This window comes from Rattus norvegicus, chromosome 4 (assembly GCF_036323735.1).
Source record: "Rattus norvegicus strain BN/NHsdMcwi chromosome 4, GRCr8, whole genome shotgun sequence".
Lineage (NCBI taxonomy): Eukaryota > Metazoa > Chordata > Mammalia > Rodentia > Muridae > Rattus > Rattus norvegicus.
In genome coordinates this window covers 36,948,451-37,192,243 of record NC_086022.1, presented here as the reverse complement: position 1 = coordinate 37,192,243, position 243,793 = coordinate 36,948,451, and the positions used below count along the sequence as shown (strand labels likewise).

General features: G+C 40.1%; 1 protein-coding gene and 1 long non-coding RNA gene across 4 annotated transcripts; both read left to right on the top strand.

The window, feature by feature from the left end:
- Positions 1–2,808: 2,808 nt before the first annotated feature.
- Col28a1 (collagen type XXVIII alpha 1 chain) lies at positions 2,809–155,941 on the top strand. 2 transcript variants are annotated; one of them, XM_039108604.2, is made up of 35 exons: positions 2,809–2,960; positions 6,513–6,673; positions 7,158–7,714; positions 13,537–13,557; positions 14,676–14,732; positions 16,110–16,163; positions 17,973–18,014; positions 20,469–20,495; positions 26,582–26,626; positions 28,828–28,872; positions 30,009–30,062; positions 44,852–44,920; positions 45,917–45,985; positions 54,952–55,020; positions 57,699–57,767; positions 63,228–63,296; positions 67,172–67,240; positions 68,342–68,410; positions 72,981–73,052; positions 73,762–73,830; positions 75,967–76,038; positions 79,470–79,538; positions 80,085–80,153; positions 83,723–83,791; positions 84,186–84,254; positions 95,170–95,238; positions 97,888–97,956; positions 133,019–133,087; positions 133,536–133,616; positions 133,713–133,748; positions 136,432–136,468; positions 138,559–139,107; positions 140,375–140,532; positions 153,862–154,048; positions 155,310–155,941. In XM_039108604.2, the coding sequence occupies exons 2-35, from the start codon at positions 6,550–6,552 to the stop codon at positions 155,480–155,482; spliced, it is 3,426 nt and encodes a 1,141-aa protein (XP_038964532.1). In that variant the 5' UTR covers positions 2,809–2,960; positions 6,513–6,549; the 3' UTR covers positions 155,483–155,941. The 2 variants fall into 2 exon arrangements, with proteins under 2 accessions (XP_038964532.1, XP_038964533.1); XM_039108605.1 differs by lacking the exons at positions 2,809–2,960; positions 6,513–6,673 and having other exon boundaries at positions 7,577–7,714; positions 16,110–16,137.
- Positions 155,942–185,237: 29,296 nt separating this feature from the next.
- LOC102550307 (uncharacterized) lies at positions 185,238–206,673 on the top strand. Of its 2 annotated transcripts, XR_005503451.2 has the most exons (5): positions 185,238–185,480; positions 193,393–193,495; positions 201,442–201,736; positions 204,866–204,993; positions 206,518–206,673. It is a non-coding gene; the product is annotated as an uncharacterized LOC102550307 (long non-coding RNA). The 2 variants fall into 2 exon arrangements; XR_005503452.2 differs by lacking the exons at positions 201,442–201,736; positions 204,866–204,993; positions 206,518–206,673 and adding an exon at positions 194,030–194,834.
- Positions 206,674–243,793: the final 37,120 nt, after the last annotated feature.

Below are 243,793 nucleotides of genomic sequence, written 5' to 3'. Positions count from 1 at the left end.
TGAGAATCTCTGCTAAACCCCACTTTACTGTTGCAGGATATTTGATCATATTGTGAACCCTGAGATTGTGTTATTTACTGAAAAACCTGTTCCTACTTGTGTAGCGCAGCCTTGGCACACACCTTTAATTCCTGTGGCTGGAATGCAGAAACACCCTTAGCATACATCTCTAATCCCAAACAATGAAGGTAAAGTTAGTTAGTTAGAAGGAAGCACCTATGTTGGAAAGTGATGCCTGATTAAGTGGCAGACAGAGTAACAGATCAGAGAAAGATTTGACAGGATAGGCTATGTCCAGCTCTCACAAGCAGAGAGAGAAAAGGGAAGCTACTTAAGAGAGAGCATTGTAGAAGCCAGAGGGGGCAGTTTTGCAAGGATGGTTGTTCAGAGAGAGAACAAGTTAGACACAGGTGAAGACAGAACAAGCCAGAGAATGAGGAGACAGAAGATTAGAACAGATTGCCAGAGTCAGGATGAGGCCAAGAAGGGCAATTCAGAAGAAGCTGGAAGATGCCAGATTGAATCAGTCAGCTTAGAGAGGAATTTTGACTCAGATGAGCTGAGTTGAACCAGTCAGTCAGAGTTTAGAAAGAACAAGAAAGGGTGAGCGTATTCAGCAGTAAGTCCCAGAGAGTGAAAACATTCTAGGCCTAGATAAGATTTATATTGCCTTCTCCAATAATCACGGTGTTATGGATCTCAGAGGAAGAAGCCTATACAGAGGAGCCTGTCATTTATAGAGCAATAGGATTGGTTCACCATGAAAAAGTTAGAAAATAAGGAAAAAAAAAAAAAAAAAGACAACAAGCCTGCTGTGAAGACCCCCATCCCCTTCTTGGATAGACATCTCAGAATATCAAGCACTATAAATAAAACTGTAATGACAAACCCCAGTTCTTTGCCCGCCATTTGAAAAGGCCACTTACTTGAAGGCAAGTATTTAAGGCAATGAAAAGTTCTATTAGGAAAGCCAGCATTCCAAAGATGGGGACTATCACTAGCAAAAATCCATTTTGCTTAGGGCCCGAAGGCGGAAGGCTCAGATAGGAGTTTTAGGGAGGTATGTCAGACAGATGGTACCAAGATAGTTACAAATTTAAGTGGTCTGCTTTCCCTAATGCAGAAACTGCTGTGTCCTGGCAGGGTCACTAGATAAAAATGTAAGGAAAAGGTTAGAAAGCCTTGTGCCAGGTGGGCATGGTGGTGCACACCTTTAATCCCAGCACCCAGGAGGCAGATGTAGGTGGATTTCTGTGAGTTCAAGGCTGGTCTCAGACTCAGAGATCCATCTGCCTCTGTCTCTCAAGTGCTGGGATCAAAGTTGTGCACCAACAGATTCTAAAAGGTATCTTTAACCTGAGAATAGGGGAAGAATGGCCCCCTAGTGAGGGGGAAAGGTAACTGTCACTAGAAAAGATAGGGAAATGCAACTTTTTTTTTTCATTAAGTTAATAATTAACTTAAGTATTTCTTATTTACATTTCAATTGTTATTCCCCTTCCCGGTTTCCGGGCCAACATCCCGACCTAACCCCTCCCCCTCCCCTTCCCTATGGGTGTTCCCCTCCCCATCCTCCCCCCATTACAGCCCTCCCGCCAACAATCATGTTCACTGGCAGGATCAAGGGCTTCCCCTTCCACTGGTGCTCTTACTAGGCTATTCATTGCTACCTATGAGGTCAGAGTCCAGGGTCAGTCCCTGTATAGTCTTTGGGTAATGGCTTAGTCCCTGGAAGCTCTGGTTGGTTGGCATTGTTGTTCATATGGGGTCTCCAGCCCCTTCAAGCTCTTCCAGTTCATTCTCTGATTCCTTCAACGGGGGTCCCGTTCTCAGATCAGTGGATTGCTGCTGGCATTTGCCTATGAATTTGCTGTATTCTGGCTGTGTCTCTCAGGAGAGATCTACATCCGGTTCCTGCAGCCTGCACTTCTTTGCTTCATCCATCTTATCTAGTTTGGTGGCTGTATATGTATGGGCCACATGTGGGGCAGGCTCTGAATGGGTGTTCCTTCTACCTCTGTTCTAAACTTTGCTTCCCTATCCCCTCCCAAGGGTATTCTTGTTCCTCTTTTCAAGAAGGAGTGAAGCGAAATACAACTTTTCATAGCACAACTGTAACCTGCTAGGTGACTCCAGTCAGCGGTGACACCCCCGCCACCAGTCAGTGGGAGACTCCATCATCTCCAAAGTTGATGACTTTTAAAATCAGCTTAAGGCAAGCAGAGCTGGAGTTCTTCCTTAGGTTTTCTCCCCGGTTCCAGCTCCAGTTCGGAAGCATCCTAACAGACCAAGCTCTGCCTCATTCCTACACTGGTGAGCGAGGCCCTCGCAGAAGTTAGGGGAAGAGCCAGAACTCAACTGAGACTCAATATTCCCTAAACTTTCTTTTATAAAAATGTTTCAGGAATCAGAAGTAGAAAGATTACAGTGACTGACAGCCACGTGCTCATCATTCAACGTCAAGAATTATTATTAATCTGCTCATTTTCTTTAAAAGATTTCGAAGTCACTTATATGCCTTCACAGTACTAGTCTAACTCGTCTAACTAGTGTCTTCACGAGTTAAAGCAAACCCGTGGCAAAGAGAAAGACGGAGATCAAAGCGAGGATCTCTGGAGAGAAAGGCAGGCAGATTGTTTGTCAATGCTCACAACTTAGAAAATCTGCTCCGTTTCTTTTTTAATTTTTTTTTCTTTTTTTCAGAACTGTAGTCTGGAAAACACAGACTTATTCTAAAGGGACGCTGCTCCTTTAAGTTGCTTACTGATCCCACCCAGATCTTGCACCTTGGCCAGATGCCTGACCACTCTAGTAAACAAGAATAAGAGAATGCCAAAACTTCAAAAGCAAAGACAATTATTTCCCAGAGCACAGAACAATATCTAATAGCTAACTAATAATTGTCCTTGCTGTGGGCATCTGCTGCACTGTTCTCTTTCCTGTCTGACAGACTTCCTAAGGTAAGACAGAGCTGCTCAGATTTAATTCCTAAACTCAGGACCATCTAGGAACTGTGCAGGGATAAATGGCTGATGTTCTTGTCGGGATGTGAAGGAGGCTTATTGAAAACTCTGCCTTCTGCTGGACTCAAAACCAATTGTTAGGTAAACATGAATAATTGCTAGATATGGAAGTTTAAAACTGAATGTTAAAGGTATTTAACTTTTCATTTTGCAAATTTTATTCTAAATTCACAAGCTACTAAACTGTATCATGATAATGTTAATAACTTTTGAGGAACTTTTTAAAAATTTGAAGTGGATTTCTACAATTCAGGATTAATTTTAGGACATTTTAGCATTTGGCTAATTTGGAAATTTGAATAAAGAATATCCAACCATTTTGTCTTCATGGAGAAACCAGGAAAATGCAAATGCTGAGGTAAAATTACTAAAATCTACAAAAACTGGTTTATTTTTGAAAAATTATAAAACATAATGTCTCTTGAATATATTGACCCCCGATAAGGACTTGAAATAAGTTTTAGGCAAAATTTTAAAATATAGCATTTGGAAAGGGAGCTGCATTTTAAATAAAATTTAGCCAGTATTAACATAGAGGTTTATATTTCTTTTAATTTAACTAACTGCGTTTTCTAGCTCTTCAAATCATCTGTACATCTTTCTGAAAGATAAGAGCTATTAAGAACTCGGGCTTTAGGACCTTCTGAAAGCGATTAGAAGTGGGTGGGCCCTCACCTTGTCAAACTAACAGAGTGAGGGAGTTCAGGCAGATAAGAGGATGTAAAGGCTAGAGAAAGAAAGACAAAGCAGGAAGGCTATCCTGCAGACCCCACGGGGAACCAAAAGGCTTTGCCCCAGGCACCTAGTCAGGAGCCTCAGAAGAAAACACAATACAAAGATATTGTGATGATTGCCCTGCTTGAATGGCCTCAGTGACTATTATCCACAGGAGGATTAAATTCCGTTCTCCAAGGCAAGAAAACTATCTGTTCAGTTCTCTGTTTTAAGGGAGGATAAAGCATTATTTGAAGCCCATGGTTCCAAATTCCTCTTGTCTCTTCCTCCGAGTCTCAGAGGTCCAGAAGGCCTGAGACATTTCTCCTGATATGGGTGCAAGAAAGGAAACACCTGTATACCATTAATTACTTGTTTTCCTCTCTGAAAATGACGTAGCAGTTGTGTGTGTCTACAGGACTCTATCTTTACGCTAAGCTTCAGAATTGAAGAAGTAGTTCTTTCATGATCTCCTTGGTTAAAACAGAGGAGCCATTTCTGTGTTCTATTTCCTTAGCACAGTTCTAGCGGGGTTTGGGTTTTTGGTTTTGCTTCGACAACCCACTGTCTTCACATCCTAGTCAGTATACCTGGTCTGAAGCTTGGTTGACATTTAGCTGATTGCTCGCGGTACATGGGCCAGCACAGGTGCTTGTTCGCACCGGAGCGAAATTCTGTTAATAAACTTCCTGCTGTCTGCTATTTGAGGAAGAAACAGTGGCCTGAAGCCAGCAGTCGGCGTTATCGCCATCCAAACAGTCTTGCTTCTTTGCAGGGGTTTAATCCATCTGCCTGTCTGAAAGAAGTCAGTCTCCCAGCTCACCCATCACTGTCTTTGCATGTATTCCCGCCCTCTATTGAGAGTCTGGAAAGACCGTGGTCATGAATTTCCAGTTCACATTTTCTGAAGGCAAGGTGCCAAAGGAGGAGGAAAATGTGACTTCTTTTCCAGACCTCCTGGAGTTAATGCAGCTGAAAGAGGCAAGCGCTCAAAACCATGCGGATTGTCAATTCTAAATAAACCTTTTGTTCCTGTTCCCTTGGGTCTCCTGAGCTAGCAACATATCAGCCATCTTTTGTCCGGGAATTCTGTGGGTTTAAACATCACTGTGTGTGCAGCTGGGCATATTGAACTGAGAATTTTAATATTGAATTAGAGTTTTCATTGTTTACCAAGGAAAAATTAGTTTCACTGGGTTAAAGGGGGAGGCCTCTGACCTCAAGTCTTGCCCCATTTTGTTTGGAAGTCACCTTTAAGCAAATCTAGTGTTTTTTTGTTGTCTAATATTACTTGTTCAGTAGATATCAGTTCTACCTTTAAACCCGATGAAGACAAACTTTCCAAAGCAAGAGTAGAGACGAGAGAGGAGTTAGGGAAGCTGAGGAATAGTCTTATTCTAACTTGACTTTTGAACTCATTGGGGCTGCATGCATCATAGAAAGACTGAAAGGTAGTGTGGTTCTGTATGACCCAAGAAGAGTAGGATTTGCTAATAAAGAAAATGAACGTAACAAACATACAGTCCTCTGGATTCACTCTGAAGGATCTGGAAATGACAAAGCAGGTACCGGGATGGAGCCATAGTCCCGAAACAGTGTGGGACTGAGAAATTGACCAATGACATTCCTTACTCCCGGCTCTCCATAATATAGGAAGAGATTCATGCTGCTTAAATATAACCATTTGAATATAAGTGGATATTTACTAAGAAATGGTTAGTCATGGTATTATGACTTGCTTAGGTTAGCAACTTTAAAAATCTCAGTATGAGTAGCTTATTTGAAATGTGTGTGTGTGTATGTGTGTGTGTGTGTGTGTGTGTGTGTGTGTGTGTGTATGTGTGTGTGTAGCTTTCTAAAAATAGCTCTTGGGTTGGAGATTTAGCTCAGTGGTAGAGCGCTTGCCTAGCAAGCTCAAGGCCCTGGGTTCGGTCCTCAGCTCCAGAAAAAAAAAAAAAAAAGATAGCTCTCTCCTTACACTGTGTGGGTCGTGGAGAACCAAACTCAAACTCACCATGCTTGGTAGCAAGTTGCTTAACTCCCTGAACTATGTTGTTGGCTCATATGACAACTTTTGACTCTACAAGTTTGGACCTATTTATTTATTTTAAATTAATTAATTATTTAGCTTATTCTCTCTGTCTCTCTCTGTCTCTGTCTCTCTGTCTCTGTCTTTCTCTCCCTCTCTCTCTCACACCGGACAGGTAACTTGTGTGTGTGTGTGTGTGTGTGTGTGTATATATATATATATATATATATTATAGCTTCCAGTTTAGTGTTTTTATGGGAGTCTTGAGTGTGCAAATGAGTCTCTTCCTGGTCTGTTTTGTCCAATTCTAATGTGTCAGTTCTTGTTTTATCACATCATGTTACAATCCCTTAGAAACCTGTTTGTTTTCTTTTTCTTTTCTTTTTTAAGATTTATTTATTCATTTACACTGCCACTCTCTTCAGACACACCAGAAGAGGGCATTGGATCCCATTACAGATGGTTGTGAGTTACCATGTGGTTGCTGGGAGTTGAACTCAGAATCATTGGAAAAGTAGTCAGTGCCTTTAACCACTGAACCATCTCTTCAGCCCATCTCTTTGTTTTCTAATGAGAGATAGAAAGGGGATGGATCTGGATGGGAGGGGAGATGGGGAAGGGCTGGGAGGAATGGAGGGGGTAGAAATTGTCATCAAGAAATGAGGAAAAAAATCACTTTCAATAAAAGTAAAAAGGTAAATATTACCTTTTGTGGAAGTATTTATAACTGAATTTTCCATTTCAAGGTGTTACCAGGCAGATGAATTTTTACCAACTACCATAATGAGGAAAAGAGACGTTGCCTTCTGTCTCCTGCTTTTGCCAGCTTTTATGACTCAAGCAGTATATGGACAAAGAAAGAAAGGACCAAAGCCAAACATACTTGCAAGGAAAAATGACTTTCAGGGTAAAGAAAAGAAAGTTTTCATTTTAGCCTGTGAAATCACTAACATAACATTTTAAAATAGTGTTTGGTTTAAATAGCAAATCATGTGTAGCTGTTCTGCTTGATAAACTTATTATCACTGTACCAATAAGCCCTGTACATTTAGATCATCTCAGAGAATTTAGAGCACTTATGCATTTATTATTTCATTTGAACTCCACTTGTAAATTAGAGACCTTAAGGCCAGAGACAAATCAGCTATTAAGAAACCAATCTAGAATTCATGTTCAACTCTATTTTTGAATTAAGTTTCATGTTATTATTCCTATGATGAGTCTACACTCATCTCATTTGGTTTCAAGTTACTAATAGGACATAACCCAAGTGTTAGAATGATTTTGATTTACCTTTTGACACCTTTGCCTAGTATTTGTTTAATTTAAAAAACAGGTTATACTTTATTTATTTATGCTTTAAGTGGCATAATCTTTGTGTTCTCTTTCAGATGCCATTTGCTTCATAGATGTTGTCTTTATCTTGGACAGCTCTGAAAGCTCTAAAATTGTGCTCTTTGATAATCAGAAAGATTTTGTGGACAGCTTGAGCGAGAAGCTTTTCCAGTTGACTCCTGGTCACTCATTAAGATATGACATCAAGCTGGCAGCCCTTCAGTTTAGCAGTTCGGTACAGATTGATCCACCATTTTCCTCTTGGAAGGATCTCCGGACATTTAAGCAGCGGGTCAAGTCTTTGAATTTAATTGGGCAAGGTACCTTTTCTTACTATGCCATCTCCAATGCCACAAGGCTACTTAAAAAAGAAGGACGTAAAGATGGCGTGAAAGTGGCTCTGCTGATGACTGATGGCATTGATCATCCCAAGAGTCCAGATGTCCAAAGTATTTCTGAAGATGCTAGAATTTCGGGAATATCATTTATCACTGTTGGACTTTCCACTGTGGTCAATGAAGCCAAACTTCGTTTGATATCTGGGGACTCTTCCAATGAACCTGTTCTACTATTAAGTGATCCAACACTTGTAGACAAAATTCGGGGACGCCTGGTAGGTATCTAGAGGGTTGAAAAAATATATATATATCTTGCTGTATAGTCATACCGTGGTTAGTTAAGTGTAGATACAAAACATTAACAAAGTAGGATTCCCGTTGGATTGCAGAACGTGATTCTTTCTGGATTTTCTTTCCACTACCTTGACAATCTATTGGGGATGTGTGGAGTTTGTTCTCTTGAGACTGCATCCCTAACTTTATCACACCCTGAGGATTTGGGAAAGATTAATTTTAAAGCAAACCCTATACCCACTGTTCACTTATCCTAAAATCATGTAAATTATTGACTTACATTCATTTGGTTATCAGTTTGTGTCTGCATTATTTGTTTTAACTTTGTCCTTTCTTACCTCCCATGTGCATGATTACCTTTGACTGTCTTACCCATTTCCATATCATATCACTTAAAAATTCAGACTCGCAATTTACTTCTTTTTGTTTTTTATTTCTTATATGTTACAAGCCTTATATTACTTTTCCTATTGCCTGACAAAGCAACCCAAGAAAGGAAGAAACTATTTTGGTTAACTAATTGTGAGTGATCCTTAATAGGATTGAGCCTATGTAGACTGGAGTCAGAGATTACTGTCCAGCCTACAGTTCACAGATGAGTCTCATTGGGAGCAAGCATTTCACGTGAACCTTAAGGCGCTAGGACAATACCTAACCCTGCCTGTGCCCTTTGTTCAAGGCATCCATACCTCTCAGCTGTCCATCGAGTACAAAAGGGAATCCCGGGAAGGTGAACCTTTAGTGGCTTGTCATTTCTTGCCCCTCATCATCTCTAGTATGAGGAGAGCTGACTCTAGAACTGACTCCAGAAGGCACAGAGTGGGCAGCTCCTTGCTTGCCCAGATGTTCAGGCAAAGGATGTTGCTGCTCCCTCTAGATACACCCTTGCTGAGATTCCTACCCAACTGAGGACAGAGGCTCTTGGCAGTAGACTGGGGTGAGGACTGTTTCTGGGGAAACAGAAGACGATCAATGAGACTCTACTTCGTCAGCACCCTGTGACTTCTTGCATGTTTGTTCAGATGTCACTTCTGGGATAACCCTCTCCTTACAGAGACATAGTGCTTTCCAGATGCATTTCAGGTCCAGAGCATTTGAAAGAAAGCCATACCACCATTTATTGCCCCTCTCTATAAAGCAGGACCCGATTCTTTACCAGATCCTTGGGAAAATTCCCCATTTAATCTGTGCTCATTGCATTGTTAGTTGACATTTTAACTTTCTATATTGAAATTCTTATGTGGTTAGGCCCTTAAAATATGCATGATTTAAGAACAGAAATGTGTTACTTAAAGTACACAATTCCATGAGTTGTGACAGGTACACACAGTCATGTAACCATCAACACAATTAGAATGTAGAAATTTCCATCACTTATACAAACTACTCAAACTTCCTTGTGATTGCTCCCTGCACCCCCGACCCAAGAGCTACTGATCTGGTTTTCATCACTCTGGGTTACTGCACACTTCAGTTACAGAAGTAAATCCATATCCTATGTACCCATATGTGTTTCATTCCTTTTACTGAAAGTACTAATTTCGAAATGAATTTGGGTTATGTTGGGGAGATCAGCAGACTACTCATTTTTATTGCAATGATCAATTTAGTTGGATTTAATGGGCACAAGTGTCCAGAATAAGTAGATCTTCTTTTCAGGAACCAAACTGAAAAAGACAAATCCCTTAGTACCTTTCTTAGGAAGTATCATGTAAGAGCTCTTTAGAAGAAACCTTTCAGCTCTAAATTATCAGAGAGGATGTAGTGATTCCTATTGAAGGAAATGTGCAGAGTGTCTTATGGTTAAGTTTATTATAATTTACATGTGAAACAAATTCAATCTAATGTTCTTGATACATCAGTTAGTCCTTTAGAAGAATAAGACAGTATAAAAATAATATTTAAAAATCCAGAAGTAAAGGCTGAGGCAAATTAAATTTTCTCTTTCTGGACGTTCTTAGAAAACACAAATTTAAGTTCCTCTCTTTACCATGCAAGGGATTCACCTGGCATTTCTATGCCATCTTTAGAATCATGGAATCATATGCTTTTTCTTCACTACTTGTGGTTGCTTCCTATTTTGTTCCAGGCTTCATTGTTTTTTTTTTTTTAAATGTTTATTTCTATTCCTTTTCAGATTTTGTAGTGGCAATTTTGCTCCTAAGTTAAATTGCAAAGGCTTTTGTTGTTATTCCGGAGCTTGCTGGCCTTCCCTCCCACCCCATATATTAATAACCCCATATATTAATAACTCTGTCAGTTCTTTGTGTTTCCTCTATCACCTTTTATAGCACTGGCCTCGCACCCATTCACAACATTAGCTGATCCCCTCCAGCCTTCTATTTTGACCTCTATCCCATTACACAAATCAGAACCCACTGACACAGTGTACTTCTTTTATTTCAGTGGGGACATTTCTCTATTTATTCTTGTCACTGAAATTCAAATTTCAACTGAACTTATAAGCCATAACTCTGACTGAACTTTGTAGATGACCTTTGAAGACTCCCATCCCCTGTGACTGCATGCTTTCCTATTTGTTCTCATAGCCCACCTCCTCATCATGGATGAAATTCCTACTTCTCAGGCAGCCAGCTATATCCACTGGACCCTTCTGTCCTCTCCCTTGGAATATCCCTTCTCACTGCTGTCTTTGTCTTATTGCCCACACTAGTCTTTATGACTTTTTCCCCCAACAAACTTTGACATATGGAGCAGCATACCATCTGGGCGTTAGTTGGTCCCTTTCATTCCTTTCTTCAGAATCACCCAGAAAGCTCCACCTATTCCAAGAAACTATTACTGACTCCCACTGTCCTGGCGTAAGACTTCCTACACTGCTTTCAGTGTGTTGTCCCAAGTCCCAAAGCTTCTGACTGTAAGTGTCCTTAGGGATGAAGTTTTGTTCTTTGTTTGAAACAATCTTATCTATTATGAGTGTTGGGTCCCTTTCTGTTTCTATAGAAATATAATAAGTTCTAGAAAATGTAAAAACAAATGAATAACAAAAATTGTCATTTACGTTTTTAAGGTACTAAAGAGAAATACTCTGAAAATAAAACTAAATTTTCAAAGGGAGAGCTGAAAAAAAGGCACAAATATGGTGAAAGAATAAATTTAAAATTTAGTAATATCAGGAGTGTCAGGAGCCACATGTGGTGTGGCTCACGGCTGTAGTCCTAGCACGTGGGATATTAAGGAAAGATTGTCATGGCTTTGAGGTCACTCTGGGCTACACAATGAATTCTAGCCTGCTTGGGCTACACATAAGACCATTTCAAATAAAAAACCCACATAAAATGATAAATATATTACTTATTGTAAAAATTTTGCAACAATGTCAAAACTAGACTCTTTTGGGTTTAGTGCTTTTCAAAGTTTATAGTTTGATCTAGACTACTAGAGCTTATCATGTTGCACTCCCTGAACTCTCTCAATGTTTTTCTTCTTCTTCTTCTTCCAAGGGAAAGATTCTGTTGATGTATATTTTAAATATTTTTCATGTGTGTGTATATGTCAGATGTATACACATTCATGTGGAGGGTGCCCAAGTTTTTTTTTTTTTTTTTTGAAGTACCCATGATGGATTATTGTTAGGTCAATGAACTCACTTTAACTGTCGAATATGACTTTATTTATTGATCCAGCTTTTTACTATTAGGAATTACAGTGAATACTGAAATGAATAGACACCACTGAGGCAGCATAGACAGGAGGTGAACATTTCTTTAGTTCTGTAGGCACAACCAGAAGGACAGCAACTCTCGGCACATTTGCTTTTTTCACTCTCTCTGTGGGCTACTGCTTTTGAAAAAACAAGAATCCTACTTGCAGGCTGGATTTATGTGTCCAGGAATATAAAAATAATTTGAGGTGCTAGATAAGACACTTAACATCTATAGATAACATATAGTACCAGAGTTTGAAAGCTGCTGAGACTACATGGTTAAGAGCCTCCCTCCTTTCCATATGGGAAAAATTGCCTGCAGTGTCTGCTCAAACACCACATGCTAGTTGTGAACATAGCAGGAAGAAAACTCAGGGTGACACTTAATTCTCAGTCCAAAGTCTCAATCCAAATTCGGACCCTATTATTAGAGCCTCTTAGGCATTTTGTTATCTCTTCCCTCTTTGGTATTAAGATGGTTTAAAATAGACAGTGAAGCAAATTAAAGGCCAACCGCCTCCATAAAGGCACATGTTCTAGTTTATCTTTGACTTTCTCATTAGCTCTCTGTATTATTTTATATAAACTACCTTTTCAGACTGAACCACACGACACTATTTAACTTCTTTCTTTCTTCCTTCCTTTCTTTCTTTTTTCATTTATGACTTTTTTATTGGATTTTTAAAATTTTACATTTCAAATGTTATTCCCTTTCCCGGTTCCTGGTCATAAGCCCCCTATCTCATTCCCCCACCCCCTTCTTCTATAAGGGTGTTCCCCTCCCCATCCACCCTCCTTTCCCAACTCCCTGCCCTGACATTCCCCTGCACTGGGAGGTCCAACCTTGGTAGGACCAAGGCCTTCTCTTCCCATTGGTGCCCAACAAGGTCATCCTCTGCTACATATGCAGCTGGAGCCATGGGTCTGTCCATGTAAAGAAGGACTAGTTGTCTCTTCTAGTATACATCCCGTCCCACATGTTTACCTTCTCACAAGATCTATAGTACTCTTGTCAGGAGCATCCTACTGAGCTACAGACAACAGTGAGGCCTGTGTGGGATGAAAAATAGGCTGCGTGCGGCATGGAAATTATAAATGTAGCAAAGTGTTGAAAACATTTTGTCTAATTCTCCTTTGAGGTGAGTGACAGGTGCCACTAAAGATGGTCAGGAGACTCAACCCAGGGTTGTGACCTCAGCTAAGTCATATTTCCTTAACATAAAGCCAGAAGTTCGTGTGTGTTCGTTCTCTCTCTCTCTCTCTCTCTCTCTCTCTCTGAACAAAATGAATAATTATTTTTATAATAATACTTTTTGTTGTGGCACATATATTTTTTGCCATTTATTTCCTCCTAAGTAGCAAGTTATAATGTAGTTTTCTTTTATGTAAATAACACATATCATTATACACTATTAAAATTATTTCACAAATATTACATTTAACACTGTTGTGAAGGCTGCATCTCTTTTTCTCATGTTGAGCTTTTATAAATAAAATATATATTTAGGGCTCTTGAAAGTTTAAGTGGAAAATCCTTTCTCCTACTGATCACAATAATGGAATCCCGGCCTCCCATGTTTCCGATAATCTGGAAAAAATGCCATCAGGCTTTCTAATGTTCTATTTTTTGAGTTTTAACATGATTTTCTAAGATGCACTAATAATTTCATAAGATAATGATTCCCAAGTCAGTGTCTTAATGCCAAAATCCAAATGCAAACATGTATAGGGCTGGAGACAAGGGAATACGTAATTATTTGTTTTTCTAAGTCCTTGTGAGCAAAAGCGAGACGTTTCTCATTACAATCAATTAAGTTTGGGGATAAATTATAGAGAGAATAGAGCTGATCAAAGGAACAAAAGCTAGAGCGCAGGCCACAGTAAGATAAAGTTCCTAGGAAACACAGAGCCATTTTGAATGTTAGTGCCCCTCATGTCTCCTATTATTATATGGCTGAGAGCACTCCCTGGGTGGCTGGCTAGCCGACTTTATTGCTTTTACAAGGTTAAAAAGGCTGAATTGCTATTCTTCTTGGAAATTGCATATCCCATGGGGAATAATTAAGACTAATAAGAAGCTGGAAGCTCAGCTATTAATTGAGTTAATGTTTCATTCTCTTTTTCCTCTCCTTCTAGGATGTCTTATTTGAAAGGAAGGTAAGCACCACATGCCTTATTACTATGAATTACTCTAAAAGCCTGGATTAGCAAACCCATGTTTTGACTCACAGAAGGTGTGACTAAATAAAAGTGTGAAATTCTTTTGAAAATGAGCTACTTTACTTTGAGGAAGCCACATGGTTTTATTTTTATGCCTCTTTATTACTTTGAGGAAACCACATGGCTTTGCTTTTTATGCATCAGTATTTCAACTGTAGGTTAGAAATTTCTAGAACATGTTGGATGTGATTTGACACATTTTAGAGATTCATGAGACCCAACTGACAAAAGTTCTAATTTGAAATGGGTTCTTTTATTCTAAGCATGGATCAAACACTCACTGGTTTGAAAGGTGCTCTTGGTATTGGCCAGCATCAATCTAGCGTCTGGTGGTTGGACTTGAAGCTCATTTACTTTCCTACTTTGAAGAAAACTGAGCCAGTGGAGAGCGACCAATCAGAGTGCATCGCAAAGGAAGCTGGCTAGTAGCAATGTGTTGGAAAGGTCATTGTACAAAGAGTAGTTATGAGCTTGCCAAGGACTTCTGAACTAGACACTTGGTTCCATGCAGAGCACAGGTTACAGGACAGCATCTGTTAAGTGTGTTCTGTTAATTTTGAAGACACACAGAGAAAACAATGACTTTGTCATGTTTGAGTGTGTTAGGCAGCTATCATACAACTCACTCTGTTTTCAGAGATGTTAAGATAAAGAGAAACGTGCATCTTGAAATTCACATAAATATGGTTCAAATCATATTTTCTTTGGCTGAATAGGGAGAAATTAATATTTACATATGATTGGGATGTGATATGTTATAAAGGGAATGTATAGAAAATCCAAAATTCCACAGAAGATGTTTTTCTATTTTAACCAGTCTCTTTCTATAAATACATTGGTAAATACATGGTAGAACATTTATTTCATTTAACCACAGCAAAACTTAATACTACTTCAATAGCTGGCTCTGAGTTCTGAGTTTGCCTTGGGTAATTTAATAGAGAGAGAAACTTCCTTCAAGGGAGTTTCAGTCAGTTTCATGCTGGCTAAGGTTTGGCGTGCTAGCATATCCTGAGTTTCACTGTGTATTGATATTCTGTTTCTTGTTGATTCAGTGTGAACACAAGATCTGTGAATGTGAGAAGGGAGATCCAGGCGACCCAGGGCCTCCTGTGAGTAGACATCTATGTTGAACTTGGGATCGATAAAGGCAGTGATGAAATTATTTTCAGAGGGGGCTTTTCAGTGTCGTTTCTTTACTTGATAATTAGAGCCAGGATTTCTCCGCGATGAGACAAGAACATAGAAAGAGCTAACATGCAATGTTATGATTTAGGTGAGGTTTTATCTCACTAGAAACAAATGGTACCATCCACTCTGGAAGCCGCATCCTTCTCAGCAACCCAGTGATGCAGCACCGTGTAGCTTGGTGGGGAAGAACCTGGTTAGGATGCTTTGGGGATTGAGGTAAATTCTGTAAAAAGGAAGCAACCACTTAGCAACTGAAAAACAATGGGGGCACTGACCGTCATGACTTGACTCTGATAGTGTCGGAAACCATCTCCACTGCTTGTTCACTTGTCTATGTGATTCAAAAATCTTGTCTAAGAATTCGGAAGCCTGGATAACAGGTTTCACAAAACGCATGGATGATATTTTTTTGCGGTAGTGTTTGTGTTTGAAAGCGCTGGCAAGAATACACACTCAGAATGTGGGGGGGCGCGACATGTTTTCCCCCGTGACTTAGGTTCAGACTTTACAGGTTTTGTTTTGTTTTCTAAATAACTCTACCAATCAAAGCATTAGAGAGTGGAAATATGTCTCACAAAATACAAAGTCGTATCTATTACATGCTATGATACTCAATCGAAGCTGACTTAACTAAAGTGAAGCCTTAGCCTTCTTTTCCTATAAAGCTGTTGTTTAACTTACTGCGTTAAGAGACTGCCTTGAACAGTGGGCAGGAGAACTCACCACTGGAAGCTAACTGATGGGTCCCATCACTCCGTACAGTACTGTCTCATCTTCATAGGAGTAAGTCATTTACCTCACTTTATTTGGTGCCCTTAAGACCAGTTCTCAGGAAAGGACGTTTTTTGGTGGGGTTTAGAACAGAACTGAAGAGTTCCCTTTTCTTGGATCTGGAGCTGGTCCCCTCAATTTGAACCTCTTTGATCTTGGGCAAACAAGCTGTGTCAGTAGTGGTCCACAGTAACCCAGAACGGAAACCACCCAGCCCCACCTCTATCCATTCAGTCTTTAAATGTCTTTGAATGAGTTTAATTTTGTTTGGAAAATGGTTGACAAGTAATTGAGAAAGAAATCATAATTGGGAAGACAAATATTATCCTCTATTGCTTAAACCCAGGACTGCATTTGGAGAAAGGTTTGCAGTGTTCTCGGCACAACTGCCAGCAACAGAATAGAATATCAGCTTGCCTGGTTAAAGATCCAGGGTCTCCTACTTTTCGTGCAGCTGATCAGAAATTATTCAAAAGTATAGAAAACTGATACTTAGTAAATATAATCTTTTCTCCATTCGTTTTTAGGGTACCCATGGAAACCCTGGTATCAAAGGTGAGCGAGGACCAAAAGGAAATCCGGTAAATTAATAGACAGGGTCTTTTTGAAGCTAAAGTAGCTTGTATATTTATCTAGAGACTGTCCTGTTTGGCTTGGTTTGTTTTTGTCAACTTGACACAAGTTAAATTTATCTGGGAAGAGAAACGTCAGTTGAAAAAAAAATGTCTCCGTCCGATTGCCTATAGACAAGTCTGTAGTGCACTTTCTTGGTTAATGATTCAAGTGGGTGGGCTAGTCCCACAGCAGGCGCCACCCCTGGACAGGTGGTTCTGAGTTAGGTAAGAGAGCAGTCGGAGCAAGCTGTGAGGAGGAAGTCAGTAAGCAGTCTTCCTCCACAGCTTCTGCTTCACTTCCTGCCTCCTGCCCTGAATTCTAGCCCAGAATTCCCTCAGTGATGGCATATGAACAGAGAGTTGTAAATTGGAATAAGCCCTTCCCTCCCCACGTTCCTTTAGATCATAGTTTTGTCACATCAATAGAAGCTCTAAGTAAAACTAAGCCACTCTTGATTGACCAGGAACTCACTCGAAAGCCCAGGCTGACCTTGAATTCTTCCCAGTGTTCTTGCCTCAGACTCCTGAGTGCTGGGATTAGAGGTTTGAACCACCACATTCAGCTAACTGAGTCAATGTCTGAAGGATAGGAAAACATTACACAGCCTGATAAGTATCAGGCTTCTAATAATTAAAGAGGCAAATAAAGCCACCCGTTTTAAAGAGAGGAGGCTATCAAGTTAATAAAGGAGGAAATAGAGATTTTCATTAAGTTACTAAAAGAAAATTGAGTGAACAAAGGGTCCTCTTTAATAATAACTATTTGTACTTTTAGAAAGTCTGACCCAGAGAATTTTTTTTTTCAAGAAAAGAAAATTCTAGTTCATGCAGTCTTGGTGTGTGTGTGTGTGTGTGTGTGTGTGTGTGTGTGTGTGTGTGTCTGTGTGTTGAATTTCAAGAAGTATTTCCTTCCTTTCTCTTCCTTTTCTTTTTTTTTCTTGCCATGAAAGCTGCAAGTTCAAATAATAACTAGTTATAATGGTGTGGTGAGGCCTTTGCTCTTTGCTAAGAAGACAACTTTCCTCCCACATTTTGGGAAGAAACTAGGCAGTATATAAGAGACATTCAAACTTTAATTTAATCAAATTTCTAATGAATTTAATATTCATTTTTAAGAATATTATAGAGAATATAATATATATATGTATATATATATATATATATATCATTATATGAGTGAGAATATTCTTGGCATTAGCCTGCTTGCTGAGGAGAGGGGCTGTGTAGTTTTCTTGGGTCACGCTGTAAATAAACCCTCTTATTTTTACTTATCCTATGTAGGTCCCAATTGATGCTAACACAACCTTCTTTTGTTGCTAAAACCTTGTCTATAAACCAATGTTCATATTTCATTAATTTGGTTTGCAATTTTGTGCGCCATGTTTTATTTTCCTTAATCTTGTTGAAATCAGGCAATCTCTCTTCAGGGACATTTTAGAAAATATTCAAAGCTTCTTGGAGAAAAGCCAGAGTGTCCTATTCCAGAAAAACACAGTACTACATTTGAGAAAAACACCATGTTGTAAACTGGAATGTGGCTGAAGTTGTGAGAAATCTATGAATGTTATGCACCCTGAAAGTCTGGGATCACTCTTAAAGGCCAAACTTTATCTGAGCTGCTATTTTCCTTAAATTGCATGGTGAAAATGTCAATGGTCAAAGCTTAAGCTTCTTCTCTAATTGGATTAACCCATTATCTGGGAATAGCACATTTTATTGAGTAATCAATCACTTGCGGGGCTGAAGAATTTTGACTGAGTTTGTTGTTTGTTGCAGGGTGATGCTCAGAAAGGAGAAACTGGAGAAAGAGGGCCTGTGGTATGTACAGAATTGATATGCTTTCCTGACAAATGGCCCTGGGAATCTCCAACTGACTGGCTTGACTGCAGTGCAATTGCAAAATGGATTCTCATTTGCCTCTGCTCTTGAGGGTGCAGGCAGGCAATCAGGCAGATATGATCTCAGAGGTAGAACTCCAGGAGAAAATATTCTAATCAGCAGAGTGACAAAGGGACATAAAATATTCCCTAATACCCAACTGAACATTTCTACAAGGCTCAAAGGAGAAAGGAACTTTGCTTTATTTCTTGTGGGTCTTTTTTTTTTTTTTTAATGGAAGGAAAAAAGCTAGAATTTTAAAAGTATAAGAATTACATGGTCTAAACTATGCCTTTGCCAATTTGGTTCTATTGACAAAAACAGCTTTATCCATCTGTTTGATTTCTTGAGATGGCTTGGGAAAGAATTATGGAACAGTAGTTCATTGTCAATTTTATATTTTCTTGCGCATTGCTGTGAGGACAGCAAATAGCAACACCTATGGTGGAAAACAATGTTTGTGTTGTGCCACAACTTTCTGCTTAACCCCTTGGTTTGAGCAAATAATAACAGATGTGGAGTTTCCAGGAGCTGGTCTCTTGGGGTTTTTAATTAACCCCATGGAAACATCCGATGGAAAGCTCGATCCTTTCAACAGGAGTCTGCGCAGTTGTGCGATTTGTTGATGAACTACTTCTCAGCTGTCTTCTAGACCACTGATGCTGGTTTTTTCCCTAGGTGATGGGAAAGGAGCTCTTAAAACCTGAGCTGAGGTGAATAACTCAAAAGCTGTGAGGAAGATTAGGTTGGAAAGGAGCTGGGAGTGGGGACAAACAGGAGAGAGAAAATTAAGATGATTATTTTGACCCTGTAACTTGATATGCTAGAAATCATAGTGCTAGAAATCAGAAAAGTTTTATTAGCAGAAATAAGAAAATCAGAAACAAACTTGACAGAGACTGACATTGCAATTTTGGGTATTTTAAATTGGAATATTTTAAAGCCAGTGGTGGTTAAGAGGCTCCGAAAGGGAAAAAGAAAAAGAAAGAAACAAAGTCCAGAAGAGTTGTCCAACAGATAAAATGACCAAGATTTTCAGGAGAAAATAAGAACATTCCATGAAGAAGGTAGCAGTCCCTCGTTTCTGCGGATTTCTATAGGCTCCTTCCAAAACCTAATTTTCCATCTTTCAAAATGAAATAACAACAAACTTTTCAAATGCTTGTGTGTTGCAATGGATAGAGAAGTTCTGGGATCGGAAGTCTACACATTCTTGCTATGATAAATGTAGACAATTTTTGCAGAAAATACCAAAGTAACTGTCTTTAATTTTAAACACAATCTTAGCAATCCATCAATTCATGTCAACAAGCATTTCTACCCTGTTACTTTATCTTTGGCCAACTCTACTCTCATTTTCTATTCTTCGGCGTCTATTAAATTAGAAAGAAAGAAGTATTCTTTCCTCTCTGAAGTCTCTATTTGGAAAAGTTATACACAAGATAGAATAAAATTTTTGTAGGATTCATGGTCACATGGCAGTATTAGCTCATTTATGCCACTGGTTTCTCCAGCTTGTAAAATAAGTCTTACAATCCTATTTTCTCCTTGAAAAATATAGTCGTAGAATAATGATGGAAAAGACTTACTGTTTCTTGGAGTTGGCAATTTCCCAATCCATTTAATACCCAGAATTGTGCCTCTTAGAGGGCTTATGGGAACGGCACAGTGGCAAGTGTTCCTTAGGATTCCCACGAGTGACTCAGAAGACAGCCAGCCAAGGTGCTGGCTTCTCACTTAGCATGAGATAAAAGTCAATAACTCAAAGGTCACTGACTCATTAGGGTTGATAGAGGAACCATTCATTTCCTTGATGTTATATATTCCAGCCTGAATTTGAAGGGAGGGCCGTGATGGATACAGACATTTATGAATATTCTAAAGGGCATTAGCTCATTTCAAAGCCAGTCTCTCAAACCCACCCTGGGGAAACATTCAGCAGCAGTAGCTTATAGTTTAAGAGTCAATGTAACAGTTTGAGAGCACCATTATGGTCATCATGTTCCCGGCAACTTTCCGTGTACGCTTTCTCCTTTAGTTGTGATCCAAAGGCTAAGAAATTGGATTTGAGGCACAAAACTCTGAAACTGAGAGTAAACTGTAATAGGGAAACAGGGCACCATCCTTCTTCTTAGCTGTCACTCATTACCCAAGCTCAGGAGATGTGAGATATCTTGCACTTATGTGGTCCTATTTTCAAGACATGAAGATGTGATTTGCTGTACTTTGTATGAAAAAAAAAAACCAAAAAAAAAAAAAAAACAAACCAAAAAAAAAAAAACCAAAAACTAAAAAACCCTAGTACTTCCTCTAATGCTGTTCTGTATTATCTTACTTTATTTAATGCTGTTCTATATATCTTACTTTACTTTTTGATTTCTCCTTTTAAACTAGGGAATCCCTGGGTACAAGGGTGACAAGGTAAGTGATTAATAACAAATAAACCGGTGTTTTAGAAAGAAAAACTTCAGTACTATTATTGCCCTTCCTCATTTCCAAGTATGCTCTTTCTTTTTAAAGATTTATTTATTATATATGAGTACACTGTAGCTGTCTTCAGACACACCAGAAGAGCGCATTGGTTCCCATTACAGATGGTTGTGAGCCACCATGTAGTTGCTGGGATTTGAACTCAGGACCTCTGGAAGAGCAGTCAGTGCTCTTAACCGCTGAGCCATCTCTCCAACCCAAGTATGCTCTTAAAGTCAGTTAGAGTAGACTAATAATGAAATGCACTGTTATGCCTAAAAAGAGAAAGGAAACATCTCATGTTTCCTAACTCAGCATGAGGAACAGGAGCAACTCCAGAGACTACAGTGACTTTCTTCTCCTACATGGACCCTGAATTACTACAGGCATGGGTAATTTACATACTTATTGGATAATTAGAATAATGGGGGTGACAATGTGTTGACAGCTGTTTGTGGCTACAAAAATATAAGGTATTATTTTATTATGAGAGGCAAGAGATAGATATTAATAAAACTGATATTTTTGAAAATTTAAAAAATTTATGAATAAGCTTCCTTACCTTGATTTAAATGTGTGTGTGTGTGTGTGTGTGTGTGTGTGTGTGTATGAATTTATACTTCTATGGAATTATAGACTTTAGACTCACTGGAACAGTTCACAATTGAAAAATGTAAGCTGTCAAAGCAAAGTAGTGCAGATCTGTGGACATTCAGACCAAGATTTAGTCATGAGGAACAGTGTTAGAAACTTAGGGCTGCAGTTGAACCAGCACCATTTGCTGAAAATGCTATCTTTTTTCTATTGGATGGTTTTGGCTCCTTTGTCAAAAATCAAGTGACCATAGGTGTGTGGGTTCATTTCTGGGTCTTCAATTCTATTCCATTGGTCTATCTGTCTGTCTCTGTACCAATACCATGCAGTTTTTTATCACTATTGCTCTGTAATACTGCTTGAGTTCAGGGATAGTGATTCCCCCTGAAGTCCTTTTATTGTTGAGGATAGCTTTAGCTATCCTGGGTTTTTTGTTATTCCAGATGAATTTGCAAATTGTTCTGTCTAACTCTTTGAAGAATTGGATTGGTATTTTGATGGGGATTGCATTGAATCTGTAGATTGCTTTTGGTAAAATGGCCATTTTTACTATATTAATCCTGCCAATCCATGAGCATGGGAGATCTTTCCATCTTCTGAGGTCTTCTTCAATTTCTTTCCTCAGTGTCTTGAAGTTCTTATTGTACAGATCTTTTACTTGCTTGGTTAAAGTCACACCAAGGTACTTTATATTATTTGGGTCTATTATGAAGGGTGTCGTTTCCCTAATTTCTTTCTCGGCTTGTTTCTCTTTTGTATAGAGGAAGGCAACTGATTTATTTGAGTTAATTTTATACCCAGCCACTTTGCTGAAGTTGTCTATCAGCTTTAGTAGTTCTCTGGTGGAACGTTTGGGATCACTTAAATATACTATCATATCATCTGCAAATAGTGATATTTTGACTTCTTCTTTTCTGATCTGTATCCCCTTGACCCCTTTTGTTGTCTGATTGCTCTGGCTAGAACTTCAAGAACTATATTGAATAAGTAGGGAGAGAGTGGGCAGCCTTGTCTAGTCCCTGATTTTAGTGGGATTGCTTCAAGTTTCTCTCCATTTAGTTTAATGTTAGCAACTGGTTTGCTGTATATGGCTTTTACTATGTTCAGGTATGGGGAGGTCAACATGTAGAAGAATGCAGATCGATCCATGCTTATCACCCTGTACAAAGCTTAAGTCCAAGTGGATCAAGGACCTCCACATCAAACCAGACACACTCAAACTAATAGAAGAAAAACTAGGGAAGCATCTGGAACACATGGGCACTGGAAAAAATTTCCTAAACAAAACACCAATGGCTTACGCTCTAAGATCAAGAATCGACAAATGGGATCTCATAAAACTGCAAAGCTTCTGTAAGGCAAAGGACACTGTTGTTAGGACAAAACGGCAACCAACAAATTGGGAAAAGATCTTTACCAATCCTACAACAGATAGAGGCCTTATATCCAAAATATACAAAGAACTCAAGAAGTTAGACCGCAGGGAAACAAATAACCCTATTAAAAAATGGGGTTCAGAGCTAAACAAAGAATTCACAGCTGAGGAATGCCAAATGGCTGAGAAACACCTAAAGAAATGTTCAACATCTTTAGTCATAAGGGAAATGCAAATCAAAACAACCCTGAGATTTCACCTCACACCAGTGAGAATGGCTATGATCAAAAACTCAGGGGACAACAGATGCTGGCGAGGATGTGGAGAAAGAGGAACACTCCTCCATTGTTGGTGGGATTGCAAACTGGTACAACCATTCTGGAAATCAGTCTGGAGGATCCTCAGAAAATTGGACATTGAACTGCCTGAGGATCCAGCTATACCTCTCTTGGGCATATACCCAAAAGATGCCCCAACATATAAAAAAGACACGTGCTCCACTATGTTCATCGCAGCCTTATTTATAATAGCCAGAAGCTGGAAAGAACCCAGATGCCCTTCAACAGAGGAATGGATACAGAAAATGTGGTACATCTACACAATGGAATATTACTCAGCTATCAAAAACAACGAGTTTATGAAATTCGTAGGCAAATGGTTGGAACTGGAAAATATCATCCTGAGTGAGCTAACCCAATCACAGAAAGACATACATGGTATGCACTCATTGATAAGTGGCTATTAGCCCAAATGCTTGAATTACCCTAGATGCCTAGAACAAATGAAACTCAAGATGGATGATCAAAATGTGAATGCTTCACTCCTTCTTTAAAAGGGGAACAAGAATACCCTTGGTAGGGAAGAGAGAGGCAAAGATTAAAACAGAGACTGAAGGAACACCCATTCAGAGCCTGCCCCACATGTGGCCCATACATATACAGCCACCCAATTAGACAAGATGGATGAAGCAAAGAAGTGCAGACCGACAGGAGCCGGATGTAGATCGCTCCTGAGAGACACAGCCAGAATACAGCAAATACAGAGGCGAATGCCAGCAGCAAACCACTGAACTGAGAGTAGGACCCCCGTTGAAGGAATCAGAGAAAGAACTGGAAGATCTTGAAGGGGCTCGAGACCCCATATGTACAACAATGCCAAGCAACCAGAGCTTCCAGGGACTAAGCCACTAGCTAAGGATTATACATGGACTGACCGTGGACTCTGACCTCATAGGTAGCAATGAATATCCTAGTAAGAGCACCAGTGCAAGGGGAAGCCCTGGGTCCTGCTAAGACTGAACCCCCAGTGAACTAGACTATGGGGGGGAGGGCGGCAATGGGGGGAGGGTTGGGAGGGGAACACCCATAAGGAAGTGGAGGGGGGAGGGGGATGTTTGCCCGGATACCGGGAAAGGGAATAACACTCGAAATGTATATAAGAAATACTCAAGTTAATAAAAAAAAAAAAATGTATTCTCAAAAAAAAAAAAAAAAAAAAAGAAAGAAACTTAGGGCTGGCATAGGGCTGATTTGTTCAAAGCTCCCCAAAGCAGTTGCTTATGCGATGGTGGCCATTCTATGGGTGTTTATGAGCCCAACAAAAGGGCGGCGGAGCCTTTGCTCAGGGAACTAAAATGGAGACAGTATTTCCATTGATAGGAATCTTCCCACAAAACAAATGCTGTTTCTCAGAGTCCCGTTGCTAACAAATCTGTCTGGGGACAAATGGAATGTGAATTCTGGCCAAAAGACTTTTCAGTGTATTTATGGTAGTTTTGAGTTTGATATTTTGATAGTTGACTCAGTTCATTCCCATCCAACATTAGGAAATTAATTGTGCTCTAATTGGGACTTAAAGAGTGATTTTTCCACTTACATTCTGAAATAAATTTTCGACTTTGTTCTCAGTGAAAATTCAGTTTTTCCTGGGTCAGTTTGACGTCCAGTCTCTGGCAAGAATAAACCACATTTGAGCAGAACATAATTCGTTGTCAGAGATTCGCCTTCCTCTCTTTGACTCCCAGTGATAGCAGGAGCTCAGGCAACATCCTATGGAGAGGGTCAGGTGGATGGAAAGTAACTTATGGCCCATGATAGTATGTCTTGTTGAGCTATGGAGTGTTAATGACATGGACTTGGAAGCCTAACAGACTCAGGTTTGTAGTTGCGGCAATGTAATATTCTGAGCCTTTTATTCCTTTTAGATGATTGGAATATGTTTGCATATATACTGTTTTGCATACACACTGTTTTGCATACACAGTTTTGCATATACACTGTTTTGCATACACACTGTTTTGCATACACACTGTTTTGCATACACACTGTTTTGCATACATACTGTTTTGCATACATACTGTTTTGCATACACACTGTTTTGCATATGTGTTGTGAAGATATGTAATCGCAGAAAGGCTCAGGCACAAACTTTGTCCTCATAAGTCGTGATTACAAGACCATTTCCTTAGAGCAAGTGTGGCACATTAAAGTGTGGCACACAGCCTGGCTAGTTTGGTTGCTATTATACAGTGAGATATAGCTTACACAAGAACAAGGATTCATTGTATTAGTAAGTTCAGGACTTCTGCTGGCTGTATTTTAGTACAGTGCAGCAAACTATATCTCTAAATCACCGTGAATTCAGCTATTTCCACAGTTCAACTTCCGCTAAAGAGGAGCAATACACTGCATTTCACTCTAGTGCAAGTTTTCTTGCGCTGCTGTCCAGTGGCATGCAGAATGACATGTGCTGGAGCAGCACACAGATGCTAAAGCATAGCAGAAGCAGAGGTTAAGGAAGGGCTCTGAGCTAGTATGACTGCAGGTAGCAGGCGAGTAAACCATTAACCCCTTCAATCCGGTCTTCCTACCTTAGCAACGAGAATTGTTTTGAGGCTCAGAATAAAGACACGCACAGAATCATTTTCAGGAGCTGAAGAGTTTTAATAGCAACAGATGTTAACGCTTTGGGGAAACTCGAGTCCTTTTTTGTCTAATTGGCTGATCCTCTTCAGTTCTAACTACCAGAAGTTTGAAACATCTGAGAGAGTGGGTTGATATTCTGAGGTTCTCATTCCACTTGCACAGCTGTAAAACTCACAAACAAATATGGATCATAACATTTTAATTGTGAAAATTATAGTTTTTGTATAATATGACACTTTAGACTTGTATGCATTTTGAAATGGCCACGTTAACCTCAAGAACTTATCTACCATGACAGTCTACCAAATTACACTAACACTTCTCTAAGGCAGTAAATGTCAGGTAGTATCAGAAAAATATCATTATAAACACTAAAGCATATTTTAATGTTAGTTTTTTGATAACATACTAGGCAGGATAATACAATGTGTGTAATAATGAAATCTATGCTGCATGCTCAACAGTGGACTCCATTTTCCTCTAGAGGATCTTGCTAACTCATCATGGCTCCAGATGAGTTAGCTCCAGATTATAACTTCTCCAGATATAATACAGTCTGGTCTCAGGCTCTTTGTATCAGCTTTCTATTCTAATGCTACTAACTGGCCACGATCAGTATTCAGACTGGAGCATGGCATTATGAAAAATACAGGGGCCGAGTTAAAGGAGAGCTGAGTTCAGATCCTTATTCTAGTCTGAACTTGCTATATGATTATATATAAAATTATATACTAGATATACAATCGAGGGACAATATCTCAGAGAGTTTACATTTCCTGTTGTATAAAGCTGCTTTTATTGGTGTATCATGTGGAATCAGATCACTATACATGGTTCACTACATATGGTAGATGACCAGTTATTTTACTTTATATTTTAGTTCTCTCTCAAACCTGAAATAAACCCTCATCAGGTGGTACTGTTGATTTAAATAACTTTAGAGTAAAATCTAAACATTTCAAAGTTCAATTTCCCTTCAATATTGAAGATGAAATGGTGTGGGATTGCACAGAGTTTTTGTCTTTTGTAATTATTATAAAAGTCTTTTTCTAAACCTTGGAATATTGAAGACTCAATATCGTATTGATGTATTGATGTACTGAAGTATTAATGTTTTATTTATTTATTTATTTATTTATTTATAGGGTGAACGAGGAGAATGTGGGAAACCAGGAATGAAAGGTGACAAAGTAAGGGTTATGTTTTTAAAATGGTAACATCTGTGATCCCCTTTTGGCCTGAGTTTCCTCAAGAGAAAGTTTCTGGGATGAATTATGTGGTTCTCTCCTAGATCTGGGGTTCAGTTTTCACATCTGTAAAACATAAAGCAGAAAACCAAAAAATACATTACTTACATAATGACCTCCCCTCCCCCAGTGTGCCCTTTTCATCGACCATGAAGGCCATGTTGTGACATCCTGATCTTTGAGGTCAGTTCTACTGAACTTTGTGGTTGAAAGAATAACCAGCAGCCAATGAGAGGTACGAATGGATGCACTGAAACGACCCTCTGGTGCAACTTCAACCAGAGCAGTGAAAAACTCTGAAGCTTGTGAAATTATAGGAAGCATGAAGCATTTGAAATTTGGAGGACGCAGCAAGATGTAATCAGTAACTGTTTACCTTAGTTCAAAATGAATATGGGTAAGAAGTTAAACTAGAGAGATATTCAACTTAGCATGTTAAAGACTCATAGACAGGATATCTAAAAGCATAACGATAAATAATCCCAAAAGACATAGAATAAAAATAGTCGCCATTCAAGTTAGGACTATTGACTATGAAGGTAACCAAGATAACGAATATAAAACGTGTTATATGCATGGATGGATGTGACAAAAGAAAATGGCAGAAGGTTGAGGAAGAGGATAAAGTAATGATACTGGTCTGTTGAACCAAATACTTGAAATAGCTTGATCTTTCCTGCAACCTGATAAACTACTATAAAGCTGTAAACAGTTGGGTCTGCAGACTGCAGGTTTCGTGACTGTTTTCTGAGTAAATCAAAGTGAGTGAGACATTGACAACATTCTCATTAAAGAAGGATATGGCAACACAGAAGAAGGAATCCATGAAACTGGTGTGAGATTCAATGCCACATCACTTTCTGTGCCAAGAAGAAAATATTGCCAATTATAAGATATGACTTATTTCAAGTATATCTCAATGTTAATATATAAAATACGAATGTATATATATGTTTCACAGGGTACATAAAATACGGTACCCTTGATATGAAGAGTTCACACAAATTTATAAGAAAAATGGCAAAGAACATTGAGATGAAAATGAACACAAATGGATAAAAAAAGATGAAAATATCCAAATATGCTTGCAGTCAAAGAAGTGAAATTAAAATAATGCCATTATTTTATAATTTTATACATTAAATTAGCAAATAGCAAGGTAATAATTGATATTTAATCTTGATTAACATCCCATAAGATAAAAATAAGATCTAGATCTAGATACAGATAGATATGTATATATTCAGGTAATAATCATGGCCTACAGGCTTTATCAAGCTTCTTAACTTTCCAGATCCTTAGTGATGAACCAGAATAGGACAAATTTACACATCAGTACCAATTCTAAGGTTATTTAAAGCAGCACACATCAGAAGCATTTTAAGGTCAAACTAAGAAATGAGTAAAGAGTCGTGGTTTTTGACAAATAATTTGAAAAAGTTGGAAAGCTTGGAAAAGTTAATCTAGACTATATTATATTCACAGGAAATACATTGTAAATGTATTTTGAGATATGGAACATATTGAAATTTGGAAGATTATTGACAAGAAACAATGTTTTGCCAAAATCCAAAGTGTGGAGAAGAACAATCTAGCTGTCAGACAGACTTATGGCTAATTTAATGACATTGATTTACAGAAAGGAAAAAATATTCAATTAATTACTGGAATGTATATACTTACTAGAACATTCTAAGGAGCTTTACAAAGCAATTCCTTTTCTTTGAACCAAACATCTCCAGGTAGTGATAGTGTGTATACGTTTAATCCCATCACTTAGGAGGCAGAGGCAGGTGGATTTCTGAGTTTGAGGGCAGCCTGGTCTACAGAGAGAACTACAGGATGGCCAGGACACCATAGAGAAAATGTCTTAAAAAATGAAAAGGAAAAACGAACCACATAACAACATATGGGATAAATGCTGACATGTAAAATTAGTTTTCTTCTAGTTTATTTATTAAAGCAAAGTTTGACTCTGAGGTGTTTTGTTAATTAGGATCATTAGAATCATTTCAATTTGTTCTCTATGATGTTTTAATAACAAAGGAACAGCGACTCACACCCAGATCATATTTTTGGATCTAAAAATCTATGCATTACAAAGATGGCTATTTAGAGAGATTTACTTTAATTTTATTCTACAGGGACCTGCAGGGCCATATGGACCAAAAGGACCAAGAGGAATTCAGGTAAGGAGGTAAAAAACAAGTCTACATTTGAACTAGAATTACCTTGGGAGGGTTCAACAAGAAACACCACCCCTTGATCTTCAATTAAATCAGAGTTTGTAGGAAAAAGAGCCACGAATCAATACTTTTTAAAGGCTCCCAGATTATTCAAGTACATAACTAAGCTTTGAGACTACTAATGTTTTGGTTATCCTGGGTCCTCTAAAGACAGGTACCAGTAGGTACCTTATCAATACACCTGATAACTCTATCTAGTCAATAGTTAAGGGGATGGGAAATATTTTATATGGGGAGGGTTAGGTAGGTTTGGTAAGGAAGTAGATATTGTTTCTGTAATGTGATTGTAAGAGTTGTACATTTTTGCCTCTCTTTATTTATCCAAATATTTGTATTTGCATCCTTTCAATGCAATTAGTTAATTGTTGAAAACATGGAATGAGTTCATAACTTAGTAATGTAATGTACTGTGGACTCCAGAAAATAATTTGGATCATTTTTCGAGTGAAGGGATTTGTCTCTTTTAAAGTAACAATAGATGTAGATGAATATGAAGAAGTAATTTTAAGACTGAAAAAAATCTGGAGGTACAGCTCAGTGGTTATCAAGCAATCACAAAGCCCTTGTTGGATCCTTGGCACCACAAAGAAAAAAACAAAACAAGACAAAATATAAGAACAAAACCAAGTCAACAAAACACCCCTCCCGAAATAAGCTGAAGGTTATGATTTTAACCCAAGAATTCTTAGGCTATATCTGGTTAACCAAGCCCTTCGTTTGGTGTGGAATTGCCAGAGCAAGGTGTTGAGTTCTGCCTGTGTTATATTAATAGTTGATGGACAGGCAAAATGTTTTCTAAAAGTAGAATCCACCACAGCAAGAGGCTTAAAAACACCATCTTAGAAAACACTGCCTTAAACGCATGCTTGTTTTTAGTATGTGTTGTTTTAGAAGCTGTGAATTTGACTCCGGGGAACTATGCAGGTTCTCATTTGATTGTGATCCCAAAGTTGATCTGAGCAGCACAGTCTAGCTAACTGATATCAGCGTCACCAGGACCCAAAGGAATTACTTGTCCTATCTTGGTTGACCTTCTAGTTTGGCACACGAACTAATTCTTGGTTTTCATCTTGGAGCAGGGCATTGGTGGACCTCCAGGGGATCCAGGCCCAAAGGGATTTCAAGGAAATAAGGTAAATGTGTTAAAATTTGGAAATGGACAGGGTGCCTTTCCCTAGCACACTATGCTACTGTGTGTTATTAGGCAAGGATTGGTTAATATTTTTGAAAAGTGTCTTTGGAAATATTAGTAATTTGCAGGTGTGTGCACAGATTCACATTCAAGCACACACAGAAGGGCAGTGGCATCCTTTTATCACTGACTACGTTATTATTCAGGGGCGTTATTAACTATGAGGCATCATCCGGCATCTTTACTGTGATTCTGTCTTTTTCTTTTTTTTTTTTTTTCGGAGCTGGGGACCGAACCCAGGGCCTTGCGCTTGCTAGGCAAGTGCTCTACCACTGAGCTAAATCCCCAACCCCTGTCTTTTTCTTAATGTCTAGTATTTATGGCTCACTGGGAACTGAAGAGTGATACCGGACAGCCTGATTCCAGACATTCCAATTTTCTCCTATTAACCGTCTCCACATACAGTTTATTAGAGGACAGGATTTATGGCTGGCATAAAAACAGAAGCCAGCAGCCTTAAACGTCAGTTCCATGCTTGTAACATTCCATACATAATCCTGCATGGCAGAGAAGAGGGATGTAATAACACTCAAATATCGTCCAAAGACTCTCTAAAGTGGAGGGCGTCAAAGCACTTGGTTATAGGACTTTCTTTTCAAAAGTATCTGGCCACTTATTTGCAGAAAGCAATACTTCTATTTCCTTTTTAATTCACCTCAACTTTCAATAAATTTCATAGGTGTGATAAATATCCAGTAAATTGTCCAGAGGCTTAAGGATGGGAGTTGTGTAGGATTTTTGATGATTATTAACTGCAGAAGATGCCACCACCCATTGACTCCAGATAAGGTCATCTTTTGAGGATGGTGCTAACTTTAAGTTGTAGAGAGCAGTTGGACTGCTTTAGTGTTAATTCTCCAGGGGGAGGAAAAGGAGTGACGAGGATGTATTTTTAATGAGATAATGACAGTCTGAGATTTCCCAGGCCACTTTTAATTGGCAAATTAAAATAGAATGGGCTTCTCAGCAGGAGCAGGCTTGAGCTTCAACTAGGGAAATGTCTTTTCCAGTCCTTGCCTATGATTAATTCTCTCTGGGGAAAGGAATGGCTCTGTTGAATACTGAGTAGTTGTCATAAAATTGCTTCGACTGTAGGAAAAATCCCGACCAAAAAAAAAAAAAAAAACAAAAAAACAAACTCATTTTGACATTGAATACATATTTCTAGGAATCACTGGTCAACCAAGATGCTAATTTTTACCTTTGTAAAACAGAAGCATAAACTACAGTGTCAGGGCAGACAGAGGCTTGTAACGGTGATAAAAATTCAGAGTGTATGAGCCACAAAGAATGTGAGGGATTGTGCTGGCCTCACATTGTCATTTTGGAAAGGGAAAACAAGGCCTAGAATTGACTGGAGCACCTGAGGAGTGGAGCTGAGGAAGGGGTGGAGACAGGGGCAGGCACAGGGAAGGTACCAGGGGTAGACAGAGCTGTCAACTTCTCCAGGGACTGACAAAAAACAAGGCTACTGCTATATGGTGGATGAAGGCTATCTAATGATGGGATATGGAGACCGGTACATTAAAAAAATAACATTATGCTATCATTTTTCTTTACACTTAAACTCTCCACTTACTTTTTTTTTTTTAAAGAAATAAGCCATTTTCCTTTAGATTTTAATTCTAGTAAATCTTTGGGAGGAGAGATGATTATAATAGGATAGCCCTGTACTTGGTTTTCACGGCCTGTTCAAGAAGGAAGTCATCTTCCCCAAAATACTGGGTGATTATATCAAAGTTCCTCTCAAGAAAATGTCTTTAAACATTTTTATGTTTTATTTGTTTTGGATTTCTTTGTATGGGGAGGCTGTTTTTGAGACAGGGTCTCATGTAACCTTGGCTGACCTGAAGCTTACTAGATAGACTGGGCTGAATTTGAACTCTTAGAGAATCTCCTGTCTCTGCTGCCAAGTTGTGGGACTGAAGGTGTGTGCCACCACACTTTTCAAACAGTTTTTAAATTAAAACTGTAAAATTTAGTTGGGGTAAATTATACTGTCCCCGCCAGTGGGGACCCAGTTATTCAGGGTCCCGAAGAGGCTTTCTACCTGTGGGCCAAATGGGGGTGAAGAGAAGGAGACCAAACAAAAGTTCTGTTGTCAAGGTCTCATTTATTGGGATGAACGTTACAGCTTTTAAGGCTTTCAGGTAGGGGGAGTGACCTTTGTGAAACATGAAGGAAGGGGAGATGAGGGTATAGGTAGTGATAGTTGGAGGCAAAGAGGTCAGGCGGTAGACAATGAGGTCAGGTGGTAGACACAGGGTGTTGACTCAGGAGATAACTGGTATCTGCTTGAGCTGAGGCATCCCTTGAATGTTATCTTCCTGTGCCGTAAATTCATGGGAGAGGCCTCTGTCTAACAATCTTAAGACTTATGGCAGTCATCTTAGGGGTGAATATCTGTGGCCTAACAGCCCAGAGTCACCTAGCCACTTTGAGCCATGCAGTCAAAAAGCAGCTAGGCCTAAATTCAATATGGCTCCGTACATTATACATGACGTAAAGTCACTTAGTTTCTTTTCTTCTACCTTCTCTCCCTCCTTCTCTTTCTACCCTTCTGCATTTTTCCTAACTGTTTCTGGTCTTCTCCCCTCCCCCACTATTTTCTCTATTATCCTGAACCCTGGTTGCCCTTGAACTTGGATCTTCCTGCCTCTAACACAGAGTGTGCTGCTTATGAAAAGCTACCAATTTCAGCTAGGCTCATAATTCTAGCTACTTCAGAGGACATGGTAGGAAGACCACAAGGCCAGTTTTCTAAGACTGTGTTTCAAAATAAAAAATAAAAATAAATGAAAGGAAAGTGAGAGAATTTAGCTGCAGTTCAGTGACAAAGCACTTACTTAATCAAGGCTTTGGTTCAAATCCCCAGCATCAGCACCCCCCTCCCCCCCCAACACACACACGTACACACACACACTCATAGATACACTCTCATACACACAAACATACACACTCAAACACACATACACAAACACAAACATACACACATATATACACTCATACACAAACATTCACACACACACACACACACACACACACACACACACACACACACACACCACACTTCTTGAGAATGTGTTGGGTATTACTTGGAGGTAGAAATGAGTTTCCCTGTCTGTCTTTAGTTGTATTTCTCATTTCCAGTAATACATTTAGTGGGCTCTTAATTTCTTCTCCTCCTTCTCCTTTTCCTTCCCCTCCTATCCTCCTCTTCTTATTCCCTTCTATTTATTTTCATGTGTATGATGATTTGCCTATATGTATGTATGTGCACCATGTATATGACTTTTGCCTTGCATAGACCAGAAGAAGACACACATTCCTCTGGAACTGGAGTTACAAGCAGTTGTGAGATGCCGCATGGGTGCTGGGAACCGAATCAGGATCCTCTGCAAGGGTGCTCTTAACTACTGGGCTGTTTCTCTAGTGCTTGGTCTCTTAATTTTTGTCTTGGAAATATTAATACTTTGTCTTATTTCTTAATATCTGGGGGATCTGTTAGCCAAAGATTATGCCACATTGATTGATAGCTAATGTTTTTTTTTTCCAATCTTAAACATTTGTGTGTCTATTATCTTGAGAGTACAGTTTTGGGGAACGATCCTATCTTGCCTCTTGGGATGTGCTTCTAAATTATGAACATGTAATAAGCTGTTTTGTTCTTTCTAGTGAGAATTCTGGAATTTTGGTTTGTTTAAAACACACAAAGAGATTATGTTTTTATCTTAATTCCAGGTGTGGAAGCATGGCCTGCTGTGCAGTAGCTGACTGAGATTTGCCTTATGCTCTGGCAGAGGCATGGTTTTGCCAGTTAGCTTCTACCATTGTATGATGTTTGGGATTCTGTGAATTTTTCAGAGGGATATAAATGCTAGAGCCGATGATAGGTGTGACTGTTGGTTGGTGGCTGTTCAAGGGGGTTAGTTGAGACTTGTTAGCAGTCATGTTCAAAGAAGAAGAAAGAGGTCTCTCTCTCTCTCTCTCTCTCTCTCTCTCTGTCTCTGTCTGTCTCTCTCTCTCTCTCTCTCCCTCCCTCCCTCCTATCCTTCATTCTCTTCTATTTAGTGATGGGGTGGAACCGGGGGGGGGGAGGGGACTCACAAAGTAGTAAAAATCAGCTTCAAACAAAGAAGAAATTAGATGCAGATCTTTGTCTCTGCCTTTCTCTCTCTCTCTCTCTCTCTCTCTCTCTCTCTCTCTCTCTCTCTCCCATCTATCTATCCTTGTATCTATCTTTCTCTTCCCTCTCTCCTTCTTTTGCTCCTATCTAGTGATTGGGATGAAACGAGGTTGGGGAAGAAGAACCCACAAAGTAGCAAAGGCAATTTAGTTCTTCTGTCTCGAAATAATGGCATATCAAATGGTGATTTCTTCTCATACATTATTTTGTTCAAAAAATTTTAAAGAAATTGATGTTGGAATCTATGCATAAAATCTGTATTTTCTAATGGACATGGGCAAAATTATTGATTCTCACACTTTGACAATCATGGATAACATTGTATATTTCTTTTGTGACATATATATAGTTCTTAATATGCAACTGCCAATATTGCCTTCTGAGACATGAACTATTCTTATCATCATTATACAAATTAAGCTTCTGAGGTTCCAAGATTGTAAACAATAATGGTTTCAGGCCTTTTGATCCAGAAAACATCAGCACCTGGAAGGTAAAGTGTGCGATTACCCATGATATGCTATTTATCCTCCTTCAGAAAAATAAATGCTGAATTTCATGAAGAGTTGGCCTGAGACCAATGTGTTTCTCATAGAAAATATGGAAATTACACCTAAGTCCTCATACAGTCCATTTTGGCTTTGAGAAACTGTTTGTTGAAAGGATATTTCTGCTTGTCTTTAATGTTCATGCGAAGTCATAGGAAAGAAAGAATGAAATCGCTTAGAAAAAAGAAACTGTGCTAACTATTTTCAAGCACTGCATCTCTAATAGACCAAAAACAGAAATTCTATACTTAAAACATTCACAAAGATTCCGTGAGAGTTTCTAGAAGGGGCCTGTCTATGGCTTTGCATTTATGAATGGTCTCTCTCATGAACTACAATCACTGTTTGTTGTTCTGGGGTTGGATTTTCTTCATCAAAGGTCTCCTCACCCCAGAAAAGGTGGCCAAAGAACAAAAAGGAAAAAAAATAGCATGTGCTAAATCAGGAAAAATGTGCCTCTGGCCCAGTTTCACCAATCATTGCTGCCATTAATACTTTCCACATGGAAACTAACTCCTGTTCTGCCCTGAATGCCCTTGTTGCCTTAGCAACAAACTACAGATAGTTTTCAAAAGGAAGCCTTGGTTCGGAGGCCTCTCAGGCTCTCCCACTCACAAGGATCATAGTTCTCAGAAGAACATCCCAACGGATCTTTTAAATTGTTAAAAGTGTAATTACGGAAGTGCCCAAGAAGCCTTCTTCTGGGACCAAGCTGAACTTGTAACTAAAAGGAGACTGGAGCCCTTTGGATACAGAACCGCTGACTTTCCCAAGGCTGTTGTGGTTGGCCCAGGCTGTAATAACAGCCTGCTACCAATGGGCCCTCTGCTACCTAGCTAGAAAGGGTCAAGATCGGAAGACCTTACAAATTTGTTCAATCATAACTCTGAACAAACTAGCACAGTGGGTGATACAAAACTAAACGGCCCATTCTTACTAGATCTTGAGACTTTTCTGAGGTTGTTTCCAAGGGACATTTCTTTCTCAAATCTCATGCAAACCTGCTTTTTCTAAAACTATGCCTGAGGTGAAGGACTGCATTGTGGAATGTGTAGGAAATGGCCTGTGACACCCACAGCAGAGCTCTGGAGGTCAGAGCTGGAAGAGCAGGTGACTGCCCTGGTGCCTCTTACAAGGAAAAGTTCCACGTGGCAAACTATTTACATTGTGCTATTAGTACTCTATGGCATTCATTTATCTTCAGAAAGAGCTGTCTTCGATATCCCACCTTGCACAGAATATCCACAATATTTGGAGACCCACAAATATCTAGGATACCCACAATATTTCCCAAAGGATTTTTTCCCTTAGGTTTTCTTCTTGCTCTTTACTTTCAAGTATAAGAAAAACAAAATATTCTTACATAAGAAACTTAGTCTTTATGTTCAGGTTAGCTCCTGAGATGCTAAGAAAACTCTAGAAATCAGGAGTGGGCAGTGGGCAGTGCAGGGAATTGACTGACAGTTTGAAACGGCCAAGGATATTACTCCTCTAACCCTACAAATGGGGCAGAACAGGGTAGTGTAGTGTATATTAAAGTATCCATAAAGTGCTTGTACAGACTCCTCAAAGTGTTAAGAGGACATGACATGTATGACTTAGAGTCCTATGTTTTCTATAATATTTTAGTATTTTACTGAAGACCCAGTTTTGAAAATGGGTTAACTTTAGTTATTATTAAACACTTGATTTGGCCCCAAATTAGTTTAGTATCTCTAGGAGGTTAACCTCTTAAACATGACTAATATTTACAGTTGTGGTTTGAAAATAGATAAATACCATAATAAGAAAAAGTTAAAGAATTTTAGATTTCTTCTCAATCAAGAGTGGTGTTTAGATTTATTTTAAAGTCTCAAACAACTAACTCATTGATTTCAACTCTTTACCAACTATAGTTTGTAACATGATGTATAATATCATAACTTGATGTATGGTAAAACTTACGTAGAGTCTGCAATTCCTAGTAAAAATAATCAGAAGGATTTTAGGATTCACAATTCTCTAACCACATTGGTGGTATTTTTGGCTTCATGGAAAATAGTTTTAAAATACCACGTGAACACACCAGTTTCAGCATTGTGCTCCCTGGCTCTCAGAGGGCTGATCAATCTGAACAAGGTTGTGATGTGCATAGAAAGCAGCCCTTTATCATTTTTGTTATAAATATTTGTTGAATGAAGAGTATTGGCCAAACTTTGTGACTCTTTTGCCTTCAGAGATGTAGAAGTCTAAATGTTGCTTCTGTTCCAAGCCTAATTAAATGGGAAGAATAGCAATTCAGCAGTTCCCGATGTGGAAAGAGCTTTGACTTGCATGAACATCTGCTCACAAGGAATTTAAGCAAGCTTATTAATTCATCTGATGTGAGCCAACTGACACTGACCACTTGAAAGGGTTGTCAGATCATGTAGGACTTTAGCCAATGACTTCAAGTCGGATGATTTTCATGCTTACATCTCTTGATCCTATGGCTTCAGCTGCTGGGGTAGACTGTGTGTATATATGTGCATGTGTATCTATGCAGTTAGTGCCTGCCAACCCAGAGCCGTAAGACAGAGAAACTGCCAACATTTCCCAGGATATTTCTCATACACCTAGTTAGATTGAGCACTAGATGGAACAGACCCAGCCATGTGCTCATAGGAATGCCACAGTTTTTATAATTACGACAGTATCATTAATTCAAGTACATCGCAGTAGCAACTTTGCAGGGAGATGTTAAGTTCACCTAAGGATAAGGCATCTTATTAAAATTGTAATGTATACATAGCCTATTATAATTTGAACCATCAAGGAAAATCCTTCATAATTCAACATGCTACTAATGCTATCAAAGAGGTACTATTATTTATAGTTTAATTTTTAAAAATCATTTTAGTGAGTCCTATGCTGTGGACCAAACAATATCTCCTCCTTCTAGCCTTGAAGAAATGTGTCTTAAAGAAACATATCACACTGTCAGATTAATTACCCCTTTCCAATCAATGATTATGTTGCCACAGGAACAGAAAATATCCAACTTGAATATCACAGCAATTTACTTTGTGCAGGAGAAACCAAAACTGTACATTAGAGGCACAGTTCTAAAACTCTCTCCTGAATGCTTTCCACCTGTCTTAGTGAGAGAGACACACAATCCTCTAACTTTTGTAGTGTGAGGGGTCATGGCTTTGCAACCAAATGGCCTTTGTATGACCTCTCATTTCTACTTGAGCACCGTGATCCAGCACTGACGGCTACAGTTACCGAATATAGCAATACTGTGGATTACTTGCAGTTTTTACCAGCTCTTGGTTATTATAAAATATTTACTTTGGAAAACACAAATTGGTAGATGTGTGAGCTGTGGTTGAGTACATGGTATTTTAAATACGAATTTGAAATAATGATGGTTCCACAATCAATACAGTTTGAGTTTATATGTAAAGTTATAGTATATAATCACAGTATTGCCAACTGTAATTTACACAAAGTTTTTCGCTGATGCAGTGATTATGCTGTAGATTCTATGTACCCAAAATAGAAGGTGAGCTGATTTGTATAAGTTCTGTTTCCTCTTGGCTTGCATTTCACCGTATCTGTCTTGTCTTCCTCTTATAGATCTTCAATTGTGAATATATTATAACTCTGACATTTGTACTTTACACCCTGTTGCTAAAGATCAATTGAGTTTTAAAATTCTTTAAAAGTTAAAAGTCTGTGACTTTATGAAGCAGTTAGATACAGTAGTTAAGGGCACCATTTCTGAAGCTGGACTCTGAAGTTGAATGCGGTGGTAGGTTTTATTAGCTGAGCCATTTGGTTTGCTAATTTGCTTCCCTGTGACTCAGCTTTGCCATCCATGTTCTGGGTTAATAAAAGATGCAAGACATATGTGAATTAATATAAGCAAAACATTCCATATAGGATCTGTCCTGGAGTGAATCCTACGTGTGCTGGCAAGTTTTATCAAGCAACTGACCCTTTTGACAGTCTTCCTCACAGCATCACAGATCAAGTCTATACCACTATTTTTCCTCAAAGTATTTATCACACAAAACTTCCTCTGGAACAAGAGAAATGACGGCCTCCAATGGAGAACAACTCAAATATACATGATAAATATTGAATTCCCTGTGTCCTCCTCCCTACTTGGCCAGAAGGCCAAAAATAATGCCTTTATTGTCTTGTCCCCTAAGTCTCTGAACAAACCTTTTACTGGGTTTCAATTAAAGATGTAGCTTGGCCACATTTTAACCATTTTAGTCACAGTTATCCTTCTCCATTTTGAAAGCAAGAGAACATTTGTCACAGACTCATTTGAGTTAGTGTCACTTCTAACTCAGAAATGACTCAAAGACATTGTCAAACCATCTTTCCAGTGGTGAAAAGGGCCCGAGGGATGGTTAAATTGTTCATAACTGTATTGCATTTTGATGGATTGGGCAGAACTTTCATTGTTTGCTATCTTAGAGAAAGGAAGGGTTTGCTTTACTTAGATTCACTTAGGTACATAAGTGTTGGGTTTTCTTTGGCTAAACTTTCCTAAAAATGTAAGCTTAGGCTCATTGTACTTTTAGTTGCAAAAAAATCTGTTAATTTTGTCTAGGTGAATTTGAAGGAGAAACTATGGAGTAGTCACTTAGCATTATTATGAAATATTAATTTATGTATATAGACCAGTTAAGTAGCTCTGAAGGAGAATTCCCAGATCCATAACTTCTCCATGATCTGACCAGGAATTCATGTAATACCGGGTCCCTTAAGATACCCAGTAAATGTCTGTTGCTTGGGAGATTGTATGAATAATGCTAATCAGCTAAGCACTGAGAAACCAAAGGGGAACAAAATCCAAACATCCTCTTCTCAGACTTGGAACGGGGATTTGGATCACAATAACACACTAGAGTTGCAGAAAAAAAAATAGTGCTCTCAATATTGCAGTAAATTTCATCTGATCAGAGAACTCTCCCATAAGCATGGGGCTTAAAATATGATCTGAGAGCCATAAGAACACCCAAGATAGAGAGGGCAATGTGGTCTAAGACCTTATGACTGAAAGGAACAGGTCATGCACAAGGAACTGAATGAAGGTCATTGCCACTAGTAAAGTGGTGATTGTGACCTGGAGCAAAGAGGCTACATGGACACTCTATGGAGCATCTTGCATGGGAGCCCTGCTTTATCATGACAGCAAAAAGAAAAGGCCTCAAAACCTCTTTTCAGAATAAAATTAAAATGAAAACTTTTCTAGTAGCAATGGAGGAATCAAATTGGAGGGTCCTAGAATTATTGTAAGTTGACTGTTAAGGATGCTGCTGTGGTTTGAATAAACAATATTAACCTTGTGGGTATTATAGAGATAGATGAATTCAGGTCAGATTTTAGAGTCATGCTGACAATTGTCTATTATTTTATTTGGTGGAAGAATGACTTCTGAGTTCTGGTTTGACACTAGAGGGATGGACCGTGGAGACATTACATAGATGGGGACACTAGAGCATAGCCAGGCCTAGAAGAGAAATGGACTTAGTAGGTCTTTAGAAATGGCTAGGTCTTCTTGCAGTTCTTGATTTCCCTAATTTCTGTGAAGATGTTTTTGGTAGATTTCTACCTGTGGGTTACTATTGGTACTGTCCATGGTTCTGAACCAAGTCTCTGGCCTTTTTAATCTCTCCAAAACTCATAGCCATAGGAGGTTCTTGAGCACTTTGAGTGTGTTTTATGCAGTTGAAGTTTCTTCAAGTTTAAGGTAAACATGAACTTCAAAAGCCGCAGTGAAATAATAAAAAGCATAATCACTAATATTTTAAAGTATTGATAACATTGAAATACTATTTCAGTTAATAAATAAAACAGTTATTAATGACTATTAATTTATTTCTACTTGCTTTCTTAGTGGAGTTACTAGAGAATTTAAAATTATATCTGGGGCTTGCTGTATAATTTTCACTGGGCACTTGTTTTTTGATGAGACCCTAGTGCCCCCTTATTCCTGGCTCCTGGAGCCTGGGTTTCATGCTGATGAAAGAACATCTCCCATCATTCCCTGCTCTTCTACTTTTATTTATCTGCACTGCAGTTGACAATTGCTACCTCTTTGCTCATCTCACACATCTCTGCTACTGCAATAAACTTTTCAAAATCCCTTGAGGCAGAATTAAACATTTCTTCACCGGATATTTGTTGAACACAGGGGCTTGTAGCATTTGGTCAATAAAGTGCAGTTGAACAATAATCGAATGGTTGCATAGTAAACAACTACCATATATGCTTGTATATATGACTTGGAAATTTTACAGACAACATTTTGAAGCCTTTCTACAGCCCTGTAAGGTACATATAACCATCCTCATTTTGCAGTTTGGAATCTCATAAAGTCTCTAATATTGCAAATGAAAGAACTAAGTCCACTGAACTAAATGACTCCAAAGCCATTTATTTTCTATGTGATTCTGTGCATAATGAAAAGTGGGCTCAAAGTGAAGATTATATTCTTCCACTCTGAAAGGAGGGGAAATACCATTTCCCAGGATTGTTTAAAGAATAAATAAAATAATGCGTATGAAGTGTCGGGCAATGTTTATAAAGAGTAGATTTTATTTCACACTGGATTCTTCTCTTGAGACTCAGAGCATTTGTAATTTCTGAGCAGGATCAGAATAAGTGAATGTGGAGGACCTGACTTTCTCATTGCCCCACACAGGCTCATTCTCCCATTTACATGGAGGGCATAAAATAAACCTCTATGGGGTGATATATCTTAACTAGTTCTCTTTTAATACTTGTTTGTGGGAAGTCATTCTGGTGGTCAAGAAAATAAAACAGAGAACTTCCAAGTATAGTTAGTATTTCAGGTACATTGTTTTTTTTTTTTTTTTTTTTTGGTTCTTTTTTTTCGGAGCTGGGGACTGAACCCAGGGCCTTGCGCTTCCTAGGCAAGCGCTCTACCACTGAGCTAAATCCCCAACCCCTCAGGTACATTGTTTATGCACGTGTGTACCAGCACATGTGCTGGTTATGGCTGGCAGGAATAATACATAGAGAGTATTAAGTCTGGAGTCTTACCTGGTCTGTGTTGTTTTGGTGAATTCCAAGAGAACAATTCTGAGTGCAGATTCCTCGGAATGTGTTGTCTTACCAAAGCAACATGTCTCATAATGAGTGTCACTTTCTTTACCACATGAATTTTTTTAGGAAAAGAGAAAGGAAAATGCAGAGAAAATAAACATTAAGTCTTTGTTACTACTTATTTACGGGTCCTATGTTGTGATATCAATCTCCTGGGAATGGCGTTTAAGATAGTAGCCTGTGGAGATGTGTTACTCATGGGCCATGGGCCGTGTTCCAGTAAGGGAAAGCAATCCTTCCATAGTCTTCACATCCCTGCAGTTCCTTTGAGAAGTAGAATGAAGCAATCTCCATTGCTATTGGTGCTTGGCTAGTGAGAGCTCTGGGTTTAAGGGCAAGGTGCTTCTTTTCTTTCTGAGGCTCTTGGCTCACTCTTTTCAAGGTAACCACTAAGCCAATTCACTGACAATAGTTAGAAGAAAATCTCTTGACAACCCAGGCAGTGGTTTATTTCCAATCAAACTTTCAGATAAACACTAAACAGGATAAAGCTTCCACCACTCACAGTAACTCACATTTCCCTGAAGTGGTTAGCGTAAATGTCGTCTTCTGACCTGGTGTGCAACAAAGCTGTGTTTAAAAAGAACAAAATAGAATATATGAGCCTAAGGTTTTCTATTAGTGTTTCATTTTAATGTTCTTTCTAAAATTTGTCTTCTAAATTTAAAGAAGCAAATATCAAAGGAAAACATGTTTTAAAAATGATTATCCAAGCAACAAGGTAATACCTAAAAATTATAAAAATTGACTTAAGGACAACATTAACAAGGTAACTCCTGAATTATCTCCCAAAATAAGGCATTTAGCTAAAGCAAGTAAACAAAATACCCAAAAGTCAAAACTAAGCAAAATAAACCTATTCCAATAAATATCTGTTTGAAATATTAAAGCTGTTTTAACATTTTTAACACATTCTTCTTTTCATAGAATGATTAACATTTTTTCTTGATAGTATTTCTAAAAGAATAGGTCATCTTGCACCAATATGAGTAGAAGTATTTTATCCTGTAAAAACTAGCTATATTTATTTTAAATATATTTGCTATTTAATAAGACTCTTTGGACTTAAACCATGCACCATTTGAGGATTTGTTGATTATTGCGATAAGTCAGAAAATAAAAAGTGCTTGAAATTCTACTTGTATTTAGTATTTTCCCTAGGTGCTGCTTTTGGTGCATATGTGTGTTGGGGTGAGGGAGGCAATAAACCTTTATCTTCTTCAGAGAAAACGCCCATGCTAGATTTAAAAACTAAATGAAGACCATGTCTTAACATCTTTGTATTTACTACATGGTCTCCATAGAGCAAGTATAGAGTGTCCCTTTATGTGGACTCTGTGGCTATCCACACGGGGCTCATAGAGCATACACGTTGGCTGGAAAGTATCAGAAGTATAAGTATCAAAAGGAAACACTCTTTAGAGAAAGAAAATTTGGTATCTCCAGGACTCCGAGTCTTTTCTCACCCTCGCTTATATTTTGAGATTAAAAAAATATGATTCAAATTTAGTATGAATTTTTATGTCTGGTATGAAAAGAAAGAGAGAATTTTCATGGATAAGAACATGTATAGTAAGAATGACCTTTAGCTTCCTGATGGAAAACATTTAGAGAGAACAGAAACCACTGTAGAATTTCAAAAGGAAGAAATTCCATTTGAGCTGCCAGATTGACTTTTCTCAATAGCATAAACAGCAGATGCTGTGAATGCCAAAGGACTATGACCTCTGACCCTGATGTTCACACAGATGTCCTTTGTTTTAATTCATTTTGTGTCTGGATGTATGTTTTGGGGAGTTTCCTTTTTCCTTAACTTGGTGAAGTCTGGTCTTGGTTCATGTCTCACGTTGCCTCTTGCAAGCATGAAGAGAAATCTTTAATATAGATGAAGCCTGGCCTTGAGCATGAGAGTGGGTAGAAATACTCATTAGTATAAATAAGTGGGTCATTTATGCAGACAAAAACTTGGAGAAGATACTAAAATTAATCAAAGTAATAGAAAGTTAATTTTAAACTTTTATATGTATGTTTTAAGATGCATGACAGATTTTTTTATAACGAAGACGTATTACTTTGAGAGCAGGAACAATTTGGCATTATACAAAAGGCAATGTGGGTCTTTTAACCCATCATTATTTCCCAGGACTAGAGGCCTGAGTCACCAGAGGAAGTACATACGAGTGTCAGTGAGCTGTGAGCTGGACACCCAGGCCAGGTAGCCTGCCTGGACTCGGGTTTCTCTCCTGACACGAGGAGCCGTGAGTGGTTTGGTATCGTCCAGGTCTAGCATGCCTAAGTTCACTTATGGTCCCACCACAGAGTGGGCTGTATTACTTGAAAATGCTCTCACTTTGAGCAACAGAAACCTTGACTAAACATGACAAAGCTAAACCAATCAATAATAATAGGATTAATTGGGCATCATACTACATCTTTTGAGAGCAAAATATAGCTTCCTATTGGCTTGAATAGTAAAGGTGAGAGAGATAGTCATTGAGTAGGGACCAGAACGTATCTGTCAGAGCACTCAAAATAGATTTGTGGAATGCACGAAAAGGCTGTATTATGACCCTCATAGGTAAAGATAGTTCCTTTCTCTCTTTCTTCCTTTCATTGTACCTTCCTACATAAAGACTTTTAAAATCAATATGACTGAACGAATATAAAAAATGAATCTAGGTGGGATCAATTACCATATATTCATTAATAGTTTATTTTTATTATGTTTTAAAATATATTTAAATTCTATTTAAAAACTAGAGATAACTGAGGGCAGGGACTGTGTTCTAGACCACTGTTGTTCTCAGAACTCCCATTGCAACACTATATACCTAAGAACTGCTCAACTGTGGAGCTGACCTAACAATCCCCTTTTTTCTATTCTAGGGTGAGCCAGGTCCTCCTGGTCCTTATGGTCCTCCAGGAGCCCCTGGTATTGGACAGCAAGGTGTTAAGGTAAAGATATTTGCTTCTTTATCCGTAGATAACTATTGAATTTATATGGGACTTGGAAAGAAGGGCATAAGTTCTCTTCAGCACTTTCCTGCAGCAGTTGCAAACATTTTGGGTCTTTGGACAATGCAGCATCCTGGTCTGGGACAATTAGCATAAGAATACTCAAGATATTGGACTGGATTGGAATGAAAACTTTGTGTGTCTCCAAATACACAGTCTCTGATAATGTACAGGCGGTTCTGTTGGGTTCCTTGGGCTGTAAACGCTAATGTGCAAATACACTATTGAGAAGTGTGTGGTATCTTAACATGTAAACCTACCACCTGCTCACATTATGTAAACAGAAACTAGAGGTCCAAAATGCTGAGCAAGTAAATGCTGCCATGAAGATTTATAGGGAATTGGTAGGGAGCGTCCCGGGATGCTCTGGGTCACACAGAACATATGAGAGAGCAGAGGTTCATACTGATTTTTAAATGGACTTTCAGGATCATAAGACTTTAATACAGAGCTGAAAGGGAGCAGCCCTAATTCAGGATGCCTAGAAGGTAATCAAGTGCACAGCATTTCAGCAATCAGGATACACAGACTCCAGGGAAGGTGGGACTTCAATGGGCAGAGTCCCATTGTTAGAGGAGAAGAGGTTTCTGATCAAGCATGAAGCAGAGCTTAAGGAGAGGTGAAAGTGGATAGGGAAGGGGTGACATCTTAGGATAGTGGCAGGGAATAGCACATATTTTATCTTGGCCATCCCTGTTTCTACACTATCATTTGTAAGTGCAGAGATAATCGAGTTGCATTTAAACAAGAGCTGGTGAACATTTTAGGACAATTTGTTTGCTTCAATTCACACCAGCCTCCTCCGAATGGTTCTTAATGTTCCCGAATATGAACAGTGTGGCTATTTTGTTGTTTATCCCGGTTGAAATCTCCAGCTCACTTCATATCATCTTATTTATTTAATAACTCGCCCCGTAACTACTTTTCCTGTCTCAGGGTGAAAGGGGCCAGGAAGGAAGGACAGGAGCTCCAGGACCGATTGGAATTGGTGAACCCGGACAGCCAGTAAGTGGCAAACGCTGCAAGAGGAGTAAAGTGGGAGAGTATGGTTCTTGCATGTTCATTCTGGTAAAGAGAAACACCCAAGTGACTCTACTGGGCATATTTTTATGTTAAAAGTCCATTAATAGTAGAAGTATGTAAGAATGAGGTCCACATTACTTTTCATGCTTGAAATATGGCTACATGTATATATACATGCATATGCACATACATGTGCGTAGGATGTTTTCAACTCGTGTTTCCTCACTGTAATATCTTCTCAGATTACTTAGCTTGGTAAAATGAAAGGGTTCTGAGGTGACAACGTTCCCAGGAGGTGACAGATCTGGATTGAAGTCTCCGGTCTACACATGGTCGTTGGTACCACTGTAGCCCTGAGAACAGTGGAGGCTAGCACCAGAGGCTGAGCAGCTCATTATGTAATCCTTGAGAGCGCTCTAAAGTTAGGCTTGGTGATGGGACAAAGATAAAGCCTGTTTTATTCCCGGCTTCCACCTTATGGAGCTTTGAAGTTTGCTATTGTTGGAAAAGGAAAAAAGGATTCTGTCAAGAGAGATCTGAAGAGGAAATGAATAAAACATGACTCTTCTGTTATGAGGAACTTCATAACTTCTCAAGTGATTTTTATTCTGAGTAAAGAACTGGAGCTGGCTTATGGAGGCAGAAGCCAAAGCAGCCAGCCACAGCAGTAACCTCCTTACTTGGTTTTGCATTGCATATTGCCTCATGGAATCACTAACGGAAACATGTTTCTTTCCAGTACCCGTGAAGTAAACAAATGTATTGTCTGAGGTTTTGTGTTATATGAATGTGTGTGTGTGTGTGTGTGTGTGTGTGTGTGTGTGTGCATGCGCTGTGCGCCCGTGTGCCTGTGCGTGTGCACTGCACATGATTTCTGGCCTCTAATTTCTGGCATGAGACGCCCTGGAGCTAAATTGGAGCAGGTAGTTGTGACCTGTTCCAGTGTGGGTCTTGGGAACTGAACTGGAGTTTTCTGCTAGAGCAGAATGATCTCTAATTGCTGAGCTATCTCTCTAGCCCCTAATTTGATTTCTTTATAGAGTCTAGACATGAATTCCTCATTAACATTTCATCATTTCATTCTAAATAAATTATTTATTAGTGTTATTATATTTTCAGTTAACTTATATATATGTATATATATATACACATATACATATTCTTAGTTGTTTCTTACTCTTTCTACTTTATTTTCTTACTCTTATTTTATAGATAGGATCTCCTGTAGCCCAGGCTTGCCTCAAGCTTCTTATGTAGGCAAGGATGACCTTGAATTTCTGATCACCCTGCCTCTACCTCCAGAGAACTGGGATCACAGGTGTGTGCCAGCTTACCCAGTTTGTGTCGCACTGAGTCTTGGGATGCATGGATCCAAGGCAAGCACTCCACTAACTGAACTATATCCCCAGACTTTTTTTTCCACTTGGCTGATTTTTTTTTCTTTTTTAGAAACTGCATTTTTTAGTAGCCGTTTTGAGTGAAAGCATATTAGCAGTAAGCTCAGTCATTGGCTTACATATTATTTTGTGTTTTTAAAACATGAAATAGTATTGTATGTTTATATATTACACAATCAGATGAATTAATATTATAAATATTAAATATAAGTGTTAAATTTTAAATAATAATTTTAAAATAGTAACGCTTGTAAAGCGTTCATTTTGTTTATTATTCGTGTGTGTGCAGGCATGCGCACTGATAGGGTAGTTCTCTACTTTCCTCACGGGTTCTAGAGATTAAACTCAATTCATCAGAGTGGTCAGCCATCCCCTTTACCTACTAAGACTTCTCGCTGGCCCTTACCTTCTTAGCAATGATGGAATCCTGCACTGCATGTTAATTCCTCTGTATACCACCACCACTTGGGGCCCTTGAGGTGTTGGCAGTATGTTTCTAACTCTTTAGTCATTTACCCTTTATCCGGTCCACCATACTTTGCATGCAAATGAAGGCTTGTGCTTTGCTCCAAACATAGTTGCCTCTTCAGCACAGGTCCATCTGCTCTCCCCCTGTGGTCTAGGTAGAAATAGCTGGAGGGTCATCTGAGTCTATCTAGGCTGGCGCAAACTATTTCACATAACCCTGGGCAAGGCTGTGCCTTCTTCAGCTGGGCGTGGGGGGTTAGGAGGGTAGGGGGGTGGGGACGTCCCTGTATAATTCTCTCAAGGTGTCTTTAAGTGGTGGCTGTGGGGCACAAGGCTAGTGAGGCTGGATGTTTGATTGGCAATCCTCTTGTTCTAGGCAGCCAAGGTAGCAAGAGTCCAATGTTGGCTAATTACGGAGTCAGAATGCCCCAACCTTCAAGTGATTTGCTCATTTAAAGGAAATGACCATCAGGGGTGCTTAAGAACATAAAGAAGTTCTCACTAACTCTATCAGTGATTTAACAGCTTAACAGTACATAACACCTGCCCAGTGCCTCAGGGAGCAGGACACTCTCTTCTTCAGTTTTCATGGCCACAGCAACAGCTTAGAGGACAATGTATACTGTACCTCTGTGGCTTACTTGTCCTTCTGTTGGTAGCTGGAACACTTTCACAGTGTGGTCAGGACACCCAGTGCTTGTGTATTTCTCTGTTTGCCAAGCCACAGCTATGCAAATTACACTGACCTGACCTTCTGATGGCCTATGATTCAAGTGGAAAGAGAGATCATAACAAAGGTGGGACAAAGCCCAGTACAATGAATGATGCTATATCAAATGTCACAATTAAATAAATGAGTCTTGCATTTACTTAGTTTTGTAGTTATTATTTAGTGAAGTAACTCAATCACAAAAGAACCCACATGGTATGCACTCAGTGATAAGTGGATATTAGCCCCAAAGCTTGAAATACCCAATTAACCACATGAAGTTCAAGAAAAAGGAAGATCAAAGTGTGGATGTTTCAGTCCTTCTTAGAAGGGGGAACAAAATACTGAAGGGAGGAAATACGGAGACAGTGTGTGGAGTAGAGACTGAAGGAAAGGCTATCCAGAGACTGCCACACATGGGGATCCATCCCATATAAGTCACCAAACCCAGACACTATTGGGGATGCCAAGAAGTACATGCTGACAGGAGCCTGATATAGCTGTCTCCCGAAAGACTCTGCCAGAGCCTGACTAATACAGAGGCAGATGCTTGTAGCCAACCATTGGACTGATAACAGGTTCCCTAATGGAGAAGTTAGAGAAAGGACTGAAGGAGCTGAAGGGGTTTGCAACCCCATATGAAGAACAACAATATCAAGCAACCAGACTCACCAGTGCTCCCAGGGACTAAACCACCAACCAAAGAGTACACAAGAAGCAACCCATGACTCCCGTTGCATATGTAGCAGAGGATGGCCCTTTTGGGCACCAATGGAGGAGAAGCCCTTGGTCTTGTGAAGGCTTAATGCCTCAGAGTAGGGGAATGCTAGGGCGAGGAGGCCAAAGGGAGTGGGGAGGTGGGTAGGGGAGCACCCTCATGGAAGCAGGGGGAGGGGAGATGGGACAGGAAGTTTCTGGAGGGGAAACTGGAAAAGGGGATAACATTTGAAATGTAAATAAAAAATATCCAATAAAAGAAAAGAAAAAATTATTTAGAAGTAGCAGGAGGATTGGAAAAGATTCTGCTGGAATCTCTTTGCTTTTGCCTCTTCGCTTGATTATTTGTAATGATCTCAGGCTTGGTACTATTCTTGGTAACACAGCAATGTAAGCATGTGAGTAGCTGAAGTAACACTTGAGCTCTGATACCTAACTCTGAACTGTTGGTCCTCCGTGTAATTACCACTAGTGTGGCACTTATCCGGTAAGTACAAGTGACTCATAAAGATTAAATTGGCCAGGAGTCTCAGGGTAATCTCTTTGTGTATGCAAGGTTATTCAGAGTACTTTCAATAAAAAGTATGCTCTGAAGTAGAACTCTAATTACTTCCAGGTTAAAAATAAAGTAGATGACACTGTTTGAAGATAATGGCCAATTTTTACTATGTGTTAGCACACTTATCTTTAATGCTTGGTTTTATGAAGGGAAGTAATATTATAAATATAATGAGCAATCGTATTTTATTTCATTGTTAATGTCTCCATAAAGCCTTTCACTGATGAGATTGTGCTAATTAGGTTTTTGCAATATATGTATATTTGGTAAAAGCCAAATAAGTTTGCCATGGTTATAATTGCTTCTCATGGTTTTTTCCAAGGGCAGTGAGATTGTTCATGGAAGCCTTTCTGTCTTTAAAAGGTGATACACAGGTCTAGGGATGCAGTAGCTCAGTTGGTAGAATTCTTGCCTAGCATGCAGAAGGCTCTGGGTTCAATTCCCAGGACTATATTAACCCTCTGTGGTGGCTCATAGTGTATCTCAGGACTAAAGAAGTAAAGACAGAAATATCAGGAGTTCAGGGTCATCTTGGCTACAGGAATTCAGGTTCAGGGCAGTCTGGGGTACACGGCATCCTATCTAAATGAACAAACACGAATTTAGATTAAAAAATAAAATGACAGCCATTTGCAAATAAAAGTGTTCTTATAAGATGATAGTTTGCATGGATGGCTTAATAAACTGAGAGCATCATTTATCTGGTTCAAGTACCTACTGTTTCTCTTCTCTGGTTAATAACCATCTTCTTTCATGTGTACTTAGCTGAAGGACTGCAGAGCATATTAATAGTATGGAATATTACTCCAGCTTGTGGTGATTAAACCTTGGATCACTGGTTTTTAAATCACCCACGTGCCTGTGGGCATTAGCTCTGTCCCTAGGACTTGGAGTGCATAGTTTCTTAGAGTGCCGATGTTCTCGCTTTCACCTTAACTGATGACATGTTCTAAAAATTCAGAGAAGAGGCAGGAGGACTTGTTCTTGTATTTGTTCTGTTCAGTGTGCCTCTCTCCACACAGTTCAATGTCAGCCAATCTCCCACAGACCAGACTGGATTATGTCAAGACTTTCACAAAAGGACAGGTGTAGCAGTTGTGGGACTCAGATTGATTTTTTTTAATCAGTGCTAGTAAGTATGTATTGGATGATTAATACTTAGGACAGTGTTTAGCATTAGAAAGACTAAACTATTTAAACTCACCACTGTTAATGTGTGGTACCACTTACTGTTGTATCTAAATCCAAAAGTCACTGAAATTAGTTTTTAATTGTCACAAGAGACTGTTTACGCTCTGGGACCAGGAGTGGGTCAATCTGCTGTTTTAGAACCAGCACAGTTCCTTTCACCTATTGGATATTTGATGTATTAGTCAGTGTTCTCTTGCTGTGATAAAACACCATTACTAAAGAAACATGGTGGTGGTTGTGGGGTGTTTCAGTGTGCATGTTATAGTCCCTCATGAAGAGAAGGAAGGATGTAGGCTCAACCTGAAACCCGGAGGCAGGAACTGAAGCAGAGGTCATGGAGTCAACGTTGTTTACTTGGCTTGTCCTCCATGTCTGCTCAGAAATGCTTTCTTATACAATTTGGGACAGCCTGTCCAGTGGTAGCAACAACCCTAGTGGGCAGGGTCCATGACATCAATAATTAATTAAAAAAACCACCCCTGCAGACATGCCTTAAGTGTAATATTATGAAGCAATCCCCCAGTTGAACTTTTTTAAAGTGACTCCGGTTTGTATCAAGTAGACAAAAATTAACTCACTCAAATGTCCCCTTGTCAACGTGATACACAAACACCACTATAAATCTCTGTAGCAGAGACCTAAGAATTGTTGAAGTTATGGGAAAAACCTGATGCCTGGTTACCATGTGGTCAGGTTGGAGTTCCTGAAGAGGTTAGGAGGCAATGGTAAAGTACAGTCTCAGTAGCCATGGAAGCCTCAGGATTGACAGGTCATGGAAAGAAGTGGAGGGTTGATACTTGGTGGCAAGGTTGGGGTCCCCGAAGAGGCCTGGAGAGGCCATTGGTAAAAGTGAAGCCTCTGTTGCTGTGGAGCCCCTACTGTATTAGAGATGGTGTGACAGTGGCATGAACACTGAGGATAGCAGCAGGTGTGGAGTGGAGCTGGCCTGAGCCTCAGAGACATCTGTGTGTGCTATGATGGCAGAGCTGGAGGGGTTGGACTGCCTATGTCCTTTGGGATCCAGAAGATCACAAGTGACAAATGTCAGACACAGGTCTACAGGATGTGGATTATGCTGCTGACCTTGGGTGTTGCTGTGATCTGAGTGTGACTGTGCTCTCGCTCTTTCTTCTTAGAATAAAAATAGTACGTAACTTATTTCGGATTTTAGAGGAGCCTACGGTTAAAAGACCTTAGAAATCCAGGGAGAACTTGGATTTTTAAAGTGTTGAAAATGATAATGACCGGGGATTTTAAACGTTGAGACTGTCTTTTATGTATTATGAGCTCTTGAGGACAAAGGATAAAGGAAAGGTTATGGTTTAATAGTGACGTGTTTGTGTGACAAGTAGACATGGAGTCAGTAATACTGCTGAATTTTTGTCTACTTGACACAAACCGGAGTCATCTAGGTAAAGGGAATCTCAGTTGAGGGACTTTTTCCACTGGATTGGCCTGCGGGCATGTCTTTGAGGACATTTTCTTAGTTGCTAATTGAAGTAGGAGTGTTCAGACCACTATGGGCGGTGCTGTTCCTACACAGGTGAGTCTAAGTTATAAAACAAAGCCAGAGGAAACAAGCTAGCTTGGTTATGCTTCACGATGGTTCCTGCTTTTGGGTTCCTGCCTTGAGCTGATGCTGACGCCATTGTGTTATTTGTTAATAGACTGTAAATTCTTCTCCAAGTTGTTTTGGCAGTGGTGTTTTATCACAACCATAGGAAACAAACTATTAGATTTGGTGTTTATTGAATGAATAAGTGGACTCACATATAGATATTCCTTTTATTTAATGTAATTGTGTTTTCCCTTTGTCCTATCACTAGGGAAGAGCCATTGTTAATGCTGTTGTTGTTGTTAAATTTACTGATATGAACTTGGCACTTCTTAGTTTGCAATCTAGTTCTTATGCTCATTTGAAATTTTTCTCTCTAACTACTGTTTGGCCATTAGAGCAAATTGTCATAGATATTAGACTTTTGATTAAAGTTTGGAAGTTAAAAGCTAGGTGTCCCATAAGCATTGCAATTTAAATTGAATTCTATGTTAGCTTTTTATTTTAATTAAGTCTTTACTAAGTAGGCTATGTATAAATAACAAAGACCAACTTTTAAAATATGCAATATTATCGGGAAAAGTATTCAAGTCTGGGATAAAGTTAGGCGTGTTTGTTAGTTTTATGAGACAGGGACTCTCTATATAGCTCTGATTACATAGACCAGGCTGACCTTTGAACTCTCAGAGATTCACCTGGCTCAGCCTCCCAAGTGCTAAGGTTCAGGGTAACCTCCATCACACACAGTTGATTATTTTCTTATGTGTGAATGCATGAATGCAGCATGCTGAGTCCCGTCCTCCTCCTACTCTTGTGCAGAAACCATTACTAAAGCTTTTGGCATGTGTGCTGGAAATCTGAGTTAAAGCCCTCATGACTGTCCAGCAGTTACCTTACCTTACCCACTGGCCATGTCCTCAGTGCCTAAAACTAGGAATATTTTAACTTTTATTATTTTTTTGATATATATGATCTTTTTTGCCTGCATGCAAATCTGTACACCACATGCATGCCTGATTTTCAAAGAGGCCAGAAGAGGGCATTGGATCTGCTGAAACCGGAAGCACAGACAGTTGTGAGCCACCATGTGGGTGCTGGGGATCGAACTAAATCCTCTGGAAAAAGTCAGTTCTCTATCCTCTGACCATCTCTCCGGCCCCCAAATAGGAGTTGTCGAAGGTCAAAATTTTTCCTCCTCTCAAAAAAAAAAAAAAAAAAGAAAAGAATAAAAAAATGAGAAAGTTTTGAATTTCTCAATTTAAGCTATTTCTTCTAATACGTGGACTGGTAATCAGGAGCACTGGCCAAGCGAGTTGGCTTGTGAGAGTAGTCTACAGAATTGCCCACAAGCACCAAAGCCAGCACGCAGCAAACACAGTAACTGACAACACTTTTGGGGAAGAGACAGGTAGATCCTGAGGCTCACTGAATAGCCAGCCTAGACTAAAAAGCTCCAGGTTCCGTGAGAGATCATGCCTCAAAAAGTACTATGGAGAGCTGAAGAGATGGCTCAGCAGTTCAAAGAATGTATCGCTCTTGTGGAGACTCTAAATCAGTTCCCACCACCCATGTCAGATGCCTCACAACTACCTTTAACTCTAGTTCCAGGGGATCCCCTCCCCCACATACTAAAATAAAATGCCCAGTTTTAATACAAGCTACCCCCCCTTTATTTTCGTTCAGTTTTTGGTTGGTGGGTTTTCTGCCTGCCAACTTTGCCCTGCACTTGTACTGTTTTCTTTCTTGCTGTGCAAGAAGCCCTCACCTCTCCCAGTGCCCTGAGAGGAGCCTAAAGGACTTCTTCAAACCACTGAGACTAAATGTCATGCCCACTATTAGTGATCTTATGAAGATATGTGATATTTGTCTCTGAATGCACCCAGGTCCAAAAATAACTCAAGTGTGTCAGGTCAGAAAGTGAGACAGAGGGAAATTGTTAATGGTTCCCACCGGCTCACGAAAGCCTTTTCCCAGGCTCTCCCAATATGTACTCAAATGCATAAGTCTCTCTGTGTCCTTCTTCAGGACCACACAGTCCTGGTTTTCTTGTCTCCTGGGATGTATTTTTTTACCCTTATTCGGAAGCATTACCTATTTCCATTTTTCTCTACTTTGAAGACAGCTAGAAGTTCTTATGCCATTCAGACTGGAGGAATATTGAATCCAGTGAGAATCCTGTTTCTCTCACCTGATCCGAATGGATTGTACTCCAAGGATTCTTAGTAAAAAGGACCGAGACCACCATGTCTGTGGGAACTGAAATTAACCATTCTCTTCTGCCTTCTTCCTCCCACCTTACCACCTCCCATTCTCCTTCCTCTTCTATTTCCCATTCTCTCCTTCCCTAATCAGGGTCCCCGTGGTCCTGAAGGAGCACCAGGAGAGAGGGGCCTACCAGGAGAAGGAGTTCCAGGACCGAAGGTAACAAAAGTTTTGAACCATTGGAAAAAGTACTTTGTCTAAATCGTTAGAAGCTAAGTGTTCTCCTGGCCACTCTCACCCTATCAGATAAAAGACTATGCAAATTTCCCCAGAACCTGAAAGCACATATGCATGAAATTTACAATTATAAAATAAGTAATCAGCAGACTTGCATTTCATGTAATTACTATGTATTAATTAGAAAATTATCTTAGTTTATAGGCGCTAAAGTCACATGCATTGGTTTTTGGTCCAAAAGTTAAATTACTGAGTGTAGCTATGGCAACCCTTGGTTCACAGCTTTAATTTACTGAACACAGATAAGAGAGTCTAACACCCCAGTTTAATAGGATTGCCATAAATGCTGTAAGAAAAATAGCTTTAACACAAAGAACAAGACATTCTGAAAGCCCTGCCTTTGACCTGGAGCTGGGAAAGCAGGGGGAAGCAGGCTTCCCCCTGCTTTCTCTACTCAGTGTGTTGGCAATTCTTTCTGTAAAGTCCTCAAATAGCAGGTACTTAAGGATTTATGAGCCATTGATAACGGTTTCAATGACTCAGCTCTGTTGTAGTCTGGAAATAGCTACAAACAATGTATAAATGATGTCTGTGGCTGACCAGTAAAACCATATTAACAGAAATAGGCAGTGGAGTCTGGTTAGTGGTCTATGATTGGCCAACCAGTGGTCTGAAGTCTGTGGCCTATCTGCCAGAGGCTACATAGGAAATAATTTTCTAAGGTACTTGGGGCCCTATCCACAGACTTTCAGAATAAAACATGTATTTGAGATCTTTCTTCATTTTTAAAAGCTTTCTCTGAAACATACATGTTGAGGTACACACACACACAATCTTGACAGCCACACGCTGCTCTCCAAGTGTCTAAGAACACTTGGAGACATGTGTCAAAAAGTTACAATATATAGAGTCTTAAATATTTTAGTATCCAGTAGATTTATATTTGTGTCTAACATAAACAATCTAGAAAATTCAATTAGTCAGAATTATTTCTTTTTATATCTGTGCATGTTAAAGCAGTGTGTGTGTGTGTGTATGTGTGTGTGTGTGTGTGAGAGAGAGAGAGAATATTATATTCAATACTAAAATACTAGGAAGTATAATATTTCATGACATGCCCAACATATTTTTATACAATATAAAAATGATACAATGTGGGGCCTGGAGAGATGGCTTAGCAATTAAGAATACTAGCTGGTCTTCCAGAGAACCCAAATCTGATTCCCAAAACTTGCATGGGGTCTCATGACCACATGTAACTTCAGTTCTAGGGAATTTGATGTCCTTTTCTGGCCTCTAATGACATTGGTCATGAGTGTGGTGCACAGTCGTACATGTAGGCAAATCACCACACACACAAAAAAAGATATGATAAACTCTGGAAAATAACCCAGGGACTCCCGACTTACCAAGGAAATGACATATATCTTCAGTGATCCTTTAGGATCAAGTGTAAATGGTTGAATTCTGGGTAACAATTAGTCAGAGCACTTTATTCTCCTACTAGGCTATTAATGAGAGTTTTCTATAGGTAGCTAATTTGCAATGATGTGGGGGGAAATGTGTAGTTAAATTATGGTGTTTTGGTTTTGCTTCTGTCTCAGTAATAAAATATCCTGACAAAAATCAACTTGCAGGACAAAGCTTATTTTAGCTCAACATTTGAGGTTATCATACATCAGCAGAGAAGTAACAGTAGCAGGAGCCTGAGGGAGCTGGTCATTTCACACCCACAATCAGGAACAAAGAGAATGATTGCACGCATGCTCACTGGTTTACCTGTGTATGTCCTGCTCTATTTCTTCACTCATGTACAGTTTAGGGCCCCTTCCTTAAGGAATTGTGGCACCCAGAGTGGGCTGTGTTTTCCCACATTGACTGACTTAAGACAAACCTCCACAGACATGCCCACAGACCAATTGAACGTAGACAGTCTTTTGAGACCCTTTCCTAGGTGATTCTATATCTTGTCAAGTTGAGAATTAAACTATCCACCACCTATCGTTATAGAAAGGAATGTAGTTATACTTCCCTGCTTCTTAGAAAGCATTCCTTCACCTGCGGTTCTAATAAATTCATTAACCTAATGTCACTTCTGATTGAGTCTTGTGGCTTCTTTTCCCTATAAAGGTATTGAGACTTGATAGATATAAGATCAGGGTAAGCCAAATAGATTATGTTAGCATAGCTTACTCAATATTTTCCATGAATTTATAAACCTATAAACTTAGTAGATCTTTATAAATTTAGACACAAAATGTTCAATCAGTAATCCAAACCCAGAAAGTATTAGAGACAAAATTTTTTCTAACACAATGGATTCATTTTCATCACTAGTGAGAACAGAGACTTGCTATCCCTAGTCACACCACACTATTGATTGAGTCTCTGGTGAGATTGGAATTTAGCTCCTTTCTAGCTTGAGTGGTGGTGTATGTGTATGCATGCCTTTGGTGGATAGACTCTTTCCTGTTTAAATGTTGAAACTAATCTTTTCTTCTGAGTTACAAGTGTCAACATTAGAATTACTCATAAGCAATGAACCTGGATGCCTGACTTGAAAAAATTATTTATAGCATAATTATCAGTAACTATAATGTAAGCTCTTTTAAAACTCTTATTTCTCTCTGTGTACTGATACCTTTCTCATTTGCTTTTAGGGGGAAAAGGGTTCTGAAGGACCAACTGGCCCACAAGGATTACAAGGCCTGTCAATCAAAGGGGATAAGGTAGTGAATATCAAGAATATAATGGAAGCCATTATACAGTAAAATTATCCTTGACATTGCTCTTTATTCACGTACAGTTTGAATTGCATATAATATAATATAATATAATATGACAAGCATCCCACGCAGGTATCTGGGTAATTATCAACCAGCAAGGTGAGTCATTTTACTATGCAGGGTGAATTATAATGTGAAAATTCATATTATTTATATTTCAAATAACTTCTTACTTATTTGAGTTCTAACTTCCAATGCATCCCGTCATCAGCGATATGTCTTTGAAGCAAGATATTAGCAAAAGATAATTTTTGGGAAAGAACACAACTGTTCAAAATATATTGGTGGAGGGATGAAAAAGAAGGAGAAAGGATGCAATTATATTATGATCTCAGAAACTTAAAAGAGCACATTGACTATAATCTAATAAGTGATTATTTTTCTACATATATATATATCCATCTATCACTGGGTTCTCAGTTAAAATTATTACTTTTAAATTGGGCTAGAGTAAGGGAATCATTTAAGAAAAGTAGGTTTGCTGTCCTTTGTCAGGAACTCTCAGAGCCTGCCTAAGGTTAGGTAAAGGTTATTGGCTCGCTGTATTGAGGGAGACCTATGGTGATGGAACCAGTAACAACTTAGGACAAAGATGCAGGGCTAGGCTTTCCATAGACTTTGGGCTTGTGTTGTGTGGTTTGGGGAACATTCACAAAAGCACAAGCTGGGATTGGATGCTTTCAGGAGTCGAGATAATTTTATGATTGAGCATTTTAATGGGTCTTCTCTAGCACTTATGGGAAAATGGAGCTTGGATGAGTTATGACTGGTTGAGAAAAAGTAGAAGCACTCAGTTTCAGACAATATACCAAGTTTAGTCAGTATCTGACCTATTCTTGAAATTTGAACAGTATTTATTTGACTCTGCTGGTCCATGGCATTGTCAGGTGTTTGTGGTCTGCGACTCCCATTTAGCTCCATAGCCTCACTACCCAATCCTAGCTGGGAGTAGAACTGAAGCTGGTGATGGAAACTACCTAAAGAGCAATGGGAAGGGAAAGTTTCCAGAGGGAGGAGATATGTGCTATATGCTACATATGTGTATGTATATGTATAATGTTCTCAGGCATGTGTGCATGTGCATGCGCACACATGCACACACACACACATCTATACAAACTCACAGCATGTGCACACACCCCCATGCACATACATACACATATATAATTTAAAGAAGAGGTCATGAATTTTAGAGGGAGTAGAGGACTCAGGAGCAATTGGATGGGAGAGAAGATGGGATAACAATAGGTATAATATTCTTGTGTGAAATCTTCAGAGAATATTAACATAAATATAAAAAGAGATACATGCAAAAACTAGTGACCTCATACCAATTGAGTTCTTTATCTGTTAACCTCTAAGCATGTCATTATATTGTTTATATTAGAAGGACAACTGGTAAGATTATCTCAAGTGTTAGGTTTCAAGCATACGTAGTATATTCTCTTTGAACTAACTAGCAAAAATAATCATAAACAATGATTCATACAAATTTAATATCTAATATAATTCTTGGTTCAAATAGCTTAGCTCCAGGTGTAACCACAGCTGCAAATACTTTAGAAATGCACAAAGTTTTCTTTTTTCCTTTGAGGCTATGAGAACATGAAGGTTGTGAGACCAGTGAATTAACCTTCTAGCTGTTACTGGGGCATGGTATTTATGCGTTAACATCTGGAGTTCATAAAAAGAAACCTGAAATACCTGCACACCATCACATAGCAAAGCTTTTATTTGTTGTTCTTTTACACGTCCAACTCTGTCCCCTTTCCCTTTACTAGATTTTTTTCTTCTCCTATTGTTTTAAGTAAAACATGAGGTTCAGAAACTTTGGTGTGTGACTCAGGTGACAAAGCAATACTCCTATCTTAAGGGCTCACAAATAAATGATTGGTTAAAAAATTAGAATTAGAATTAAGAAATTATTTATTTATTTATTTTCTTTAATAAAGTTTTGAATTGTTTATATCATACTATGTAATATAAAGACATTTTCATATTTACACACACACACACACACACACACACACACACAGTATGCTGAGCATATTTTCCTTCCCATAATCCTCCTCTCTCCCTTCCAGTAGTTTCCTTTATTTCCACAACAGTTGTGCTTGCTCTTTCAGGTCATATATACCAGATTTTAGGAAACATACATACAATATTTCTCTATCCAAGACTATCTTGATTCTTTTTGCATTATTTTCTCCAGTGTATTCACTTAAAAATCATTCTTCACTTATTAATTACCCCATGTGGTGGTTAGAGGACACCTTTGTGGAATTGGTTCTGGTTCTTCCTTCCACCTTTACATTGGTTCCATGGATCAAACTCAGGTAGTTAGGCTTGGGGGGCAAGTACCTTTAGCCACTGAGCCATCTCGATGACCTAGCTGCTTCCATTTTTTAAGAAACTGGGGGGCTTTAGCGAGCTGTTAAAGGATAGGCTCACAACCAAAATTTCTTTGTACAAATGATGTAACTTCATCCTGAACAGCTGAAAGGGTTGCATTATATATATGTACCACATTCTTTTTTACCTATTCTATGCTTTTAAACATCTAAATTGGTTTCATAACTTAGCTATTATGCATAGTGCTAGAACAAACACTGACGACAGCTTAGGAATTTAATTGGAAACTCGGTATAAAGGGAGTCGCTGATTTCTTTGCTATTTGCAGATTGTTGGTTTTGAGTTGGGTTCTGGAGTCAACAGACTTGAAACTACTGTCATCTGACACATCTCAAGTTATGGGACATGGTGGGGATTCTTGAAGGTCAACTGGGAAGTAGAGACACAGCAAGGCATTATACAGATGATTAAATTAGACAAGGCATGAAACCCACTTAGTTCACAGCCCCCTGGAGAAGAAATCAAGTTCTTAATCAGAGCAGTCTATCTATGAATCTAAACTGGACACATTTTTATTCTAGGGCATGCCTTGACACAAGTTTAACATACTTTAATTTATAGAAAGCCTGGTCCAATTATGTGATTTTGTTTATAAGTAACTATTTAGCCCAAGTTGCCTGCCTATCTTTTGAACCAAATGTTACTGGCACAGACCCACCTGGTCATTTAACTTTTACCTATGGCTGTTTGTACGCCACTAAAGCAGCAACTTTTAGTTATAAAACTGACCTCGTTTTGGCTTTCAAGATTCATTATGTAATCTTATAAGAAAAGGTTTGCTAATGGGCATGGAGGTACAGGCCTGTACTTACAGCTATTCTGGAGGCTTAGGCAGGGGGATCTCAAATTCAAAATGTGACCAGACCATGGAGTAAGCTCAAGGTTAACAAGAACAACCTTGAGAGCTTGTATATCAAAATAAAAAATATCTCAGTGAGAGAGAGCTTGCCTCACATGAATGAGGCCTTAAGTTCAATTACAATGAGGCCTTAAGTTCTATTACAAATACCCTGACCAAAAACATTTGCTCACCCTGATGCAGTCTAAATATCATTGCCATTGAAACAGACTTATTTGTCCACGCTGCTCAACAGAATAGTTCTCAGTAGGCATACTTGACCTAATAGTAGTGCACACCGACCCCACCCCTTTTGAAGCTCTCTCTTTTCTTGGTCTCTGGATGGTCTTCTTAGTCCTCTTCTTGGTTCCATTTCACTTATCTCTGAAGGCTGGAGTTCTAGAAGGACTTGATTCTGACTCTCTCCATCTCTTGGTAAAGTCACCCAGGCATGGTATTAATTATTATTGTCAATATTCTGAGGGCCCTCCAATTGAAATCCCTAGTCTAATTCTCTCCCACTTAGTATCCTCACTTAGATGTCAGTTTTAGGCTTTTCAAATTTAGAAAGTCTGAAATTGAGCTCCAGGTATCACCCCACCCCCTCCAACCTTGCTTCTTTCTTGATCTTTCCCAGTTGGAGCAAATCCTGTTATCTCTACTTCATAAGAAACCTAGGACCATGAGCTGGCACATGCCATATAGTGTCCCTTGGAGTCCTTCTAAGTCATCCACTCTCCTGCCTGAAACTGATCCCTAGTTCCTCTCTTTCTCCAGGAGATCCAGTGTCCTTACCACCATGTCAGTCCCTGTTGATGCTTCTACCAGGCTCACTGCCATTCTTCTCTGACATCATTGGCTGAAGTTGTCTTCATTGACAGACATCTCACCCGTGCTGTCTCTTTGCTGTTTCTGATTCAGCGAGTCATTATCCTTCCACTAACGATTTGTTCTGTCCAAAATCCTTAACTCGTATTTCTACCTTCCTTTTCATCAAGGAAGCCATCCTGCCAGCATTTCTAGAGCTGTCATGTGCCCCTTGCTTAGGGACTTTTCCTAAGTATTGATCACAGTTCAAAATAGTATGCTTTTAACCCATCCTTAATCATTGTGTAAGCTCTACTGAGGAGGGAAACTTGGGGCTGTTTGGACCTATGTTTCCCATGTTTGACCTGTGTTCCTGCCATACAATGAGCACTCAAAAAACCTTATAGGAAAACTTGTGAAATGAATGGTCAATACTGTTTCTTCACACACATAACCATTTTTGGAGACAGGGTCTTACTATGCAGCTCTGGGTGGCCTGGAACTTGCTATATAGACTAGGCTGGTATCTGACTCACAGATATCCACCTGCCTCAGCTTCCTGGGTGCTAGGATTAGAGGCATGTGCCACCATACCTGTTCTCCCTGGCAACTTCGATTTAGTTTTCTCAGAGAAGTTTCTTCAATTCTTTCATTTTGCTGTCTTTCATACTTAATTTTTGACATATTATTGGAAGAATTTAAAAATACTTTTATTCAGTTTGACTCTCAAATCTCATCACAATTTACTAATTTTATACTTTTAAGTATCATTCTTAAGGAAATATTTTAATCTTTATAATAACTTTAGATGGTTTGGGTTGTAAGAGACTGGCGATGGCTATTAAATGTAAACTGTTACAAATTTTAGGTTGTTCTTATATGCTCAGGAATATTTATGCATATACATATGCATATACACATATGTATATAGACATGTGCATATATATTTATGCATACACATATGCATATGTGTGTATGCATATAGACATATACATATATGTCTATAACAACGATTAATAAAAAGTGGTCATAAATTTGAAAGAGAGCAAGGAGGGGTATATGAGGAGATAGGCAGGGCAGGGAGAGGGTAAATGATGTAATTATATTATAATGTCAAAACTAAAATAGATAATACACATTTCATTAAAGATAAACAATTTAGACAAAAATTGAATATATCACTAATTATTTTGGTAGATTTGGACTATAGATTATAGAAAGGATTAGAAGATTGAATTTTTTCCATGTTGACTTTGTTAAAAGTATCAAGATAAATTTTAATCTAGGTCAGTTCTAGATTATCAAGCCATGGGTAAATGAAGCTTTTTCTACTTATATTTTGGCAGGGGGATTTGGGACCTGTGGGACCCCAGGGACCAGCGGGTATTCCTGGCATTGGAAGTCAAGGCGAGCAGGTAAGCCATATTTGCTTCTTTTGCGCTGGCCCCAAACATTTCATTCCAGTCCCATGTTTAGGCAAGGCCAACAAGAATCAGTGTTCCCTTGGCAACTGAGTTCCAGTGGAGTTTACATTCAGAATATGCAGGAAAGGGTAAAATAGTATCACAAGGCTATTATAATTTTAGAACTTTGAGGGAGTAAAAAAAAAAGTAAGTTATGTGCCATGTTTTTGTTTCACCCCACCTCCCACCCCCAACCATTCACCTACCTAGCTATAGCATTACAATTTAAATAAGTAACAGAATCAAATGTGATAACTTAATTTAAAGACATCCATCCCAAATAGAAGCAGCCCATGATGGGATTTGTTTATAAAGGACATGGTGCCCCTTATAGTCAGAAAAAGGGAAAGATGTCCACATGCTTAGAGCTAGACCTGCTTCAAAAATCTTCTAATACTTGGGGAAGCTGGAAAACTGTCAACTGTAAATGGTGTGGAGCCCGGACATCAGCGCTATCTGCTATTGTTCACTCTCTGCCTTTAGCCATACACTCTCATTTAATCAAAGCCCCCAGCAAATACAGATTTATTGCCCTAGTTACAAAGTGGCAAGCACATTGGATTGAAATTTATGGCTACGGCTTGACTTGTGATGTTGCCTGGAGACTTCATAGTACTTCCTTGACCTCGAGTGACGAGGGAAGTAAAAGGTTTGAAAGTGAGGTAATTCCAAATCTCATTGTTGACCTGTAAGGTCAAGTTTATTCCTAAGACTTCTTTATCATTATTACTGTATATTTGTCATCCCAAGAAACAGTGAGGTTGGCGACTACTTCTTTTCTCAGCTACTCACATTTGGCAGAGTTCCCAGTCTAAGACACTAGGAGAATTAAGGTGCATCAAGGTCATTCTGAGACTAAGTACTGAGGTAATAATTAAGAGCTGGGCCTTCTGGCTACTGATGAGGCCAGGTTGACTCACAAGACTGCAGTTTGTCTGCTGGGCCCTGCGGGGATCCCTTCTGGTCCTGAGATGCTGGCAGGGCTGTTACATCCTGGATTGTGTGGTTTGTTGGGGATACAAATCTGGGACTCAGATGAGTTCAAAGACAGACCAGTCTGGCCAGATGGTCTGTGGATTCTGAACCTCCCACTCGTGGATTCCTGGACTCCTGTTTCCTTTGATGCCAGCTCTTGATGGAGATTGTCATTTATTTATTTTGTTAGTTTTTTTTAAAGGTTCTATTTCTTTCTTCATTACAAAAGAAAATAATAAAAACTTAAAGGCAAAATGCCTTTATGGGGCTGACCCTCAGTGGGTGGGAGAAGTAATCGAGTGTAGTGTTTGTAACCTTCTCTGCACAAAGAAAGAACTACTTAGTGTTTTAAGAGAAATGGCATCAATACTACTTATTTAATCTCTGTTCATTCAGCCTTTCAATTCCATTCTTAGGCTTAATCTAGCACACTCTTGTGTTCATCACTCCTCCTTGCATTACTTGCTATAGGAATATATTTCTCCACTCATCTATTTATGAGGAAAATCTGTTTCTAGCGATCCATGGTCAACATTCTTTGGATGGTCTGCAAATTTCATTATATATTTAGAGATTTGATCATGGTTCACAGAGTGAAATAGACTATAAGTAATCATATACATATATGTATATGGTTCTACAGATACATATAGGCACACATGCTCCATGTACATGCTATGGTATTTTGTTCCTTGTTCATTGAATGTTACTTTCGGGCAGCTGTAAAAGTTAGAGAAGTTGCTTCTTAGAACTACTGTAGTTCCCCTAAATTATGTGGACTACTCAGACTCATCAATCATATGGAAAGGAATGGCATTTGCTTTTTATTTTATGTGTATGAGTGTTGGCCTACATGTATGTTTGTACACTATAGGCAGGCTCATTACTTGTGGAGGACAGAAGAAGGCATCAGATTCCTTAGAGCTGGAGTTACAGATGATTGTCAGTGCCATTTGGGGACTGTGAACTTAAATATTCTGTAAGATTAGCAAGTACTCTTGGTCACTGAGCCAAGTCTCCAACCCCAGTGTTTATATTTTAAAAATGAACAAGCAGCTATATTATCTAACTGGAGCAAAAGGGATGACGTTTTTGTATTATATAAGCATCAGCTAATGTGTAAACACTGTTTCTACTGTTACAGTTTGTGGGATGCAAGCAAGCATAATTTTATTGTTTTCCTCTTGATAGCCTTTAATAATTTTCCCCCAGTGGGAGCCATGTCTTCTCTTTCCTGCCACTTAATGAAGTTTCCAGCTGAGCACAGAGTCTTTGGATCACTTTTAGACAGTGGTAGTTGTAAGATCACTGCCTGCTGCAAAAATCAAATTTAATGTTGTATCTGATTGAAGAGAAACAGAAACATACCTGGTGACTATTAACTGTCTCCTAATCTTCATTATCTGGTACCGGCTGGAGGGGATGACAGGTTCTCTTTTCTTCTAGGCTGAGATGGAGGGAGTCTTGGCAGTTGAACGTGAAAGGTTTTCTAGGTCATTTGTGTGGTACACGGTCTGTGCTGTCAGGGTTTGGGGGACATGCTCTGACCTCTCACCTTTGTATCTCTTTCATTACCCCTTTGTCCATTTCTCCTAGGCTATGGGTGGAAACCTTTCTCCTGCTGCACTTCCTATCAGCCTGGTTTTGCTGAAGCTTCGTTCTTTCTGCTGTAGTTGTTTTGCCCTCTTGGTCACCTGGACAAGATTCAAAATAGTTGCAGGCCACCCTTGCCTCCTACTTGTAATGCATTTCATCAACAGTAAACTCTGACAAACCTCAGCTCTGACAAATTCTGGGTACACAGGATGATTCCAGTCTAGCCTCTTTGAGCTACCACAGGTCATTTTAGGTTTCTCAGGACTGAGATGGTCCCCCGTGTTCCTCAAACCAAAAGTCAAAGTACAAGTGTCTTCATTGAAGTCTTCCTTCTGGGTCAGAGTAAAATATGTCCCAACCAAACCCCTTCCCACCCTCTACAAAGAATGCTCCTTGTAATCTAGAGAAATTTCTCCAGAAAAGAAGTCTGTAAGCTCTATGTTCTTCTACCTCAATTTACCTGTACAGTGCAATGAGGAGTTGTGTATTTAAACATGTCTCACTTCATGTCTGTCAGCTGCTGTTTAGAGTCCAGATCATGTCTTTAACGTCATTGCATCCAAAGATGAAATAAGCTTTTCTGTATGCAGTGAATTTGTTTAGCACTGTGGAATTTCCCTTCTTATATTGAAAATTGCAAGCTGGGGCAGATGCTGTGTTCATCGGGGTTGTCAATGGTACAGGCAACTTTATTCTTGTTTATCTGTCTCCCTGGGAAGCTTTCTTCATCTACATGGTACAAGACTACTACATGGCTTGACTCTAGCCACAGGAAGAAGAGAAGGACAGAGTACTTCTTTTTTTGAATTAATGAGAACTTGCATACATCACTCCACATCCACACCCTAACAGCCACAATCTAGCCCATTCAACCACACCTGACTCTCTACGAGGATGAGGAAGCATGTATTTTGATTCTGTTTTTTGAGACAGGGTCTTATTATGTAGGTGTTGACTGGTCTGGAATTCGCTGTATAGACCAGGATGGCCCCAAACTCATAGAGATTGGCCTCTTACTACCTCCCAAATCCTATTGCTTACTGGAAGCATGAAATTTATTCCAATTATTTATGTGGGCTAAAAATTATTAAATTTCTCTTACTATCATAGAAGGAAAGGATATGCATTGGGGTTTAAGCAATGGGATTTGATTAGAAGCTTCCAGTTGTCTTGCTAATTTCTAATGTCACTTTAAAAGTCACAAGACTGTTCTCCATGTCATAATTTCACTAACATTTAAAACTTTTATTCTGAAGGGGATCCAAGGTCCAACTGGTCCACCTGGTCCACAAGGACCCCCAGGACAAGGCTCACCTGGTCCTAAGGTAATTTTCTAAATGACAGAGATATTTAGTACATTTATAGCATAATTGTCATTTAAGATTAATTTTCTATGACTCTGCAAAAGAACAGATGGAATTGACTTGAAAATCAGAACATTTTATGCCAAATGATACTGGTATTATTAATGACTTAGAAAGTCTAATATTCTTCTTGCTTTAAGATGCTTTTACCTGCCTAACCTTTATTTATATCTTGTTTATATTTTTAATTATTGAAACTGTATTCTAGCAGTGCAAATAGGCAACCTTCTCTGGGCTGGTGGGCTTGTATTCTCACCAGTGTTCCCACAGTGGGTTCAAGTTCCAGAGTCTTCAAAAGATGGAGACAGAATAATCTAAAAAGTAAAGTTTACCTTGAACTTTGGAATCAGATTATCCCTTAGTTTGGAATCCCTTTTCATCCCTTGAGGAGAGGCAGTTATTATGTAATTAGTTACCATCCATAGATTTTCAAGAATCACTATTCATTGTTAAATAAATAAATAAATAAATAAATAAATAAATAAATAAATAAATAAGAAAGTTCTCAGAGATGCTTGTTCACCTTGGAGCACACATATAAGAAAGATGCCATTTATACCCTTTAGATTTATTCGTTTGTTTGTTTTTGGAGGTGTAGGGGAAGAAGAGATCTTTCTATGTACATCAGGTTAGTCTCTGACACTTAGGATCACCCTGTGTCTGTGCCTCCCTAGTGTTGAGATTATAGCTGTGTCTCACTTGAGGTTTTACTTGGGGCTCATCATGAGGACTCAGGATGGTCTCTGATTGTTGCTCTTGGCCAGAGATCACCCGGGCTCCCCCTGTGTATGTTTAACTGTTAGATAATCTAACAATTTTTTCAAGGTGTTCCTACACGTATCTACTACATGCCTATATTTTAAGTCAAATGCAATAAAATCCATGTAACTGAAGGGACTTCACATGTAACTAGCACCATGTCTATACATGTGATTTTGTGTGTGAATTAAGTAGATATGATCATTTCATGTTTTTGATATACAAAAGTTCTGAGGAAATCTAAGGCAGGGATGATTTACTTTTATTTTGCTTCAACATTTAAATACATTTTTTTCCTCCCAGGGAGAAGTAGGCCGGATGGGACCCACAGGGCCTAGAGGACCAATGGGAATTGGAATACAGGGTCCAAAGGTGAGTTGATTGCTTCTAAGATGCTACTAAGCCGTTTACATTACACAGTGTAAGGCTTCCTGAATGTAAGGAAGAACATGCATCCACCATCTAAATGTATACACCTTGTTTCTCTTAACTTAAAATGTGACTAGGAAGAAAAGTACAATTATTATTTTTTCAGGTTTTTTTTTGGTGTTTCTGTTGGAAGCAGTTGTTATGAAACTCATACTTCCCTGGGGGTAGGGACCTTGTTCATCTCGTTTGTTATTGGATGTCAGTTTTGACCACGTGGTGTACCTCAAATACTGCTGTAGTGATGAATTGCGACTTCCTGTAACCTTCGCAGGTTCTGTACTTAACGTGACAGTATATAGACTCTAGTGAGCTACTCTGAGCTTTGAACTTCTCTATTGTTTGGCTATCATTGACAAGAGTCTAATAAATATTTGGATAGTAGAATATATCAGATGTCAGCTTAGCAAGAATATACATATAAAGAGATGATCCCAAAAGATCCTAACATTGTATTATAATTATCATCATTATTATTAGTGTATTAATAAAGCAATAAAAGATGTCATTTTTGCATGGCTTTGATATAATATATACTATGCTAAGTGCTAAGTATGATATATGTATACACAGAGATATAGATATACATATGTGTACATGTATACACATGCAGTATACAATTTACATGTCAATTTAGAGAGACAGTCCCCAGTATGTTAAGAAGGATCATCAGTTAGACTACCTAGGTTTAAATTCCAGTTTTTTCAGTAGTCTTAAATGTTTAAATACATTTAAATATTTACTCACTTAAGAACTTCACTTTAAGAGAGTATCTCATTTCATGTTTACTCACTCCCCTGCTTATTGCAGTTAACAACTGTTAGCAATTGTAGTTCCAGTTGCTCATTCTCATTGTAGCTTCTCCCGCCTCACTTACATTCTACCTCATACATACCACATTTTCTTTTGTGTAATCCAGACTTGTACAAAACCACACAGAGGTGCAACTGTTAAGTTCCAGAACCCCCAGTCCCTGGTTTGGATGCTGTAGGAATCCTGTCTCATGTAGACACCACGTCACCTCTTATCCACAGTATAGCCTCATCTTAACAGGAAAATATGAAATATACAGAGATACATTTCATCATTTTAATCTTTATTCCCTGGAAACTAAATGAACAGCTTTTTCATGTGCTCAGTGGACCTTCAGCTTTCCTCTGTAGGCTCCTATGGAGCCTCAGTACATTATGCTGGTTTTCACTGTTAGAGAGCTTTACGTCTGCATACTGAGCTTTGTTGGCAGGATTACAAATAGCTTGCCCTAGGTTGTAACTGACATATATCCTTTTAGTGTGTAGTTTGACAGTTTGATGTGTTTCTCTCATTTTATGTCTTGTGCTTTTAAAATATTATTTTAAAACACCTGAAAGTCATGAAAGTATTCTCACTTTGTTTTCTGAAAATTTTATGCTTTACGTTTTAAAGTGGTCCCTTACCCACATGGATTTTAGCTTTGTGTGTATGGATGGGGGTCAGTATGGGGAATCTGGGTTTCCCTATATTGACAATGTGTCTCTGTTTTATTGTTTCAAACACCATTTTTGCCACACTGGTTTGTAATGGCCCCCATATCTTGTATCAGTTTAACTGTATATGTCAATAATAATCAGTGTGTAGGCCTCTCTATTCTGTTTCCTGTGTCTATTTGTATTTCTATGCACTGTTGCCTTCCTGTCTTCATTCTGCCTAATTTAAAATATGTTTTATCACTGGAGATACAGCTCAATTGATACAGTACTTGCTTAATACATGGAAAACTGAGGGTTCAGTCCCCACCACCATATAAACCTGTGTGGTAGCACATGTCTGCAATTCTAGCACACAGGAGGCAGAGGTAAAAGAATCAGACAGTCAGGGTCATCCTTGGGGCCACATAGCAAGTAAGAGGCCAATCTGGAATACATAAAAACCTTTTTCAAGGGGGGAAAACATAACATCGCATAACAAAAAGAATATTCTTATCTTTCTTGGTTATTGGTCATTCTAACACATTTTAGGATCAGGTTAGCTTGTCAAATTTGATAAAGTGTCTTATCAAATCTACAGACCAGCTATTGAGTTCTTCCAACCATAGGGTAAGGGTTTCTAGCTTTCCAGGAAAATATTTTCACTTCTACCCCATAAGGTCATTCCCAAGGTCCCCAAAGAAATCTTGGCAGTATGAATCATTCTCTGAATTATTCTCTTTCCAACAACTTCTGACTAGCTACTACAGGCTATTGGAGAGGCACTTGCTTTGTTTTAATTTTTGGCAGGTTGAGCCTTATATGAAGTCACTCTGTGAAATCACTATTTCTGAGTGAATTATTTCTTACTTTTTCTTTTACCTATGATCTTATTATTTGAATAAAAACAAAAGTACATGATACCTTCTGTAAACCTTTGAAGTACTCCCTTCGGTCAAGGAAATTCTCTTCTATTTCAACTTTTACTAAAAAATTGCTTATTCATTATAAATAAGTAGTAAATTTCAGTCAAGTTCAATGGCTACTGAAATAGTTGTAGCAATTTTTCCTTTTTACACTGTTAACCTGATATATTAATAGGGTTTTTAGATGTTGAACCAGTCTTTTCTAGGTAAAGACAGCTTTTTAAGGTAAACTCGTTTAAGTAATGTACACGTGGTGCTTTCTTTTTAAAAATACTCCAGTCAATTAATCTTTCATTGAGGGTGTTTCATCCTTTTGAAATAGCCATTCATAGCGTTGCTAGCATATAATAAATAAACATGCTTACTATATACACTTTGACAGATTTGGGCGTATGAATGATGGTCTTGAAGCTTTCTCATTGAAACCAAGATAATAAAGGCATTCATGATTCATTAGAGTCAGCACACACTCTTTCTAAAACTGCTCTTCTGCTCTTCCCTAACTTCTGTATATTGACTTGCTTCCCACAACCTGCTCCACCATTGACTACTTCTGAGCTACATGTTGCTTCTTTCCACACAGCAGAATTACTCTAATATGCACTTTACAGGGTGTCTGAATAGTTGTTTCTTTGTACAAGGACACCACAATTTACTTATTCAGTTTCCTGGTGGTAGAAATGTTGGCTGTTTCTAAACTTTCACTGTTACAAAGTACAAACATTTATTGAAGTGTCTCTGGTCAACTGTTTTCCCTTTTCTTGATTACACATCTAGGAATGAACTGAATAGCTTAAATCAAAATGGGTAGATTTTTGTCTCTTTCTCTGTTTTGAAATTTTTGTATAAAATAGAGACCCTGTTCCTCAAAGTTATGAAAGTTTAATGGGATTTGGCTCAAGAGCCAGTGAGAGCCTTGCTACCTTGGGAAGAATCACCACCTAAAGCAGAGGTTCTTAACCTCCCTGATGTGGAGACCCTTTAAGACATTTCTTAACCCTAAAATTATTTTGTTGCTACTCTATGACTGTCATTTTGCTACTGTTATATATTGTGATTAAACATCTGATATGCAGGATGTCTGATATGCAGGATGCCCCACAGGTTGAGAACCACTGATCTAGAGGCTTTCAATCATTAGATGTGTTCGCTAATGGCATTGCTACATTAGACTCAACATTTTAATTGTAGAAGTTAGGTCCTGCTTCTTCCTCCCAGCAACATGCTCCCAGAAATAAGAATCAAACTCAAAATATATTTACAAATACTTTGGCCATATAACTAGGCTCTTCTCTGAGTAGATCATAACTAAAGAAAACCCATTTGGAACACATTCTGCCACTTGGCTGGTTACCTGTGCTTGGGTACCATGTGTCTGTCTCATTACATCTTCTGCCAAATCTCCCACCTGAGTCTATCCCAGAATTCTTTCTCCTCTCAGATGTACCTCCTTCCATTTCCTGCCTAAGCCACAGGCCATAGACTTTTTAATTGGCAGGTGAGGCATCTACCCAATACACATGATATTCTCTCCACAATTCCCCCTTTTAGTTCAATAAAAGGCTCTTTCCCCAGAACTGGTATGACTATGGCATAGATAGAGTGTCCTGGAAAACCAGAAATCTATTGTCTCATAATTCTGGAGGCTACAAGTCTGAAATCAAGGTATCTTACAGCCATGCCTTAAATAAACCGTACAAGGAAGAATCCTCCCTGGACTATTCTTGGCTTTTCCCTATGGTTGTCAGTTCTCTGCCCTCCCAGGCTGTGGCTGCTGCACCTCTTCCTTGTTTGTCTCTGATATTTCAGAGTTTCTGCTTCTTTTAACAGGGCCACATTGTCTTTCTATCATGATTCCAGTCAGACTGAGCTAGGACTTACCTTAACAACCTTGTCTAAGCTTGATAATATTTATAAAGATCCTATTTCCAACTACATTCAACTCTTCAAGGATGTCACAATTCAACCCATGGAAAAAGACTGAAAAACAGAGGGATTAGGTAACTTGCCCAAAGTTAAGAAGTTTTGTTGCTAATCACCTTTCTTTGTTCAGATGAATTTCTCAGCATTATAAGATATAGCCAATACCTCAAATTGAGGTACACTTTAAGGACATGTCATTGAAATAAATTTTTTATCCATCAGGGGGAGCCAGGCACAGTAGGGCTCCCAGGACAGCCGGGAGTCCCAGGGGAAGATGGGGCCTCTGGAAAGAAGGTAATCTTATGTTTTTATATATCATCAGTGTCAAAACTGTGGGACCCCACCAGCACCTCGGTCCTCCAGAACCTGAGGTTAAACTACCAGGACAGTGTCTATAAGAACGACCTTTCTTTTTCTTTACACCAGAAAGATTGCTCCACTGTCTGGCTGCCCCATGTGCTCTGAGTTCTGGCTGGTGTTTTGACCTGGGCATTTTCGCTTTCTTCCATGGTTCTTGAAGTCACATCAGTTTAATCTCAAACAAAACTACCTCCAAAAAAGAGAGAGAGTCTGTAAATGCATCTGGGAAGTTGAGGCTTATTGTAAAGATGTCCTGAACTATTTTGTGTTGACATTTGAAATACTCAGTTTTTAATAAAACTACTGAAAAATAGCAGATGGTGAGGTGGAAAGACTTTCTTGTTAAAAAAAAATCTACTAAATGTGAGCCAAGAGTCAAAGGAAAGTGAGCTTTAGCGCTTTGGAAATTGGCTGAGATGGGAGTTCTCTGTGGTATTTCAGCTGCTCTGGTTAAAGGGGAGTTTAATGTTAATTTATTCATTGATAAGTCTCCAACTAAATTTTGAGATGACACCAAAGGAAGGTATGGTGTGTTTTAGGGGGTAGTCCAAGTCAAATTCTCTGGCAATGAGAGGAGATACGAGGTGGGTTCTGCATTTTGTCGCCTATGAAGCAACTGAGGCAGTGGTGTCCTTCCCTCCAGGGAGAAGCTGGGCTTCCAGGAACAAGAGGCCCAGAAGGAATGCCTGGAAAAGGACAGCCTGGCCCCAAGGTATGCAAATGACAGCTCTGCAGGAAACAGCTGGCTGTGTGTCCCCAGTCAAGAGAGCCAATTTAAGAGCGATCTGACTTAAGTTCTTGCTATGTTAAACATGTTTACATCTTGCTTAAAACCACGAATACTGTCTTGTGAGGCTGAGAAAGGAGGCACGTATATATTATTCATCTTTATTTTCCTACAGCTATCTTAAGCTCCAGCATAAAGAACTCAGCACATGTTTTCTCAATGAATGGTCAACTGATATTTAGAGAAAACATAGGAAGGAAAAGAATCCACAAGGCACATTGTTAGAATTTGAAAGTACATAAAGTTTATTAAAATGTTTATAGGCTTTCTTTCACATAGTAGTAAGGCATATCACCTTATTAAATGTCAACTGGGTGACAGGGTTTGTAGCTTAGTGGGAGAATGTACTTACCACAGGCAAGACCATGAAATGGATTCCTAGTATAAAGCAAATAGGTAAATAAAGTGACAATTTTTCACATCATCCCCTCTAGAAATGCTACTTTAATAACATCTTTGTATGTCAAGATGAGAAGATATAAATTCTCCCATAGGATGAGACCTTTAGTAACATAACATACCACCTCAAAGGTGCAAGAATTCCTGTAGTTCTTAGGCAGAGTTATCATTCACACCGCACACTGCTAGTATTCTATTTATAATTCCGTTAAAATATAGCTAATTGGCCTTATAAAAGTATAAAGTCAAACCCTTAATCCTGAGATACTGAAATTTAAATATATCTGTACAATTTCAGCCACTTGAACCTATCAACTTTTTCTTCAAACAAGAAGACGGAGAATATTTTTCAAAACATGATGCATTTAGAAGTACCTGCCTATTAATAATCGGAAGTGAGAAAATTGAGAAGGGTAGTGAGAAAGATCTGAGGCTTAGGATATGAGGTGGCTGGAGAAAGTCCTCAGAAAAACAAGAGCACGTGAACCCCGAGTGAGGAAAACCTAAGAGAATGGGCAACAAAGCAGGGACAAAATGTCCCAGTCACCAAGGAGAGCATAGCACAAATAGTAACAGCACCAGATGATGCAGCCCAGGCTGTCTTTGGGCAATGCTGGTGGTTAGTGACATGTGGCCGTGCACCTATTGTGTTCTGAGATGTTTGGATCGGTACATTCAATTAACACTCTGGAGTTAATTGCATCATTGTGGATGCAGTGGGAGGCCCCTTGATTTATAGAGCATCCTTTTGTTGATGTGCTAGGATGTGATTCATTGGCTTTCAAGGTGCAGTCTCCAGATCAGCGGGGCCAGCATCACCCATGAGTATTTGACATGCAAATTATCAGGCCCTTGTTAGAAACAATCTAAATCGGAAACTCTGGACTGGGGAATTAGAAATCTGTGCTCTAGCGAGCCCTCCATGTGATTGTGATATTTGTTTGAAAACTGTGGCTAAACCTGGTGTACCAGTAATGTGCCTACAATCTCAGCCGCAAGCCCAAGGAGAGATTCCTTCACTGCCTTGGGCCCACATCTGGATATAGTGCCTCCCAGTGCAGCCTTATTGAGAGAGAGAGTACTTTAATGCTGTTGAGGTCTTGGTAGAAGGGAGTAGAATTCTTCACAGCCATGAGAGCACTGCTGAGGACAGCCATGCTGGGAAGCAGCAGGAGACAGTTTCCAGCTCTGCTGCAGGTTACTGCTTGAGTATCTTCTTACCAACCAAATTATTAGCCGTCTTTTTGTAGAGTGAAGTAGACTCCCCACGGAGGAAGAAATGGGGCCTTGATTTGAAAAATGTCTCTTTTAATGTTTTTAAACAGAAATAGCATGAAAATTGAGAGGCAGGATAAAAACCATCTCTTTGCCGAAATACCGAATGTATCAGAACCATCTGTGCACAGGACAGCGGGGCAGAAGACTCAAATTCAGACAAAAGTTCTCTAAGACTTGGAACTTAGGCGTAAAGAACATCAAATCGTTTTGAATTAATGATAAAGACTGAGCAGGTTTTTGAGGAGCTTTCTCAAACCTTGGGTGGCAAGGCTGTGCTCACGCCGATCACTTGAAAGCTGGTGTTTGAAAGCCTGGCTCTGATGTGGGAGCCGTGGAGGATGATGTGTTAATACGACCTCTGTATTTTTGTAATTATTCTGTCAGGGTGATGAAGGAAAGAAAGGGAGCAAAGGAAATCAAGGACAGAGGGGGTTTCCAGGACCCGAAGGGCCAAAGGTATGTTTCTCATATTCTCATCTGTGCTTCGAGGACATGCTAATTGTGTCTGGTTTTAATAGATATTAAATTTCCACTTCAAATTTGATTACTTGTTTCCTTCCCAACAAATACACAAAAAAAAAAACCCAGAGGAAAATGTCTTTAGACAACTTTCCAATCCAGACCATGATAGAATGGAATAAAGAAGTCTCACAAGGTATCTATCTGTGCTTCTGGGAGACAATCAGACGGCCAATCGTCTCTAGGAATTACCAAATGTTGAGAGACTGGGGTAAAGGTAGGGCCCTAGCTTATCCCTCTCCACCACGTTATTTTGCTAAACAGTGAGTCTAGCATTGATTGACCGGCATACTGAAGAGAAGCTTTGGAAGGCCTGTCCCATCCTGCTCTGCTCTGAGCCATAAGAGCTAGTCACTTATATGACCAGAGCAATGGTGACAAAACAGAGTCAAAGACAGCTCTCTACAGTCTGTGATATTCAGTAAGTGCTTGATGCAGGAGTTACTCTGAGAGAAAAACCAATGCTGTGAAATGGAAGATAAGGGTCTGTGGTCCAAATTGTGCAGAGCAGGGTGCTAAGGGGGAAGTGGAGACTAAGGGGGTATAGGAAGAAGTGGCTTAGTGAGAGCATGGTGTTGTTGATGTGAGCAAATTCGAATGGTAATCCTGAGACTCTATGTCTCCAGAAAGACACAGGTTATCAAAAAAAGAGGTGAGAATATTTAAAAACCAAGTGAATAGTAAGCAACTTTCTTTTAGAGATTTTATTAGGTTTATTAATTTTACGTGTGTACATTTTGCCTGCATGTATGCACATATACCGTATACCATATACCATATGACTCGTACCCATGGAGGTCAGACAAATGCATCTGATCCCTGGAACTGTCATTAGGCATGGCTATGTTGATGCTAGAAACAGAACCCAGGCCTTCTGTAAGAACTACGAGTGCTCTTAACTACAGATCTACCTCTCCAGCCCTCAGAAAGTAAGTTTTGAAAACTGGTGTCGTCAAAATAAGAGAGCAACAAAACACGATTGCCTGTAGAACTATGATTGGTTATGTTGCTCAATACCCATCACTGTTGTGGGGACATTGTTAGAAAGTCAGGTGTCTTCGTCATCCCCTTCCCCCCAGCCCCAAACCCCACCCCAGCCCTGTGTCACAAAGGTTTGGATTTAGTAGATTCTTGGGGACAGACTCAGGGGTCCACGTTTCCTCAAGGGCCACAAAGTAGTTCAAGAAACACATTGTAAGGAATTGTCACTGTGTAAGAAATATATTTTATTAGCATTAGCAATAAGGCATTACTTTTCACTGTCGTAGCTAATATTATTCAAAGTACATCTGATGTTTTAATAGAGGATTTTTATAGATGAAGAAAAAACTGCCATATTTTAAAACACAATAAAGCCTTTTCATATTTTAAAAGTAATAAATCTAGAAACATAATTTTTGCCTTAACCCTGGTTTTAGTGAAGTTTATTAATTTATGTATTTGTGTGTGTACATGTGCCATGGTATGTGTGTGTGTGTGTGTGTGTGTGTGTGTGTGTGTGTGCGTGTGTGTGCATGTGTGCACATGGTATGCATGTATATGTGTGCACCATGGCGTGTATGTGTGTAAATCAGAGGACAGCTTGTGGAAGCCAGTTTTCTCCTTTGCCATGTGGATTGCGGGGATCTAACTGAAATTGTCAGGCATGACAGCAAGTGCCTTTACCTGAGCTGTTCTCCTGTCTTTAGTGGAAATTTTTAACTGACTAACATTTTGCTCATTTGTAGAGGATTGGATGTGGGCTAATCTGTTGTCAGAGCGTGAATCATGTGTCATGTGACACACCCACAGGTTTGGATTTAAGGATGCACACACACATGCTGTGGCATGAAGGAAGTCCCAACAGGCTGTGTGCTCAGTTAATAGGCTGTGCTGTGGAGAATTCCTACAGCAGAGGTGTCAGCTGGGGGCATGAACATGTTCCTCCTAGAAAAACTGGGATGACCCACCTCATCTACTTAGACTTAAGGACTCATAGGTCAGGCAAAGGAGGAGTTAGCTAGTGAGCTGAGATCCTTGAAGGACGAACTGAGGCAGAGCATAGAAATAGTTGTTTCTGAGTTAGGCCTCTACCAGTTTTGTTTTGTTGTGTTTTGTTTTGTTTTTTTTAAAGGGCCAGATAGAACACAGTTCAGCTTTGCCTGCCAAGAAGCAAAATTGAGTTTGCTGTGTAGGCACTTAGATTATAACTGCTTGAAAATGTGAAAACTAGTCTTAGTTCAAGGCTGCCAAAACCTAGGGCACGCTGACTTCGACCCGCACTTTGTAATTTCCTCATCTTCATTCTGGAACAGTAGTTTCCAAATTTCCATGATTACAAACACCTGCCTGTAAAGTTTTGATCACATTCCAATACAAATCTGATCATTTTTTTAGTTACAATTTTTAATGTATAAACCATTTTGCTAATGTTCTGTAAATATTGTAAACTATTATAATTTTTGGGTAGGAAAATGAAAATACATTAAGTTGTGATATTTTCTTTCTCTACCCCCATGGGTCATTTTGAACACCTTGGGATGTGTAGTAACAAGTGCTTTAGAACAGAATCTCTCCAAGAGTGTTAGCCACACTTCTATCAGAATCCCCAGAGCTGCTAATAAAAATTCATATTCCTGGACCCCCATCCTTTAGAGCTGTGAGGTCTGGATTTCTGGGGCTTGTCACTGGGCACTGGATATTTAGAAATGTTATCTGTATGCAGGAGTATTTGAGGAACACTGATCTAGACTCAGGTGACACACAGACATTACCGTTCTGCTACTTGAGCCTTGGGAACTCGATATTAGAGAAAATGGAGGCAGAAGAACTTGATAGAGGGAGGGCAGGAAGGCAGGGGAGAGAAAGATGTTTCAATTTCCCTATTCAACTATAAAATAAAATACGTAATCTCTGCTTCTAAAAAAGACTGCATACAATGGAATCCTGATATAACAGGAGCCATGACAATACAAGCAAGGAAACAAATTGGTTTATAAATTAGCCACGGACTGTGAAACTTCTGCTGGAGACTATTTGTATGATTAAATACAAGATTTTTCCCCTACAAGTTTCTTGGTGTACAATATAAAACATGGGCATCATGGATTGCTTCATATTTATTAGCCAGTAAAAAGCTACATGAGAAATAAAAAATTCCTACTATTCAGGAATTAATTGAACACATTTATCTAAAGGCACTGAGAACTTGCAGGGTAATAACTTCAGTGGTGGTTTACAAAGGATGTTCCAATCATTTTCACATTCATACTTATAGAGACAGCGGTTTTAATATTCTGAAATGGGCAGATACTTGTTTTCTTTTCCTCCTATAATTACTGTATAGTTTCTCTACTTGAAATGTAACAGTTTTTTTCTGGTTTTCTCAGGGAGAACCGGGCATTATGGGCCCCTTTGGAATGCCTGGAGCATCAATTCCTGGACCATCTGGACCAAAGGTATATATTCTTGGCACTTTTTAAAGTTGTGGAGTAGAAATATATATGTATTTTTATGACACTGATGATGGTTTTATATCACTTATGATGGTACTTGTAAGCTAGAAGTGTAGTTTGGGGAGATCCTTAAGAAATATGCACAGATAAGCAGACTCAAAGCCAGACTTCATTCCTGACACTAAGCTTGCCTTGTCACCCTGTGTTCCTTCTCTCAGTCCCCAGGCCTCAGCACATGTAAGACTGTTGCTACATTTACAGGAGAATCTACAAGGATCTATAATCAAAAGTCTGGAGGAAAAGATGCACTCAGTCTTACATCTAAATATTTGAGTCTAATTGTCACATATTATTTTGTGGATTTCCCCAGACACCTATAGAAACATTTATTGACCGGTTTATTAAGTCTTCAGTTGAGTTTCTCCAATTTGTTCGAAGGATGAGACAGACACATTAAGCTTTTTACACATTGGCGGTCTATTATGACTATGCATTTCTGTAGTTCTTCATGTAACCTTGAGCCTTGCCAATGTTATTTAAAATGGACAGGGAGACCGAGGAGGACCTGGAATGCCTGGTCTCAAGGGAGAACCTGGACTTTCTGTTCGAGGACCAAAGGTATGATTTATTGCTGCTTTCTTTCTTGATGTGATTAGGTAAACTTGAGGAATGTAATGAAGAGATAGAATACTTGCCTAACACACACAGGACCCTTTGTTTCATCCCTGAACTTCAAAACAAAATAAGAAGAGGAGGAAGAGGAGGACAGGTTTGAAGAAAAGGAGGAGGAAGAAGGGTAGAGCAAGAAGAAGAGGACTTGATCCCTAATATATCAGCCGTCTTTCTGTCACCATGTTGAAATATATGCATCATCAATTCATTAGTTTATTTTGGCCCATGGTTTCAGAGATTTTAGACTGTGAATGTCTATCCCTTTTTCTTGAGGTCCGTAGCATCTTAGTACATCAAGGTAGGAATACATGATAGAAGGTTTCTGTTCACTTGTTGACAGTCAGTGAGCCAAAGGAGATAGGAAAGGGTTGCAGTTCCGATATCCATTCTGAGGAAATGCCCCCAGGTACTTAATTTCCTCCAACTAAACCTGACACTCTAAAGGCTCCACCAATTCCAGTGCAGCCACAGGCTGGGGGCCACTCTTTGAACACATAGATCTTTAAGGCTTGTTCAAGATCCAAGCTATCCTATTTAATAGGTTAATCATTTACTTATAATATCTATCTATCAATGAAATACATATAAAGAGGCTATGCCCTTTGTGGGAAGAAGAAAATTTTTAAAAATCCCACAGAAGCTCAGCCAGGTTGTTCATCCTGCTTCTGGGACCCTAGCTGTACAGTTAGTTGACTCAAGAAAATTGTTGAAATTTCTCATGTGAAACTATAGATGTTATCTTGTTCAGCTAATTGCGGGGACCATTTCCATGTTGTTTGGTAACTGGCTGTTGACACTCCGTGATCTCTGCTGTGTATCTATCCTTACTCTTCCCCATGCATGACAATGTACTCTTACATTCAGCCACATCTTTCTCTGTTCATGATTGTTGGGCATTGCAGATGATGGTGGTGTTTAAAGATGCTTGCTGTGCTCGCTTCGGCAGCACATATACTAAAGATGCTTGCTCTTTAGCCACACATTTTTCCTCTTTGGGGCTTTAGTAGTATTCTTGATGCCATTCATTTCCAAGGGACTCATTTCTACATTTTTCAGGATCATATACGCCTTTGAGTGTACGATGGGAGGTTGGCACACTAAGTCACTTTTACATGCTACATCAGTGATCTCTCAGGCCCGCCCTATTCCCCATTTCAAAATACCCCATCCATTTTTGTGCAGTTATGTGTTGAATGAGAGACAGGTCACAGCAAATTGCTTCTGTAGGACATTTTCTACAGAATATAGTGAAGAAAGGAAATGTGGTAAAATTTGATTTATAAAATTGGTGTGAGATATCCTAAATCAAAATCAACCCCTAGGCTTGAACCAAGACACTTCCTAGCTTCATTGCCTTGCTCATGGCTGTGCCCAAATACCTGAGAAGAAGCAATTTAAGGTAGGAAAGGTTTAGTTTGGTTCATGGTTCAGGAGACAAAGTCCATACGGTAGAGACAGCATGGGGACAGGGATTTTCTCACATCTTGTCTGTTCAGGAATCAGAGCAAGGAGAATGCTGGGGGTCATATTGCTTTTCCCTTTTCCCCTTTTATTAATTCCAGAACCCAGTCTATGGCATGGTCCCAACCCATGTTCAGAGCAAGTTGTTTCTCCTTAGGCAAAGTCACTCGAAACTCTCTCAAACACAAACATATAAGCCTGTCTCCCGGGTAATTCCTAATCTAGACAAATTGACAATGAGGAGAGCCCATCACACTTGCTGTTGCAATTAGAAGTAACCAAGTTACTGCAAACTCTGCAGGAGAGAAGACGAAGACCTGTAGGGAAAAGGTGTTTGTAATGTGTGTTCAGGATCCCCTCCTTTGTGTGAGTACCAGCAGTTAATCAGTTACAGCTGCTGGTAATATATCATTGGCCTAGAGCACAGAAATAAAAACCAGAAGTAAACTGGATTCTTTTTCTTTTGAGCATAACCAGGGAGCAGTTACTTCGTATATATAATATATATTATACTTATACACAAGTATAATACATATTATTAATAATATATATTATATACTTATTTTGTTGACCTTTTTCTTGTATCCTAAGCATGGGGGCAGAGATGGAGTCTTATTTGGGAAACTGTCTCAGACATGAATAACCAGGATTATGTTAAATGTATCTGGGGTGGCTTAGAAAGCTGAGTTTGAGCAGTTTCCCGTAGTTGGGGATATACTAAATTCCCTTCACCTTGATCTTGCTCCCTACCACACAGACAACTTTAAAAAAAATCATCTTGAGTTTCTGATGGTGGTAAATAGTGTACTCTGTTTCCATTAAGTGGCCAAATGGTCATTACGGTGATCCTTTGTGAGGCTTAACCACATAAAACCAGCTGCTGCATTCATGCCTCTCAAATTAAATTTAACGTTCTTGGTGCTTAAAGGGTCTGCAGCTTTTATCCTTCCTCATTCATTCATTCATTCATTCATTCATTCATTCATTCATTGGTATAGAATTAGGATAAATGGAGAGCCAGACTGTGGGCAATATTTTGGATAGGAATAACCACAATTTGATCTCAGAATTGTCTAGTGTGTAAAGAAAATATTTGAAGGTATCATTTGCTTTTCCATTCATGGAAAATAAAAGTTAGACTGTTACTAGAGTTTCCATCTAATGTAAAATAATAATAAATAAGTAAATTAAAGAACAAAGAACTTTTTTATCAAAATAAATAACGAGCACAGACAGAGGCTGCAAGCCATCACAGTAACAAAATGGTGTGTTGAGAAAAATAGTTTTAAAAGCATACTTAGTAAGTCTTTGAAATTAATACATATTCTAAGAGATTCTTCAAGTCCTTTTTATCCCCTCTGTACCAATTTTACTCTACCCAGTGATTTTTGGGTTTCTATTTGTAAGAGAATTACACAGTAACATGCTGTCTAAGGGAAAAGAATCATCTCTCTCTGGTCTCTGTATAGGAAGTGAATGCCTGACAGGAAAAGTCATGGTGCCCAAGGTTAACAGCAAATAGTCAGGAACCCATCACTCTGCACCTTAGTCTGTTTGAACTCCATTTGGGTGATTCAGTGCTCTGTAATTTAGGCTCAGGGAGGAGCACAATAGATGTAACTCACTGTGCTAGGCTTGTTATATTTGACAGTCTACACTCAAAATCTGTTATGTAATCTTTTTTCCTCCTCCCCACTCAGTGCTTCCTAAATTTTCTCATGTTTATAATTCTCCCTAATTTATGGTACAATAAATGATTGTATATTTTTAATTAAAATAATAACAGTGGCTGTTTCTCAATTCTTGTGACCCATGTTTCCTATAGAAGTCTTTGTATGGTTCATACATTCCTTACTTTTCTGCCACACATCCTGGTAACCTCAAATGTTGGGACTTCTGAGGAAATAAGCAATTGCTAAATGTAGCAGGATATTTTTCTAAAATTTCCTTTGCTTTGTCAAATCGATTGTTGTTTTATTGAATTAGTGTTTAGCTTAAGCTCTGCTAGATATCCTATTATTTGGTACCATGACTTGGTATTTGAATTTCTACAGGGTGCCCAGGGTCCCCGGGGACCAGTGGGTGCTCCAGGACTCAAAGGTGATGGCTATCCTGGTGTGGCTGTAAGTATAGATGTGTCTTCTTTTTCATATAAATCCTCTTAAGTGTATGCATATTAAAAACACATATTTGAACTATGGTATGATGATTTGAAACATGTATATAATGTCATGATCAAATTGGGCTTAATTAGCATTCCTGTTTCCTTAAACCTTTACCATTTCTTTGTGTTGGGTACCTTTAAATTCTTGTAGTTCCTTATAAAATAAATGGTCAGCTGTTTTAATGACAAAACCTTTCCTCCCTCCCTCCCTTCCTCCCACCCTTCTTTCCTCCTAGTCTCCTCCTTCCTTCCTTTTTCTCTCTTTACCTCCCTTCTCGTCCTCCCTCCCTCCACCTTTCTGAGGATTGCATACTCCAAGGATGCTTATTTTATCCTATATTACATCACCTTAGGGACCTCGAGGATTGCCAGGACCCCCTGGACCAATGGGCTTACGTGGTGTGGGAGACACTGGAGCGAAGGTAAGATTTTTAAAGTGAGCAACAGTACTGCTTTCTAAGAAATGCTTATAGGTGACTTTGGTGAATGTGTTTTATTTTGTTCTGACACGGTAGAAGAATAGAGATGTAGGAAATAACTGCTGAATTATTCACCTTTACTCATCCGCTTCCTGGGAAATGAACCTATGAATATGGTGATTGACTTCTTGGCCCTTGAACTGACTCTTTGATAGCAAGCCTCATACTTTATTGTTTCCTCCTCTTCCTGGACCAAGGTCGGTTCAGAGCTTTCTTCTCTCCGCTTTTTCCTTAGCCTGTTTCAACCAATCCCACAGCTTTATCACTAGCTTCATGATGATGTCACCCAAGTCTCCAGCCTTTCTTCCTTAAGTTCCTTTTCTTGTTGATCTAATTTATTACATATTTTTATAGGTATCTTTAATCTAACATTCAAACCCTTGGTTCTTATCCTGGGGTACTTTCCATCATCCTTGAACTAAATCAACCTTGGTCCCCTGTTTTCCACAGTTTTCCTACAAATCCTTCCCCTTGCTTCATTCTGGCAGTCTCATGTTCAAAATGATCCTACAGCCTGGATCACTTTCTTCTGTGACTTCCTTCAGGCAAACCACCACCATGCTCGGGTACTCAGATGACCTCTTCACTGAGTTTCCTGCTTCCAAATCTGCCCTCCTGTAACTTAGCAGGTTAGGTGGTTTTTTAAAACCGCACATCAGAGAAAATTCCATTTCTCTTCAGAAATACACTGGTGGCTTCTCTGGACTTAGAATGAAACCCAGAGACAATCTCAGGCCTTTGAGGCCCTTATGACTTGACATAGCTTCCCTAGACTCAACATCTAGTCACCCTGGGCTACCATCCCTGCAGCAGATTCATGCTTTCAGAGTCATAGATCTGCAAGGATAATCAGATCTTAAGGCCTTGGCTAAAGTTTTCTTTCGGATTTCCCTTATAAAACAGCATCCCTGCTAACTTTTTTCATAGGTTCTATGTGTAGACCAAATGGATCACTCTAAGGAGTCATTATACTTATTTATACCAATGGTACTCTGTGGGTTCCATGAGATGTGAGGCTTCTTGGAGGTAGGTTCTTCGTAGTCTCTGCTAATCTCTTGACTCCAGAACTGTTAGTACCCCACTCTAAAATCTATTGAGTTAAGTGGAAAGCAGATGGATGTTTAATGTTTTCACAGGAAAAGATATTTTGAATGATTCAACTATTCACTTAGACCTGTCATGTCTCTAGGCCATTATACAAAGACCTATGCATGCTTCATGCTGATTGTTACTCTTTTGTTGTTGTTGTCGTCTCTGCTGCACGAGTTAGAAGTGAGAGTGCTTATGTTCTGCCTGTCTAGGGGATAGTAAGTGCTCTTTTCGTCTGCCAGCTCAAGGGGAATGAAAGACTAAAGACCCATGGCAAAAACCATCATCTGTAGGAGAGATGTCTCTATCTGCCCCAGTAGCAATTCCTGGGGGTAATTGCATGAATCTCAGTGAGAAGTGTAGCTGAAAGTGCATGTAGACCTTGAGATGCACTAATCAAAGGGGGGTTTGACTCAGGACTAACTCCAGTCCGCAAATAAGCCTCAATGTCAACAAGCCATACAATATTCAGATATTAGGACACTTTTTTCTTTAACACATAACATCTATCAAAACATTAAAATTTAATAAAGTAGAAAGATTCGATATATAAATATCATCACTTCCTGCTCCAAATGAAACATTGGTAAACCCTTTTGTTATTATACTAAATATTTCCCTACAGGAAACAGAAGCTTATTTCTATTTAAAATAAGATATGAAATAAAATATGTTAACTATATACTTGGCTGTGTTTGTATTGCAAAGTAAGCATATGGCCATTTATATTTTCAAAGAGTAGCTGGTTATGAATATTTATACAAGTATTATATTAAGTTATCATGTTACAGCTTCATCTGTAGCATTAATAGCAACAAAGATAATGAACATTTAAAATTTAATCCTTATGAACATTCTTCTTTGTCAGATTATTTAATATGCAGACTAAGGTGTTTTCTGAGTGATTTTATATATCATATTCCTGAAAAAAAAAGAACCTCTTGTACTTACTTTCATATTTTTCATTACTTTTTTGACATAAATGCCAAGCAAAGTGTTTTTATTTGCAATTTTTTTATCCTACCTTTTTGATTTTTAAAAGCAGCAAATGTATTTCCAGAAGTCCCACTGCGCCTTTTCCAAAACTCATCTTGGGCTCCGACTTGTTTCCAGAAGTAGGGGGTAGAAGAGGAACAGAACCAGACTCTACCTGTTTCTGTTCATCTATTCCCCATGCACTGTACTTCCTCTCTTCCTTGCCTCCTTTCTCTTCCTGTGCAGAATGCGTTAGTCCCAGAACTCTAGCTCAGAAAAAGATACTAGGAACACGAGCTAGTCTTAAAAGCAAAGAAACTTTTCAATGATAGATTTGAAAATAAAGGAAATTTTGGAAGCAAACAGTAGCTTATAAATAACTTTCAAAATCATCTCTCCTTTTGCATAGAGGCCTTAAGTCTCCATCTGGCCTTCCCTTCTGAAGACGACTAGGGAAGCACACAGACATACATGAAGAAAGTAAAGGAGATCCTTTGAAAGAGTCGGATTTGAGTTAATGTTGTACTTCCGATAAAATAAAGATCAAATCAGCACAAATCTGTCAGTGACAGACAACAAAAACCTGGCACCCAAATATGTAACAAATTTTCCTGTTTCTTTGAGTTAAAATGACAGACACTGCAGGTATTGAGAGGTGTGTGTGCCCACTTTTCTATCTTGATATGTTTTTCATTTAAACTCTGTGCAGTCACCTTAAAACCTTGGCCTTAAGGCATCAACTTGTGTTTTGAAATGAGGAAACTATTAAGGTTGATGATTAATTTATGATGGCTTATGTGATATTTAGTTAAGGTCACATATGTTTAGCATATGACACAAACAGTGGAATCAAAGCTTCCATGTTTTCAAACATAGAAAAAGAAATGCCTGGCATCTAGCACCTTGTTGGACTCTGTTTTTTTTTTTTCCTAGTAGAAACTGTTTATAGACCATCACGTTTTGGCAAGAATTTCTGAGCTCTATCAAAATTCTCCTAAAAAATTTCAAGGACAACAGTAGATGTAAGTTTGCAAGTCCACCTGGGAAACATGCTGGGAATGGACCAAAGCATTTAGTCTCTTGTTGAGTGGAAAAGGCTCACGCTGTGTCCTGAGGTCTAGACCCATATACTATTGGACCCCTGATGGAAACCATCCTCAGAGACCTCACTCATCTCTGCTTGTGTTCCTCCACTAGAGCCCGGAGGATAAAGGGATCCTTGTGATTTCTGGATATTTAGGAGCGGCAGTTAAGTCATTGCTCTTATGTCTTTACATGAAAAAACCCCAAAGGAGCCTGAAGCTGAGAGGAGAACCTCAGATAAGTTGCAGTCTTGGAGTTTGCTTTAGGCCTAATTGAAATAGAATATGGGGATGGCTTTCTGAGTTCCTCAAGGGCAAATTCACCTTGCTTGGTCCTCTTCCTTCTGTTAGTGCTGGAAAAAGCCAAGGTTGTATCAGAACCTGTGGAATGGTTTCATGTACACTTATCCTTCAAGCCAATCTGGATTTGGGGGCATTCAAGTGGCTGCTTAGTTATCAAATGTTTGAAATAATATATCAGAAGGTTTATTGAGTTTTTATTGTGCTTTGAATTATGATAGTGTTAAAATTAATATTTTCTCCTAAATATTTCTAAAACACTGCATTTTGAACAATTTCCCCTTTTTTTAACAGAAGAGAGGAAATTGATGACCAGAGGTTGAACAACTTGTCTCTTTAGAATGTAAACATTTTCATAGCATGTGTGCCTGAGAGTGAATCTATGAATGTGATGAGTAACTGACTGAATGAAGGCAGGATGACTTCCCAGTTTCCGGTGCTCAGTCAGAAGATCTGTCCATCTCCAAATTGTCTCATGCTGTTTTGCATGCAGTTGGATTGCTTTTCTTTTTATTCTAGCTTTTCCATCATCAAAACTTAGATTATATAAACTGCAAAGAAACGCACAAACGCAAACCAAAAAGAGTTAAACATTTCCCCCCAAATTAAATATCGAGTATTGTAAATACATCCTTTATTTGACAAAAGTGGCTCATAGTAATAAATTAAAATGCAAGTCTATGTGAAATTCCACTGAGTATCATTATTCTAAAAATGTTCCCAGCATCTGAATTGCTTCTCTGTTCTCGGCAATGGCTCACATATGTGCATGCTACCACCGAGTCTTGGCAGAATAGAGGACCAATTCACACAGAGATGCATTAGGAATCTGGGCCTTCCATCAGCAGATGCAGCTGGACAAGGAACTCCATTTTGAGCAGGCCAGACAAGAAGGGCCAGTCAAGGATGCAGGCTTACGGATAACGATATTAAGGATTCACGATTTCCAAAGTGGACTAGAAGCCCACCTCTTCATACTAGACTCCAAATTTGGAGGATGCAGAAAATGGGAGTGAATCTGTGAGGGGTTCAGGGATACTTATAATCAAAATACATTGTCATGAAATTCTCAAAGAATTCCCAAAAATTATATTAAAATTGCTAAGCAATGGGAGATGAGCTCAAAGTATAAATCAAGCCAGAAACATGTGAGGTTTGACAGTTAGGGAGCTTGACCTGTAGGCTTCTGAAAAATTCAAGTTCAGGACCTAGGAAATCTGATGAGGTAACTTTTCAAGGCAGTTTTGAAATAAACCTGTGTGAAAGCTGAGCTCACTCCAGGCTACCCACTACTTTGAGTACTGCTTTCTTCTCTGCTTGCTGTTTTCTGGGGCTGCAGTCCACTTCCCTGGAGTACACACATACATCTCTGCAGCCCTGAAGAGAAACACTAAACCTTGAACGTTCATGACTGGCATCAGTGTCAACACATTTTGTGTTTTTAGTAATGCAGCCTGGAGGAACTTCCTCCCTATGAAAAGCTCCAATGAGCTGATTTTGAGATTAGAAAGAAATTACCAAAAAGCCTCAATGTTCTACAGCAAGCTTTAGTGTTATCAGGATCTAAGAGAGACATTTGCTTGAGGGCCATTGTAAATGGTAGAGGAGTTAAAATTTAAAGCTAGGAAGAAAGGAAATGTGATAGCAACTTGAGAATTGGTCTTTCTAGAGCCTTTTCAATGGTTTTTGTAATCTCATAATTCTTATGCTTGTAGTCATCACTGTTTTTCTGGTTCTTTAATGGCCATCAGTGAGATGTGACAGAGGGATACGACAAGCATTTAGTTGGTCAATCTTTTACAAGACTGCTATCTGGGAGTCTTTATAAAACCTCTAAAATTTCCACTAACATCATTGTGAGTATGGTATCCAAGAGTTACTAGACCATGGCATTCATTGACCTAAGTAATGGTGCATATGTGTTTAAGGACATTGTAGTTACAGCTTAATTTCATTTTGAAACCAGAAAGGGAGAGACATTAACCAAATGCTATTCATTGCCTTGATTTCTCCTTCCTTATTGAAATTCAACCTCCCCTTGGCTTCATCATTTAGTGAACTCTTCAGAGTGTCGCTTCCTGAATAATTCTCAAGACTGATGTTCCACAGTGAATTCATTTTAGTTTTTGATATCCCCAAACCAGAAAAGAGTGAGACCACTGCATGAATAACTGTAAATTACTTCCCTACTCCTCTCAAATAATGGCAAGGGTTTCACTGGCCTAAACAAAGGAAGAGAAGTTCAGGAAAGCCTTGTTAATATATATGTTTGCGTAAGGCAGTCTAATGGGTCAATTATTTTCTAAAATATTTTATCTGAATCTTACAAAATAAAGAAGGCACAACAACAGGCCATTTCTTCATCACTGCTGCCTTAGTGCCATTTGTCAGCTCCATGACTTTATGAGGTCATTTAGTTCCCCCTTGGCTTAGCCTCCTCATCTGTGATTGTACTTCACAGGGTAGTTCTGAGAGATGCATGAGGTGATGCTCCTAAGGCATTTTCCTGCATTTTAACAGGAAAACATTCTAATTAGTAGCCATCATAGCGTGCATCATTACCAAATTGAGTACATTGCAGGCTGGACGGAAAGAGAATCAAAGGACTTGTCTAGATAGGTGATCTAGGATTAGATCACTGCTAAGTTTGGGGTAAGCCACAGAATCAGGAACAGCAGTGAAGGGAAGTGAGGGGATAGCAAGAGAAGATTCAGGCAGCCATGCACTTACACAAGTGACATGGGCTTTTATAACCCAGGGAGAATTTTATAACTCAGAATATTGTGTTGCTGTTGTTTTCTCCTTGAAACTATGGCTGACCTGATGTAGGAAGGAAAAAAAAACCCATTTACAGTCACACAGCTATGGTCTCTGCATTAACTAGCACCTGGAAAAAAGTCTCTGGAGACAGTGACCCTTTTAGATCTGGTTTTAGCAGTCATAAAATGAGAAATGGACTCAGAGAATTGAATTTCACCAAGCTACATAGGTTTGGGCATGTCCTATGTCCTCTGAAGCCTCAGTTGCCTTATCTATCAAATGTAAGCTGATGTTCATGGGGTTATTAAGATAACAAGTGAAATTACTTGCTGCATAATAAACTATGTAAATGTTTATTATTATTCATAGTAGTAATTTTATTATAAATTCCAGCAAAGGTTTGCTGATGTGAGGAAAAGGTGCATGTAGGAGTAACTGGCAATTCTTTTTTTCCTTTCTTATGTGAAAAACTGAAAGTTTAGTGCATGCTTAATATCACCATCACAAGAACTTGCATGATTTTTTTGAGGAGTCAAAAGGAAACCACTCTGCAAGGTGATGGTGGCTAAAACCTTCACTGGATCATTCATCCACAGGAACAAGGTCTGCAGTCAGACTTAAACTTGGCCATTCGGGGAGATAGAGATCCCCTTTGTGGACAATGAGAAGGGAAGGCCATTGAACAATATTTTCTTGAGGGAGAGGAGGCAGATAATTGTAGAGTTTAGGCTGGGGGATTACCAACTTGGTGAAGTGGTTACAAAAAGAAACTCCAGACTTTACTATTTTGTTCATTGTCTCCTAGTACAAGGGCTCCCTCTGCAGGTTCTAACACCCTCCAGTGTAACATGACTAGCTAAATCCATTACTAGAGAATGCTACTCTACCTACCGACAATAGACCTACACACTGAAAAACTGCCAGAGGCAAGCACTCTTGCTCCTAAGTGCCAGCTCTGTTATGGTAGAAGCCATGCTGTTGAGTGATGACATGAGAGTCATACACTCTCCTTTCTTCCATGCCCCAGCTGTCATGGTTTAACAGGGACTCATAGCCCAAGGGATAAGAGACACAGCACACTTATAATATATATTCTTCATCCACACGGGGAGATGCCTTCTCTCTATATTTGTAGTTTATCAAATTCTTGATACTGATAGGAAGTGTTGTTGATAGAAAATATGTGTACATGCTTTTAACATGATCAGTAGTAGTTGAGAAGACACTCTTAACCAAGTACAGGGAAAATACCATGTGTCAGAGTGGCATGTCGATTTTTCTTTCTTCAAAGAATGAGATTAAAAAAAGTTGTGCCTTTGTATATAACCCTTTTTAAAAATTATGTGATATTTGATACATACCAAGAATGTATGAAACATGCAAATTCTACCCACAACACTGGTTATCTACCCATGTACCTCTCTCCTTCAAGCATTTAAAATTATCACTTAAATTATTCTTTTTTCCTACCACACTACAACAATATTGACTCATGGTTGCTGGTGAGATATTTATTGGATGTCGTTCATGAATTTAAGAAAATATTATTGAGACCATTTTGCTGTGAACATTATTAAGCATATAAGAAATCCTTCTTCCCCCAGCTTTCATATTTTCATTACACTTCATCAGTTATTGGTATGCACTCTGTCTGGTTTCATCTGTATTCCCTACTTCTCTCTCCACTGACTTTTTCTGAAATAATCCCCAGACATCATCCACAGAAAGATTTGATATTTATCTTTCAAATAAAAGAATTTCCTTTCAGAATGTAACTGCAGAACCACTATAAAACCCAAACACATCAACAATTTCTTACAATAGCAATATCTAGTGTTGAAATCTTCCAGTTTGCCTCATGCATTTTTAATAGTTGCTTTGTTCAAATAAGTTGGGTCTGAGTGATACCCACACATTGTGTTAGATTGAGGTATCTCTTGTGTTTCTTGGAATCAGTTTAGTTCCCCTTCATTGCATTCTTACACTTCATGAGTATATTGTTTGTACTTGAGGTTTTCACTGATGCTATCCTCTATAGTCATGGAGGGGCTTCACTGTGTTTCTCTTCCTGTCTTATAAACTAGCAGATTCTAGCTACCCGTTCAGAGCCAGGTCTAGTTTTTCTAAGCCACATTAGTCATGGGTCAGGTGGTGTGCTCCACAGAGGAGGTATATGGTGTCCAGCTACATCACGTCTAATCTGTCTACTGTATCCTGAGAAGAGAGATGTGATCAGCAACCCAGGAAAGGAAGCCGTCATATCTGTTTGACAATATATTTAGTGATGCTAAGTAAAACCTACTTAGCTATGTTTACTGGTACTATCTTTGACCGAAGGACATTAAAACTCTGACAGATATTACCCTTGTCTCTTTTAAGAAGTGGCAGAGAGGTAGATCAGTCAGGTGTAGCAGGAGGCCCTCACACAATACAGACATTTTCTTTATGGACACAGAGGTTCCCAGAAAGGAGAGATCATAGAAACAGGTCTGACACAGGGTACTCATGTTCTCAGCTTGAAGTTCTTCATGTGAAATTGATCCTTAACACTGGAGGAACTTGAAGTTACTCTGAGCTGACAGTCAGTAGGAGGGAGATGTTCCAGCGGCAATTAGTGCCTGGAGCTTCAAAGGCATACAAGTGCTGGATGGAGCTATGCTGTGTGGACTTTTTCTGAGGACACTTGAACAAATGTCTACTCATCCCAGGTGGAGCACGATGACAGAAATAAAGAAATGACTCCCCTTAGGTGCAGTGTGGAAGACCAATGAGTTTAATAGGAGCAAACTTACAGGAGCCTGAATGAAGAGGTATTCACAGGAGCTTGGGCAAGGGGAGAAGAATTGAGCCAGTAAAAACTGTGAGCTCTAAAGTTACCCAGACTATTTTAATTATATTAGCATTAGAAAGACAAAGATCACGGGACGTACAGATCCAAAGCCTGATTCTGAATCTTCTTTTAAAAAGAATTTTTTAAGCAATTAGATAGATAGATAGATAGATAGATAGATAGATAGATAGATGGAAGATGGGGGTGGGGAGGTTATGTCAGATGCCCTGGAACAGAAGTTCCAGACAGGTGTGACCTGCTACATGGATGCTGGCAACTAAACCTGGGTCCTCTGAAAGACCAACTAGTGTCTTAACTGCTGAACCACCTCTCTGGCCCCTCCATTCAGGTATCCAGTGATATTTTACCAGCTTACCAAGTAGGACTACTGTCTTCACAGATCATTTTTAGAACATTCCCTTACCTCCATAGGAGTCCTCCATACTTATTTATAATCAATTCATGTCCTTAATCCTGTCCTCAGGTGACTACTAGTCCATGTTTCTATAGATTTATTTTCCTCTGGACATTTCCTCAATGGAATCCTACAGCACGCCAGTATCTGTCAACAAGAGCAACGTTTTTCAAGGGCATCCATATTGTGGCATGAATCCATAGTTTGTTTCTTGTAGAATTTTGTCTATTCCTCCCGCGGACGATGAACCTTGGGTTCTTTCTGGGTTTGAGCTGTGGTGAATAACCCTGCTGAGGAGACTCGTGAGCAGGAGGTTGGGTGTTATGTGCTCTTACCTTCATCAGATAGATGCTTGGCAGTGAAATCACTGGGTCAGGTGGTAAATATATGTTGGGTTTTAAAAGGAATTGCTGAACTGTTTGCCCAAGAAGCTGTAAGAGCTCTTTGGGGTGACTGATTTTCCAGTGTGCTAAGCCCAACCTCTTCTTAGTGGCTGTGTAGACTTGGAAAGCTTCGGTTGTTTCCTCTTTAATTAAAGCAGGTGTGTAGTGAACTGACATTTACCGAGGGTGCACCCCGTGGGAGGACTTATGAATCACACTCTCACTTCGTTCCCTATCTCTAAGAAGTGTGGATATTAATTTTCACCTATCTGGTGAGTTTACTCAAGTCCAGGAAAATTAGGTAAACAAGTCAGCATGGTAATTAGAGGATTGCTGTGGGTATTAAATGACGTTAACCCTCAATCGTCCTAACATTAACTCGGCATAATTCTAACATATCCTAACATTACATTGAAGGATGAAGAGGATTTTTAACCCTGCCATCTCAGAAAGGTCTAACTACAGGGCTTGACCTGCCTTAAAGTGTCACACCTTGGAGAAACAGAAAGATCCCTGTGCTCATAATCACCCGGTGGCCCAAGTATCAGAGTCAACCCCAAGTCAAATAGTACAGTTTTAGTTGCTGTAATAACAGAAGCAGCCGTTCAGAACGTGGCCATAGCTCTTCGTTCAGGATGTGGACATAGCTCTTTATGGGCACTTTTTATCTTTATGTTTCCTTTCCTCCTCTGTTCAAAAAACACAGTAATTACTTTCGCAAACTTTAGAGAAGCAAGCTCTGACGGAAGCACACATGAATGCTGCCAGGAAGTTAATTAACTGGATTGATTTGGAATGGAACCTTTATCAGGAAAGAGTGTGTTAGAAGAAAGTAAAGAAAACACATTATGTTGAAACAGCAAAATGATTCGGATGAAAGGGACTCAGTGAACGTCTTAGTAAAATTCAAGGGATTTAAAATTTTGTATCTGTTCTTTGAAAATGTATATTCAACACGAAAAGTTATATGCTATAAGGTTTTTAAAAAAAAATTGGTGATTTGCCATTCATTATGTCTTTACAGGGAGAGCCAGGGGTCAGAGGCCCTCCAGGTCCCTCTGGTCCTCGGGGCATAGGAATCCAAGGACCGAAGGTGAGTCATCAGGTTGATGTTGTGAGTGACCACTAGGTACCAGTTGGGACATCCCTAGTTGGAAAACCCTGAACACGAAATGCTCCAAATTTAGAAATATTTAGTCATAGCATGACTATAAGTGGCATGCCCATAGCTGATTCCTGGTCATGAGTGACAGTCAAATCCTGGTGCATTTGGGCTTCTGTAGAAGGTGCGCATGAAATATAAATACATTCTGTGTTTGATTATGTATCCTGCCTCCAGAGGAAGTCATTAGATACAAACAAGTATTCCAAAAGATATAGAATTTCAATTCTGAAACACTTGTCATCCCCAGCATTTCTGAGATGGGAGAGCCAAGTTTTAGCATCATACCAGCAAAAAGCTACTTCATATAAAACCTGCATTTCTTGTTGACTTAGTTTTTCCTGGAATATTGATGGAATCTTTTTTCATGTCATGCGAGCTGCAGTATCTTTAAAACATTTGCTTCCCTTGCAAAATCAGAAAGTCAACTTCTCTCCACTTCACTGCAAAGTGTTCTAAATAGCTCCAGGTTTCTTGGGAGCTGTGCCGTTTTGTTATGAAGCAGATCACAGTTGGACTCGGTACCATATAACTCCAGTCCCAGAACTTGGAAGGTGGAGGCAGAAACTCATAACAAGGCCCACCTGTGCTTCATAATGGGTTTGAGTCCAGTCTGAATCTGCCTTGAAAGAAATAAAAACTCAGCTCTGATTGGCCAGAGTTGTTTTCAGTGACCTTTTACAGGTCACTGGCTAATGTTTGTTCTGTACATCTTCAGCCACTTTGTTGACCGTGGTGTAAAGGTCAAGTTTCATTGTGTCCATACAAGGTGACAGGAGTTTCTTTTGGTGCCCTTTATCTCTATTTCTACATAGATATTACTTACTTATCGCCCCTAGCTTGCTTGGTATTTACAAATTCTTGAATTCCTCTGACCCAGTGATTCTCACTGAGATTTTGTCCTCTCTCCAAAGCCCCTAGTGAGGATACCTCAACAATCTCACAACTAGAGACAGTTTGAGCTGTGTCAACAGAAGGTGACAGTGACATTTACTGAGTTCAGGTGTGCTGTTAAACAACTTCCAGCTGAACAGGACTGCTTTAGCTTGATCAACATGTCAGTAATGTTGAGTTTGAGAGACTGTTCTAATTATTCATTCGCTTATTCAAGAAACAAAGCAAATGAAGGAAGTTTAAATCATATCTGTGGGGGAAAATATGCCAATGAGTCACACCCTACAAATTCAGATTTTTTTAAATAAGTCTAGACACACCCAAAATTCATGTAGATTTATTAGAGAAGAAGGAGGAAAGACTTCTTGAGCCAAGAGATTTGCGGAGGACGACAGTCTTTCCTGGATTCTAGTTTAATCCTTTTCCTTACTTGAGTTCGTCTGGCAGCAGACTAGTTTTGTAAATTATGGGTCACTGTATGTAGATGAAGATTGTCCTAAGAGGGCAGTAGTGACTATCAGTGGGAAGTTGTATTCATTTTTCTTCTCCACTCTCATCTATATTTTTAGTTTTAAAATACTTTTGTGATGAGAAAACATCCTTACATCTTGAGAAAAATAAAGCGTTCTCACAATGGCAAGAAAAAGCAACCCTGACTTACTTAGTAACTTAATTCCCCATCTCCAAAGCATGTCCTGTTCAGGGTTGACTTAGTATCTCTTGCGATCTGCAAAGGTTCACTACTTTATCATGGAACTTCTGTGAGCTTTAATATGGTCATGACAAAACTTCAGTCAGCTGCACATTTGAAGGTTACAACACTTGGTGATGTCACAAAACTTTAGCTTTGTGTGAACACTGATGCTTGTTCAGTGAAACAGGTGCCTAATCTCATGTTCTTCACCACACACTCCTATCACTAAATGCCACATAGTGACATGAATGTGCATGGAGGTCTCCCCTGGGAAGAGCATACTGTTTTCCAATCTGATCCCACCTCAGAAGTCTTTCCTCAGTAAGTGAAGACACACTGGGAGATGCTGAACTTGTTTCGTGTTTTCTATCAGTAGGCATGGAGGATCTGGGAGGAGTGGAGGGCGGGAGTCTAATCAGAATATATTGGATGAATTTGTGAATTCATACAGAGTGGAACAAATTCTAGTACTGACTTGTTCATATTCTTATGCATTCACACCATGTACAATTGTCTTATAGCAACCTTTATATATATAAAAAAATAAATATACTGATTTTGTCACAGGCAAGCACTTTATGAACTGACCATTCACAAGTTCCTCCACTGACTCCAACAGTATTCCCAAGGAACTGGCAATCTCATTAAAGGGGAATAGCATGTTCTGAGTTGAACAGATCCTGGCATTAGTGATCTTTGGACTTAGCACGAGCAGGCTGGTATGGGAATGTCTAGATTTGCCAAGCAAAAGTCACTGGCCTCTCTTTCTACTTCCTTCAATCTGCTTTTCTTTGCCTCTTTACCTACACTTGAGTTATATATAAAGAGTTTATGTCAGAGAATGTTTAGAACACAGCCTTACAGGATATGGAGCTGGGTAGTGGCAAGAGGATCCTAACAAGTTTAAGAATGAAGCTGGGAGCAGTGATCGCTCCGTTTTGTCCCCTACACTGTCCATGCTTTGTTGTCAATTTCTCTTCCTCTTTTCATAGGGTGATACTGGGCAAAAGGGCCTGCCTGGCCCTCCTGGGCCCCCTGGCTATGGATCACAAGGAATTAAAGTAAGTGAATATGATCATACTGGAATCATCTCTCAAGTCAGTAAGGTAATGAAGAGGAGAACACATGGCTTCATTACAAAATAGGGATTTAGTGAGAGTGTCACCATTAAAATTTCATCTGGGATTTAGGGGCAACTTCCCGAAGTGTAGAAATGGTACAAGGAGTATTTTCATGAACATTGGGCATAACATACATTGCTTAGTGAAGCATTGAATGGTTCAGATGATTTCTGGGGTGGTGACTGAACGAAGACTTCATGCCTATCAATCAGTATGTTCTCTATCTCTCTTACAGCTTTTTCACTCATTCACATGAAGGCTCTCATTACAGTCCATGAGATAAGACATAGGGGAGACCCAGCATTAAGGTGTGGCCCTGGTAGGACGTGAAGACACAGAGAATGGGTCATAGGGGTGGGATGGGCAGGAGTTGATAGTCCCAGGTTCCAGTGCACACACTAGGAGTCTCTGGGATAATACTGGTACCCTGGCATGCAGAACTAAAATTTAAACTCTAAAGTAGGGCTGGAGAACTTGCTAAGCCCTCCAGGTGGTTCTCCCAAGCAGCATGAATGAACATTGCTCCTCTTGGCCCCCAGCCCAGGCCTTTGTTACTGGAATTCATAGCCAGCTGCTTTCTTCTTTGTTTTTGCTCCAAAGTAATAAGTGTATGTAACAAGGAAGAATTCATGATTTCCTTTTATCTAAGTAGGAAAGTTTCAGTAATTACATACTAATTACTATGTAATTTCAAATAATTTTCTCTTCTATTCCTAATATGTTGAGTTATTTTGTAAGCTGTGTCACTTCACCTATTTATTGTTCTCCTTGCAATAATTCAGAATATATTTATTTACCCTGTGAAAGTGAGTAAATGATAATCTATAACTCTGGACAACTGAACTTCATCCTACATTTAAATTTAAAACAAACTCTCTTTCAAAAAAGTACAACTTAGTAAATAGGAGATGGAAGGCACCTAAGATAATTATTTTAGACTGAAACCACATAGTTCTGTGTAGAGGGAGCTAAATCTAGAGCAAAAGTCATTGAACTGCTGTGAAATCTTCCAATCCAAACACAGTATCTAGAGTTTATATGACAGTGGTTTATCTGCTAGTCTGGGTTTCTAAGCAAAGAGAAGCTAGCATGCTGCAGGAAAATAGAGTGGAACTCTGCTTATTTAGAAATGACGTCACTCAACTACCCCATCCTTAAATTCTACGTTTGAAAGGTGATAATGTTCTATGGAAGTTTTTGTAAGAATTTTGTTTTAAAGTAACATGGGTCTGGAGAGGTGGCTCGGGCCATTAAGAGCAGTGGCAGTTTTTCCAGAGGACCTGCTTTGATTCTCAGCACCCACATAGTGGCTTATAACTGTCTGTAACTCCAATTCCAAGGGGTCCTACTATCCTCTGTGGGCACTACATGCTCATGGTCCACAGACATGCAGGCAGAGGGCATCCATATACATAAAGTAAAAATGATTTAAATACAAGAAAAAGATAAGACATAAATATATATGAGCTCCCTGGTCTTGTCAACCACATGAACTCAGTTTACATGTGCTATAAGCCCATCTCCTTCATTTCTAAGTCCAGTGTCAGTTTTCTTCCTTCTATTATCTGGGATTTACTTTTTATATTCCTCCTGGAACACCTTGTGTTGCATTTAATTAGTCTTCTCACAAACCATGACTCATCTGGCTTTGGACTTTGTCTTATGTCCTACAGGTCATGCCGTGTTCACATCTAACCTGAGTGAAAGTAGGTCACAGTACCTGGCATGACTTGGATCAAACCCCAACCCCAAAATGTCACATGCCATACAAAATCCTATGGGCAAGAAGATGAGGTGATTTTCCTCCATTTGGTACTGTGACCTGATACTGCTTGCAAGGCTGACTCACAAAGCTGCCTTAGACATGTTGCTTTGCCTAACTTCCAGTAAGCAGAATGGCTCTCCTTCCTTATTTTCCTGGCCCACAGCTAGATAGTCTCTGTAAAAAAGGAGAGACCTCAAAGAAAGAGTTGGCATTTTAAGATTACATAAAAGTGAAATCTCAGTTTTATGACCTGTACGTTTATCTTTCATAAAACCTACTTTTAATAAGGGTATTTAAATGTCTTAACCTCCCCCTTTAGTCCACCACACACCAGAGGTAGTAGAAATGAAAGGTTAATAGAGGAAAAGAGGATGTGGACCTGTTTAGAAACAGTCTTTTAGAGCAAATCCAATCTGTGTTATTAGGATATCAGCAGTTTAGTTTACATGAATCAGCAGCGTAGCAGCTCAATCTGTTCACAAACACCATTTACAAATCAGAAATGGCAGTTCCATCCAGAGGAAACCCCAAGGCTCTGCCTAACGGCCCAAGTCTGCAGAAGTGGCAAGAAGCCACTGGTACACAACCAGACGTTCTCTGATGGCATTTTTTCCTATGAAGCAATGACAAATAATAACCAGCAAAGAGTGGCAAGGTGAACCAATACCACAAAGCATCATCGGCTAAAACCAGTGTTAAAAAAGACCAATGATGACCAGCAAAGAATAGCAAGGCAAACCAGTACTATTCAGAACTTTTCACTCTCTGTTGGGGTATATTGTACCCTTGAAAACATCACATGTTTTCTCAAGCATTGACTCCAGCAAAACTTCACATGCCCCTTTTCCAGGCTACTTTCAGAGAAGCACCACGTGTCTGTTCTCAACAAAACATCCTCCCATGTGTCCACTTCAGTGAAAATATCCTCTCATAAGATATTTTTCAGAAAACATCACATGACAGTAACCAGAAATTTCCACTTCATGACCATTTCTCACTTTTCTAAAGAATGTCTGTGTCAGTGACACTTGCACCTTTTGTTATACTTGTCTAAAGGCCTTGCTGGAGACCTTGGCCAACACTGGCACTTGAGCTGTCTGCTGCCTTTCTGTAACTTCTCATCCATGGGGAAGATAGGACCAAGACCGTGATCACTGAAGGTCTACTTCAGCCTCACTGTGGTGCTCAAATGTTGGCTCATTGGTCAGGTGTCCCATGTCATGTGGTGACAAGATGTTCCAATTTGGAGGTCCAAGCAAGGAGGAGACAGAGGTGGCTCTCTCAAGCTCTTCATTCTTCTCAAGCAACTTCATTCAGGAGTTGGCCCTCTTTTGTTGAATCTGTCTCAGGGTCCTGGGAAGTCTTTACATAAATGTGATATCTGAAAGTGCTTCCTGATTTTTAAGCATTTCTGAGGTAGGTTCTGCCATGACTTTTTCTACACACTTATTTGTTCGTGGAGAGAATGCACCTCTTTGCCACCAGCATCAGCTCTTCATTTAGACCTGGGGAGGACTGATCCAGCTCAGTTGATGGACTGTCCATACACTGGGAGTGGACTGGGTTTCAGGCCTGGCAAGTTTATTATTTGTGAGCCCAGCATGGCTGTAGTAATGGACAGATCAGCCTAGCTTGTGGGGTCCAGTGCAGCAGTACCCAGAAAAATGAACAGCTATTGCTGATTCATATCTGATTCAGGAACTCAGATCTAAACATCTGGATTCTGTGTTTGAAGTTCATGTTGTATCCTAAGTGCATTTCTGTTGGTTTGTATCAATTACATTGAAATAACTATTCATATAACCCTCAAATTGTCTTTGTAGGGTATACTTATTCCTAATAATTTAATACACTTTAATTAAAATAAATTATATCAGCTTCTCCCTCCCTTCCCTCCTCCATCCCCTCAGTACAACTCCTTTCATGCCCCCACCCTCAAATTCATTATTTTTACATATAAATGTATACATGTGTGCATGTATAAGTATGAACAAATACATAAATATGGTCTGATGAGTCTATTTTTGCGGCTTGTATTATGTATACTGATACAATTTCAGGGATGACCACTTTGCAATAGGTAATAAATTAGGGGCTCACACCTAGGAGAGACTAACTCTCCCTCCTCAACTAGCCCTAGTTGCCTGTAGTTTCTTGTCGAGGTGTGGGACACCGTAAGATTTCCCCCTTCTGTGTGAGTATGTCTGTTAATATTGTCATTGTTCCAGTGTCATTTAGGTAGTTATTTCTATGAAAAACTGTTTCATAGCCGACTATCTGGTGTTTACCTTTTAAAACTGTTCTGACCCATCTTTGGAAGTGTTCTCTGAGCCACGGAAGAAAGCTGTGCTGTAGATGTATACACTGGTGCTGAGACTCCATGATTCATTGATCTCCGCATCTGTATCTAGTGGTTTTTCTGTGATGGACTCCATTTGCCATAAAGGCTTCTTCCATGAGGTGCTGTAGCTTCATTCCCCATTAGGTATAAGATTTAGAATGCAGTTAGGATTTATGCTGAACTAGTAAAGTGTGAGTAATAGGTTCTCTTAAAAAAATCCATGGCCGGATTAGCCCTAGGAAGCTGGCTAGGTTTCTAGTAGTAGGCATGATTTCCCTCCTGTTGAGGAGACCTTAAGTCTGTTTAGACAGCTGCTAGTCATTAACGTGTGAGTGTCACTTACTGTACGGATATCTTGCCATTCCAGTCGTTATTGTGGGTCATGAGCACCACACCTAGGTAGGACTATTAAATGCTTACCTCTCTTGGCAGCTTGTATAATATTTTCTGTCTGGATCATACCTGTAATCATAGCACTGAGGAGACCGGGTATAGGTTCATTGTGTGAAGACAGTTTCAGTGCACTAGTTCCGTCATGCCAGATGAAAACCAGATGGAGTTTCACTGTTGCCATAGCTCAGTATTTGGGGATTATACCTACCAAAACACAACTGGCTAGTGAGGAGGGGCCTCAGAGTTGATCCTGGTTATCTGTGTTCACATACCCCATTTTCCTACTAGTAATTCTTGTCTAAACTGGATAGATGATAGTCACATGGACTCAAAGCTAAACCCCCGAATACTGACTGTGTAATGTTTTCTCACATTGCTAACATCATCAGGGTGGTGTTCCGTGGGTTTGGCTATGGACCATTTGTGAGTTTCACTTGCTAGCTCACACTTGCATGTCCTGTTGGGTCAAATATTTTTTATCCTGTCCAACCAATAAGGAAAAAGAATGACTCTGCTCTGCCTCATCCCTCCTTTCCCCCTCCCCTCCCTTTTTCCTTTCTAAATCTGAGATATTATTAGGTGATTTTTTTCTCTCAACTAACTTGCTTTTTCTTTCCTTTTCTTTTTTTAAATTGTATATAGTCTTATATAATTCAGTCTGACCTTTGCTCCCAATGTAGCCAAGGATGGACTTCAACTTTGAATCCTTCTATCTCTTCCTCCCAAGTGCTAGAAGTATAGACCTGAAGCACTGGGCCCCACACAGTTTCCTTTTGCAGTGACCAGTTCTTCAGATCAGAGTTGGGATGAAAACTTTGAGCTCTCACCTTTGTGGGTCCCGAATCATTACTGCCAGCTCATCGTTGTCTGTATACTGTTAACAAGTAATGGGCAATGGCCAGTGGCCATTACCAATTTGCCTATCTACCATTGTTAACCCCACCAGTCAAGAATAAGATCATTACCATAATTTAAGGTCAATTTTGAAGAAACTTTAATTAAATACTGGCCAGGAGGATGGCTCTCTGGCAGGTCCATCTCTGGATTTCCAAAAAAAAAAAAAAAAAAAAAAAAAAAAAAAAAAAAAAATGGCCACGAGTCACATTTTGCAGGGGCTTAAAAAGGCAAAACCTAAAATTTACTGAATTACCCATCAGGTCTAATCAGGGGCATACATCCTGACATTTTCTGCTTACATACCTCCCACCTACATCCAATCAGGGGTAAATGTACATCCTAGCATATTTCTTGCCCAAGTATCTCTTATTCACATATGATCAAACACATCTGGTGCACATGGGTCAAACAAAGTTGTTTAGGTGAGTGATAACTGAACCAGTAGTCTCCAGCATTTAATTTTGTTTCTCAAGCTAGTCTTTAAATTACAATGAGCTTAAAGAAAAAAAATAAAATCTCAAAGTACTTTTTTGTCAAGGTTAATATTCACCCTACTCCAGTGTTTCACAAAATTTCACAATTTAAAAAAATGCAAAATAATTGTTGGTTTTATCATGGAGACAAGCAACTATATGATGTGTGTGTTAGTGTCAAAGGTTAAAAAAAAGGATGAAATGATGTCACATGCTACAGAATTATATAAAATATTTAATTTGAGCAGGTATGTATTGAAAAACCCCATCATGCTATAATAGTGTATAGTTCATAATGGCAGTAAACTGTTGGAACTACTTTTTTCTCTCCCCTCCTCTCATCTTGAACTTTCTGTTCACCCACTCATGTCTGTCTAATGTGTTAAGGAATCATGCTATATGTTTACTTCTTTCATTTTTGTAACGGATAACATCCATACAGGCCCAAGTTTAGTAGTGTCATGCATACATTTCTTTTAGCTGCTATAACTGTCTTTATAGCCCATGAATTTTACTATTAAAAATTTATAACAAGCATTTACCTTTCTCCTATCCTGAATGCCTGGTAGTTAGTTATTAGTGTATATCACCGCCTTTCCTTTTAGCAAGGTAAGAGGTACTTTACCACTCAGAGATTGGAGCTTTTAGTGAGAACTGGGCATAGAATATTATGCTCTCCAAGTGCCATGTACCTTTTTGTTTAAGTGTTACTGCCCTAAGAGTCAGGAAACTAATGCATTCCTGGGGTCTCTCGGGGCTGCTCTTCTGACCACTTCCCTGGACCACTCAAAATTTAATTTGCATCTTGATGTTAACACTTGACACTTGAGATGCGAGATACTTTCTTTCCCTGGTAATCCAACACTTGAAGAGACAAGACTATAAAAAGCAGTTGTTCTCAAGTGCAGTGAGTGACCTTTGAGAGAAGCTAGATTTATGAGAAATTACAGCCCGATCTAGCTGGTGCCTGGAACTGCCTTGGGTGAAACTGATCTTGAACAAGGCTGTACTCCCACATTAAGAGGCTTATAAACGTCCTCTGCATTGGCTTGCTAAAGACTGTACTCTGCCATACTGCAAACGTCTCTGACCAATTGGTGAGTAGCCCACAGTCTAGGCTAACTTTCAGTGTTCTTGCAGACATCTTAAGGTTACAGTAGTTGGCTTTTGAGTATTAGCACCTTTCTATATAGGCTTTTTCATTTGAAATATAAATATAGAAGAAAGGAAATAAGTCCCTGGTCAAGGTCATTAGAAGCTCTAGCAAAGGAATGCTTATAATTGTTATGGAGAACTCTTGACTTAAGTCGGCAGACCAGAAATATAATCCCAGAATAATCTTTCCTCCATCTTGTGAAGAATTCTCTTGCATTAATAATGTTAGGGTGGGAACCATGAATCACTGTGCAGGAACCAATGTCTCTATACTCTAGGCAAGCCGAGAGGACCCAGGCATTGCAATAGGAAGAAGCAGAGGCACTAAAACCTGCCTTTGAGACTCAGAGCAGGGACAAGGGGGAAAAAGAAAAAAAAATAAGGGAGACTAGTTTTTAACAATCACAATTTTCACTTCACTAGTCTGAAAATTGCACAATATCTCCCCCTCCTCTTTCAATATTTCCTTTTGATTAAAATATTGATATCTGTCTTATGAAACTCTAAAGGCACTTTTACCAGCTTTGTATGTTTAACAGTGGAATCCCTACCCTACTCTGATACTGTTGATTTATATTCTAATCTAATTTCAACTCCTCAAGACAAGACTTTATTTTTTAAAAAATATTGTGTTTATTTAGATTGATCAATGCATTTATCATTTTCCTTAGTCCATTTTATATCTCAGAACTGGATCCACTCTCCTTCCACTTCAAGTACAACCCAGAGTTTCCTTTGGAAAACAGGTCCATTAGAACAATTCTCTGCTTGTCTGACTTGAAAATGCCTTTCTTCTGTAATCTTCTTAAAATACATCTTCCATGCACAGATGCTAGGTAGCTATATAGCTGTTTCTCCCTATGCAAAGAACTTTCTTTGACATTCTGTATTTTTTATTGTCCTGAAGAAGTTACCCATTAGTCTGTTTCTTTCATGGTACTTTGTCATTTTTCTCTGCTTTTTGGGGGGAATTTTTTCTCCTTTTTAATTTAGTGTTTAGCTGTAGACTTGGTAGAATTTGATTTTTAGACTAATATCCTTTATTATTTCTGGAGACCTTCTGGCATATGACTGACACACTTTTAGTCCCATCTTTCTTCCCCTGGGCTTCCTTTACTCATCTGGAACTTGAGTTGGTTGAACCTTCACATACCTATTTGCCTTTTCATGTTTTTGTCTCATTTTTCTGAGTCATAGTATACTATGACTAATATTTCTCTAGTCTGTTTTCAGCACCACGGAAAATCTTTTTTAGCTGTGTAAAAATCTGTTTAGGGAAAGAATTTACTCTATACTACTTCCTCCTTTAAAATACTTCTTTTGTCAGCCTAGAGCATTTCTCAAAAGAGAAAGTAAGCAAGGCTAACAACTGGAAGTGGTTCTGAGTGGATCCTGTTTCCTATGTGACTGTGCATCTCTCTGTTTCTGCACCCAGCAGGATTGGGGCATCGTTCCTCATCCTGGTTCTGAAAACAAACTGACTTCTTCTCTTGAGTTTTGCTCTGTTGTTCCTTCTGCCTTGGCATTTGACATGACAAGCTCCTCTTCATACAAGTCTTAGCTGAAGAATCATCTCCATAGCAACACCATCCCTGACCACACACTCTTCTCTTTACAGAGCTCAGGGTCATTCTATTGTCCCGCTTTACTATTTTTATGATGATATCACCCTCTGAAAAAAATTATTTGTTTCATTTGATTTATAACCTGTCTTTGTCTAGTAAAGGGAAAGCCATGAAAGCAAGGATTGTGTCCCTTTGATCTGTACTTCCAGTCCCCAATACCTAAAATAGTTTCCAGTACGTAATTGGTCACTAATAAATGTTTGCTCGATGAATAAATGAAGCAATGAATGCTTGAATAAATATATAGAGGTTGCATGCAAAGTGTTACTATTTCCCTTGTAACTGCTATTTGACCTTCAAATATGAGTCACTCATATATACTGTAACACAACAATTACTGAATTCTGTCATTAGGGAGCTCTGAACTTGTGAAATGATGTTTTTCTGTATCCTGGTGTTTAGTTATGTAATTACTTTGCTTTTCTAGGTAGATACACTTGGCCTACTGACTGATTTTTTTTTGAAGGAGTTAGCTTTCTTGAATGTTTAGTCGAGGTCACAGTGAATATAATAAAAGGGAAATGTCCTGCTGGGAATAAACCTGAGGGTATTGGTTATTTTGGTGTAGTTCTGTTCAATGATCATAGGGTATACAGTCAGTAAACTCTTGATTGACCCTACTAACAAAGATTCCTGTGACCAAAATTTTACCTATCATTGATAGATTACAGAACAGTTAGTTGCCTGTCAGGAGATCTTTCAATACTGCTAATCTTACGACTTCTTAGAGCTATCTGAGGTTAGTTAATTAGAAGGAAATGAGACACTGAGGGATGGCTTCTTAGATGTTTCATGACTTTGTGGTTGTTTAGGAAAGTTTAGGCCTTGGGAAGGGGCAAATTCCTATTCGTAGAGCTGCCATTATAGAGCAGTGCTTAGACACTCATTACCGTCTTCTGCATTGGCACAGAGAGAGCTTTTACAATGCTAGTTTGGCTTATGAAACTAGGCCTTCAGTGCAGAAAATAGGTTTTTCCTCTACTGGAATACTAGTCTTTTTCAAAGCTCCCCAACTGGTTCCTGTTGATTTTGAAAAATGGATTTAGTCGAGATAATAGTTCCCGTTCTGATTTCACGCTAGTTTTACAAAGAAATTAATCTTCCTCAGTCTCTCCATCTGTCTCTCTTTCCAAAATTGCCTTTGTGGGGGTGGTTTTATAAAGTCAGCATCATATTTGCTGTGCTTTTCTGGTATGTATATACTTACATGATAACATACATATACTCTTCACCAGAGTGATAAGACCAGCTGTGCTAAAATGCTTTTCAAAGTAGTATTGGCTTCCATTTTCATATCGAAATATCAGTTTATATATACATGATAAAGTCAACTCCTCTTCCTGCTTAAAAAAAAGGATGCTGACCCCACTGGTTCATCCTGGCTAGTTGCACAAAGCTTTGTTTTAGTTCATTCAATTAATGTCTTGAATATGCATTCCATCCAGGTTCCATTTTAGGAACCATGGCCAGAGTGGTAAAGATTCAGGACATTATGGAAACTGCATCTGGTTAGCAATAAATACAATGAGTAAGGAAGTTGGAGAAGATGTTTGAAGACGAAAACTCCTATGACAAGAAAAGAGAGAGGTGGAGAAGGAGTAGAAGAGTGCGAAGACATAGAAGATCTGTGAATGGCCATCCCAGGATGATGGACGAATTCTGCTGTGTCCATAGGTAATAGGGTGCTTGGAGTGTGCGAAGACAAGCAGAAGGACTGGAAATGTCATTCAGGAAGTAACTGCCATAGGATGGGGAAGGGCATGTAGCCACTCAGGCTTGTAGGATCCTTGGCTTTCCTGAACAGTGAAGCTTGCAACCACTGGCTGTGATTTGAACAAATTTGTGATGCTGTCTGACTTTCTCTTGGAAAGAACTGTGATCCTCTGCTGAAGACAGACTGTCACAGGACCAGGACTGCAGCACGGACACTAGTAAAGAAATCCAGGCAATGGCAAATAGTATTTGAAGATCTATCAGATATAACTTCTTGGCAAAGATCTCTATGTAATGCCCTATACTTAAAAGCTGAAACATGCAACAGAGAACATTGTATTATGAGAAAATTAATGCTATAATCACAAATCAGATTGCATATCTATCCGGTCAGCTCTCATTCAGTTATCAGGGCTCCTGGTAGATAGCACCTCCTTTGAAAGCCTATGTCTCCTTAAGCCTGCACTCTGCTTGGATTTCCATGGTACTTCAGATAATCCTAGCACAGGACTTCCCATATTCTAATGTCTCTTTTCTCCCTAACCACAAGAGATACTGGGATAGCAGATGCCTTTGTTTTATGGTCAGATCTAGAACACACAATATATACCTGGCATTCGTCACTTTTTCATTACCAAAGGACCAAGTCTTCCTTACACCATTCTGCAGTATCTTTAATTTTGCTCATCTTTCCAAGCAAATATCAGTCAACCTATTATGTGCTAGGTATTGGTTGGCCTAAGTGCTGGAGATAGAAATGTCTATGACACCTAAAACCTCTTTTTCATTAAATGAAAAGATCAAAACCTAGAGTGGGGGTAGTTAGATGTCTCAAGGGGTAAAAGTGCTTGCCACTAAGTTTGGCAACCTCTGTTTGATCTCTAGGACTTGAGGAGTAGAAGGAGAAAAGAGACTTCCATACGTTTTCCTCTGATCTCCACCCCACCTCTCTTTCTCTCTAACACACACACACTTTAAATAAATAAATACATAAATAAATAAATATTGTATATATTCACTTTATGTTGAAAATTACAAGTACAAATAGCCTAATTCTCTAAGTTTCAGTTAAAAGCATTTTTCTTCAAATATGATATGTCTGCTATACACACGCTCTCGTATGCTAACAGAGTGATGGACTACATTTATTTCAAAGGTTAGTATATAAAGTAGGGCTGCAAATTAGTAATACTGAACTCATGTTCTAAAGGGAGTCTATTCCTTCAGATTCAGAGCACATGTTTATAATTTATCATTTTTCATTGCAAATGGGACCAGCATCGCAGCCAGCTTCATTAAGAGGAAACAATATTAAAGTTTAACCTTGATATTTCATGGATGAGATTGTGAACTGGAGCTAATCTTAATCATGTCAGCCACTGTGCAAAATAAATGGTTTCCCAGAGTAATTAGCTAGAATTATGGTTACTCAATCAATTCTTCTTTTTAAGACAAGGTTTCGATATATAGGTTTGTAGCCTGGGCTGGCCTGAAACATGCTGAAGTTAGCCTCGGACTCACAGAGATCCACATAGCTTTGCTTCCTGAGTGCTGGAATTAAAGGGTATATTACCATGACAATGGTAGATTTGTAAAACAAGAACCATAGGAAAGAGACTCTCATTGGAAGAATTTTATATTTTGTCAAAATGCTCCTATATAGCAATGGTCATTATAATTTTCCTGGGTTCCTGGATCTTCAAACCTCAATGCTAATATATTTATAAGTAGAAACCCAGGCAGCAGGCAGAAGGAATTGGAAGGGTCCTTAGTTACAAATTTGGGAACAGACTCATGGCTGGCACATTTAAGGAGCATCAGTGACAGTTTGACTAACATGCAGCAATGCCAGGAGAAGTGAGAGGTGAGAGCTGAGAACCCCTTAGCCCAGGGACGACAGAGTGGGTGCTACCAGGTGACTGGGGTATGGACCTGATGTGGATACAGAGAGAGGACTCAAGGAACATTAAGATCTAGAGCCTGGATGAGCGACAGGATGGAGTAGCCATCTTCTGACGTTGAGGAAGGGAGAGTGGGTGCGGGCAAGATAGCAGAACTTAGAGGCTTAACTCTTGATCTATAAAGACAAGCCTCCCCTGGAGCTCCCCATGAAGAACTGGGGATAGGAATATTGGTTTCAGGGGAGAGGTATATTTTGGATATAAGGCCTCTATCTGTTGTAGGATTGGTAAAGATCTTTTCCCAATCTGTTGGTTGCCGTTTTGTCCTAACCACAGTGTCCTTTGCCTTACAGAAGCTTTGCAGTTTTATGAGATCCCATTTGTCGATTCTTGATCTTAGAGCATAAGCCATTGGTGTTTTGTTCAGGAAATTTTTTCCAGTGCCCATGTGTTCCAGATGCTTCCCTAGTTTTTCTTCTATTAGTTTGAGTGTGTCTGGTTTGATGTGGAGGTCCTTGATCCACTTGGACTTAAGCTTTGTACAGGGTGATAAGGATGGATCGATCTGCATTCTTCTACATGTTGCCCTCCAGTTGAACCAGCACCTTTTGCTGAAAATGCTATCTTTTTTCCATTGGATGGTTTTGGCTCCTTTGTCAAAAATCAAGTGACCATAGGTGTGTGGGTTCATTTCTGGGTCTTCAATTCTATTCCATTGGTCTATCTGTCTGTCTCTGTACCAATACCATGCAGTTTTTATCACTATTGCTCTGTAATACTGCTTGAGTTCAGGGATAGTGATTCCCCCTGAAGTCCTTTTATTGTTGAGGATAGCTTTAGCTATCCTGGGTTTTTTGTTATTCCAGATGAATTTGCAAATTGTTCTGTCTAACTCTTTGAAGAATTGGATTGGTATTTTGATGGGGATTGCATTGAATCTGTAGATTGCTTTTGGTAAAATGGCCATTTTTACTAAATTAATCCTGCCAATCCATGAGCATGGGAGATCTTTCCATCTTCTGAGGTCTTCTTCAATTTCTTTCCTCAGTGTCTTGAAGTTCTTATTGTACAGATCTTTTACTTGCTTGGTTAAAGTCACACCGAGGTACTTTATACTATTTGGGTCTATTATGAAGGGTGTCGTTTCCCTAATTTCTTTCTCGGCTTGTTTCTCTTTTGTATAGAGGAAGGCAACTGATTTATTTGAGTTAATTTTATACCCAGCCACTTTGCTGAAGTTGTTTATCAGCTTTAGTAGTTCTCTGGTGGAACTTTTGGGATCACTTAAATATACTATCATGTCATCTGCAAATAGTGATATTTTGACCTCTTCTTTTCCGATCTGTATCCCCTTGATCTCCTTTTGTTGTCTGATTGCTCTGGCTAGAACTTCAAGAACTATATTGAATAAGTAGGGAGAGAGTGGGCAGCCTTGTCTAGTCCCTGATTTTAGTGGGATTGCTTCAAGTTTCTCTCCATTTAGTTTAATGTTAGCAACTGGTTTGCTGTATATGGCTTTTACTATGTTTAGGTATGGGCCTTGAATTCCTATTCTTTCCAGGACTTTTATCATGAAGGGGTGTTGAATTTTGTCAAATGCTTTCTCAGCATCTAATGAAATGATCATGTGGTTCTGTTCTTTCAGTTTGTTTATATAATGGATCACGTTGATGGTTTTCCGGATATTAAACCATCCCTGCATGCCTGGGATGAAGCCTACTTGATCATGGTGGATGATTGTTTTGATGTGCTCTTGAATTCGGTTTGCCAGAATTTTATTGAGTATTTTTGCGTCGATATTCATAAGGGAAATTGGTCTGAAGTTCTCTTTCTTTGTTGTGTCTTTGTGTGGTTTAGGTATAAGAGTAATTGTGGCTTCATAGAAGGAATTCGGTAGTGCTCCATCTGTTTCAATTTTGTGGAATAGTTTGGATAATATTGGTATGAGGTCTTCTATGAAGGTTTGATAGAATTCTGCACTAAACCCGTCTGGACCTGGGCTCTTTTTGGTTGGGAGACCTTTAATGACTGCTTCTATTTCCTTAGGAGTTATGGGGATGTTTAACTGGTTTATCTGTTCCTGATTTAACTTCGATACCTGGTATCTGTCTAGGAAATTGTCCATTTCCTGAAGATTTTCAAGTTTTGTTGAATATAGGTTTTTATAGTAAGATCTGATGATTTTTTGAATTTCCTCTGAATCTGTAGTTATGTCTCCCTTTTCATTTCTGATTTTGTTAATTTGGACGCACTCTCTGTGTCCTCTCGTTAGTCTGGCTAAGGGTTTATCTATCTTGTTGATTTTCTCAAAGAACCAACTTTTGGTTCTGTTGATTCTTTCTATGGTCCTTTTTGTTTCTACTTGGTTGATTTCAGCTCTGAGTTTGATTATTTCCTGCCTTCTACTCCTCCTGGGTGTATTTGCTTCTTTTTGTTCTAGAGCTTTTAGGTGTGCTGTCAAGCTGCTGACATATGCTCTTTCCTGTTTCTTTCTGCAGGCACTCAGCGCTATGAGTTTTCCTCTTAGCACAGCTTTCATTGTGTCCCATAAGTTTGGGTATGTTGTACCTTCATTTTCATTAAATTCTAAAAAGTTTTTAATTTCTTTCTTTATTTCTTCCTTGACCAGGTTATCATTGAGTAGAGCATTGTTCAATTTCCACGTATATGTGGGCATTCTTCCCTTATTGTTATTGAAGACCAGTTTTAGGCCGTGGTGGTCCGATAGCATGCATGGGATTATTTCTATCTTTCTGTACCTGTTGAGGCCCGTTTTTTGACCAATTATATGGTCAATTTTGGAGAAAGTACCATGAGGAGCTGAGAAGAAGTTATATCCTTTTGCTTTAGGATAGAATGTTCTATAAATATCCGTTAAGTCCATTTGTCTCATGACTTCTCTTAGTCTGTCGACATCACTGTTTAATTTCTGTTTCCATGATCTGTCCATTGATGAGAGTGGGGTGTTGAAATCTCCCACTATTATTGTGTGAGGTGCAATGTGTGTTTTGAGCTTTAGTAAGGTTTCTTTTACGTATGTAGTTGCCCTTGTATTTGGGGCATAGATATTTAGGATTGAGAGTTTATCTTGGTGGATTTTTCCTTTGATGAATATGAAGTGTCCTTCCTTATCTTTTTTGATGACTTTTAGTTGGAAATTGATTTTATTTGATATTAGAATGGCTACTCCAGCTTGCTTCTTCTGACCATTTGCTTGGAAAGTTGTTTTCCAGCCTTTCACTCTGAGGTAGTGTCTGTCTTTGTCTCTGAGGTGTGTTTCCTGTAGGCAGCAGAATGCAGGGTCCTTGTTGCGTATCCAGTTTGTTAATCTATGTCTTTTTATTGGGGAGTTGAGGCCATTGATATTGAGAGATATTAAGGAATAGTGATTATTGCTTCCCGTTATATTCATATTTGGATGTGAGGTTATGTTTGTGTGCTTTCATTCTCTTTGTTTTGTTGCCAAGACGATTAGTTTCTTGCTTCTTCTAGGGTATAGCTTGCCTCCTTATGTTGGGCTTTACCATTTATTATCCTTTGTAGTGCTGGATTTGTAGAAAGATATTGTGTAAATTTGGTTTTGTCATGGAATATCTTGGTTTCTCCATCAATGTTAATTGAGAGTTTTGCTGGATACAGTAACCTGAGCTGGCATTTGTGTTCTCTTAGGGTCTGTATGACATCAGTCCAGTATCTTCTGGCCTTCATAGTTTCTGGCGAGAAGTCTGGTGTGATTCTGATAGGTCTGCCTTTATATGTTACTTGACCTTTTTCCCTTACTGCTTTTAATATTCTGTCTTTATTTTGTGCATTTGGTGTTTTGGTCTTCACTCTCTTCTATACCTATTATCCTTAGGTTTGATCTTCTCATTGAGTCCTGGATTTCCTGTATGTTTTCGACCAGTAGCTTTTTCCGCTTTACATTATCTTTGACAGTTGAGTCAATGATTTCTATGGAATCTTCTGCTCCTGAGATTCTCTCTTCCATCTCTTGTATTCTGTTGGTGAAGCTTGTATCTACAGCTCCTTGTCTCTTCTTTTGGTTTTCTATATCCAGGGTTGTTTCCATGTGTTCTTTCTTGATTGCTTCTATTTCCATTTTTAATTCCTTCAACTGTTTGATTGTGTTTTCCTGGAATTCTTTCAGGGATTTTTGTGACTCCTCTCTATGGGCTTCTACTTGTTTATTTATGTTCTCCTGGAATTCTTTCAGGCATTTTTGCGATTCCTCTCTGTAGGCTTCTACTTGTTCTCTAAGGGAGTTCTTCACGTCTTTCTTGAAGTCCTCCAGCATCATGATCAAAAATGATTTTGAAACTAGATCTTGCTTTTCTGGTGTGTTTGGATATTCCATGTTTGTTTTGATGGGAGAATTGGGCTCCGATGGTGCCATGTAGTCTTGGTTTCTGTTGCTTGTGTTCCTGCGCTTGCCTCTCGCCATCAGATTATCTCTAGTGTTACTTTGTCCTGCTATTTCTGACAGTGGCTAGACTGTCCTATAAGCCTGTGTGTCAGGAGTGCTGTAGACCTGTTTTCCTCTCTTTCAGTCAGTTATGGGGACAGAGTGTTCTGCTTTCGGGCGTGTAGTTTTTCCTCTCTACAGGTCTTCAGCTGTTCCTGTGGGCCTGTGTCTTGAGTTCACCAGGCAGCTTTCTTGCAGCAGAAAATTTGGTCTTACCTGTGGTCCCGAGGCTGAAGTTCGCTCGTGGGGTGCTGCCCACGGGCTCTCTGCAGCTGCAGCAACCAGGAAGACCTGTGCCGCCCCTTCCGGGAGCTTCAGTGCACCAGGGTTCCAGATGGTCTTTGGCTTTTTCCTCTGGCGTCCGAGATGTGTGTGCAGAGAGCAGTCTCTTCTGGTTTCCCAGGCTTGTCTGCCTCTCTGAAGGTTTAGCTCTCCCTCCCACGGGATTTGGGTGCAGAGAACTGTTTATCCGGTCTGTTTCTTTCAGGTTCTGGTGGTGTCTCAGGTAGGGGTCCTGTCGCTCCTGGGCCCTCCCCCACGGGAGCCCAGAGGCCTTATACAGTTTCCTCTTGGGCCAGGGATGTGGGCAGGGGTGAGCAGTGTTGGTGGTCTCTTCTGCTCTGCAGCCTCAGGAGTGCCCACCTGACCAGGCGGTTGGGTCTCTCTCTCAAGGGGTCTGGGAGCAGAGAGCTGCTGCGGGCCGGGATCCGCGTGTGTGGGACTTCCGGTAAACACAGAACATGCCCGGTCCTAGAGGAATTCTGCTTCCGTGTGTCCCAAGCTCACCAGGCAGCTTTCTTGCAGCAGAAAAGTTGGTCTTACCTGTGGTCCCGAGGCTCAAGTTCGCTCGTGGGGTGCTGCCCACGGGCTCTCTGCAGCGGCAGCAACCAGGAAGGGGGGAATGCAATTTCATCATCTATATATCTGTTGCTTTTACTGTTAAACTTTTACCCAAGTTCATGGTTTACCCTTGAAGCAAGCACAATGCAGCAAAACATTCCAAGTTAACAAATGAATTTTCTTTAAGGCTTTGTTCAATAATCTGTGATTCTATGGATCTTTTCATGGTTCTATGTTTCGTTTGGCTCAGAGGCTGTCCATTCATCTAAGCTTTCAGGTTAGTAAACCAATTGTCACTGAGTAGTTTATGAAGAAAATCTAGAAGAGTTTTGCAGAGAAAATCAAGAGAGCAGTTTCCTCCTGTGTGAGTAAATTCGGCTGTGCTGAACTCAATGAGAGGGAACGCTGCATACAGATGAGCAAGCTAGAGGACCATACACAGGAGGAGTTTGTCAGAAGGCCCTTTCATACCTTATTCAAAGACTCCATGGAGCTTTAATACCCAGAGGATATTTTTAAAAAAAATGAATGCTGAAAGACATTTTCTGAGAAGTGACTTAGATGGTGGGGTCCAGTAGTTCCTGCTATCACAAGATGAACAGATTTGTCTTATGTAATCAAAGTATGAGAATCATAGCTGGAAAGAAGCCCCTAGGATGGTTTGTTTTATTTTTTAAAAATTATTGAAATTCAGCCACGTACTAAGCAATCTATTCCTTTAATGTAGCCTTAACTTTTTTTTTTAGCCATGCTCACGTAATTTCATAACTGTCATCACCACCTAACTTTGAATATTTTCATAATACCCAAAATAAATCACATGCTTCTTGGCAGCCATTGCCCATCACCTTCCTATTTAGTCATCAACTCTGGCATCCACTAGCTTTTCTATCTTCATAGCTCTCCCTATTTTGTACGTCTTGCCTAAATAGAGTCATGATATGTGATCTTTTGTGTTCATGCTTTCTAACAGCATAAAGTTGTCAAAGATCATCTGTCTTTTTACCGCCAAATACTGTTACATTGTGTGGATATATTACCTTTTGTTTTTCCACTGGTGTACATTATTAGTGTGATTCTACTTTTGGTTACTATACATAGTACTGCTATGCCCATAGTGCTTTAGACAGAATCTCTCTGTGCAGCTCTGGCAAGCTTCCAAAGTGCTAGAATTAAAGGCATGTGACATTGTGTCTAACTATATATTTTTATGTATATGTATTATATTTTTGTATATATTTTTAATTTTGTTTGGGTTTTTACTCTGAAAGTAATTGAAAGAACAGAATGGCTGGTTTGGCGTATAAGTTCTCTCTCTCTCTCTCTCTCTCTCTCTCTCTCTCTCTCTCCCTCTCTCTCTCTCTGCTCCTGTATCATTCCTGTCCTCAGTGTAAACCATCAACAGTCACTCTCTCTTGTTAACTTGACACAGCTTAAAGTCATTTCATTGAGAGAATACTTCCATTAGGTTGGCTGTGGGCAAGTCTGTGAGCTTTTTTCTTAATGAATGATTATGTGATAGGGTCCATCTCACCATGGGCAGCACCACTCCTGAACTGGCTATTTGAGGCCCTGTAAAAAAGAAAACTGAGCAAGCCATGAGGAGCAAGCCAGTAAGCAGCATTCCTCCATGACCTTTGCATCAGCTCCTGCCCCAAGTTTTGAGTTCCTCTGCTTACTTCCCTAGATGTTGAACGACATGCTGTAGAATGGAATGAACCCTTGTGCTATCGACGTTCGTTTCAGACTTAAGGGGGTCCAGAACCACGAGAGATTAGCTCTGAGTCATATTCAGCTATTGATTTGTGACAATTTATTACATCCACCACAGGAAACTTTTTGGTCATAGTGTTTTATTATAGCAACAACAGTTAGCTTAGACATTCTTGTTTCTTGGTAGTATGTGGGTGTTCCCAGATTGCACAGTAGGAATATCTCCCTGCTCAAATTGCAGAGGGGCCTCTGAAGCAAATCTTCCTTGTATCTCACTGTACATGGCTCTGGAAAATGGAATTGAACTCCATTTTTAAATATAGGAGTAAGAATTATTGTAACAATATGGATTACAGGACATGTCATGAAGGCATACACATGATAACCAAACCATCATGAATACTGACACTTTCCTTTCAGTCTTTTTTCCTTTTCAGCTTTCTATAGTCTCCAGTCATATTGCAAAGGCTAATATATGGAATAGTCATCCCTTCCCCTTGGAGTGAGGGTGTTTCTCCCAGCATTGCTTTTCCTCCTAAAGAGTGAAATGCTGTAGAAAAACAGTACTAATCAACTCTGTCCATGCTTGGAGCTCTGGCCTGCAAAATGCAAAAGCAAACTGAGTTCTGTTCATGACTTCCTTAGCTTTATGACAGCCTGAGCTTCATGGCACTTAAAATAAGACTTTTTGGCTAACTTGTTTCTTGATGATCTGACACAGAATGTTCTTGTTATGGTCTGCTTTGCCAGAAGAGACAGGAATGGTCTTAGCCTTTGTGTTGCTGTCCTGGGGTGGCTGAAACAGTGTCACAAATTCAGCTCGATTATAACTCATGTTCGGTCTTATAGTTGTGGAATAAGAATAATGTATCCTAATGCGGATAACATGAAGAGAGTTTAGAGGAATCTGTTTCCTAGTCTTCTCTAGGAAAAGATTGACATTTCTACTGTAGACAGCACCTTTCTCCATCTGTAAAGCCAATGGATTCTACTTTTCCTCGATGACTTTGCTTCTACCATTGGCTACATGCTCTTCAAACACTTCTGCTTAAGGAGACTCATGGTAACAGTTAGGACCCATCCAGACAACCCAGAATAATCTCCTTGTCTGAAAAACTTTAACTTAGTCATAGCTGTGAATACCCCCTTTTCCATGCAAGACAACATTCACTTGTTCTAGGTATTGGGCATATGATGACTTGGGTATAAAATGTTCCCCAAAGGCTCGTGTACTGTAGGTGTGGTCCCCAGGTCTCAGTGCTCCTGAGAGAGGAATGAATGGATCACTAAAATGCTAACCACATCAATGGGCTAAATTCACTGATTCAGCTTCCAGAGGAGCTGGAGGAGGTAGGCCATAGGTGATCGTGCTGAGAGAAGTGTGTCTTGTTCCTGCCTCTTTTTCTTTCTGCCACCTCTCTGCCACGAGATGAGATGTTTTCTCCACCATCTGCTAGCCATGAAAATATTCACTGTTACCTTAAGCCCCAAAAGATGCAAATCATGTTCTGGAACTTTGGCAACCATGAGCCAAAACAAATCTTTCTTCCTGTGAATTTGTATCCCAGGCACTCCATTACAGTAAGAGAAAGTTGTACTAACACAGGACCCAGAGGTCTCTTTAGGTCATGATTCAGACTTCTCCAAGATCACGATAAGGAAAGTTTGCCCTTTTCACTGCCTTTGTGTCCATTCTTGTCTGTAAATGAACTAATCTGTGGAACAAAGAAGAGCGTCTTGAAAAACACAAAGCACATCCTAGAATCTGTTTGTTCAGCAAACTTATGCAACTGGGGTTGAGTAAGTGCCACGAGGCCCCACTTTCTGCTGCTCAGGTAGTGGCTGTGGCTCAGAACTTCCTGCCGTCCTCACAGTACTGCTTAAGTAGCCTGTGCAGTCAGCAGAATGTGCCTCAGGTGAGCCACAGTGGATTTTGTAGCTCATGAACACCAATTTACTGGTTTTACTCTGCTGTCTCAGAAGCCAATGCTATAGGAGCTATTCAGATTGACCCTAGAGCCTGGTCCCAGAGAACATGGTTGTAAATATCTTCTTCAGCTGATTCATCAATGAATATCTGCTGAGCTTTCCCATACATTGTTTTTTTTTTTGAGTGTCCAATCTTTAAAATTAAAGTATAATTACATTATACTTTATAATTATAGTCCTCCATTCCCTTCCTTCTTTTAACTCCACCCATGCTCTCCACCTTGCTTTCTCTCAAATTCCTGGTCTCCCTTGCTTAACTGTTATTGTTGCATATATAAGAAACAACCTGCTCAGTCTGTTTAGCATAGTTTGCATGCGCATGACTTCAGGGATGACTGCTTGGTTTTGGGTAACCAATTAGGGAGCTCCTCCCTAGAAGAAGACGATTTCCCTTAGCTCAACATCCCTGGACTTGCCTGCTGTTCCTCTTCTAGGGGTGGAGCCATATGATCTTTCCCCTCACACATTAGCATGTCTAATGGAGTGGTCCTTGTTCTGGTCTGGTTTAGGCAGCCCTGTTATTGAGGTATTCTGGGTTTCTCTGCCATTGCGAGGAGACGTAGCAGAGTGTCTGGTACTCTGACTCTTAAAGTCTTATAGTTGATGTTCCTTGAGTAGGAGTTGTATTATAGATGTATCCACTGGGTCTGGGTACTCTATGGTCAGTTTGAATTGCACAGCTTTATCCAGAAAATTTTCTTAAATAACCTAAAAGGCACACCAATACCCATGCAGTTTATGAGGTTAAGTAAGATGGAATTTAAAAAGTATGGTCTTTAGATAACTTTTATAAAAGGTGGCCAGACACCATATACACTCTTTGTTCTATATGTTGTATAGGGATCTGAAATATGTACCTCAGAAGGTAAAAAGGGCAGGATGAATAGTTTCTCCTTTGGCAATTTATAAGTAGGATGGACAAGATATGAATATCAAAGGTGTTATGACATATATGATATGAGAGAGGTTGATATAAGGGCTGCTAGTTCTGCCTGGAATGACAACCAATGAGATAAGACTGTTTGGATGACTTAGGAAGGCCAGTCCTTACATACATATTAAAAAGGAATGACCAGGAATAACAAAAAACCCAGGATAGCTAAAGCTATCCTCAACAATAAAAGGACTTCAGGGGGAATCACTATCCCTGAACTCAAGCAGTATTACAGAGCAATAGTGATAAAAACTGCATGGTATTGGTACAGAGACAGACAGATAGACCAATGGAATAGAATTGAAGACCCAGAAATGAACCCACACACCTATGGTCACTTGATTTTTGACAAAGGAGCCAAAACCATCCAATGGAAAAAAGATAGCATTTTCAGCAAAAGGTGCTGGTTCAACTGGAGGGCAACATGTAGAAGAATGCAGATCGATCCATCCTTATCACCCTGTACAAAGCTTAAGTCCAAGTGGATCAAGGACCTCCACATCAAACCAGACACACTCAAACTAATAGAAGAAAAACTAGGGAAGCATCTGGAACACATGGGCACTGGAAAAAATTTCCTGAACAAAACACCAATGGCTTATGCTCTAAGATCAAGAATCGACAAATGGGATCTCATAAAACTGCAAAGCTTCTGTAAGGCAAAGGACACTGTGGTTAGGACAAAACGGCAACCAACAGATTGGGAAAAGATCTTTACCAATCCTACAACAGATAGAGGCCTTATATCCAAAATATACAAAGAACTCAAGAAGTTAGACCGCAGGGAAACAAATAACCCTATTAAAAAATGGGGTTCAGAGCTAAACAAAGAATTCACAGCTGAGGAATGCCGAATGGCTGAGAAACACCTAAAGAAATGTTCAACATCTTTAGTCATAAGGGAAATGCAAATCAAAACAACCCTGAGATTTCACCTCACACCAGTGCGATTGGCTAAGATCAAAAACTCAGGTGACAGCAGATGCTGGCGAGGATGTGGAGAAAGAGGAACACTCCTCCATTGTTGGTGGGATTGCAGACTGGTAAAACCATTCTGGAAATCAGTCTGGAGGTTCCTCAGAAAATTGGACATTGAACTGCCTGAGGATCCAGCTATACCTCTCTTGGGCATATACCCAAAAGATGCCTCAACATATAAAAGAGACACGTGCTCCACTATGTTCATCGCAGCCTTATTTATAATAGCCAGAAGCTGGAAAGAACCCAGATGCCCTTCAACAGAGGAATGGATACAGAAAATGTAGTACATCTACACAATGGAATATTACTCAGCTATCAAAAACAACGACTTTATGAAATTCGTAGGCAAATGGTTGGAACTGGAAAATATCATCCTGAGTGAGCTAACCCAATCACAGAAAGACATACATGGTATGCACTCATTGATAAGTGGCTATTAGCCCAAATGCTTGAGTTACCCTAGATCCCTAGAACAAATGAAACTCAAGACGGATGATCAAAATGTGAATGCTTCACTCCTTCTTTAAATGAGGAAAAAGAATACCCTTGGCAGGGAAGGGAGAGGCAAAGATTAAAACAGAGACTGAAGGAACACCCATTCAGAGCCTGCCCCACATGTGGCCCATACATATACAGCCACCCAATTAGACAAGATGGATGAAGCAAAGAAGTGCAGACAGACAGGAGCCGGATGTAGATCGCTCCTGAGAGACACAGCCAGAATACAGCAAATATAGAGGCGAATGCCAGCAGCAAACCACTGAACTGAGAATAGGTCCCCTATTGAAGGAATCAGAGAAAGAACTGGAAGAGCTTGAAGGGGCTCGAGACCCCAAAAGTACAACAATGCCAAGCAACCAGAGCTTCCAGGGACTAAGCCACTACCTAAAGACTATACATGGACTGACCCTGGACTCTGACCCCATAGGTAGCAATGAATATCCTAGTAAGAGCACCAGTGGAAGGGGAAGCCCTGGGTCCTGCTAAGACTGAACCCCCAGTGAACTAGTCTATGGGGGGAGGGCGGCAATGGGGGGAGGGTTGGGAGGGGAACACCCATAAGGAAGGGGAGGGGGGAGGGGGATGTTTGCCCGGAAACCGGGAAAGGGAATAACACTCGAAATGTATATAAGAAATACTCAAGTTAATAAAAAAAAAATCAAATAAAAAAAAAAAAAAAGGAATGACCAGAGAGAACAGAGGTCATGACACGGAGAATCTGCAAGCTTGGGAGACTAAGGGATGGGCACATGAGGGACAGAAGATATGACACAGTAAGATTTCTGGCTTTGGTAGGTTTCATTCTGCAGTAGCTAGCATATGGAAAATTCTAGAAAGTAGATAGGAAAATAAGGCAGGATTTTAAAGATAAGAATAACTATGGGACTAGAGAATTGTCATTTATGGGATCACTACTAAAGTCACAGATGTAGAGAAGATTGCTCAGGTTAATAAGAGCCTGGCATATATCTACCTACCCTGAGAGCACAGAGAACACCCGAGGAAGCATTAGAGTCATCTAAACCAAAAGTCTCTGGCGAAGAGGTAGCTCAGTAGCTAAGTGTGTGCAGTCTTACAGAGGACTTGAGTTCACATCCCAGCACCACGTCAACAGGTTCATAACTACTTGCAACTCCACATCCAGGAGATCCAGTGCCCCCTCATGGGTTCCATGGCTACCTGAACCCGCATTTATACAGTTAATTAATGTAAAACAAATCTTTAAAAGGAGCCAAACTGAAATATGTGATCTACTAGAAACTTGGGCCAGGGAACTAGGAAATAACAGATGGCCAACAAAGGGGTTTTGGCAGATATCTTTGCCCCTTACATAGCCAACTGCCATTAAGCCTACTCTGTCTCTTTGTATTTATAGTTGTGGTCCAAGTCCATTTGAATGCCCACTAAGATATTTGTGAATTCTGGCAGGTTTATCTAGAGAGATTTAGACAGAAGGGCAAGACAAATCAATTCATGCAGCTGAGACCAGCTGGCAAAATCCTTCAAAGCCATGACAGTTTTTGTCCTGTGACCTGCTGATGTATTTAAAGCTAAGGTTTAAACTGAGAACAACTTTATTATTAGAAAGTGAGACTAAATTCTGTCAATCAAGTAGAGAAATCGTGACAGTGAGCGATCAGGCAGTCAAGCTCAGTGGTTAACTGTTCTGGGCTTATTTGCAAATGCCCTCTGCTGTTCCCTCTACCCCCTTTGCATCTGCTAGTGCTTATGCATAGAACCAGAAGACCAAATCTTAAGCAAAACAACCAGGGGAGCATGATGTCACCACAGTGAGAATATTCATCTGTAAGTATTCTAAGTTATCTGAGGCCAATTTAGATATTTACACGTTTTTCTTTTTTGTTGACTATCAATGTTTTCTAAAGTTTAGAAGTTCATTAAGTTATTCTTCCTTGATAAGTCTGCTGTCTCAAGCTATGTTTCCATTAAAACAGGTTAATTCTACTGTAAGTCTACTCCTTTGTTAAATAGTAAGAATGAAACACACGTAGTGACAAACTGATCAAAGATCTAGTTTTTTGTGTTTGTCACCTAACTCCCTTTCACGTGAGAGGGAAGTACCCATACAGCATTCTAGCTGGTGTACACACCTTGACTCCTTCTTACCTCACCAAAGGGAAATTGCATGTTTGAGATTCCTCTGGAGCAAATCTAAACAGTCATATTGGGAACATATATCTTCAACTATGGACTAGGGATTGTACAACAGCTATGCTTGCCCTGAAAACAGGGATCGCTCTAAGAGATGTCATGATGTGAGCTCATCATTGTGTAAACAGGAGAGAGTGCCCTATCTCCGGATGGTATAGGTCCATTACCTAACCTGGCTCTTTGATGCAATCAAGAGTCACAGAAAACATGACACCTGGGAGCCTCCTGCAGGAGCAGCATGATGTACTATTTTTATGGTCATGTTACAGTTATGTTGGGGTATACCCTAACACAATGATTAAAAGTATTAGGACCATTAGTATGTAAGCCAGCAGCATGTTTTTCTTATTGAACATTAAGTACTGTGCTCAGCTGCATGTGCTATAGTGTGTGTGTGTGTGTGTGTGTGTGTGTGTGTGTGTGTGTGATATTGAGTGTGTGGTGTGTATGTGTGCTGTTGTTAGTTATGTCTGTTTAAGCATGAGGGTGATGTCACATGTTTTTCCTTGATGACTGTCCACCTTTGCTGTTTGGAGTAGGGCTTCTCGCGGATCCTGAAACTCATCATTTTGCCCAGATTAACTGGTCACTGAGCTTCAGGGTCCACACTTTCTAAGTCTTAGTGCTGGAGTTACAGACACATGCCACTACGCCTGTGGGCCTTTAACATGTGAGTGCTGAGAATCGTGTGCTTGACACAGCAGGCATCTTACCTACTAAGCATCTCCTCAGCCCCAAGTGTGCTATACTCTTAGTTATTCTTAAAACTTTTGTTTTGTGGATTTTTCTCCCATGTTTTATATTTTTGGTTGTGAGCCTAGCCTTTAACGGCTGAGCCATCTCTCCAGCCCTCTCCCATGTTTTATACCTTTATATTATTGGCTACATTATATTTGCATCACCACCAAGATATGATTAATTAATCTGACTGTAACATGTCAGTGGGATAGCAGTAAATGATGGGAATTTTTCAACTCTCTTCTGGAACCACAGCTGTATATACAGGGTTGTCTGTTGAACAAAATGTTTTTAAACAGCACATGATCAGATATTTTAGTGCCTCATATATGACTCTCTCTCTCTCTCTCTATATATATATATATATATATATGTGTGTATATATATATGTGTATATATATATATCTCATCCTAGAGTATAAAGTAAATTAACTTGCACAGTCATATAGTTGTGATATTGTCTAAATGAAAATATATTAAGGTAAATTACAGGTGACATAGCAACCATATTATATTGCTTTTATGGGAATAAGATAAAAGTCACCATGGTAGGCTGAATAATGAATCATAAAGATGTCCATGTCCTCATCTCTAGAATGTGAATTTATTACCTTATAACAGAAGGAAACTAGAAATAGGGGCTGTGTTATCTGGATGGACCCTAAACATCATCTCAAGGAAGAGGGAATCAAAGGGAGATAAGACTCTCATAGGAATGATGTGTTGATTGAAATAGCCCAGCATAGAGGAGGATAGAAAAAACCCATAGGAGACAGGAAGGACAAGAGGTTGAAATAGTGAAGGCGACACATTCGTCCTCAGAGTGTCTAGAGAAAACGTGGTCTTTCTACACCTTGGAAACTGATTTCAGATTTCTGACCTCCTAGAACTGTGAGGTAATGGAGGTCGTGTTTTAGCCTCTACATTTGAGGTAATTCATCATAGAAGCCCCAGGAAAGGAACACAGCCATCAATATTAGTGTCAGCAGCATCGTGGTCCGGCTCCTGGGTGTTCCCTTGGGAGCTGTTCTGAAACTTCACACTGTATGTGGCTGACATCTCTTGGCTCTACTCTGAGACCATGAGGAATGAAGTACACACAGTAAAGGCGTTAGATTGTCATTAGGAACAGACTCAAAATCAACTGTTGAATCCATAAAAGAAAATGACTTCCTTGTCTCTCACCAAACACAACACAACTGAATCACCATCTGAATGAATATCGAATATAACGAAGCCATGTTTTGTTTCATTCATCCCTTTGGGATCTGGCCCGGTACCAGAAGGTCTGTGGCTCTACTCCAACAAATGTTTGCTTGATCGCATGTAGCTTACTCACTGACTCCACTCCTAAGCAAGTGGGTTACTTTATCAAACACACATTAGGCTGTCTTACTCCCCATTAGAGAGTGCTAACGTATCAAAGTGGGACATTCAGAGGAATCCGGGCGCCAGAAGGGGAAGGGATTTTAAGAAACTGAAAGCAGTTGATTATCAGGTTAGAAAGGGGAAAACTGCCTGGGCTTCTACTCAGTGCCAAGCTAGAACAGAGGAGTAGAAAGCAAAAGAGCCTTTGTTTGTAGGCTCTGTCAGCTTGAATTTTGGAAACAGAATTACTGTTAAAAATATTGCAACATCAGACAGAATTCATGGTAGCTTGCGAGAACTGTTAAAAGCTAACTTTTATCGTCAATGTGTTTTCCCCTGGAACTATTAAGACGTTATACAGAGACATAAGTTTGTTCTTTGATCACAGGAAAGCAATAAATGGCAGTGGCTACTTGCAGCAGCAGATTGTTAGGGTCAGGAAATCAATGCCCAAGTAGCAGACCAACCTGGTTTTCTAGAAGCCCCTAGACAACTGCCTTCAATTGACGTGAACAATGTATATACTACCAAGGCCCATAAAAATGGAAGATTTCCTTTGCATGTGAACTAGCTGTGCCCAGAGAGCAGTACAAAGTGGTTCCTGGCTTGCAGGCAAACACCGGAAGACTATTCAGGCTGCTCACTGGTCTGATAAACTGTACCGTTCACCCACTGAATCAACATATAGTACAATAGTGGCTTCTTTATTCCAGTGGCCAGAAAATTTTTACTACCTACTTTCAAAACTTACGGTGCCCTCCCCCAAGTTTTTAATTAATAATCGTGTTATCAGAAAGCAGGAGGCAAAGTAGAAAAGAAATAGAGGAAAGAATGATACTTTAAATTAAAAAATATTGGGGATATTGTGGGACCATTGAAGTTTGAACTTTTTCGTATGGTTCTACAATGGCCTAAAAAGTGGGAAAAAAAAAAAAAACAGAAAGCTTTACGAAGGTAAATATTTCTTTTCTCAACCCCTTTATAGCCAGGGCTCTGAGGCTAGGAAGTAACCATTGGCCCTCAGCTAAAAGCTAGCAGGGGTGGGGGGTGGGGGTGGGGGGTGGCTCTTTACTTTTCTTCCCTATGTAAACCATGTCTCCAGGGTTCTCAGACAATGCTACCCTCTTGTCAGAGGAGAAGGTTTTGTTTGAACTAGAATTTCTGGCTCTGGTTTGCCTCATTGATTTTAGCCCTTGATTTTTAGTGAGTGACAGAAAATGCCCAGGGGGAGAACAGCTCAATAGCAGAATGACAAAGGTGGAGTAGAGATAAAAATAAATCGGAGATGGTCCCTGTTCTCACTGAACCGAGCCTGGGTTCAGGTTCTTTCTTTTTCAACTTTCATTTTGCAGCGGGACAGCAGCCCTGAGCCAAACTTCCAGAAGAGCTTGATGCATTTTCCTTTTCATAATGGGCTTCTCAGTTACCTTCTTTAAAGGTAACTAAGGGATATGGCATTCATATCCCTTCCTAGAGATAAAAATCTGTTTTATAAATAAGGACATTGTTTTTTACCTATGAGGTGACAGAGAAAACGTGGACGGCAAGAATTCAAACAAAAAGGCAAGTAGGAGTTGAGGACTTCCTCCTTAAAATACCCTACATCTCTTAACATTTATTTTTTGCAGAGGTGAGGTGAGAGTCTTAATCTGGTGGTAGATAACCATATTGGGTGCATAAACAGATTGTGTTTATCTGGGATAATGTTATTGCTTGTTTCAAAAGTTGAATGGGAGGTTATGGGAATATATATCGCAGGAACAGCAAAGGGTTTTAATCATGGTCAAACTCTCCTGAATCCAAAGAGCAGAAATGCCCTCAAGAAGTTCAGACTGCAGGTTGGAGAGGTGGATCAGTGGACACAGTGCTTGTCTTGGAAGCATGATTCCCAGTGCTAGGAGGCAGAGCCAGGAGGCTCCCCAGGACTCGCTGACCAGGTAGCCTAACCTGATTGTCTAGCACCAGGCCAAAGAGAGACCTGGATTTAAAAAAAGTGAATAGCACACCAGAGAAATGGCACTCTGGCTTCCACAGACACATGTACTCACATGAACACTTATGTGTGTGTGAGCATGGACACACACACACACACACACACACACACACAGAGGGGGGGAGGGGGGAGGGAGGGAGGGAGGGAGGGAGGGAGGGAGAGAGAGAGAGAGAGAGAGAGAGAGAAACACCTCACATGAAATCTATATGTTGGAAACTTTTGGGGTTTATTTAACATGTGAGTTCTCAAACTCTCGGTAGCTAATGTGCTTGAGTGTTCAGCTGCTCCAGTAAGGACAGACGCCATCTTTGCGAGCTTGTTTATTTTCTCACTTACTCATCCATCTGATCATCCATTTCATATACTGATTTCTATTCCTTATTTTGAGCAAGTTGCAAGTGTAGTATAAAGAATTCTACAGGTCCTTTATCTATAGTTGTTAAATGTTAATATCGTTAAATTTTAAAAATCAATGTTTGTGTATAGGTATGTACATACTCGTGTTGTTTTCATGAGACACTTGTGGTATATTGAAGATAGAATATTTTTACTTTTTCTCTTCAATACTTCAGTACTTTTGTTACAAACAAGCACTTCTCTAATGCAATGTAATATAATGATAAATAACAGGTAATTATCATTATATTATTGTATTATCATTGATATTATATGATTTAACCTACATACACAATTAAAATATTGTCTTTTTAATAAGACATTTTGTTTGTGGATGTTTTGCTGTATGTGTACCATGAGTGTACCTGGTGCCTGCAGAGCCGAGGACCATGGACACCTGGAATATTTACAGATATTTGTGAGCTACCGTGTGGGTACTGGGAACTAAACCCAGGTCCCCTGCAAGAGTTACAAGTGCTCTTAACCACTCAACTAGCTCTCCAGTCTCAATTCTTTCTAGGTTTTAAAGGCCCTTTTCATTCATTTCATTTGTTGAGGTTTTTGTTTGTTTTGGTTTTTGCTTTCTTGGTTTCAGGTTCTGTGGAACCTGTTGTGGGACTCAGTTCATAAAACAGTCAAACCTTGAAACTCACAGTGATCTCCCTGCCTCTGCCTCCTGAGTGCTGCAATTAAAGGTACCACCATTTCCTGCTGGGTTTTGTTGTTTTTCTTGTTGTTTTGTTTTGGTTTGGTTTCGTTTCCTTTCTTAGTGGAAAATTATTTACATGCAATAAAATTCATACCAGTTCTATATGCAGGAGGCTCCTGTTGGCCTGGGCTCAAAGTGCATTCCTTGTTTCAAGCAATAGGGCAGCTTTAATGCCTGTTTCTAGGAGTTCTTGCGCCAAGTTTGGTCTGTTTCCTTTCTGCTACTGCCATGAGCCGTCACCTATGGCAGAGAGGTAAAGGTGGTGGTTGTCATTGCCTTAGATGACATTTTCCCTATAGGGGGTGCCTTGTCTTTTCCTGGTTGATAGTGTTTGCACATTTCTGTCCACTCCTGGTCCCTGTTCCAAGAGCCTCACTCTCAAGGTGATGTTATTGGGAGGCATGACTTTGGAGACGTGAATAAGAGGGGTAGGGTTCTCACAGATGAACTAGTGTCCTCAGAATAGACCCAGAGAGCTGCTTTGTCCCTTCTACCATGTGAAGAGGCAGCAGAACGATACCATCTGTGAACCAGAAAATGGTCCTCACCACACAATGACTCCTCCCCTGTTTGGATCTTGAACTTTTCAGCCTCCCGCACAGTAAGAAATAGATTGCTCCGTGTACGTGTGAGCATGCCATCACACAGTGTTTCGTTATAGCAACCTGAGCAGAAAGAGGCAGTAGGGCTATGGCTTCCCTCTCAGGCCTGCACAACAGGAAGCTTCGCACCTGACTTCCCTGCTCAACCTTCCTGCTTGCCTGTCTTTCTTTTGAGTTCTGGTAAGCCCCAGAATAGCAGTGTGGTGCTAGTGTGATCTCCCCTTATGCCTGTTGCCCCAGAGTCCTATTATCTTACAAGAGCCTACATGGGCTATTCAAAATCAGTGACAGATGTTATCTGACTCCTATTTTCCAGATTATACATAACATCTGGTATTCCCATCAGGGAAGGGTTTGCTGAGGTCCCGCCTCTTCTAAGGGATCCAGGGATTCCTAGCACACTGTTCAGAATGGTTATCCTATAACCAGGTCCACGCAGACGTCAAAGAGAATCATGACTTCACTTCTGCAGAGGGGTTTGGGAAGAGCGTCATACCTGTTTAACCGTCATGCAGGGTGATTGTTTCTCAGGCAATATTTCCGATTTCTACAGCAGGTGTTTCAAAAGATGTCCAATAAAGGTTTATGACTTAACTGCCTTTAAGAAATGACACACAGTTTCCCAACAAAGTGAAAAGCCATTTCCTACGGGAAACTCTTTGAGAAATCAATTATCACATCAGGGGTAGGTGGATGCTTCCTAATGAAAATATTTTCTATGTAGTTGTTGTTTTAAGAATGATTTATTTTTCATTTTTCTATAATCTGAATAGAAGCCAGAGATCCATTTTACAGTTTTTTTGAGCCTCTTTGAGGTTACTTTGTTTCTTCTAAATGTTTGCCTGAGAAAACATATAGAAAAAAATAACAATTATTTCTTTTCTTATTAGTAGTGCAAACAGTTAAACGATTCAGATGTTTATGCATTACTCTTATAAATTGTTTTCTATAAAACAATCATCTGGAAGCATAAAGCTATTTCTACCACTGATTGAAAAGTTGGCTTTGAAATATGTATTTAATCGTATTTCCCAATAGACAGTCATTCTTTCTGGTCTAAGGTGACCTGGTGACCTTCTTTCTTACTTCACTGAGTCATAGAAGAAAGTCTAATGGGCCACATACACCTCTGCTGAACTAAGGCATGGACTTACTTACTAAAGGCTGGTAGCCAGGTGATCTACTCTGAAAGTTTTAGGAACTCCTCGTGTGTTTTAGAGGAAGACTACTGGCTATGGGGGGGGGGGAATCCTTTACCATGCAGAGACACAGCTCCCTTCATTAGCAACTATAAATAGAATGCTCACATTAGGAAGCATGTCAGCATAGGCTCCTGGACATCCAGCTACCCCTGATGTGATCATTGATTTCTCAAAGAATTTCCCATAGGAAATGGCTTTTCACTTTGTTGGGAAACTGTGTGTCATTTCTTAAAGGCAGTTAAGTCATAAACCTTTATTGGACATCTTTTGTAACAGCTGCTGTAGAGATCGGAAATATTGCCTAAGAAACAATCACCCTGCATGATTATGGAGAAGGTATGGCGCTCCTCCCAGGTGCCTCTGAGTGCAGACTTCCCAGTGATGATTCCCCACCGCATCCTAGTAGCACAGTGTGTTTTACTACCCATCTTCCTTTGGGATACGGACCAAGCTAAGCACTGGTTTCCTTTTAATATTCTTCCACAAACTTCTTGTCTCCAATGTACCCAGTCAGGGGTCCTTCTGGAACCTCTCGGCCCAGACACCAGTGGTCTGAGGCATCACTGCAATATTCCAAAGCTACCTTTTAACCAAGTATCTCATTGAATAAAGATGCCCTCATTGACAGAAAACATCACAGGAAGCAAGTTTATGCTGTGTCTCAGATTATACATTTAATATATAGTTTTTTCCCCTTTTCAATTAAAACAAAGATTAGTAGGCTCTCGGACAGTTGTCTCCTTAGGGTCCTCTAACATCTCTCTGTGTGCTGGCCACCTAATCTATAGCTAGTCAGAGCTTTCTAACCTCTAGACGAGGGCGAGATCTACTGTCACTAGAGGGTATTTTCTGATAAGTATAAGGTCAGTCTGTGGTCTCTACGTTGCTACGTACTTTTTATCATAGTACATGTGTTATTTTGCTGGTACCAGTTTCCATGCGGAGTTCTTGGTCTCCCAGTGTTTCCAGACTTCCCAGTGTGAGAAGGGAATGTGCTCTTGATTGTAAACTAAATGAAATGATTGTCAATGACTTCTGAAAAGCTGGAAGAGGATCCCAGTCTCCAAGGGTGAGTCATCTTAGGTGTGCCCAGAGTTTGCAGAGCTTCACAAGCACTCCTTCCTGCTGGGATCAGTGTGTCCTAGCAGAAGGCTTGACTCCAGGACACCAAAGTGACATTCGGGGAACAAGTTCTCAAAGTTTGGCCATTCTTAGGAACTTGCTTATATAAAGCAAATTGGATTTTGGAGCCAAGAGTGTTTGATTCTATGCTTGCAATGTATTCAAATACAAAGGAACCACTAGAGTTCAGTCACACGGTGCTGTGAGAGACTGACTCAAGGCAAAATGAATATTTGACCTCTCCTTTCACCCAAGATTCTCTTTAAGCTAGTCTGAGATTGGGACTGGTGTTAGAACTTCTACTGTGCCCACTGGTGATTCTCTCGGGGATGGTTATGATACTTTTGAGAGCACGGCAGAGGGAAATAAAGTAGTCCTGAGAGTCCAGTATCTTTTGTTCTTTACCACAGACAAATCACTAACTGATCCAGAAATACGTCAGGATTTGGAACTAACAAGCAGCATAGTTACTATGACTTTGTGGTTTAGCTATGATTATTTCTATTCTATATTCTATACCATGATACTGTTTATGCCTTGTGTGGTTTTGGTAAGAGAGTGGGGGTGGGGGAACAAAATCGAGTCTTGCCCATGGCTATAAATTATCAGAGATGAAACTAACACATTATAGTCAATTATATAACAGGTCCCTAGCCTTGAAGGGATGTTGTTTTATTTTTTCTCCCCATCATTAATGTGGGCTTTTAGCATATATTATTTAGCATTATATTATACTTTAACATTATATTGTAAATATAGGAAAATACAAAGATAAATTGAATATTAGCTATTTGTGAACAAGTGTGCCCTTAGCTTCAGATCTGTTAAGAGAGGGGTTTCTATACCACAAGAATGCTAGCAAACAAGGAAGCCTATCTCTGTGTGCTATATTTATATTATCATCCTTTGAAATTAGGTAATTCTGTAATGCAGTTTGGAGCCTGCAAATGAGTTTCTAAATATTCTGAGTTATTCTGAGGAATTAATAAGAACACCTCTTCCTTATATCTCATGTAGGGGGAACAAGGACCTCAAGGTTTCCCAGGATCAAAGGGCACAGTGGGCCTCGGCCTCCCTGGTCAGAAGGTGAGTTTATCAGGACCTTAAGGAAATCCTTAGGGTCAAGGTCTCAATGGCTTAACCTTGATTTGGACAGAGCCCTCATGTTTCCTGCCTGTTCTGCCTTACTATGAAACCTACCTGTGATGGAATCTATTTCCTCTCATCCTTCAAAGGCAGGCAATAAAAGAATAAATCCTTAGGACACATATGTAGGAGACACCAGAAACCTCAGGAACCTGGTAAATTATACAACGGCTGAGTTTCCTGAAGGCACCAAGCTGATCAGAAGGTGTCACAATACCTCTTAAGTGTAAATGTCTTTTCCCCACTCTTAGTTTTTATGTCAACAGAATTCCAAGCCTTTAAAGGGCTTTTGGCTTCAACAAATCAAACTGTAGGATTACTTTTCCCCTAAAGCTTAATCGGCTGTAATGTTCATGGTCTACGGTTCTCTTTTAACCATATCGTGCAGGGAGAACATGGAGAACGGGGCGATGTGGGGAGGAAAGGCGAAAAGGGAGACATCGGAGAGCCTGGATCTCCAGGAAAACAGGCAAGACGTGATTGTTCAAGCCTCACTACGACTTTAGCTTTATCCTTTCGATGGATCCAGCCTAACCTGACTGTTAACTCTTCTTCCACTAAGTAGGGGTTACAAGGACCGAAAGGAGACCTGGGACTCACGGTGAGTATCTATCCTAAATGGTAATTGAGGGCTCCTTAACTGCCGAATTATTATATTCATGTCGTAGCTCTAGAATTATGACCTTTTTTTTGGAGGTTGGTTGTTCTGTTTAAATGGTGCCTACTGTCAGGCCAGTGTTGACTTGCGCAAACGTGTGGGATAATTGTATCTGGATGCAGGGAGAGCAGGGGTGCGGGTGCGGGTGCGGGGCCGGGAGCGGGTGTCCGCACTAGGAAGTCATGCACAGTCTTATGTGAACAAGTAGGGATGCTCCTTCTTGACTTCTCTGAGAAATGATCAAGTTGCTATTATTGGCAACAAGGAACTGATCTGCTTAAGAGAAGTGGCAGAGACCAAATGAGTTTTTATTTTGTGTGTCTTTCTCACTGATACCAGGCTGGGGGGATTTTTTTTTCCTTAAGTTAGTTCCTTAAGGAAGTGCTGTGAAAGCAGTTATCTCAAAGCTGGGATTATGCGTATGGATGCGTTTGGCCAATCTGCTGAATCTCTACAAATGGTTTTCTACAGTTTTCATTCTCAATTTTTTTTAAAAAAGATGATTTTTAAAATTCTAATGGGTAGGAAGTTTCTAGCAAATTCAAACTCTGCCTTTCTAATTTGAAATCACTTCACCCCTGGAGATTAGAAAAGGAGACCTTTAGTTTTTTGGGGTTTTTTTGTTTTTTTTTCTTTCCTTCAGTTATTACCTGCCAATCGTATGTACAGTAGCAGGAAAACCTGGAAGGGGAGTGAATCTGCCTGGTCACAACCACAGCTTCTTTCTCTTGTCCCTTCCTACCAATCAGATCCCCAAGGATGGCCGCTCCCTGCTAGGGGTAGTAGAGATGAATCAATGGAAGGTTTAGTTCCTGCCTTGCTGTTCCAACATGGGGGTGGGGTAGAACTATTTTCTTTCAGTTTGTCACTTTCACATTCATTTCACCAACATCCCTTGGTTATTTACTATGGCCAGAATTACAGATATGCACTATGAAATGGAATGCTGTGGAAAAGATGAGACTATATGTCCCTGAAGTCAGGAGAAAGTGATACAAGAAGTTTATCTATCACGTGATGAATATTTGGCTTCCACTTAAAATCCCTCTTTCCCCACCGCCATCCCTTAGCTACTTCTCAACCCCATTTGTTCACCGTCTAGAGTATGATTGTGTGGAGATAATTACCAATACTGTGTCTTACATAAAATGAGTTTCTTTCTATTCAACTATTGGAGGTATCAATTCTTCCAACTTCTCTAAAACATAGCTTTGTACTGCTCAACAAAGAATCTTAAAGGTGACCATGCCTTTGATGAAGCTTTTTGGGATAATTAATAATATGAAAAACAAATTATGATAGCATGTGAAAAATATAATTATAAAGCTTGATGTATGTATTCTTCCAAAAGTGACAAGTTAAACAGAAGCTGCATGTGGTGGTATAACCCAGGAGGAAGACTATAGACTCCAAGCTAGCCTGGGCTACTTAGAACGTGCTTCTAATAAACTAGAGGAACTATGTACATGTCTCCTTTCTAGGTATATTTAACATAAATACATACATTTCCTCTTTCAGCATATACTCTAGTTTTAGATTTATCAACTCTGAATGTAGAAAAAAAATGGCAGTGACCGAAGAAGAGAAATCATTGTTGACAACTTCCTCTGATATAAATTGATTAGTGCAGTCGGGCATCACATTGGGAAGAGTCATTGCTTTTACTTAATTTGTAATAAAACAGTTGTAATAACAACTGTTGTTGTTGAAATATGTTGATAGACCTCAATAGTCTCCATTAATGCTGCTGTTAACTAAGCTGTGTCTCCAGTTACATATATTGTCTCTCCCCCAACTCTGTCATTATCGAATTGTTCTTTGAAGTTTCACTTTGCATCTGTTAGGTTTTTCTTCTTTGGTTGACTCTGTTGTTCTCACCCACTGCGATCTATGGTTTCTGTAATCACCGTTTTCAGCTCCGTGTTTTTAGCAAATACATAATCTGGCCTCTGTCGGCTGTCTAATCACTTGTAAGCAAGCAACAAGCAACATTGTAGCATTAGTAGACTGACTTTGGGAAGCCTGTTCTGGGCTCATCTGATAGATCAGACGGGCAATAGGACTGGAAGGGGCTTTTAGAAGCACGAGGACACGTCATAAAGAATGAAAAAGGATAGCAGGAAGCCAAGGAGGGGGCTTCAAGAAGTGAGGGTTAGAACAGAACAAGGATGAAGACTGGGGACTCTAGGCCTCGCCGTCTGCTTTAGCGGCTAGCACAGACAAAATCATTTTAGTGGCTAGCACAGACTAAATCATTTTGCTGATTTACAGCATCCTTGCAGAGACAGTACGTGGTAGGCTCAGACCTGTGCACGCTCACCTCATGTAATCTGCATCATTACTCTAAGACTCGGAAACTGTTATGTCCTCTGATAGCCCAGGGCCCACAGCTGATGTACACTGGAGTTGCAAAAAGATCCCCAAGTTAGAGCTATTACGTTTCACTACTCAGCCCCATTTGGCATGTTATATCCGACTTTCAACTTTCCTGCTATTTGTTTAATTTTCTCCAGTGAAGGAGCGAATCAAATGGTCCAGTGACAGTTACAGGACAAATTGCTCCTGATTACAGGAAACATGCTACAGTTATAAACTTAATTCTAATACATTTTTCTTTTTCCCCCAGAAAGAAGAAATTATCAAACTTATCATTGAAATATGTGGTAAGATTTAATTATCAAGAAAGCAAAGTGCCCTATATTATAGCAGCCCCACTGTGTGCTGTGGTGCTGAGCTAATGAGGATCATTCAGGATCATTCGTTGTTGGTGTGGAAATGAGAGAGTCTGAGCTGAGAAATCAGTGGAGAATGGAGAGGTGACATTGAGGGAGGCTGTAGGTACCTTAATAGATGATTTTTTTCCTCTTTCTTCAAGAGTGTCTGCACAGTGGGGGGGGGGCTCAAGAGTGTGGTTAGCAGGGCATTGTATACCCACTGTGCTCATCTGTAGTCAGTGACTTACCTGAGTCTGGGAAGAGAACTGGCACAATGGAGATTTGGCTGCAGGAGCCACAGGTACCTGGAGACTAGCCACAGGCTGTCTTCTAAGCCCGGATTTCTTTCTGAAGTGAGTTTTGAATGTGATTTCTACAACTGTGCTCAATCTCACAGGCAGGAAGGCATTCAGGGGTTTGCCTTGTTTCACATGGAAATCTAAAGTGTTCCATGCCTGACACTTTAGACTTAGAGTTAGCAGACAGAGGGAATAAGGCAAACGCTAAAGGCAGAAGATGGATAAGATAATGATGACTTCCCTGTTTGAAGTGGACAGAGGCAAGAATAGCGCCAAATCCCAGAAATTCTTTGTTTCCTAAGAACCAGCCTGAGACCTCTGGTAGTAGGACAATTTAGACACGGCTTCTGGATTAGATTTTTGGACACCCCATCTATGGATGGTTGCTTATTGGCCAGTATTTTCTGGAAGCCCTCTTGTCAAAGGATTCATGGTACAGAGGGACTGCTGGCCTCTTTGAGAGCATGGAAGTCATGGAAGTTGTAATAATCCTCATGGTGGATGAAGAAGTCACCACCCAGAACAGTGGCTCTTATGTAGAATCACGGGCCCTAATCTTGCCGCCAATTTAACTCTTTCAACCTGTCACTTTTTCCATATGCCATACCAGTGAACACTTCTCCAGTTTTACTTAAAGATATGGCTGAAGGTTAAAATAGCAGCATCGGGCTATAGATTAAATACAAACTGTAGAATGAAGAAAACAAGCTCAGGACAGTAGTCACCTCTGAGAGAGAGAGAGAGAGAGAGAGAGAGAGAGAGAGAGAGAGAGAGAGAGACAACCAAGGAGGCTTATATAGAGCAGGCTAAGTTTTAAAAAGTAAAAAGTATATATATTTGTTATGTGTTTATATTTGTTTTATTTTTAATGCATCTCAAACCAGTTTTCCATCCCTTTACTCCTCCCCGTTACTCCCTCAACTCCTTCTTCCCAAGATCCACTCCTCTTCTGACTCCCTTCAGAAAAAGGCAGGCCTCCCAGGGATACCCACTGAGGATTTTATATTTTAATATAAGAAATAGGCATACAAGTGTTTATTATCTGCTAAACTGTAATTTCACCCTTTACTTGTGTAATATTATTAGTGGGGAGATATAAACAAATATCTATTTACGTCAGATAGAGAACCCATGACAAATCAAAGTAACAATGTTATCAAACTCCAACTTGTTGAACAAATGAGTTTATTGGGGTGACTCTCAGGAGTATATGGGAGGGGCCACTAACAGGAACATAAATGACTCTAAGGCATCAGCATTACCAAAAGAGAAGCCTAGCATGGGGTGCCTGCCAAAAACAAAACAAAGTAAGACAAAGCAAAGCAAAGCAAAACAAAACAAAACTAGAGCTGCTTTTCTCTTCAGCATCCCTTTCTCCTTCTAGATGAATCTAGTAAACTTCAGTGACTTTCTGACACTTGTGAGTTGTTGATTTTCTCCTTTTAGACCTTCATTTTAAGGAACTTTCCTCTAAGTTGGACTGGTTCAATTTGGAGGAAATTTTTATAAAAAAAACTCCCCCTAAATACATACTAGTTTTTAAAAGAGTGAAGCATAGTATCCAGAGAGGAGACAGGTATACACTGTTCCCATTTAAGGAACACCACAAGAAAGGAAGCCCACAGCTGGAGTCTTTGGTTCATTCCCAACCTGCTTGCCAATGTTCTATGGATATGGTATTAACCTGTAAAGGTTTATTTTCATTTCTTCAGTGTTTCTATTTCTACATTCATCTTTTAGGTTGTGGGCCCAAATGCAAAGAGACTCCACTGGAGTTGGTGTTTGTGATAGACAGTTCGGAAAGTGTGGGACCAGAGAACTTTCAGATCATCCAAAATTTTGTGAAGACTCTGGCTGACCGGGTGGCCTTGGATCTTGGCACAGCCCGCATAGGAATAATCAACTATAGCCACAAGGTGGAGAAGGTAGCTAGCCTGAAGCAGTTCTCCAGCAAGGATGATTTCAAGCTGGTGGTGGACAACATGCAGTATCTGGGGGAAGGGACCTACACAGCCACTGCTCTTCAAGCAGCCAATGACATGTTCAAGGAGGCAAGGCCAGGGGTAAAGAAGGTAGCCTTGGTGATCACTGATGGACAGACAGATTCCCGAGATAAAAGGAAACTGGCAGATGTGGTGAAGGATGCCAATGACTCCAAAGTGGAAATATTTGTGATTGGGGTGGTAAAGAAGGATGACCCCAACTTTGAAATTTTTCACAAAGAAATGAATCTCATTGCTACTGACTCAGAACACGTGTATCAGTTTGATGACTTCTTTACCCTGCAAGGTAAGGTTGTCTGCCCCGGTGGAAGGAATATATGTTGTTCTTTGCAGGGTCACAGCATCTGTAGTCAGGGAGGTGAAGATGATCCTGTCAACATTGCTTTATAACCTATAAACTACAGAAGGTTGAAAACCAAGTGTGGTGTCACTGAGTGCAGAGGGTACAATCCTGAGTTGGTTCAGCTCAGCTGGCTGTGGAGTTTGACTGGAGTATGATAGGAATGAAGGGAAAGAAAGGGACTTAGAATGTTATCGCCATTCAAAAGTTTTCTAACTAGAACAGAGGGTGTAGCATCAAATAACAAGCCCTAAAGTTGAAAGAAAACACTTGAAAAAGTTAGGAAGTCTAAAGCAATGAGAAATGAAAGCAGCAGGATCAGAAGTCATGTTCTAGTTGCTTACTTTATGCTAGCAATTTATCTTAAAGAATAATCTTTGCAAGTACGTCACTATGCTAACCTAGTGGGCATTTTTATACTAAATATCTTTTCATATTAATTGGTATTAACTAATGAGCCTGACTAATATACTGATTCATCTGCATGTCATCTAGGGCAGTAGAGTTTCACAGTAAAAATATATTACAATCCTTGGGTGGAGAATGACTTATTTTGGCAGGGCCCAGATTTAATCCTTTCTTGTCTACCAATCTGAGAATGAAGCCTTGTGTAGCTGCATACTACCTCACCACCTTAGGCCCTTCCTACACCAGTGATCAACACTGCCAGCCACAGGGTAACTTACCAAACTCAGAACCTTTGCTAATCTGGGGGTCCGTTGTCTCAGAGTTCTGCTGGCTAATGGGTAGGTTATCTGCTATACTTGGTTTCATTGGGCTGTTCATGTGAATGATCAGAATGATTAGAAGTGTCACACACTTGAGAAATGGTTATATTTTAACAATTGAATTATTAAGGCTTTATCAACTTAAGAGAGTTTTTAATTCGTTACAACAATGATGAATATAATTTTGGATAAACTGACCTACTGTTAGAACTAAAACCAGATCTATGGCCTATTTTATATAGTAGAGGAGGCTATCTCTTTTTACAGAGTAATGCAGTGTGCTGGTACTATGCTATTGTATATTATTAAATAATCTTTTTACAGGTAATATAAAAATGCTACATACTATGGTTAACTTGGCAATGTTTTTTCAATAATGGGAGGTAGCTTATTTTAAGGATAGGGCAGGTCTCCTTAAGGAGGTATTGAATAAAGTTTCACTGCTTCCACTAACTCCCTTTTCTGCTTTTTTTTTTTAATAAAAGATACTCTGAAGCAAAAGCTGTCTAAAAAAATTTGTGAAGATTTTGACTCCTATCTCATACAAGTTTTTGGATCATCATCTTTTCAACCTGAATTTGGGGTGTCAGAGCGAGAGGTCAACATATCCACTCCAAAGCCTACAAAAGAAATTTCTAAGTTGGTAAGTAGACGTTGGCTCACTCCTTGCACTTAAAGGGCATAGTTTGATATGGAAGACATAATGCCTTCCCTACATGCTCAAAATCAGCTGAGCTACATACAGTTTAGGTCCTTGATTCCAAGCATTGTCACCATGGTGATAGATTTCCAGTTTTGAAATAGCTCTAGAACTTAAAACATGACTATGGGATTAATTTTTCCATATTTGATAATGATTCATTAAATGTTGAAAATGTTACATTTATATTATTCCACTACCATGATTTTAACCATGTACCCTGGAATAGACTAATACTATGTTACATAAATTTACCCTCTTGTTATGATTTGCAGATTCTGTTCTATCTCTATTTCATTCATTCATTCATTCATTCATTCATTCATTCATTCATTCATTACTTCATCCCCCTTGTACCATCTCAAGTTTTCCCAAAGTTTTCATATATGTCATAGTGCCAACCTCCCACACTCCGTACCATGTCCTTTTCCCTTCGAGCTTTCTACTTTTATTCATGGAAAGGGAGGGATTTGGGTTGTGTGTGATCATGGTACAAGGTGGGTGCTCAGTGTTGGAGCTCTCCAGTGAGGATGGGTGCCTTCTGGAGATAGAGACAACTATTACTGTCTTCTTAGCAAGCTCCTGGGAACTGACTTAAGCCAATCAGATCCAGAGGAAAGTGAAGAGTCTCCCATAGTTACTTATAAGTGTTGAATACAGTCTCTTCCTCCTGGCTTCTCCTACTTCTATGGTTCTTGTTCCAGAAGTGTGGAGTCATGCTATTATACTTTAAGTTCAGCGGAGCCTCTGTGCTGTCCTTTTATTGAAGCTTCATTAAAGGCAGTCATCATGAGCATGTGAAACAACATTCTAGCACCAGGATTTGGCTAACTAGATAGACTAAGACCCCAAGAGGCATCAGGATCAGGACTCAGCCAGGTTTGTTGAGGAGTCAGGCCTAGGATACCATTCCTAAGGGCACAGATTGCAGGACCCACTAGATTTTTATTCTTTATTCAAAAAGGGCCAGAAATCCTCTGACGTGATTCCATGTGTTAAAATACTGACTCCAAATCAGTATTTTTTTATTAAAGCAAGAGGCTTACACTGAATTGTTTTGAAATCCACATGTACATTTGTATCAGATGTAGACCAGATGGCTGTACACTAATGGTCATATCTTAAATACTTTTGACTGACAGGCCATAGAATTTCTGTTTCAGTTTTTCAGTTTTATCTTTGAATTGTAAAATAGTCATAGAGGAATACTCAAGTGAATAAGTATGATTGTGCTCTAATAAAATTTATTTAGCAAATATCAGCTGGGTTTTGGCTCAGTGGTAGAATGTGCTTTCAATCCCCAGCATTCAAAGCAAAGTAAAAATTACTTATAAAAGCTGGTAGAAAGTAGAATTTTGCCCACAGGACTTGCCTGGCTCTTGTCTATCTAAAACTTTTAAAGTAAATTAGTGGCAATACTGTACGGCCAGGGACATATCCTTTTGACATTGTGACTTGACACTGTTGCTGTCTATGAGATTCATACTTGAGAACCACACAACTGTGTCATGATAGATAGATAGATGGATGGATGGATAGATAGATGGATGGATGGATGGATGGATGGATGGATGGATGGATGGATGGATAGATATATAGATAGATATATAGATATATAGATATATAGATAGATAGATAGATAGATAGATAGATAGATAGATAGATCTTATAATGCTTTAAGTAAGTTGTCTTTGTCATTGTTCTATTCTGTGATGAGATACCATAAGCACAGCAAATCTTTCAGAGAAAAGCCTTTAATTGGGACAGGCTTATAGGGTCAAAGGTTTAGTTCATTGTCAGCATGCTGGGAAGCACAGCTGCATATGGGCTCACATGGTGTTAGTGAGGAACTGAGAGTTCTCCATCTCAATGTACGGGCAACAGGAAAAAAGAGATAGAGATAGACATGTGTATAGATGGATGGATGGATAGATAGATAGATAGATAGATAGATAGATAGATAGATAGATAGATAGATAGATAGATAGATAGAAACAGACAGACAGACAGACAGACTGGCTAGGCCTGGCTTGAGCTTTTGAAACCTCATCTACCCCCAATGGCATACTTCCTTTAACGCCAACTCTAACAGGGTCATGCCTTCTAATCTCTATTAATAAGCTCCAGTTCCTAACAACCAAGCACTGAAATCTATGAGCCTATGGGAGCCATTTTTAGTCAAACCACCACATATGCAGTCACTCTTTTGTTGTGCTATTCCCAAGTCCAGCCTTGGTGGCATTTGTCCTGCCCTGTAAGCCAAGGTTCCTCTTTGTGTGACTTGTCTCTTGGTTATCTAGCTGAACTATGTGAACAATTTTCTAATAGGCATTTTGATGTCTTCTAAAGTCTTCTTTAAAAGAAACAAGCCCAGGTTTCATTCAGCAAGCAGTTTATAACAGACCCTTTTGTACTCCCTGAACCATGCTTTGTTTAGGTTAACACCAGTGATTCCCAAGAGCAGACCTTGGAAATGTCCTGCCATCCCATGTTTATTAGAAACACTGGAAAGTACCACGATGTAATGATGATCTAATAGTAGAAGCAGAGGGATGGCTGAAGCACAAGAAGGGGTAGAAATTAGTTTAGGAAGGGAAGTAGAAAATGTCTGAAGCTAAAGGTAAAAATAAGATGGACTGGCTTAAATAACAAACATTTAGTTTTTACTGTTTTAAAGACTGGAACGTCTGAATCTGATGTTAGGTGACAGCTCACTTCCTGGCTTATAAGCAGATATTTCCTTGTTACATATGTGAATTCTGGAGGAAAACAAAATTTAGTTCATAAAAGGAGGTGTTGATACTAATAATTTCTTAAGGGGAGAGTAGAAGGAAAGGTGATTTTAGCACAGGGATCATGTACAAAGGGTGGGGGTAACCTCCAAAGTTCACACATGAAGCTGAAGAGACAGCTTCAGTCCGGAACCAGGCTAAGGTGTATGTATGGTAGAATGGGACTTTGAAAATGATTCATAAATGGTTTCATATGTTATGCCAAGAAGTTTGAACTTTGTTCACAGACCAGCAAAGGTCATATGATGATGATTGGTTCATAAAAAGAATAACTCTGGTGTTGCTGTAAATTTATAAAAAGGGCTGTCTTTTATCCCGCACTAGGCCTGGCACCGTAGAGCCCCAAGGCATCTGGTAGATCTCTTCATCTCAGTCAGCAAAGTGTCTCACCTGCTCTGCTCCATCCCACATCACACTGCCAATGGCTACTCTCTGAGCCTAGCAATAATATCTCTACCTGTCTAGTTCCCAAGGCAGGCTGCCACTATGTCAGACATACACATCCCAATTTCCTGGTGGGCTAGTGTGTCCAGTCACCACACATTCTCTTGAACTTAAATTGCCACATGAAAGAACACACAACACAGTAACCTCTGATCCAATTGATACTATATAATTTGCTCATCTAGACATACAAATCCCGATACATATCCATCCCTTAAGAATATTCATAACAACCTGTAAATGTGCAGAGAGGAATCTTAACATCCGCCTCCATGTTCTTTCCACTGCTTCTCTCTTTCCAGTCTCCTCCTCCTCTCTAAAACTTTTCTTCCGCCCATCCTTTCTTCTCATCCTATGACAGGCCTCTTTCTGTCTTGTACCTGCCTTCACCAGCATAATGACATCATCCTACACTCTGGTTTGGCGTAGGAGATAGGAGGAGGAGAGGGTGAGGAGGCTGGAGGCTGAGATATGGGACGTGCAATAGTCTTGGTGAGAAATTATAAGGTTATAAATAAACTAAGCAGGGACAGTAGACATAAAAAGAAGATGTAGAGTGGGAAGCTTTTGCTGGGTAGGATTCCAGGACTTGGTGATTGGTTTGGAGATTAGAGCAGGGGTGGGTTTTGATGGGATCCTAGATATTTGGGATTAAAGATAACATAGCCTGAAATACCACAGACTACAATCAAGATTACTACTGGTGGGAGAATGGTTCCTTTTTAAAAGGAAGATAATGGGTTTGTTTATACCACGTTAAGTGCTTTAGTAGCACCCAAGGATAAATTAATCTGAGAATGAGGAGCAATAAGGCCATATACCTTTGTTGTGGCATTCTAGGAATTCTGATCACCCTAAAAGACCAGTGGCTTTAACTGATCATGACAGATAGAGCATTTTAGCTAAGGGCGGGGGTAGGGAGGATGCAAAAGAGTACATCTAAAATGGTATAGATTTATAAAATAGCTACAACATGGACCAGAACTGAGTATTGGTTAAGTTCCCTCAGGGGGACTATGAGAAAGTAGAAGGTTGCAATGATTTTGAACTTTCTTGAATGGCCCTGTGTTAGTAGATGAATTTACAGGCAATCAATTTCCCAGCACGTATTTAGTCTGAGCAGACAACTGTACATTCCTATTCAATTTAACCCTTTGAGATACCTGGGTGATTTTGTTGATCAAAAATTGATGCACATGCACAGACATGAAATATTATTATAACTATGTATGTATATAGTTATCACCTTAGTTACTGCTCTATTGCTGTTCTATAACTAAGGTAATACTTATAAAGAAAAGCATTTACCTGGGACTTACTTATAAAGTTAGAGGGTTAGTCCAAGATCATCACAGTGGGAAGAAGACAGCATGGTGCTGGAGCAGTAGGTGAGAGCTCTACATTCTGATGCACAGGCAGCAGGTAGGCAAAGAAAGACTGAGCCTTGAATGAGCTTTTGAAATCTCAAAGCCCAGCCCCAGTAATATAGTGCGTTCAACAAAGTCATACCTGTTAATCCTTCCTAAACTGTTCCACTAACTGGGGTCCAAACATTCAAATGTATGAGCCTATGGGGCCATTCTCATCCAAAACACTCAGTAATCTTCTGTGCATGAGGATCCGACTATTATAAATATAGCTATAATATCCAAGTAAAATCAGAACATTTATGTTCTCAAATCATTCCCAAATCTTTTAGGTTGTTTTGCAAAGTAGGTAAATGCCCTACTTCATTTTGAGTGTGAGTCTTATTTCTTTCTTCGTGTCCTTTATTACTTCATTTGGGCACCTGCTGTTCCTTCTTCCTTTTCTTTCTACCAGGTTCTGTTCTTAGGAAATGGATTATATACACTTTACTGTGAAATCTAAGTTGATGGTGTCTATCTCAAAGAAAACCTAGCCTTTTAAGCATTCCATTTAACTGTGGAAAAAGACTCAGACTTGATTTAGATGTATTCTATATGCCCGAGAACAGTTCTGTTGAGAGATAAGGATAGTAGAGGATCTCCTGGTCCACAGCTTGCAAACCTCTGCTGTTTCTTTGTAGACCAGTCTAGGGGAGCCATCTATGATTATCTACCGTATTATGAACCTCTCCTTGGGATAATTTATATTTGCTCTTGAATTTATTATACTTTATTATTAATAATTACATATGCATGTATGCATGTGCCTTAACTTTCCTAATGGATTGAAATCCCTTAAGGACACAATCTACATCTAATTAAATATTGTGCCCTGTACGTGATTCAAAATTATGTTTTGTTTTATGCATAGTAGACAGATGAGATAAATTCTATGCCAGCCACTGGGTTAAAAGAAAAATATGTAGATTTCCTTCAATGAAAAATACCAATTAAATTAATATAAAGTTATAAAAATAATAAGATTTTAGGATCACAGTAGCATGAGAATTATGACTAAAAATTGTTTGTTTTGTTTTTTAATGCTCCTAGAGTTTCACTATATAGTCTGGCTGTCACGATATAGTTTGCAGGTAAATGGATGGAGCCTCAAACATTTGATGTCATTAATAATGTTAACACTTCATGTTTATTTATTCTTCCTGGTTTGGACAGTTAGGTTAAGATTTTCATGATATAAATGAGGAGGCAATGAAACCAATTAAACATCAGCTTATCAGTTCTACAATTACGTCCAGTAATGACCCATTAATTCCATAAGTATCTTTATTTAGTTCCTGTGCGAACTTACCTTTCATGATTCTAAATGTATTTATCAATAATTATGCATGCAAGGGTGATGGGCGTCAATCCATTTCAACTAGTTTGTTACAGAATTCTTCACATATATAGTTTTCTTTTTGAAGAAATAGAAAGGAATGAAATCTTATTCTTCTTTTTTTAGTATTTTGAAAACTTCTTCCTCAACTGCATATAACTTAGATAACTGACAGCCAGACCACTTCTTCGCTAGGAGGAGGAGGATGTGGGGTGTCTGTACATAATGGTTTCCTAGCAACCAGATGAGAGACACAGCCAAACTAGTGTGGGATGAGCCCCAGGGGTAGTACTGTTACCTGCTAGAGGAGGCCTGGTGGAGGAAGTAGGGGAGAAAGTTTCCCTCTTCCTGATGTTTTCAATGCAGCCTCCAGTCTATATAAATCTTCTGTATCAGTGTGCATTGCAAAAATCAGCTTACATCTCCTGTGCCTTCATCTGCACCAGCAGAATGCTTCTGGCTCTAGCCCTCTCTCCCTCCCTCCCCCTCCCTCCCTCCTTCCCCCTCCCTCCCTTCCTCCCCCTCCCTCACTCCCACTCTCCCTCCCTCTCTGCTCATCACTTCATCTAGGTCACCCAAATGAGCCATTGCTAAACCAGGCTCCAGAGGGAATTTGTGTTTGTTTTTTAAGCTAGGGCCTTATTTTGTAGTCTGAGCTGACCTAAAACTGACTATGCACCCTAGGCTGACCTCATATTCACAGCCATCCTCCTGCTTTAGCCTCCTGCATGCTGCGATTACAGATTTGAGCCAACATGCCTAGCTTCTGCTGGAACACGCTCAAAGAACTGCGGCCCTGGTCAGGTTCAAACCTGACACTGGAATTGAATGTAGGCTTCATCCCAGCCTCTGCTCTGACCGGAGACTATAATCCTCCACCTCTGTTCCTCAGTGTTTCCTTCTACTTGGTCTACTTTTCCACCCCACCAGATCTCTAGCTCAGTAAGTAGGTTTCAGATTTGCCCATCTTAAGAATAAGCCAACTCCTTCTGAATTAACACAGTGATTTTGCTAATATTCTATTTAGATCTATCTTCTCATAATAAAATAATCCCTATTAGGATAATGCCTTAATCTGTCTTTGTCTTACTTTTCTTGGCCTTTTATTTTCTCTACGTCTCTGTCTCTTCTACTCCTTCATTCCCTCTCTTTCCCCCATTTCCCTTTCTTCCTCCCCTCACTTGCCCCTAATTCTCACTCCCACCTAATTTTCTCACACCTCACCCTTTTCCCATCCCACTAACAACTGTCGGAAGTCAGGTCCAATCTGTCTCTACATAAAGGCCACCAAGGACTGGCTAGTAAAACCTTACTTGATTTCTCATTTGTGTGTAATATCACAGACACTCTCTGAAGGTGAATTCCCACCTCTCTGCCATACTGTTTTTCAGTTCCTGAAGTGGTTCCTCTCTTTCTCTGTCAGCCTCATACATACTAAATATCCCCGTCACCAAGTCTTTCTCCCCTATTCTCTCTCTTCTGAGATTTCTTTGTATTTTCTTTGAATGCTCTATAGAAGTAAACTCTTGTAGGTTACTTAATCATATTATAGTGACAACGACTAAGTACCTTATCTGAAGGCTATAAGCAGAGGCACTGAAAAGGTGAGCACTGAAAAGAGACAGCAGAGCAAGCTTAGTGTTGTTTAGGTTTCTCTGATGTGGGCAAAGTTAATTTGTCTTGATGAAACCAGAAGTAATTATGTGTAAATGGTCATGAATAAGTCATGTCTACATCTATGTTCATATTGGCCAAATCCCAATTTACTTTATAAGATAAAATTAATATTCTCATTGTGGTAAGAAAACCAAACCTCAGCGGAACCTATGACAGAGCTAATTATTAGACTATGAGGTTGCTGGGTAAGTACTGACTGCTGCTGCTGCTGCTGACCTATCACCCCTTGAGTGAGAGGCGTTCTGTCCTACGGCATAGAAAACAAGGCGGCAAGCATACTGAAAACTGACCTAGAAGAAAGATTGCAGAGTCGGAGTCAGAAAACTTGGTGTTCCCAGTGCTGAAGATGTATACTTTATTTTCTCAGCTCCAAAGTCTATGTTTTTCCCCAGTTTTATAATTTCTAATGTGGAGATGCATCGATTTGATATATGTTATATTTTTAAAAGACTTCTAACTTTTCTTGTGTTACTTCATGTTGAATGGCATTCAAAATGTTGGAGGCTTTAAGCCGAGTACAGCCCTGTATTCTACCTCTGCAAAAGGTCCAGTCAGTCTGGGGATGGGCAGTCCAAGCTCAAGGTGGTTTGGAAACCTTGGAATGCTAATAAATTTCAGTGTGTGTGTGCTGATGGACCTCTAAAGAAGGAACAGCACCTGGGATAGTCCATCTGAGAGGAATCCAGTGAAGCCAGACAGAACTTGGAAGGTTTTGACTGTAGAGCCAGCATCTACCATGTAACCTACCATGCTGGGAAGTGCTAAGTCTAAGCAAAGCCGTCGGCGTACTTGCTTTTGGGGGAGATAGATTTATTTATTTTATTGTTTTGTATGCTTTGCCTGCATGTGTGTATGTGTACCATGTGAATGCCTGGAGCCTTTGGAGGTCAGAAGAGGGCACCGGATCCCCATGTGACTGGAGTTGTAGATGGCTATGAGCTGCCATGTGGGTGCTGGGAAGTAAATCTAGGTCCTCTGTAAGAACAAGTACATTCGACCACAGAGCCAACCCTTCAGGTCCTCACCTGATTTTGAACAGTGTGACAGAACAGAAACAGACAGAGTGGTAGGCAGGCTTATGATTTTAGGTTGAAGATTTATAAATGGGACAAGAAAGAAGCAGAAACAAACACTTGTGTGCTCACCCATGGAGTAGCCAGAGTTTGTTACCTGTTGCTTTCAAGTCAGTTATAACCTAGGCTCCAGTCCTCCGAGCCGCCCTTCTGTCTTCTCTCCTGTAGCACTGATTTGGTCTCTGTTCTGCTAGTTAGGTTTGGGTTGCCTAAATGACATTGCTGTTAGATGACATTCTGTCTTCTCTACTCACTAGCCCCGTCTTCTTTAGAATGTTCTTGACATCCCTAGAGAAATTGCATAACCCAACTGCCTTTTACTATTTCCCCCTTTTGTATTAAATTCAACTTAACAATGTGCATGAGAAGGGTTTTCTAACTCATGAATTTAACCACTGTCTACCATTTGCCCATTCAATGCTGTAGAGATTAAAGAGGAAAATAAGCGTAAATCAGGGAAGAGAAACAGGAAGGCAGGGGAAGAGAGGGGAGGGAAAGAAGTGGCATTAACTAATTGCCTTTCTAATGCACATATTCATACACATTGTGATGACTAGATTTAGTTCTCAATCTGACATCATCTGGGCTCAACAGGGAAGGGTCCTGGGCATGTAAAGGAGTGGGTAGCCTGAGCCCTAGCATGCATGCATTAGTTCACTGTCCTCTGCTCTTGCCCGTGATATGATAAGACCAGCCGATTCAAGTTCCTTCTGCCATGACTTCACTTTGACTACCATAGAGTTTGCCTGGAGTTGTGAAACTGTCTGACTTACATTGCTTCCGTCAGGGCATTTAATCACAGCAGCAGGTAATGATAATTAAGACACACACAAAACGAGATGATTAAAACTGTCAACAGAAAACACTTTTCTTTATCCTGTATCTTTTTAGGCTCATTGGCTAGGGCTCCGCAAATCTGATTGATGGGAGATACACTAATAAGATTAGAGACAAACAGAGGCTTATTAACATGAGCAACATTCATGCACAGGGGATCATGCAGTCAATGACTGACTCCAAGGGAGGCTAGCACGAGGGCTTAAGCAGCTTCCTGAAAAACAGTAACTATGGAGAGGAGGGCAAGACCAAGGAAAAGGACTGAGTTTCTAGAGTGAAAATCATGGAGAGGTGAAAATATGAGAACTAGAAGGAGAGACAAGGTGGTTAACGTTTGAAGTCTTCTGGAACTATCCTTCTACTAAGAATCATGGGTCTCCACTAATAACTCTGCCCTTCCTGGTGGAGAAGGGAGCAGGTGACACCTTAGAAAACATTATGTCTTGCTTTTAGGCCAATAAAAAAGAAGAGTGATCTTCTTGTATTTACTTCTAACTATCTTTACCTCAAAATAATTAATATCCCAAAGTGACATATTTTGGGGTAGCATATTCTTTGGTGTGGTGTGGTTAACAGTTGAACTGTGTATGGGCTACACTGTAGAAGGGCCGTAAGTTACTGAGCACCATGCAGAAGAGGACAGTTGGTCCTGATGTGGCTACTGGAATCTTTTCAGGTGGAGCCTAATGTTTTCTGGGCTGTGGTAGGAAGGCTGATTTTGAGCTACTGTGGCAGACTGAAAAGAATGAAGGAGCCGCAGGTTATGGTGAGAGGTGGAAATAGTAGGCAAGACATAGAAAAGACAGATTGTGCGACCCTGCTCTGTAGCCAGCTGGAGAATTTTTCACCTGTCAAACTGTCAGTCACCTACTTCTTCATTCCTAATAGCAAGCAAGTGATGATTACTTAATGATATTCCCAGTGAGTACGCAAATTCGGGATGTTGCCTGAAAGTATTAAGTATCTGTATCCCAAATAGCCACGAAGTTTAAAATAGAAAAAAAAATTCAGAAAAGGCCACTGTAAGCTGAACCTGCTGTTTCAGGGTTTATAAGCAGGGTACTTTGGAAACTGAAGCAGGACCACCAAAGGATCACACTTTACCTGGCTTATGGAATGGTTCAAGGCCAGCATGGGCAACTTGGTGAGACCACTTGAAATAAAAAAGAAAAGAGAGGGCTGGGGTATGGATCAGTGGTAAGAGTATTTGAAAGGCCCTGGCTTCAATCCCTATTATGGCACATATGTGTACACACATGGACACACATGCATGCATACACACACACACACACACACACACACACACACACACACACACACACACACACATGGTGAGGGGCATTATAGCCATGTGTATTAAGCATCTTAAATTGTGTATTGTCAGTGTGAAATATGTGCACTGTTGATACTATATAATAAGAAAAATAGCGCAGAGCATAGAAGACCAACCAGAGCCTATTGTCTTTTGGATCGCCTATGCATTAAACCCAGAGTTTCAAAGACACTGAGTGAATACTCTACCAACCGACTTACAGTCCCAGCCTGCACTTTTTTTGTGGTTAAAAATATGTTCACATAGGAAAAAATAGAGCGGGGGAAATATATCAACAGTAATTATCTGTGAGTAGAATTGCTTCTGATTTCTATTCTGCTCTTTTCCCTTGCCCATTATTTTCTAAAGCCCCTTCCAGCAAACATGTTTGCTTTTGTAAGGAGGAAGAACGAATTTTAAATTGCCAACCACAACAATCATACATTTGTTTAATGGTCTCAAGCTTTCCTGAGCCAGAAGATGGATGAAATTATTTTCATTTATAGATGAAAGTTAATTGTGTTTATTTTGAAACATGGTGCAATGTTACAGTTGTGGAAATTCCCAAATGCTCATCTGATTTAGAAAGCAAACAGACATTTCTACATGGAGAAAAGAGGAACTTCTCAGGTCCCAGGAGTTGAGCTCTGTAAAGATTCAAAGGCAGAGGTAATTCCTTAAGGAGACCATGCCACCCGGAGCAGGTAACACTCACCTCAGAGACCCATGCTGCCAGTGACTCTTCTGTTGCTATAGTATCTCTTGAAGAAGCTATGGGAGGGGAACAGCAGTACGTCTTCCCAGTGTCAGGACCTTTCTCCCTTCCCATTGGAGGACTGCCAGTCTCAAAGTGTTAAGAGATGATGATACTCAAACCATCTGATGCACACAGGGCCACTCTGAAAACAGGAACTGCAAGAAATGCACAACTTTACCAAAGGCTGTGTTTGGAACCAGGGAGAAGTTACCGTTGTATTTGAATTGAGAGTTATCTATCCAAAGGGCTAAGGACTGATTCTAATGGACGTATTTGCTCTGATCCTTCAGGATAGTACTTCAGGAAACATGCATCCATAAGTAGTCAGATTAAAGCACGCTCACTCGATAGGCTTGTGAGTATGTGCGCATGTGCTTGCATGCGTGTGCATATGGATCAAACACTGTAAAACAGTAGATAACAGAGGGCATGCGAGGATGACAGCTGGCTCTGTTCACTGTCTGCCTGCATCCCTGGTTAAGAAAGTATCAGAAAACTACTTTATTTAGTTTGTAAATTTGTTTACTAAAATAGATAAAGAGCAGGAGAATGAGAGAGCCATTATAGGAATATAGGGTAAGGCATTGACTAAGGTTGAGGCATTGACTCCTCCATATAGCTGAGCTCTAAGAAAAACGAAAACACCAAACAAAAACAAGACTAAACTAAACCAACCGAACAAAAACACTTTCACTTCCAACAGTGACTTGCCTACCTCTTGCTAACAGTCAGAAAACTAACATGAATTTTTCTTAAGCAAAGTACCTTGCCTGTTTCATTATATATCAAAACTTGAGATGCAACTTGAAAGTTTTGCTAAAAAATGTTTTTGGAGTTATGATCTTGTATACTTTAGTGATGAAGTGTTTCTCAGAACTTCTTAGAAGCTAAGCACCCCACAAGAGTGCCGCTGGGAGAGGGGGTAGGATTTTCAGCTGGGATTGAACAAACCATCAAATGGGATGCTGAGTTGCTTTCATTTAGATTTTGTTGTCCTCTGTCTGTTGTTCCAACTCTCTGCCTCAAAATTCGTTGAATTCTGGGTGGATATTTTAGAATATCTCATTAAGAGCTCTAGTGTTAGGAAACAAAATGAAAAAGACCATAAAAATGCTAAATTAGTGTTGATTTTTCTTATTCATAGCCATAACTAAAAGAAGAATGAACACCATCCCTTTCCAGCTTTACATATTTCATGCCCTGCATACAATTCTCCCTGGAAGTTCTCAGCAGAATAACATCTGTGCCCAGACATAGGCAGTAAGTGTGTGTACTAGATACCACACAAAGTGGCAGGAAAACTGCTCTTTATCAAGTGAGGGCTGCTGAAATAGTCAGCGTTGGACTGCTGGGGAGACACAACAAAGAAAATCCTTTTCTATATTTTCTGAAAAGTCAATTGACATTATCAAAAAAATTGTAATGTTATTTTTTCTTTCTTTTTGTCTGTGTCTTATACGAATGTTGTATGCATACGTGATGTTTGTACGTATGTGGTATGTGTCTGTGTGTTTGCATGGTACATGTGATGTGTGTGTTATATGAATGTGGCATGTGATGCTTCATGTATGTGATGTGGTATATGATTGTGTGTGTGTGTGTGTGTGTGTGTGTGTGTGTGTGTGTGTGTGTGTGTAGTTTAATATCTCTAGAGGTCAAAATGAAGAGACTGAACCTTCTGTGTTGACTGAGGCTGGTAACTTGGCCATCCCAACCCCACCTGAGGCCACCAATACACTTAAGCCATTGCTCAGCAGCCCTGAAAGAGTGGAAGCAAGGACTCCAAATCCTAATTTGTTGCAGTCAGAAAAATCTCTGTACAAAGGTAAGAGACCTCTTTCACTCGGCTGCTGTACAAGAGTGGTCTCCAGAGTCTCCACAAGAAGAAATCTATAACTTAATGGGGGAGATGAGAGCTAGCTCTGGCTGGGTCACATGGGATATGAGAGGCAGTCATGTTGGGAGTAAATGTGGATATGGAAATATCACAGCACAGGTTTTAGCCCGAATGTTCTGGAGTTGATTGCTTTTCCTGTTTGCCCCAGACCCAGCTGCTTGGTGTTCTTCATAAATGTAGATATTTGAGATTTTTGTCCCGTGATTGTATAACTTGGACTCTGATCGAGCACATGTTTTCTACAAGTTTATATATGTACAGAGACAATTCATCCCTGTGTGTGTTTTGCAACATACACAAAAATGACAAGTCCAACAGGGGTTTAGATGGACAGGTCGCACTTTACAAGACATTTATTCTAGTGGTAGCAGTTATAGAAATCTCTTCCTTTCTATTGGGTGTAAGGGCTCTTCATGGTAGAAACAGATTTAGAGATCAGCTGTAGAACATATATTTATACACTCTCTGAACCCGAGGAACTGATGAAGGGAGTTAGGGTGAAGATCGGCTCTGCAACAGAGATGGTGGAAGCTTATGCTGCATGGATCATCTCCGAGAGAACAAGTCTTGGGAAACTGGATTCTGTTAGTCTGGCCTTTCTTACCTTGGAATAATTTCTTCATGTCGAAAATAGAATCAATGCTCTCTGAAGTGTTGGTCAACGAAAAGGATCTAATAAATTGGAGGCTCTGATGAAATTAGCACAAAATGGCCTTGTTTTGGCTTTCCTATAGGGAATGCACTTCTGAAGTTCTTTGTAACTGATGTTAAAAGGTCTTGCAACTTTTAAAAGAGAGTCATGATACTAGGACTGCTCTTTGGTGCACCTAAATGATTGAAGTTCTGTGCTGGGGCACAATACTACCTCTTTGTAATACCAGTCCTCGGAAGGTGGAGGGTAGATCATGAGAAATTCAAAGCTAGCCTGGGCTATCGTTTTTTTTTTTTTTTTTATCCCATTTTCTCTTGTCAGCTAATCCCTCAGAGTTATTAGTTAATAGATTCTCACTTATGCCTTATTGAAGATGTATAATTTAGTGGGGTTTCATAAAGACGAAAGACTTTTGACTGGTCTGTTCAAATGCACAAAGAATGAAACTTTATGTTACTTCATAAAGCTTCTGTCTTCTTCCCGATGTCTTCAGTGAGGGGAAAACTCCTAGTAACCCCAACCCTGTTTTCTCCCTAGATCCAAGATGCGAGGAGGCCCTGAAGCCTGGAAACTGTGGCGACTATGTGGTTCGCTGGTATTATGACAAACAGGTCAACTCTTGTGCTCGCTTTTGGTTCAGTGGCTGCAATGGCTCAGGAAACAGATTCCACAGTGAAAAGGAATGTCAAGAAACCTGCATTAAACAATGAACAAGCACACTAACGGGCTTCAAGCAGAGGTTTAGAAAGAGCCTGACACATCTGGGCATACAGGAAGTAGCGATAGTTCATAAATCATAGAGCCCTCTCGACCACCACTTAGGGATGTAGTCTGATTAACTGTCTACACCGCTGAAGGGTGGAAGGACTAGGGACCTGGACTCCGCTGTGTAACTTTAGAACACAGTCTTTATCTGTTTCACAACCTGCAGTGTGACCCTGATTCCTCCTCATTCTAATACACATACAATGGCAGTTCACACGCCACCCTCCCTGTGCCCGCACTCTTACAGCACCTTCACAGTGGTTTGTGAGGAGAAGGAATTTGGTTTGAACATTGGAGGGATGTCTTCGTGTGAGTGCTGGAATAGTGGGGGGAGTTATGAGTTTAGCCCAAAGTGATAGTAGAGAGAAATACGTCTGAAATAAACTCACTAATTGTATGATAAATGGACTCTTCCTGTTCCTCATTGGTATCTAAGCCTTCAAGGTACGCTTAAGCTATGTATTGAAATGAAGCAGATTTTACACATCTCCTTAAAAAAAAATATGTGAATGAGACTTGATTTTATGGTGAGGGAGTGAGATTCTGCCCACTGTTGTATAACAATTTTGTTATACTAAGTGTGGGAAGACAGCTAGCTCTGAGCTGAGAGAGTATTCTAACACACCATCTACAGAACGCTTTCCCCTTCTCAGCCTGTTGCTCCCATTTCAGTTGGACACCAAAAAGCTCCAGTCTAAGGAAATGGAAGAGTAGCCATCCCAGAAAAAAAAATACCATTGCAGGGGGTTCCATGGCATAATTAAAATTTTACCACGTGACATTATTTATTCAAAAAGACATGCAACCTGCCTGTCAGTTTTAAAATAGGATGGAACAAACAATAAATGTATATATAACCTGGAGAGTGGCCCGAAGCGCTGACTCTGTGTGGAGAGTGGCCCGAAGCGCTGACTCTGTGTGGAGAGTGGCCCGAAGCGCTGACTCTGTGTGGAGAGTGGCCCGAAGCGCTGACTGTGTGGAGAGTGGCCCGAAGCGCTGACTCTGTGTGGAGAGTAGCCCGAAGTGCTGACTCTGTGGAAGTCCTGGCATGTCCTTCCCTAACACATGTCAATGACAGAGAGATCCTACTCCAGATCTTGTAATTTTCTATGTAATTTTACATGTAAAACCATACTTAACTCTATGGATACCTACATAAGATATAGTTAATCTTGTATAGCTTATAGCTTTGTAAGAATGATGCCGTCTGTATCGTAGTCGTCGATCCCTATCCCTTAATGGTTTCATTTGGCTTTATAATCAACCTGTGATTTGCCATTTACAAATACATTCACAAATAATTTATTACTTAGATGTCAGAGTCCTAGAAGATTTTCATTATAATATGTACTTCTCTGTGATTTGCTAGATGGCACTGCTATTCATGTGTATACCATAATCAAGTAATATTTGTGAGAATATATAACAACATATTTCATTATTGCTTTGGTTATAATCAACTGAGCTGTTTCTTTTTTTCACTACTCTGCCAGCATCACTAAGGAATTTTCACATTTGTGTCTCTGCAGACACACATTCCAGGTTCTTGAGCATGCATGCCTGTACTGAAGTTGCTATGTATTCAAAACCAGTATACATCATGTCAAGTTTCTCTCCACAGTCAATGAGTTTATTGTTATGTTCCCACCAGTTGTATTCTGGAACTACTGTTGTTCGATGCATGTCAAACACACAGTCCTGTGAGAGTTATCATTATCAGATGTCTTCCTTTCCTTAGATGACTATCACACAGTATCATGTTTGAACTGCTCTTCTCAGGGTCACCTTAGCAAGCTTCATTGCTATCTGTGCTCCTGCCTTTATGAACTATAACCACAGATATTTTTTTATTTTTGTACTGTTGACTGTCTTCCTGTCTCCCTGCCTCCTTTCCCCCTTTCTTCCTTTCTTCCCCTTCTCTTTCTTTCTGTCTTCTTTTCTTGTGTTCATTTTCTGTTTTATTATTAACACAGTGAAGTTTACCCATCATCATTTTTGCTGTTCAGCTCCTCATGCATCTTTCCTGTGAGGAGAGATTTCCCAGGAGCCCAGAAGTCTGCGTGCACTGCAGGCACCTTTTGCCCTGGCGAGATATTCCTCACCCTAGCATTGTGTGATTTCCGAGTAGCTTCAATGTTTGTCCTTCATTTTCTTTAGTTGAGCTTGAATAAAGGTGTGAGCTTGGGTCTGAGGGTAATGGTTCTATCACATTTTTCTTCTTTTATTATGGTGGACTTAAGAGCTTTGAGCATTTTCTTATTTTCTAGCAGTGCATTAAGAAGTGTGTATTAGTCACCATGTGTTGTAGGAAAAGTCAAAGGATTCCAGAATGTCTCTGCTGCAATTTTGACAGGAACAAAAGTATTTATATTCTTTTTTCATAACTTTGCTCCCACAGAGAAGTGAAATGCAAACACGTTATAGTGTTGATTTGGGTGTTTCTTCTGTTGTCTGAGCAAGCTTTTCCTCCTTCCCCAGTAAGTCCTAAGATTTCAAGGACAATCTGAAAACCGCCCCTCTGTGCTGCTTCTTAATCCTGTTGTTCACGTCCAGCATTGAAGGTGTCTTCCCTATTTTTGCCCAGTGACTGCAATCTCAGCTGCTTTGCATATAATGGGCTTGTCTGCTTCTTGGTACCACAAAAAATGACCACAGCATTAGTGACTTAAATAACAAAAGTGTGCTAATGTATGGTTACATGGGTTAGAAGTCTCATGAACCAAAACGTATGAGTCTGGTGTCCAGGCTATTTCTTTCTTCTGAAGACCCTAGGGAGAATCCTTCTCTCTTTTCCAACATGGTAAGGTCATTCCTTGCCTAAGGTCTCTTTGTATCTCTGTCTGCCTGTCTGTCTTGTTCTCTCTCTCTCTCTCTCTCTCTCTCTCTCTCTCTCTCTCTCTCTCTTTTTCTTTCCAACTCTGTCTGGGTCCCTCTGTGTTTCTCTCTCTCTTCATCTGTTACCTGTCTGTCTGTCTGTCCATCTCTTTCTCTGTTCCTTTATTAAGACAAGATCATGCTATGTAGCCTAAACTTTGTGCTTTCCTTGTGCCCCTCGAGTATTAGGACTGAATGTATGCATATGAGCATATGAGATTCTATTGCTTTTTTAAAACATTTTTTTAAGTTTATTTTTACTTTGTGGGGAATTTTCCTCAGCTAAGATAGGGGCTTACTATGCAGCACAAGCTGGCCTAAAACTTCTGACTCTCCTCCTGCCTCTGCATTTCCAGTGTTGAGATTATACCTGTATACCACTGCATCCAGCTCCTTCCTCTGTTTTCAAAATCAGCTCTTATGCTGCCACCTTTCTAGATCTTTGACTCGATCCCATGTATTGTTCTGTAAGGCTTATGATCAGGTAGAGTCCACTTAAATACTATAAGGTCATCTTCTTACCACAAGGTCCTCCACCTGGTGAAGCTACATCTCTATGGCATCTACCAAATCTCCTTTGCCATGTGAAATGACATATACATATTATAAGGATAGAATAGTGGGTGGGTGTCTCTGAGACCATTGCACTGTGCACTATACTGCGTCTTTCCTGTACTGTCTGAGCTCTTCAGAAATGATGGTGTCATGCTTCATTTCTCCTTGGACCCAAAGTTCCTTACAAGCTGGAAAAACTCAGAAAACTTAAAAGCAAATTAAATTCATTTTCATAAAGGTCATTTTATAAATAATTTTTTGCAAGAAAGGAACAGATAAAAATCATGAAAAAGTTACGAGTTTTAACAGAGAATACACCAATGAGTGAAAACCACTAGTCTTGGATCCATTTTGACAGTAAAAAGCCTCCCACTCCATCATTAGCAACTAAAGGAAAGCCACAGGGCTGGTTGTCTGGCTACATTTTAGATCAGAGAAAAGAAACGATCTGATAATTGACCCTGGAAAAGAAGATTATAGTTCATTTTTTCATGTCACATACTTGATGAGGCATTTCTCATCAGGTGAACCACCTAATGCCATCATTTTTACCATGCTAGATATTTAGTGGAAAAATCAGCTTCACTAACTACACAAAATACTCCTCGGGTATTTGAATTGCATGTTAAATTTATAAGATGGCAATTAGGTTTTCTGACTTTATTTTTTATCTTGAACATAGCAATAAGTAATTTGGGAGAATGAAGGAAAACATTTGGAACTGTAATAGATTTCTTTTTCACATATCTGAAAAACCCAGAGAGCCTATAAAGTTTTTAAAAAAGAATTTTTAAAAGAAATCTAGGAAATTAAAAAAATAGTAATTCAAATATGGTGCCAAGGTAACATTTGAAAAAGCACTGAAAACTCTCAGAAGGATTGGAAAAGAGGAACTTGATAAAGAACTAGAAGATTCTGCCAAAGACCCTTACTGAAAATCGCCAAGAGGATGCCTCTTGAGAGAGCTTCCACTGCCCCAGAATGTTAGATGTTTAACTAACGGTGCCCTTTTCCTTACAAATCTATAATCCACTGTGCTCAGTAACAGCAAGGAACTTTTTCCCTTCCTTATGGTATCTTTAAATTAAATGTCACTAAAATAAGATACCCAGAATAGCCTAGAAATTTGTATGACTGTTAAAACTTGAACAACCCCAACTCTTACTTCACACATAAATTCCTATCATTTCATTTTTTTAATTTTTAAAAATATTAGACTAATTTGCATTTAAAAGCACTCATTATTTCCTATCATTTAACATAAATTTGCTTTCCTAAGGGAAAAAGCCTTAAATTAATTCATTTAAAATTACCCTAAGCTCAAAAAAAAAATTAGGACTGTTTGAACCCTGTTTAAATTGGGTTCAGAAATAAGTCTTTTAGGTTCGACAAAAATCCTTAGATCCTGTCTCTTCTAGTTATATAAGTTTTAGATCAGTGGTTGGTTCTCAACCTGAGGGTTGACAGCCCTTTGGGAGTTGAATAACCCTTTCACAGGGGTCACATATTAGATATTCTACATGTTAGATATTTATATAATGATTCATGACAGCAGCGAAATCACAGGAAGAAAGTAGCAACAAAAATAATTTTATAGTCGGGCGTCACTGCAACTGAATACAGGAACTGTATTAAAGGATTGCAGCATTAGGAAGGTTGAGAACCACTGTATTAGACAAAGCACTGTAAAGAATGGATGATATTGGGTTATTGATAGGATATCATGTTTGTCTGACACACCCTATTCTTCTGATTTCATTGCTGTAACTGGACCTGCTGCCTCCCTGGATTTGGCTATTAACATCACCATCATTATAATTGTGTTACTATTTTAGGACAGACAAGCTATACTCTTTCATTCTGGCTACATCAGATACTTCTCACCTTTCCACAGCTCTTCCCAGCCCTCTTCTGCAATTTAGAGCATGCCCTCAGCTTCTGAGGACATTCTGGATGGCCAGAATGAAACAGGAACAGTTGCGTTCTTTGTTCTAAATATATGTTCCTATGGGCCTCAAAATGGCTGCGGTATTGGAAGAATGCAGGAAAATTCCCCTTCATCATGGACGCAAAAGCAGAAGTTGCACAATAAGAAATGATTGTTTGTTTGTTTGTTTAGTTGGTTGGCTGTCTTTCAGTGCTGGGTATCAAACTTGGGACTTGCTCATGCTAAGTAATCAGAAGCACAGTCCTTTGAAAGGAATCTTTAAATACCAAGTAAGAACTGTGGGTTGCAAAGGCTTCTTCCCCTGGTCCTTTTAAAATCAACTGGAGGCCTCCATTTTATTTTCGTCATCCTTCAAATTTGTCCTTATGTGCCACAGTCATTGTTCCCTGACATGCCTTTTAAATAATAATGGAATTCTCCTGTTATTCCTCCGTGGCATATTATTAGTCGGTGCTATGTTAAATTTATCATTTGGCCATTTCCTTCCCTTACATATTAATGAGGAGTGCTGTGGTTTCCCAGTGTCTGCAACTTGGCATTTTTCTCAGACTGATTCTATGATGAATAAATCACGGCTCAGAGTCGCCCTCAGCTATTTAAAAAGTGGTGATACCAAAAGCCAGAGCACATCTGTACTGGGAGACAAACTTAACTGTTTCATCTCATCTTTGAAGAAATACATATTTGGCATCAGCATAGACTTTCTCCGTTGTTTAGTGCGGCTTTACTGTCAAAAAAATTGAAAAAAATCTATTTAAATGGCATTTCTCCAAATGTTGGGAAACTATCCTTGCTTTTCCCATGTTAAAACTTACGACCAAACCCATCACAATCGCTTTGTGCCCACTTCCTGACAACAGCAAACAATCAACCCTTCCGTAGTCCATCCTTTTGTGAATGGCATAGTATTTAGGCTAATGACCTCATCTTGTGCTTGAGAAACATCCCAGAATCTCTCCTCTCGTCCCATACCTCGTTGCTCAAGGGATCTGGTCTAGCTTAGCTCTTCCTTTCCACCCCCGGTTTTCCATTTCTCCTTACTTCAGATTCGGGCTCCTCACTTCCAACGTTATCAACCACTTGGCATCTACAGTTTCTAAGTGCTGGGAAGGTCACCCTCTCTCTGAAACGTCTTACCTGGCTCTTTATTTTCTTTAAAATATAGGATGAAGACACAAGAATAGGACTTAAGGCTCTTCAAGCCCTAGCTACTGTTTGTATGTTCAGCTCATCTCTCCCTCATTTCACACAGACTTTCAATGTTGTTTTACTCAGCTATTTGCTCCTTTTTAAGATTATCGTTTGGTTCTCCTTCAGTGTCTTCTACTCTTCAGTCCCTTCTCTCCTCCTCCCACGTTTCCTTTTCCAGTATATAGCCTATCCCCTCTTTCACGTCATGAAATCCACGCCTCAACCGTAGAACTACCGTACCGTTTTTAAGCACCACAGAGCTATCCCATCTATTTTATTGTGTCCTTTTTCTGGAAATGCAAATATGGTCCAATATTTCGCAGTGATTACCAAAACTTTATCAAGTGTTCATAATCTTTTTCTAGGCCTACCTGTATATATTTGTGAAGAGAAATTGTAAGGACACAGGGTTATGCCACTTGTCCTAGTGAAAGTGGACCAATTTACTTTCTTGGACTTTCTGCAGTTTACCTTTTGTTCATCTGGTGGGCGAACATGGAGTTGTGTTTAGTTGACATCTGTATTACTCCTGTTTTTTATTTTTAATAGTACAGATTTTTTGGTATATACAAAAGAATATCTGTTAGGTAGAAGTAGGATTATGTAATAAGCTAACATTATTTTTAAAAAGTGTGTATCTGCCAACCTACTCAAATAGATCACTATTAGTACTTATAGGACTCTGCTAAACCAACTTGGAAACAGATGGCCATTGTATTTGAAATGCACAGCTAGGTACCTCTCCAGGGTCATCAAGATGTTATGTGGAGCCCGAGGACACATGCCCAAGGATTCTCTAGGTGGCTTCCAGAGGTTACACTAATGGCACAAGTCAAACACTGACTGCAACCTGGAGCAGTGAACTGAGATTCCTAGAGCAATGGCCTGGGAGAGAGGAAGTGCAAAAAGAAGTATCAGGCAGTGGGGCACTTTCACTGGAGGCTACAGCATTCTCCTTTCCTGCTAGGAAAAGTTTTAGCAACACAACAATAAAATATGAAAAGAAGTTAGTTTTTGTTTTTGTTTTTTAATAGATATAGGAAGAGGAAAGCGATGTGTCTTGGAATATTTAGAAATTTTCAACTATTAACTCATCTGGGTAAGAAATAATTCTCTTGCTGACGAACAGTGCTCTCAGAAGGAGGTCACCAGAGATAAGAGGAACAGTTACACAGGCCAGTGTGTCTACAGACCTACTGAAGTTTCTATTCACTATTTTTGCTAGGGGACATTAAGAGTCATTTGAATCCCAGCCCATCAGTGTGTGGAGAAAGCAACCTTTCATAAAAATGTAGACGAGGAAGCCGGTGCCGTATCTCCTAAAATATTTGCAGGCGACTCTCCTCGTTTGTTAAGATTATAAAGCTTTCACACTTAATTTTGTAGATAATGTTAACATTCCCACCATGAGCAAGCTCAAGCAAGCACTTTTTTGGTAGAAAGAAGCTGGCAGTTTTTACCATGATGCATTTCTTATCTGCCTTTCTCTTGTAGCTGTAGCTTTCAAATTCAAGGCTATCTCTTTCACACATTCCCAGATATTGTTTCTCCATCAAGTCATTTTTGTCTTGTGGAAAGCTTAAATGAGCATTCAGAACAAATGGTATTTTCATTGCTATGTTGTAAGAATCTCTCAAATCAATTTATACACAGAAGTGGATGATATATCACTTGATTTCCTGAACTATAGACTACAAAACAGAATGGAATGTATTAAAAGCCTGAAGTCCTTTTCCAGATCATTCTGTATAGTTCCTTGAGTTTGCACTTTTACTGTGGGAATCCTTGTTCTCTTTCCAATTTGAACAACATCATAAGGCTTTTTAATAGGCTCATTCTTGGCTCTAGATTCTCAATATTTTACAAAGAATACTTGTCCTTTTGGGAGATCTCTTTAATTAACATAAGCTTTTATTTATTAACTGAAGATATTTGAAAGTTATTCAAAATTAGTTACTTCTGTATATTGCAATATGCATGGCTACTTTATTTGGAAAACTATTCTCTTGGCGACACCAGAATATATTTCTTGAAACATCTTTTCAATATTAATAAGCTTCTTAAAATCAACTAATGATAGGAAGGATTATAGAGCTGAAACCTGTGGGAAAGAGAGAAACCAGAGTGCTCAGCCGACCTCTAGGCTCCTGCTGCCACCAAACAGCTGTCTTCAGTGTCCTTTGCTTCAGAAGATGGAGATAAAGCTTAAAGCACAGAGTTGAAACAAAGGCTCCCTACCATGGCAATGATGATAGAAAGAGGATGTGAAGAGTGTCTAGGGCTATGAAAATAGTTTGTACTTGGAAAACATGATAAATTAGTGAAAAAATGACTTCCAAACCTTAGACACTAGTGCACCCCACACCCACTGAACACAAAGTAAAGCAAAGAAACAAGTGTCTGCATAGTATAATCAAACAGCTGATAGAAAAACAAGCAAAGATAACAGACGCAACACATGCAGGGGGCAGCAATGTGATTAACAACTGACTTCTCATCAAAGACACGAAGGCCAGAAGACATCTCATTTTCAGACTGCTATAGGAAAAATGTCTGGGCTGCAGGTATAGGTCATCCGATGGAGTGTTTAGGTCTGATCGCCCACATGTGATAAATTAGACATGGTGGCACGTGCCTGAAGTTCCTTGCCCTTGGGAGACAAAAGCCAAAGGATCAGAAGCTCAAGGTTATGTTTGGCTACACAGTGAGACTCTGGAGGTGGCTCAGTGGGTAGAGACTTGCCACTCACTATACTTGACGTCTTGAGTTCAGTCCCAGAGAACCACACTTGGAAGGGAAGAACCAACTCCTGAAAGCTGTCAACTCTGACCTCCACACACATGCTATGATGCATTCGCACACAGTAAATAAGCGCATGTTTATTGGATTGAACAATGTAAAATTATGAAGATCTCAGCAAGAAACACTACCAGCAGACTCTAAAGACTAGCACAGGCCTGAGGTGCCTTAAAGACTGAATAGGAAACAACAAGTATGTGGTTTTGTTTTGTTTTGTTTTGTTTTTCAGAAATTTAGCTGAGAATTAAGGTGGAAAGGTAGCTTAAAGGGGATTAATTAGCTTTTTCCAGGTAATAAATAACCCCTCAAACACAGGACTCGGAACAAGCACTTAGCATCACTAAGATGTTAAGAGGAAGCTGGATGGTTTGTGACTCTGAACCTTGCTGAACTCACTCATGCATCTCGGGATTGGCTGAGAACTGAGCATCTACAAGGACCATACTCACAATTTTGAAAATCAATTTTCCATGGTTTGAGTCGAAGGGGCCAAGTTTCCTTCATCACCCCTCGCACTAATTCACAATGCAATGTTAGGCATCTAGAGCAGAGCAGAAGTCCGTGAGATCTCCTAAGGCCATGTCATAAATTGATATAGCATTCTGTCATACAGCCAAGAGTCACTGCATTGGGAAATAGACTGACCTTTAAATGGGAGCTATAATTTTATTGCTGTATACACCAGTAGGTACAAAACATGAGGGCCATTTTCCTGCACTCGTGAAACAACAATAACTAACTTTCTATTACTTAAGAATTTCATACATGGATGATGATGATGTGTTTTGATCAAACTCACCCTTTATTCCCTCCTCCTCCTCCTTCCCCTCCTCCTCCTCCTCCTCCTCCTTCTTCTTCTTCTTCTTTTCTTCTTCTTCTTCTTCTTCTTCTTCTTCTTCTTCTTCTTCTTCTTCTTCTTCTTCTTCTTCTCTTCTTCTTCTTCTTCTTCTTCTTCTTCTTCTTCTTCTTCTTCTTCTTCTTCTTCTCCTCCTCCTCCTCCTCCTCCTCCTTCTTTTCTTCTCCTTCTTCTCCTCCTCCTCCTCCTTCCCCTCCTCCTCCTCCTCCTCCTCCTCCTCCTCCTCCTCCTTCTTCTTCTTCTTCTTCTTCTTCTTCTTCTTCTTCTTCTTCTTCTTCTTCTTTTCTTCTTCTTCTTCTTCTTCTTCTTCTTCTTCTTCTTCTTCTTCTTCTTCTTCTTCTTCTCCTCCTCCTCCTCCTCCTCCTCCTCCTCCTCCTTCTTTTCTTCTCCTTCTCCTCCTCCTTCTCCTCCTCCTCCTCCTCCTCCTCCTCCTCTTCCTCCTCCTCCTCCTCCTCCTCCTCCTCCTCCTCCTCCTCCTTCTACTTCTTCCCCTATCTGTCACAACCCCTTTTCCCTCCCAACCTCACATGATTTTTCTTTTAAAACTCATGGAAAACACTCAGTGCTGCCTATATATGCATGTGAGTATAGGAGCATCTATAAGGCTTGAGTAGACCCTTGGGGCCCGCCTCCCTGAAGGAAACTGACTTTTCTTCCTGAAGCAGCCATCAGTTTCCAATAGCTTCTCACACGAGGTGGCACTTCATAAACCTTTCCAGCATCCACGTTGGAAACTTTGTTGGCTTATTACTTACTGTACATGTCTTGAGTGTACTGTCATAGCCACCATGGGTTCATGTTAAAGCCACAGTCGGGTCTGACAAATACTACTTCTCGACATGTCCACTGTTGCTGGCTTTCACAGTCTTTCTGCCACTCCTTCATCTAAGACCCTGAGTCCTGGGGGGTAAAGAATGTGATATAGATGTCCCACTCATAATTGAACGTTCCATTGCTCCCCACACCCACACCCACATTTGCCAGCTGTGGCTATCTGTATTAATTGATAACTACTGCAAAAAGAAGCTTCTCTGAGCAGAGCTGATACATGCACTAGTCTTCGGGTATAAAGATATGAGCTTGCGTGGTAGTTTATCACTGTGACCATTTGTTTCGTTCTTAATGGGATAGACTTAGTCATATTTAAATGATGTAAGAGAGGAGTTTGTATAGGATGGGGGAGAGGAGATCATTGAGAGAAGGGAGCTCCTATGTGAAGGGTGAACATAGGCTACTCGACAGAAGGTTGAGCCAGAACCCTGTGCAGGTGGAAAGCAGGGAAGATGAGCAGACAGCAGAGAACAGGGCTGTGTGCTGACTTTTGGAAGAAAGTAGAGGAAGCTGGGCTGTGTATTCATTGAGGATAGGGGAGTCAAACGACTTCATCAAGAGTGGGAGGAAAATAGGGCACTTAGAGAAAACCTAGTGAAGAAAAGAGAAGACCTGATTGAGATTTGAGACTAGACTCTAATGTTACATCAAATCATAGGCTGTTAAAATATCCCCTGGGCACATCCCATTGTTCAAAAGCAGACATGAACAAGATCCACCGCTCTCTTGGTTTTCTTGTAATTCCAGAGGTTGGGTGCAAAGCCAACCTTTCTACGGGGCTTTATTTCTCCTGCGGCTTCTCTCCTTGGCATCACAATACTCTTCCGTAGTATACACACATTGTAATCTTTTCTCCCTTTCTGCATGTCTGAGCAGACGGGTCGGTGTGTGCAGTGAGTGCAGAAGCCAGATGCTAACCTCAGGTGGTCGTCTCTGCATGCTGCTAACCCATTTTCTTCTATTTTTGAGACAGAGCCTTACAGAAATGAAGACTTTTGCTCTGCTCTGGATGCCTAACGTGGCACTGTGGATTAGTGTGAGGGGTGATGAAGGAAACTTGGCCCCTTCGACTCAATCCATGGAAAATCGATTTTCAAAATTGTGAGTAGGGTCTCCTGGTAGATGCTCAGTTCTCAGCCAATCCCAAGATGCATGAGTCAGTTCAGCAAGCTTCAGAGTCACAAGCCATCCAGCTTCCTCTTAGCATCTCAGTGATGCTAAGTGCTTGTTTCGAGTTATGAGGCCTTTGTGTGGTAAGAGCTAACTGAAGCACTCCGTGTCTCCTTCAAGCAGCGAGGTCTTTTTCTCTTTAGTTCTCAGCTACAATTTTGAAAGCCTCCTTTAAATATCGTGCTGGAACTTCCCAAGTAGGCTAGGCTGGTAAGCAAGCGGGGATCCTCGTTTGCCGGTTTCTCGACCAACACCTTTTAAAAAGCGGGTTCTTGAGATCAAACTCAGTCCTCATCTAACGTCACATCTTGATGAGCCCCTTTTCTAATCAGCCACATTCAGAGCTACTGGGGTTCATGACTTTAATGTATGAAATTTGCAGAGACACAATTTTATTCCCAAACTGGTAAAAAAAAAAAAAAAAAAAAAAAACAAGTTGGGGTGGGGGTGGGGGGACAAAAGGATTCAGTAACTTGCCAAGAGCCAGTGTCATAGAAAAAGATAAAGGAAAATTGCAAGCATGATGCTTGTAGGTAACGGTCTGATGCCTAAACTTATTACTTCAGAAGCGTGGTTGCTTCACTTACTCTGGAAAAGCAGGGCTATGAGAGAACACAGATACAGAGAAAAGAACTCAGCAGCTCCTGAGGCCAGCACTCTAGTGGGGATTTCAGCCCACTCGAGAGTCCCTTGGCTGAAGCAGGGCTGACAACAGATAGGGAGGATGGTGACTACAGCACCAGAAGAGGATCTGAGCCTTGACGGCCTGTGATGGATATGGAACTGCAGGAGTGGATCTGCCTTCCGTAGGATGGGGGAAAGGGCAAGTATAAAGATGATGGGGTGCTCGTCACCTCTGGAAGGTGTCGACTTCAGGTTGCTGTGGTGTAGAACTAGGAGGAAAGGCTCTAAGCTCAGGTGTTCTGCCAGACCCTAGGGGTTTGGAAAGAATTTCAGAGGAAAGCAGCTTATGAGATGGGCTCTGCATGCTTTTGAGTTCTTACTTCGTGTTTAATTCAGACCGCTCAGCTTCAGGAAACTGTGACAAATACCGAGTGACTGGGAAGGTGACTATTCTCTCTACAATGGTTAAGTCATAGAGTCTGAATTCTATAGGTTTACTAATACTGGGTTACTATGGTTACCATGCTTTCCAAACTAAATACCTGAACACATTGGATGAAAAGAGACAGAGCCACAGAAATTGTGAACAGAAAGGCCATTTCCAAATGGCAAACCTTCGCTCGGATCATTGCTTCTCCTAACACATCAAGTGCATCTTTGGTGCCAAATCTTAGCCCCGACTTGTGTTGCCATTTAATTCTCAGAACGGTCTGCCTTTTGAGTTAACCTTTAAACAGATGTAATATTGGAAACAGGTGGATTGCCTGTTCACTCTCTTTATAATGTCATTAAAACCTTAATCTTTTTTATTAGTAGCACTGTATTCAGTGTATTATTCATTGCACTGGGTTTATCATGGGCATTTTATAATAGATATGATTTTATGTGTCTACATAAAATTTAGGACAGGGCTGGAGAAATGGCTCATTGCAAGAGTCCTTGCTGAATAAGCACAGGATGTGAGTCTGATCCCCAACACTAAGACCCACCTCCTGCTCAAAGGTAGGTGTAATCACATTTTCCTGTAACCCCAGTATTTGTGGGTGGAGAGGATTACTGGAACTTACTGCCCAGTCATCATAGATGAAAAAAAAAAAGTCCTGGCAAACTCCAGGCTCAGTGAGAGCCACTGACTCAGATAGATAAAATGAGAATGATAGATTAAAGTAAACTGTATTCTCCCCTAGCTTCCGTGCACAGAAGCATTCTTCCACACACTTACCTGTACATATACACGAATGCAGCCACACAGTGGCCTAAGGCCCACAAATGAGAGTTAACCCAATATTTGCCTTTCTGAGACAAACAGAATTCCACAGTATGGATATCCTCATTTATGTCCATTTTGCAAATATTGTTTCTGCATGACTGAAAAATTTTTCAGTGTGTGTGTATAGTATTTTCATTATCTGTTCCTTATTTAGTTGGTTCCATTCTCGGTCACTGTCAATAGTACTGTAATAAAAATGCTGGTAACTGTATCTGTGATATGTTGACTTGAGGCCTTCAGCTAGATGCCCCATAGTACGACAGCTGGGTTATGTGTTAGACCTATTTTCAGGCTTTTGAGAAAATGTCATCCTGAGTTTCACAGTGGGTGGATCAGTTTACTTTTCTACCAGCAGTGTGTAAGAATTCTCTTGGCTTTGCATTTTCACTGTTGTCTTCTTTTCTTTTATTAAAAATAGGTTCTTTTCTCATGCAATATTTCCTAATTACACTTCCCCTCCCTCTTTACCTCCCAATGCACCCCCCCTCCCATCTGGATTCATTTTATTTCTCTCAATAGAAAAGAAAAGGCTTCTAAGGGATAACACCCAAACATGAAAAAATATTATAAAGAAAAAGCAAAACCATGATATCAAGGCTGGATAAGGCAACCTAGCAGAAGAAAGAGTCCTAAGATCAAACAGAAGAATCAGAGACCTACTTGTTCTCATGGTCAAGACTCCTACAACATACTAAGCTAGAAGCTATAATGTGTGCAGAGAAGCCCTGGTACAGGCACAGGACCTGCATAGGCTCTGTGCTTGCTGCGTCACACTCTGTGAATTCCTATGTGCCTTGCTTAGTTGATTCAAAAGGCCTTGTTCTCTCTGTCTCCTCCCTCTCTTCCGGTTCTTAACATTGTTTCCACCTCCTCCTCCTTGAGCTCTGAAGGGAGGGATTAGTGGAGATATCCCATCAAATGTGGCTGGGTAATTGCAGGGTGTGGGTCTCCTCATCTGTTCTCATCTGCTGCAGGAGGAAGCTTCTCTGATGAGACAGAACAAGGCACTGATCTATGAGCAAAGCAGAACATCACTGGGAGTCATTTTATTGGTACTTAAAAGAAAAAAAAAGTGGTGTTTGGTTTTACCTAAGTCTCTTGCTATCTGGTCTCTAGTGCTTGGTCACCAAAGAAGTGTTGGCTATGGGTTCCATCTTGTGGAGTGGGCCTTAAGTCAGATCAGATATTGGTTGGCCAGTCTTGAAAGTTCTAGGCCACTATTGCCCTAGCAGATGTTGCAGGCAAGACAGATTGTAGGTCAAAGTTTTTGTGGCTGGTTTGGCGTTTACATTTCTCTTTTGCTAACCTGCAGAGTACTTTCGCACATGAGAGACAGAAGAACATAGGAGCAAAGGCTCATGTAGGCACCAGTTGGACTTCTCCATAGGCAATGAGTTGTATGGGTAGTATCCTTAGCCAGTGGCCCCCACTGTTAGTGTGCAAAGAGCAACCCTTTGTTATAGCTACGACCTGGGTTGTTTGAGGGATTCTCATGTGATCCCCTTGGTCAACAACTCAATGGAATGCAACTCAGTCCTGTTACTAGAAGTCTTTTGTTTGTTTGTTTGTTTGTTTGTTTGTTTTAATTTTATCTTAGCCGTTCTGACAGGTATAAGATGAATTTCAAAGTAGTTTTGATTCGTATTTCCCTGATGGCTAAGGACACGAAACATTTCTTTAAGAGTTTCTCAGCAGCTTGTGATTCCTCAGTTGAGAATACCTTTTTGATTGGTACCCACATTTTAAAACTGGATTACTTGGGTTTCTTTATTTCTAATTTCTGAGTTCCTTTTATAGTTTGGACATTGGACCTATTGAATGTGGAGTTATTAAGAAATCTTTTCACACTCTATAGGCTGCCACCTTGTCTGAACAATGCTGCCTTTTGCCTTATAGAAGCTTTTCAGTTTCATGAGGTCCAATTTATTAATTATTGATCTTAGAGCCTGTGCTATTGGTGTCTGCTCAGAAAATCTTGTCCTGTGCCCCTGTGTTCAAAGCTATTCTGCACATTCTCTTTTATGAAGTTTAGTGTATCTGGCTCTATGTTGAGGTCCTTGATCCCACTTAGACTTGAGTTTTGGGCAGAGTGATAAATATGGATATATTTACATTCTTCTACATGCCAACATCCACTTTGGCCAGCACCATTTGTTGAAGGTATCTTTTTTCCCCCAGTAAATATTTTTGGCTTCTTTATTAAAAAAAAATCAGGTATCTATTTATGTGTGGATCTGTATCTTGGTCTTCAATTTGATTCTATTAATCAACATGTCTGTTTTCATTCCGATGCCATATCTTTTGCATAACTGGAGCTCTGTAGGACAACTTGAAATCAGGAACCGTGAGAGGTCCAGAAGGTCTTCTACTGTTCAAGATTGTTTTAAATGTCCTGTTTGTTTTCCTGCATTTCTTTAAGTGAATTATTTATTTCCTGTTTAAGGACCTTTATCATATTCTTATAATTGAGTTTTAGGTCTGTGTTTCAGCTGTGTTGGGGTATTAAAGCCTTCTGTGGCAGTGTAGCTGGGCTCTAGTGCAGACATGTTGCCCTGGTTTTTATTGTGTTCTAGTGTCTAGGTATTTGTGTTTGGGGTAGTTATAGGTCTAGGTATTGATTTCTGGATTTGTCTTTGTTGGGTGGGTGTTTTGTTCTTTGGGTTCTTCTCTGGAACAGAAAGTGTAATGGCTGTGTGTTGCCTGTTTTCTTGGCCTACTCAGCTGGTAGGTTCAAAGGAAATGTCTGTTGGTGTTGGAGGCTGGGCACTGGGATGACTTGGAGTAGGAGGTTGGAGTAAAGGGTTTTTGTGATCTGTTAGGGATGGGGTCAGAGAGGAAATGGAGACCACAGCAAGTTTTCTGCTACAGGGCTGGGGATAATACTGGTGGAATTGGAACTGAAGGAGCAAAAGGTGTAGATCTGCCCTCAGCCTAACTTATTTCCCTGGGAAAAGTGGTCCTTGGGTTAACAGGGGGTGCCTGCCGGGGTTGAGGACTGGGAAAAAGTGATGAGTGGCGTGGTGGTAAGAAGGGTAAGATCTGTGTGATCTACAGGAAACAGGGGTGGGACAGAACATGGCATAAGGCTGGGGATTGGATTTGAGGAAAGAAAGGGAGAAGAAAAGACCTGCAGGAGGATAACTTTTTTTCTGGCCTTAGTTGTTGTCAAAATGGCTGTCCTTCTGGTGACCCAGGTCACTGTGCCATCTGCTGTGGATGGATGTATCAATTCAGACAGCCTGATGCTAAAAGACATTTGCATCAACCCACTAAATCTTCCCACTCCAATTTGGAGTCTTGAAGCATACTTCTGATTATTATTCGCATAGCAACTTTCTAGGAGGGGGATGGATCTGACTCTGTATATTTTTATTTGTCTACTAAAAGATAGGACAGTATGAAATTTTGCATGTCTTGTAATTCTTTTAAAAAACCTGAGCTGATGTAATTTCTCTGAAGGACCGGGAGAACAGAACATAAGAAGAGAAGTGCAAAATTTGCCCTGGAGTCACACTCCAAACTGGTTAGTATGCAGAAGTTATCTACATAGAAAAAAATCATTTAATTTCAGAATAAAGAAGGTGTGAGAAGCATCTTAAAACGCAGGAGAATAGGTCTGACACTAACCATGTTTCTTCTACTCGGAGGCTGTTTCGTAGCTTTATTAGGTGGTATTGCCTTGGGCTTTGCTTTTTAATAAGCCCATTTTCTCAGGGATTCTCACTCTGAAACATGTTAGGATCCAAAGGTTCTCTAAAAATGTAAGCATATGAGGAAAAAAAATTGAGAAATGAAGGTCTATTTACTTCCCCCAATACTTGAGAAAGCAATTATAGACATGTCTGGCACCATCTAAAACTCAGAGGCTGGAATAAGAAAATTTTCAACCTTTGTACCTTGTTAAAGAAATGAATGGGGCTTGTGCCCAGGAGCCAAGAAAAATGAAGGAGAGTGGTTGGGGTGTTCTGGGTTAGCACAGGATAGACAGACCCTCCTTGAATTCAGCTTGGGCAGAACCAGCGATTGCTTTCTTTGTTCCCTGGACAGAATCTAGGTCTCAGGGCCAGAGAGCAAAAAGTACTGAGATTTAGAGATGCCTCAGTCTCCATCCAAGTTCCTCTCTCCCTTTCATCTTCCACTCTTTTTTCTCCTCCTCTTGCACGGTTAAGGAGGGGAAAGAAGACCTACTAGAACCACTGTCAAAACCACAAAATTCCAGGAGGCCTGTTTGTGTGCTTACCAGTTCCTAGAATTAACTTCCTGTTGTTGGAGGCTTACCAGGTGCTACTGGAGAGAGAGTTCTTTATTAAAACTCTGGGCTTGTTCCATAAGTCTCTGAGACATATATCATCCAATCTCTTGCTAACATGAGAGAAGGAGATTTTTGTCTCAGTCTCAGTGATTTGGGTTAGTACCCTTGTCTGCTCAAGAGACAGCTCCAGCCACGTCAGATCCAGCTATAAATTCTACTTTTAAAATCTGGGACTTGGAGATCATAAAATTGAAAGATAAATGTGACGTTTCCAGCAGAAGTGGAGAGAAACTGTCATGACAATCATTTTGTCTCCCTTACAGAAACGGAATTTATTTAGCTGTGGGGGGGGGGGATGAATGATGAGTTCAGAAACTTGGCCAGGTACCCTCAGACTGAGTTCCAAGACTGGTTTCTAGCCATTGTGCATTGAGACTGTGCAGTGGGCAGGGTTTGGAGGTGTGGGAAGCACTTGTGTATTGAAGTTCCACCGGTGTGCTAGCCTCCTCATTACCCTCCACCGTTTCCTGAAACTCAGGAGAGCAACCAGTAACGTGGCAATGGTTTGTGTGTTCATCTTTGCTCACGCTGAAGTCTCGAGTTGGAAAACTGCCTTTTCTTCTATGTCTCCTGAGCAGGGAGCATGCAATAGTTATGGGGAGAGCGAACAAAGCCTGAAGCAGGGTTCAGGGGGAGGAGGCAGTAAAGACCAGAAAAAGATTGTTTCTCTAAAAATTAGAAAAATCATCAGCACACATACTATTAGGTATCTGAGGACTATTAAAAAATGCCAAATAAAGCCAGACACTGCGGGAGAGAACCAGGAAGGTCAAAAGTTCTTTGTTTCATTATGCGACGTGGCTAATGTTTTGTGTCAATCTGAGTAGGCTCCAGTGTCCAGATGTTCTGGCCCCAAACCAGCCTGGCTGTTGTTGTGGGAACAGATGCGATTAATATTTAAATTAGTAGACCTTGGGTCAGACAAATTACCTTTCTATGATGTGAGTGGGCTTTATCCAAAGGACTGCTGGCTGTAATAAAAATAATTGAATCTCCTTCTAGACTGCCTTCAAAGGCACAGCTTGCCAACTCTCCTCTGGGTCTTCTGCTTTGCAGATGAACGATTTTCCAGTTGTACCCTGTGTGAGCTGATTGGTTAAAATCTCTCCTCTTCCTCTTCTTCATCCTCCTCCTCTTCCTCCTCCTCCTGCTCCTCCTCCTCCTCCTCCCGGTTTTCTAACACAGTTGAGAACTGACCATGTGTTCAGGCTACTCTGGAAAAGTTAAGACGCCAGAGCAGCTCTCAGCAGGCGCCTGGACTTTTAATGTCCCCATTGTTGTATGCATGAGAATCTTCCAAGTGTATCCCTCTGGATCTCATTTTCAGCCACTGACCTTCTTTAAGGGGAAAAATCAGGTGTGCTCATAGCTTACTTTGCTGACTGATTGGCTGATAAGGCAAAAGTGACATTTAATCACAGGGGTCAGACCAAGCACGTAATGATGTCCTTTTTCTGCCTGATGGCTTGAATTCAGTCAATAACAAAATTATTCAATGCTAGTTATATTTAGACTATAATTACATGTTATAAGGATTAAAAAGAAAGCAAAGACATCATACCCCTGCTCAAGACATATACTACAAAGACAATTAAGATTAAATCCACACGCTAGAGATAGAAAATCAATTACAATACTTTGTAGTATAATAATTCTTAGGAGATGTCAGAGTCTAAGCAAGTGAATAATTCTTATAATCTAAACTGTATCTAATATTTAAATTTATTTAACTTAAATAATATTAGGGATGTAATGACATGTATAGTTTGCATATTACTAAGGAAATCCAGGAAGCTGTGTCAACCAAGCATCATTTAGCTACATGGCAGTTTTAATGGAAAGATTTGAAAAATGTGGTTTGAGAACTCTAGGAAAAACAAGACTTAGACTTTCTGTTTTAAAATTCTGTATTTCCTGTCATAAATGTTCATAGAAATACATGATTCACTAGTTGGGTTGAGTTGAAAACTTTTATTTCATAAATGTCACGACTCAGTTCCTAAAGGTAGAATAATTTTCTCTCACAGTTACTTTAGTTAATCCAGCTGATCACATTAGTGAAGTAACCACTCAAAAGCAACTCTAATAACACACACACAAACACACACAGACACACACACACAGACACACACACAGAGACACACACACAGAGAGACACATACATACACAGACACACACACAGAGACACACAGAGAGACAGAGAGAGAGACAGAGAAAGACAGAGACACACACACATATTCACACACATATACACACATACACATATACACAGACACACACAGACACACTCACAGACACACAAAGAGACAGAGAGACAGAGAGAGAGACAGAGGTAGACAGAGACACACACAGAGACGCACACACATACACACATGCACACACACACAGACAGAGACAGAGATACGCACAGACACACACACACACACACACACACACTGTCTCCTTCACTGCCTACACTGTTTCTAGCATGCCTGGAAATAGGGTAGCTGGCATGCTAAGTTCCCTTCTCAGACCCACTCTCAATGGTTGGCTTTTACTTTGCAGTTTGTTAAGAGCTCAGAGGCTAACTGAAGAAGTAGTGATTCCTAGCCTTTCTAGATCTGGGTCATGCCTGGGTCACAGGTATCTGAAAGGGTTAATTAGGTGTGAGTCAGACCTACAGAGTGTTTGGCTCCAAGAAGCACAATTACTAGAACAGATACTCAACTACTTTTCATGTGGAAAAGACATTATCTGCAGCAGCTACTTCAGTACTCCTTTGGTTTGAATGCAGACTGTCATTTAAAGAGTCTCTTGACCTTGAGTGTGGTCTGGAGCCAAGTATCTTAGAATTTTAAATCTACACATAACCAAACTCCTAACTCCCTTTCCCACAATATCAAGGCTTTATGGGTGCTCAGTATCTGGGCCTGGTGTTTCCAGTTCTTAGTGCCTTGTCCAAAGTATTGAAGTAAGCACATAGAGAAGTAGCAAGGGAAATTTATTTAAATCAAAATGATAATATATGCAAGAGAACAGTGGGCCACAAAAATCAAAGTATTCAAGGGTTCTTCCAAATATTGTCTGGGGCTTCCTTTGTGGGGTTCAAGAGGAGGAGTTTGGTTGCTAAGAGGCATAGCGAGGGTGTTTTTCTGTTTTGGTCAATAGATTAAGTTGCATAATCATCTTTACTGACCATTTTCCTTCCTGTAATACATTTTATTTTAATTATAATGAGCACCCAATTATAAATAAGATGGTAAATACAGGGTTCTCTCTAAAATTTCATTTAAGAACAGTTTGCCTTATTGTGCAACAAGTTTAGGCCATATCATCCTGTTGTATATAGTTCCCAGATGGAATAGAATAGAATAGAATAGAATAGAATAGAATAGAATAGAATAGAATAGAATAGAACAGAACAGAATAGAATAGAATAGAATAGAACAGAATAGAACAGAATAGAATAGAATTTGTCTGTGTTTAATGGTCCTTAATAGAAGGAGAGACTCATTCCACTCTTCAGGGTAATGTCAAGTAAGTAGATCAGGGAGAGGCTTAGGTTGCTAACAGGTGCAGGGTGAATTTCTCAGAGATGGGTATGAATAAATTGCACTTGCAGATGAAGATCTTGCATTGCTAATTGCATTTTTAGTCAAGGGCCTGTGTATAGCTGAAGACTAGCAAAGCTTTTCTATGTCCTCACTTGCCTCACATGGGCTCTTTCCAGTCCTCTGTTCTCTGGAAGAAAACAGCAATTTAGGAGGACAGATTTCATTAAAATTTATATGCATCTCCATGCATGACATTCTACAGAATTGTTTTGCAATTGCCATTGACTATTATTTGAAAACTACCAGTTCCCCTTTACATTAATACTGAACGACATCTGTAATCTTCGCCATGTTTGTCCTTCTAATTCAGTAGTCATTTTACGCTCAAGAATTAGGTTAGTGGGTAGCATTGCATCCAATGTTAGGGAACGAAAATGAGATCTCACAGAATGGAACCAAGGGCCTTAATAAGTTATTCACATGATTAATGAGTGGTCTCTAGGTACTGGCACAAGTACCAGGAACAGAACATTCTCACTTAACCCCAATCTCCTGGCCCACTTAAGGCACAGGGAGCTGCAACCTAGCCATCACAATGGATTTGCCTTCAACCAGGCTCTTCTCTCAGATACACCAGAGTTATAGTCCCCCAGATGCCTGATGTCAAACCACTGCCTTCTCCTCTAGGTGGCACGTTCCCTACAGGATGCAAGATGTCCTTGGATTACAAAGCATTTTGTCCTTTCCACTGGGATACAATTTCTGTACCAGAGCCTGCCTTTGTGTGAGGTGTTACTTGAGATAGTTTGTCTTAGGAGAAACAAGAGCTTGCCATGGGAAAAAAATGAGGTTTAGCCCTCTGTATCAAAAGTGCATCAGTGCTACCCTGGAGTAGGGTTCATTTTTAGGTTAGTCTTATTATCAACTATGCTGATTTGATCCAGACTCAGGACACTGACTTGCTCTTGGGTCTTTGATTTCCTTGGAGGAAAGTTCATACAGAGGCCCATTGTCCTTTGTCCTCACGCTACACCCATTCCAGTTCTTCTTGCCCATTGATTGTTCACTCAGTCTTGATACACCAGGATGCCACTCAAGGGCAGCTCTTCAGCATTGCAGAAACCAAGAGAACAAGGCTGAAAACACACACAGACATCTTTACAACAGCATCATATATGGACAACCTGTGGAAAGACTACATCTACTTTGTCTTAGAAAAGCACATGCTTGCTTCTTTAATGCTTCTGGGTTTGTTTTCATTTTATGTGTTCAAATTCCTCATTTGATTTTCTGTTCCTACTTCCCTCACACCCTGTCCAATTAAACTGCTATAAACTCAGAACTTCTCAACTGTACTAAAAAGGTAAACAGAAAGCCATTGGTTTGGAAAACTTGCTTTTTCTTGCATGCTCCAAAGGAGGCCTACTTATTTGTGGGATAATTTCTATCCTCTCCTTACGTCTGGGTAGCCTCTTACAAATCAAGATTGGCATTCTTAGTTCTGTGGAATCTAACTCCTTAAATTATATTATTAGACTTTTAGATTGGCAGGATAAAGCTAGCAGGTCTAAGTTTTTAGATCGTAGTATCCACGGTGAAGAAGTCATTTCTCAGTCTAGTGTCTGCTCTCATCTCAGCATTTCCAAGACGAAGATGTGCAAGGAATCAGAGAGAGTAGAGCCTAGACCTTGTCACTTGAGATATATAAGTTGTGTGACTGTCCCCAAGGTGGTAGAATCCATTAATTTCTGTGGTTCATTGAGTAACACTTCATGTTCAAGACGAAAACATGAAGCAATTAGTGGTATTTGAAGTGTAATTATGAAGCAAGGAGGAAGCTTTTGCAAGCCATAGGTCCTCAGATATTATTTTTATGTGTGTGAAATAAAGGCCCCAGCCTAGACCTCATTTCCATGTCTGCTTTGGACATTCTCCAATATCAGGGCAGATGTGAATCTAATTGGAAAAGGAACTATCTCTGACTCTTGGGAGAAGGGACAAAAGCAACCTTGGACTAAATAGTGACAAGTTTAGAGGTGGGCAGAAAATACACACAGGGAAGTCCCTAGGCTTTCCTCACTAGAAAATAGGACCCAGTGAAAACAATTGGGAATAGGGCCTCACGGAGAGGAGTAAGCCAAGTCAAAGGAAGTTCCGTCAGCACATCCGGAGCGTCATCTACAAATGGCGACGAGCAAGGGCAGAGTCTACACGGCAGTCCTGCTGGTCGGCTTGAGAGCAGGAGAAAATGATAGCTTTGCACACGGCAGTTGTTGAGACAAAAGCAGATTGATGGTTGTTCCGCCAAAATAAACAGCAGCTTGACTGGAACCACTCAAAGAAACGTAGGCAGAAAACTCCACAGCAGAATACCAAAGTCCTTGTCTGACTTATCCCCCGAGACTCTTAACATGAGCGGAACACCAGAGGACAGCAGCAGGAGGAGGAGCAATGTGCGTGTCCAGATGGCTGCGGATGCTGCTTGGTGGTCACACATATCTAGCAGAAACGATGCAAAGACCACTGAGGAAAAAGCAGTTTCGTCAAGCTCTTTGGCAACATGTCAAAGGGTTCCAGACAGGAATTACACCCTGCTTCCCAAAGCCATAATTCTGTCTCTGACTGCTGAGGCCTGCACAAGAAGACTGTGGAAGAATTCCCCTCAGTTTTCCTTAATAATCCCCAACCCCCTTCCCGCTACCCTCAGCACAGGACGTGTTTTCCTGCGTCAGCTTCTGTGGTCTTTATTTATTGAAGACATATTTAGCCATCTTAATGAACCACATCCAATGACCTCTCATCAAATATACAAGATGGGGCACAGTGTGACACAGATGTTGCTACCTTTCCCTTTATTTGCCATGCCTGTTCTCTGGACTCTACTTTCTTCAGAGTAGTTACCCTTTCTCTTCCCTCAGCCTTGGAGGCTCCTCTTCAGCTCTTTGCATGGATGGTCCGCTGTGCTCTTCATAACTTGGGTCTGTGATTAAGGGTTATTGCCTTCCCCAACTGAGCTATCTAGGGTCATCTTTCCCACAGTGACTCTGTCCCACATTGCTTGTTCAGTTTTGGTTGCCTCTTCTAAGGTCCAGTGCCTTGTGTGTCCTGTTCATTATATTCCGTGTGTACTAAAGTGTCCCAGTGAGTATGTCTGAGTTAGGCAGATGAGTTGGGTGGGTGATAGGTTGGGAAAGGCAGAGGGTCTAGAGTCCTGTGTTTCATGGAAGTCAATCAGAAATTCTCCTTGCTCATTCTCCTCCCTCTGGGTCACCCAGCTCTATGTTTCTATGGTCTTGTTCCTTTAGTGACAGACAAGCACACAGAGACAACAGTTTGTATGTGGATTTCAAGCATAAATGGGACAGCTTCTAAGATTCTGTGTCAGACTGCTTTTCAGGTTCTGTGTCAAGGAGACAGCTTTTTTCCATCCTTCCTAGGCTCACAGCCACAGCTCCTGTAAGGATAAAGCAACAAGAAAAAAGTACACAAGCTTGTTTGACATAAGCTCTACTTCACATGGGAACTCTCATCAGGAAATGAACACCTCTCCTCCTAAACCTAGGCAAACTTGGATATATTTTATGCAGGCCAGGTATCACTTTTCTAAAATGCTTGGGATTAGAAGTGTTTTTGATTTTAGATTGTTTTCTTGTTATAGAGAGTTTCCGAATATAAAAAATTACTTGTTAATAATAAGTCTAAATATGACATTAATTAATGTTTAATATATGCCTTAAACATATTGTCTAGAAGTAATTTAAAGCATTTAAAAGAATTTTGTACACGAAACAATGTTTTATGGTGTGAAATTTTCCACTATGATACCATGTCCGTATTCAAAATGTCATAGATTTAGCTGAATTTCAGAGTTTTGATTTTTGGTTTAAGCCTTTGAAACTGTAATGAATTCAGCAAAGAATAGAGAGGAAAGGTTTTGGGTGATACTTAGCAGGATGCCTGTGATGGTTTCTATATGCTCAACCCAGGGAGTGGCAGAATTAGAAGGTGTGGCCCTGTTGGAGTAGGTGTGTCACTGTAGGTGTGGGCTATAAGACACTCATCCTAACTCCCTGGGAGCCAGTATTCTGCTAGCAGCCTTCAGATGAAGATGTAGAACTCTCAGCTCCTCCGGCACCATGCTCACCTTGATGATAAGGGACTGAACCTCTGAACCATAAGCTAGTCCCAATTAACTCTTGTCCTTATAAGAGTTGCCTTGAAACCCTAACTAAGACAATTCTTACTGACATTTCTGCATCTGTATTCTTAATGCATTTCCTCCAGGAAATGCCTCGCATGCTCTCCTTTTTTAAAATTTTTAGATATTCTTAAATTTTTTTGAGATTATAATTGTACTGCTCCTGATCTTTTCTTTCTTTAAACCTTCTCATATTCCCCTATACACTTTTCTTCAAATCCATGCCTTTTCCTCATTAATTGTAATTGCATGCATACATACATATGTATACACATATATATTCTAAAAATAACCTGACCAGTAATGTTATATAATATATAATAACCTGCACATATAATGTTACTCGTATGTATGTTTTCAGGGCTGACCATTTGGGACTGGACAACCAATTGCTCTTCTCTTCCCAGAGGAAAACCACCTGAGCCACTGCCTGTTTTTCTCAGCTGCCTGTAGTTCTTTGTGTAGAGGTGAGGTCTCAGGAGCTTTTCCTATCCACTTTGGCCTCTCATGAGGTCCTTAGGAGCTGGCCCTGAATCCAGTCTAAGGTTTATGAAGGGGAAAGAGAACATTGTATGCGAGGGACTGTAGGAAGAAAACTGCCAACATGACCACTGAATTATTAGGGAACATTTTTATTGTGCACTAGAGAGAAAATATCAAGAGGCATCTGGAGCAAAGAGAAAGTAAAACAGATTGAACATGGCCATGTCTAGGAAAGTGAGAGAGTGGGAGAGAACAGAGACAGCAAGAGATAGCATAGTCAGACAAGCTAGAGGCAAAGAGAACAAAAGCGACCAGGTGTTGGAATGGTAGAATATTGTGTTATAAGGAAGGTGAGTAGCTGTGAGGAAAGAAGGGTTCGGATACTGATGTGTGTGTGTGTGTGTGTGTGTGTGTGTGTGTGTGTGTGTGTGTGTTGAAATGCACAGCAAGTACTTGTAAGCAGGGACTGAGGGGACCTGGAAGTGATTTGGACATTGATATTCAGCTACAGGTATATGTGGATGGAGCCGTATGCCCGTCTGCAGAGGTAAGGGAAATGACTCCTTTTGGCAGGTGAGAACCTGTTTCATTCTGAAATCCTGAGGAATGTTAGCTTTTATCTAATCATCAGAAATCCTCTTATAGTTGAGGTTGATCTGGGGTTAGGTGTAATTTTGGACTGAGTCAGTGGGCCTTCCCATTTGAGGGAGAGTAGGGTACCCTTTGGACAAACCTGAGGCATGACTTTGCTTCTGCTGTTTTCCTAATGCCAGGATGGCATGCTTTGGGTATTGTGTCCTGAATGCTGTGAGTTCTTTAACTTGAAAGGCTTGGGAAGTCTTTGACTTGAAAATACTGTCGTGTCTATCTATTACTTTATCTAAAGGCATTGTGTAGTTGATTTTTTTTTTAGTTGAATGTTGCCTTCTGGAATCTTCTTGTCCAAATGTAAGTAGCTGTGGTGAAGAAGTACAAAAAATATCACCACTGGCTTCCATCAACTACAGTCTAGGACTTTGATCTACCTAGTCCCAGAGTCCTCACAATCCAGCTTGAACCCGAAGCCTAACCAGGCAATTCTCCTTTAATAGGTTCAGAAAGTCTCTAGAGGAGGCTGTGAAATGCCCCAGTGGCTAAACTGATGGTCAAGAATGAGGGCCTGAGTTTGAAGCCTCAGAAGTCAGTAACATTCAACTAAGTAATTCCAGTGCTCTCACAAGGATATTGGAGGGAGACCAGAGAATCTTTGGAAGCTTGTGGGCCAGGTAGCCCAAAGAACACAGCACTGAACAGAAAAGAAGAGACTATGTCTCAAGTAAGCTGGAAAGCAAGGAACAAATACTGACCAAGGGCTGACATCAGGAGTTGTCTGTTGATTCCTCACCTCCTCTCTAACATAGACACAAACAGGCACAATAGATGAATAGACACAGACAGACACAGAGACAGACACACACTCACATACACACAGAAATATACACAAAGACAGGCACACACACAGACAGACAGACACACTGACAGACAGGCACAGAGAGAGATAAACACAGAGAGACACAGATACTCATTCACATACATACACACACATACATGCAGAGACAAACACACAGAGACACACACACACATGCACAGAAACAGACACATACTCACACTCTACATAGACAAATACACACAGAGACAGATAGTAACATACACTCACACACTCATCCACACAGATGGACATACACAGAGGCAGACACACACACACACACAAATGCATACCATATACAGAGACATATACTCACAAACACACATACAAACGACAAAAACAAACCCTTTCAAAAGAAACCCAAAGATCATTTAAAGAAAACAAAATGTTGGAACAGCATGGAACAAACAAAACAAAAGAATAACAAAAAGTTCATTAAGTTCTTAGTTGGAATAGAACTAATTACAACAGATAGCTCAGTATGAGGAAACCGACAGAGGGTTAATTATGTCATGTGTTTCATATATGTGAGACAGAAATGAACAATCCTTAAGATGATGGCTCTGAATTCTATCATCAGAAAAGAACAGGGTGTTTATAAGGAAGAAAGGTTATAAGGTCATGGTGGCAGCTTGGGGGAAGGCAAATAAAAGGCAAATAGAAGCTGGTTAGCTCCTGGGTGATGTGACTTTACCTGGTACCATCACTAGGCCCAGAGGTCAAAAGCTGTCTCCCTGGTTAACCTTTAATCTGTGGCTAGAGATGGGGCAGGGATGGTTAAAGTCCATCTTCATAAATCTAACTCCTACTTTTAGTCAAATACAGAGAAGATGGAGAACTCTTCAATAAACATTTTTTCCTAATTACAGGCAACTCAATGTTCCTTCACATCTTGGGGAGGCACAATCTAATTCACAAGTAAAGAACAGAATTCATTCCACGCCATACCGAACCCAGAGGTGGCTCACATAGAGATGGGTGAGGAGGGGACTTGACAGAAAAGAGTCAACACTAAAACAGTCACTCAGCTTTTGGAGTGCAACCACATCTCTCCTCCCTTATATATTTGCTCCTTGCAAATATAAGAGGGATGTAGTCACACCTCAGATAACAGCACTGGACCTGTTTAACCTGCCTCTCAAGGTACTTAATGAGAATGAGATAAAGGCTGATCCTTGTCTTGGGTTAGGCAAAAACAAGCATTGATGACAAAGCTTCTTCCTAGACTGAGGCTCTTTCCTTCTTTGCCTCTCAAGATATAATGGAAGACTTTCAACAAGACACTCACATGTTTCTGGGTCCACAATGTGCCTGAAATTGGCTTTAGATGTGATTTTTAGTGTAGGCAACACTTGAAGGTCATCATCCTTGAGAGATTGACATCTTTTGTTTTGTTTTGTTTTGCTTTGCTTTGTTTTGTTTGTTTTCTTTTCTTTCCTTTCCTTTTCTTATCTTATTCTTAAGCTTCTATTTTCACTTTCTTCATTCCAGCCCTGCATACTGGTATTGTTGGTATTCTATCTAAGCTCCACCCCCACAGCTACCTGGCAACAACCAGGTATGCTCCGCCCCACAGTTGCCTGGCAACAACGTTATGCCTGACTATAAAAGGGGCTGCTTGTCCCCCTCCTCACTAGCTCTCTTCTCTCCTCTGCTCTCTTGCCCTCTTCCCCTTTGTCCCTTCTCTCCCCAGTTCCCTTTCCCCTTCCCTCCACATGCTCATGGCCAGCCTTTTCTTCTCCCCTCTTCTATTCTCTCATTAAACCTCTCCATGTGGAACCATGTTGGCTTGCTTGGTGTGGTCTGATGAGAGCCAAGGTTTAAACCCCAAAAGGTATGCTCTCTCACATGCATATCTCTCCATAGTTAACCCTGTTGATCTGACACAGTCTTGAGGCCAGCTTCCACTAAAGTTGACCTATGGGATCCCTTCTATTCTCTGGAGCTGGTGGGGTCTCTAGTGGTGTCAAGCCTCCGTTTACAATTGAAATTTTTTATTCTTGTGTTTTCTTGTTTTACCAGGCAGCCATTTAAAGGTACAACATTTTCTATTTTAGAATACCAAATTTTAAAAGTGTAGCTTGTATTACTCCCCCTCACATGCACACACACACACACACACACACACACACACACACCACAGTCTTGATCTAATCTGGACCTGGGGATCAATCTAGTCACATTCACTTCAAGTAGCATAGGCAGAAGAGTTTACTGATAACCAAGAAAAATAATAAGTGAAGAAAATAACATGTAGTTATAAAGGAAGAGTGGAGGTTATATCTACTCATATTTTACAGACAAAGTGAATGTTGAAGAACTGTCAAGCAGCTTGACCAAAGTGTACACAAGCTAAGATGGTTCTGGAACCAGGGCCTGCCATTTTATTCCCATTGTGCTGCTTTCACAGGAAGCACCGTGGACAAGGAATATACAGTTAGCATATCATCCAGGATCAGATAGCTACAGTACATCAAAGACTAGATGTAACACCATGTTTTATGCAAATTAGGAGTGTTATTTGGCAGTCTAGGCTCCTTCTAACATCCCAGAACACTTTCTTCAAACCACGCCTGTATTCTGACTGGTGTCAGGATGGATTTTTAACCAGATCATACATGTCTCGAGTAGGAAGAGGGGAGCTGAGGGAAGTGAGTATTTTACGCCAGATGAATTAGCTAGTCTCCTAAAGAATTTTCCAGAATTCTGCATTGTGTGCCTTTTGTTTTCATCCCCCAACCTGGGGGAGAGCGGTGTCACATGGTCTATTCTAGCTCACAGGCAGTAGAGCCCTGTCATCCTGGATTAAATGGGGTTCTTTAAGGAAGCAGCAGCTGTATTCTGTAGGCAACATGCAGTCTGCACAAACTGGAAAATTGGCTCTAGGTGCATGTCCTTCAAATGGGAGGAAATGTGGGGAACAGCAGAAGGTAATGGACGAACTCGGTCTCACTGCACTAAATCTTTCAGCAGTGTTTGGAGAACAGATAGCTCCCCTTCGTGATATTTAATTGCCCCTTGTTTCCCAGGAAATCATCTCCTGCTTTCCTCCTCTAAGATTCAACATTTCTTTCAGTGTCTTTGACTACATCATCCTCCTTTTCTGACCTCTGACACCAGAGAGCCTATAGGCTGAGTCCACAAGAGAGTTTCTCTGTCTTTGCTTCCTCTCTGGATGTCTCCTCTAGTATCATGACTTCATTGATTCTTTATATGATTCTTACCAGATTTTATCACTGCCCTTTTCTCTACCCTCTAGTCTTGAGTACCTGTCTGCTACAAAACATATCCATGTTTAATAGGCTCCCCAATGTAATGTATTTAAGAATCAAACTTTCTTATTCAGGCCAGCTCTCAGACTCTTTTGTGTGTGTATAAGAGAATACCACATATGAGTAATTTTTAAAGAGAAGAAATGTATTTCTCTACATTCTGGATCTCAGGAAATCATGTGTCAAGGGTAGGCATGTAATGAAGAGCGTCCTGTTGCATCATAACATGGAGGAGAACACCATACTTTGTGTGTATGTGTGTGTGAGAGAGAGAGAATAGAAAATTCACTTTTATAACAAAAACAACTCACATTTCATGAATCCACTTCTACTATAAAAGGATAAATCAAAACAATCCTCAAAACTGATGCCTATTCACCCCCACATTTGATGTCTCCATGATAATGGTAAGTCATGCTTCTGCCCAAAGCCCAGGTTCAGACTAACTTCTTTGGCTTGTTCTTACCCAGTGTGAGACCTTCATGACCTACAGAGACTTTTACCACCTTTTACAATTTTCCAGAACTGCATTGTCGGTTAGTAACTAGTATTTTCATAGATATAACTCATAACTAATCTCTTTGCATCTATTCCTACTTTTGCAGTTGGTTTTTGTTTTGTGAGATGGGTTCTTGCTGTGTAACTCAGGCTGGCTTTGAACTCACCATTTTTCCTGCCTCAGCTCCCTGAGTATATACGACGGCACTCAGGCCATGCCTTCTGCAGTCTTTGGTATTCACTTCTACAGTGTTGTACAGAACATTTCTCTTAGACTCAACTCCTCATGCTGTGGCTAGAGCTAGGCTTGGAAAGTAGAAATTGGGTAATCTTCCGGTGTAGCTCCCATAGCTTTGCTATAAAAGTTAACATACTTTATGATAAAACTATGGAGTGTAATCCTCCTCCCATGAGAATGCTAGGCACACTGACATAGGTGACTCACTGACCTCAGCTACATGCCACATCTAGGCCAAGGATTTTGCCAGACCTTTGGAGAACTTAGGCTGTAGCAAGGCTGCTGTCTGGCAGCTTACTGTTAGGATTGTCCCTGTGTTGATCAGTCCTCGGTTGAATCTGCCTTCTAGAAAAAGATGCCTCAGACTGTTGACTTTGCACCCACAGAGGCCAACTTGCACCCTACTGGAGTAACTCGATTACAATGAAATTGGAACTCATTCTCTCTGTGTGTAATGTGCCCTGTCCGTTCCCTGTTTGTTTCACTCTTTAGGTGTGAAATCCTTCTTTGAACTTATTTGGCTGATATAAAATAGGCTTTTTAAAAGTTGGCTAATGGCTTATAAGGAGAGGCCTCTGTAACCGTGTCTCTCCTCTTCACCATGTTTGTACATGTCTAACCACACTGACCGTTTGCTCATCCTTAGACACATTAACCAGAGTCTTCTCCCTTGGCCCTGGCTATTCCCTATTTCAGGAATTCCCCATTCATGGCCTCCCCTGATCTGTTCTCTGTTCTAATAGTGTCCTTTCCTTTGAAAGGTCTTCCCAACTAACATGATAGCTATTTTCCTCACACCCGCAGTCTGCATTATTTGATTTTCATAGTGACAATCATCTGCCACCATAGCATACATTGATTAATACCCTTTTTCTCTCAGTCTTTCTACATGAGCTTGTCTGCTCCTTAAAAGCAAGAATTAAGGTGTTTTTCCCAATATTTTACCATTAGCACTTGTGGTGGTTAATCTTCTTTACTAATTTGACAAGATTTAGAGTCACCATGGAAACAAATGTGATTGTGTCTATAAGGGTGAGTCTGGATAGGATTAGATAAGGGAAAGACTCCCCCCTTAATGTAGGTGGTACCATCCAATGGAGTGGGGTTTCAAAAGAAGTAAAAGTGAGTAGGGCAGTAGCATTCATTTCCCTGACTACCACTGTGGCTACAATGTGACTAGCCACTGCACACCCCTGCTATCATGCCTTCCCCATCATGATGAACTCTATCCTCAAACTCTGAGCCAAAGGGGGAAAAATCTCTGTCATCTTTCATTCATCAGACACCACTGCAAAAGTAGCTTCTCTGCGCTTTATAGTCAGTGGAAGCAGAGATCAGAGACCTCCATACAGTTTCAGGAGACAGTACTGACCGTGGATATGCACATGGTCTCTGGCCTCAGCATGGTCTCTGGTGGCAGTACAGACCACTGTATCAACAAGGCACTCAGCAACAGTATAGACCATGGACATCAACATGGCCTCCCGGGGACACCAACTTAGCTCCTGACAACAAGGCTCATGGATACCAACATGGCTTCAGGTGGCAACACAGACCATGAACATTAGCCTAGCTTTCAGTGGCCACAGACATCAACCCATCCTCCCCCCAACACACACACACACACACACACACACACACACACACACACACACACACACACGTAAGCCTGATGCAGTAGGACCACAAATCCCAACATGGCCTCAGGTGGCAGTACAGGAGGCTCACATCAACATGGCCCCCAGAAGCTATATAGTCCCCAGACATCAACATGAATTTAGGAAGGAGCACAGACCTTGGACATCCTCATAACCTTTGGTGGTAGATAACACAGGCTTTTGAGAGTCTTAAAGGGAGTTTACTTCTAAATGTACTTTATTCCAAGAGATAGGCAGATCAAGTTGGCAACACCCTTATCGAATTCCTCCAAGGAAACATACTATGTGGCTATTTCTATGACTATTAATTCCCTCCACCTTGAGAGGCACTTTGTCTTCCAACTGAAATTGAAAAGATAATCCCTGTTTAAACTGAAGAGGCGTTAAGATCGCATTGTAGTGTTCTGAGGCCGTTGCTGAAGTTGAACATTAGAAACTGACTGGACCAATAGCATCAGCCTGTCCCTTGCAAAAGGGATAAGGATGCTGACATTCTATTCAATCCACTGCTTGAGTATTTGAAAGAATGATGGGAGGACAGGTACATACGTAGAGCAAGGATCAGGTCCTCAGCAAGGTGAGAAAGAGGACCAATTATCCTGGTGGCAGTGGTCCAAGAAAACCTTTGTAGGTCAGGGGATAGATGGCAACTTTGCATATTAATGTTAGGGATGAATGGAAGGGGTTCCAAGAGCCACAGGACAGGACATACTTCTAAAGATCTCTTCAGATTTCTCAGATGCAAAAAGAACATATAGAAGGAACACTAGAACATATTTTTTACTATTATCTCATGGTAAGAAAAAATCTTAGCAGGATTATAAACACCAGAGTTCATAAACAAGAAAATAAGTTAATTTGTATAAAATTACATGGGACAGTAAAAAAAAATTAATGACTGATGAATGGCAAGCAAATGACAAACTGAGATTATGTGTTCAATGTATGAACTCCCAATTAACTGGTGGATACAGAGAAACAGCAAGGCAACAGAAAATGGATCAAGGGCAAAAAAAGAAAAGAAAATAAAGAAAGAAAGAAAGAAAGAAAGAAAGAAAGAAAGAAAGAAAGAAAGAAAGGAAGAAGGAAAGAAAGAAAGAAGCAAAGCTTTGGTACAGTGAAGACTATCCCTTTCTCTCTTGAATTTTTTCTTCTCCTTTCTTTTCTCCCTCTCTCCTTCTTTCCTTTCCCCTTTTCCCTTTCTTTTTTGTCCTCTTTCCTCCCTCCTTCCATCCCTACATTCTTCCCTACCTCCTCCCTCCCTCCTTTCCTTCCCCACTCCCCTCCCTCCCTTTCCCTCTGTCTCTTTACCCCTCTTACCTACTCTCCTGCTTGTCCTTGGTTTCCACAGATAGGCAAGGTGGGCAGTGCCAGCTCCTCAGTTTTCGTGATAATCCTGTTGGGTAGTCTCCTACAGAGATGCTGCTCTGCCTGAGGCCTGCCTTCTCCCCACACCTCAGGTCAGCCTGGGTGATGGCTGATGGGAGGTCAGACTCCCCTGCTCTTCCTAATGAGCTACCTGCCTCTGCATCCTCCTCTTTACGTTTTGGGGAACTTTTTTCAGTAAGTTTAAAAGTCCTGTTTGCTGGGATTAAGACCTTTTTCCATTTGGAAGCTTACCTCTTCTTAAAAGCAAAAACAAACACGTCAGTAGCTCTAGGATTTAGGATAGGAGATGCTGGAGGCCTGAAAGGGGAGGCAGCTCTCTCCCATGTGTCCTTCCACACAGCAGCTGGATCACTACCTACCCCAAGAGTAGAAAAACCTGAAAACAGAAGTTCTCTTAAGGGCTGTTCACGGCTTCTAACTCGGTTCCTTTCCTTGCTGGTACCCAGAGTCTTTTCAGGGATCTTCCTCTGCACCATCAGGGCTTCAGACTTTCAGTTTATGTTTAGGGACCCCTGACACAGACTTGAGCCCAAGAAAATGGAGAATCCTCACCCTTGTTCTCAACAAGTGTATTGAGTTATATTCTGAGATCACCTGAAGCTAACTGGGCAGAGAGTTCTGCCTCAGCTCAGTTGAAGACCCACTGGGTCCTCTTGCCCAGACGATCTCATGTTTCTAGTGCTGACTTATTAGTGAAGGGAACTGTTACATTTTGGTTCATCAGTTTGATGGGTTTTGTAAAAGGCTACATTTTCCCTGAGAACATGGTGTCCAGGAAACTGGAGGAATCTTGCTGTCTTTACCTCTACACACAACTCAGGTTCTCATTCGTGCATGACAAGCAACTTCACAGGCTAAGCCACTTCTCAGAGCCATGTCAGTCTTCTAGGCACAGTATCTTGGAATCCCAGAGACTAGATAATTTCTTCCACCTAGAGTTACCTCTGAGCTCTATGTCCTGGCACTTCTTTACTTTCTTAGACCTTTTTCTTGAAGCAGAACCATTGTCTTGCTCCTCCAAAGCCATCTATGACTCTCGCCCTCAAGTCATGGGATATATCTTTCATCACTGTCCTTTCACTGTCTCTAATAATGACCTCACCAGCTCCCATTCCACTCACGTACAATGGCCTTGCCCTTTTCCCTTCAACCCTACCATTCCCAGTTGGTGTGCTCAGGAAACCAGATCCACAAAGTCTCTGTACTGCCACGGACCTCGGTCTTTCAACCATCCAGACCCTACAATGAAACACAGAACATGTTCTGAGTAGGATAGGGGAGTGGTGGGAGAGCTGGCAGAAGAAAACCTGGAGAGAATAGGAATTGCATAATTAGCATACCGAACCTTTCCAGCTCTGGCTTGTTCTGGTGTCTGTTTTCTTAAGAACATCTGATGTGGAGGCTAATGGAACATCAGTGTGAAGTCTGGTTTACTACCTTTATTCAGTTACTCGAAATAGCTGTTTCAGTGTGAATGAGGCTCCATCTAGGATGGTGAAAAATAAGAAATACCTATTTCAAATAATCTCTCTGTGTTCAGTGAGTACACCTACTATTCTGTCTTCTCTAGAGTATTTTCCTTGGGTGGATGCACAGGCGTTTAATAGGGGAGTAATTGGACATGTGTAGCACACTGCTAATGAGGTTTAGATGCTCTTCCACAGACCGCTCTTGGCTTGCCTGCCTGGCTATCCCTCTTGGTTCAGAATAAGATTTATGGTTGTATAGTGGAGCAAGCATTTAATCCCAGCACTCAGGAGGCAGGGGTAGGTGTACTTCTGTGAATTTGAGGTTAGCCAGGGTGACACAAGAGACCCTGTCTGAAAAAAAAAAAAAGAGGGGGTTGAATATGAAATTATTTATGATAAACATATTATAGTCTATTCTTCCTGCATGGTCTAAAAGCTCCAATTGTTTTATACAAAACAAATCCCCCAAATCTCTATCTCTACTATTTTTTTTATTGTAATCAGGAATTCTATAGTTGACAGCTATTTGATACAGCAAGCAACATCTCTGGGATAGCAGTCATATCCACTTAACAAGCCAATATCATCCTCAAGAAGAGGAATCCATCCATTGGTTATTTTTATTGATGTGTGTGTGTGTGTGTGTGTGTGTGTGTGTGTGTGTGTGTGTGTGTGTGTGTGTTGTTTGTTTGGGGTTTTGTTTTGTGGCATGATTTTATCTGAGTGTTTTCTGTGAAATTTTAAACCCAGGACAAAACAGCTGAAGTGCCCATTTAACATATCAAAGAGACCTGGCCTCCAGGTTCTTCCAAGTTCCTCATTCCCAACCTGTTACAAGGTTTGTCTGGTATACTCCATCCTCTGTCCTGAACTCTTCAGCCCAAGGGTTTGGGCTGCCCATCCCCTGGAGGCTCTTTCCTATATAATCCCCACATTTTGGTTACCAGCATCTTTTTTGTGCCTTTGCCCTCCTGGATGCTGTGTTGCTTCCCCTCTGTCCCTTTTCCTTTCTGTCAACCCTCTCATCACATGGTTCAGAGCCATGACTCTGCAAGATGTCCCTGCGTTTGGCTATGCTCTTCCTTTTATCTACAATAAACCTTCTCCTCCACCATAGGAGCAGTCATGGTCTTTCCTTTTCTTTTTCTTTCTTTCTTTTTATTTTTAATTTTATTTATTTATTTAAGTTTTTTATTGGATTTTTTTTCTTTCTTTTTTAAAGTTCAGTTTCAGTTTGAAAGAAGCAGCTAGGACCCTGACACCACAGCTTCCGTGAGAAATGGACAGTGTCTGCTAGAAGCACAGTATGTGACACAGAGTATGTGGTACGTGAGTGACACTGTCATTTCAATGTCTGTTAACCAAAACTACTTTTTAGATATTCTTCCTGTTTCCTTCACTAGATAGTTTACAGTCTTTGTTCTTTAGATGATAGGCTGTTTTTATCCCAGTTTTATGGCTCCCTGGAGAAATCTCTAAAATTATTGAGGGATATCTATTTTGCTAACAGAGTCTTCCCACAGCTGTCACCTCTGTCCTCAATTTGGGAGGGAGAGTGTGCCAGGCCCAGAAGTCGACTCTAGAGAGATTGTAGCTGTCTTCTCCATGTTCTTGCCTTAAACAAGGGACAGTCAGACAATCCTACCTTCTTCCATACATGGGCCCTTTACCAACTCTCTCATAGGAAAGGCAGACGGAGAGGTTGAAAAGGTTGACTGGAGACAAGAATAGTGGTAAAGAATCAAACAGAAACCTCCAGGCTAGACCTGCCTTCCTGGTGTTCCTAGGTGTGATACCACACATTCTTTTAGAAGGCTAATGGCTAATGCTAATGGCTCTCTCTTCTCTGCCTTTTCTAGGCTAAAATAGTAGCCTCTATTGAAAGGGCCATTCTCTGTGTTCTGCCTGTTGCCAAAACCATCAACACAGACTCATCAACTCAGGTCGGCCATTTTCACGAGAATCTCCCACAGTATTATTCATAGCAGCTCAGGAGCTCATCTTTGATTCAAAAAATAAGCTGGACATTGTGGTATGCAACTGGGAGCCGAAGCTGGAGGATTGTATGTTTCTGGCCAATTCAGGCTACATGGAGAAACTGAGACACAAGAAAAAAAAAAAAAACCTATAGGAGTAGCAAGAGAAAGGGAAGAAAGAGAAGAGGAAGAAAAAGAGAAAGAGGGATTTTTAGATCTTTAAGAAGAAAAAAAAATTTAATTTGTAATTAAACCCAGGCCCAGAGGCCTACATTTGTGAACTTTAAAGGAAGAAGCCAGATCAATACTAAAATTCTTTCAGAAAGTTTCCCAATTCCTTTCAGGAGGCCGCCATCCCTTGTAGGATGATGTCATCATGCAGGTGAAGGCAGGTGCAAGCTAGGACAAGGCCTGTCTTTGGATGAGAAGGCAGGAGGGGCAGGAGAAAGGTTTTAGAGAGAGGAGAAAACTGGAGCAAAGAAGAGAAGCAGCAGAGAGAACATGGAGGCAGATGTTAAGATTCTTCTCTGTACCTTTACAGTTGTTATGAATATTCTTAAGGGATGGGTGTGTACAGGGCTTTGTGTATCTAGGTGGGCAATTATATATTATCAATTGGTTGTAAGTTAATTGTGTGGATGTATTGTACATTGAACATTTAACACATAAATCTGCTTGTTGGGTTCCAGTCTGTTGAGTAATGATTTCACTGGGTGTTGGGACTATGAACAGAGTTTGTGACAGGAAGCCGTACTAGTCTATAGAATGCTTGGGGCTAACATGGTATGGGGCCATGCTACCATGGCCTGCAGAAGGCTATGTGACTCTCAGGTGTGGTAACAACTACCAAGGGGATGGTGTGTGAAAGCAATCACAGAGAAACAGTTAGAGTGTGCGGATCCTCAGGAGTAGGAACGAGCAGGAACCAGGCCAAGTGTCATTTTTTATAATTTTACAGCAACAATCCCTAACCAGATGGAGGCTTCGGAAGAATTATAAAACTAGGTTCAGGAACACAGGTATGAAGATAATACCATACCATAAAAACAAATAGAAAATGTGGGGATTATACATATAAACAAGCACAACATATTTAAGAACATAGTCTAGCTCATGCCAGTTATCGGGATACATTACAGTAATGGCATAAAGGAGGTTTAAAAAATCATCATCCCAGTGGAAGCAGGAAAAGCATCTGGAAATTCTAACACCCTTGACGTCATGCTCTGAGTCCTTTCAGGGGTGGGCTGTAACTTGGAGGTATAAGCAAGATAAACCCTTTCCTCCCTGAGTGTACTTTTGGTCAAAGTGTTTCTTCACAGCAACAGAATGGAGCTGGAACTCCACTGCTGATTTAATGTGGACATACTAGGCCTCCTTACTCTGAGAGTGAGAGTGCTGACAGCAAAGTCATAGCTGATAGCCTAATGGATGAAAGGCCGCATTAGTTTCCTATAAAGGTGAGGACAAGGAAGGCTGCAGCTGCTTTTATCAAACACCGTGCTGGAGGTGTCAGTGGGTAGCAACACAAAGAGAAGAACAGGAATGTGAGGGAGGAAGTGAAGTGGGAGGATGGTCATGCTCTCGGCATAGAAAATCCTAAGGAATCTAAAAATCTATTACAATGAAGTTTAGCAATATTACAGGACAGCTGATCAGTTTATAAAAATAGGCTGCATTTCTGTACTCTAAAGTTTCAATAAAGTTTCAAAAGGGAGGAAAATGCATTTCAACAAAGAAATCATCTTCTTATGTAGTAAGTACATAAGAATATAGTCGATATCATTATCCAGCAGAAGGTGCAATTCAGAATCACGAGGATCCACTTCATATTCATGGGATTTGCTGCAGTGAAAATGACTCTCAATACCAGCTGTTGGTGAGGATGTAGAGAAACTTGACGGAAAGGACTGCATTGGAGCAAATTCTCAAATGTAAAGGATTAAAGCCACTTCAGGAAAACATACTATTTAGAGTGAGGTATAGACATAGCATAGGGAGCTGCAATTCAGTCCTGGGTTATTAGTCATAGAACGTTAACACATGTCTTCATGACATCATTGATCGTAGCCCTGAACTGGAAGTCATTATACAGCCCAGCCTTAGGCAAATGGAGGAACAAACTACATTCTGTCTCTGTGTAGAATATTGCTCTTCCACAAAAGGAACAAAATACTTGCAATAATATGGATCGATCCCAAAACAGTATGCTAAGTAAAAGACACTAGACTTGACAACTACATATTGTGAGTGGTTCTACTTGCCCAAACTTCCTAGAAAAGGAAAGATGATGGAGACAGAGAGCAGGGAATGCGGATTGGCTGCAAATGAGCATGAGGGAACTTTCTAGATGACAGAAACTCAGCTATAATGGTAACACAAGTGAAAACATGTCACAACTGTTTGACCTGTGTGTGCTGCTGGGACATAGCTGGCAGCACTGAGTTCACTACAAAGGGAAGGATCCACTCAGCTCATCTGCTGTGCACTAAAGACTCTGAGAAGTCATGCACTCATTGAACGAAGTCCATTAACGGACAATAGCCCTTGTGGAGATGTTGAAATATTGCAGATGCAGGGCCACATACCTCTGGCTCTCTCAGCCCTTCAATTAGCCACTTGCTCCACCTTTGTGACTATTTGGTAAGTCGTTCTGGAAGCTTCCACCAACAAGTTAAGAACATGACCAAATAGCACTCCTACTTACCTGTGTACACACCAATGTATTCGGAAAAGTGTTTCGATTTCTTATTTTCTTTGTTCTGATACTCTGCAAACTTCATGAAGCTATTAGACCATTGGCATGCAGAGTTTGGGATAAGCTAAACCCGTGTTCCAGGCTATTGTAACATTCTAAATGATGTCATCGAATTGACATACCTGAATCCCCCCTTATCCAATAAGGCCATTTTCAGAGCCCATTTCCCATAAGGGGCTGGCAAAGGGCGAAGGAGTGAGCTCTCTCAGATCCCAGCAGGTAACTGCAAACTGTCTGTGCTTGCTTCGCTATATCTTTACGTTTGTCAAGATTAATCTGAATGTTGTCTTCATTTCAGATATTGAGGCTTCTAGAGTAATAGTTACCTTAATGAGGCTACATTATGTGGTCAATTCTATACACTTGGCATCTGTCATGTAGCCATTGGCCAAGTGTGGTCCCCACGGAAAATGTGTGAAGCCCAACTTTATTCTGGGTTTACGGCTAGCAATATGTCCACATCCTGAGTCAGTATGGCACCTCCTCATTTAAATACTCCTATAAAAAGAAGAGAATACATGCTTCATTTTTTCTGAAGGTGGTTGAAGAGAGGATTTTAATACCTTAAAACGGTTTTTTAAAGGTATTCTCTACATGAACAATTTAATTTAAAGTGTGTTGCCAAATGCATGGACCCATGTGAAATGGCTATTTACCTATCTGTCAAAGGAGACTTAACATAAGGAAGATATATTATCATAATTGCTAACTGTCTAATAATGTGAAAAATGTGTATTATCACCCTTTTGTTAAGGTCTGAAACCAGTCCCTTAAGCTTTTCACAGTCAACTGTTCCACTCTTGACTAACTTCTTATAATTCTGTGGCTCAAAATTCATACCAATTTTGCTAAACTTAAAGACACAATTTCAGTTGTGACTCTGCTGGAATTAAAGCAGACATAGGTTTATAGATATTCTGTTGCATTCATTTTCTTATACCATTGAGCTGAGGTTGGTAATGTTGGCATTCAGGACGAGGGATCATCCATCAGCCTGCCCATGCATATCGATCCCACAGACTCTCAAAGGCCATTAATATGCTTTGTTGGTAACAGGCAAGTTTCCCCCAGGACATGCAGGAAGGTGTGACTAAGTCATCTTATGGTCATTTATACTAAGTTCATCATCTAAAATTTTATAATATAAATGTTTAAGAACACATCTATACCTCCTTCAACTGTAATTATCATGGTTGTGGAATGAAAATCTTTCTCAACGTGGACTGCACCTTTTCTTTCTACATGCCACCAGCAGCAGGGAAGAGAGGAAAAGAATCTATTGATCAAAATACAATGGGAAGTTATATCTGTGTGGAGAATGCCCTTCATTCATGTATCAGCCTAAGTGGGGGAGTATCACGAGACTGTCTCAGACTTGCCAGTTGCACAATATGACACAGACATAATTATTATTTATTATAGCCCAGGCCTTAACTTAGGCTATTTCCCAATAGCTCATATAATTTAAATACCCATTTATTGTAATCTCAATTCTGCCATGTGACCCATTAGTTACCTCTCCTTCAGTCCTGGCACTTGTTCCTTCCTCCATGTCTGGCTGGTAAATCTCCCACCTCTGACTCTCCCAGAGTTCCTATCTCTGCCTGGAAGTTCTTCCTATCCTCTCCTACTTTGCTGTAGATTATTCAGCTCTTTACTAAAACAATAAAAAGGTGATGGAGAAGATGTTTACAAAACACCAACACTGAGACAAGTGATACTTCATAAAAACAACAATACCATAGTCCTGGTCTGTACTCAGTCAAATGTCTGCCTGCACAGAAACCAGCATTTGAATAATACAAAGACAACCTTTACACAAGGCACGAGAGAGTATCCCAACAGGGGGATGATGTTACTGCACCAATTGAAGACAAGAGAAGACATTGAACAAGAAATGACCATTGGTAATTTGAGGCAATGGACTCAAAAGCTGTGTCAAATGATTATGAAAGCTATCCCTAGAGTACCGATTATGTGACTGTGGATGCTATAGTGGGCATGAAATGTCTGCTTTGGGTGACAGTGGTAGAAAGTACACAGAACCAATTTCTACCCTCATAAGTTGGAGCTATAGGCAGAATCATAGAGCACTGCTAGGAGAGCCCAGCTTGGGTCTTTTTAAAATGGCTTCTTGCCACTGGTGAAGCACGCAAAAGAGGAGTTTTCCAGGTAAAGCAGTGGTCCAAACTTTCTGTGCTATTTGTCTCGGTGTTTCTGTCTGTCTCTTATTCTCTGTCTCCCCGTGTGTGCACGTGTGTGTATGTGTGTGTGGTGGTGTGGTGTGTGTGGTGTGTGTGTTGGGGGGTATGGGTATGTGGTGTGTGTGTGTGTGTGTGTGTGTGTGTGTGGTGTGGTATGTGTGTGGTGTGTGATGTGTGTGTTGGGGGTATGTGTGGTGTGTGTGTGTATGTGTGTGTGTGTGTGTGGTGTGGTATATGTGGTGTGTGTGTGTGTGGTGTGTGTGTGTGTGTGTGTGCGCGCGCACGCGCGTGCATGCACACATACCCTACTCTTGTTCTCTCAAGCTCTCACCTTTTAAGTGTTACTGCAAGTACAATGTAGATTTCCTGTGTCTCTCTTTTTCTTATGCCTCACCCTCTGCTTATGTCTTCCCTCACAAGAAAAATAGCACTCGCCTCTTCCCCACTCCTCCATTCAGGGCTAATCCTTTTGGAATGGGTTCTGACCTGTCTTCTAGTCTACTCTGCAAAGCTTCGAAGTTTACTTTCTGATTGAAACTAGTGTTTTTCTGCTCTCAGCTGCCTCTTGGGATGGCTGTACACCAACTATCCTTTTAATGTTAGAGAATCTAGCAATTTGTACAAGGGGACCATCTGCCATCTTCCAAAAGGCTAAGTAGAGGAACTAAGATAAGCAGCACCCCTCTTCAAAGATGGCCACAGTGGGTTAGAGCTGGGAGTGGAGGTGAATAAAAGATCCTGGGACCATTTAGGAGAGATCTGATTGAAAATCCAGTCCTCAGCCATTGTTAGCATAAGACCCTAAAAGAACTTCAAAGATTCTTAGCTGCATTGCTATAGCTAGAGTGTACTATATTACATGAAGAGAAACAAGTGCTTTAAAATGCACAAGGGACATTACATCCAGGTAAGTGGGAGGTGACACCCCAGCAAGCCTGTCAATAACTTACAATGCCTGGTTCTGTTTCTATCTTAATAGTTAGGGTTTTAACAAATATTAATGACTGCTATAATATATAATTCATAAATAAATTCTAGCATATCAAGAAATGTTTCTTCACTAAGGAAAGTTAATTTGGACTGGCAAAAGGGTTCAGGAGGTTAGCACACCTGCCACCAAGCGGGACAGTCTAATTTCAATCCCCAAGACCCACACTGTGGAAAGAAGAATCAAGTCCTTCAAGTTGTCCTCTGATTTCCGTGTGTGTGTTGTTTGTGGCATCTGTGCGCCACATGTACACACACACTTACATACACAAATACAAATAATAATTGTATGATTCTATGTACATAACAATCACATCTAAGGAATAGAGTCATAAGTTGTCTATCACATGTTGAACAATCATTATTAACCTTGAATCATACAGACATGAGACACACACACACACAGAGAGAGTGTGTGTGTGTGTGTGAGAGAGAGAGAGAGAGAGAGAGAGAGAGAGAGAGAGAGAGAGAGAGAGACTTGCACACATTATGGTCTTGATTTACACTGCATTCTTCCTTATTCTGTTTCCTCTGTCTATACAGTATACAGAGCCTCAGGCTATGTATCTTTCTTTCTTACCTCACTTGGCACGAATATTAGCTCCATTTAACTTTCTGCATGAGATCACTAGTTCTCCTTAAGATCTTTCTCTGGCTGTGTGAGGTGTTCATGCCTTTGGCTTCACACGACTGCTCAGCCTTGTGCACAAGGGTTTGCCTGCAAAGTAACCAACACACCTTTTATGTTTCCATTAAACTGTGGATGAAAAACATCGCTCACCATAAAAACAGTACTTAGGCAAGCAAAATAACAACAGCTTGGAGTGGAATATGGTCAGGTTTGGCAGGCGTCTTCACAAAAGGAGTAAATTTAAAACAACTTTGTTGGTGCTGAGGAGACTAAAATGGCAGACATTGTCCAGGGCCCTGCTTTTCTATAAGGACATTGCTTTGTATGTTGCTCCTTATGTGGCTGCAAATGGATCACAGTGCCCAACTGTCCTTGCTCTGTATGAGTGAAGGGTGAAAAGGGAGTTTTAGCTGCCTGAATTCCCAGATGGGCTGGCTTGGCACCACAACAAGCTGCATAGGTTAATTTTCTGAGGGCAGTTGTAATGGAGTACTGTAAGCTGAGTGATTTAGAACAACCAGAATTTATTCTGATCAGGTGCTGGCAGGGCCTGATTCCTCCAAAGACACCAAGAATGATCCCTGTTTCTTTTAGCCCCTGGCAGTGGCCCAAAATCCCTCATGCCCTTGAGCTTGTAGATGATGTATTCCAGTCACTGTCTCTCATGTTGCATAGCGTTCTCTCACGTATCCATGTGTCTTTTTTTCTGTGACAGAATGTGATCTCTTCTTGTGAGGACACTGGTCATATTAGATTTAAGGCCCACGCTAATGTACTATGACCTCATCTTAGGACGATGACATCTACAAAGATCTCATTTCCAGCATGCCTGCCTCATTATCCCCAGGGGTTTGGAATTGAGTGTGCGTTTTTGAGGGACACAGTTCAACCTCCAACAATGTTTTTCTCTGTGGAATTCAAACACGAAGCATATGCAGACTGCAACTGTCGGGAGGAATTCACAGAAGAGTGATGTGATGAGCCCATGTACAAGCAGAAGCACAGAAAAGGTACAAGATCGAAGCCAAGGAAAGGAGGGAATGGGCTAGAGCAGCCAGGGAAGAAGTCAGGATGGTTCTGGAAACGGCCCTGCCCTTTCTTGCCCTTTCATCCTTCTGACTTAACCCTGCTCCTTCCCCTAGGAGTAGGGCCTTTAATAAGAGTCCAGGACGAGGCTTGCTTTAGAGTTGAGCAATCAGAGGTTCTGGGTCATGGTTCTGCCTCTTTGGCCACTGTGTGTGTTATAATCTCTTGACCTCTGGGATCAGGAAGGGAGCCCAAGTACCACTTGCAGTCAGCGCCTCCCTAGAAGAGCGGTTGTGACTCACAAGGCAGCAGGAGCATGCTCAGGCGTGTCCAGGAGGCAGAGGGTGAAAGAGCTGCCCTGTTAGTTCGATTTAGGGAGTCTGAGCCAGGTCTTAGATAGACATGCAGGGCAGGCTAGGCTGACTATCCTTTGTTCTACCAGCTTCGCATCCCGGTGAAAGAGAAGTTGACAGTGGGCCGGGAAAAGGCCAGAGTGACTTAGGCAAAGACTGCGCTTGAATCTTCTAACCTGCTCCCTTCCTGGCTGGGATAGAATAGACTATAAAAACTTCTCGCTACTAGCTGCAACCCAGCTCTACAACTTCTAATCAGAAGTGGTTGGGGCGGGGGACTGAATGAGCACAGATATTCTTAGAGCTCTACCCACCTCATTCCCACCTGATTCCTGCTTTCTGTCTTTGAAGAGAAGCTTTGTGTAAGCAGAAAACAATTTGCCATCCCAGGACCAGCACAATAGGTGCTTATTTAAAATTCCCTCATAACACCGTGAAAGCTTGAGTGATTGAAAATCCATTTTGGTTTAAATTTAAATAGCAGGTTAGAGAAGAAATGCAATTTGGAAACCGGAGAAAGGGCCACTACCTCTGTTGCTCTGCAAAGCCAGGCGGCTGAGCATGGGGATTCACAGATCTGATTTCCTCTGGATGGCTGGGCAGTTGCTTGACTGTACAGGAGTCCGAGTGAAGGGAAGAATGCTTACATCACGGGAGAGCTGAGCATTGTGAGAATATGAAGGAACATGCGGCCAAGTGTCTTATTTAACACCGAGGACTCCATTGAGAAGTAGTTTTAATAAAGGAGAGATTGGAGAGTCCAAAAGACAGGAAGAATCTGTGTTGTTTGAATTCCTGTTGAGCAGGAAATGACGGGAGACCACCAGGGCTCTGCAGTTTTTGTTTTCAGCCTTCTTTATGTGAGACCAGGAATTTTAGAAAACAAACATTGGCGGTACAGCCATCAACGGAAGTATCATTTGCTAAGAGCTTACAAAGATTTGATATGAGTGCAGGAGGATGCTTATGTTAAAATATTCTACCAGAAAAGCCAGAGGCACAAATACAAATACATTATCAGCTCCGTGTCTTTAGGTTCCTTAAAACAGCAAACATAAGCAAACAATAACTGATTTTTCAAATCTGGAGATACGTATGGCAAAATATCAAAAGCAGACGTAGTTACAAAAAGAGTAGTCATTTGTGTTTTTATGTTTTCTATACCAGACAATATCTCTGTTGTGCAAAACCCAACATTATAATCACTTTTAAAAAAGCAATTATTCCAGAATTTAGCCTTCAATGGGGAATGGCTTGGGCATTTCTAGAAACTGTTAGACTTCTCTCTAGTTACAGCTTGTGAAGGTTCTTTTCTGAAGCAACTGGGGAGTTGAAAGTAAAATGACTTTGAGGTCACATCTACATTGTAGTAAATCCACCTTGGACATTGTACAGAATAAATTGGAATCTAAGAAATGGGAGGAGAGGGCTGTTTGTCATGTATAATGGTGTACATGATGTAGATTTTATCTCACATGGGAAGTATGATTTGAATCTGAAAGTCTCTGACAGGCTCATGTTTTGAGCACTTGTTCTCCAGTGGGTAGTGCTGTTTGAAGAGTGTATAGAATCTTTAAGAGGTTGGCTGAGTTGTTGCTAGGGGCTGATCTTTATAGGTTAGGGTAACTTGGGGCCCCTTATAAGCAGTTAAGAACCCATATATAGTAAAATTGCTTTTCTCCCCATTGCAGACAGCAACTTTCTCTAAAAGATGCATAGATATTCTACCCACCTGTATGTGTACAAAGTTGGTTTGACCTGACATATCTTATCCGTGGTGACTGAGCTAAAATCTGTCTGCAAAAGTCCCATGGAAACTATAAAGAGCTCATCTGGGCCCCAGTGGAACAAGATTAACATTTCAGCCACTCTGGCAACTGCGGAGGGAGGATTGAATGTTCAAGTCCTGCCTGGAGTGTAGAGTGAGTTCAAGGTCAGTCTGTGTAACTTACAGACTTTGTAAAACAGTTCAAAAATGAAAGGTTGAGGGTTTACAGCTCAGTGAGGAACCCAAGGCACTGGGCTCTGGGTCCATTCCAAGTACTGAAAAGAAAAGAAAGGAAAAAAGAGAGAAAGAGAGAAAGAGGGAGAGAGGTAGAGAGAGAGGGAGAAGGAGAGAGAGAGAGGGAGAGGGAGAGAGAGAGGGAGGAAGGGAGAGAGGGAAGGCAGTTATTCCTATGCAAACAACAGGAAGCAGTTAGACCTTTGAAATACATAACGTTTAACATTGCATTTGTATAAAGTCTGTTACACTTGACATTCACTTGGAGAGAGGAATTTTATTCTAGCACCCAATAATAATAACGGAAGTAACAATATAAGAAGACTTTAATAATATCCTTTAATTATAAGCTTAACTTACACCATGTTTGCCTGTTCCTTTAAACTGAAAAGTAGAAGAGTGGGGCCCTGGCTCGTTTTGAACGGTTTCCTTTCTGTGGGCTTTTGACTGTCCTAAGGGATGAGGCTGGTTTGCTTGCAGATTGAACTTGAGTTCCGAAGAAGAAAACTTGAGTTTTTAAACTCAGGTTAGAGAAAACTGTAAACAAAAGGATGCCACTTATTTTTCTTTCTTGGATATTTTAAGAAGCTAGGCTAAAATTATAAATTATTCAGGGTTCCTACTAGGCAGTACTTCTTTCTATGTCCGGGAATAGACCAAAAAAGAGTATGCTAAGTCTGCCAAAGGGTTGACTTTTGGTGTAGTTCCTATAAGAAATCAGTTTTAAAAGCTGACTTTCCCTGTGCTTCCTTTAACAGGCTCAAACCTCGAAGTTCCTGACACAGATAACACCACTGCCAAAACTAAAACAAAGGCCTACTCCAGCAAAGCCCATAGTTCTGGGAAAGTCTCTAAACATACTAACCTTGGTTTTTGCCTTCTGCAGGTCAGCTTCTGGGTAACTCTTCTTGTTAATGGGGATAGGACAACCTAGTACATAATTTTTACCCTTAAAACTCACCCGAGAACGGCTTAGTGCTCCACTGGGGTCCTAAACACCAGCTGACAGTGAAGCCTTTCTGTTGGCTTAAACCCATATCTGAGCAGTCTTCTCTAGTGAGTCCCTCACAACTGCCTGTAAGGAGACAAAGAGTCTGATTTGTAATTTCTAGTCACCCACCACATGTTGCTTTGTATCAACAACATGGACGATGCAATTTGTTTTGTTTTTTCTTGGTGTGGCAGAGGGGTCATGGTTAACAAATCATTCCTTTTTTCATTTTTTAAAAATTGTTTTATTTATTTACATTCCAGGTGTTGATCCTCCCTCCTGGTTCCCCCTCGAACAGTTCCCCATCCCACTCTTCCTCCCCATTGCCTCTGAGATGGTGCTTTCCCCCCCAACAGGCCTCCTCCTTCCCTGGGTCCTCAAGTTTCTCAATGATTAGAATGTCTTCTCCCACTGAGGCCAGACAGCCCTCTGCTGTATGTGCCTGGGGTTTTGGACCGCCTTGTGTATGCTGCCAGGTTGGTGGCTCAGTCTCTGGGACTTCTCTGAGGTCTGGGTTAGTTGAGACTGTTGGTCTTCCTATGTGGTCACCCTCTTTCTCAGCTTCTTCCAGCCTTTCTCTAATTCAACCACAGGGGCTCCTGACTTCAGTCCAATGGTTGGGTGTAGGTATCTGCATCTGTCTCAGTCAGTTTTTTGTTGGACCTCTGAGAGGACAGCCATGCTAGGCTCCTGTCTGTAAGCACATCATAGCATCAGTAATAGTGTCAGGCCTTGGTGCCTGCCACCCATGAGATGGATCCCAAGTTGAGCCAGTCACTGGACCACCTTTCCTTCAGTCTCTTCTCCATTTTTGTCCCTACAGTACTTTTAGACAAGACTGGGTCAGAAATTTTGACTGGGTGCATAAGCCTGTTTCTCCACTTGGGGCCCTACCTATCTACTGGAAGTGGACTCCTTTGAGTTCCGTCTCTCCAATGTTGGGCATTTTGGCTAAGGTCACCCACACTGAGTTCTGAGAGTATCTCACCTCCCAGGTCTCTGGGACTTTCTAGATTGGACCAGAAAAGATAATCCTCCCATTGCATAAAAATCAAAACAAATCATTCTTAAAGATCTCTGTAAGAGATTTCTCTTGTTGACTAAAAGCCATCAACAAAGTATTGGCAGGTCCTATGAGCCCAAAATAAAGGTGTAATATGTCTCCAAATGACTTAGGTTCCTAGTTCATTGCAAATTCATATTCAGAAAATATTTTATTGGCAACTTAAGATGCATTTTTTCAGACTCCTAAGTCCCAAGTTAATATCATTTTCTACGACTGATTGTGTTCACCTGCTCAGCTTCTCTGCTTAAAATGCAGTGACCTGTAAGTGGGAACAGTTGCTGTTCTGTGACTTATGCCTGGTATACCAGTTGGTAACATCCTTTTTTTTTTCCTCCCTCGGTAAACGTTTAAAGAATATGGAACAGATGGGTCATGCCAGCCTTCCTGTTTACAAATGTCCTATGGCATTTGCAGAAATCCAGCTTCATCCTTCTCAATTTTATATACCCCAGAAACTAGTCTGAAAATGCTTGTTATAGTAAAGAAGTCTCATCTGGCACAGCTGAAAACACCTTCTGATTGCTTTGATTAGTTCCTCGAATTGCCTGCACAGGGGCTTGGCTTTATCCAGTGCAGAACAATGCTTCTTGCCTCAAATACTCAGTTTCCACTGGGAACGTGTGTAGAACATTGCTGCTGTAAGGTAATGGGGTCACCTGTCTTTTCCTTGTCTGAAAATGTAGTTGTGTGTGTTGGTTTCTGTATGGCAAGACATATGGGATTATGGCTGTGTCTCTTTGTCTCCCTTGCTCTGTAGCTTCAGTAAGACTAGACTTTTTATTACGTGACATTGTTCTGAAAGGCTATGGACCCTGCCTTAGAGCTGGTCTGGGATGAATCTCTAGTACAGGGGTGAGAAATCGACAGGTCATGCTACTTTACCACAAAGTCCTTCCTTCAGTAAACCGTTCTTCAGTGGTGGGGTGGGTTAGGAGATTGGCATTTGTCATGCAAGATGGGTGCCTTTTTGGCTACTACTTATCTCATATTAGAGTCAGGGCAAATTTCTTACAGTAGAGGTTTGGTAAGGTTCATTAGAGGAAAGGAAAAAAATTACTTGCCAGAGTCATCAAGGGAGAGACAGCAGGAGATCTCCATACTCTATCTCCTCACAGAGGGATAGGGCAGGATACCCTTTTGGATGTGTGATGGGGTCCAGCCTCGACACAGGATCAGAGTTCTCAACTGGAAGCAGGGATATCTGGAAGGCGCATAATAAATATACACAGACTACTCTTTGGGTACAAACTGACAGGCAATTTCAAGGCTTAAAGTTTCTCTCTCTCTCTCTCTCTCTCTCTCTCTCTCTCTCTCTCTCTGTCTCTCTCTCTTTCTCTCTGCCTGAGGCTCCACACACTCTGCATTCTCTTGCACACTCTGCTTTTTTTATTGTGGTTTTCTTTTCTCAAACTCCCACACTCATGCACACCTCTGTTCATTACCCTTTCATTCTCACACACACTCTTCATACACACCTCACACATATCTCACTCACACCACATGCACTCTCCTTTCACTCACACACACACTCTTCATACACACCTCACATTCTCTCTCCACTCACTCTTCACATGCTCTTCCCCTGCTCTCTCACTCGCTCTCTCTTCGCTCCCTCCTGCGTTTTCTCATTCACTCTCACATTCGCTCCCTCATTTGCTCTCTCATTCACTCTTCACATGTTCTCTTCATTCTCTCCGGCCTTTCCCTTGCCCCAGTCTTTTATTGATAATTCAAAAGTAGGTAGAAAAAAGCCAAATCAAATCCAAAAGAATAACTACATCCCACAAAGAACTAAGAATTATAATTATTCCCCAAAATTTCAAGCTTCCCCTATCCCTAGGCCTATGACCAAAATAATAGTAATTGTAAACTTATTATTATTTAAAGTTTAACTTTTAACGTACTATACTTCAGAGCTCAAAGCTCCAAGGTCAGCTACTTACATTTTCCTGTGAAGCTCTAATGATAAATGACATGGGAAAAGCTGCCAGGCAGTGGCCAGAAAGAATCAAGTTAACCCTTAACTCAGTGGTTCCGCAAGCTTTCTGTTCCTTGCACACAATGACTCTCGTAAGAGCCCCAGTATTTTGACTTAGTTTATTAGTATATAATTTTATATATTCTATACTTCCTTATCCAGGAACCACTCTCAGAAGTTACATAAAACTTAATTCCTAACTTCAATAACTTTTTCCTATCTTAGGGTCCCAATGTTGGCTCTAATTCATTTTTTATAATTTCATTAAAGCTTCTTTGCAAGTCAAGCATTAATCTGGAACTACTATTGTGCAGTTATTACATTGTTCCCAAGATGAGACACACAGCATGCACCTGGGCCATTAGGGCTGTGCTATGCTGTGCCCCTATGCCTCAATGTCCAATTGTTTGAGAATCATAACATCAAGGAAGATCTAGTTTCACAGAATTCACTAGAGCAGAAGGAGAAAGAAGTAGAAAAGTCAGATATATTAGAATAATTCTGTACACCAAGGCCAACTGAAAGGAAGTCACACACAAATGAAATCTATACAGCTGTTGTCCAGGGCTAAGGTTAGGAGAAATGGGAACGACCAGTTTTTACAAAGAGCTGCTGCAGGCTACTGAGATGTCTCCATCCCGGCCTACTTCAGGCAACCTCTTATTTCAGATGGTGGGTCCCCTGGAGGGATGTGTCTCCTGCTTCTCAGGGTCCCAGACGCCACCCTACTTTACAAGGAGCTGCCACGGGCTTCTGAGATGTCTCCATCCCGGCCTACTGCTGGCAGTCCCTGTCATCATATGTTGTCCCCAGCAGAAGTGTAGAGTGGGTTTATGTTCACGTGGGGTAAACTGTGCCCTTGGTACCCTTTCTTTTTGTGGGACAGATAGGAGGAAGCAGCCTGTTGCAAGCAGAGACATACAGGAAGGATGCAGTTTACAGAACCTGTCTAGGAGTGCCAGCAGTCAAGCAAATAGAAACCCTCCACCCATGGGAAGCTGAGTAAGCTAGGGCATAGGTAGGAGGAAGTAATATGGTCCCTTGAGCAGCTGGTATGAATATAGCATAGTATCTCTTAGTTTGAGTAAGAGCAACTGCTCTCGTTGTCCTGGCAACCCAGATGAGTATCTAAGACCACCTCTGGCTCTTCTGACCACTATCTATTCTTCAGGAGGGATCAGGGATCAGGGTGGATCCCATCTTTCAAGACCACATAACCAATTATCTAACAGCAAAGAGGAAGAAGTGGATAGAAGGACCAGAGAGGATAGAACAAGTTTGAGGAAGAATTTGCATATCAAAAAGTGGCTGTCACTTTCTTGATTGCACAAATGAGAATTCGATGAATACCAAAAGGACTAAGTCTGCTAGCTACAAACCAGGTCATTGGCTATTTTATGATAAAGTGGCTTAAGATGAAAATCTACTCTTTTTCTTTTTCTTTTGTTGAGACAGGGTCTCTGTGAACCTGGAACTGTCCTGGAGCTTGCTCTGTAGACCAGGCTAGTCTTGAACTCAGAGATCTGCTTGCCTCTGCCTCCTGAGTCCTGGGATTAAAAGCATAGACCACCACCATCTGGCTGGCTGAAAATTCTCTTAATTTATTGGAGAAAAAAAATAATGATTGTGCTCTTTTACCTTCACCCCTCACCAGAATCATAGAAAAGAGGACCAGTAGTTTCAATACCAATGTGAGTTTGCCTGATAACCTTGCTGCCTTGTCACCCTAACATAATTATTTGGAACCCAGGATCTTCAACTTCCACTCTGTGAGGGTAACAATACACCCCATCTGTTACTTATTTTGTAAGCTCAACTTTAGTGCTTCCCACAGCTTCCAGTCATGATAAAATCTAATGACTAACCCCCCCACCCCGCCCCCAGGCCCGGAAGTTCCCTCTTTTCACATGACTTCAGCCCATGCACAAGCCCTTCCAGAGCCTGGGGGTGACTTGATGGATCTAGTAAAGGCTGCATCCAACAGCTTGTTTCCGTCTTGCTCCCTTCTGCTTCCTGTTGTGCTCTATGTTGCCTCCCAACTTCCCTCTGACCTCCCATTAGCACTCGGAACATCTCTTAATTATGTAAGTGATATACTGGTTCTGTTTCATGCAGTTTGGATTTTATCGTGTCCCCGTTGAACACACTGTGACCTCATGCCTCTCTAGTCGGGCCTGTTCTGGAGTGTAACTTTCTTGGCTTATGTTCACACTCAACAGGAATCTCATGACCAAGTTAAAACAACAAACAAAAGCAATTAAAATCATAGCTGGGATCAGCCCTGAGATTCTCCTTCATAGCACACTCTACTAAAAAGACCAATTATTAAAAATTCTTGAGGATGAGGTCATCATATTTCCAAGTAAAAAAAATGTCTTAAGAGTTTGGTACAAACACTATTCAACAGATGTGTGGATAAGGTTTTTTTGTTTTTTGGGTTTTTTTGTTTTGTTTTGTTTTCTGCAACATTTTCAGGAAGTAAAAAAGGATTAGAATATAAATAATCCAGTTATTAACAGGGTTCTTGTTATATAAGTCACCACTAGTTTCACTAGCGGGTGGTACAGGTATAAACAAAGTATCATCCTGTGATCATACTGATGGCATTTAAAAATTTATGATGAATTTTAATATTTATCCTTAGGTAAGAGAGTAGCTGCAAGCAGTCCTCTATGTTGCCAGTCATGCAAGAAAACAGTGGAGATAGAGGGTGCATGTATGTTTGGCTTTGTACAAGGATAAAATATTTCCAGAAAGATATGGAAACATTAGGAAGAGGCACTCGGAGGTTAGGAAGAACAGAGATTTCACAGAAATGCATTTTGCGTCTCTTGAGCCAGGAGAATGTATCAACTATTCTGAAAAAAAAAATTACTTAAGAACAGCATATAAAGCCATATACTTACTTTCTCTTCCGGATTAAGTCTTTCTGTGTTAGTTTCAGGCCTTTAGCTAAGATTTCTGTTGTACGGTTTCCTGGATTCCTGTTTGCAGAGTGGCAGAGGGTGCTTATAAATGTTGTGGAGAACAGGTTTTGGAAGCAGGCTAGGTGGGAGCCGTCTTCCAGTGGTCTGGCTACAAGGAGGGACTGGCCAGCTACTTGACTTTACAAAGTGGGCTAGTGATAGATCATGCCCCTTTTTCTATTTGGTTGATTTCAGCTCAATAGCATCCTCTAGTTCAATCTGTCTATTCTGAATGCTGCCTGCCTTCTAGGGTAGAATGATATTCCTTCCTGCGAATGTTTATCACAGTTACTTAGATTTATCCAGCCATCAGTGGGTGTTGAGATCACCTTGTATTTACCTTCTGTGAATGCTACTGCAAGAAAACCTAGGAGCACAGGTATCTGAGGTTAATCTGTTACAGACATTTACATATCTGTGTGGAAGAGTTTTGGATTGTGTAGTACTTTGACATTTAGTTATTTTAAGAGGAGAAGAGACCTCATATTATTTATTTATTTGTGATATCTGCACTAATTTTTTCTTTTTTCTTTTTTCTTTTTTCTTTTTTCTTTTTTCTTTTTTCTTTTTTCTTTTTTCTTTTTTTCCCGGAGCTGGGGACCGAACCCAGGGCCTTGTGCTTGCTAGGCAAGCGCTCTACCACTGAGCTAAATCCCCAACCCCTGAACTAATTTTCAATCCCACCAATAGTATATATGTTTCTGTTTTCTCTACATCTTTGCCAGGATTTGCTTCTTGATCTTAGTCATTCATGATATGCCACATTGTTTCTATTTCTCTTTCTTTGTGGATTTGATGAAATTAATACTTTTCATTATTCATATGGTATCTTTGAAAAAAGTCAATTTAAGTTCTTTTTCAATTACTGAACTTGGCTTTTTGTTGGCTTTGTTACTGAATTTCATGTCCTTGTGATTTTGGGATTTACCTCCCTATCAGACACTAGTTTGCAAATGTTCTGGCCCCTTTCCTATGTTGCCTTTGTGCCCAGTTTGTTGTTCAGGGTGTTTTTCTTTGCCCGTGCACCCCCCCTCCCCACCCCACTCATCTTTACTTTTTTAATGCTGCACTTCTAGGGTGCTGACCAAAATCTCGCCACTAAACCATGTCAGGGGTTGTCCTCTGGTTTTATAATTCAAATTTACATTAAAGATTTCAGCTCATTTCAAGTTCATTTGTGCATGTGGTATAAGAGAAGCATCCATATTCTTTCTCTTAAGTGCGGACATTCATTTTCCAGCCTGGTTTATACAAAAGGCTGTTCTGACTCCACTGTGAATTCTTGCTGCCTTTATCTAACAATATTATCTGACCATGTGTGTAGATTTTCTTCAGCTTCTCTCTCTTCCACTAATCTATGTCAGTTTCTGCTATTATCACATGACTTTAACTGTTGTAATTTTGCTGTATAATTTGAAAAGAGGTGGTTTGTCCTGGCTTTATTATTTTTTATGGTTGCTTTGATATTTGGGAACAAGTTATAATTCCATTTTTAAATTTTTGCTCTCTATTTTGTCTATTACTATGCATGGAAATACATATCAATTATTTATCAATGATAACTACATTTTAAAACAATCCTTTAATAGCCATATAGTTTTAGCACTTACCAAAGATGTAATCAAATTTTCACACTAACGAGATGGAATGTTTGCTTGTTCCTCCATTAAAGAATTAAAACGTTGCTGAATATTTGATGCTTTGGGGTAAAGAACACCTTTGGCATTTTGAGAACTGATTGATATTTTGATTTTATAATAATGTTGATGAAGCCACTTTGCATTAATACATAACACAAAATGACAGAACTATGTTTGGGGCTATTTTAGACATCATTGGAAATTCTGTCTTAATCCTAAGCCAAATTTCTTTTAATGATTTTTAAAAATAAAAATAAAGCTCGCTGGCAACCCAAACACCACTTCTCATCATGAAACAATTCTACAACAACACAATCTGTGCTGTAAAATGTTATCTTTCAGATGTACTAAAGTATGTAGACCATGAATGTTTAATGAGAGGACTACATTTATACAGCTATGACAAAGTCACCATACATGCTGGGGCTTGACTTCCCTGTGGTGTGGCTGCTCTGAGATCACCCTTGACCTGACCCTGGAACTAACTTTCATGCATGTTCTATAATTAAGACCAACAAATTCCTTGGTCCCCTCAGTTAGACTTCGGTGGAATTATACTTTGCTTCACCATAGGCTCATATAAGGAAGGGGTAGACATTTGTTTACATTTCCCCATGGAAGGAAGTCTTACAATATTCTCTGAGATTGTTTTGTGGGGAAAAGGTCATAGTGCTATTTTAACTTTTTAATTTTTGGACAGCTTCATATATCTGCACGGTGTTGTGGTTCTAATATCACCTTTCCTTGCGGGTTTCCACCTGCTCTCCACTCTAAGCCATCTTTTTCCTACCTTGACTTCCAGTGGCTCTGTTATTAGAGAAAATGACTTCCCCCTCCCAGCACCCATTAGAAGTCACTGTATCTTCAGTTTTCATAGGTGCAATAGTAATGCCACATTTGGACATGACCATTTTGTAACATTCTTCTCCACCGTCTGACTCTTAAATTCTTTCCACCCCCTCTTCTGTAATGTTCCTGATACAGAGGTCCAACCTGCTTAAAGCCGCATGCTCACCAGTCAGTTTTTCTAGGCACTTCGACCAGATGTGAGTCTCAGCATAACTGTCACTCTGTGCAGAGGGGAGCAGAAATGTAGGAAGAGGCTGTAAAATAATATCTATGGGCGTGACATGGATATTACACTTATGAGGCTGCATTAGGTGTGGTTGCCTGCAGAAGAGTAGAGCTACTATTCTGTGCGGTTGGTGAGAAGCTCATGACACCCTGCTCTACTCAGGGGAACTAAAGCAGTTGGGGACTGTTGGAAGAGGAGAAGCCATTGTGTTCAGAAATGCAGCTACTGGCAGGTTACTCATGCTCCAGTAAATAGCCTTACACCCACATCCACATGAGTGGTCCAGGTTAAACTTAGTGGGTCACAAACAAACAAACAACAAATACAAAAACCAAAAAAAAAAAAAAAAAAAAAAAACCAAAACAGCCCAAAGACAGCATGGATGTGGACTGTGGAGGAAGGCAAAAAATGGGAGGAAGAGAAGAAAGTGGAAGGATGCGTGTGACAGAAGGAACTACATACAACTATGAAAACCTTGAGAAAATTGCCATAAAAGAAGAAAATAGATGGGACCTTTACATTGCAATTATCTATGGACTACAGGGACATAAGCTTGCTCCCTGTGTCACATGGAGACATTGTATACATTTTTCTAGTGCAGGCAACAACAGTATGCCATCTTAGAAAGCAGAAATGGAGACCTCACCATACCCTAAACCTACCGATGTCTCAATCTTAAATTTCCAACTCTAAAGCTGTGAAAAATTCATCTTTGCTGATAAAACACTCTGTCTCAAACATGTTGTTTTATCAAAGAGAACAGAGGTAGGCATGGAGGTTTATCTACAGATAAACATGGACACATTTGGTTAAACCAGCATTTGTTTGTTTAGTATAATAATTTTGTCAGGTATTATTTTCATTAAATACTTCATCTTGGGATAACTATAGACTGATTATGGCCCTAAGAACTATTATAGCAGGAGAGGAATTGCAATCCTCTTCCCCTCACCAACATCTACCGTAATCTTGTCTTACTGAAAATCATCACACAGTGTGATAGTCAAATAAGTGCCATCAAGGCGGTCAAGGTTCAAGCCACAGCCTTAGTCATGGGGACCTCTACACACAGGTGTGTGTGTGTGTGTGTGTGTGTGTGTGTGTGTATGTGTGTGTGTGTGTGCATGTGTGACATTTCCTCCTGCTTCCATTCCTCCTTCACCAGGGAAGAATTGTATAGAAAGCTAACCTGTTGTCCATTTTTAAAATTTTGTCATTTTTAAGAATGTTAGATAAATCGAATTATATGGCTTTTAGCTTGACTTGGACAAATGTGAGATAGCAATCAAAGCATATATGTCCCTTCAGTGAATTATAAAACGGAGTAGAAAGTATAGGGAAATGTGTGCTCCAAAGATGAGTACCAGACCATATAATGCTATCTAAAAAAATTTCATGGGAAGCTGTTTAAAACTTTTAATTATCGGAATAATAATTTCAGAGTATGGTCGCAAAAGCTGTCATTGGCAGAACGCAGTGGATGAGCCTGGGCTAGAAGCAGGAAGACCAACCAGGACATTATCTTAACAGTGCATGGAAGCAGTTACCAGGGATGCTCAGTGCAGTGTCAGTAAGAGAAAAATGAACCACATAGAGGAAGTAGGAAAGAGAAGCATGGGATAGAGGGCAGAAGGCCATGGTCTTGGTGACTATGTAGCAGGGCACCTACCAGACAAATTGATGATGACGGACAAATTCATAGTGACAATGATGAGTGCAGTGCCTAACTCACCATTTTGAGGAATATAAGGATGGCTGATGGACAGTGCCAAAGAGGAGAGGGAGGGCTAAAGCTCTACAGAAGTGGGAGTCTAAGCTCTCCACAGAAAAGAAGTCAGGGCATGGCGAGGGGAGTGTTCCTACCGGAGGACACCGCATTCTTTTCTTTTAGCCAGGGCCTGTGTCACCCACGCTGGTTCTGCCTCTCTGGAGCTCTGAAGTCTCTTTCTCCACCCGGCTCCCACTAAGTTCCCATGGCTGGCTGCTGCCATGCATGCCCTGTGCTTCTGAATTCCCGTAGCTGATTGAGATGCCCTCTTGCACACCATGCTTTGCTGCCATACCTTTCTCTGGAACCAGTTGAGTCGCTGCCTGAAGGAAAACATCATACAGTCTTGGTTTACAATCAACAGGTAATACAGTTGCCAGACACAGAACCTAGCATCCTAATTTTACAAACTATTCTATGTTAGAAATCCTGCGGCAATGGATCCTGGTGGATTAGCCATTCGAACCAACAACCTCCAGCTACCTACATTCTGTCTGCCTCCCTTGCTCTTGCCATCATAAAGGGCCATTCCTTTCTCCTGCTTTCCCTCTTCCTCTTCCTCGGAAGTCCCACCTACTCGCCCAGTGATTGATTTCCTATAATGTTTATTTATTAGGGGAAAATCCTACCTTGTGTTCCCACATATCAGAGCCTAGAAGGAGACATAAAGCAGGACAAATCATTGCTCATCATCAGAAAATTGGCTATAATGGCAACCACCAACCCTACATTATACTCGGGGACGGGGGGGGGTGGGGGGGTGGAGTAAGAACTTTACAAATTCAAAGTATTGCTATTAAAACAAACACCATTCTGAAATATAGAGCTGTAAAGAAATGGCAGCAGATTTTAGCCCATTTTCCTTTCAGCAGTAAGCACTTTTGTACCACTCTCCAATTATGGCATGTTCCTATCTTAGCAGAACCCAGAGTGGCAGATGTGTAATTACAATGATATTCTGAGTGGGTGTTCGGGCATAAACAGCAGCTTCAACAGCCAGGATCGTACAATTAGGGGCAAGTTTTCAGCCACAATTAAAAAAAAATAGTGGGATGTTACCAAGTGGAAGCACCAAAGAAGCAGACCCTCGTTACAAACTGAGAAAGCAGCGTCCACACATACCTTTCCTTCCGCGCGGTATGGCCAATTCTGAACTTTCCATTTATTCACTGTTCTGAGTTCTTTTTGCTATACAAGGTTGATATTAGAGACATCCATGTGGGAGACAATAGTGTTACAAATCAAAAGCAGTCATTGGAAGGAAATCCCTCCTTGTCCCCCTCACCCCAGTCTCCCCACAAGGTAACTAATTCCTCTACTGTCTTCACATCTCTTTATAGTAATGGGATGCATGGATACTACGGGGGGGGGGGGGAACCACAAGAAGACATCAAAGTGGTTGAGCACATGATATACAAAGGCATTTAACTGCATACAATTTGATGTTAAGTCCTAACATTCCCTATGTATGCAAGGAATGAGGTTACACATTTCCAAAGGAGTCAAGAGGACACACTTATTTCATGAATCTTATACATTTGTATATTGGCCCATTTCTCTTTTGTGGAAAAAAGTGTTATTGTATCCAAATTTCTCATGCCTCATTGACTGATATGCACTTTTATTTATCTAAGGAGCATCCATTGGGTGCCATAAGTAAGTCACATATTAAACTCAGGATGGGGTCTGGGGCTGGAGAAGAGAAGCCCTGCTCAGATACTTTATAATCTGGTGGATGCTAGTGAATGAATAAGATCTTGATTGTGATATTATAAAAAATATTTCTACATCTTTAAAGAATTCCATGTGACCTAAGAGAATTTAAGAAATCCAAACTACATGTTCTTCAGGGTCCCCATATTTCCTCATTTTTATTATTTTGGGTAAAGCTATCTAAAGGGAAATTTTACTTAACTTCAAAACTTTTGGGGGGAAAGTGGCTAAGGGTCCCAGATCAAAACTGAAGAAAAGAAATCTGACCAAGTACAGTAGAGAATCCTAAATATCTAGGTAATATTGCAAGGCTACATTTGCCCTGGGAAAAGGTAGTATTCATGTAGAAAGCCCTTCTTGGGCCATCCTGAAGCTTTGTGGAATAGAATCATGCAGCTCACCAAGGCGTTAGGGCAGCAACGCTACTTCATGCTGCAACAACAAATGAGACTGGAGGCTCCATCCACCTCTCATTTCCCTTACTGAACTTTATCCGTATTGAGAAAAAGCTTCTTGCAGATTATATCCTCTTGGAGTGGCTAAGAAAAGTCCCTGTATGAGACCACAGAGCATGAGTGACTATATTATTCAGTAGAGGTGGATAGAGACTTTGAAAGCTGCTGTTGGAACTCAGTAAAAACAAGGCAGATCCTTTGCCCATCCAGAAAAGAGAATAATGGTACTGGGTGTGGCAAAGGGAAGAACACAAGAATTCTCTTTTGCCTGGATATACGGCTTCTAATTACTTCTACAACCAAACTAGAGTTTCAAAGGATGGCTAACTCTTCATCTGTCCAGTGATTAAAGTGAGACGGAATCCTAGCCAGTTTAATTAATCCCATTTTCAACAAAGAATTATCATATGCCTGCTGCTATGCAGTGGGTTTTCAGGGAGCTGGAGGAGTGGCACAGAAAAGCATTTCATCATCTGGGTCAGGATGAGACATTAGATGATAGTTCAGTGGCAGTCCTATTTGCTTCCAGATTCACATATTCAACACTGGACTTGACCTTTGGTCCACATGGTCTACCTTCACTGTGTGTGACAAAGGACATAAATTCTCAACTTCCTAGCCACTCAGCCATGGTATCCTTATTTGGTATTCCCATTGGATCACTTATTGCCTATAATATAAACCTAACAATGAGAAGGGTTTAGGACTCAGATACTTACTATCTAAGGCTTAAGGGTCACTACTTTTCAGATCACTACTGCTTTGCTCACATTGCCTAACAGGCTTTGGTATGTCGCTTCCCAGCGTTGGCTTACAGACCCTCATCTCTACATCATATCCAACCAAGAGAGGAATCTTCAGACATCACTACTCTAATATCTGCCGCTTGTGCCTGTGCTATGTATGAAGCAATGACCCTTCGCCTGTCAACTCTGTCAAGGAAGATGTAAATCCAGCATACTCCACAAACACAACACTTAGTCCTACTGGACTTATTCTTGTGTGGAGAGCTTGTCTTTCAGAACTCAGAATAAGCACAGCTTCTGACTCACATGTGAGTCTAGTCACATATGGAGGCTAGAGATGGAGAGGTTAATGCCTTGACTCATGCTTGTACCCAGACTGATTGGAACCAACTTGAGACTGGACTCTAAGTTGGGTCATATGAGAAAAATTATTTTATCATCTCCAATTGGCTACTTCTAGTTGTGGCCATTATGTTGGTATAATACAGTACTCATAATCTTGAGAGGAATCTACTTCCAATAAGCTTTCATCTCTATATTAAATTTCCATTCTATGTCTCTCTATAATTTACAGTCACTAATATAATTTTCATCTGCATGCATTTGTTATGTCTCTGTACAAAGTATTTGGTATCATATATTATCATATAGAATCATTAGTCTTTGTACATAAGATAATGTATTAAAAATGTAAAGTTATTGTCATTGGTGAACATCTTTGTGTAGTATCATGTAAGAGACAAGACCAATGAGGCAAAGCTTCCTCAGTTTGTGCCCTTCCTCTTGGTGACAGGTAGTGAGTGTGACTTGTTCTGAGCTGTGCATGTCACTTCTTTCCTTCTCTTCCTCATTTAATAACTTAGGACACCAGGGTGGGGGCAGGCATCTGCAAGAGAGTGTGGGTGGACACAGTGTTCTGAAGGTCTGTGAACTGAATCGAAGGCACAGGCAGTGTCTGGGGAAACTTCGCTATGTTGGAAAGATTCAGACTCTTCAGGCACTTGGACATCCCGGGGAATTCAGACACAGATTCACAGATAAAAAAAGGCATCATGCACAGCTAACAAATGCATGCAGATTAGAACTGTATTAGTGTGACTGCAAATTTTCGAGAGACCTGGAATGGAGATATAATCTAGATGAAAGCTTGCTGGAAGCAGACTCCTCTCAGGACCATGAGAACAGTGCCTTTGGCAGTCTGCACTGTCATTGCTGCCAAAAAAAGAAGGAAAACCCTGGGGGGAAATTCAATGTCTGTGACAAGCTGTCAGGCAGTCATTAGTATTCCCTTGAACACCGAGTAGCTCAGATTTGAAGGTCTTGCCTGATCAAACACGCATTCTCAGTAATGAAGTATTGAGCCAAGCCTTGGAATAAAAGCCTTGTGAGTCTCCTTGGAATCACACTGCCATGTAGAATGTGGTCATCTCTGCTTGTGGGCATAGCCCCATGGGGTCCATTTTTTTTTCCTGAGACTTCAGTCATTAACACGGATGAGAATGATTTGAAGAACTATCAGACAGGTAGCTCACCTGTATTTCTTACCTAAGCTGGCTAGAAAGTGTGATCTTCTAATGTTGTTAATATAACTGATCCGGTGCTAAAACAGGTCCTAGAAATGGGACCCATTGTTCTTGTTCCTAATAAGCCTCTGTTGGTTATTTATATATGGATTTTACATATACTTTAACTGAATTTGCTTTTTACTTAAGAAATAGAAACCTTTTCTACTTGTTTGAACTTTAGAAAGGATATTCTCCTCATTACATATTGATGTCAACAAGTAATACCAAATTTCGTAGAGGAATCATCTATTGTCTGCAAATTTGTCCTGTGTCCACACTTAACACACTGATAAATGCAGAACTTAAGTAAAGAAGTTTAAATCTATAAAACTTCCTTGACCTGGGAATTAGAACCACTCAGATGTCATCCCCTACCCAGGAGTGTGTAATTAAGTCTCTATAATTTGCTGAGTGTGCAGCTTTAGAATTAAAGTGTTTGTTAAGAAGCCGGCATGGTGACCAGCATTGCTGGGGATAATTTTTGCTCGCTCATCTGGCTGCTAAGTTGGTTTTCAGAAGGTCATACCCAAATCCTAAGAGTTCAAGGAGAATGAAATCAGTACCTATCCAACCGCGTTTGCTGGGATGAGTGTAACACTGGGCTCACAGGCCTAGAGGGTGATAGCATGGTTCTTCTTCCCCCAAAATATTAGCTTCCTGAAATCGCTCAATGAAATACCATTAGAGGGAAACATACTTCGTTTATCATGGCCAAATCACTGAGAAGTAGTGGGAAAGACATGTTAGGATATATTTTAAGTATGTGTTCTATCTGTTGGAAGTGTTCTGCTTCAAATAACAAGAGACGCCTTGCTCACGCTTCCATTGGGATTCTTATTACTGCATCCTTCACCTCCTTCCCTCCCTGGGCTTTTTCAGACATTCAGTTGTCTTCTTCATGACTCTACAATAGTCACATCACAAGCATCAGGACCACTAAAAAGATAAGAAGGAAAGTATTTGGGCAAATATCCTTCTCTCTTGAGGTTTTGTTGCTCAGGATAGACCACCTCTGGGATGTTTGCCCATGTCTCAGTGGCATTGTATCATACACTTAGCTGAAAGGAATCTGGGAAGGTCAACTTCAGAATTACTGATATTGTGTCCAAGAGGAAAAGCTGTGAATTTTGTTAAGAACAATAGGGAAGCAAAACCCAACAGCTAGTGTATTTGCATGTCTGTGAGTGTGTGTGTGTGTGTGTGTGTGTGTGTGTGTGCATGTACAGGTCTTGGTACCTGTGTGTGTATGTGGAAGTCAACATCTTGTATCGTTATCTTTTACTCTGGACTTTATTTTTTCCTGCAAAATCTGTCATTCAATGTAGAGATCATGAATTGGTTAGACTGGCTGGTGAAGGAGTTTTTTGAGTACACACTTCATGTTTTAAAGCCATTATGTTAATGGGGTTGGGGGGTATCTTTCAGTACACTTTATACTAAGTAAAATGTCCTGGTAATAGTAAATAATTGTGTTGTGGCCACCCATGCTTCCTTAGATTAATTCTTCAATAAACAATGTTGATTTTCATAGCATATGCAGACAAAGGATAAACTTTACATGTTAAAACTCAACTCTGGCATTTTTCTGGTTGTAAAAAAAGCAGACTTGTATTTTCATGACTTTTCAAAGCAACATGCCAGAGATGTTAATTGAACTTATACTATAACCAACACATGCTTCGTTAGTTTTCAATTTATAAACATTTTGACTTTTCCCCTTATGTCTAGTAGGAGGAGAGAAAAAAGTCACTTTTAGCTCAGTCTGGATAAAATTGTAATTTAAACTAATAATCCCTCCAGATAATGCTCAGTACAAAAAAAAAGTTCTTCTATGTTTCTTTTTTTCCTTTCTTCTTTTGTTTTGTGTTGTTGTTGTTGTTGTTGTTTTTGTTTTTGAGACAGGATCTCTCTATGTAGTCCTGGATGTTCTAAAACTTACTATGTTGATAAATCTGGCCAGAAGTTCTTGGAGCTTGGTCACCAAAGGTAGCAAGGGTTTCTTCTTTTCTAGACTATGAGAGAACTCCATGAGTTGAATCCTAGGACTTGGGCAGGGATACATTAAACAGAGCAAAGAATATTTTGGAACCTAACTCCCAGTGCTACTGCTTGAGTTCAAGTCCTTTTCTTCTTTCCATACAACACTATTTGACATGCTAGAATTACATAATATGGGTTGGGTTTGTTTTCTTACTGCAAATACTAATGTGTACCTATGCCTTCAGTTAAGCATCACAGAGAGTTAGAAAAAGGATGCTCTCTTAGACAGGTTAAAAAGAGGAGCACTCTTAATGTTCATGATTATTGTAAAACGTGTTGCTCCAGGAAGTCCCTGCATCTCTGTATGAAGATGGACCGCGGGCAAGTAACCAATTCCTTTATAAAAAATAATCACAGAGTGAGGCAAAGCTTTCATTCTTTTGGAATTTTTGTTTTCTATAAAACCAAGTGTATTCTGTAGACAAACCTCAGGGAGCATTGCATTAGACCGGAGTACACAAATAGCTATTCCTTTTTAAAACAGAATATAGACAGTGAAGCTTGACGGTTCACCAAACACAGCAGAGGACCATCAGTACAAACTGACCCATGCATAGCCCATGTTACCTTGTGTTTCAAAAGCAATCTAGGAGGAGATTGCTTACATTCTATGGTCTGCAAGATCCTTTCAGTTAACTGAAACCGTTCACGAGTGAATTGATCTACATTGTCTCCCTCAGACACTGCCTGCAGTTGACTCCAGACACTCATGTGGTAAGGCTCATTGGGCTGAATGCTCCTCTAAGGAGAAAATGGGGTTATTTCTGAAATGTGCTTCCTAGAGATTCTGGCTTTTCATTTAACTCTTCAAACAGATCTCATCATCTCTGGTGCATTTATTTCCAACACAAATTTTAAAAAGCATTTTCGATACTTTTCCATTGTCCTTCAAATAAGGTTTCTTCTCTTTGGCATATGATTTTGTCACCTTTTTTTTTTTAAAGCCAGAGACTTTCAAGGCACACAAACTCACATACCCTTAGGGTTTTGTTATGATCAAGTCTCTCCATATTACATATATAAATAGAATGTCTACTTGGATATAAAAATCACATCAGAGTTTCAATATCTGAGATAACAGGGCTCACAAGTTACTTTGCTATTGGGAAATTCCATCTCTGTCTAATGTATAAAAGAAACTAGATGAAACTTTCTAGGTTTATTTTATCTTTATGGCACAACAACAAAAAAAATAGCAAAGGCATTGGATTTTACTATGGAATTAACAACATATTAACAGGAAATGGCTAATTAATTAAGCAAACATATTAGACTCCTGATATATCTACACATGTATGACAAAATTATCCATGGCATCTCGAGTGGAAAATCCTTTCTGGAAAGTTTTGACTTAGCTTGTCTCACTGGTGATGATGCCTTATAAGCAATGTTCTTAAGTATGGAATTATTTCTTAATCTACAGGATGGATTTTTGTGTTAACATGTATAAAAATCACATGTGTCTTCCTATATCCTTCTGTTGCTGTAAACTTATTAAAAAATGGCTGTCTTTTACCCCCACCAGGTCCAGCACCATAGTACCCCAAGATATCTGGTAGACATCTTCATCTCAGTCAGCAAAGCGTCTGCCCCATCCCATATCACACTGCCCATGGCTTCTCTGTGAGCCTGGCAACAATCTCTCTACCCATCTAGTTCCCAAGGCAGGTTGCCACCATGCCTGACATACACATGTCTCCAGTCACCACATACTCTCTAGAATTTAAATCGTTCCAGTCTCCTCCTCCCTCTAAAACTTTTCTCCTGCCCACCCTTCCTTCTCGTCCAATGACATCATCCTACATCCTTCCTTCAAAACTCCTGGCTAATCAGTGAACATATTTTGAAAGCAGTCCTTCTTTGAGCAGAAGCTCTCCACAGGAATCTTGAAGTAGTCAGTAAGCCTTGTTATGAACACATGAGCTTTATAGCTCATAGGCACAGATTTAATATAATTTTATTGTCCGTATGTGTGGGAGGAATGGCAGGCTTCACTGAAAAGGCAGTGGCCACCTCCACATAAACATCAATAAAAAGCTAGTGGAGCTGTGCTGTGGAGGTAACGTCCACATGAGGGCCAAACTGAAGCCTGCCTTACAGTCTAGAGATTGGCGATGCAGACAATGATAACCAATCAGGAACTGCCACTTGGAGGACACACTTGCTTGGCCCCAATGAGACAAGGGTAGAGGATATAAAGGGCACTCCCCAAGAATTAACATATGAACTTGCTGCCCCCAGAGTCTGAGCTGTTGATTCTGCACTGTCTCTTCCTCAGACCTAAAGGGTGAGTATGGTAGGGCCACAGGCAGTCCAGGGTGTAAAACAACATACAAGAACCTTGAAAGAGCAAATGAGTGTTGGCTTCAGTGCAAGTAGCCAGTTGCATTGTCCTCCTGGAAGAGGCAGGTTCTTTTGAAGCTTTGATGCCAGGCACTGATTGGGTTCTATCTCGCCATGAAAATCCAGCATGTTTCCTTCTCCTAATGAACGGCTATCCGCATATTCTGGAGGTTCTGTTGCTTGTGCGGTCACTGCCATCTGGAACCTTAGCTGCATCTCCTGAATTACTCACAAGCGAAACGTTTCCCACTTCAATCGGGATTATTATATAACACAAGTGGCCTTCCTCCCTCCTGCCTCAGGAACAAATATCTGCCAAGGTAAGGCTATATTTCTGTAGCGTCCTCACTGGCCAGTCTTCATAAAACTGAGAAGTAAGGCTTTGCTCTGTGGTAAGCTGAAACTGATTTGGTTTTGTATTCAGATTGTTATTTTTTCTCATATTGGCACTAAAGCTATTTTGCTTTCTTTTTTTTTTAAATTGAGAGAACACTTTATTAGTTTTTGTAATCAAACCCACGTAGATAAGACCTTACATATTTAATACAGTGTGTTACCCCTGTACAAATGGAAAAAACTTAAGTTCAACATTTCTAGACCAATATGGCTGTTAATTTCTGTACAGTGCCAACTCAACACAGTAAACGGGGATACTTTTTTCCAAAGTTGACAGCACAGCTAAAGTTTCAAAAAATTCAAATTATATATCTGTATATATATATATTTATATTTATATAAAAAGACCAATAATAGCAGTGTGTTATGCATCAACAGCAGCAACAGCTTTTCCAGGTTCTGCAGTCATCTGAACAAAACTGTAGAGACATCCAGCACACTCCATTAAAAAAAAAAAAAGTAAAAAAACAAAACCCGAGAAAACGGCACAGTTCTGTTACTCTTGTGGTACCTGGCACCATTTTTTTTTTAAATTAGCTTCTCAATCATCATCTGGAAAGAAAACATTCTGAGCAACATCATTAAAAACAGCTCTGATAAAGCACGGTCACTACTACGTATCATAAAGCAGGTACAAGCTATTTTACATCCACAGAGGTATGATACAGTACTGTCCTACATCTATAATACTAGAGGATACAATTTAAAAGGCATTATTTGAGACTTGATTCTACTTTTCCAGCAGAGGGCCCAAAGGATGGTGTGACACAGCTTTGTAAAGAAACATACTCTAGACAGGATTTCCTTTCACTAGTGGCACAGTTCTAAGGATTCATTCTCTCCATGAATGTCAGCTAAAACCGTTATTAAAAAAATGAAATATCCCTAGAACAAAACCGTATAACCACCGGATTCACATGAAGATGACCTAGTGGAGACAAGCTGGACCTCACCTTACCAACAAGCTATCAAATCTGTTATGTTTAAACAGTGAGACCTCCAAGGAAGGAGATGCCAAGTAGTGCTTCAAAGCTTCGGACCACAATCAAACACAGCATCCTTTTCAACAGAAGCAGAAGCTCATCTGAATATGCTCAAGGATGCTGACATCAACATTTAATCATCTCCTCACTCATCCAGGAAGAAGGGGAGATCAGTTACTACTGTACTTTATTGTGTTCAACCAAATCACCATGTTACAAAAATAGCAAGCTGCCATAATAAAAAATAAGGCTCCTCTATCCAGCACCAGATAGCATCATTTTACTTTCAAGCCTAGAAATTGCACACTTGTATATAAACCAACCGAAGATGAGGATTGAGAGTTCATCTTGGTGGATTTTTCCTTTGATGAATATGAAGTGTCCTTCCTTATCTTTTTTGATGACTTTTAATTGAAAATTGATTTTATTTGATATTAGAATGGCTACTCCAGCTTGCTTCTTCTGACCATTTGCTTGGAAAGTTGTTTTCCAGCCTTTCACTCTGAGGTAGTGTCTGTCTTTGTCTCTGAGGTGTGTTTCCTGTAGGCAGCAGAATGCAGGGTCCTCATTGCATATCCAGTTTGTTAATCTATGTCTTTTTATTGGGGGGTTGAGGCCATTGATGTTGAGAGATATTAAGGAATAGTGATTATTGCTTCCTGTTATATTCATATTTGGATGTGAGGTTATGTTTGTGTGCTTTTCTTCTCTTTGTTTTGTTGCCAAGATGATTAGTTTCTTGCTTCTTCTAGGGTATAGCTTGCCTCCTTATGTTGGGCTTTACCATTTATTATCCTTTGTAGTGCTGGATTTGTAGAAAGATATTGTGTAAATTTGGTTTTGTCATGGAATATCTTGGTTTCTCCATCTATGTTAATTGAGAGTTTTGCAGGATACAGTAACCTGGGCTGGCATTTGTGTTCTCTTAGGGTCTGTATGACATCTGTCCAGGATCTTCTGGCCTTCATAGTTTCTGGCGAAAAGTCTGGTGTGATTCTGATAGGTCTGCCTTTATATGTTACTTGACCTTTTTCCCTTACTGCTTTTAATATTCTTTCTTTATTTTGTGCGTTTGGTGTTTTGACAATTATGTGACGGGAGGTGTTTCTTTTCTGGTCCAATCTATTTGGAGTTCTGTAGGCTTCTTGTATGCCTATGGGTATCTCTTTTTTTAGGTTAGGGAAGTTTTCTTCTATGATTTTGTTGAAGATATTTACTGGTCCTTTGAGCTGGGAGTCTTCACTCTCTTCTATACCTATTATCCTTAGGTTTGATCTTCTCATTGAGTCCTGGATTTCCTGTATGTTTTGGACCAGTAGCTTTTTCTGCTTTACATTATCTTTGACAGTTGAGTCAATGATTTCTATGGAATCTTCTGCTCCCGAGATTCTCTCTTCCATCTCTTGTATTCTGTTGGTGAAGCTTGTATCTACAGCTCCTTGTCTTTTCTTTTGATTTTCTATGTCCAGGGTTGTTTCCATGTGTTCTTTCTTGATTGCTTCTATTTCCATTTTTAATTCCTTCAACTGTTTGATTGTGTTTTTCTGGAATTCTTTCAGGGATTTTTGCGATTCCTCTCTGTAGGCTTTTACTTGTTCTCTAAGGGAGTTCTTTATGTCTTTCTTGAAGTCCTCCAGCATCATGATCAAATATGATTTTTTTTTTGTTTTTTGTTCTTTTGTTTTTTTGGTTTTTTTTGTTTTTTTTTTTTTGGTTCTTTTTTTTCCGGAGCTGGGGACTGAACCCAGGGCCTTGCGCTTCCTAGGCAAGCGCTCTACCACTGAGCTAAATCCCCAACCCCCAAATATGATTTTGAAACTAGATCTTGCTTTTCTGGTGTGTTTGGATATTCCGTGTTTGCTTTGGTGGGAGAATTGGGCTCCGATGATGCCATGTAGTCTTGGTTTCTGTTGCTTGGGTTCCTGCGCTTGCCTCTCGCCATCAGATTATCTCTAGTGTTACTTTGTTCTGCTATTTCTGACCGTGGCTAGACTGTCCTATAAGCCTGTGTGTCAGGAGTGCTGTAGACCTGTTTTCCTATTTTCTTTCAGCCAGTTATGGGGACAGAGTGTTCTGCTTTCGGGCATGTAGTTTTTCCTCTCTACAGGTCTTCAGCTGTTCCTGTGGGCCTGTGTCTTGAGTTCACCAGGCAGGTTTCTTGCAGGGGAAAAGTTGGTCCTACCCGTGGTTCCAAGGCTCAAGTTTGCTCGTGGGTACTGCCTAAGTCCTCTCCGCGGCGGCAGCAACCGGGAAGATCTGCGCCGCTCTTTCCAGGAGCCTCCATGCACCAGGGTTCCAGATGACGTTTGGTGTTTTCCTCTGGCATCTGGACGTGCACAGAGTGCAGTCTCTTCTGGTTTCCCAGGCGTGTCTGCCTCTCTGAAGGTTTAGCTCTCCCTCCCACGGGATTTGGGTGCAGAGAACTGTTTATCCAGTCTGTTTCCTTCAGGCTCCGGCGGTGTCTCAGGCGCAGGGGTCCTGCCGCTCCTGGGCCCTCCCCTACGGGAACCCAGAGGCCTTATACAGTTGCCTCTTGGGCCAGGGATGTGGGCAGGGGTGGGCAGTGTTGGTGGTCTCCTCCGCTCTGCAGCCTCAGGAGTGCCCACCTGATCAGGCGGTGAGGTCTCTCTCCCACGGGGTTTGGGAGCAGAGAGCTGCTGCGGGCCGGGATCCGCGGGTTGCTATTTTGCTTTCTTATCATTTGGGGTTCCCTGAAGTAACACTTTTAATTTCCTTCAACACTCTTTCCTTATATTTACAACTCAGCTTTTTGCCTCAAGAGATATCTATTTCATCTTTTGAAGTGCCTTCTTCCCTAAGCATAGATTTTTATTTAAAGGGAGTGATGTACAACTCTTTTCTCAGTTGAACACTTAGAGGCTATTAGTGGGTCTGATTTTAATATTTTCTCATGTCTAGGGATATTTATCGCCCAAGGAAAGGGAGAGAGCTAGAAGGTGAGTTGGTCTGAAGTATTTAGAAAACAAGGTATTTATAAATAAAGTTTATCATCAAAATATTAGCATCTGTTACTTATGTGTAATGGATTTCATTATGACATTTTAATACTTGTAAATTATTTTGAAAATATCATTGTAATATATCACTCTCTCCTATGGTTCATCTTTTGTTTTTAGTCTCTTTCTTCCTTAGTCTCTTCTTTCCTTCTCTCTGTTTAATCAGCAAGCTTAATTAGGGTAACTTATAGGAACCTGGGTAATGGGCATTTACAGAAGCATGGGCAAGCTACCTATTGGCAATACCACTGAGGAAGATATCTCTCTCTGGCATCCATTGACTGTTTATAAGATGTCTGGAGTGACTTCATAAGCACCCCCCCCCCACTTGAGGCTGAAATGTTAAATTCCCAATATCATACAGGTCTTATATAGGTAACCTTGACTGCTAAGAATTCAAGAGTATAATGGGCATGTCATGACTGCCCGATTGGATGACACAATTCTGCAACACACCACCCATTCTCCCACACTCAGATCATTCCACCCCTTATTCTATGATAGTCCTTAAGACTTTGATATCAATGTCATTTTTAGGGATGAGCAACTCAACCATCTCTTTTCCTTGGCACTGCAGTCTGTAGTGATTGTTACCTATAACAAAAAGAATCATCTTTGAGCAAAGGTGATAGTATCATGAATCTATGAAGACAACTTGATAGACATATCATGTCTGGCCAACAAAAAGACAAAACCAACAACAACAGCAACAAAAACAAAAACAAAAAACCAAAAATGATAGCTACCCAAGTAGGGACTATGGTTTTCATCTGGTTTTGGCCAGGTTTACAACTCTGTACATACATTTTTTTTCTGTAGAATGGTTCCTAAATTCAATCAAGACACAAACAGATGGTTACCCTCATAACCGTCTTGCTATTATTGCAACAGTATACATATCTTACCTGAAAGGTCAGTATGTAGCCTGCAGAATCCATAGCTGAGTAAGAGTGTTGATGACATTTCTCTCCAGTAGCCTGCATGGGTGGCACCTTTCAATACTAGAAAACCTAGCTATCAGGGAGGAAACTTCCAGTCCAGTTCCAGCTTGACTTTTCTATATCCTGCAGCTCAACATATGATACCATCATCAATATACTTTGCTGTTCTACAAGCATGCTTGGCAGTTAATCTTTATTGTCAATGTAACTCTGTTAAGAGTCACGTAGAAGAAACTTTTAGGTACCAGAGAGAATTTCCTGAGGAAGGAATATTCACCCTGAATGTAGATGACGTTATCCTATGTACTGGGGTCCTCTACTGAATAAAAATGGAAAACTACGTTAATGATGGCATCCTCCTAATTCTAGTTGCTGGTCTACTATGATGTAGCCAAACATCCTGACTCTGCTACCACCACAGCTATACGTCACTCTGGCTGCCATACCTGTCTAACCACATAGACTGTATCCTTACAAATTATAAGATATAATACACTTCTGTTGTTTCTTATCAGACAGGTGGTCACTTTGGTAGTTTGAATATACTTGGCATGTTAGTGGCACTATTAGGCAGTGTGGCCTTGTCAGAGAGAATGGATCACTGTGGGCATGGGCTTTAAGACCCTCATCCTAGCTGCCTAGAAGTCAGTCTTCTCTTGTTTGCCTTAGAACAAGATGTAGAACTCTCAGCTACTCCAGCACCATGCCTGCTAAATGGTTCTATGATCCATTTTATGATAATGAACTGAACCTATGAACTTGTAAGCCAGGCCCAATTAAATGTTGTCCTTATATGAGTTGCCTTGGTCATGGTATCTATTCACAGCAGTAAAACCCTAATCAAGACAGTCACAAACATGAGAAAGGTATCTAACATATAACATTGCTTCTGAACAGTGAGGTATTGCTGGAGTCAATTTTTACCAGGTGGTGCGTGCGTGTGTGTGTGTGTGTGTGTGTGTGTGTGTGTGTGTGTGTGTGTGTATAACTTTACAACTAGTTTGGAGAAGTTTAGAGCCAAAGGCCAGAGAAGCCATAGAATGCTCTAAATATAGCTTAATAGGCCATTCTGATGGGATAGAATGGGAGGCCAGAATGTGGATAGATATGTGACCCTAAAACCTCTTTTCATAAAGTTTCAGAGAGAAACAAAGATTCTGTTAGAAACAAGCCTATAGGCCATTCATGTTACAATCTGCAAAGTTTCTGGTTATTGTCTACTAGTGTACTAAGACTTAGAGTGCAATGAAATTCAGAAGTAATGGACTAAGTTGTGTGGCAGACGAAATCTCAAGGCACCCATGTACAGTTTGTGACAAGGTAATTGTTCGCTACTTTTAGTCAGTTTTATAATGAGATGGGTCAAAAACAGTACAGTCTGATAAAGAAAGAAGCCTGACATAATGTAGAGAGAGTTAAGCTGTAGATTAGAAAATATGGATAAGGTTCTGTAGTTGTTAAATAGATTAACATCATCAGAGAGAAATCTCTATATTTATTGGGACAATAGGAAAGATACCTTAAAGACAAGAGCCAATTCATAAAAAACTCCGGGTCATAATAATGCAAACTAATTTCTCAAACTTTGATTTGGAAAGAGCATACTTGAACAGAGAAAACTTCAAGGTATCCTGCACCTACTAGGCTCCCTAGTAACTGTTTTCTCAGGTTTAGCCTCAAAAGCACATTGAGGACACTTTAGTTGTGCCCAAATGTTGTGGTAAATATTTAAAAATGTGGAAACTTTTATCCTGTGCTAATACTGGCACCTGTAGGGCCACATGGCACTGCAGGGTATCTTTATCTCAGTGGGTCCATGATGCCCCCAAGTACTCTCAGACCCAGGTGATCCATGAGCCATTCCAGTGTGGCACCTTGCCACTCTGGTCCCTAGAGTTAGTCCTAGCACCCATGGAGCCATATGGCAATAACCATAATTTTTCTCTGGTTAGTATCTCTTCCGTGGCTCTCTATTAGCAGAGAACTCTCTGGGTCCAGCTACCTGGTAAGATCAGGGCTCTAGAAGTCCAGCATAGGGTTGGCCTATTGTGGCTCCCTGCCATGAACTCTGCCCACACTCTCAACAACCGCCCTCTGGTAGTTAAATTATAAACTTCCAACACCCAGTGAAATCAGGATGTAATAAACTGTAATTTATCAATTACATTTCTATGTTAAACACAATACATCCACACAACAAACTCACAACCAATTGATAAGGATATAAACTGCCCACCTAGATAAGATAAATTGGCCTATAGAAATCCATCTCTTAAGAAATTTACATAACTCTCAAGGGCCATTTAAGACCACTAAGATCTGAGTCTTTCTTCTCAGTCTCCATCTTCATTCTCCCCCTTTTTCTTCCCCTTCTCTCCCTTACAAAAACTTTGTCCCACCTTACATTTTACTGTCCAATCATGGGCCTTGACCTAATTTGTGCCAGCTCTCACCTGCATAAAGAGATCAACCTACACCCCAAAGATATTAACAAACTAGCTAGCAATAAAATTTGGCATCATCTACATGTGGCTGGTTTTAAAAGCATGCAAGATGCAAAAGTAAGGGATCATAGTGGCTTTTATCAATGTTCCAGAAAGTCACTGGTTGCCTTCCCCGAGTGGAGATCTTAAGAAGGTTTTGCATGAAGCTATGAAATGGAAGCCTAAATTTCAATGGAAATTCTGGCATATTGAAGAGAACAACAATAATCACTTGCTGGAGAAAACTTCAGGCACCAACTGGCACTAGCTTAAGTGAGAGACTACCCATGCCACAAGCAGCAGAACTGGAGTGGCAGGGCTACCCAAGATCATTGAATCACAAACCCAAGATGCCAGCCATATAGCTGGAGGTTCTGGTATTTTCCCTTCTGTGTTTCAGTACCACTTTGTTCTGATATTCCTTGCTATCCTCTGGTTCTTTCCTCTTGAAATACTAATGGTTACTCTGTGTAATTGTAATAGTTGAAATTTTAAAAATTTTCTGGGACTCGCAGATAAGAGTTTCTCTTTAATTTTTTTTTTTTTCAGAGCTGGGGGCCGAACCCAGGGCCTTGCGCTTGCTAGGCAAGCGCTCTACCACTGAGCTAAATCCCCAACCCCGTTTCTCTTTAATTTTATAAGAGACTTTGGACTTTTAACATTGCTGATATTTTAAGATAATGTGGTGTTTTGAGGTCTAACTGAATGCTTTTGGAATTAAGAGGGGACTATGAGAGTAACATCATGCCTTACCAGTGACATGTTTGTTACAAGTGACATGTTTGTGTTCTCAGTTGATAATTAATGGACTTGTGATGGTTAATATTTTCAACTTGACTAGATTTAGAATAAGCTATGAAAAACATACCTCTAGATATATCTGTAAAAACATTCTAGGAAAAAATGTAAAGGAGAAGAATAAAGACTCATCCTGAGTGCAGGTAGCACAATATCATTGGATGGTCCTAGACTGAGAAAGGTGAAAGCCAGATGAGTGCTAATATAACCCTTTTCTTGTTTTCTTCTCAGTGGAGATATAATCAAGCAACCCCAGCCTCCTTCTGTCACAATTGTAAGCCACACCAACTCCTCTGTCTCTTATAGACTCAGACTCTTCTAACAGAATATACATTTCTCTTTTACATTGCTTTCTGTCAGCTATTTATGTTTTCAAATATATTCTTGGCACTCAGTGAGAATTTTTTCACATAAGAAGTATTTGTGTAGTAGAGTATTGTCACCATGAAAATCTCTCTATAAACACCCAAAGCCATCTGAAAAGTATCAAACAGTTGACAGAACTAAGAGCAAGATTTGCAATGTCAAGCTTAATAGAGAGTTCCTTTCCTAATACAAATTTTACTTAATATTTAAACAAATGTTTAGCTATACTCATCAAAATCAAACACCTTTGTGACAGGAACTCTTACTTAAAATTCTACTGTTTTTCCATTCATGGTGTTTCTCAAACCATGGCTTATAATGTTTCTAGTTCCTCAGTAATCCTATCCTGTGTGTGCCTCAGGACTTTCCTCCTAGCTTGTCATCAATGTTGACCTAGTTGATTGAGTATGTCTTAATGAACACACAGAGAAGCAGGAAGGTAATTTTAATCTGCTATAGAATCACATTACATGTACCTTCTGTTTATGTGCTCTTTACCCTTGACTTCTTCCAGGAAGACTTAAGGATGATGTGTTCTCAGAGAGTCCTGGCCCATGATCATAAGCTTACTCATATAGCAAATGCTTTAGTCTTATACTTTTAGCAGCTAGGGCTTCACTTATTAGAAATAAATTTAGAGATCAAGTAATGGGTAAGGCCCAACTTTAACCATTCCACTGATCTTTTATAAAAGGGATACTGTGAGAAATAACAAGGCCCAAGCAGTTCAGAGTTGCCAGATATCAGCAATGTCACTGCTCAAAATTAATCATGGTGCATGTCATTGGTTCCCCTGAACTGGAAGGGAAGAAGCCTCTTCCCATAGGTAGAAGATTCCTCAGAACACTACCACTCATGTTATGACTCAGAAATCAGAAATCCAACTGTTATTACCTACATCTTGGGTTCTGTACCATGTCCTTGGGTCCCGGATAGTGTAAGAGATGTAAAAATATGTCTCCCTGCCTTCTGAGAAATTCAATCTATGTATGAAAATAGATTTGTTAAGTGGAGAAAAAAAACAACAACCTTTGTTTTAAATAAGTGCAACATGAACACAGTGTAAAGTCCAGAACCATGTGGTCAGCTCTCCTGGAAGCGTGGGGTTAAGCCTGAAGAGAAGCAGGACGACTTAGGCAGTGAAGAAAGAGGCTGTGGGAAGTCACAATAAAAACAGACTGTCCTAAAAGGCTCTAGAAATCCCAGCACAGTCATGGGGAAGAGGAGGCCAACTGCCAGGCTGTCATGAGGCACAGAGCTGGTTCCCTCCATGAGGGAAGCAAAGGAATGATCAGAGACCTGACACTCAGTTGCCCTCTATAGAAATAAAATAACCCAGAAGTGGAGTAATGGAGTATTGGGTTGTTAATTTCCTACAATCTCCTCCAAATATAGCTTTAACTCTGAGTTTTATAGGAGAAATGTTCCAATTTTAGTGTTGGATAGAGGACTAGATTTAAGAAAACTCATGTTCTTTGTGTGAGGATGCTTTATTCCTCGGGCAAAAAATAAGCCCTTGCTAGGTTGGAGCAGCTACAGGAAAGTGAAATCAGCTGGTTTGTTTATTAGCTGGTTTCCAGTTGATAAAACTTGTCCTAGGGTAAGATTCATTACTGTGGTGACTTTTATGTCTTCATATATTTAATGAGCTGCTGATTCTTGTCACAGAATGTCAAATTGGGATCTGAAGAAGGTGAAGGGGAAAAAAACTCAAAAGGGTCAGAAATTCTGTGCCATGATGTATCATCATGGCAAATGCACATTTAATGTAATATGACTGGGCTATAATTATGTGTTACCCTGACGTTTGGAAGGATGCAGATTCTAATTTTGTAAAGAAACCCGTTGGTTCTTCCTTTATTAAAAAATCATAATACACTGTCATTTGTTGGTGGTAAAACACTTGTGTGTCTTGTTTAATCTTCATGGAGTAGACATGTTTAGGGAGAATTTGAAAAATATATCAGGGACCTTTGAGGTGACCCTGTAAGAATGTGCATGGGTTTAGGCTTAAGGAACATGGTTTAATCCTGTAACCTTTAGAAATGCACCTGACTATTCAGTGTTTGTGGTTCAGTCTGAGAGAATGAGATAGAAGAATATTCCAGGCTGCCCCCCAAAAAACAGGTTCCCAGTGTGTCAATTACCACATGGATGATCGAGGATCCTACAGTTGATGTCAGTCATCCCCTACTGACGCGACCAAAGCTAATGCTGCAGGCTCTGCCTAGGGCAATAACTGGAGGAGACCTGGTAGTGTTCCTCATGAGGCTCACATGACTTTCTATGCATGGGGCCACTTCCAAAAAAATTATCAGAGATAATGCTAGGGTTAGGATGATGATAAAGATGCTTGAAGTGGGAAATCTGGGGATTTTATACAAAGAGATTATGTTATTACAATATCTAACTTACTAATATATGTTCTGGTAAGTGGAATTAATGTGTGAAACTTCAAGAGCTTCTCTCCTATGATCATCTAATCATTTTCAATCGATATAAACATTGAATAATTGGTGCTTTATCTACTTCCTTTCTTACCCCTCCACATGTACTCATATTCTCTAAATCATTTATCAATGTGAGTTTTACAAACTTTTTTCTGCCTTGAACAAGAAGCTGGTAGACGTGTTTCTCAAGACTCTCTTTGTGATTTCTGGTAGGTTTAATACTACTAATCCCACAGGAACTGTGCCATGAAGATGTGTTTCCATTGGTTTGGTTCATAGTACCATAGAGTAGGAAGTAGCTTTGTCTTCTGGACTAGGTGAGCTGATAACAGCTCATGTAGAAAACAGTGATTTATGAAAAACAAACCCAGCCAGCCCATCTTTTCAGCATGTGTTAGCCTTTCATTTAGAGTCTTACCCCTTGGCCACTGATAACAGTTGCTTGTCCTAAATCATCCTCTCTCTTCCCTATCCAGGGAGTGGCACTGCATCTTCTACTTTCTTTTTTAAAAAGATATATTTTATTTTTAATTATATCTATATGTGTGTGTAAGTGTGAGTATATGCACATGAGTGCATATGAGCATAGAGGCCAGAAGAGGAGGTAAGATTCCACGGAGCTAGAGTCATATGTAGTTGTGGGTCTTTTGACTTATGTTCTGGAAACTGAATCAAAAATTTGGGAAGAGCAAAATGTTCTCAGAACCATTGAGCTATCTCTCTGGTCCCTTTTCTGTTTCTTATGGTGGAAAAAGTTCCCTTAGTTGTGGTAGTCTCCTTTTGTGGTTTGGCTAAAAGTGTGTCAATGGCTGACTCTAGCCAGAAACAGAACCTATAGGACAGGTTTATATGGAAATTGCCCAACATATAGTAGTAGTTCAATTTCAGATTATATTGTCTTTATGCTAGCATAAAAATGGCATGTATTCAGTAAAACCATTGTTATTTTTCTATTTCCTTCCTCCCTTCCTTCCCTCCTTCCTTACCCTCCCTCCCTCCCTCCTTCCTTCCTTCCTTCCTTCCTTCCTTCCTTCCTTCCTTCCTTCCTTCCTTCCTTTCTTTATAGTTGTATGCCCACATATGTGTGCCAAAGTCACTTGCTGGATTCTGTTTTCCTTTTCTAATATGTAGGTTCTGGGGATTAACTGAAAGCGTAAGGCTTGGTGAAAAGTGTCTTAGCCCATTGAGCAATTTTGCCAGCCCCGATAGAAACCAATCTTCATCTTTTAGCTTGTGGAAAGCTGGGAATACTGTACGATACTCTCTTGTGATGCTGAGCAGCAGCAGGGAGCAGCAGCTTTAGTCACGTGATCATAAACGTGAGCCTTCCGTATGCTGCATTGCACTGAGCTTCCTCATCAAATAGCAATTACACCCAGTTCAGTGCTTTGACCATTCTTCAGGTCCAGTGAACCTGCAGCTGTGGCGAGATGGGGAGATGCTATCGAGGCTCTGTAAAGACTACAGAGTCCTACAATCTACATTCTGGGAGTTGGAGGCCCAGGAAAGCTACTGCCGTAATTTGAAGTAAAGGGCTGAGAACCAGGCGTGGGCGCAAATTGGGTGAAGCAAAGGTCAAGGGCTAGAAGAGTTGAAAAGAGAGGTTTCCATGAAGAGGTACGGCTAGAAATCAAGTGAATTCTTGCTTCTTCCTATTGATTTAACTTTTCAGTCATGCCCTGGGGAGCCTGTAGTGTACCCCCTTAGGGAAGGTAATCTCTACTTTAGAAGCTTTCTGAGTCAAACGCACATCCTTCCCCAAGCAAGCCAGGCATTCTTCTTTAAGATCTTGCATTTTTAAACTGGAAAGACTTAAACAAATGTTTTTCATCCTAGACAGGGTGGGGATAATAACCCAAAGAAATTATTCTGGCCTAGTCAAGCATGATGAATCAATGAGTTTCTTAGAGATGTAGAGAACTTGGGCAGTTGTGTTTCTGAAAAGCCCAACTGCATGAGTGGTGACTCACTAAAACTACAGGCAATTCCATAGAAGAGTCTCCATCCCCACTCAACAATAGCTTATAGAATCGTTTATAGAACCTCAGGAGGGTCCTTTTGGCACTTGTAACTTTCTGGTGAATTTCATGAGCTTCCTCCCTTCCCTCCAGGAGGGACTACTTCAATTCCAAGGAAATAACTATACAGCCTGAGTAATGCTGAGTGGATGTTGGAGGACTGCAGAGATGGCATGGTTCTTGTACCACTGCTGAGGGATACAAGTGGGTTTTGGGTCATACTTTTGGACATTATCTGGTTATTACACAACCATCCAAGGGTCTTTAAAAGTTCCAGATGCCTTGATATCATTGATTTAAGTTGAGGCTCAGCATAGGAACTTTTAATTAATTGATTAGAATTTTTCTCTTAGGTAGGTGACTCAGTTACAAAACTGGAATAGGAGCTCATCATTTTCATGTCCAAAAGAAACCCAGGATAAATGGCTAACTGTGGTGCATGGGGACCTCTAGGATCCCTTAGCATCACAGAATGTTACAGAATCTAGACTACTAGCATCGCTGGCTCCTCTTGGCTCTTCTCACCCTTTTTTCCCTACCCTAAACTCCTCCAGGCCATGGGCTTCCCTTCCCTCAGCCTCTCATTCCTATATAACCCTGCCATTTCTTGCCCATCTCTTAGTGCCCCCAGTTCCTTCTGCTATACATAGTGTACAACTTTCTTCCCTTGCTCTAGACTCTTCCAATTGTCTCTGGCTTTACTCTTCTTCATATCTATAATAAAAATTTTGTCCTCAGTCATACCTTATAGTGATCATGTCCTCACCTCATACAACCAAAATCAATTTCTCCTAATATCAGTTGGAAGACCACAGGAATGTTATTAGGATTATCATGCTGTTTGTCACCTAGGGTCAGTGTTAGCTTCCAACACACAGATGTGCATATATTGTTGAAGCTCAAGATAGCATGTAACAGGTGAATAAATTTGAATCAACATACTTTCTCTAATGCCAGATGATTAAAAGGACAGCTTCCAATTCCTTCCAAAGCCATGGTGTCACTCAATCTGTGAGTGTGTATGTAGGGGCAACTGTACTTACTAGGTTTTTATTGCTATAGTAACAAATGATCACAATTCAGGCAGCTTAAAACACAAACTCATTAGCTCGCAGCTATCTAGGTTAGAGTTTAGGTAGATTAGGCTGATTTTTATGCTTAGCCTCACAGAGCTCTAATTGATGTTGACTAGTTTAAGCTTTTAGCCTAATCTTGAATGAAGAGTCTGATTTTAAGTTGACTCCAGCTTTTGACCAATTTCAGCACATTGTGTTTGAGACAAGCTGGGATCCTCTCCCTATTCCTGGAAGCTTCTTACATGGCTTCTCTTATGGTCTCCTCCATCTCCAAAGCCATGCAGTGAGCAAGTTCGCTTGAAGCTATCTCTCTCTGGTTTCCTTTTAGGTTCCCAGCTGAAAAGGCTCATGTTCATGGCTCATGTGGTCAACCTCATGTGGATAAGCTAAGTTCAACTCTTTATGTTAAGGTTGCCTGCAATTTATCAACCAGTAAGACCACAGAAGTGCTGGGTCGTCAAGGTCGAAGGTTCTTCAGAATATGATAAGACATCTTTGGGGATATCCTGCCCACTATAGCTCTCCATTTTCTCCCCTGTCGAGCATTCCTTTCCCCAGTGGTTCTCATGTATCCTATAGTCCTTCAGTGATCCATACCATGTTTTTTATTGTAGCTCCATGTAAATATCATATTAAGCAGGCACCAGGACAAGAATGTAAGGCATCTTACAGCTGTCCAGAGCAGGTTTTTTTTAAGAGTATGAAGACCCAAATTTCTTTAGTCTGATTTTTAATGATCATGCTGGAAAACTGCCTATATATTAAGACCAGAACACAGAGAATGTTTGTAGTGCTTGAAGAATTCGGAGTAATAATCTTCAAAAGACAAATCAAGGTGAACAAGACGGTACAGTAAAGGTGTTTCTTGCCAAATCTGCTGACTACCCGAGTTTGATTCCAAGATTCACATGGAAGGAAGAAAGAACAGAGTTCTGCAAATTGGCCTCACGTTTCCACAAACATGTTATGTCATGCACATGACCACTCCCAAATAAATGAATATATATATTTTTTTAAAAAATTGAGAAAACTAAAAAGCAAAATCCATAAAATTACAGGTGTGAGGCAGAAGTTACAGGTGAACATTCCTAGTGTTTTGTGTGTGTGTGTGTGTGTGTGTGTGTGTGTGTGTGTGTGTGTGTGTGTGTGTGGTGGGAAGTGAACCTATCACCTCACACATGTGAGGCACTCAACTACTGTGATACATCTCCAGTCTTCATAAACCACTTCTTTACTATAATGCTACAAGGGACAGTGATACATGGCCCAGTCCCTACTTAAACTTGAGATTATTATAGTACATCTAGCGGCTGATACCTATTATTAAGTACTAATAATGGAATTTAGTCAAAGAGAGGTATTTTGCCCAAGGTCTTGGTGCCTTTCTGGTCACTACTTTCCAAGGATTGAAAAATGTTAGGGCAAGAACACACAGCCTTGGCTCAAATAGAACAAAAACAAACAGCTATCTATGCTGTAGCATATCTTTGAGTTGTCAGCTGATTTTGGCTTCTTCACAATCCAACCCATCCTTCTACCCAATCCTGCTGCCTTGACATCTTCAGAGGTACCAACCTACTATACCAACCCCAACCTGCCTGTGTATTCCTCTCTGGCTGGCAACAGATCCCAATAGTCTCAGCAGCCTTGAAGATAGATTATTTGACAGACACATTCAAAGTAGATATGCCTCTGTTCTCGAGATACGTATGTGCTTTCTAGTGTATCTGAGAAGGAAGAGTGACGAAGCAGTAGTTGGTTAATCTGCTCTAAACTCCCCAGCAGGTAGGCATGCACTCCTCACCACCTGCACAAATGTTTTGGATCTACAAATGAAACACACACACACGCACACACACACACATACATGCGCACACACACAAACATACACACACACATGCACACACACACACATACACACACATGCAGTCTTCTATTTTAATATGCCTTAAACAGTGCAATGACTGGACACTTCCATACCTCCCTGCTATTAACACACTCTCTTCCCCCGATATTCCTGAAGTATTACTTACTAAAATCTATTTTCCATCCTGGCCACCATGGATCCAGGCCTGCGGCCCTTGTGGGCCACAACCCACGACTCCTATATCTTAACAGTGTCTCTGTCTTTCTGTTCCACACTTCTCAGACTGGGACCTTCTCTTTCCAAACAATGGTGATTCTCTTCTTGTCTAGCATCTCTTGCCCAGGAACCTCAAAGTTCCATCTCTGTCTCCCTGCCCTGCCACTGGACCCTGGCAACTTTATTTACCTGTTAGTACCTGCTGAGGGGAAGGGACCATCAGCATCTCACATGCACATGTACAAATTTCTCATATAATTTGGGAACCCAATTAACATAATATAAGCAATAAACCAAATCCACAACATCTCATCCTTTTCATCAATTAAAAAGACCTTTCTCTCAGATATAAATTAACATAGTTATAACAGTTGTAAACTATAAGCTATGATATATACTAATAATGTCCAGTCCATCAATTCTGTCAATTTGTATACATTAGTCTAAAATCATACCTTAAAGAATTTATAATTCTATACCTGAATTATGTTCTGATTTTAACTTGCATTACCATCTGAAAACCATCCTTTCAAATATAGATCATCTTTGTTAGTGTTTGACAACTTAAAGTTTGATTATGAGACTATAACTAGCCTTCAACCTCATCGAAGATCTGAGAATAAATTAAATATTACCTGAATATTTAACCAATTTTCAGAGACAGTCGACTACCTGGGCAGTCCCCCATTGCTTAAAACATTGTAGCATCTGTCTTCAGTCTTCTGGCCCAGAACCATCTTATAGAACTTAAGTGAAGCAGGAACTATGAAGGACTAGCTTACCCTGTATTGGCAGAGCTAAGCTGTTGACTATCCCATAACATGTGTCCTTTCCTGGATGGTATGTTTTTGTTTGTAGATGAATTAAGGCAATTCTTGCCCAGTGGCTACCTTGTCATAACTGGAGCAGCTCCATGTGGAAGTTATAATGTTCAATATCTTCTTTGAACCATGAAGGGGGCACTGTCAGGAACTGACATGTCTCTTAGTCAAATCTAATAATAATGAAATGATTATAAATGCCATATTTTATCGATTTCTGATGTTTTTGAATACTACCTATATAAAGTATATCTGAACTGCTAAACTTGACTATGCTTAGCTATTTCTATTTGAATAATATTGAAAATATTTTATTATAATTAAATCAGAATTTAATATAACCACAAGCTACTATCTGGCCCTTAACTTTCATTACTTAATCATATTAAACAGTTTGTAATAGCAGCTACAGAAGGACTGGGTCAAAGCCTTGTATCTTTAAGTGAGTTGTATAGGCACAACATCAATATAAGAGTAACAATATTAATTTCAAATTTTGTATCAATATACAAAGATTTATATCAATGAAAATCTGAACTCTGTATCAATATATAAAATCTTTACCCATGTAAAAAATTTACAACTTCAATTTTATGGATCAATTATAAAGATCTCTATCAATTTAAGAAATGGCTGTACAATGCTTTGTTCATGAATGAATTTAGTAATACATTCCATCTATCTCCTTGCTGTTCAGAATTTTGACCATTCCCAAATTATCCCTTAAAATGACAACCTATCTATAATTTATAAAATAACTGTAACCAGACACCCAAAACCAAGGGATTGGGATGACAACTCTCCACAACTTCTTCCTGCTGAAGAGGGGCAATGAAAATTTTTTTAAAGGAGTAGGAGGAATTGGAAAATTAGAAAAAAATTGGTTAGACTTAAGAAAGCTAGCTTTAGCATCTGCTATTCAGTCTCTGTGTGTTTTGAAGGCTCAGGACTTTACTGAAGTTCTCACTGGATCTGTCTGAAAGGCTGGATGAATTGAGTCCACTGGGAATCAGCAGTTATTACTGAAGTTATACTGGAAGCAAGTTTTTGAAAACAACATCAAGAGGCAGGTAGTTGAAACAGCAGATCATTTCAGCATCCCTGCGGATGCATTTTGTCAGAGTTGCACATTCTGTAATATATGAATCCTACAACCGAAATGTTAGTACTATTAAATATTCCTATGACTTGTGCAAGCGAGGTGCACAGATCAGTAAAGGATGAGTTTTTGCTCCTTGTGTGTGCAGGCGAAAGACAACAATCCTTTTGTGAGTTAATTTGTCCAATAATAAATGTAATAAATATTCATTCATGCAATATGTAAGATGACACAGTGAGTCTTAAGGATTCCATAACCAACAAGCTTTATTGTCTAATTTTAGCTGAAATATTGGCTAGAGACATTTTTATTTCTAAGCCAGTTACAGGGCTGTTCCTATGTGGAGTAATCAGTTACCTAACCCATTTGATTTTTTCTGAATGTTTCTTTCCTGTAGCCAAAATCTTCAGGTTGCCTTCCCCTGTCATATCTGATCCATATCACTATGAAAGGGGTCCAAAGTCTTTTCTTCCTATTAACACATAAAGAGCCTCTCCCGACAATAGCATGTGGTCCTACAGCCCAAAGTCATCAAAGGTATAGACTGATTCAAAGAAGCAGCCTCCTTCAGTCCTGCCCCATTTTAACCTCTCTCCCAGAGGCTTTTTAATGTCATAACCAACAAACTTAAAAACCACATACATTTTGATAATTAAAATAATTCAAAGTAATTAAAGCAATCTAAACAAGTAGTAGTAATGTTGAGACGGTGCTCCCCCATTATCTCCTACCTTGTTCTTACACAAATAGTTTATAACAGTGAGATCAAGACCTAAATTTATTTATTCATCTATGTATACTTAAATTCT

Coding starts and splice junctions, on each gene's coding strand:
- Col28a1 (XM_039108604.2), top strand. CDS start 6,550: ATGAGGAAAAGAGACGTTGCCTTCTGTCTCCTGCTTTTGCCAGCTTTT. Junction 67,241..68,341: donor AAGGCTCACCTGGTCCTAAG/GTAATTTTCTAA, acceptor TTTTCCTCCCAG/GGAGAAGTAGGCCGGATGGG. Junction 154,049..155,309: donor AGAAAAATCTCTGTACAAAG/GTAAGAGACCTC, acceptor TTTTCTCCCTAG/ATCCAAGATGCGAGGAGGCC.